Here is a 288,358-nt window from a genome sequence, read left to right as displayed (position 1 = left end):
TATCTGCAATAATTAATGCATAAAGAAGCTCGGCTAGGGCATGCTGGCATTGCTAATGCGTAGATGGAATTTGGAACCTGAACTTCAAGACTGAAGATTTAGATCTGACTTTTTTTTAATCTTTTTAAATTTTTTCCCCTACATTTTGGGGTACATGTGGTATTTGGTTACATCAATAAGTTCTTCAGTGGTGATTTGTGAGATTTTGGTGCATCTGTCCCCCGAGCAATATACACTGCACCTATTTGTAGTCTTCTATCCCTCGCCCCTCTTCCACTCTTTCCCTGAAACCCCCGAAGTCCATTGCATCATTCTTACACATTTGTGTCCACATAGCTTAGCTCCCACATATCAGTGAGAACATATGATGTTCGGATTTTCATTTCTGAGTTATTTCACTTAGAATTATAGTTTATAATCTCATCCAGGTCACTGCAATGCTGTTAATTCATTCCATTTTATGGCTGTGTAGTATTCCAGTGTATATATAATATACCACCATTTCTTTATTGAATTGATGGGCATTTGGGATGGTTTCATGATTTCTCTATTGTGAATTGTGCTTCTATAAACATGCACATACAAGTATGTGCAAGTATCTTTTTAGAATAATCACTTATTTTTCTCTGGGTAGATACCCAGGAGTAGGATTGCTGGATCAAATGATAGTTACACTTTTAGTTCTTTAGGGAATCTGCACACTGTTTTCCATAGTAGCTGTACTAGTTTACATTCCACTAGCAATGTAGAAGCGTTCCCTGATCACCGCATCCATGCCAGCATCTACTGTTGTTTTTTTTTCTGATTATGGCCATTCTTGCGGAGTGAGGTGGTATCACATTGTGGTTTTGATTTCTGCATTAGTGATGCTGAGCATTTTTTCATAGGTTTGCTGGCCATTTGTGTATCTTCTTTTGAGAATTGTCTATTCATGTCCTTAGCCCACTCTTTAATGGGATTGATTGCTTTTTTCTGATTTGTTTGAGTTCCTTGTCGATTCTGGATATTAGTCCTTTGTCAGATGTTTAGATTGTGAAGATTTTTTCCCACTCTATTGGTTGTCTATTTATTCTGCTGACTGTTCCTTTCGCTGTGCGAATGCTCTTTAGTTTAACTGGGTCCCAGCTGTTTATCTTTGTTTTTGTTGCATTTGCTTTTGGGTTCTTGATTGTGAAATCCTTGACTAAGCCAATGTCTAGAAGGGTTTTTCTGATGTTACCTTCCAGAATTTTTATAGTTTCAGGTCTCTCACCTTATACAAAAATCAAGTCAAGATGGATTAAGATCTGTCATTTGTGAATTATTCAATATTTAGATGTTTAAATTTCTTAATAAATTTCTGTGATTTATTCACATTGTTATGAAAAAGAGCAATACAACAAAGGAAATGCTTTTTGTTGACACTGTATTACATTAACCCCATGTAAAAATTTTCCATACATACATCATAGAGAAAAAAAGGAAGATAAATTACAACAAAATACAAACTCATCTTTTCTTAAAGGTATACCCAATTGCCTTCACCATAAGTTTTAATTTGTCTATTTTTTTTTGACTATCCACTATCTTGTTACTTTTAAATAACCGTATTTACAAAGATGAGAAAGTCAATCTAGGCATTTCTTTAAATATAAAGTTGCCATAATTATTATTAAATAACACATTTACTGAGAAATAGGATGTACAAATGAATGATGGCTAGATTGCATATACAAATGGAACTCTGAACAACAATCTACAAGGATCAGCCTAGGAAACCAAGCCATTATCAGTTGCAGCAAGCCCAGAAGCTAGCCTGTCATCAATAAGTCAGACTTGTAGAAAGTCATACTGCTAGCTCTAGCAGTAGATCCAAGAAGCCAAACAATATTCTTAGTAAAAATTGGCACAAAAGACCAAAACTTGATTAATAACTGACAGCTTCCCTAATTTTTGTCTGCTTCAAACTTAGGACCAACCAGAGAGAGTCAAATATACCCCAAGCCATTTACATGGAATGCCTCATTTCTAGTTAGCCCACCTACAGCTTCCCTGCATCACACCTCCAATCAGGGCATACTTAACATCTTCCCTATCATGCACTCTATAATTTTTACACCTCTCTGTTTGCCTTTGTATCTCTACCAAAATATAAGTGATGATGGCTGATTCCCTTGCTAGAGCAAGCTTTGAATGAATACTCTTTGCTTGTTCTCATTTGATTGATCTTTGCTTATTTTCACATAATATATCCAAAGGTATATAATATACCATCCTACTGAATAATAACAACAAAACCCTGTTATTGTAATGGACCATGTAAGATGCATATAATGTTGTGTAAGAATAGATACAGCCAGTTCCCAATTGATATGGTACATGAGAAAAAGGAAATAAACAAATGAACAAACTTTAAAGCTTAGTAAGCATGAATAATGTTGATATAAAAATTTATTTTTCTCTAAAAGAGGAAGAACTTTAAATAATGAATAACACAAATAATTGTAGTCTATATTGAGTCCTTTTGTGTTAAGTAAGGTTTCAAGTTCTTTGTGTATTATCTTTTATAATCATTACAGTAACACTATAAGATAAATATTTTATTATGTGAAAGGTGAAGTTCATTAAATTTTTCCAATTTTGCATGCTAGAATATGTAACAAGAAGTGAGAAATGAATAAGAATTCTGTTTGACCTTTAAATTCTTGCCATTAACTACTTTCTTACAGTGCTATAATTGAGTACCACTATGTGGAATCTACTCGGAGGTCAGTGACTTGTTCAAAGCCAAGAACAAGCAAGATATGAAGCCAAAACCTAATGTTAGTTACACTAGAACTAAAATATATGCTTTTTTCACCATATACTACTACTTCACAGCACGTGAAAATATTTACTCATCACTGGCTTGTTTTTTAAAATGTGCTATATAGAAAATTGTATCTTTGTAGTTGTTAAAGTTTCCTAAGAATAACCAGAGTAAGATGGTGGAGAAAATATTTCAATTCAGAGTTTCTCAAACATGTCCCCAGGTAAACATTATGAGCATTATCTGGGATTTTTTTGGTAACAAAATTCTTTGGCACCAAGACCTGCTGAATAAGAAGATGTGGTGGTGATGCAATGGTTTGTGTTTCGATGTGATTCGGATGTGTACTAAAGCATAATTACTGGTCTAATATTTGATCAACAAGATAAATAACTTGAATTAATTACAGTGTCTTAAGTTCTGATTGTCATTCACCATTTTTTTTTTTTTTTTTTTAGACAGTGTGTCATTCTATTCCACAGGCTGTAGTGCAGTGGAATGATCTCAGCTCACTGTAGCCTCTGTTTCCAAAGCTAAAGCAATCTTCCCATCTCATGAGTAGCTGGGACTACAGGCACTCACCACTACATTTGGCTATTGTTTTATTTTTAAAGTTTTTTATACAGATGAGGTCTCACTATACTGCCCAGGCCGGCACTATTTGTTCCTTAAGATTAATTTTATAGTTGTATTTTTATTTAAAATAATACCTTGTGTTACACACTCCTTCTTTCAACTATCCATTTATTAAGCAAATGTTTATTGAACACCTCTTACATAGTTATAGTCTTTGCGTCCCAAAAGCTTACAGAAAAAGGGTGGAATAAGTAAGTGAACAGCACATTGAAATAAGACATGCTTAGTTCTATGCAAAGGTTTTGAAGTGCATTATGGTTGCTTATATAGTTACTCTATTTCTTTGAAAACATTGATTGAGCTCCAACACCTATGAATTAATCCCTGAAATATTTCCTGAGATAATCAAGTCCTACTTCTTTCTTCTAACATTCTATGTAAGCTCCAACCCTAGTCACTATCCTCATATACACTCAGAAAATCCTTCTCTGTTATTTAATTTTTCTCCCAGGAATGTTCTTCTACATACTCCCTGCTGATTTAACTTCTGCTCATCAAAACCAATGCATGATAAAATCAGAACATCTCCTTTGACCTCCATTTTTCATCCTCTACATCATTTCCTAGTCTTTTATTTTGTCACTTCTCCTTTATACTTTCTATTCTATGACTTCAATCACTATTAAGTTTTTAAATTTCAGGATATTTATTCACATTATGCCCTTAGCCAAGAATAACATCTGTCCTTACACAACGTAACAGCGTAACCAATTTAAAAGGCACAATGCAAATCACCTTTTCCATGCAGTCTCCTTATCAGGAAAGGATCCTCCTCAAAAAGTCACCCCAGTACTGTGGCTGCTAATATGCATGTATGATAAATGTGTAATACATATATAAAATCCATCATATATTAGGTTTAAACTTTGTGGTTTTATGTACAGAACTCAGCTTTACTAAATGGTAAATTTCTGGAAGGCCAGCCAGAGTTTTCTACATCTTTAAATTTTTTATATCACCTAAATCATTTCTTACATATAGATAAGTTATAAAAAACCTTTAGTAATTATTTGTTACCTTTTTGAAAAAGTAACATCTTTCTTTTGATGCTTTTGAAGACAATAATATTGCTTCTAATTACAAAAAAGAATATGTGTAGTTGTAGAAATATTATGAACACAGAAAATAAAAATTAAACAATAGCATGTAATTCTACCAACTAAATAACAATAGTTGATATTTTGATGTATATCACTTCAGTGTTTATGCTTCTGTATGTGTAGCCACCCTGTGGACCACGCAATGTATTTCCACATCAACTTTGGTGTTGAATTTTTAAATACATCAGTAAGTATCCTTTGTTAACAAAATTATTATGTACTTTGTTACATTTTTTATCTTATAGAGATTTTTTCTCATTTGCATGCAGAGTACGCTGAAAAAAATAATTATGCCTTTTGTATTTTGTATATGCTTTATTGTGAAAAGAAAAGTTACTTTATCATATTAAGACTTAATTGGGGCAAAGCACAATGGTTCATGCCCGTAATTCCAGTGCTTTGAGTGGCTGACGCAGAAGAATCACTTGAGGCCAGGAGTTGGAGACTAGTGCGGACAACATAATGAGACCCCATATCTACAGAAAATTGAAAAGTTAGCCAGGCATGGTGGTGCGAGCCTGTATTCTTAGCTACTCAGAAGGCTGAATTAAGAGGTTGAGCCCAGGAGTTTGAGGTTACAGTGAGCACCACTGCTCTCCAATCTGAGTAACAGACCAAGACCTTGTCTCTTAAAAAAAAAAAAAAAACAAAAACTTGACTGAATTAATTTATTGCCAAAGACTTTGAAGAAATAGAAGAAAGTCAAGTTTATTATTAGAGAAGAGCATCACCAGTGCTTTAGGACTTTTGGAGATATAATTTATATAACATAAAATTTATAAATTTAATTTTTTTCTAGTACATTTACAGTGTGATGTAAGCATCATTACAATCTAAGCTTGGAACATTTTCATCATCAACAAGAGGGAAAAAAAGTCACTTTCTATCCCCTTCCAAAAACCCTTGGCCTCCACCTTGTCTCTATGGATTTTCTTACTCTGAACAGTTTTTACAAATGAAATATTGTCATAAGTATTCCTTTGTGACTAGCTTTTTATGAGCATAATATTTGTAATGTTCATCCATGTTATAGCATGTATCAGTACTTCATTCTTGTTAGGCCTGAATTACCAACACGGTATATTTCATGTATATACCACATTTTGCTTATCCATTAATCAGTTTATGGACATTCGGGTTATTTTACTTTTTTGCTGTTATGAATAATACTGCTATGAATACTTATGTACAAATTTTCATGCAGACATATGTTTTCATTTCTGTTGGGTGAAATTACTAGATTACATTCTAACTCTACACTAAACATTTCAGGGAATCGCCAAACCATTTTCTGAAGGAGCCATACCATTTTGTATTCATAGTGCCAATGTATGAGGGTTCGGATTTCTCCACAATTCACAATTTTTTTTTGTATTTTTGATTATATATATCCTCATATGTGTGAATGGGGGATTGGTTTGCATTTCCCTAGTGGCTAATGATGTTGACCATAGTTTCATATGCAGTTTAGACACCTGTATGTCTTCTTACAAAAAAAATCAATTTAGAATATTTGCCCAAATTTAAATTGGTATATTCATCTTTTCATTATTCAGTTACATAAGTTTTAAAAATATTTTCTAAATACAAGTTTATTTTTAGATCTATGCCTTGTAAACACTTGCTCCCATTTGATGGTTTGTCTTTTTATTTTCTTGACCTTTTTGGCAGCACAAAACATTTTCAATTTGGTGAAGTCTAATTGATCTCTTCTCTTTTCTTGTTTGTATGTGTGGTGTCATATATAAGTAGGATTTGCCTAATACACGTTCATATAGATTTACTCCTAGAATATTTTTCCTAAAAGCTGTATAGTTTTACACAGATCTTTGACGCATTTTAATTTAATTTGTGCAGATGGTATAAAGAAGTGGTCAAAGTTTATTATTTTGCATGTGGATATTCCAGTACCAGTTATTCCAGCATCCTGTGTTGCAAAAACTGTTCTTTCTGCACTGAATTTTCCCAATTTTCTTGCCACTCTTGTTGAAAAGGAGTTGACCATAAGTATAAAGATTTATTTTTATACTCTTAATTCCGTTCCACTGAATTGTATGTCTGTGCTTACACCAGCACCACACTGTATTCGTTACTGTATCTTTGTAGAGTTAAATTTGGAAGAGTGAGTCCTCCGAACTTGCTCTTTTTCAATATTGTTTTGGCTATGCTGTTACCTGATTTTTTTAGATTCAAATTTTTACTATTCTAGATAAGTGGTCTTACTCCCACTCCAGAGCTACCGGTTATTGTTATTTGCTTCAATAAACTTTTTTTTAATGCATTATGTATGTATTTGGCTACATTATTTCAGTAACGTGTAGTTCTATGGCAGTCTGTAGACTCTAGTGTCAGTTTTCAGAGGGCACCAAGATGGACATGCACAGTCACTCTAAATCCCTGCCCCTAGAAAAGACAATGGTTTTAACTACATTCTTTTCTAGTGTCTTTTTCTCTAATTTTCTCAATAACCTTCTAGCAAAACTTCCTCACTGATATCACATCCAGTATCCACTAATTACTACCTGATTACAGTGTTGTTTTGAAAAGTCCCTGGGACATAACATACTTCATATATGATCCAGGTAACTTGGGACTTCTTTGCAATGATAGTCATTGAGGCTGGACCTTAAGACTTACTCTATCACTAGTGGGGCTTTTCTTAGTTGTCTTTTCCCCTAGTTTGTGCTCTTAAACTTTTATCTGATTATGGTTTTGTGTGTTGCTATCATGTAGCTGACAATCTCTTCTTGTTTACCACTGTAATCTCCATTATTTTTTCTATTTTTGTTTGTTTGTTTTTTCATAAACACTCTTAAAGTTGAACTTCCCAGCACTCTGTTTCAAATAAAGTCAGGTCCCTTAGGGATGAAACTCTTCTCTCACAATCTGTGTCTCTCATGGGTAGACTCTCTGACTCACTGAACTGTATTGGTGGCCATGGACAGTGGCTTTCATCTCTCAAAGTAATGCCTTGCCTCAAAAGCAGGCCTCAAGGTAGGAGCAATAGCCTGTCATCTTCTCAGTTCTCCTCCTCATCCTCAAGTCTCTGCTATATGAGTAAGCTGGGTAAGCATTTTGGGGAACCCCCATATTCTCGGCCAGCCTTACTTGAGTAGAACTTCTTCCTTGAGAGTGGGAACTGGATGGATGATAAGAGCTACAGATCTCTCAATCTTTGTTGCTGGTGTGAAATTTCTGCAATGTGGAACTGGTGAATCCTGGTGGCCTGCATCTTCTGGAGAGATGTTGTAGCCCTAAACTGCGAGGTGGAAGAAAATAATTCAGTGTTTTGTGCTGCAACAGCCCATGGCAGACCTTTAGTCACACTGAGCTCAGGAGATGTGAGATGAGAAAAGAGGTGGCCACACATCCTCATTGTTCTTACCACGATTTAGTACATTTTCCTGAATAAACGTGTCCATATTATTTATACTCTTAGGGCAACTTATAGACATTTTAAATTTTATGATAATTTATGTATTTTTTATGATAGTCATTACTTAGGGTTATTTCTACGGGAGGAAGTTTAGCTGAGCTCCTCGTTTGATAAGCCACCATCCTTAAAATGGTTCTACAGGACCAACTTTTTTTTCTTTTAGTGTTTACTCTTTCTCAGCTATCTTGAGCCCTTTACATAAATTAGTTCATTTCCTTATGACTTAACTAATAATATACTTATTTCACAGAAAGGAAAATGGAGGCTTGCCCAAAGACACAACTGCTAAGTGTAAGTGTAATATAAATCTACTTTTGTCTCAACCCAAAGCTCATGTTCTTTTTCACTATGTTAATATACAGAGAAAAGAGTTATGTCCGGAAGATTAGGACCTGGTCAGCCTTCAAACACTGACCTCAGGAGAGAGGCTTCAGAAGATAAAATATTAGGTAATTGGAGAATTGTGTAACTAAGTAAAAAGAGAAGAAAGTAATGGTTGGTAAGTAACCAAGAAAATTCAACACATTTTTACAATTTCACTGGAGCTGGCTATTCATAAAAATTGCTTTGGGCTTCCTGAAGTGGAATAAAAAATACACAAAGGCACATAACAAATTATATAACAATTTTCCAGATTCAGCAAAGCACTTGAAATTGCTAACCAGCTTGAATATCACTATGGGTATGTAATAATATGCACAGGAGGAGCCCTTAAGGCAGCCAAAACTTTTCACTGGTAACACAGCACTTAAACTCATTAGCCAATTACTGCTATTTCATCATCTTCCATTAAAAGATGGAGAAGGATTTGGGGGAAAGAATCAAGTAAACCACAAACACTTAAGAAGGATTAATTTATAGATTAGGATATATATTCTTTAGTATTAGAAACAAAATAACATGTAAACATTCTCATCCTGGTTTACATCTACTTGCCACACTAACTCTAATGACAGTTGAACCCTGATGATCCTGAGATAAAGAGTATTTTTATTCACATATTAGATTCAATAGTGACTCATTATATTTGATGTCATGTGATTACTTCTTAATTCCTTTTAAACCAAATTTTACAATGGGATTATCTTTTATTCTCTCTATCAGAACACTTTATTCAACTACTGTAGGGTCCTACTACTCTTTCCAGGGCCTAGAGTCACCTATATAAAAAGCAAACATGAAAAAATTAGTTGGGTGTGGCGGCGGGCATCTGTAAGCCCAGCTACGTGGAAGGCTGAGGCTCAAGAATAGCTTGAACCTAGGAGGCAGAGTTTGCAGTGAGCTGAGATGGCACCACTGCACTTCAGCCTGGGTAACCGAGTAAGACTCCATCCCAAAAAAAAAAAAAAAAAAAAAAAAAAATGCAATCAGCAATGTCACCTAAAATAAAATCGATAAAGCATGCAGAAAGAAAACCAATGTGTAGGAATTTTTTAGCTTGTTTTTGCATGATTACTATATTTATTGCCTGAATAAGATTGACTAATGTAGAATGAAAAATTTTTAACCACATCACTTACACTCAAGAAAATTCTAGTCTAGAGTACAATTCTAAAATGATACTCTGATTCACAATTATACCACATAAAGAATAATAGCCATCATAATTGTCTTTGTATAAGCTACTGTACTTTGGACATTATTTCTAATCCTCAATTTAATCAGGTGGATACAGTGATATTCTGTTTTTGCAGACATAAAACTGAGATAACAAAAGCAGTGAGCAGTAGAGCCAAGCCTCATAGTTCCATCTCCAAAATCTACTCTGTGTATCTCCATCCGTGTCCCTAATGTATTGTAGTAGCAGACATATGGGCTATTGTAAAGTGGGTGACAGAGTCTTATTTCTATTCCTCTTAGCACACCCGTACTGTGATGTCAAATTAAGCATCCTTTAACACCAGGCAGTTAAAATAGGGAAAACGTGACTTACACATTTTACAAAAAAGAAAAAATATATATATTGTACCAACTACTCTACCCCAAGTCCTCCACATAGGAAAGGTATATCTTATCACAGGACTTTGGCAAGAGGCCTTTGATCAGTTGCCTAGGATCTCATACTAATATTCTGCTCAAAGCCAGAGAACCAGATGTAGTTCTAAGGATGTCCCCTTAGGATGGATGTATGCTGCAGAGCCAGTTTGGACCAAGGTTCAGATTGTTTAAGGTGCTCCCCTCAACTGCTTGTCGTCCTTAGAACAAACTGAAGTCTAATTTCCCTAATAGAATGTCAGAAATTACAGACTCTTATTGACTCTACTAAATTAGGTGACTTAAGATACATTTGATAAATTAAACTTTGTATTCTATTTTGGTCTTACGTAACAGTATAACGTTGATTTAAAACAAATTTTGCAGCAACACATTCACTAATTAAGGGTTGGCCTACCCGCAATGTGACTACATTTAGAGATAGAACCTTTAAGTATATATTAATAATTAAGGTTAAATGAGGTCGTAGAGTGGACCCTAATCCTATAGAAATGGTGTCCTTCTAAGGAGGAGAAGATACCAAATCTCTTTCCACGCATAGAGAGAAAAGGCCTTGTGAGGATGTAGCAAGAAGGCAGCTTACAAGCCAAATAGAAAGCCCTTACTAGAAACCAACCTGTTAGCACCTTAATCTTGGACTTCCAGGCTCTAAAACTGTATACATAGAGATTTGTGTTATTTAAGCCACCCAGTATATGGTATTTTGCTATGAGAGCCCCAGCTGACTAATAAAATAACTAAGGACAGATTTAAGCTTATGGAAATGTTGTTGTTTGCTAGAACATATTAAAATAATAGTACTACTACTAACAATGATATTCTGCATTTAAATATATTTAGAAACAGAGCTCAATAATAAACTTGATTTTTGAAAATGCTTCAATTTCTTCTTACCTCCCAGTGCAACCTCTTATTTGAATTTATAACCTATACATGCAAAATACTGCATCTACTTTCCAAAAGTGGGAAAAAGTGTTTACAGACCTTCTGATTATTTTGTCTTTATATCTGTTGGATGTCAATGAAATAACAATAAAAATGCTGATTATTGGAAACAAATTATTCTAAAATGAATGGAGAATAGAGACTAATGGGACCATTCAGAGATTGTTGATTATTCACAGCAAGCTTCATAGAAATGGTAGGTATTCAGCCAACCTTGTCAGAATATGAGGAAGGGGAAATTAGGACAATGATTCACAGTTTCTCATAAGGCAAAATTCTTACCTAAGAAAAATAAAAAGAGTTATCTTTACCGATTAGATGTTTTAATGTAAACACAAATAAAATAACTAATAGAATAAAAAGTATATTTCCACAAATGTAAAAGCATTGAAAATTACATTTTTGATTTTATTTTATATTGTAATAATGAAAAAATGAAATTTAGACCATCAGTATGAAAACCATTAAGTAGAGACAATCTATTAGATTAGTGCAAAAGCAGTTGCATTTTTTGGTCAGAAAAGTAATGGCAAAAACCATAATTATTTTTGCACCAACCATATAGAACCATCAAAGCCAAAGACACAGTGCAGTGTGATTTAAAAAGTCATCTAGGATTTAGAATATTTTAAATGCAAAAAAAAAAGAAAAAAAAGAAAGAAAGAAAGAAAGAAAAAAACCACCACAATCAAATAAAATGTAGTTGAGCTTGAATAAGCTACACTTTCTCAAGGCTCTCTTTGACAGCCATATTATAAGGAGAAATGAGTGTACATACTATGCAATACTTGAGATTTCCTTTAGAAAAAGTCTTTATACATTTAAGGAATTATATTTAGAACTAAGTTATGATTGTTACATGATGAATAGGGAATCATGCTCTTTTTCTGCATCCTTCATATTGAGTTGTGATCAGAACAAAGAAACATACATTGGAATATGAAGCTAGCAAACATAAAAAAAATTGGAAATATGTGTGCTAATAATACAATAAATGAACTCCTACAGAAGTTTACCCTCTGCTGGTGGCTGACATCCCGTGAGAGTACACCCCACTGATTTTCAAGAGATGTATGGTTCAAGTTCCCAGAAGAAAATAAAATATAAGAAAAACCTATGGGAACTGAGAGTATATCATTCAGGAAAACAATTTAATAAGAAAATCTTTCTGTAGAGATTACACTGATAACTGGTAGAGCAAACATTTTTCTCAGAGTTGAAAGGTTAGTTGTCTTCAAATTAGATGATGAAGCCACTGGTAGTATTATTAAGTTTGCCAATAATAGAATGTGTCATAGCATAAAAAAATAAATTAAAATCAGAAGTGATGTTAATTATTTGAACTAGTTAAAGCAATATTAGTAATGATAAAATTAGTAGGATTACTTTTGCAATTATGATTAGAATTTGAGCAATTAATTTATATAAAGTAGAACACAACTGACATTGTATAAGGGTAACTACACAGAAACATGCATCAGAACTTAGGTAGGAAAAGTACAATACTAATTATTATATAGAAAATAGTGTGATGAATCCTTGATTATTCTTTTTCTTTTAATGTGAATTAACCAATCTAATAAAATAATCATCATTTTTATTGTAATGTTAGCATAAAAATAGAGACAATGATTTTTAAAAAATAAATTTCCCTTTGTCTCAGTCCCCAAAGTAGGAATAAAAATGTTAGGATCTACAATTTTTAAAGAGAATTAGTAAATATATAAAAATGAGAAAATGTATAAATGATACCTTGTTACATAGAGATGAACACTATAGGTGTTTACTCTGTTTCAGTAAAGATTTATTAAAAAAATGGATGGTTGCTGAGCATGAGTGGCTCACTTCTCTAATCCTAGCACTGTGGAGGTCAAGTAGGAGGATTGCTTGAGGCTAGAAGTTCGAGACCAGCTTGGGCAATAAAGCAAGACCTTGTCTCTAAAAAATATAACAAGAACAACAAAACCAGAAAAACAAAAAATGAATTGTAACAAAGGCAACAGGATTTTCTGTCTATAATGTGCAAACAATGGAAGAACAATACAACCTTTAAGTTGCCTTTGTACACACTACATGATGGCAACTTTCAGGTATTAAATTATGAGAGTTAATAGCATTATTTTAATGTTTTACATGTCTCCTATATTTGCACTTATTCTCAATATAACTGTTCATGATTGCTTAGTTCTTTTTTTTCTTCTTTTTTTTAAAAATTTTTTATTGCATTTTAGGTTTGGGGGTACATGTGAAGAACATGCAAGATTGTTGCATAGGTACACACATGGCGGTGTGATTTGCTGCCTTCCTCCCCATCACATATATCTGGCATTTCTCCCCATGCTATCTCTCCCCAACTCCCCATCCCCCACTGTCCCTCCCCTATTTCCCCCCGATAGACCCCAGTGTGTGATGCTCCCCTCCCTGGGTCCATGTGTTCTCATTGTTCAACACCCGCCTATGAGTGAGAACATGTGGTGTTTTATTTTCTGTTCTTGTGTCAGTTTGCTGAGAATGATGGTTTCCAGGTTCATCCATGTCCCTACAAAGGACACGAACTCATCGTTTTTAATGGCTGCATAGTATTCCATGGTGTATATGTGCCACATTTTCCCTGTACAGTCTATCATCGATGGGCATTTGGGTTGGTTCCAGGTCTTTGCTATTGTAAACTGTGCTGCAATGAACATTCGTGTGCATGTATCCTTATAGTAGAACGATTTATAATCCTTTGGATATATACCCAGTAATGGGATTGCTGAGTCAAATGGAATTTCTATTTCTAGGTCCTTGAGGAATCACCACACTGTCTTCCACAATGGCTGAACTAATTTACACTCCCACCAACAGTGTAAAACTGTTCCTATTTCTCCACATCCTCTCCAGCATCTGTTGTCCCCAGATTTTTTAATGATTGCCATTCTAACTGGTGTGAGATGGTATCTCAATGTAGTTTTGATTTGCATTTCTCTAATGACCAGTGATGATGAGCATTTTTTCATATGTTTGTTGGCCTCATGCATGTCCTCTTTTGTAAAGTGTCTGTTCATATCTTCTCCCACTTTTGAATGGGCTTTTTTCTTGTAATCACAAGCATTCCTATACACCAATAACAGACTTAAAGAGAGCCAAATCAAGAATGAACTTCTATTCACAATTGCTACAAAGAGGATAAAATACCTAGGAATATAACTAACAAGGAATGTAAAGGACCTCTTCAAGGAGAACCACAAACCACTGCTCAACGAAATGAGAGAGGAAACAAACAGATGGAGAAACATGCCATGTTCATGGTTAGGAAGAATCAATATTGTGAAAATGGCCATACTGCCCAAAGTAATTTACAGATTCAATGCTATCCCCATCAAGCTACCAATGACCTTCTTCACAGAACTGGAAAAACCACCTTAAACTTCATATGAAACCAAAAGAGAGCCCGCATAGCCAAGTCAATTCTAAGCAAAAAGAACAAAGCTGGAGGCATCACACTACCTGACTTCAAACTATACTACAAAGCTACAGTAATCAAAAGAGCATGGTACTGGTACCAAAACAGAGATATAGACCAGTGGAACAGAACAGGGGCCTCGGAGGCAAAACAACACATCTACAACCATCCAATCTTTGACAATCCTGACAAAAACAAGCAATGGGGAAAGGAGTCCCTGTTTAATAAATGGTGTTGGGAAAACTGGCTAGCCATGTGCAGAAAGCAGAAACTGGACCCCTTCCTGACACCTTACACTAAAATTAACTCCAGAAGGATTAAAGACTTAAACATAAGACCTAACACCATAAAAACCCTAGAAGAAAATCTAGGCAAAACCATTCAGGACATAGGTGTAGGCAAGGACTTCATGACCGAAACACCAAAAGCATTGGCAACAAAAGCCAAAATAGACAAATGGGACCTGATCAAACTCCACAGCTTCTGCACAGCAAAAGAAACAGTCAATAGAGTGAATCAGCAACAAACAAACAGAATGGGAAAAAATTTTTGCAGTCTACCCATCTGACAAAAGGCTGATATCCAGAATCTACAAATAACTAAATGGATCGCTTAGTTCTTAATTGTGTTTTCATCTTTATTTTTATTTTCTTTTTTTCAGATGCTGAGTAACCCTATGTTTTATTCTAAAAAGACTTGATAGGTTCAAGAAACAGCATGGAGTTTGCATCACATGTTATTGGAAACTGAAAACACTTAATATCTTATATCTCTAAAATATTCAACAAAACTCCAGATAAGCTCACCCTAGGTTAAACATGTCAAAAAAGTATTTATAATTTGCTAAGCAGCAATACATTTAGATACAACCAAGTCGCTATTTGACCATATGTGCTGCAAGAGCTAGGGTATGGAAACTGCTTTTGTATCCAACTTAAAAGCTTGAATGTTCTCCTTTTTACCCTAGAGCTTAAAGACCATTTACAGAAGTAGGCCAGTATGAAGTATTGCCACAATAAACTGCTGTTTTACTTCCTTTTTGTTGCAAAAATTAGGGAAAAAGCTGCAACACTGTTGAATCATAAAATATGTTAGCAATAAAACAAATGTAAGCTATCAAGTTTATTTAATTTCTACTGTTACGGTCATTACTCAGGTATCTCTTTACGGCCTTTCATATAATTGGAAATAATCTATTTTGAAAAAATATTGACGTTAGAATGACATATTTTTCCAAAATGCTATAATGGACAAAATCGTCCTTCATAAACTAAAATATAAGAAATTTATTTTACTTGTTTTATGCAGAAAATATGATTTGAAAAATTATTTTAAAACCATTGATCTCAATGACTATGCTGTTACAACATACTTGGTCTCTTATTTAAAACAACTATTTTTATTTTACATAATCAGTTTATATGAGATACAATCAATTATATGGGTTAACTCTGTGTTAAGTTAATGAAATATATTGAAACAAAATCCTAATTACATTTTTCACCATTCAGGATGCACAGTAGTTGAAACACCAAAAAATTAAAACTTACTTAGTGTTATTTTTCCTAATAAGAATGTTTTTCCTATTTTAAATACTAATATTTGCAACAAATTATATTATAGATAAGTATAAAGTTTTCTAATTGATCTGAGTTACAATAATTGTAATTAGTGGAAATGATAATAAAAAGTAGATAAAGGCTATAATTTTATCTATTTTATAAATTTAGGCAATTGTTTAAATATTATTCAGATGGTTTCATGATAGTTCATATTATATGCATTTGATTTGAATTAGCAAATAAACCAATATTTATAAGTTGCCAACAAATACACAGAGTATATGGAAAATTTATATTACATATCACCTGAGGTTCTTTACAATATAAACTATTTCAAAATTAATGGCACTTTATATTGACTTTTTCTGAAAATGTACTCCAACAGAAATTACTTCTGATTTTTCTGGAGAATTTAACAATACAACAGAAGTTCTCTGCTCTATCAACTGGGATCATGGTGGAGAACACACACTCTACAGCTCACAACTCTCAGCAGATATGAAGAATGACCCAGTGCAATGGGATAACACTTCACTGCATATAAGGAGGATTATGTTTACAGTAACCTCTGGCTTTCCCTGAGTTCTCAAGTTTATTGTACAAGTGAAATCAGAGTACCCACACTCAAAATAGGATTTAGTTTTTCACAATGAGCCAAGAGAGGATGAGTGTTGCATAAACATGTCACATATCTCTCAGGCTTTATCATTTCATAATTCAAGGGTGCTTGGGACACCTACCATTCTTAACCTCTCTGCCACTAATTGTTTTCAATACTACAGGGCTAACTTTATCATGTCCTTTATTCCTGTTTATGTCATACCTTGCAAGAATTCACATTCTTGTTCTACATTGTCTGTTTCAGTAGTTCTCAATGTTCAATTTTTTTATCTCAGGATACCTTTACACTTTTAATTTTATAAATATGTCTTTATTACTGGAATGCTTCTACAAACAAAAATTTTTCCTCATCAATTATTTGGTTACCCCAATGCACAATTCGTGAAAGAAAAGTATAATGCATGTTTACTTCTCTATATTTACCAGTTGTCAAGATTATTAGTTGATTTCCTTTGTTTTCTCCAAAGGCAGTGGGGGAATATGTTATGTTTTTAAATATATTTTAAACTCATGTTTGTTTTTTTAAAATATATCTTATGTACTGCCATTCATTGCTCTTAGAATTCCTTCAGATGCTCAAGTTGTCCCACATCTGGCCAATGAGAAACTCCATAAATGAACTTTTAGCACTCTGATTGTGATGCCAGTAGTCAATTACTTTTATGTTTTCCGCAGTGTAATCAGTCACTTTTCTATGAAGATTTAATTCCATTCAATAAGAAATGTCATTCAAAGTATATATCCAAGAATACTCTTACTGATTATTCATAATTTCCAGACATTTTCATTGGCTGGAACTAAGAAATACATATGTACATATATGTATTTTGTATGTATGTGATTAGTGAATTTTAAAATTTTGTTTTCCTTGGATTTTTACTGAACTGTAGCATATATATATATATAGAATACTGTATATTTCATAATGTAGATAAATTTTCACAAACTAAGCACATTCATGAGTCAAAATTCAGATAAATAAACTGAACTTTATTATTCTCCTGTAAGCTTCTTGGTGCTCTCTATTAATATCTATTTATCCTAAATCATAACTACTTTTACTTCTAACAGCATAGATAAGTTTTGCCTATTTCCATCTATTATAAGCTGTAAAAATGCATACAGTATTTACTATTTATCCTCTAGCTTTATCCTCACATTATATTTAGAATATTAAATCAATTATGTTGTTTTTCTTGTTCAGATATAATATATATTTGGTAAATTTTTGTTCATTGTAAAAGTTGTTAATAGAGAACTATGTTTAGCTAGCTATATGTTGGCTATTGATATAAATATGTTTACAATAATATACTATTATATAATATAAATATAATTTAATACAATATAATTATGGTATTTTATAGTATATGTATATTTGTATATTACACATTTATTAAACATATTATTATACAGTCATGCTCTTATAATGACATTTTGGTCAACAACAGACCACATACATGATGATGGTCCCATAAGGTTGTAATAGAGCTAAAAAATTTTTGTTAGCTAGCAATGCTGTAACAGGGATAATGTCACAGCACAATGCATTATTCACATTTTTGTAGGATGCTAGTAAAAATAAACCTAATGTGAGTTGTGTAAAAGTGTATAGTAATGTCCTAGGCCTTCACATTCACTCATCACTCACTCACTGACTCACCCAGATCAACTTCCTGGCCTGCAAGCTCCTTTCATGGTAAGTACTTTACACAGATGTAGCACCTTTTCTCTCTTACGCCATATTTTAACAGTAGTATGTTTAGATACCCAAACACCATTGTGTCACAATTGCCTCACTATTTAGTACAGTAATATGGTTTCCAAGTTTGTATCCTAGAAGCAATAGGCTATACTATATAGCTTAGGTGTGTAGTAGATGAGGAAATTGTCTAAAGATGTGTTTCTCAGAAAATATTCTCGTCATTAAGCAACTAATGACTATTTTAATTCTTTTGTTACTTTATTTATTTATTTATTTACTTATTTAAGTGACGGGGTTTCACCATGCTGGCCAAGCTGGACTTGAACTCCTGGCCTCGAACTCCTGCCTCAAGTGATTCACCCACCTCTGCCTCTCAAAGTGCTGGGATTACAGGCATGAGCCACTGTGCCCAGTCATGACTATTTTAATTCTTAACATTTTGCACTTTTTATTGCAAAAGTCACTGGAAATGGGCAGATTGTCGAGGGAGTTGAAACACCATTCACAATTTTAGTATCCACAAGTATCTGGTATTGCTGAGTATTGAAACATCCTGCTTAATAATCAATTCAATGAGATTTCTGGCACAACTTCTGTCAACTACTTGTGTCCACACACTGAGTAAGGAAGTATAATGACTGAATGCACCCAGTCCCAGAAGGAGATTATCTCCTCTTTTATGTTCTCTAGGTAATGGTCAGGATGAAAGGGCTGAAAATTATATATGTGAAAATTTGGAATTCTTCCCCGACTGTTGCTGGGCATGTTTCTTTCTTCCCGCTAACAGCATCTCCAGGCTGACCTGATGGGTACAACCTCAAAGTCGCAGCCCAGCCAAAAGGAGCTTAGGGAGTTCTATTAGTTTCTGATTGCTGCTGTAACAAATTAACATAAGCATAATGGCTTACATGTTTTCAAAAAAATATTACCTCATAGATCTGAATTTCAGAAGTCTGAATGGGTCTTGTAGGTTAAAATCAAGGTTTTACTAAAGGTGCTCTTTGTAGAGGTTCTAAAGGAAAATCCTTTTATTCACCTTTTCCATTTTCTACAAGCACCTACATATTTTGCCTCATGACCTTTCCCCCATCTTCTAAGTCAGCAGTATAGCATCTTCAATTCTGTCTCTCACACTGAAATTTCTGTCTCCCCCCTCACTTGTCAGACTCTTGTGATTACATGACATGAGACCCACCCAAGATAAACACTTCATCTCAAAATCTTTATCTATCTATCTATAAAATTGTACTTTAGGTTCTGGGGTACATGTGCAGATCTAGTAGGATTGTTGCATAGGTACATACATGGGAATATGGTTTGCTACCTCCATACCCCTGTCACCTATATCTGGTATATCTCCCCATGTTATCTCTCCCCAATCTCCTTACCCCAGGTGTCCCTCCCCTAGTCCCCCCCAACTGACCCCAGGGTGTGATGCTCCTTCCCTGTGTCCATGTGTTCTCATTGTTCAACACCCACTTACGAGTGAGAACATGCAGTGTTTGATTTTCTGTTCTTGTGTCAGTTTGCTGAGGATGATGGTTTCCAGATCCATCCATGCCCCTACAAAGGACATGAACTCACTGTTCTTTATGGCTGCATAGTAGTCCAAGGTGTATATGTGCCACATTTTCCTTATCCAGGGACCTAGAAATATAAATTCCATTTGACCCAGCAATCCCATTACTGGGTATATATCCAAAGGATTATAAATCATTCTATTATAAAGATACATGCACAACTATGTTCATTGCAGCACTGTTTACAATAGCAAAGACCTGGAATGAATCCAAATGCCCATCGATGATAGAATGGACAAGGAAAATGTGGCAAAATTTTTAACTTAATCACATCTCTGCCAAGTCCCTTTTCCCCTTTCGCCCTAGAATGTAGATATCTCGAGGCAAGCAGGAATGTGGGGCATTATACTGCCTACCATAGGAGTTAAAACAATTCTGATTTAGCCAATTGAAATCTCTTGTTAGACTTACCTTGTCCTAGATCAGACTTCAGAAAATATTTTCTGTAGTGTCCAAAAGAATTAGAAATATTCAAAAATAAATGTGCATTCTAAACATAATAATATTTAACTTAAAATATAAATAAAAATAAGATTGCATGTTTGCATTAAAATGGGAAAATATAAATACATAAATATATGTATTTAATTGCTTGGTTTTTATATTTGTCACTCTCATTCTTGATGGGTATGTCAATTCTTGCAATATTTATGACTGACAATATAGCTATTGTTTTTATATTTTAAAAATAATAATAGTCTTGTAGCCAGTTTATTATCATATAATGTTTGTAGATAAAATAGAATAGAAAATATTAATTATGTAATATAATTTCTAAAAGGATGATATAATATAGATTTTCATCATGTACACAATTTTTTAAAAGTGTTCATCAAAATAAGACGTTTTAGAAAATGTTAATCATTTTCTATGTGGTAGAGGCATAAGTGATTTTAATTATTTTTCTACAGCTATGCATGTAATTTTTTCTATAAGAATTATTAAAATATGAATAATTCATGTTGTTTAAAAATTGCATTCTTTCTCATGGCTCACTTACTCATTTACTAAGATAAAATTTAGTGTATTTACATGGGAAATACATATTGCACAGAGACATTTATGTTGCATTCAGTTAAACTGACATATGTAAACAGGGGTTACTTTAACCCTTGCTTTTACTTCATCTGCTTACCCTTCTGAATAATCTTTCAGTTACTTCTTTAAATGGGACTTGCGTCTCAGAAGTCATCACTAGATATTTAATACAGCTTACTTGGCTTATACGGAGAAACTAGGCTAAAATTTCAGAGAAAGGGAAGAAACTGATGGGTGGACAAAGGAATTGTAACATTGTCCATACTGTGTCTGAGGTTGGGGAAACCAGATAATTTAGCTGCTATAATATTTAACAGCATAGTATTATAGAAAGGTATAAACTGAGGTAAAAGCGTTTTTTGAAATATATTCCATTTGTACCTTTTTATTTCCATTTCTGCTACATAGCTAGTCTAAAACAGTACAAATTATTTCCTCGCTACTGTTTGGTTGTATTATACATTCTATACAGCAGCCACAGTAATATTTTTAAAACCAAAATAGTAGTATATCCCTCTTCCAACCTTGTCTCAGTTTAACATTATCTTATGGCTTCCAGTTAAATGTAGAAAAGTTTTGTATTTTTTTTTAAATATTTTAAAGTATGTTTTCTTATTTTTTTTTAATTGTCATAGCATGCTTGTGACTTCTCTCAGCAAAATATTCTTACTACTTTTAACTTAAAGAATTGAGGTGTAGGAAGGTTTCACAAGTTGCTCAAGGTCACACAAAAATTTTAGAACAGAGCAAGACTAAGAAGAAGAACATAGCTATGGTTCTTCAGTCTGACGCATTAGAAGACTTGAATCTCAGCTCCTTTAATTGTAACCCAGGTAGCTACTCAGCTCCCTCCCAGTTCCGAAGAGGTTTTTGGCCTCCGCTCCAACCCTGAAAAATGGGGAAAGAGGCCCCAAAGTTTGCTGTTCGAATAAATATCATGGACCTAAAGAATTTTGTGGAAAAACAACTTATTAGACAGGGGGCGGGGCGGGGGGGGGGGTGGTGGAGAGGACAGCAGTGGGAGGGGACCCAGAGAAGGAATCCCTTCAACTAAGCAGCAGCTGAATTTTAACCCTTGAGTTATTCCTTCCCCATTCATGTTCTTGTCCAATGAGAGGAGTTCTTTCAAACTTCCTCTGGAGTGATTGATCTTTGACTCTGATACCAAATTGGCTACTTGGTCCACAACTCTGAGTTACAGAGCCCCCGCCTCCCAGAGCTTTCCCAGGTTTTTTGAGATAAAAGAGCTTCACCTGGATTTCTCTACCTAGCCGGCAAGAACTTTACATTTGAAACCCCTCTGGTTCCCTGATGGAGGCCTGGAGCCAGGAAACTCCTGCCTTTGAAACCACGCCCCTTTAGGACCCAGAAAGAATTTGGTTCCCAGATGGAGGTGTGGAGCCAGGAAACTCCCGCCTTTGAAACCAGCCCCTGGCAGACCGGGAAGAGAAGTCCATCATAATTAAAATCTGAACTGCCAGTGCATATTCTGTAAACCCAAACTGCAAATAATCTGAAAAGTATCATTTTTTTTATCATGGCCCAAAAGACTCTATCAATGTTTCTTGATATTGTTTGTACGACAAAATTCTCTAGAGTATTTTAAAAATGCAGTGATATTCAGGCCACATGTTCAAATATTTGTACTTAATTTATCTGAAATTAGACTCAGGCATTAATATTTAAAACAAACAGCACTCCAGGTAAGTCTTTTTTTTTTTTTTTTTTGAGACTGAGTCTTACTCTGTTGCCCAGGCTGGAGTGCAGTGGCACAATCTCAGCTCACTGCAACCTCTGTCTCCTGGATTCAAGAGATCCTCCTGCCTCAACCTACAGAGTAACTGGGATTACAGTTTCCCACCACTTCGCCCAGCTAATTTTTCTATTTTTAGTAGAGATGGAGTTTCACCATGTTGGCCAGGCTGGTCTTGAATTCCTGACCTCAGACCCCAGGTGATCCTCCCGCCTTGGCCTCCCAAAGTCCTGGGGTTACAGGCATCAGCCCTCTCCAGGTAATTGTAATGTTCACCATGATGAAGAACCTCTGCCCTCCATAATTTCTACTCACTACAACTTCAGTCTCATCTACTGTTGGTTGCTTTCTTGCTCACTTGACTTCCATAGTCATGGCTTTCTCTCTGTGGCTTATGCTTCCCTAGGGCATTGGTACTTGCTGTGCCTTCTGCCTGGAATACTTTTCACCAAGATTTTCATGGGGCTTCTTGCCAATTAGTTATTAGCTTAAGTATCACCTTTTTAAAAATGAGTGCCATTATCTCCAATCAATGTCAGCTCTGCGTTTTCCCAATCTGTGATGCTAGTCATTTTCTATTATACTGTGGGGGAGTTTTTACAAAATCATAACATAGGAACAGAGAATTCATCTGCTATGTTTACTTCTATAGTCATAGTTCCTTGCGTGGTGCCCCACACATAACAAGGTTTTCAGTCAATCCTTATCTAACAGGTAAATCATAGAGTGAACCAAAGATACTAGAATTAAGGCCAAAGAAGATCTCATTTAAGATAATTAATGTTGGAAATTCCCTAAAGTATTAATAGCAGTTCATATAATACATGTGGAAGATTTTATTCCCAAACATGGTGGTAACAAAAAGTCCCTTCCACCACATCACACTTGTGTGCTGTGTGACCTTGCTACTCCTACCTCGAAAGCTACAGTTTTTTTCTCAATTCACTAATTCTGGTTCAACTCTGTGACCACCATTCTAGGTAAAAGGTTATCCCTTAAATGGACCTGAAAGTTTCTACTTTCTTCCTCTTGGAAGCTAATGCCATATTAAAAGTGAGACTGCCCTGAGATTGCCAGCCTATGAGAAATATCTGCATAGAAGTGCCCAAAGCGGGAAACACTAAATGGATAAAAGGAGAATGAGGTGTAAGACCACCAAGGTTTCTAATATATGACTGAAAAAGGCAATTAGGGGATTGGCCCCAGCTACTCCAGTTGATGACATGTAGAATGTTGTCATCCCACCCAGCTGAGTCCCTCCCAAATTCCTACTGGAATTTCAGCAACACAAAATCAGCAACAATATAAATGCTTGTTTTAAGCTGCTAAATTTTATGAGAGAGAGTTTTATGACAGTTTTGTTATACAACAACTGATAAACAAAACACTAACTAAAATTTAATGACACTAGGCACCATACTAAATCTTTTATGGAGATTACATCTTTTATTCTTTTCATCCTAATAAGGGTTAAGTACTATGATTTCCCCTTTTTACACTAGAGGGATAAACTAGGGAAATCTGACTCTATAGCCTGCTTTTAACCTTGTCATTTATAAAACAACAGCAAATGAAACATGAGCAAGAAAATGTCTAGCAATGGTGCTAAATGTTTTGGGTGATTTATTTGACATATATTCTCAATCTCAATAAATACTGAAACCACACATATAGCTAATGTACTTCCACTGTTCCTAAACCAAGCAAAAGGAAACGGATGGGAAAGAGTAAGGGAAAGCATGTAAAGGGATGGAAAATGAGGGGTAAATGGTTTCTATTTTCCATCTTGCAAAGCAACAGAGATTTATTAGGGGCACTTACACTATTGTCTGAAGATTGAAGAAAAGTATATTTGCTGTGATTACGTTTTTATAGGAAGAGAGCTACATTAGTCTTTGAACTGGACATATTTTTATTTGTTTTTCTACTGTTTTCAAAAGATCTTACCGAATAGAAATCTGCTTCAGTATGTATTTGAACTAGTCTGAAAATGCCTTTTTGAACCTCAAACTCTGCAAATTCTTAAAATACAAAAGTTATATTTTGGCAGGCCTCTACTGAATAACATTTTAGTGTGGAAGAAAAACGATGTTAATAACAATAACAGTAAAACGTAAGTGAACTTGATAGCAAGCATTCCAATAACTCTGAAAAGATATTGTAAATGGCACTCATTCCTGCACTCTTATTTTTCTATGCAATTGTCTCTTTACTTGCTATAGTTTTCTTTGAATAAATAACATAGCGCTAGTATAATTTAGTTTGTTAGCATTAAAATATAAACATATGTTTAGATTGAACTAGCAAGAAGACACTTATTATAATAGTTTTTAGGCTAGCCATTCAACTGCTGAATTATAGAGTTGAAATTTTGATAAGTCTCCGTTATCTTTCAACTGCCTTCAACTGTTGTATAGGCAGTGGTGGAAATATTTGCAGAAAAAAGGCAGAAAGATAATACAAGCACCAACAGCAAAGCATGAGAGGCTTAGAAGTCCTCAAAGTCTTTTGGTTCTGTGACAATTTAAGGCAAAGCCACAAAATTTAATTTTGTATCAGTTATAAATATTTATATATTTCATACCTTAGCGCAAAATTCCTCTTAGACAGATGTAAAACTGTATATATTTAGGGTAATATATTTTGGGTAATGTCAAAGAAAAATTTCATTGGGAAAAGTTAAACAGGCAAAGATTTTATTCAAGACTATTTTAACAGGGGAAAAAGACAACTCTCAACTGCAAAGAGCTAAAGAGCTGTGTTGGGAAGAATCTCCGGCCTCCTGTGTGCTGACAGGCCTTTCCCCAAGGAAAAATAAACTTCCTTCACATTCTTATGACCGGATGTGTTTTTACAATTTAAAACAAGGAACCTCACGGAGTTAGACTCTCATTCTCACACAGAGACAGAGAGTGCTGTCTTCCTCGATGATGATTACATTTCAAAAGGAAGGCTCCAGGTCTTTCAGAAAGATGCTTCTGGGTCATAAAGCTGGCAGGAGACTTTTAAGGAGATTTGTGTACATCTCAAAAAAGAAGCTGATAAAGAATTAGCAATTAGAAGTTTTCCAAACTGCATGATTTTGTCTTGGAAAAGGGATGGTTAAAGAACTATAGTCAAGAAGGAAACTGAATTTCAATCATGCTGAGAGGAACATTGTGGCCATCTTGGTTAGTAATGTATTTATCTATAATCTTTGTAGCAGGGAAAACTAAAGTGTCCATTGTTCTCTTTTATGTGATCAAATATCTGCATGTGTTTTTGTGCTGTATGTGTTAAATGAGGAAAATATAAGAAGAAGATTTCATTGAACTGAAGAGTTTGCAGCTGTAACCAGACTGGTTTGATTTTAATTAAAGACCATCTGTATTTGGAATACAAGCCCATTGAAAACTTAACTGCTGTAAAAATGTTACAGACACTCTGAAAGTTTTGAATCCTTTAAGAGCAATTAAACACCATATTTGCTGGTCAGTGAATGGATGGATCAGAGTAAAGAAATTTTAAAGCTTTTATTTATGTAGCTTAAAATGCATTTTATGCCAGTGTAAATTGACTATGGTTTTCTTTTCAAATTGTTTTTTTCTGCAAAAAGAAATTCTTAATGCCATGGGCTTTTTAGAACCTCTCCTGCTCCACTCTGTACAATTCTAACTCTGAATAAGGCATTTTTTCTTAACAGCTAAATAGGTCTATTATCTACAAATCTCGTGAGTTTGATAAAAGGAAAAAACGTTAGTTTAAGCTCTACTAAGCCCTTTACAAGACCTGTAAACAATAGTTATTAAATTAATTGTGTCCTCTGTTCTATCTTCTTGTTGATAAATACACTAAAAACAGAGACATGGGGAAAACAAGAGCAGAAAAATATGTGTCAGAAAAAAATTAAAAATGTAGAGTATTAAAAAATCTGCATTTGGCCGGGAGCAGTGGCTCATGCCTGTAATCCCAGCACTTCGGGAGACCGAGGTGGGTGGATCACAAGGTGAAGAGTTTGAAACCTCATCTCTACAAAAAATACAAAAATTAGCTGGGTGGGGTGGCACACACCTGTAATTCCAGCTACTCAGGATGCTGAGGCAGAACAATCACTTAAACCCGGGAGGTGGAGGTTGCAGTGAGCTGTCATCGAACCATTGCACTCCAGCCTGGGCAACAGAGCCAGACTCCATCGCAAAAAAAAAAAATCTACATTAAAAAATCTGAACTTTGTTAAGAAATAGTCATTAATAAAAGGATTCCATGCTTCTTTCAATGCATAGGCATTCTATTGCTCATAATAACTGATAAAATATAGAAATACTTATACATTCTCATTTTCATCCACTACTTAGTTTCTATTCCACTATGACATCTTTCTTATTTGAAAACTGTTGATTCATCTTTGATGCCATCTAAAATTGGATGACATTTTTACAAGAGGTTTACAAATAATTATTTCACTGGTTTACCTCTTCTTTCTTGAGAGATTTGTATACTCGCGTATATAATATTCCAACCTTGCAATCTACATGATGCTCATTAGGATATGAACATACCACATACATTGAGAAATATATTTTTTATTATTGTTAAGAATAAGAGATTGAAGAGGAAAAATTCAGTGCAATCGCCACTTCAAGATTTGTCTGTGACATTTGTAAATTCATTAATTTAATAGAGAAACTCAGTTTCTTCATCTGTAAAATGGCAAAAACATTAGCCACTACCTAAGATGGCCTTTGTAAAGATTATTGTTTATAAAGTATGTAAAACATTTGCTACGGGGCCCGGAACTAGTTAATGCTCAAAAAAAGCTATTATTACAGCTGAAGAGCTTCATAGTATTTACAGTACAGCAAATAGATTTCAATTTATTTTTATGTCATTTTATTAAATTATACGTGCTATTTTGCCAAAATGCCACCTGTATCGGTTGGTTCTTCTAAAAATATTTTTCTTTTAGAAATTAGAAGGCTTTGTAAAAGTAAATGAGTACTATAAGACATTCCGGATAACCCATCCTTATGGATTATTTGTTCACATTTTCTATTTCTTCAAGATTCAGTCTTGGTAGGTTCTACGTTTCTAGGAATTTATTCATTTCTTCTAGGTTATACAATTGTACGGCCTAAAGTTGTTCACAGTAGTATTTTATAATTTTTTTTTACTTCTATTTAATCTGTTGTGATGCTTCCTATTTCATTTTCAGTTTTATTTGAGTCCCCTCTATTTGTCTTAGTAAACTTAGCTAAGGTGGTGCCAATTCTGTTTATTTTCTTCAAAAAAAAACCTTAGTTTCATCACTTTTTAAATATTTTTTCTGTTTTGTGTTTTATTTATATCCTGTTCTCATCTTTGTTATTTCATTCTTTCTGATTTTGGATTTATTTTGTTCTTTTTCTAGTTCCTTGAGATGTAAAGTTGTTTATCTGAGATCTTTCTTTTTTTAAAAAGTTTAATTCATTTTTATTTTATATATTTATTATTTTATAAATATATAAATAAACCCTCACTCTGTCATGTAGACTTGAGTGCAGTGGTACAATCATAGCTGACTTCAGCCTCCAAGTCCTGAGCTAAGACTATCTAGTTAGCTATGTGCCAAGTATCTAGGACTACAGGAGCATGTCACCATATCCAGCTAACATTTTTATTTTTTGTATGTATAGGATCTTGCTGTTTTGATCATGTGGGTCTCCAACTCCTGACTTCAAGATATTTCCCTGCCTTGCCCTCTTAAACCACTGTTAAAAACCTTGATATCTTAGAAATGGAAAGTAAAACAGTGGTTGCCAGAGGCTGTGGAGAGCATGGGAAGAGAGATTGGAGACAGGGACATCAGCAGGTACAAAGTTATAATTGGATGAGGTGAATAAGTTTTCATATTTTACTACACAGTAGCATGACTATAGCTAATTAAATTTACTTTTTATTTCAACATAGATAGAAAAGAGAATTTGGATGTTATGACCACCAAGAGAAGATAAATATTTGAGGTGATGTACATGTTAATTACTCAGATTTGATCATTGTACAATGTATACATGTACACATGTTTTGAAACATCACATTGTACCCCATACGAATGCACAGTTATGTTGTGTCAATTATAAAGAAAAGAGTTGGTACAATTTTAATCTTCTTAAACTTCTTGAGATTTGTTTGATGACCTACAATATGATCTCCCTGTGAAAGTGTTACATCTGTGCTTGAAAAATTGTGCATTCTGCTGTTGGTGGTTGAAATGTTCTGTACATGTCTCTGTTAGAGACATTGTACAGACAACAGCACCATTGGTCTATGGTGTTGTTCAAGTCCACTGTTTCCTTATTTATCTTCTGTCTAGATGTTCTATCAGTTTTTGAAAGTAGGGTATTAAGTCCCCTATGACTCTTGTATTGAAATATTCTACTAAAAGTCCTGGGCAAAACAATTAGAAAAAGAAGACAAAGATATTCAAATGAGAAAAAGAAGAATTTAAATTATCTATGCTTGCAGATGACATGATCTGACAGAAAACCTTAAAGAGCCTACATAAAAACTGCGAGAATTAACCAACAAATTCAGTAAGTTTGCAGGATATGAAATCCACATAAAAAATCAGTTGGGTTTGTATATACTAACAATATTTAGAAAAAAAAATAAAAATCCTATTTATAATAGTATCAAAAAGAATAAAATATTTAGGACTAAACTTAACTAAGAAGGCAAAATAAGGCCAAGAGTGGTGGCTCATGCTTGTAATCTCAGCATTTAGAGAGGCCACGATGGGCAGATAGCCTTAGGTCAGGAGTTTGACACCAGCCTGGACAACATGGTGAAACCCCATCTCTACTAAAAATGCAAAAATTAGTCAGGTACAGTGGTGCAAGCCTGTAATCCCAGCTACTTGGGAGGCTAAGGCAGGAGAATCCCTTGAACCCAGGAGGAAGAGGTTGCAGTGAGCCGAGATCATGTCATTGCACTCCAGCCTGGGCAAAAGAGTGAGATTCCATCTCAAAAAAACAAACAAACAAACAAACAAAACAAACAAAAAAAAAACAAAAAGAAGAAGGCAAAATACTTGTGCATTGAAAACCACAAATCATGGATGAAAGAAATTAAAGAAAAATGAATAGGAAGACATTCTGTATTTATGTTTTAAAAGACTATTTAAATGATTTCACTACCCAGCATGATCCACTGATTCAGTGTTACCTCCATCAAAGTTACAATGGGCAGATTTTTTTTTTATGGAAATAGGAAAAATCATTCTGAAATTCATATGGAGCCCCAGAAGACCCAGAAGGGTCTTTCTACTAATCCTTTTCTAATAATCCCTTCTGTATAAGTCACATTGAAAAGAGAATATATTTATTCCAATATTATTGCTATTTTCCGAAAATCATTGAAATTTCTTTGGAATTAGTTCGAGGTCAGTTTTATGAACTGAATGTGAAGTTTAGTCTTATTAATTTAGTTACATTGTTCTTATTTGATTTAAACAGTATATTTTAACTTAACCACTCCCTTATTCGGCAAATTTAATGCAAATTGGTTGTATACTTTCCCAAAATTGAGTCCACCTTCAAATGATAAATATTTTCCATGACAGAGAGTATACAATAGAAGGTGCTGTATCCTTAAAAACAATCCCAAAAGACCCAGAAATACTTTCAGCAATATCAGCATACTTAGGACACATGTATAGTCTTATTGTTCACTATTCTGTCTACTATGTGAGGGTTTGATTACTTTTTAGATAAAATATATACATCCTTCACGATCACTACCTATAAAAGAAATTTTCTCAGCCTTTATTTACATTGAAGATTAACTTTTAAAGAATATTTAACTTTATGAATCTCTTAAAATTGACAAGATGTACTCTATATTTTTCTAGGCAACTTGCACTTTTAAAAATCATAGCAATATGTTATTTGAATAAGAAGAGTAAATTTTATTCATTTTGAGTCTGAGGGGATAATTTTGCTACTCGTTTGTTTTCTTCTTTATATATTAATCTTTTAATCAATTATCAGGAAATTGTTGAAGATCAGATGTTTGTAGTTGTATGGTTTTATTTCTGAGCTCTCTATTCCATTCCAATCTATGTCTGTTTTTGTGCCAGTACCATGCTGTTTTGGTTACTGTAGCCCTGTAGGACAGTTTAAAGTTGGGTAACATGATGCCTCCAGCTTTGTTCTTCTTGCTTAGTATTGCTTTGATTATTTGGGCTCTTTTTTGATTCAATACAAAGTTTCTAATATTTATTCTAGTTTTATGAAGAATGCCACTAGTAATTTATAGAAACAACATTGAATCTATAAATTGTTTTGTAGTATGATCATTTTAATAACATGGATTCTTTCTACCCGTGAGCATAAAATGTTTTTGCATTTGTTTAATGTCCAATTTCTTTGAGCAGTGTTTTGTAGTTCTCCTTGTAGAGATCTTTTACTTCCCTGGTTAGCTGTATTCTGAGGTATTTTGTTATTTTTGTGGCAATTGTGAATGGCATTGGATTCCTAATTAGGCTCTTGGCTTGGCTACTGGTGTACAGCATTGCTAGTGGTTTTTGTACATTGACTTTGTATCTTGAGACTTTGGTGAAGTTGTTTACCAGCTTAAGAAGACTTTGGAATAAGACTAAGACTATGGGGTTTTCTAGATATGGAATAATGTCAATTGCAAACAGGGATAGTTTGACTTCCTGTCTTTCTACTTGGATGCCTTTTATTTCTTTCTCTTGCCTGATTTCTCTGGCCAGGAATTCCAAAATTATATTGAAAAGGAGTGGTGAGAGAGGGCATCCTTGTCTTCTGCTGGATTTCAAGTGGAATGATTCTAGCTTTTTTTCATTAATTATGATGTTGGCTGTGAGTTTGTCATAGATGGCTCTCATTATTTTGACATGTGTTCATTCAATACCTAGTTTACTGAGAGTTTTTAACTTGAAGAATGTTGAATTTTATTGAAAGCCTTTGCTGCATCTACTGAGATAATTATCAACAATAGCCAAGCTGAGAGCAAAATCATGAATGTAACCCCTTTCTTTGATTGCTCAAAGAAATTAGAGATGACATTTAAAAATGAAAAAAGCATTCTATGTTCATAGATAGGAAGATTAAGTATTGTTAAAATGGCTTTCTGCTTAAAGAAATTTAAAGATTCAATGCTACTTCTATAAACTACTATGATGTTCTTCATAGAACTAGGAAAAAATATTCAAAATTCATATGGAACGAAAAAAAAAAAAAAGAGCCTGGACAGCCAAAACAATCCTAAAGAAGAGCAAAGATGGAGGCATCATTTTACTTGACTTCGAACTATACTACAGGCTACAGTAATGATAACAGCATGGTACGGGCATAAAGCAGGCACATAGACCGATGGAACAGATTAGAAAGCCCAGAAATAAGGCTGCGTACCTGCAATAATCTGATCTTCAACAAAACTGACAAAAATGGGCAATGGAGAAAGGGCTCCCTAGTCAATAAATGGTGCTAAGATAATTGGATAGCCATATGCAGAAGATTGAAACAGGACTCCTTCCTTACACCATATGCAAAAATCAACTCAAGATGGATTAAAGACTGCAACGTAAAACCCTAAATTATGAAGATACTAAAAGCAATTGCAACAAGAACAAAAATTTACAAATGTTATCTAATTAAACTAAAGAGCTTCTGCACAACAACAACAACAAAACTATCAGTACACAGACAACCTAGAGAATGGGAGAAAATATTTTAAACTAGGTATCTGTCAAAGCTCCTCTAATAGCCAGCATCTATAAGGAACTTAACACATTTACAAGAAGAAACCCATTAAAAAGTGAGAAAAGGACAAGCTGTCTGTTCTTGCTGCTTCAGAGATCCATGCACCCGAGATAAGCATAGGGTAGAATGATTGATATATGTTTCTAAAGGTTTTTGACCTTGTGTTATCATTTAGAGACTTGATATGCATACTAATAAATAATGTGTGCATTTATGTGAGAACTACATTCATGTACTACTGGATTAAACTATTTCTGTTTCAAATAACACAAAAGTGAAAATTTTCCAAGGAAGAAAAAAGATTACATATTTAGGTGTTTATTAATAGCACAAAAACTATCCTTTCTCAGAGAAACTTGTTTTTTAATGAAACCAGCGTGAACTGTTGTATTCATTTTAACATTCTGTGATACAGAGATACAAAGTTCTAACCTTAAATTTGTTTAGTTTGATACTCATTGTGAGAACTGAAGAAAAAGTATCTAACAAACATACTCAGTTATAAATCAAATGTAACCATTTGATGTTCATAATAAAAAAAGCTTTTTCTCAGCTTTGTCTGTCAACGTTGTTGAGAGTTGTAACTTTTAAACCACTGCCCACCCATCTCAAAATAAATAAATGTGCCTCATTGACAAAAGCATGAAAACTAAGAAAGCTTAATATTGCTGGCTTAGCATTGAGAAATAAATTTAGAAATCCTTGGAAATGCCAGTGATTTTAATCTTCATTAGTGACTGGACTTTGCCTGAGGATTACTATGGTAAATTTACAATGTCTAGACTAGCAATGCTTATAAAGGATCTGCTTTATAACTGCTAAACAAGCATAGAAGATGTACATTTCACATGAGAGAAGTACTTTATGAGTACAAATAAACTGTTTTGGAGTTATATTTGGCACTGTTATATTAATTAGAAAGAATAACTATCATGTTAAACTATTAAGTATTTTGAACTGGATTCAGTGTGAGAATACAGGATTGCAGGTCTATCTGAAACACTCATATATAATTAAAAGGTAGGACCACAGAAATGAAACTCAGATATTCACTGTGATGGTTAATATTGAGTGTCAACTTGATTGGACTGTAGAATGCAAAGTATCATTCTTGGATGTGTCTGTGAGGATGTTGGCAAAGAAGGTTAACGATTTGAGACAGTGGAATGGGAAAGGCAGATCCACTCTCAATCTGGGTGGGTACCATCTAATTAGCAGCCAGTGTGGGCAGAATAAAAGCAGCAGAAGAGTGTGAAAAGACTAGACTGCTTTAGTCTGGCCTACCTCTTTCTCCCGTGCTGAATACTTCCTGCCCTCAAATTTTGGACTCCATGTTCTTCAGCTTTGGGACTTGGACTGACTTCCTTGCTCCTTAGCTTGCAGATGGCCTATTGTGGGACCTCACCTTGTGATCATGTGAGTCAATACTCCTTAAAAAACTCCCTTTATGTATACATCTATCCTTTTAGTTATGTTCCCCTAGAGAACCCTGACTAATACACTCACATTCCATAAATACAAATAACAATTGCAATTTCTTTTCTAGTAAAAATATTATTATTCCCTTCTTGGATTAATAACACTGTCCTATTGGACTGGCTTAGATATATCATCTGCCTACAGCGGATCTGCATTCCTAGGGGAAAGAGAGGCACTGACTTGTTGGGACTGTAATATGGACTCCATTACTTGATTAGGCCATCCATACAGATTGAGAGTGTGAAAAGATGACTTGCTAAATGGGGCAACTGCAGAAAGAATGGATAATGTATGCCAAGAAGAAAACAACAAATACAACAGAGTAACAAAGGGGATGCTGAAGGATGTCCCTGTAATGCCTTCACTGACTTTTATCATATGAACAGTCCTCTCATTCAGTTAATGTTCAGTCTCTCTATAAAAAAATACTGTCTCCCAAAAAGCTTTGCTGTTTTTCTGCTTTTCTTCCATGATGGTTTCTGCAGGAAGTTCTATGCTGGCCTGTGTTGGCAGAAGAGAGTTAGCAGTCCTCCGTAGTTTGTCTATTTAATGCACTATGTCTCTTAACAGTTTATGTGCCTGCTTTCATCTCCTCTGTTCTGTGTCAGAATCCCTTTACCATTCTGTACCATCAACTACGCTTCATCCAGAAGGAAGGAAACGTTATGGTCTCAAGAAATGGGGCAGAGGTATATTTGCTATTACACTACAGGAAGAAATCTATACTATGTCTCTAGGAATAATACTAATAATATACTAACTAACAGGTGAAAAACACTATGTATCAGACATAGTTCTAAACACTTTTTCAATTAAGCCATGTTATTTAATCAATCACCATATTAAATCATAATTTCATGCTCCTTTCATTCATTCCGTAAAAAATGCAATAATACTCTCCCACAGATGTGTTCTTCAGGCCTACTAGAATGAAGCTCCTGTAATCAGAAAGGATGAAATGAAAGTCACATTAATAATTTCATCAGAGTTTGTTCTTTTTTTCTCCGTCTCTGTAGACATATAACGAAATAGCTGTTTGAGTTACCAAGTACTCCCAGAGATATTAACAACAAATACTGAAGAAAGTAAGATCATGTAAACCAACTCTGCTTTGTTTAGCTTTCTTCTCAGAAGTAAAATTTGCATTTCAAATGGAAGAAAATAATTGACAGAGAAATCTAAATAAGCAGATAGAAAAAGACAGGAACAATACAACAATAATAATGTACCTAAATCTATTATGAATAAATAAAATTGGGGATCAATTTTGTTCTACTTTTCCTTCCTCAGCATGATCTCCCAAATACGCAGCTTAAATTCTACTTCTCTCTTGACAGTTTTGACTGTTCTCTTGACCCAGAGCAAAGGTATAGGAGGGGATTTTAAAGAGAAAGAGGCAAGAAGAGAAGAAATGGGTTGCCAGCCTGGGGTGAATAAGATGAAAACCCAGCTTAAAGGATTTTTCTGTTATCATGCAATGTACAAGATATATAAAGTCTGTGTATAAATTTGGTTGGTTTGAAGGCACTAATGTGAAACAGTGCAACATTATGAAAAGATAAAGGAAGAGAAACTGAGTCTTGGCTTCTGGTTCTATCTACCAGTAGATCTTTGATCTTGGGCATGCCACTATGTTCCCTGGCCTTTATTTTTCATTCAAGGTTTCTCAAATGCAAATATTAATCATAATCTCAGAATCTTTTAAAAGTATATTTTGGTGTATTACCTCACACCTATGAAATACAAATTTCTAGAAAATGTATATTATACAGAAACTTTCTCATGTAATTTCAATGATGAGCCAGTTTGGAAGCCTCCTCCAGTAATTTAAGTGATGAGCTAGTTTGGGAGATCACGCTGAGGAAGAGGGAGCAGAACAAAATAGATCCACAATTTTAGTTCTTCATTGACAGATTTAGATATATCGTTATGCTTCATGCCAGATGATGTTCTAATTCTATTTCAGTTCAAATGTTCAATTTCTTCTTTAAAAACTATAATTCATGTATCAGAGTTCTCCATTTAAATGTGTACAATTCAGTGGATTTCAATATGTTTACAAAATTGTACAGTCATTAGCACTATCTAATTCCAAAATGTTTTCATCACCCCAAAGAGAACCCTCTACTCATTAACATTTTTTCTTTCTCCTAAGCCCTTGACACCAACTAATCTATTTTGGGGCTGGTGTTTGCCTACGCTGGACATTTCCCACAAATAGAATGTTACAATATGTGTTATTTTGTTATTGGCTTTTCATACTTAGCATATTTTCGAAATTCATTGATGTTACAGCATGTATCAGCATTTCATTCATTCCTATGACTCAGCAATTTTCCCTTACATGGTACACCACATTTTATCTATTCTAACTCAAATGGACATTTGGATTGTTTCCCCTTTTTGATTATTACCCATGATGCAGCTATCAACACATTCATTTACATATATTTTTTGCACATATTAATTTTAATTCTCTTGGATAGAGTTTACATGGGGTTATTATATGATCCATCAATATCAATTATTAGGGTATATCTAAATGTCTATATTTAGGATATACCTAAATTACTAAGATATATCTAGTAGTTCAATTGATGAATCATACAATAACTCCATGGTTAACTCTAAAATATTGCCAATTATTTTTTACAGTAGCCGTAAAATTTTACATTCCCACCTGTAATGTGTGAGGATTCTAGTTTCTCTACAACTGTAGTAATGCCTATTATTTCCCTTAAAACAATAATTATTATAGCCATGCTAATGTGTGTGAAATAGTATTTCATTAAGGTATTTATTTGCATTTCTCTTAATGAGGAATAATGTTGAACACCTTTTTATGTGCTTATTGGCCACTTGCATGTCTAATTTGGAGAAATATCTATTTAGATCCTTTGCCTATTTGTAATGAAGTTGCTTGTATATATATTGCTGAGCACTAAGAATATGTATTATGAATACTAGTCTTAGAATATAGAAATATATAATGCACACATATTTTCTTCCTGTGAGTTGTCTTTTCACAGTCTTTATAATGTCCTTTAATGCAAATTTATTTTTAATTTTAATAAAGTCCAATTAATCTATGTTGTTAGTAAAAAAGTCGATTTTTTTATTTTTATTTCTTGTGTTTTTGGTGTCACATCAAAGAAATCACTGTTTACTGTAAGGTAAATAAGACAGCCCTTATTTAAATAACTTCATAGTTTTAGTTGTTACATTTATTTTATCTATTTTGAGATAATTTTGTATATAAAGTAGTAGTTCAATTTTTTTGTTTTTGAAAATCCTCTTGTCACATTACCATTTTTTTTTTTATCTTGTCTTCATTGAATTATCTTGACATTCTAATTTGCCATATATGTTCAGGCTTACTTCTAGATTCTTTATTCTAGTGCACTGACCTGCAACCATACCCTTTTGTCAGTATCACACTGTCTTGATTAATGTGACTTTCTTATAAGTTTTGAAATAAGAAAGCATAAACCTTCCAACTTTATTTTTCTTTTCAAAATTGTCTTGAATATTCTGGGTTGTTTCCATTTTCATATAAATTTTCAGCTTGTCCATTTCTGTAGATTGCTTTTAATCTGTAGAACATTTTGTGGAATATTGCCATCTTAACCATAATAACTGGATCAATCCATTTGCATGGGATAAATTCACACTTATTAAAGTTTGTTACAATTTCTTTCAGCAATATTTTGTAGTTTTTAGTGTTTTGTACTACTTTTGATGAATTTATTCGTAAATATTTTAATCTTTTGAAGCTATTATTAATGTATGCTATTGTCAGTGTCATTTTTGGATTGCTCATTTCTAGCATATATAGACATACAATTAATTTTTTAAAAATCAATTATGTATCCCATAAATATTCTGAACTTGTTTACGAGCTCTAATACTTTCTAGGTGGATTCTTTAATGTTTTCTGTACTTAAGAACATTACAGTTAGCTAATATTAATATTGAAGGTAATAGCAACAATCACAATTGCTTCTGCACCAACCTAATATCAACTCAATTTCAATAGAACACAAAATCACACAGTTCTACCCCCCATTATGCTATTATTTTCACAAATTACATTACTATACATTACGTGACAATTAACATAGAAGTATTGCCTTATGGGATTGTCTTAAATCAGATTGGATTAAAAAAAAAGTTGCAAACATAGAAAATATATTCATACTGTCTTTTAAGTTTACCTATGCAATGAGCTTAACAAGTATTCTTTCATTCTTTATGTGGAATCGAATTACTGTCTAGTGTCCTTTCATTTTAGCCTGAAGGACTCTTTACTGTTTCATATAGGGCAAGTCAGTTAGCAATAACATTTCTCAAGTTTTGTTCCCCTGAGAGCACAGTGTCTTATTTTCATTTTCACTTTCTAAAGGTTTTGTGTGCCAGATAGATAGAATTTTTTTTTTAGTTTAATTTTTTAAGGCTTTATTAGTCTATTACTTTGGAAGAAATAGCTATTAACTTTTTTTTTAGTATCACTTGTATAGAAATACTCACTTTTCTCTTGCTGTTTTCGTGATCCTTTGTTTTTTAACAGTTTGATTATAATGCATCTAGGTGTAGATCTCTTTGAAATTATCCCACTTGAAGTTCATTGTGATTGCTGTACTTAGAGTAATTTTTCAACAAATTTTGAAGGTTTGGGCCATTATTTCTCTAAATATGTTTTTTCCCCTCTTTCTCTTTGTCCTTTTATCCCGGGAATTCTATTATGTGTATGCTGATGGTCTCTGAGCTTCTGCTTATTTTTTCCTCATTCTTTTTTCTTTCTGTTTTTTGTACTAAATAATTCCAATTGACCCATCATCAAGTTTCTTCATTCTTTTGTTGCCTGTTCGAATCTTTTGTTTTGTACATCCAGTAAATTTCCCATTTCAGCTATTTTGCTTTGTAAATGTACAATCTGTTTTTGGTTCTCTCCTCTTTTTGTCATTCTATATTTGGTGAGAGATCATTCTTAGGTTTATCTTTACTCCCCTTTATTTGATTTCCTTTAGTTCTTATTTAATATGAAAAATAGCCAACTTAAAGGTTTTGTCCATCACGTCTGACATCCAAGCTTCTTTCGGAACAGATTCTATGAGTTACTTTTTCTGTTGGTTCTTTGGTAACAGTTTCTGTTTGTTACTTTTTTCTATTGGTTATTTGGAAACATTTTCTATTGGTTAGTTTTTCTCCCCAGTTTCTTACATGTATCATATGTTTTATGAAAAATCAACAGCAAAATAATATAATGTGGTGACTCTTGGAATCAGATTAACTTCCCAAATCAGGATTTGTTGTTAGTGCTGCTTTTTACAGTAATATTTTTATTTATTAGAACTAATTCTACAAAATCTGTATTGTCAAATGTGGCTACTAATTCTCTGCTTGATTAATTTAGTTATCAGCTAACAATTGGAGAGAGTTTCTTAAATATCTGTAACTAATAAATCTTTCAGTCTTTACAAAAAGGTTCTTTGTGTGTATTAGAGCATGCTTTTAACATTTAGCTATTAAATTTGCCACTCTGTGTTAACCTTTATTTTCTGTTTATGCAGAGTCTCAAGATTAGTCAGAAGTGAGAATTTGTAGCCTCACTATATCCTTCCTGAGAATGAGCACAGCCATCAACATGCATTGTGGTCTTCTAGACTCCCAGACATGTGTGAGCCTTTCAAATTCCCTATGGACATCTAATTTCTGAGGTTTTCCTCTCAAACTTTTGTTATTCTCTTCTTTGCCTCAACTACTGGCCATTTTTTCCAGGAAGCCATGATGTTTAATCATTTGTCAGTCAGTACTTTTGGCAAAGTCTCCTGAAAAGAGGCTCTGAGTACTGAATGAGGCTTGAGTAAGATCAAATAGTCTTTCAAGTCAGGTATTTTAAGGAACCACCAGACAAGTCAAATGACAACTCTCCAATACTGAAGGTTTAGAAGAACTCCCACTTTGTTCTCCTCCCTTCCATATAGATGTAAACTGTCATATTTCAAAGCCACCACTGAGCTACTGGGAGAAGAGTAGGAGTAGAGTAACATAATGTGTTAAAAAGTTAACTATTATTGCTAATATCCAGTCACTTTTCTTGAATAAATGCTCAATAGGCTACTGCTAGCCTTTGATTAATATCAATTCTGAAGAAGTTGACAGTAACAATTTTTACCAGTTCTATCATTGCTTTTTCCAAGGGGTAAGTTTTCAGAGGTCCATACTCTTTCATTTTTCTGATTATAATTCATTATTTGTGTGGCACTAGTGGTTTTGTAAAAAAATTTATTTTAAATATATATTTTTAAAATAAAATGTGTGTTAAAAACCTATATATATTTTTAAAATATACATAATGTATATTTAATATATAATATGTAAAATATATACATGATGTGTATTTTAAATATATATAAAATATATAATATATATGAAATAGAAAAATATGCATCATGAGCAATTGACAATAATAGCAATTATATATATGGAAACAAAATCCCAAACTCATACACAAAAATGGTTTTTAGTTAAATACTCCAAAAGATGTTTAAATATTTTCTTTAAGCAGCAAAAATTCATGTATTATGAGCATATTTTTTATAAATGAAAAAGTTTATTCTAAGTTTATCTTGCTACAAAGGTACAAATACTAATTCTTGCATTACATAATCTTGCTAGTAACAATCAGAAAATAGCTAGAAAAAATCTTCAAAGAACCTTGTAGAACTTCCTTCTCTCAATTTCTTTTATAATAAGAATGAATTCCTGTAGTGGTAAATAAAATGAGATAGGTCTCTTACCGAAACACTTATATTTATTTGATATTGACCTTGTAGAACAGTAGTACAAAAAAAAACCAGTATAATGTAAAAGTAAACTAAAAATGAGATATTGATCCATTTCAAAACATTCACAGGATTTTTAAAAAATAGGTCCTTTTCTTTCTGACTACACTAGTGCAAAATGGTACTTAATGCTTTTGAATTGATCAAATGTATAGGCCTTTAGCAATTTTCTACATAATTTGAATTTTACTAAGGTAGAGCTATATCCAAGTTTTCAAAATAAACAATGTTTGCTTTGGTAAACTACCCTGATCTTATTTTATAAATGCATGTAAGGTGTTTGGTAAACTGTGCTGATCTTAGTTTACAAATGCATGTAAGGTGTTTGGTAAACTACCCTGATCTTATTTTATAAATGCATGTAAGGTGTTTGGTAAACTACCCTGATCTTATTTTATAAATGCATGTAAGGTGTATTTTATTTTTGTTTTACCCTTCCTAGGCTGTGGCTGTTCATATTTTCTGAACTGTCCTCACCAAATATTAATTATTTAATCACTTCAATGGTTCTTAATTCAAATTAAGATTGGTTACTTAAGGAGATTTTTGATAAAATTTTTTTTTAGGTTTGATGGTTTTATCTTTTACATTTAAGCTTGTATTTCCTTTTGACTTAATTTTTGTATAAAGTGTGAAGTTTAGGCGAAGGTTAAAATTTTTCCCATGCCTAATTGTTCCATCTCTATTTGTTGAAAACACTGTCCTTTATTTATCGAATTTCTCTGTACTTTGCCAAAAATTAGTTGAGCACACTTGTGTGGGTTATTTTGCTCTTCTGAATCTTCTTTATTGATCTATGTATCTATTCCTTTGCCAATACAAACTTATCTTGATTATTATAGTTACATAATAAGCCTTTCTATAAGGTTAAGTAATTCTGTTCACTTTACATGACTTCAAAAGCTCTTAATTATTGCTGGGCCTATGTTTTATATATAAATTTTTGTATAATTTTGGCTATGTTTTCAATACATCTCGCAGAGATTTTGATGGCAATCAAATCAATTTGGGGAAATTGACGTCTTTATTATGTTGAGTTTTTCAATCAAAGAACACTGTGTTTTTTATTTATTTCATTCTTTGATATATTTCATCATTTACTCTTTGGTTTTATTATTGATATATTTGTGCTTATTATAGTTATATGGTCTGGCCATTTGCTCATAGAGCGTCACAAGTATAATGTCAAAGAAATTATCTGAAGAGTTCAAGAAGACCCTGCAATATAAACATATTTCAAATAAAAACATGTATATTTATTTAATAAAAGCTATCTGAATGATTTTCCTACAGCAATGTAGAGTTCATTTTAAAAGTCTTCAGAATAGATATTTAAATATAAAGAGAAGGCTGGGAAAAGGCAATATTATGTACTATTTATTATCTACAAAAATGGAAAAAATAAGTAAATATTCATTTCCTTCCATAAAATAAAAAAAGCTAGTTTAAAATTTTAAAAAAATTCTATTTATGAAGGAGGAAGCAGGCAGTGTGAAGGGAACAGGGTATAACAATAGAAAATAGAATTCTTGGAATATATCTTGGTTTGTTGATATGACTTTGAAGTTACTATATACCTTATATAATTAAAAAAAATTCAACACCTGGTTCATAACAAAGAACATAACAGATACCTTTTTTTAAGGAATGTATATAAGAAAGAATTGAATTAAATAGAAACCCAGAATATGTATTTATGTAATTAGGAATAAGATTTGCCTTTTAGGATTTTTAAAAATGGGGGGAGGGGATTCTGAAATATTGCTTTAGTCTGAGTGAATAAAAATAAACTTAAAATGAATGATTTTAGATATATTTTAGCTTAAAGGAAAAGGTTAGGTAAAGAAAATAGATTAATAGATTAAAAAGCTATGTACCAGAGAGAAGGAAAGGATTTAACAGAGAAAATAAAGAAGCAATGAAAGGGTATATGAGTACAATATTCAGTGGTATATTTATAAAATGACAGACTCCAAAGCTGCTTCTTTTTTCTTTCTGTTGTGTTCTATAACCTTAACTTGCTTTTCTTAACAGTGCAAATCATGACAAAATGTTGTCAGGTTTTGTCTCTTTTGATGCTTCAAAGAAGAGTCATTAGGCACATTTTGATCTAACAACTTAAACTGCCAATCACTTGACTATAAAGCAGTGAAGAAAGATAATCAAAATAACATTAGAAAGTTTACACTTATTTTATACTAACAGATGGGGACTCTGAAATCTTCAAACTGAATTACTCTGTTTCCCTTCTCCACACTTGCTTATTGTTTCAGTTTCTGTCCTCTGGGAAATAGATGCCAAGACAGTTAATAGTGCCAGAAATTTACTGGGGGATAACGTCTGTGAAAGATACAGGGGGAAGGGATCAGTAGTAGAAGGGAAAGCATCCAGACTATGATACATATTTGATATCTCTGAAAGGAAATGAAGAAAGAGGGAAGGTTGGATAGAAAAGATTCTGATTTTGTTCTAAGAAAGTGTTGGCTAATCCAAAGGCAAGCTCTGGTAGAAATCCTGATTAACTGAAGAGTTCCCTTCAAGACAAAGGTCAGGGAAACTAAATGGCAAAATGAGATAGAGCTACTGTTACACAATTGGAACAGGAAACGTATGTGGGAGTTTAAGTGATTCACATGGGTGCCTGTTGGTATTCCCATCCTAGTTGACGCTGTAAGTGAATAAATGCTGCAACTCTGGCTTGAGAAGGGTATGCAGGCAAGGGACTCAGATTCCTCAGAAATGAGTGTTAAATCGCATCATAAATGAAGGTTTGCTCACAACAAGTTCCTTAGGAATGAGGATTGAATCCCCAAGACATAAAGAGATCACAGATGAGAATAAAGAGGGCTTAAGAATGGATAGTGGAAGGTGGAAAGGATGAGTGCAAGTTACGCTCCTGAGAGCAACGGGGCCTTTTTGGGTATCACCAACCTTTCTCTTCTAAGTTTCCCTTCCAGAGAAAGAGTACTTTAGAACCACGAAAGAGCTACTTCCCTAATTATGGAGAAACAAAGCTTCTTGGAATAAGCAGACGATTGCGGCAACAACGGACATATGATATACAGACCTCCCTTCTCTAAGGAACCTGCCATGAGGTGTGAAGCTAGCTAGTGATCTGCAGTCCCCTAGGAATCCACTGCCACATTTGAGTTGAAGTTATGATATTCCCATAAATACCAGTCAATAACTTAATATGGCAAAAGTATTATGATCATTTATTTTCAACTTGGAACTCACTGAGGGGCATTCTTTGTCCCAGAGTTTTCCATTTATCTTACATCTTACCAAGATTTTCTTAAAGTTCCACCACAGTCTGACATTTTTCTTATCCAATTTGTGTTTCTTCCCCATCTCCTTTCATAGATGCCATATTTTTTTATCAGAGATGAAAATCCTTTCCTATCTGTTTCTTCTCCTTTTTACCTTTTGTAATTTTTTCCCAATAAACCTCTGGGAAATATAACAACATCTTGCCATTTGCTTCTCAAAGGACCTATAAAGGCACAATCTTCACAATCCTATTAGGTAGCCCAACAAATATGGTTATATTGCCTTGACAGGTACACATTATACCTTGATATTTGGAATGACCTGACTCTATTCCTAAAGTAGTATCAGTGTTTTTTGAATACAGGTAAGAACTCTAATACATTTTGAAATTGTATATTGTTAGAGGTGCCTCCCTCTATTTCCCCACCTCATGGCTTTTTAAGTAAGTACATACTTTAAAAGTCACCACATATATTTATTTTTTCTTATAGCAATTTGGTTATTAAGATCCCATCAATTCTGAATCAAAACTCAGCTGTAATCTTAAAATCCAACAATAAGAAAATGAAATATCTAATTACCAAATGGTCAAAAACATCTGAACAGACACTTCACTAAAGAAGATGCATAGATAGCAAATAAGAATATAAAAAGATGTTCAACATTTTACAGAGAGAATTTTAAGTTAAATAAACTATTTTTAGAAAACAACAACTAAGTTACAATTTTCACTATAGGCAGATCCCTGTTGGTGAAGGTAACAGGTCTCTTCATGGTACCTCGAGGCCTCTCAATCAGGTATTCAGTGTATAAAGATAATGATTTGCAAAGGGTTGTAGAATGCAAAGTCAAAATGTTGCTCTAAGTTAACTACTAAAGCCTTAAAAACTGTATCACAGTTAGCTCCTCAATGTCAAAACCATTTTAGAACCCTGTAGAACCTTGTTTCATTCTCTTAGGACTATCTCGACTTTCATGTTACACTGAAATTACTTTATGTCAGTACGACTTTACCTGAGTCCAGCAGAAACTTACCAAAATCAAATTTTAATTTTATTTCCTTCATGCAGTCCAGTATTCAAAGATTTTGTATTTTTCCAAGGCCAAATAAAAACTAATTTTGTCATCTAGCTAATTAGCATTAAAAAAAAAAAAACCTCAGAGAAAGAGAATATAAACATATGCATTCTTGTATTTTTCAATACAATGCCATCGTGCTTTCTTTTTGCTGGTTTGTTCATCTTTCACTCCTATACTCTACTTCTATTTTCTTTCTCAACTCCATAAGTTATCTTTCAAATATATTTAATATTTACATTGTGTTTTAAGTATTATTTAAAAAATAAGACTTGTTTTGTATGCATGTGTTTGTTGTAAAATATGTATTGTTTCCTATATATTATTCTGATATTAATATTTTCATTAAACTTTTTGTTAAGATACATTTTACTATCTATTCATAACTCTCATACCATTGAGTGGATCTTTCCTATTTTACTAATCTATTTTCCTAGATTCGGATTCCCAGGTTTTCACTAACTTCCTGATACCACAAAAAACACCGAAATGAATATTCTAGTTCGTATTTCCTAATAGGCTAAACGCCCAGGGGAAGATTTTCTGATTTTTAATATACAAATATATTAAATTTGAGTGAGTGACACCAGTTTGCTTTCTCAAATGGCTTTACCAGCCGACAGCTTCTTCAGCAGCTTCTATATATCCTCACGTTGCCAACATTTGACATGATCCAACCTCTTCATTTTTTTTCCAGTAAAATCATTCTAAGGAGATCTTTTATTTCAGCATTAATTTGTATTTTTATCAAATATTAATAATTTTAAACCTCCCTTTGTACCTTGCTTCATAGGCTCTGGTTTCTCTCCCTTTGAAAATTATTTGTTTATATTCCATTTTCAACTTAGGATCTTGCATTTTGTTAATTTGTAGGGGTTCCTTATATGTGATAAATATCCCCTTTTGGTTTTGAGCATCATAAATAACTTGTCTCTTTCTGTCAGCTGCATATTTTCTCTATTTATCTTCCACTGAAGAGAAATAATGTAAACAGATCACAATATTATGCTTCCCATTTGTGCATTTGAAAAAATTTAGGAAGTTTTATCCTGCCTATGAATTGCTAAAGAAATTATATTTTTCTCTATTAAGTATATTTCTTTATGTTTCAAATTTAGGTTTATAATCCAGTTAGACTTCACCTTTGTACAGGACATTAGCATCTATTTGAGTTTTTAATATCCTTATATTAAGACAAAAAACTGTACATAAATGATTTTAATGGCATATTACATAATCAGCAAAAACCTGGTAAACAATAAAATGTATCTCACTTGAAGAATGGATGGACAAACTATGACATATCTATACACTAGAATATTCAACAACAAAGAGAAATACTATATATGTATATGAAGCAACATGTCTATGTTATAATTTAATTATGCAAGTTGGGCGCAGTGGCTCATGCCTGTAATCCCAGTGCTTTGGGAGGCTGACATGGGCGGATCACCTGAGGTCAGGAGTTCGAGACCAGCGTGGCCAACGTGGTGAAACCCCATCTCTACTATAAATACAAAAATTATCTGGGTGTGGTGGCTGATACCTGTAGTCCCAGCTACTTGGGAGGCTGAGGCAGGATAATTTCTTGAACCAGGGAGGCAGAGATTACAGTGAGCAGAGATTGTGCCACTGCCCTCCAGCCTGGACAACCCAGAAAAACTCCATCTCAAAACAAAAGGAAGAAGAAGAAGGAGAAGGAGAAGGAGAGGAAGAGGAGGAGGGGGAGGAGGAGGAGGAGGAGGAGGAGGAGGAGGAAAAGAAAAAAATAAATTATGCTAAGTGAAAAAAAAAGCCATAACCAAAAGCTTACAATGTAATATATTTAGAGATAATCTGGAAAAGATTTAAAAAAAGAAAACGGGAAAGCACACCAGTAATTGCCAGAGACTGGAAGTGGGAAAGGTGTCAACTACAAAGAAACACATTAGAGTTTGCGGATGACGGAACTACGCTATATCATGATTGTGGTGGTAATTGCGCAACTACGTGCATTTATCAAAATTTGAAGAAGTGTACAATAACAAAAACAACGTACTATATGTACATTATACCTTAATGACTTTTTTAAATTAGCAATGCCTTCAAGTCAAAATTTACTTTAAAGAGCACGGAATAAATCCGAAGCGAAAATAAATGAAACAAGAAAAGTAATTGGAGAAATCAATGAAACAGTGAACAAGACATATGCTGTAGAAAATTAAACAAACACAAAGCTGAACCTTTGAAAAGATTAATTCTATTAGATAAACATTCTGGCAAAATCAACAAAGAAAAATAGAGAAAAGGAACAAGTGAAATATTGGTGTAAAAGCCTGGAGAGGGAGGGCCATGAGGGAGATTGCTGATTAATATATATGTATATATATATATATATATATATTACAAGGACTATTACAAACAGTTATACAATAATAAATTTGCAAACAAACATGCGCTAACCTTCCAACTAAATCATGTCCCCAGTGAATGTTTTCTGTCAGGGTGAGTATCAGTACCTCTGAAATACCTGGGGGCTCAGCTCCCTAACCAGCGTGCCTGTGCAGACCTCCAGGCAGCGAGGGATTTGTATGTGCTGCCACACCTATTTCCTTCCCTGTTAAATCGTGGGCCTATGGCTTCCAGAGTCACCTGGCCTGAAAAGCTTTTGCCTTGAGCAGTCTTCTCAATTAACTTTTGTGCCTCATGCCAATGGTATCATTTTCTATGTATACCCTTACGTGAAGAAGAATGGGAAGCAGTCTTCAAGCATCCTGTCAAAAATAATAAAATGCTTGAAGACAGCAAAGCCATGTTTTCTTATTCTCATTAGCCATAAGAATTTAATTACCTCTTTTCTTGAAATCTTGTGATGAAAATCAGAACCTTTTTTTGAACCCTCTAGGACATTCTGAATTCAGGATATATTGTTACAATTTATTAATAAATCTATTCGGAGTACCATGTTCTACCTACAGCCTTATAATTCTTGATTTTTTTAAATTTACCTAAAAGATGAGGATGCACAGGGCCTATGCAATATATCAGCATGCCTTCTGTGTCCTCACAACTAGTTTAAAACTAGCACGATATTTTCCTCAAGGGTCAAACACCTTGCAGCTTTATTTTGTATTACTTGTTCTCAGCGCAGTCCCAGATATGGCAAGGCCTTTTGTAGCCTCTTTCTCTCAGGTGTTCTGGAAATCATGTTGTTTTTGAGTGGGGGCTCTAGGGACTTTCACATGATACAAATCTAGGAGAAAGCAGAGATTGTATTATTTTTCTTCATTTTACTTTCTGATAGGCTTCTATCCTGAGAGTGTGAATGGAAATGACCTCTAGTGATAAAGTATCAATTTGCTACCTGAAGTATTGGGACAGTACTTCTTAGTTGGAGCGAATGTTAACCATTTCTACCATTCTCTGCATTATTAGCCCTTTGTCTCGATGTAACAGGAGGAGCTGCTGCTTCTCAGAGCCACCATGTACTTAAGAATAAGCTTCAATATTAGGACTTCAGTAGAAATGATTAAATCAATAGCTACTATGATAAATGCATTTCATGAAATAATTTGAATGTGTGGCTATCTGCGAGCTACTCTTCACTATCACTAGATTCTCTACTGCTTCTAAGTAAAGTCCCTTCTAACATTTTGGCCTCCCATATGCCTGGGTACTAGGAGTTCTGAAACACACTTAGTAGGTGCCCACTCTGGTGAAACCTAGGAACGATGCCCATCTGGGACCTTTCTGACATGTCTGACTTCTGGAGCATCCTCTTGTGCCCAGGTACTTATGATACTGTTTTTCCCATATCATAGACACATGCTTTTATGTCAGATGACGATCTCAAGCATTGCCATTAAAGGATACAAGCATTGTTTATACAGGAAACGTGCCAAAAAAAAGCTTTTTCGAGTGGTTATAGACCAGTGCCATTGCCTCCCTCCAATCTACTCACACTAAGCTTTCAATTGTAAATAAATATGTATTAAATATTATTACACAATTACATATTACATATATAATATACATATATTTTTTTCTACAGTGACTGTGAGTATCTTGGGAAGAGCCATTATTGTAGCTCCCTCAGTATCTAAAGTGACTGACTACTACTTCCTCTACTTCCTTTGTTACAAACTTCATGATGTGATATACATTGAAAAAAAATCACATTTCATAAATGTTTCAAATGAACTCTTGGCCCAAAGGAAAGCCACTCTTTATTATGTCACAAGAAAAAAAAAAGGAAAGACCATAAATGTGATCTCTAGAAAGGCGTTCCTCTTCATACAATTCTTAATACATTTCCTTAGATGACATCTGGAAACTGAAATTCTTTCTTGTATTCTTCTTTCATTCCAGAGGCTACTTGTTAAAGCCTCACCTTTCTATCTCTATGCTTCACTGATCTACTGAGAGAGGCTACTTTTCCAGCACCTAGTGCTAAAAGTTTATTATCGTTTGTTCAGGTGAAGCCTGAAATTTTCAGTTAGAAATGTCCATCCTTCAGCATAGTCATAGTCTGAAAGCATAAGTGAATATAAATAATAAATGATCAATCACTGTTACATTATATGATGTGACCAATGACACTGCATAATATATTTCATATGTTGTTCCTCATTAACCATGCATAATACAATGCAGTGTGCAAAACTGCAATAAACTCAGTGCATTATCGTTACGTTTCTTTCATTTCCTGTCTTCTCAGCTGCTTATGTCTCCCATTTTCTCTAAATAAGCATGCCCCTTCAGTGTACCACTGAAGAGATTTGCTCTGCAATTAAAAACAAAACAAACAAACCACATAATATTTATGTGTTCAGACTTTGTGACCATATATATAATTAATTCTATAAATCATTTATTGATGAAACCCTATCCTGATCGCTGGGAATTGGGAATAATAAGACAAAATAGCTGTCCTCATGAAATGGATTATCTAAATATTTTGCATGTGATATATAGAATAAGACAATACAAAAAAAAAGTCAGAAGATTTTAACCTAGTCTATGAGGTTAGAGAAGGCTTTATGATAAAATGGCATTAAGCTCAGATTATAAGGAAAAGTGGACTTTATTGAAGCGAATCTGTAGTACTGAATGAGTCCGCTCAATCTAACCAGAGGATAAAGCGCATGCAAAGCACTGGACCAGAGTGAGGATGTGACATACCGAAGCACCGTAAGAAGTCCAGAATAGATCGGTGTAGAGTAAGAAGTAAGTTATGGCTTCATTTGGAGACTCTTACAAGCTGTATTAAATGTTTAGGATTGTGTTATGAGAGCAATGGGAATTTGTAAGTAGGACTGGCACACTAATTAGCTTTTTATTTGTAAATAATGTGTTGGAATAGAGCAAGTGGATGCAGAGAAACCCACCGGAGATTACTGCAGTGGTCAGAACAGAGACGTGGTGACCCACCCTAGATCAGTATGTTTGGAGAATAGCATGTGGCTTAAGAAACATTAAAGATTAAATCAACCAACCGAATTTGGACATTGTTAAATGTAGAGGGAGAAGAAATACGAAATCAAAGGTATTTTTCAGATTAAATACTTGGAGGTTATTTAATAAGAAAAAAATGAAAAGGTGCAAATTTGGGAGAAAATTTGACAAATCCGATTTTGGACATGCTGAGTTTGAGGTGCATGAGTTGTTGTTAAGCGTACAGAGGCTGGCACTGGGGAATTATCTGTTTACAGACAGTAACTAGGCCTTTGAATTGGACATTTGCATGTGGGTGTAGGTTTAGTTATTGGTTGCCTGTCTTTTCCCTCAACATATTATCTTGGTGCAAAAGTGACTGCGGTTTTTGCCATTGAAAGTAATGGCGTCGCCATAGTCTGAAAACGTAAGTGAATATAAATAAGAAATGATTATTCACTATTACATTATAATATATGATGTGACCGATGACACTACATAATGTATTTCGTATGTTGTCCCTCATTAACAATTCATAATACAATGCACTGTGCATTTTGCCATTACTTTCAATGGCAAAAACTGCAATTACTTTTGCGCCAAACTAATAGAAACAGTTTGAGCATGTTTAAATATGGTTAGGAAAGAACTGATAAAGGAAAGATTGAAGGCATGGGACTGAAAAGGAATAATTGTGCAGCTGAATGGTTTCTTGGGATATTTGTAATTATCTATTCCTTCTAAAGAAGGTGGTTTCTGGTAAGTGAAGTGTCTTTAATCTGTTGGATACAAGTTGCTTTTGGCAATCTACTGGTTTTCCACATAGCTGAGAAGAGTTTCAAGAAATGGGGGCAAGTATGCATTTAAGATAAATGTGACTTAGCTTATTTTACCTGTAAAAAAGGGAAATTAAGACTTAACAGGGAACACCTACATATGGAAAAAGGAGGACCAGGACAGCTGGGCTCCTTATGTAAGAAGAAAAAAAAGTCATTCTGTCAGCAATCTAAAGAGACTGAGGAGTAGTCACTGGACACCTTAGATTGCGTTTTGAGTGAAATTCTATTCTGTGTTTTACAATATTCTTCCGTTCCTATAAAAACCTCTAGTAAAATCATTCCTCCTCATTAAGCCCTGATGTACATTGACTCATTGTAGTAAATGTAAGGAACCACATGTTTCTCTATCACAGATTCTTTTAGACCAACTAATATATGCATAGACATTCTTTTAGGTGATGATAGAGAAGGTGAGCATCAGAACACACATGTAAGGATGGATCTTAGGGTGAACCACACCTTTCCACTATAATAGAAAGAACACATGATAAAATAATGATGGTAGGTATGTATATAAAAACTCATTTCATGGCAAGGTCAACTGCTAAAAAGGGTGGATAAGGTGAAGTTACTGCTAGTTTAGGAAGAATGAGGAAAAACCAAAATAATTATGAAGTGGTGGGGGCATGTGAGTTTACAATGCAATATCAATGTACAATTGCCAAAGGGAATTTGGAAATGCAGTGAATGTCAGTGTGCCCTGAATTAAATAGGCTCAGTGACCATGATCCATTTTTGAACCAGAAATTTAATTGAATTCAATCTAAAGGTGTATATTTTTCCATGATGCTGTGATGGAAGGGGAAAGAGGCAAGGGACCCACCTGCTAATTTGACAGTGCTCCCCCACCACCAAAGAGTCCCTCCCCCCAAAGAAGATGACATCCTTGAAATGTTTCATCCCAAGAATGCTTTTAAATGCTGTTTCCATTTTGCAAAAGAGCAAATTCTCTTTTAAAAATACTGGTTTTCTAATTCCTGTTTTACATGACAAAGGTAAAAAATGAACACATACAGATGAATCACGCTATGGTTTAGATATTAGTCCCCTTCAAAACTCATGTTGAAATTTTATCCTCAGTGTTGGAAGTGGGGCCTAATGAAAGGTGTTTTTGTCATGGGGGTGGCTTTCTTGTGAATGGTTTGGTACCATCATCTCAGTAATGAGTGAGTTCTTGCTCTGTTATTCTGAAGGTGACTCCTACAAGAATTACTGCATATATTTGGAATGTGGGAAAAAGAAGAGACAAAAGTAATCCTAACTTTTTTTGTCCCCAGATAAGAAGGATGGAATTCCCTTTAACTTGGATGGGAGAGACTTCAAAGGAGCAGGTTTGTGAAGTTAGGTCATGTCCATGGGTTCTGAGCCCTGAAGACTGGAGTTGCTAATGTTTGTTATCATGTGCAAAAAACTGCCTGAAACGAAACTGACACAGTAGGTAGCAGAAGCATGAGATAGACAGCAAAGAATTCCCATCGGCTTTTACAAATTTATCACAAAATTACCTTTTATTGGTATCACCTTTACTTGCTAGATTCTAGCCACGCTGACCTGCTTCCCAGTTTTTCAACAGGTAAATCTCACTTCAGGGCTTACACACTTGCTGTTTTATTCACCTGAATTGTGCCCCTCCCCACAACTTCTTTACACTACACTTTGGACACCCTTCAGATATAAACATAAATTCCGAGGGCTGTGATTCACATCGCTTGACTACCCAATCTAAAGTGGAGTACTCGGTCACCTCTTATCTTCACACACTATGCCTTCTAGTATACATATACGCCTATGCATGAATTTATTTAAATATACATATATTATATACATTCATTATAGTTATGCTTTTATATATGGTTGTTTTCTTAATACATGTTTATTATGTTTTTAATCATTTAAATTTTCTGATTTAAATTTTATATATATTATATATTATATATATTATATATATAAATTTTCTGATTTAAATTTTATATAATATATATAATTATATATAGAATTATATATGGAGAAAGGTAAGTATGTATTACTATATATATAATTTGTTTGTTTGCTTGTTTGTTTTTGAGTCAGAATTTCACCCTTGTTTCCCAGGCTGGAGTGCAATGGTGGGATCTCAGCTCACCACAAACTCTGCTTCCTGGGTTCAAACAATTCTCCTGCCTCAGCCTCCTGAGTGGCTGGGATTACAGGCATGCACCACCACACCTGGCAAATTTTGTATTTTTAGTAGAGATGGGGTTTCTCCATGTTGGTCAGGCTGGTCTTGAACTCCTGACCTCAAGTGATCCACCCGCCTCGGCCTCCCAAAGTGCTGGGATTACAGGTGTGAGCCACCGTGCTGGGCCTTTACTGTTATATTTTAAGAAAATAATCACAGCCCTTTGAACACAGAAAATATAAATAAATTAATTAATTTGCTTTGGTGATTTTTCTGTTTTTCCTTCAGTAATCATCTTGTATTTTATTATTTATTCATGGATCTCAATATTGTTAACCAAATTTGGCATTTCCTTTTCTTTTAAGATGACACAGCATAACTCTAGGTCTACCATTTTACTATAGAATATAATTCTGGTTTCACTATCCAGATTTATGAAAACACCCATGCTAATAATTAGAAAAGCAGCCTCTAATGCAGGCTGATTCCATCGTCATCTGAATTTTAAACCTGCATTGTTCAATGTGACTAAAAACTTAGTGCACACTCTTCACCCTACCATATGGAGTGTATAGTGGTGAAACATTAGGGTGAATGAGTATTTTCATAATGCACATTATTTAGAATAGTCCAAATCATGCCTAAACCTTCACTGGTAGAATTGCCTAATTCACCAGTAGAAACACGCTGACTTTTTCTCCAATGTAACCCTGTTCATTAATCAAAGATTAAAATAATTAAGAGACTGCGTAGTTAATTCTAAGGTTGTGCCTCTAGATAAGGAGAAGATGTTCGATTTAATTTTATTTTTACCATATTACTTTTTATTATTGAAAACTTGAGGATCATTTTAGATAATGATAACACGCAATTCTTGAGAACATTATTCTTTTTTACCTCTCGCCCTTGTCCCCACATTTGTCAACTATTTAGAATTCTTCCACTGGTGTTAACAATTATGAGGTCTCTTATGAACCCACAATAAGTTATGTGGGAAAGACAAGGGGGAGTAAGACGGACTCTCAATTCTGACTTATAGTTACTAACAATATTGCAGGGAAAGGGGGACCAGAAGGAAATTTGTATCAGCAAAACGCACAAGTATTAAAGTGTCAAACGAGTTCAATGAGGTACAGGAACAACAACCACAGCAAAATGTAACGAGGAAACTTTGCAAAGAAAAATTATAGGAAACTTTAATAGTGATTATTGTATTTGGAAATTCCGTGTCTCTCTTTTCTTGCTTCTTGACAGAATGTATATGGTAACTAATACAGAAAACTGTCAGTCCAAATGAGGTGAGCTGTTGCCCTAGGACCTGCACAAGAAAACTCATCTCAGTTTCTTTTTTTATTTTTATTTTAAGTTCTGGGATACACGTGCAGAATATGCAGGTTTGTTATATAGGTATCCATGTGCCATGGTGGTTTGCTGTACCTATCAACCCATTCTCTAGGTTTTAAACCCACATTAATTAGGCATTTGTCCTAATGCTCTTCCTCTCCTTGACCCCCACTCCCCGACAGTCCCCAGTGTGTGATGTTCCCCTCCCTGTGTCCATGTGTTCTCATTGTTCAACTCCCACTTATGAGTAAGAACATGCGGTATTTGGTTTTCTGTTCTTGTGTTAGTTTGCTGAGAATGATGATTTCCAGCTTCATCCATGTCCCTGTAAAGGACATGAACTCATTCTTTTTTATGGCTGCATAGTATAAAAAATTAAGAATAACTATTTTTCTTTCCCCTGAAAACCCTTATGTTTGAATGGAGTTTTTTGTTGTTTCAATATGCATTGAACATACTTCTAAATTGTATGAAATGACATTTTCATCTTTATAGGTAAAATATTGTTGATAAAATATATTTGTATACTCTAATTTAGGTTATGTCAGTATCTTATATTCACATACGTGAATGCTTGTCATGCAATGTATTCTGTATTATTCTTAATAAATGGGTTGAATGTAAAATTATTCAGTAGTTTGGTATTTAAAATGAGGTAGTTATATTATATGTTCCTTGACAGCTCTCTTTTTGTCAAAGAAAGAAAATTTTATTAATTAAAATGTGTAGCTATTCAGGTTTAATAATTCAAATATTAATGTCAGTAGAAATATAAGATCCTATTATTTGATTAACCATTTTTAACCAATATAAGAAGATGTTGATTGTGTGTTAACATTTATTTCTGTAGAAAAGAAGTATAATTTGAGAACACTAATTTAAAAAATTGAGAGAAGTTTGGGTTTGATAAAAATAAATTAAAATTAATGATATTTGAGGATATTCACAAAATTTAGGCAATTTACTGAGTCCATCTGTGTACTTCCATATCCCTTGTCTCTGAACTGTATTTAAAGATATGAAACTTCTTGAGATTTCTTAACTCTGGCCCAGTCACTGATTCCAGACACATAGAAACATGGTCAAGTGAGATATCAGTAGATTCACTGCTTCAGTTTCCTCCTTCTCCCCATTCCACACAACCCACTGCGTCATGTAGTAGATGATGAGAAAGTATTTTTAATTCTCACAAAATATTGGAGAAAAGAGACTTAAAAACTCATAATGCAGTCATATCCACATGAGAAAATGCTTTTTAAATATTTCTCTTGTTGCAACAAATGTTTATGACAACTATAAATGGCCTATGTTTGTGATAACAGCTTGCAGAAACCACAGGTCCTGGCTCTCCCATGAATTATATCATGAAAATGCAATGCCTGTTTTCATAACCTCTCTGTTCAGGTCATTTATGGGAAGAGCAAAATTGGTAAAGTACATTTTCTTTTAACACAAAACCTAACACTGTTAAATCTCTAATCTATAAGCATGGAAACAAAGATGAACACCAGGCTTATACCTTCAAAGAGCTTAGAGTTCAGTAGGAATGATAAAAGTTGCACACAGAGATCTGCAATTCAGACAAGATTTCAAGAGACTATGTGCTGTATAAAAGTTACAAAGAAAACGATGGTTTCAAACACTCTATTGTGACAATCTTTGCAGGAGTGTGAAGATATAGAACTGAGTTAATGTAGGGATGTGTATAGGATATCAATTTGCAGTAAGTTTTGGGGTTTTTTAATTCCAAAAGTTCTTGAAATTTTGCTGACAAAATGTAATTTTAAATACTGCCACATTATATAGATGTACAAAAAGAGAAATAGTTAATATGTCAGTGATGTCTTCTTAAACGTATAAAACTCACATTCCTAAATAATGACTCGGTCTTCACAATTATTACTTTTTAACATATGGATCATTACTGACTTCATCTTAATTGATATGACAATTTTCTTTACATTCTATGGCAGCATTTGGCATTGTAGTTTTATTCAGAATGAATAACTCAAATATCTGACATCTTAATTTGGGGACATCTGTCAGTCTAAGCTAGAATGATTATTGAATTTTTAGCCACAAAATATTTGTAGCTTATTGTGATAGAATATAAAATAATCTCTGAAATAATTTAATCATTTTTATATAAATTATGTATTCGTGTCCAAAAGAATATGCTATGTCAGCATGGACAGTATACAATAAATTTCTTTTTCTTATAAATATTTACTACACAATAAAATATATTACCCACAATTTTGTCTTGCAAGAATATACTTTTTCTCTTGTTGACTTGCAAGCATTTTTTTACCTTTCTTTAGATAAACAAGATAAAATGGACTTTCCGCTTGGCTAATTTCCAAACATTCTGTTCTTCCATTACTACATGTATGATGTTTGAACCACAAATAAATATTTTGTCAATGTTGCCAATAATATTTCTATGATTTTTTTCACCAACATTCAAAACAGCACATTGTTGAAATTAACAACAGTAATGGTTGACAAAAATTCCTTTAGGGATTCTCAACTAAATCAGAGGCTGAGAGCCTTTTAATTTACTACACATCTCCTTTCCTTCCCATTTTTAGATCACTGCTTTAGTCAGTCACTTTTACTTACAGGAATGTATTTTATTCCTTGTTTCAAGTGGAGGGATAGGCAAATGGCTGAGAATCAATATTATTATTAAACAGAGTTTCATAGTTAGTAAAATTAAGTCATTTTCTTTTGACACGATAATATTTAGGCAATTTTCATAGACAAGAAAAGTCTACACAAATTATTTTTTCCCATTCCAAAAGCTGGTCATATAGATGAAGTAATCTTTTTTATTCATTCTTGGCCTTCCAAAGTTAAACTAAGCCCTTAGGAAAACATAGATGTTGGAATTGTGTATTAAGAATTGAGTACGGTTGAAATGTAATTATTGAACTAACATTGGACATAGACATAGAAGGTATGGTGTGAGAACAAAATCTGCATTCTCCACTGACAATGAAGTAAATGTTTCATGGCCCATATTTAAGAAATATTGCCACAGAAGCTGCCTACATGTCTTCGGATTCATACTGTTTGGTTTTGGACCCTGAGTCTGCCACTTTTTCAGCCAACTCAGGCATTACTTATTTAGTGTTGCTAACTCTCAGTTTATTTAACTGAAAGCCAGGTATAATACACTTCCTATTTCACAGAGTTGCAGTGAGGATGCTTTGAGGTTATGCATGCACAGCATTTGGCCCAGAGACTGGTACTAGGAGAGATTAAATTCTCCTGTCATTATCATCACCATCATCATAGGATAAATACGGTATAAAATGCCATATTGAAGATATTTAAGGTAAGAGATAGAGCAGATCATGGCGGACAGGAGGCCGGACTAGATTGCAGCTCCGGACAGAGCAGCATACAGAGGCTTGCATTGTGAATTTTAGCTCCAGATCAACCACAAGAACAAACCAGCAACCCTGAGAGGACCCACAAACCCTCTGAAGGAAATGGACTGCTCCTGCAGGACCAGGGAGACACCCCAAATACTGTGAGTGCCCCAACTGCTGACGTGGGAAAGGGAGACACTCCTTTCTCAAACACATATCCCCACCGGAGAAGCTGAAGGTCTATTTGCGGGAAACGTTCCCAATCTTACCTGGAGCTGAGTCAAGTTAGAGAACGGAGCCAAGCAAAATACAGGGATGGAGTAGGCAGCAGGGAGGCCCTGGGAGCTTGCTGAATCCCTAAGCAGCCCATTCCTGCCTGGCACCACAGGGGTCCATCAGGAGGGTGGCCATAGGAGCAGTGGGTAAAACTCCACCAAGAGAAGACTTCCCCAGCTGAACTTTGTAACAATTTGAGCAGGGCAGGAAACCTCCTGGCCAGAATGCTGGGGAGGGTGAGAATCCGGCTTGCAGAATTCACAGGTGAGGGAAGAACTGAAGCCCTTCCCTTTCGCACCTGGAAGGTGGAAAGCCTCAAACAAGTTTTCAAGCCTGGCCTCTGCCTGGAAATAGGCTGTGGTGACCAGCCCTTCAATTTGCATGGGAGCTGGGTGAGGCCTGTGACTGTGGGCTTTTTCCCACTTCCCTGACAACCTGCATGACTCAGCAGAAGCAGCCATAATCCTTCTAGGAACACAGCTTTGGTGGCCTGGGAATCTCACCCCATCCTCACAGCAGCCACAGCAAGACCCGCCCAAGGAAAGTCTGAAGTCAGACTCACCTAGCCCACCTCCACCTGAGGTCCTTCCCTACTCACCCTGATAGTGGAAGACAAAGGACATATAATCTTGGGAGTTCTAGGGCCCTGCCCACTGTTGGTCCCGCTCCACACTATTACAGCTCATGCTTTCTGGAAAGCACCACCTCCTAGCAGGAGGTCAACCAGCACAAAATAGAGCATTAAACCACTAAAGCTAAGGATGGAATCCATTGCACCCTCCACCACTCCAACCAGAACAGGTGCTGGTATCCACAGGTGAGAGACCCATAGACAGTTCACATCACAGGACTCTGTGCAGAAAACCCCAGCATCAGCCAGGAGCTGTGTAGACTCGCTGGGTGGCTAGACCCAGAAGAGAGACAACAATCGCTGCAATTTGGCTAACGGGAAGCCACATCCATAGGAAAAGGGACAGAGAACAACCTGCAGGACACAAAAATCTGAACAACAGTCTTCAACCTGTGGGTAACCCCCATATGGGCACCGAGGACGGAGAGCTAAGCAGAACCCCGGCACAATTAAGGCCTGAAGAATATCTCAGGTTATAGTGTTACTACTCAGCTATTTCCCTTTATATAATCTTCTATATAGTTCATAGTACGAGTGCCTGAAGAATATTTCCCTACACACACACACACACACACACACACACACACATATATATATTAGTTCATAATAGGAGGAATGCCTAGAGCCGACACAGTACAGAGCATGATTTAAGGGAAAAACAGTTATACCAGGACAAGAATCCATGGCCCAGGCGGCAGCGTTCAGTATCGTAAAGATACCCACTGTATGGCAGGCTTGGGGCAAGAACCACTCCTCCTGATAAAGGAGTTGTAGGACCTTGCTCCAGTTCTTGTGGAAGGCTGTCCTCAGACCAGCAATCGCACCTTGGTGACTGGGAACTTTACCAGCTCTCACGACTGTGCAGCTCGGAAAACATCTTCCCGTAGAACTCACTGGAAGCTGCCAGCAGGTGGCAGTAACCCTGACAGCTCTGTCACTACTGTGTGGCTTAAAGCATCCCCCCATAAATCTTAGAAATAGTTTGCCCATAGATAGGGGTATTGCACACTGCACCCTCTTCACTGTGCACAACCCACCTTCAAGCCTTGGTGACCTAATGGGGATGAACCCCTTACTGCACACGGCCCTTGCCTCGATGACCTAATGGGAATGGACCCCTTGCTGCACACTGTCCACCTCCTAGCCTAGGTGACCTAATGGGGGTGGACCCCTTGTTTTATTGCTAACGACCCTATCACTATCCTTAAAGATGATTTTACTCACTGCCCTGCCCCCTAACCTATACACAATAAATACTCATGCTTCTGGACGTTCGGGGCCTTGCCTGACTCCACTCATAAGTGGCCTGGCCCCTCGAGCCCAGCTGCATTTTCCTTGTACTTCTGTGTCCTGTCTCTTTATTTCTCGGCTCTTATGCCTCAGCACAGCGTAAGGGACACCCCACGACCCTGTGGGGCCTTCAGCCCTACACAGCCCTAGATCTTCTCCCTCAGAGACGACCCAAATGGGAAGAAATCAAAAACCAACCCTGGTAATATGACAAAATGAGGCTCATCAAACCCCCCAGAAATTGCACTAGTTCACCAGTAATGGATCCAAACCAAGAATAAATCCCCGACATACCTGAAAAAGAATTCAGGAGGTTAGTTATTAAGCTAATCAGGGAGGGATCAGAGAAAGGCAAAGCTCAATGCAAGGAAATCCAAAAAATAATACAAGAAGTAAAGGGAGAAATAGTCAATGAAATAGAGAGCTTAAAGAAAAAACAATTCAAGAAACTTTGGACATAATTTTAGTAATATAAAGTGCTTTGGAAACTCAGCAATAGAATTAAACAAGTAGAAGAAAGACATTTGGAGCTCAAAGACAGGGTCTTTGAACTAAGCCAGTCCAGCAAAGACAAAGATAAAAACATAAGAAAGCGTGAGCAAAGCCTCCAAGAAGTTTGGGATTATGTTAAATGACGGAACCTAAGAATAATCGATGTTCCTGAGGAAGAAGACAATTCTAAAAGCTCAGACAGCATATTTAGGGGAACAATCAAGAAAACTTCCCGGCCTTGTGAGAGATCTAGATAGGGCGGAGGTGGGCCATTTCTCATTTTAAAAATAATTAAAAGTCATATACTAAAAATATGTGAAATTAGATAATGATTTTAGGCATCCGTAGCTTGATATTATACAGATCACTATCATCAGATTTTAGTGACCTGCAAATACATAAAAATTGTCCTTTGCCAACTTAGATTTTGTTTTATGTTGATATACTACAAAAACATCAATGTAAAAAATAAAAATTATAAAGAACATCCCTCAGGTACTGCTTGGTTAAAAGGCAAAGGCATTTGTCAATCCCTGAATATTATTTCCCAGACCATATTAAAAGAGCACAAGTAGTATTACCTGCTGGAATTAGAAGCAAATACAAGGTTAGGAGACTTCTGTAAGTTTAATAGGATTATTGTAGCTTGGAAGTCAGAAGAAGGAACAGAAATAAATCACAGGGGAGGACACTAAGCCTCCTTGTATGTGCAGCATCTTACCAGCAAAATTTCCTGGCCTCCTGTTACCTGTCTAAACACTCCAATAGCTTCTTATTTCACTCCGAATAAAAGCCAAAGTTGTGTTAGCATCTTCGAAGGTCCTACATGATAGGATCTTTTCCTACTTGTCTGTTCTCGTCTGTAACTACCGACCCCTTATTCAGTCTCTTCTAGAAAACCTGCCTCCTTTTAATTCCTCAGACACAGCAGATGTGACTGCATCTCAGAACACATCTGTACAGCTTATCCCCTCACCTCCTTCAATAATTTGTTTAAATGTCACTCTCTCAATGAAGTCTATCTTGTAATCAACTCAATGTTTGTGAAATCCCTTGCCCTATTAGTTTTTTTCCCATGGAACTTATCAACTGTCATTATTCAATGTAAATATTTATCATATGAGAGTCTGATTCCCTTGACTAAAATTCCAGACTCCACAAGAGAAAGTGTTTTTGTCTTTTTTATTGACTGCTATATTTGATGAATGAACGAGTAGCCTCATGTTGGATGACTAAAGCAGAGGGCACTGGAGATTTCTTGATGCTGCAAGATACATCTTCTGTCCGCCATGGGCTGTTACACTCCTGACACATGCAGCCAGCTCACCAAGTGGCAAGCATTATCTTCAAGAACAACCTCCTTTTTAGGGATTTTCCCAGAATAATACGCCAACGACCTTACTGCTTAGCTGTCTCTCTGATCCTTGGCTATATGCCTCGGGACTGTGCCTCCGTTTCTGATTCCTTCCTGTTGGTGATTGCTCTGGACCACCACTGAACTACTTGCCCTTCCATCTAAGTCTCTATATTGCATCCTTGCTCACCATTCGGCCAGAATCACCTCTGCCGTCCTTTCTAATGGAGGAGGAGCAGCCTGCAGCCTGCTTCAAATACATTTACATCCTTAAAATATGCAGCCCTCAGGGTATCAATTTGCCAGCTACAATTCTGTACTTCTAGCCAGGTCTGCATTTTAAAAAATATTGCAGATATAATATGTAGAACGTAAAGAGAAGTCTCCCTCCACCCCTGCCATTTCCTTCGTTTTATCATCTTATTTTCTCTGTTCCTCAGTTAATTTTCCTGATATTCCTCTGCTTTCTACTGAGTTACTTTCTACTTGCTTTGAGATCTCTCTTCCCAGCCAGCGTCCTGGAGGCCAATTTCCCATGCCATACCTCTCTGTGTGTTAAATTTCAGAAGCAGGCATGGAGTGCCGGCATCTAAAACACATCATCTGCCAAGTAGGTGCAGTGGTGAACACTGAGTACAGGCCAGGAATGAAGCTGAGAAGGGGCTTGAAGCCAGGGCTTCACTGGCTCATGTTGCTAAGCTATGTAACAGAAGTCAAAGAGCCAAGAAGAAGAGCCAGATATAAACTTTTTATCATGTAGAAGTTTTAATTCTGGGAACAAGAGTGGTTTATTTTTAAATACTAGAGTCATCATTTGCTAGTGATGTTAAAACTTCAGAGAAAGTTCTATGTCTGCTGTTTTCATCTAGGACTGATAAAACCCACTTATATTTAATACGTACACCCAACAAACTCGGGTCTTCCTGAGGTTCACACGTTTGTGTAATAATCTCCCTTTGATTGTGGATAAAAGTTGTAACTTGCTTCTAATACATAGAATTTGGCAAAGAAAGGTGAAGGGATGTCACTCCCATGTTTATATCATATTATACACGACTCCATCCTGCTTACAGACTGGCTCTAGGGACACTCCTTAGTGGCTTGATGAAGCAAACAGACATGTTGGGAAACCCAACATGACCAGGAAGGTCGCAACCAACCTACGGCAGCTGTGGGTGATTGCGATACACTATCCAGCCTGAGCTGGAGCACTTAGTCACATAGTTGCGAAGAAAAACGAATCTTGCCAAGAATCTGAGGGAGCGTTTTATCTTTTCTCAGTCAAGCATCCAGAGAAGAATGCAGCTCTGGCTGACCTATGCTGCAACCTTATGAGATGCAAAGCACATAAGAAAGCTCGGCTGAGCTCAGGCTCCTGACCCATAGAAACTGAAATGATGAATGCTAGTTGTTTTAAGCCTTCTGTTTTGTTTGTTTGTTTGTGGTAATTTGTTACCCAGCAACAGAGAACTAAGACCTGGTGGTGGCCTCCCAATGACCAAAAAAAAAAGAAAAAAGAAAAACATTAAAAAATACTGTCGTATCATCAGACCCAACAGAAGCCCTGAATTTTATCAGGTGAGATCATTTTTTCCTAACATTCCAGCCACATTTTATTTTACTAGCATTGAGCAACTTCCAGTTCCTAAGCTAAGAGATGTTTTGACCTTAGTGGTTACACTTAAAAATTGAACTGGACCAATTAGATTTTCTTTATGCAATTGAGACTCAGAAATGCCCTACACGTCTCACTGGTTTTTATAAAGAGGGTAAAATTTGAGAGTGCATGTGGATGTGTTTACTATAAAGTGCAGCTCTACCCACACATAAGGTATTAATATTTCATTATAATTATGACTTTCAAAATGAAATGTACTTAAATGTCAAATGGAGTCAATATGGGTTTCTAATTGTCTCTACCAGGTTGTATTGATATTTCCATGTTAGGTGGATTTAAAAAAAATTGGTGATATATTCATTTTTATTGTTAAACACTCTCAAGTAAGAGCTTTTGAAATCATAACTTCTTTTCTGATGGTAGCAACGACAGCATAGGGCTCCTGAATTTAGTAAAGTGAAAAAGTGTGCTGGTAGCAAAAATGGTGTAGAAGGTACAGAAAAAATAAATGTGTTAAATCATGTGAAATGTTTGGTGCAGTGCCTGAAACAAAGGAAGTACTTGTTATATGTTAGCCATGATTACTTTCATTGTGTTTATCACTTATTACCAGTGTCTTTATTAGATATTTGGTGGTTGGGGAAAGAGTTGAGTAAGAAGCAGTTCTCTGTATTAAAGAGTTTGATAGGAAAGCCATGTAAAGTTTACCTCAAAAAAAAAAACCCATAAATAAATATTAAACTCAAGTCAATGATATGAATGCCACAGTATTTAGGGAATGAAGTGTACTGATGTCTGCAACTGACTTTGAAATGTATCAAAAAACTAAGATGGATTGATAAGTAGATGAATGGATAGATACGGGATTAAAACAAACATAGTAAAATGGTAATTGTAGAATCTAGGTGGTAGATATTAGGGTGTTCAGAATAGAATTATTTCAACTTTTATATATGTTTGAACCTTTTCATAATAAAATATTAAGAATAGCATAAACATAAATTTGTAATTTTATTACGGTTTTTCTTGATGAAAATTCAAAATCAGTTTACCTTAATAACTGCCATATAGTGTATCTGATGTACTTATTGTTTAAAAATAACAATTACTGAGTAGTACTCATGAAAGATGACAGGTGCCACTGCTAAAGAGGTGATATTTTAAAATAACTTTAAGAATGTAGTTGAATTATTTGTAACTCAATGGATAAATGCTTGAGAGGATGGGTACCCCATTTTCCATGATGTGCTTATTTGACATTGCATGCCTGTATCAAAACATCTCATATGGCCAGACGTGGTGGCTCATGCCTGTAATCCCAGCACTTTGGAAGGCTGAGGTGGTTGGATCATGAGGTCAAGAGATCAAGACCATGCTGGCCAACATGGTGAAACCCCATTTCTATTAAAAGTACAAAAATTAGCTGGGCATGGTGGTGCATGCCTGTAGTCCCAGTTAAATGGGAGACTAAGGCAGGAGAATCACCTGAACCTGGGAGGTGGAGGTTGCAGTAAGCCAAGATCGTACCACTGCACTCCAGCCTGGTGACAGAGTGAGACTCTGTCTCAAAAAAAAAAAAAAAAAAAAAAAAACTCATGTACCCCATAAATATATACACCCACTATACACCCACAACATTAAAAAACTTTTAAAAGGTTAAAAAAGGGGTGAATAGGCACAGTAATTTTTGTCAAATATTCACAACCATGAAAATATTTACATCGTAAATACATATGATTCAACCATTATTAAAATTAATGATGCAATTAAAAGCTAAATATTTCAGCAATTAGAAAGAAGAAAATCTAGAAAGAAACTTTGATATTAGCTCTAAAACTATAACATGACAGAAGACATTACACTCGTCCCTCCATATTAGTATATGCAGAACTCATGGATATACACAGACAACTGTAAGACACTTGAGTATCAGTGGAGTTTGGTATCTGCTAGGAGTCCTTGAACAAATCCCCTGAAACTACTGAAGATTGGCTATATTCTTTTTAATAAAGAAAATAAATATTCAAAAATATCTGCATACTAGTTTTCATCATGAAAATCATCAGGAAGTTGAATTCTGTTCCAGATAATAAAATTGCTGAAGACCAATCCTAATTGATTAAAAGGTTTCCTTTCATTGTTCCAGAAATGTTTGACTTAGAACTTTGAACATATAAATGCTTGTTATAGGGAACTAAATGTGTTGGAATTTTGTTGTAGAAAATAATATTGATTCACTTAAATGAGTAAACTATGTTACAGGAAGTTGTCTGGATTGAAATATGAAAATATAAACAAGTCTCTCTGGGAGCACAGAGGAAGGAGCCATCAGAAAATAATTGGAAGAGTAGGTGATGGTTCAGTTTTGTTTTGGAGAATGAGAATGAGTTGAAAATCAGAAGAGAAATAGCAGAAATAAGGACACAGAAGTGCAAAAGAATGTTATATTAAATGCTGATGTGTACCTTTATTAAAATGCTTCACGTTAAGTCTATTCAAGAACGTTCCTTTCAATATTTGTGATGCAAACCTCTTAGCTAATAACTTTTACTTGGTTTTAAGGTCCCTTTTCCTTTCTAAATAGTTGTAGGATTAAAACAATATTTAAATTTTATAACCAGTATGAAAAATTCTAGAAATTATAGATACTTATTATCTAGGATCTATATAACATCTTAAACTTGTTATTGAACTCAAACAGACATCTCAGTCCATTTAATAGAGGCGTCATATACTCACTATATTTTTAGAGTTTGTAATGGCAGTTTCATATATACTAAATTATGTAAAGGGAGAGCATTGTGTAAGAAATAACATGAAAGAAAATGTATACATACCCGCTGGAAATAGAACATTGAAGGTGCAATGTAAACACTAGTGTGAATGGCTAATTTTTTGTATCAACTTGGCTGAGCCATGGTGCCCAGATATCTGGTCAAACACTGTTCTGGATGTTTCTGTGAAAATTGGATGAGATTAATATTTAAATCAATGGACTTTAAGTAAGGCAGATGACCTTCATAATATGGGTGGGCCTCATTTAATCAGTTGAAGGCCTTAATAGAACAAAGACTGATCTCCCCAGAGCAAGAAGAAATTCTGCCAGTAGACTACCAATGAATTTAGACTGCACCTCTTCCCTGAGTCTCCAGCTTGCTGGCCAGCCATACAAATTTTGGACACTGCCTTCCAAAGATACATGAGTTATTTCCTTAGAATAATTTTTTCTCTATTTCTCCGTGTGTGTGTGTGTGTCTGTGTGTGTGTGTGTGTGTGTGTGTATTCTATCCCCATGACTAATACAACTAGTTTTGTAACAGTGAACATTTAATCGCTGTGAGTAATAATTTCCCATCTCTAAAATAAAGGATTTGGGCTAGCTGACCTCAAATTTTCTTGCAGCCAGATTGTCTGTGAACTACAACTTTAGGTCATTTTCTCAAAGAACTGTGAGACAGCAAAGCTTGAATACACTACATTTTATTTCCAATGTTAATCACTTATAATATGATCTTTAGTTCTAAAGGACAAGAATTGTAATTACAAACAAATTACAATAGGAAATTTTACATACAAATTAAATAAGCATATGTATTTACTATGTTTCTATGAAAATAGTTTGTAACTATGTGAGACCAGCACAAATGTTTAGAAATGGAATATTTTTCTCCCCCCCAAAAATAACTGCTTGTTTCTATGCATTTTTTTCATGAACTGGCCAGAACAACTGATACTTGGTTATCATTTTGGTTAAAACTTATTGCTTTGATTGGAATTAAATTTATTTTCAAAGGTTTTCCATGTTTACAATGTTATTTTGCTTTGAAAAGCTAATGATCTATGCCAAATTTTCATGCATATATCATCAAAAGCATTTACATAAAGACACAAAATAATTTATTTTTCTGATCATCCATCCATTTTGGCAACTATGTTTTTTAAGCAGACGGCACTATGATAAATTATCTATTATGTAGGAATCATGGCACGAATCTGGAAACTTTGCACAGATGCTTATAATGAGATGTTCATGATCACATACTACTTGTACATTCAGAGAATAACAGATCCTTCTGTTACGAAAGAAGCTTATGTGGTGAGTTTTTTAGAAATGTTTAGTGGCACTGCTTTGGTTTAAGGATGACATATTCCCCAGCGAATGTATTTGTTATATTTGGTGGTTTCAATCTAAGGTAAGATATTTCCAAGAGAAGATTCTGATGGAATGTATCCATTTAAAGTGTATTCATTTTTAAAAAAGAAGCTGAAAATACCCCGGGCTTAAAGGTGTTTACAAATCAGGCTTTCTAGATCTCAATACGTTACTCTTTAACCACAGAGCTCTCCAGTCTGTCATTTGAGAATAACTTCATTTTCTTATATGGAGAAAATATTATTTCAAGTGGAAAATAAATGTTGATATCAAAATATATGAATTGAGGTGCTTTATCAATTCTCCTCTAAATACAGCAGGTTATAGAATAGCTAAAATTCAGTGAAAAAAAAAGAGGATGTTATTCAAAGGAAAAGGGATAATCACACTTGAGTTGTAAAGGACTTTAGATAACATAAATAGGGAAGTAGTGACTTGGAATCTTGAGTGATAATTTTCAAGGAAGTCAAATGAATCACATATAATATAAATACAAATAACTTACAGAAACATAGATCACAATGGTGTATTTCTTGTTTTTTTAATACTGAAATATTGCATCTCTAATATTTGACTGTCTGAGTCTCGATTCTGATACCAATGCTATTTCTCTGACATATGTATGGAGAAAGACATGAAGGTTATAGCATATTTTAGGTCCTAGCTAATTTATATGACTCTCTGTTTTGTGTGTATATCGCTAATTTACCACTCTGCTTATACAAACACACTTTCCAAAAATTCAGTGGAAGAAGATATGAGACCATTTGGAATGTGCACAAATGTTCCTGAATGTTTTAATTTTATTGTATGCTTTATATTTCCATATAATAAATAGCAATTCTCATCTCTCTACATATTTATTATATTGGCAGTCATTATTGAACTTTAAGACTACAAACTACAGCTGATGAATTATATGCCAATTTATGTGCCATCTGTGAAAAACTATATATTAAGGATTGTAATAATCAAATCATTGTGCTAAATATTGGGGCTAAAAGGGTCCCTAAAACCCCGTGTCTCTATTAGAAAAAAGCAGTGTCCTGAAGCTATTATATGCTAATCAATAAAGGGACACCCACTTGTGATACTGCAGCATATTTCTGACACAGAGCGTTGTTTACTGAATAGTGCTTTCAGTACTTTTACCTTAGTTATTTTGCCTTAGCTATTCTTTAGCAGAAATGATGCAAAAAATCAAAGTTACTGCCTTCCTATACCTAAGATCCTAGTGCTTGAATTGCACATGTTCCAGAGTGCATCTGGGCTATCCATGCTGCCTCAAGGAAATTTAAGTTTATTATAGGAGGAATATAAAAAGAAAGAAAAAGCATCCTTACAATATAGGCTTTTTGAGGGTCTATTTTAAACTTAAAGCTTTAGATTTAGAAAATTGAGCTTCTGTAAGAGAATAAAATTGTATTCGTTCGTTTTCACACTGCTGATAAAGACATATCCAAGACTGGGTAGTTTACAAGAAAAAGGGGTTTAATGGAGAACTCACAGTTCCACGTGGCTGGGAGGGCCTCACAATCATGGTAGAAAGGCACGTCTCACATGGAGGCAGACAACAGAAGAAGGCGGCTTGTGCAGGAAAACTCCCTGTTGTAACAACCATCAATCATCAGATCTTGTGAGACTTACTGTTACAGGAACAGCATGGGAAAGACCTGCCCCCATGATTCAATTACCTTCCACCAGGTCCCTTCCATAACGTGGAAATTCAAGATGGGATGTGGGTGGGGACACAGCCAAACCGTATCACAAGTATTCTTGAAAAGCAAAAGAGAAGACATTTTAAAATGACAGGAGGTATGCTTATGTCACACCAATAATTGGAGAAATCATAAAGACATGAAACTTAGCCTTAAGAAGATATACCTCATGGGGTCTGAAATAGGGTTTAGAAGAAGACAATGAAACCTGCAATGGTGAGTGCTAAAACTGACAGTAACCATGTGTCAAGAAGCAAAAACAACATCATAAGCCTGGCCAGCACGAGCCCTACCACTCTCCCTGAGCACCATGGAATGCAAGCCAAGGCTTGAAGCATACCAGCTTTCACATGAGCACACGCCTTACATAAGCTGGACTGAGAAGTCATGTAGGTTATGCTTTTTATTGTTGTTTGGCAAGGGTCTTCATCAACAGTTTTCTGCAGGTTGCCTGTGAATCACCCCATGGAGGTGATTCTTACACATGCTGCAAGATTCTTCTGAGTTTTATTCAAAATTTTTAATGTGGACACACCAATATTTACTTCTCGCACAATTGTAGGCCCTTTGAACACCATAAGAGAATTCATGAACTTACAGTGATATACACAGGAAAGATCTTTGTGATTGAACTATGGAGTCCAGTCCCAGATCTGTTATTCATAAGGATTTATATCCATACCACAGAGTCATTATTAATCCCTGGAATAAAAACCAGAAGCCTAGTTATTTGAGCTCAAGGTCATGATCTTTTAGGAAAACAAACATATATACATGCAGACTAAGGAAGAAACAGGTTATTCAAGGAAATCAAGAGAAGAAGAAAAAGAGCCACATAACCTGTAAATCTTCTTTCTGGGACTCTGAACTGTCAAAATACTGAGCCTCTTTTCAGGTACAGAATGAACATATCCAGAGCAACATCCTAAGCTCTAAGTGTTGTGGCCTAGAGATTATTTGAAAGGGGGGTGGGATTTGTAAATACCAGGGCCAATATGAAGGCCAGAAAGAAAATTCACAGCTGGAAATATGGACACAAAGTCACTACGGTGAGGTCTTGGGAAATCAGAGAAGAATATTGCACTGAGTTTTGTCATTGTTTAAGATATGAGGACATCTCCATCACTCTTGAGCTGGATGCCATTGTGAGTCACAACAGGATAATGATGCACAATTGCTCAAAGAAAGCTCTGCCTGTACTGGTGGCGTAGCTACTAATGAAGAAAATGTAAATTCATGGGCTCACCTCAGACTTCTAGAATCAGAGACTCTGAGGATGAAGCTCAGCAATGTGCGTTAATATGCCCATTAGTTAATTCTGAGACACCATTACTTTGACAACTATTTTAGGGAAAGGCATAGTGCCCTCTAGTGTTCACATGGTATAATAGAGGTTAGTTTCCAGATTTTACCTAGCCAAATTTGGAGAGATGGCAAGTGGAAGAACAATCAAGTTTGATAATATTCAGCTTTCAACTTCTAGAATTAAATGGCACAATTATGTAAGAGTAAGTGTCTTTTCCAGGTAGGAAAAGTCTTACTGAGGTAGGATGAAATAGAGATTATATTTTATAAATTAAAGCAACAGAATTATATTCCCGATAATCTCGGTTTCACCTTGGCTTCTGTACGTTGGCTTCTATGCCTATTGAAATAATGGCATGCTTTGTGTTAGAGCAAGGTCAAGTACAGCCCAAATAAAGTATTTATTGTTCAGTTTTTACTTTTAAATTAGATGTCTTTTTTAGTTTACAGAAAGAAAATAGACATTGTTAATTTTCCCTCAACATTTTAGAGATTTCATTTCAAATATCTAGATTGAACTTAAAAATCTGAGCATGGCTCTTTGCCAGAGCTTTACTGTGCCTTATAAAGGAAATAAATGTTTGAATAGTGCTAGGAATATAAACACTCAGATGTTTAAGGTCTTGAGATCTCTGATGAGGACTCAGGTCCCCAGATCTGAATGGGGAAAAGATCAAATAAACCCAAGGTAGGGAAAGGGATGAATTGAAAGAGAAGACCTTATCGCTGAGGTATATCATAACCAAGAAGACTAGAAATAGCAGTCTGACATGCACATGCAGAAGAAATGGCAGAGCTTGCTTGAGGCCTGCAAGAGCTGCAGAAATGCTTCATTGTCTCTTTGGATACGTGGCAATACCAGAAGGACATGTGACCTGCAAGACACCCCAAGTTAGGAACAGAATCAGGTAAACTTGTGATCTGAGGCTGCGGAGAGCAACATAGTCATCCTCAGTGAATGCCAGCCTGATAGTCCAGAACCAGTCAGAACCAGCGGCACACCTGCAGACGTCAGTTCAGGACTGACTGCCAGTGCACGGTCAGTGACGACAAGATGATGTGTGTGGTAATACCTTCCATAAAGATTAGAATGCTTCACACTAAAGCAAGGCACCGAACTCAGGAAAGTTATGGCAGAAACAAACCCTTTGAAGCAGAAAATAGTTCTGATAGTGTGTTTCAACTTTATATTGACAGAATATTTAAGTGAAAACAACTATTTTGCTATTTTAAACTAGAAGGACTCAAATTATGTTTAAGAAGCAAGTGTAAGATCCTCTCCTCTGCCACCACCATCAGCAAGAAAGTGTGCTCTGAGAGCAATGAGGTCAGTTATAGAGAATAAATTTACGTTTTCAGAGTTAAAATTGTAATAACACAGAAGGAGTCATGATCCATGAACCTGTCTTTTCCAATAGTCTTCTTAGATCTTCCGTGCAAAGCTCTTCTTGCAGCAAGTGAGGCACTTTGATAACATTTCAGATGAGTAGATCAATTTTCTGTCCAAAGCAATATTATATTTGAACTTAAGTAAATGCACATTCTTTATCAGGAACAATAGTTATGGGCAATTTATGCACTGCATAAAAGCAGCAATAAACTGTATCTGTTGAAATGAAATTTCTGCTGTCATACTGGCATCTCTTCAAATAAATTTGAGAAGAAGCTACAAGAATCAAGAAGTTTCTCAGGAATACTATTTTTGAAAATCAATAGGACTTATTTACCACAGCTATGTTGAGTAATCTGGCATGTGGGTTTTTCAGTATTGACATCCATTCCAGGCCATCAGATATATTGCACAGCCAAGATTTGAGTGCAAACAATCCAAGATATGCTACATAAAGTGATGCCAAATGTGATAATAAATGCCTTCTACAAAAACAAGGCTGACTCATAAAAGACATTCTTTGTGAACAGATAACTCATGCTGACAGCTTGTGAATTCCAGAATTCTTCAGGCAGTTTTTCTACTGCCTTTCTCTCTAACCCAAGTTTGTAACGTGAACTGATCAGCACAAAAAGATAGTTAAGAATGCATTTTTAAAACAGAATTTAGATAATTTGGTGTTTGCAATAGCATACAACAAAGAGTTTTGATATGTTATATTATCTTGAACATGTGTAGACCAGTATAGAAATCTAAGCATTAAAAAAAAAATTTTAGCAAAACGTGAATGTGCATATAATTGTTTGTTGCCTTATCCTTAGACAAAAGTTTCTAAACAGTATATATTTTAAAATGCAGCCATAAATCTACTTAAAGTGCTTCTTCATTCAAGCCTGCAAACATAGCATTGTCTTTGTCAATTTATTTGTCCTCCGTTCTGGTAAGTGACATTGTTCTTGAGTAGTAATCAATTGATGTCTCCCTGCCATCTGGCATTCTGTTGCTAAGCACAGCTGCAACACTGTGAGGTGAAGTGTGAGTGGCAAGAAGAAGGGTTTATGTTCATCACTATGCAACATTCCAGACTCCACAGTCAATAAATTCTTTCTGTGCCAGGCTGATGCCATGAACTGCTTTATCTTAACAGGTGATGAAATGCCTCAGTAATTTATTTAAGAAAATATGATGAAAAGCAATCAGGCCAATGAGATTTTGAAGATCTTTATTTATGGACTGATCTTACACAAAAAGGATACTGTTTTTTTTTCCCTTTTGAATATATACGAATCATAAATAGCCATATCATTACACAAAAAGAGAGTACTAAAAACGCTGAGTTCCTATTTGTTTTCTGTCACTTACAAATATGTTGTAGTATTTCTCATTGACTCATTTTTACCTTCAGTAGAGGCTTATGTAATTCATCATTAAATATCTTAGAGTAAAATCTTGCGTTATTAATAATTATACATAGAAAATAGACATACACCAGAAGTCTCACAGACAACAATACTTCAAGTCTTTAATTACAGAAATTGAGTCCCATTAATATTGTAAAATTTAGGTAAAAACTTAAATTCTGATTAAAATAGTTCTCAAGATACTGCTAATGATCTGCCTTCAAAATATCATAATCAGCTGTTACTAAGATTGGGTGTGGTATGTTAAAATTTTATACAAACCTTCCTCGAAACAAGAACAGTACGATTTTGATTGGAGCCACGATTACTAAAGCCTAAGTGCACATATACATTCCGTGATGTCTCCCTTTGCCATTGTATTTCATGACTACAACCATCAGCATAACCACCGTGAGTACCTAACTAATCCAGGAATATCTTTCCGAATTTGATGTTCCAGATTTTCTTTTGCTTTTCTTAGACAGAAAGATATGCTCACCCTTCAGTTAAATTGCTTCGATGAGGGCATCCAGTTGGAATGAAACTGACTGAGAAAATACCTCGGGGAAGGGACTGACAGGTCCCTGTAGTAGATAACCACCTAAAATAGATGAATGACTTCAAAAAGTATCCCCAGTGATGAGAAGCGTTTTTTAAGTGTGCTTTCTCTTTTAACGATGAAATTCTTAGAGAAAGAGGCACATTGTACATTTAAAGGAGTTTTAAGAAAAAGAATAGCCTTTTTTTATACTTTGTTAATATTTTCAAACAAGTACCAAATTTTTAGATAGTATGTATTATTTGCCCTCAAGGAATTGGATGACGCCTGCCCATACTGGTGAGAGCTACTCAGTCTACTGATTCAAATGCTTATCTCTTCTGGAAACACCCTCAGAGACAGACCCAGAAAAAACGTTTTACCAGCTGTTAGGGCATTCATTTCTCAGTTCAATGACACAATCATCACAGAGAGTTTTTCATGTCTTTTCTGTGACTACCGACTTAAATTTACAAAGTTAATGTAGACATAGTTTTAACAATTTGTCCATAAAAATAAGTTAGATGTGGTTATCTATTTGCAGAAGAATACTTTGTAAGGCCCGTAAGTAAATTGTCCCTTCCAGTCGTGTTTCTTGGGATTTGTAACACTAATCTATATATTTTATGTCATGTTGATCATTTACATAGAGCCAGAAATCTGACTTAAGTACCATGATGATACAGAAAAGGGCTAAGGTACCATTAATTGGGTTTAAAGAGAAAGTCAGTAGTAAAATAATTACTCGGAGACAGCAAATTACAGTGATGATTTTCATTGCCAGCAAAATGAGCTTCTATGTATTTAGAAATACACCCTGAGTAAATCTCTGTTTTATAATAAAATCATGCTGGGAATGTAATCACCAAATATGAATAGACTGAAAAACAATGTTAAGATACAGATTGCACTGAGACATATCAAGATTAATTTTTATTTGCCTAATTATATTTAGTAATTGCAGTCATCTACTAGCAATACAGTGCTTAGCTAAATGTCAGACTATTTGGCATTGCATTGGCAATCCAGTTCCAAAGCAAAGGTGAACCTCAACACTTCACAATTTCTGCATTGTATCTTTTGACTCCCCCCAAGAAATAAGATTTAAATTTTGGCATTTGCAAAGTTATTCTGAAGTAATAAAATACAGTTTCAAAAAAATAACACAAAGACATCTGGGAATATGACACAGATGATAAAGGGAAGGAAAACCAAAGCAAAAGATTGAGAGAGATGACTCTGGTTTTGAAGGTGAGACCATGCTGTGGAGGGTGGCTACTCTTTCGGGTGGCTTCCCAAATTGCTCCTTTTTCTTTAATTTGTCATCTTTAGTCTGTCTCTCAACTTTTTAAATCCATTTCCCCTTAAAATCACTTTGCCACAGTTTCTTCAAACTCCAATTTCTTTTTTTTTTCTTTTTGTTATTCTTAACTTGCTTTGAGATAAAGTTTATATCATGCCACTGGTTGCTCTTCTTTAACTCTCATCTCAGAAATTACTGCATGACTCCAAAATGCGATCTTATGATAATCGAATTTATTTTATGAGAAGCTCATTTTTACTTGGACATATTAAATGCAAATTAGGTAACTTTTCAAATTATAGAAATGAAGAAATTATGCAAAATGTTACAATTTTCCACCTAAGAAACATAACAGTATAATAATTTTATTTTTTTAATTAATTTTTTAAATATTTAGTCATTTTATTTTATTAAATAAACTACCATTTTTTCCCTTGAAGCCCAGCTTTGCATATTTTTGTAACCACTGTCTCTCTAGCACATGTACATATACACATACACACACACACACACACACACACACACACAGGCACACAGAGACAGACAAAAACACATATATGCATCTACTCTGGAACTTTTAAAAAAAATGGTTTCCACTAACAAGTTTGAAGATACTCAAGAGAGATTTAGACTTCACCACAAATATCTTTCCAAAAGTCTTTATTGCCATCTCCCTCCACAGTACTTCTGCTCTTTAGCGTGGCTTACCAAATTGCTTCTTTTTCTTTAATTTGTTATCTTTAGACTGTCTCTCATTTGTTTACTTCATTTCTCCCTGAAATCTCTTTGCCTCAGTTTCTTCAAACTCTAACTTCTCTCTTTTTTTCTTTTTGTTATTCCTAACTTGCTTTGACATGAGGTTTATATCGTTTCAATAATGAAAATTTGGCAGCTCTTCCTGATTTTCTAAAACATAATGCAAAATAAAAATAAATTAGTTCTATAATTTTGGATGAAAATCGCTGCCAAATCATTTGAGCATAAAGTCTTAATTCTATTCTTCCAAATCTTTCTCTCTCTCTCTGTGTGTGTGTGTGTGTGTATGCATACCACAATGGGATTACATTTTTCATGTTTCATAGTACTTTTCATAATGTTCTGCAATCCACTTCTTTGAATCAAGAATTTCTAACTCATTCATTCTTTTCTAAGGTAGTATGCCCAAATTATTCAAATTTCCAAAATTTATCCCCCAAGAAACCCATTTCTGGTCACGAACCATGTAATGCATGTGATTATGTCCCTTGCATTTTGTCCATGTGTTCATAGAACCTTTCTTTCATTGTTTTGTAGAAAAGACCAGGCCAGAATATTCCATTTTCAGGAATTGTCTGGCTGCTTCATTGAGATAAAATTTATTTCTTTCATGTATTTTCTTTATTTCATATAAATATGAAGTGAAATTCATATCTTAAATGTGATGATAAAAGACTCAAATTAAAATTTTTAGACAGACTAGGTGTTATTGTTTACCTAACATTTTATTGATTCTACTATATGTGACATTAAATTTACCCTTTCCTTTAGTTATGAAATTTGGATTGTAATATGTGTAGTTTCTCAAGAATATAAAATATCCAGTTTTCCATCAGTCATTCATCTAATGACTTTAACACCAATTGCTTGTTCTGAATTGAATGAATATGTTCATCAAGTTTTGAGAATTGTTTTCTAGTGTATTATTTCTTCTACATGTATTAGCTGTCTTTCTTCTTTGAATTAGAGTTGCTCCTTAATAACAGGGCTTTTCCTCACAATAGACTTATATTCTATTTACCAGATTGTTGATTGAATTCACTTATTGTATCTACAGCCAGAGAAAAAGAAATATTCATTGATCTTGCCAGAGTGTTTACGAGTAAAGGACATTGGTACTACAAATAAGTCAAATAATTCAGAAAATAATAAGTTGCAAATGCACATGTATTATGAATAAAGAAAGATATAATTGAAAATGGCTTAAAATATTAACACATGATAAATCTGAGTAAATTGTATATAGGAGTTGTCTGCACTGATTTGAAAATTTCCATAAATTTACAATTTTACAGAAATAAAAAGTTACTTTTTAGGAAATGAATAAACACCTGAAATATGGGTGGTCACAGTTATAAGCAAATAAATTAAAAATTGTTGTATTTTTATCAAATGAAATGACAAAATAGAAAATACGTAATAATAAATTGTCTTTATGAGCATGAGAACAGCATACAGTTTCCGAGAGAGCTGGTGAGAGTATAAACTGCTATGTGTTGTGAAGCTAGTTGGTTGAATATGTCTTAGCCACAAAAGTATAGATACCCTTTGAAGAATTCTGATTTAAGTAATTATTCCATGGAAAGTAAGAAATATTCAAAATATTTATAATTATTATGCCCATTTTTATGTTATCATTTCCAGGAAAAAATTTAAATAGCCTTCATATCCAATAAAAGCAAGGTAGATAAATTGTAGTACCTATACAAATAATTAATATATAGGCATAGAAATGAAGTTAAAAAATATTTGATAGCGTTATTTTGGAAAAACTTAAGATAGGTTATATGAGAGTAGGCTGCCAAAGACTATGTATGACATATTTCCAAATTAGCTTGAAGCAAAAGGTACGGTTGTGCATGAGAATAAAAAATAAAAAATAAAAGGCATATATATGATAGCACAAAAATATCCTTAGGATCCAGCCTCCAGGACTTTGTCTCTTAGTATGTGGTTTGTGAACTTCCTCTGTCAGTTTCACAGAGGACAGTAGTATAACACTGTCCTCAAACGTACTGAAACCAAAGCCTAGGGATGTGGCCTAGAAATTTGGATTTTTTTTTCTTTTTCTTTTTATTGTACTTTAGGTTCTGGGGTACATGTGCAGATCACGCAGGATTGTTGCATAGGTACACACATGGCAATGTGGTTTGCTGCCTCCATCCCCCCATCACCTACATCTGGCATTTCTCCCCATGATATCCCTCCCCGATGTTGCCACCCGCTCCACTTTGATTAATTTGATAACATGCTACTTTACAGTTTTTCTGTGAAATTCCAAAGCATAGTCAAGGGTTTGGGAAGAGTAAATTTAAGCCAGTTCAGTCAGTTAGATGATAAACAAAGGAAGCTTGCTGTTTTCTCTCTTTTTTTAATTCTAAAACAATAAATCTCTCCTTTTTTGTGCAAGCCCTGAACAATTTTTCACAATTGATTTTCTTACTTTGATTCTCCTGGCTTTGCCAATCCATGAAAATCCACTTGGTACCACATTTCCTTAGAAGTTGTTGCTTTTTCTTGATCTTATTTCTCTTTTTAGAGTCTAATATTCTAGTGTCTAACCAAATTGTTGTTGCCTGTAAATCTCTTTCCAGAACTTCTTTACCCAAAGTATCTGAATCTTCATGTAAAAAGCACCACAGACCTCCCATCAGTCACTCTCCCTTAACCCCAACATGTCTATGTGTTATCCCTTATTGATGTCACTGCCTACAGGGCCTTCCATATTAGTTGCCACAACATCACTAAATAATTTTATTACCTGTGGGACTAGACCTACTTCTGATATCTCTGGATAAATCTGCCTTCAAACACCTGCCACATAAGGGTGTGAGGGTCTAGTCCCCTGGCTCCAGAGATGTGTTCATATTTATTCTGATTAAGAACATTTACCTTTTTGCCAGAATTGTTAGAAACTTATTTCTAGTCAACAGTCTGTGTATAATTTTAAAATATTGAAAAAAATATATATATATATGACTGGAACAAAGTGTGTTCCAATGCATACGTATATATATATATGCATTGTTACACATATATACACACTTCATTCCAGTCATATTTATATATATATATTTTTCAATATTTTGAAATATGTATGTGTGTGTGTATATATATATATATATGTGTGTATATATATATATGCTTTGTCCCAGTCATATTCAGTTATTCCAATTCTGGGAAAATAAATTAAGAAAATAATCAAAAGATGCACTCAAATATTGATATACAAAATGCCTATTGTAATAAAACTTACTTAAAACAATCAGAAACTAACCTTAGGGTATGTATAATTTGGAGCAAGTTATATCCTCTGTGGCTATATTTTCTCAACTGTAAAATAGGGATAATAAGTGTACTTATTTTAAAGGTAGCCATGAATTTTAAATGAATTAATGTATGCAAAGTGCATAGAATAATGTTTTCAAATAATATTTATTACCTAACGTTATTATTAGCATCGTATAAGTAACAAGAGATACAATGAAATATCTTATGCCCATATGATAATAAATCACACAGTAATCAAAATATTTCAACAAGAAATTATTATCATAAAATAAAAAGCAAGAAGACTAATGATAAGCCATTTGACTACCACTATATTTATGTAACTATAACCACATACATAGATTTAAAAATATTGAGTGGAATACACAGAATGATCTTCTCTTTCTCTATGATATGTAAAATGCAGAAATATACTTTTCTTTGTTATCCACATTTTTTCAGAGAATGCAGTGCTATTGTAAAACGATAGAAAATTAATAAAAGTCTAGAGCACTTTTCTGGCATCAGTATGCCTAAGGAAGACTAATATATTATATATTACTAATGTTTTTCACACTGTCTCAAATCTTACTGAATGCTACCAACTAGAAAACAGTGGTAACTGAGTTAAAATGGGACCTGAAGCTGGAAATCATCATTCTCAGCCAACTGATACAAGAACAAAAAACCAAACACCACATGTTCTCACTCATAAGTAGATGTTGAACAATGAGAACACATGGACACAGGGAGGGGAACATCACACACCGAGGCCTGCTGGGGGTTTGGGGGGATTGGGAGGGATAACATTAGGAGAAATACCTAATATAGATGACTGGGGGATGGATGCAGTAAGCCACCATGGCATGTATATACCTATGTAACAATCCTGCACAATCTGCACATGTACAGAACTTAAAGTATAATAATAATTTTTAAAAAGCCACTGGTATTGGCTAACTGAAAGTGATCACAGAGCCAAGACCATAATGATTGTCCTGCCCAAACTTGAGCATATATGGTTGCAAAATCTGAGCAATGTGAATGCCTTGTCAAGTGTCTTGTGGTATTTCATCAGTATCGCTTACAAGGCATACTCAACATTTAACAGCAGGATCCTCAACCACCCAGGTTGTAAGGTAATGGAATAGTGCTTGCCTACTAACCCTGAAAGAAACTCACTGTGTGTGACCTACATCCTCTGGCTGGATGTGTGTGAGAAAATGATGACACCACAGAAGCAAAGCAGCTGCTGTAAGTTGAGCCACAAAGGAAGAAGCGCTCAATACAGGAAGAAGAAATGCTTTAGAGGTGCACTGAAATAATGACTCAAATAATGTGGCATAGCTGTGAAATCATGAGAGAAAAAGAACCACAGGGGCAGTAACAGAAGGTGGTTCTTTGAAGTAAGGACAATGAGCAGAAGAAAAATTGCCAACTTCAGTAACCAGTTGATGTTGCTAGTTAGCCAGTTTAAACATGCAGTAAAGATAGAGATCTGCTTGGAACCAATTATTTTATTGTTTAGCTTTTTGTTTAAAGATAAAAATTAAGTATGTGTATATATGTGATACACTTTATATAACAGTGAGTAGATACAGGAAGCATGTAAAATGCTCTGCTGAATTCTGTAACATTACAAAACATGTCTTAATACTTGCCAGGTTTGATAGGAAGACTGACTGTATGCTAGCACAGGAAACAATGCAGTGGACTTGTGTCAGAAAGAAGAATTTTGACATTGGGATTTTTTTTAATCACATGTAATGCACTCATGAACTCTCATGTGGAACATCAGAATTGCAGTATTTTAAACAGAAATGCCATCACTATACAAACCATTGCATATTTGTCAGTATACTTCCACTTAAAAAGTCTTTTCCTGCTTTTATTTATTTATTTATTTTACTTTTTATTTTATTTTATTTTATTTTTGAGACAGGATCTCACTCTGTCACCCAGGATGGAGTGCAGTGGTATAATCATGGCTTGCAGCCTCAACCTCCTAGGCTCAGGTGATCCTCTTACCTCAGCTACCTCCCAAGTAACTGGGAATACAGGCATGCACCACCACGCCTGACCCATTTTCTTGTAGAAATGGAGTTTTGCTATGTTGCCCAGACTTGTCTTGAACTTCTGACTGAAGCAATCTGCCCATTTTGGCCTCCCAAAATTTTGGGATTACAGTCATGAACCACTGTGCTCCTCCTCCTTTTTCTCCTTTTTAGATAGATTATATATTTTGTAATTTGTATGGAACTAACTTGTTATTACACAAACTATATTCTAAATACATTATAAATTATTGTGGTTGTGATATTTATTATTGAATCAATACTGCCTAAGTAGCAATTTTCACAGACAAGACAATTTTAAAAGATCAGCTACTCTGTTTAAAGCAGTTGACATGAAATATCAGACTAATATAGATTAAAATTATGTTTCCCAGCAGTTACTAGTGGTAAGAAATATTTTGATTTGTGTAAGCCTTAGCTTTCTCATCTGATAAGGTGGTTAATAATATTTAACTCTCATATTTGTTGGAATAATACAAAATATTTAAATTGTCAATTATAATGACTGTTGTAGAATGACAACAGACGCCAATTATATTTGTTTGTTTGAAAATTTAACACACTATTAAAAGCCAAATGAAGTGCTTACCTGCAAATATTAATACATGCCTTCTGTTTAGTCCATAGTGAGCCCAAAAGTAAGAGCTTTAAAAGTGAAACCTACCACTTACCAAAGATTAAGACTATATGGCATTGAGAAGATAGAGATTAAAGAGCTCATTAAAGGCTTTAAAAAAAATTATTTTCCTGAACATCATTTCAAGAAAGGTGAGCTCCGAAGACAGAATATATTCTCTAGAGCATGTGCACTGCCAGTTGATAAATGTGTCTCTTCTATAGAGTTTGGTGAAAATCATTCATTTTATGTTCCTGTCTTGACCAGAAAATTGTGGCTTCTCATTTTATGTGACTGCCTGCAGGGTCTTCTGAATAGGAAATTACCAAGGCTGAAATTTGTATGACTTAAATAAGTGTTAGAGTGTGGGGATTGAAAGGATATACATTTCAGAGACATCCATTCAATTAATAGAACTAAGATTTTTATTTGCACAGCTTATATCTAGAGCATTCTGTTTCTTATTTTCTCTTTTACTATCTTCTCTAACTGCACAGTTAGCACAGATTGAAACTATAACGGATTTTGATAATAACACTCTTTTAGAATGATGTGTACATCTTTAAATTTTAAGACAAGCGTAGGAAATATGTATATTCTAAAAAAGGAAAGAAATCTTAAAAGTTCAGATAGTGTTAAAAAAAACATGCATTTTCTGTTACATTTCAGGTAATTTTAGTTAAAGAAGCTTCTATGCTTTTTTCTTCATTCTTAGAAGAGTCCCTGCAGTTATCAAGCATGAATCCCGTAATCCTTCTTCAAATGAATCACTATTGCATTCACACTATTAGCCTCTGAACAGATGTCAGAAAGTAAAGATTGGCTGACTCTAGATCAAGTTGCTGCTGCCAAATCTCGCGAGCTTTGTCAGTAACAGTTGATTGTAATGTCAGTGCAGTCCAATTTACAGGCTGGAGCAGCAGCTGCATCCTGCATTTCCCCGAAGTACTACATGATTTTCACTCCTTGCAAACTTTACCATCTTTGTTGCAGAGAATCGGGTAAGTTGCTCTGAATTTACACCTTCGTGTAGAGATCTGTGAAGCTCATTCTGTGGGATGAGAGTGATCTCTTCACGTGTTTGTTGTGTCCCTTTGGCGCTCTGTGGGGAGCAGTCACTGAAGCTTGCAAATGGGACAGAGGAAGCGAGCCAGCAGGCACGTGCATCAAATCTTCCTATTATTCAGGGAACGCAGACTTTGTTTATTTAACTGCTGAGAAAAATAATGAATTTATTCAAAGGAGCATAGCACGTGTGGAATCACTGTGATACATATTCTTAATGAGTTCCCTAAGAAAAAACATTCATACTGGTTTACCTTTAAATGCATTGTTTAGTGAATCTCTCCATAAAAGTAATCTTTGACTAGTCTTACTCTAGTTTTTGCTTTTTAAATTGTATAAAATTAATAGTTATTTACTTTTTGCTGAATAAGGTACTTTTCTCAGTCAACATTTTGTCACCTAAAACTTTAACAATAGTATTTGGCAAATGAAAGATCTAAGTTTATTGCATGTAAAAATAAAAAACAAAACACCAAACCTATTTTCTAATTTGATTTACAATGATTTACGAACATGTCCCCTTTGCCCTTTTTATTCACTTTTATATGTTTGTTTAAATTGTAGCAAAATATTTTATATTTGCTATTATTTTATTATTATAAAAATGGTAAGAAAATATACTTTCTGCTCATCCTATAATCTTATAAACCTTTTATTTTAATAACGTCAGTTGCACTTTAACCAGGGAATTAAATATTAAGAATTATAAAATGTATGAATGATTAAAAGTATACTGAAATATGATTTCATTATTTATGATTTCTATTTGCTATATACTTTGATTTTTATGATTATGTTGTCTACATTTTTATGAATGTATTTCGTGATAATAAACTCAATTAGGAATTCCTGTCACTAGTCTGTGTAATGCCTTCCTTAATATAATCCATCTCATGGTCGCAATAAATACAATTATGCTTTTCTTATATAAATAATTACTTTGTTTAAGAATAACCGTGAGCTATTCAAGTGTGACTTTAACATTTGAACAAAAATCTTCAGAATTTTCTCTGGATATGAAATAAAGTAGTCTTTTGGATGCCAAATAGAATTTCTAATTGGATTATCATAGTTCTGTTTTGTTCTCCAATTTTTGTTGTTGTTGTTTGTTTGCAACATCCTATTTTGTTAATTGTAAAAATATATTTGGGATGTACTCTAAATTTCATTTTTATAAAATATAAGCTAATCATAGCTAAATAAGTCGCATCTTACTCCAAAAATTTAGTTCCTTCTTTGATTCATTTCTCGGTAAGTATAATACATTTTTACTTTGTATATTGTCTTCATTTTGATGGTTGCTTGCCAGCATCTACTCATTCTTACCAAATTTAGATGGTCCCAGATGTTAAGAGAATTGTAATTGAATAGATATCAAGCTAAGAGAAGATTTAATATTCAAAGAAGACTCAAGAAATCTCTCTAATAAATGATCAAATTATTCACACGATGAAATGTTTCTGAATGTTCTTCCTTATTGAGAACAGATACACATCGTAAGTTTCTAATATCTAATGTAGTGTCTTCTACATGTGTACATGCCTAAAGCATAGCTGAAGAATCCTTGAAAGACAGTGATGTAGTCTATTTATAAACAGACTTCCTCAATTCCCCACTTCACTTAGGCTGCACAAAACAAGCTTTTTAAGTTTGGTATAAAGACATAGTTGTTCTGATTTCATCAAATACATTTAATAGCCCTTGTTCTAGATGATATTAATATTATCTAGATGACCCTTTTCTGCCATTTTAAGAGGGTTTATTTTCAAGTAGAAATAAATATTTAATTGTAACTTTTTAAAAGATAGGAAAATTACTGTATATACAAGGAAATTATTATGACTATTTGCTTGTCCATCTTTAAAAACCTTGGTTGGTCCTTTGTTTTGAACATCTGGTTGATATTCATGTATGGCAAATAAATAGCAAATAAATTATTTTATCACATTCATATCTTATAGTATAACGTTTTATATTATTTCTTAATTTCACCTAGGGAATTTTGATAGTACTTTCAAAATTGAATTAAAAATGCAAAAGAAAAATTTCTCCACTTTTTATTTAAAAGTTATTGTTTTAGTAGTTTAGCATTTTCAAAAATTGCCAGTGAATTTACTCAATTCCAATCAAAAACTCAGTTCCTCAGAAACTCAGTTCTTCAAAAACTGGGATTTTTAAAAATTTCAAACAAAAACTCCTGTCTTTATTTCCAAGATTAAATACTCTTTTGATAAATAAATTGATCTAAATTCAGATACACAGATGTACTTGTGAAAATGTGCCTCATTCTTTACGATAAACATATTATGTTCTTTCAGAATTGTTTAATGCGACAGTATCCAATTACACCAGAATTTATAGAAATAAATATAATAAGGTTTTGTCGAATATCCTATTTATTAATAAAAATTTTGAGATATAGACTCAATATTTTTATTCTCTTTTTATTTATTTCTCTTTTGATTGCTCAATTACATGATAAACATATTAAATTTTTAAAGTCTTTTAATGGGAAAACTACAGAGCAACATGTTAGAATAGAGAATACCATATTATAAAAAAGACACAGTGATGCAAAAATAAAGTACTGCAGTTAAATGTAAATATATTAGCCTACAATATACTAACAATAATCTGCATATTTTTATATTAAAATGCACATTAAATATATCATATAACACTCTGCAACAATATATGTGAGTTGGCATTATATTGTCATTCTGGCAATGAATGCATGCTCGCAAAGATTTCTTTGAATGCTACCAATTACATTATTTATAAGTTGATGACTCAGATATCATTATTAAAAAATTAAAGATTTTAATCATTATTATATAACATGATTTACTCAGCACAAAATATAAATATAAACATGTAATGTATTTTTATTAAATCAAATTAAGTTTCAAGGGAAGATATTACAACCATTTAGTTGTTATAGCAACTATTTAGCATAAACAATGAAACATCACATTTCATAATTACATAAAACACAAATACAGTTTTGTAGTAAATATTGTACTTGCTTGCAATAAGATTATTAAATTGTTTGTAGAACAAGTTTGAAAACTATCAAAGACCAAAACTATCAAAGACAATTTGGTCTTTGGTTTCTAAAGACAAACTAATATTCAACTATAATCAAGGGAAAATATAGATGATTTTTGCATTAGACTTAGAAGAACATTAACTGAGCTAGGCAAGAGGGAGAATGGGTACAACCAGGGATGCTTTGCAGCTTAGAACAAACCTACCCAATCAGCTTTGCCCCTAATTCCCTTTTTCTTCCCAGAGGATGTTTTCAAAACAGAAAAAAAAAAAGTCACCTTGGCATTTCATTTTTCTCCAGATGCTCTCCTGCATTTATTTAAGTGAAAGGGATTAGTGTTTAACAAAAGAAAAAATAACTGAAATAGTAGTGCCTCTAAAACTTATTATGTCTGAAAGGTTACTAGTGTCAGGTAATAGGAAATTTTAAGTCATTGCTTAATTTTATTGACTGATTTATTTACAATGATTTGTAATACAGTCATACAATACATAATGAAGTTTCAATCAATAATGCTGGTCTTATACAATTACAATATTTTCACTGTACCTTTTTTATGTTTACATATGCATACACTTACCATTTTCTTACAATTGCCTGCAGTATTCAGTACAGAAGCATGTTGTACAGATTTGTAGCCTAGGAGCAACAGACTATCCCATATAGCCTAAAGGTGTGATAGGCTATAGCATCTAAGTTTGTGTGAGTACATTCTCTTATGTGTGCACAATGATAAAAGTGCCTAGCAATGCATTTCTTAGAATGTATCCCTCATTAAATGGCATATGACTGTACAACAAATTGTATTTATTACCTAGTAGTACTTAAATATCATGAGGGTAGAAAATACTGTTAAAATGTTTTATTGATCTTAGCACACATCTAATTGTACCAAATACAACTGGAAAAGTAGAAATCTTGTGGCTTGATTTTTGAAAACCTTATTATAGAAATCATTTTATATGTAAATATATATGCATATACATATGTATATGGGTAGAATTGCATATAGATATATTCATTAAGCATCAAGCCCCGAACTGAATGCTCCAGACCATGGATTAATAAATTCAGATATTTATTGGGATAAAAAATACTTTTAAGTCACTGGCTGTCCTTTGAGCATTGGTGAATTAGGCTGATACGAAATATGATAGCTTAGGTCTGGGACATAGGCATCAGCATAGTTCCTTATTCTCTTTCTTTTGAGAAAATCTAAATTAAATAAACAAAGAGAAAGCTAATACAAATGCTTAGTGTTTGTAGGTTGGATTTACAATTAAAGCATGAGAAAAAATAATAAAGGAAAAACTATACATTTATGGACCTTTGGACTTTCATTATTATTATGTGAATGAGAATCAGTATTTGTAATTGACTGTATTTAATCGGATTTCTTGAAGTTATATAAAGACATTAGTTCTTTTATGTCTGGGCATGGTGGTTCACGCCTGTAATCCCAGCCCGTTGGGAGGCTGAGGCGGGCGGATCACGAGGTCAGGAGTTCAAGACCAGTCTGGCCAACATGGTAAAACCCATCTCTACTAATATACAAAAATAAGCTGGGTGTGGTAGCACATGTCTGTAGTCCCAGCTATTTGGGAGGCTGAGGCAGAAGAATCCCTTGAACTCAGGAGGCGGAGGTTTCAGTGAGCTGAGATCGCACCACTGCACTCCAGCCTGATGATAGAGCGAGACTCCATCTCGAAATAAAAGAAAGACATTAGCTATTTTAAATGATATTTGCATTACATTTTGCTGTCCATCTTTGTCACAGAGTTTCCAAATCTGATTTCAATTTCTTTTTCATTGAAAAGAAACTCAAGTTTGCATTACGAATTTCTGATAAAACTTTGATCTCCCCAAATAGTCTCATGTCATCCAATAAATATTATTTCATAAATATCAAATACTTATGATTTTGTAGGTAACAAAGATTATTTTTGCTTCTGCCATGTGGCCCAACTATTTTCCAGCTTTGATCCTCTGATTTCAGTCATTTTTTTTCACTATCAAAATACAAGTAATTCTGAGTGTGCTAACACATTTAGCTTCACTAGTTGCATATACTTTAATCTGTTAACCAATTGCTGTAACAAATATTAATACATGTTGAGTAATAGTGAGTATGAAATTTCTCTTAAGCCATTATCTTCTCCCAGACATTATAATACTAGCCACTGGTTCTCTCCATTGGCATTATAAATCTGATAGAGAAGTCCCTTGTGTTTATTAAATTTTAGAGAAACTGCCTGGAATGTATCCTCAGTCCCTGCTCTTTATTTTTTCCATAGCTCTTACTAATGGTAGCATGTTTGTCAGTTTTCACAATGTGTAGAATAAATGGCTACTACCATATATTTGTTACTTAATAGTCTATGAATAAATTGTCTAAATTTTCTTCGGTTCATATACTAGGATTGTATAGAGAAGCTATCACTTGGCAAAAGGGACTACAGAAAACACAAGGAAAACAGAAAAGAACAATAATGAAAATCTATTGATCCTTAAAAGTTCTTAACCTACTTATCAGTTCTGCCAAATGCCAACCAGGCATAATATTTCAGAGAATATTCGAGCTTGTATTTTCTCTTCTTACCAAGGCAGAAATTAAGTCTGATGTAGGTGAACTACTGTTTACTGCTTTTTTGGTGGAGCTGTACATATAGTCAGAAGTAACATTAAATATGACTAGGACAAATTTTCTCTTCAAAATACAACCTCTCCCTAACAAAGATTTGACAGTAAGTATCTCCAAAATAAATATTTTTTAATTTTCCATTTCACTATTTTTTTTTCTAAATTGAAAACTGAAATATCTCTGTTTTCTATTTTTTTCTACGTAGGCCTTTATTGAAGCAGTTTTGTTTTCATAATTTGTAGAATTAACAACTACTATATTTTAAGTAATTCTCATCAATAAAGTATAATATACTATATGCAGAAGGCTTATAAAACATTGTATTTACCTCTTTTTCAGAAATCAGTATGTATAGCAAAGCCGCAATAATCATAAGCATCAGATTTCTCTTTTGGTTCCTTTTGCTCTGCATGCTTATTGGGAAGTCACATACTGAAGATGACCTCATAATCACAACAAAGAATGGAAAAGTCAGAGGGATGAACTTGCCAGTTCTTGGGGGCACAGTAACAGCCTTTCTTGGAATTCCCTATGCGCAGCCACCTATTGGTAGACTTCGATTCAAAAAGCCGCAATCTCTGACCAAGTGGTCTGATATTTGGAATGCCACAAAATATGCAAATTCTTGCTATCAGAACATAGATCAAAGTTTTCCAGGCTTCTATGGATCAGAGATGTGGAACCCAAACACTGACCTCAGCGAAGACTGTTTATATCTAAATGTGTGGATTCCAGCACCTAAACCAAAAAATGCCACTGTAATGATATGGATTTATGGCGGTGGTTTTCAAACTGGAACATCATCCTTACATGTTTATGATGGCAAGTTTCTTGCTCGGGTCGAAAGAGTTATTGTAGTGTCAATGAACTACAGGGTGGGTGCTCTAGGATTCTTAGCTCTGCCAGGAAATCCTGAGGCTCCAGGAAACATGGGTTTATTTGATCAACGGTTGGCTCTTCAGTGGGTTCAAAAAAATATAGCAGCCTTTGGTGGAAATCCTAAAAGTGTAACTCTTTTTGGAGAAAGTGCAGGAGCAGCTTCAGTTAGTCTGCATTTGCTTTCTCCTGGAAGCCATTCCTTGTTCACCAGAGTCATTCTGCAAAGTGGATCCTCTAATGCTCCATGGGCAGTAACATCTCTTTATGAAGCTAGGAACAGAACGTTGGCCTTAGCTAAATTTACTGGTTGCTCTAGAGAAAATGAGACTGAAATAGTCAAATGCCTTCAAAACAAAGATCCCCAAGAAATTCTTCTGAATGAAGCATTTGTTGTCCCCTACGGAACTCTCTTGTCAGTAAACTTTGGTCCAACAGTGGATGGTGATTTTCTCACTGACATGCCAGACATACTACTTGAACTTGGACAATTTAAAAAAACCCAGATTTTGGTGGGTGTTAATAAAGATGAAGGGACAGCTTTTTTAGTCTATGGTGCTCCTGGCTTCAGCAAAGATAACAATAGTATCATAACTAGAAAAGAATTTCAGGAAGGTTTAAAAATATTTTTTCCAGGAGTGAGTGAGTTTGGAAAGGAATCTATCCTTTTTCATTACACAGACTGGGTAGATGATAAGAGACCTGAAAACTACCGTGAGGCCTTGGATGATGTTGTTGGGGATTACAATATTATATGCCCGGCCCTGGAGTTTACGAAGAAGTGCTCAGAATGGGGAAACAATGCCTTTTTCTACTATTTTGAACACCGATCCTCCAAACTTCCGTGGCCAGAATGGATGGGAGTGATGCATGGCTATGAAATTGAATTTGTCTTTGGTTTACCTCTGGAAAGAAGAGTTAATTATACAAAAGCTGAGGAAATTTTGAGTAGATCCATAGTGAAACGTTGGGCAAATTTTGCAAAACATGGGTAAGTGCCGATTTTTGTCATTGTTCTCTGGTTTGGTTTGATCTGTTTTGCTTAGCTTTGCTTGGTCTCTGGCATAGACTTTATTATAAAGACACAGAAATATTTTAATTATTTATTCTATTTGTACCTAAGCGGGTTTTATTTTCTCTTATGATATGCATTTCAACTCCCTGTGTCAGAGTACTTAAAAGAAATCATCATCATAAAAGTTTATTAAAAAGTTCTGATTTCATCTCCAAAATGTTTCAAAGTATTTTAACAATGTTAGCCAGTTTGTACAAAAATAGATGCTTACTTGGAGAACTAAAATTAATGTGAGAATACCTTTTAACCTGCAAGTTTACAATGTTCACAGATTTGGGTAAGAGTGGGGCTGTTTCTTCCCAAGCTTTTCAGCTTGGTACCATGACACCTGATACATGAAGTAATATATGTCTGCTCAAGAAATTGAAGGGACATGATAGTGATGCAGTTGACCCTCAGAGTATCCAAAATACACAACATTTCTCATTGGATTTTTTTTTTTTCGTAATAGACCTGTTCAGAATCGAGGCAGCCTGTGTTTGACTGGGGCCAAGAAGGTTTAGCTAAGCTGTTCTCCACCCGAGCAGTCTGATGGATAACATTAGATAATCAGAGACATTACAAAAAATGTATTTCCCTCATATATTATAAATATTTTAATATTATATCCTCAAGAGTCAGAAGGAAATAAACACTTAGAATATATTTTCTAAGTGTATGTGTGTATCTATAGAAAATATAGTAGTTTTTTTCTCTCACTATATTTGTAAAACAAAACCACATTTTATACATAGGAGTAAATTGTACCAATTTGAATAATTAAAAAAAAATAGAAATTTAGGAATTTATTTCTATAAGAAGTGTTTACATAAATCATAAATGGATTGATGCAGTAATTCAGTCTGTCACACTCTCTTTTATAGCTAAACAAAATGCTGACAGTTATATTACTGCTTTCTGGTGTTCTTTTCCACCCTCCATTTGGAATTCTTTGTACTTCATGATTCTGTATGTGTATTTCTGCAAAACCAATTGTACAATCCTTTTCTAAATTGTTTAACACTTACCCATTGTGCATAAAGTTATAATTATTACACCTAGCATTAAAAGGCCTCTTTAATTTTGCTGCAATTCATATTACCTAGTAATACCTAGCTTCTGGGTAAGCCAGTTATGGCACAAATACCAAAGATTCTGAGCTTAACTGCACCTTAGAAGTTCCTTCTTGAAATGTGCCTGTTTAGAACACCTACCTCTTTCCTCTTTAATGACGAAGTCCAACTAATCTACTACACATCTTATGCAGCATTTCTTTAATTCCTAGATTTGCAGTTGCTTCAGACCTCTTGTTCACTCTCACAGAAGTTGACTGTCACTTGTCTATATCCTGCCTTTTATTGTAAGCTGATCCTCCTCAACTAAACTAAACTAACTTCTTGAAATAGAATCTGCGGTTTCGATTTGATATTCATTGAAGTAATATGATGGGTATGATCATACTTAACAATATTTGGCTAATGATTAAATGAGAGCTGATAAAAGATAATATAAGTAAAAAATATTATATTGTCTTTTCAAGATATGTGGGTCATTATATTATCTGTAACTGCAAAATATTTTATTTCTTCTCAACATCAGCATAAATTTCTGCTCAAGAAAATAAGAAACAGCTTATTTTTAGAGCTGCATTAGAATTACTTATTTCACCCTCTGCTCTCTCCCTCAAGGATATATCCATATTAAATCATTTATATTTTTTTAATTCTTTTTTTAAATTCTAGGAATTTTAAACAATTTAAAGATTTAAGGATAATTTTTAAAATTATCGAAACCTAAAATTTTGAAAGGATTTCTTTTTTTGCATGTTGAAATTATTAAGGAATTTATATTTGAACGTATTATATAGTATTTGCACAAATCCCTTCACCAAGAAATTAATTTTCAAATTATAATTGAATTTACTTTTTGTTATATTTTTCAACCAATAAATATTACAGAACATCACTACAATACACTTCTTAGAGGTCTCTTCAGTATATCAAAATAATATCAATTAAAGATGCTCTTAACTTGAATAGTGTACTATCACAATGACAAGGTATGAGGTACATACATTCTATTATTAGAATTTAAAAGTGCTGAAATGATGACACTATCTAACATTTTTTAGGTAGAAAATTGTGTTCCATAGAAGAAAAGTGAATTGCAACTAATAGGTGACAGAACAAAGATTAACTGTCACTCGAGACTATTAACTTTCATTTCCTCATATTATATATTCACCAGGCTGATTTCACCATGAATTCTTAAAAGCAGTCATTACGTATGCTTACAAAATACAAGTTTGGTTGCAAACTTGTAATTTTAATGTGTTAGCATGCTTATACCTGGTTGGTTAATGTTGCAGAAGTAAGAGCAGGGAACAGGCTAAAATTAGACATCATGAGATTTAGAGGCAAGTTTAAGTTTGTGAGACTGTCATCGGGCCATCTAGTCCAATTATTATCAGACTTATAATTAGATTTTCTGACAGAGAATAGCTCATGTGGCTTCCAGAGTGAAGAAAAGAATTCTTACTCTCTGATTCTGTAATTATTTGTGATATATTATTATAATTAACCCAATGGAACATTTTGATGATTTTGAAAAAGGGTCAGGGCTTAAATCTCCTTGGATTTATCTTATTGCTATCATAACAGCATCAATGTTCTATCATTTTAAATCCTTTTTTCCACCTTATAAATTAATTTAGGAGTTACTCAGAAAGGAATAAGGCAAAAGTGCTAAGTACAGTATTCCTGTAACTTTCCTTAACTTTAACATAAAGAATATAAATGCAGGGGGGGAAAATGTATACTCATTAGTGTAATGTATTTGAAAAGAAAGAATTCTGTTATAAGACAATTTAAAGTGTGCATAAGATCACTTTCAGAACTATTTCAGAGTGCAGCAGTATTTTACCATGAATGACAGGGGAATGAGATAAAGAAATCAGATGTCCCCAAAAAGGCCAAATCTATAAAGAGAGTTATAAAACCGAGATATGTTTCATAATGCTCTCTCACAGTGGAGTAGAGAAAAACTAATGTATTCTTAGCATAAAAGGGCTCATTAAAACATGGAAAATCACATTTATAGGATCCACTTACTTGGAAATAATTTAATTTATTTTCAATGTTTCCCCAAATATTTTCTTTATTTGGAAAAAATATATAATATTCAGTCCACTTGCACATATTAAGTTCAGTATAATATTAATAAATTATTTTTTTAGAAATTAAAGTAATAATTTCAAGAATGTACATATAGATGCAATGCTTCAAAAGACCTGTCAGAAACAAAGTAATAGCTTAACTATTGCAAAGGAACAAAACATAGTAAATAAAATGTAAATTTAAATATTTTTCTGTATAGAGTTTTTTTGTTCCACAATCAGATATGACTCATGTTAATGACCCTCTGTTTATTGAATTTAGCAATAGCATAAGAACAGAAACAGACCTAAAATATTTCTAAAACTACAAATGAAGAAGAAAAGGTTAACAGCATAAAAGAAAATAATGGTAGCAGCAAAACAGATATATCCTAAAAATAAATAAGTACTTTAATTAAAAACTATTTTGTGGCTAAAACTCTTATTATTGTATAAACAACATAAAACATAGTGTGGATTACTGGCAAATGCATGTCTGAAGGAATACACTTCCTAGAAAAGAATTGGAATGATGATTTTTTAAATTACAACAATTTTTAAGAAATACAATACCATTTATTTTAATTGCTTTTAATTCTAAAAATATTAAAATAATTACAGTTAGAAGTTAAAAACCTAGACCGGGCATGGTGGCTCATGCCTGTAATCCCAGCACTTTGGGAGGCTGAAACAGGCAGTAGAAACTCCGTATCTACTAAAAATACAAAAATTAGCTAGGTGTGGTGGCACGCGCCTATAATACCAGCTACTTGGGAGGCTGAGGCAGAAGAATCACTTGAAACTGGAAGGCAGAGGTTGCAGTGAGCCGAGATTTTGCCATTGCACTCCAGCCTGGGCAACAAGAGCAAAACTCCGTCTTAAAAAAAAAAAGAGAGATTAACAACCCAAACACATACTACTTAAGTATGAATTTCTATTTATTTTGTTTTTTCACCTCCAAAGAAAAGTTTTTGCCTTTTAAGTGAATTTCCAACGTAACATAATGCATTAAAAAGAGCTTGAAGAGCTTGGCATTGGAGGAAAATAGCTTGATTTTGAAGCCATGTTCGCCACATATTTGCCAAGCTAATTGTTCTTTCTATGCTTCTATTTCTCCAATAAAACCTACCTCACATGGTTATTGTGAAAACTTGTCCAGTGAGTAACATGTATCCTACTGTAGCTATAAATAGATCTGGGTATACCTATGAATAAGTCTGTAAGCAACAACTAGATTGGTAATAGGATGGTATTGTTGTCTTAGCACTAATATCACTTTCTCTGCTTCATGATCTTCTTCATTTCGATAGTTTCCATTTATTAAATGTGCAAATGCATTAATATCCCTATTTCTCGAATAAAGCAACTGATGATAGGAAACTTTAGGTCACACAACTAACTTTTAAATCATTCTCAGCAAACTGACACAAGAACAGAAAACCAAACACTGCATGTTCTCACTCATAAGTGGGTGTTGAACAATGAGAACACATGGACACAGGAAGGGGAACATCACACACTAGGTCCTGTCGGGGGGTGGGAGAGCTAGGGGAGGGATAGCAGGGGGTGGGGGGATTGGGGAGGGATAACAGGAGAAATGCCTAATGTAGATGACAGGGGATGGATTCAGCAAACCACCTAGACATGTGTATAACTATGTAACAATCCTGCATGATCTGCACATGTACCCCAGAACTTAAAGTGTAATTCAAAATTTTTTAATTTTTAATTTTTGTGGGTTAATTTTTCCACCTGCGTGTCTTGATTTTAAAACATTATTTTAAATTATGGTGTCTAAAATCATACTTTAGTCATCCTAAAATCAGAAAAACAATAGTTAAATATAAGAATATATCATTGGCAGGAATAAGTCTCATCTTCCTTATGAGGTTATCATTCCCAGTGTAGTAAGTAAACTATCCAAAAAGGCATTTTATAATTTCTAATTTTAAAATGTATTCATTTATTATTATAGTTGATATCATATGCTTTGTTTCATAATTATGTATTTATATAAAATGTGAAAAACAAATTTGATCATAGTATTTCTGTAACTGTAATTATAGAGCAATATAAAATTTAGTGAAACAAGATGCTTCTGATTCTTCAGCATTCCCTCAGACATTTTTGAATAAAAGTCATGAGATTGTTTCCAAGGTACACTACTTTTAAAATCACAAGTTATTAAATAATACTTCTCAGTATAAAATAATTATGTTCAGATTGATAAGAAATTATACCTACTTCAATTTTTCTTCCCTGTCTGTAACACTCAAGATCAGAGTGCTGAAAAGCAGAACCCAACTGCTTTTATTTTCTATACGTTAAAATTTTCTCAGTATTGTTTTATCTTACCATAACAGATACTATTAAACTTGATGAGATGATCTACACACTTATTGCACATGAAATGTTAATAGTAACCTATCCACAGATCTCTGTTATATAAAAACAAGTGAATGTTTATCTTATAAAAATTAAATTGGACAGTTTTGGTATATTAACGTCTAGGAATTGATATTAAAATAATATTTATTTTATGACAAGTCAAAATATTAATTGGAAATACATATATTTAATATATAATTAAAAAGAAACATCATAACCCAATGATGTAATAAGCATTAAATTTTAGGTTATGCTTAGAAGTCATAACACTCATTATGCTTTGGGTGATTAAAATTATACCTTTTCTGGACAGGCATGGTGGCTCACCCAAAGCATAATGAGTATTATGCTTGGGAAGCATAAGCCATAAATCCCAGCCTTTTGGGAAGCCAAGGTGGGTGGGTTACCTGAGGTCAGGAGTTGGATGGAGATCAGCTTGGCCAATATGGTGAAACACCATCTTCACTAAAACTACAAAAAAATTAGCCAGGTGTGGTGGTTGATGCCTGTAATCCCAGCTACTTGGGATGCTGAAGCAGGAGAATCACTTGAACCCAGGAGGTGGAGTTTGCAGTGAGCCGAGATCATGCGTCTGTACTCCAGCCTGGGCAACATGAACAAAACTCTGTCATATAAACATATAAAAATGTAAAATTTTTAAAGAAGTCTTTCTAATCTAAGTTAAATTTTTGTATGATTAGGTTATATATTTTGGAGATGTGTTTATTCATTCTTTCATTTATTTATTCAACAAATATATTTGAAAGCCCACATTTATCAAGCATTATTGAAGTAATAGGGATGCAGCAGTAAACACAAATAGGCAAAGATGACAAAGCAAATAAAAAACAGTGAGGCATGGAGAACAGAGAAAATCTTTACCGTCAAAGGCCTTTCAATCTAAAGAAGGAAAAAGACAAGAAGCAAATACATACACACTGTGTCATCATGGTGAGAGCTCTGGAAAAAATATGGAACATAGAGGCATAGAGCAAGATGCGGATAAAATGTGATCCATTTGTAAGGTGGTCACGAAAAGCTTCTGACAAAGTTATATTAGAATAAAGGGACAGAGTAAATCATGTGAATATCTGGGGAAAAATTTTCCCAGAAGATAGAGCAGCAAGAACCACCTCTAATCCTAAAGTATTTAGGATGTTGCGAGAAGAGCAAGAAAGCCGGTCTGACTAGTACAGGTGTGTGAAGAGGAAGTGGTAAGAGGTAAGATCAGAGAAGTACAAACAGCCAAGATACATGATTTGAAACCTGCATGAGTTTCTGAAATCTTTCCTGAGTGAGACATTTAGCCATGAAATATTCAGACATTAGAGTGGCATATTTGGGCTCAAACATTATAAAGAGATCTCTGACTGGTAGGTGCACAAGAATGAAGTAAACAGAAGAACTAGAAGTTTATTACAGAAATCTAAGTGAGGAATGTTCGTACCTTAGATTAGGTAAAAGAGGGACATAAAGATCAGAATCAGGTTCTACTTTGAAGGAAGATCTAACAATATTTGCTGAGATATTGGATGTGGAATATGAGAGAATAAATTGAGACAAGGATACTCCAAAAATATTGACTTGAGCCACCAGAAGAGCAGAGGTACCATTTCCTGAGACATTTACAACTATGGGAGGATGTGGTTGGGATAGTAAGATAAAAAGTACTATTTTAGACATTTCAAGTTTAAGGGACCTGTTTTTCCAGAAACATTTAAATTAAATTATTTAATTTAGATTTAAATTTTTATTGTGACACGGCTATCTGTAATTCAAGGGAGAGAAAGGGGCCAAAGATATAAATTTGGTATTTAAAAGTATGAAGATGGTCTTTAAAGCCATGAGACAGTTTTATTTCACTTACAGAGGCTGGAGATAAAACAGATGTCTGAGCACCCCAAGGTTAGAGGGTGGGAGGATAAAGACGAACTGTAGAGAGAATGGAGCAGCGAAATGAGTTGGAAGGGGCAATTAGGAGAACATGGTATCCACTGAAGACTAAAAAAAATAAAATATTTTGGGAAAGGAGTATCTGTATAAAATACAGAATGAGTACAAAGAAAATATGTGAAATTGTGTATAATTGTGAGTCTGGAAGTATGGACATATTGGTAGCAAAAATATAGTGTTTTGATGGGGTGGTGGGAACTAAAACCTGAATAGAGATGAAAATGAGAATGAGAGGAGAGGAATCAGAAACTGCAGTTTGAGGGATCTCTTTCAGAGAGCATTACTCTAAAGTGGATCAGGGAAGTCAAGTCAGGGAATGTCTGGACAACAGAGGGTAGAGGTGTTTTTGGTTGATTTTGCATTTTCATGGGGAATATTGCAACATGATTGTGAACGGATGAGAATGGTATAGTGATTAATGTGATTAATTTGGTTTTATGTAAACATCATCTCTACTTAATTTTATTTGCTTTCTTTATAGACAACAACGCTTGTAAATACAATGCAAGCCACTTGGTTAGGACTTAGGTAATCAGTCATTCGGACTATGTGGAGATCCAATAAAAGGGATCAAGAGACAGGTTGCAAAGAGAAAAATAGACAAGACAACGCCCTAGCTATTCTGAACTGAACATAAAAAAAGTACGACAAATATTTCTTTGATATGTATTCCATAGAAAAGGTCATACTGAAACCTATTGACTTGTAGTGTGTCCTAAATTTTAAGAGAATTGCTCATTGATTTTTTTTATGAAAGACAAATCAGAAACAACTATTTTCTAAGAAAGCATAGGCAGTAGGCAAGTAACTTTACAATAGAATTGAGAGGTCACAGTCTCATTGCAAGACAAGAAACGGGGAAGATAACTTCTTGTAAGCAAGCTGGTGAAAGTAGTGACAAAATATTGACCCTCAGACCACAGAACATGTATGTGCTGCTCCTTGTGTGTCCTTGATCATTCATAGAAGTATTATGTAATGCCTAAGGGAAAATTAATTTGTTAAAATATAATGAATGCTATAATAAAAAGCACCAAGTCCTTAAAGAATATACTTCCCATGTAATATGGAAACAATAATAATAATTTAGCCTATTGTCAGAATATTCTTAAGAAAGTACTGACCAGGTAGCCTTTGGAGTCATAATTTTAAACCTGTTATTATGTATAAACAATTAGGCCGGGCGCGGTGGCTCACGCCTATAATCCCAGCACTTTGGGAGGCCGAGGCGGGTGGATCACGAGGTCAAGAGATCGAGACCATCCTGGTCAATAAGGTGAAACCCCGTCTCTACTAAAAAATACAAAAATTAGCTGGGCCTGGTGGCACACGCCTGTAGTCCCAGCTACTCGGGAGGCTGAGGCAGGAGAATTGCTTGAACCCAGGAGGCGGAGGTTGCGGTGAGCCGAGATCGCGCCATTGCACTCCAGCCTGGGTAACAAGAGCGAAACTCTGTCTCAAAAAAAAACAAAAAAAACAATTACATCAACTAAATTTATTAGTTGCTGACATGTGCTAGCTCCCTGCTCAGAACTTCACTTTCATGATTATAGCAATTCTCTAAAGAAATATTATCATCCTCAACAGCTGGTGATAAAGATATTGAGGCTTACAGAGCTGAAGCCACTCGGAATTCCACAGCTATTAGCGAAAACCAGAACTTCAAATTGAACTTTGTAGTGTGATGGAGGAACCCAGATTCATCTTCCCTAAAATTTTCTTCCTCTCTATTAGAATTTTGCACAACACTAGGGAAGGAAAAGAATAAAAATTCCATCTCCTTTGCCCTTAGTTTTTTTAATTTCTAAAATCAAAGTTTTAATACCTATCTCCTTGGCTGCTATGGAAATTTGAGAAACTATATGTAATATACCTGATATTATTCCAGATACAAACTCTAAGTAAGTAAGATTGCCAGGTAAAATACAGAACACCTAGTTAAATTTAAAAATCAGCTAAAAAAGGAATATATATGTAATATATATTTTATATATATAAGTATAAATATAATACTAACATATATTAATATAAACATAATACTAATATGTATTAGTATAAAAGTCCTACTAATTCTACTATATATATATATAAGTATAAATGTGACCCATAAATCTGATAGGGCATTATACTAAATGTTATTGCATTTTAGTTGGAATTCACATTTATCTGGGTGTTTTGCTTTGTTTTCACTAAATCTGGTAAACCTAACTGCAAGTTTATGGACTACAGAGAATAGGAAGTAGCCCCAAGGAACAAAATTTTGGCAAAAGCAGAGAAATATCTGAGAGAAAAGTTTAGAGAAGTTCAGCAAAGGGCCCAGGGGTTGGTAGGTAGAACAGAAATCAGGCCAGCAGGGTTTGGAGAGTGGGGACTCATGGGACAAGCTGCATTTCTAAGATTTGGCTGAATTCCTGAAGATTGGCTCATAGCTAGGAAGGGCTCAGTATGCACGTTTCAGGTTTCCAGTAAGGATTAGTAAACTGAGGAAAGTAAGGATTAACATCATAAAGGCAAAACGTAAACTATTAACATTACAATTAAAATAAGCTTGACTTCTCCTTTAACCTGAATTTCTAAAGCTATATATTTGTATTGGAATTTATTTTATTGTTTGTTTTTGGAATTTTCTGTCATTTTATCTTCTTAAAAATGGTAACTTCTGGGAAATAAACATTTCAAAGTATATATTCATAAAAATTTTGAATTCTATTAATGAAACCTGAAATAGAGAATGAGAGAATAACATAAACCAGAAACATGTTATTTGTAAAACCTGAAACTAATTCTATTTACAGCACTAGACTTTGCAATCTCAGATTTTACGTGCAAATTATGTATTACTAAAATTTACTATTTACAATAATCTTGTATACTTAGCAATTAATTCAGTTATTACAATAGCAGTAGGGATACTACCTATATTTATTATAATGAAATCATTGTGGAAGTCAAAGAAACCTAAAACATAAAAAATTACTAAATTTCTAGGATGTGCAAATCTAACTCTTATTTTCTCTATCAACTTTGGGGTCAGATATTCTATTAATTACTCAGATTTACATTAGCATATGTGTAAATTAAGACTTTTTTAAAATCTCTATCTTAAATTATAGGCGATAGCTGAATTGGTTGTTTTCCATGTTTCTTAATTACATTATTTATCTTCCTTTACTACAATGCAGACCATTTATATATAAAAATAAATCATATTAGAGTGAGAAAAATGATTATATCCTAAATGTAAAATTAAACATTATCTGTATAATTGTCTTTTGTTTTCCTTGAAATTTCTACAGAAAATTTGCTTTAAACTCATACATTTGTTTTTTTTGTGTTTCAACTTTTTTCCTTCATTTTTTGGACTAGAAAACATTTTGAAGTAAGGGACTCTAATAAGTTAAATCATAGTTGTAACACAATATGCTTGCAATCACCTTTACAATGAGATTTTAAAATGAATAAATATTATTTTGTAAAGTAGCATTGACTTTACAAAATATTGGTAAAGCAGAGGTGTGAACCTGCTTTAGCTATAAACACATAATCAAATATCTACAAATGGAAAAGAATAAGATGATGAAAATGCAAAACTGATCTTCAATCTTTAGCAATTTTAGAACTAGAAATTATTCAGTTAGTAAGGAAGAAAAATATAAAAGAGAATAAAATATATGACTGTTGTAAAATGTTAAACATAATGATTTGATTATCTAATACTAAATATAATGTAAACGTGAGTTTAACAATAGAAAGATTTCAACTACATATGACATTATCTTATAGATTTTACTGGTAAATAGTCTTATTTAACAGTATGATGCAGAGCACTGTTTATTAAAATTTTGCAAATTCTGTTGCTAAATCCACAGTATTCTCTCATTTTATGATTTTTTTTCTGATAAAACAATTTTAAACAATTATGCTGGCAAAAAAAAGGGACCTATATGGAGTACTTCAGACCAAAATTAATGAGTGAGTAATTAAAGTATTATAAAAATCCTATTACATTAGGGAGGATATTGAACATTTCTAGTAGCTTTTAATGGCAAGCACAGAGAAAGGGATGTAGAAAAAAGTTGTGGAAGAACTAATGCTGGTGTAAAATGCACAGTCCTTTAATGACTATAGTTTCACATCTGAGTGAGCATATTTAAAGAAGCACCTCTCCCATACTCACACACTATAGAGTATGTGAATTTTCCCTGTATTATGCTTCCTTCTAGAGAATATGATTAAACCTTTTTCATTATGAGAAACTATCACATTAAAATACATTCCAAATAAATAACAATTATGCCACTAGTAACTGAAAAACAAAATGGAAATTTTTATGTAAAATATTTAATTCTCTTTTTGTTTTTCTGTTGTTCTATAGTATTTGAGTTCTAAATACAAACAAGAGGTAAATTTTCAAATGAAATAAAGACATTATCATTCAGAAAATTGGTAATGCCATGCTAAATCCAGTTTAAGCATGGAAGAGTCCACTTTTTTGAAAGTGCACTAAAATCATTTTATAGTTTATGTGTAACATGCAAAATAAATGGTTAGATTATCATGCCAATAATAACAGATAATGCCTAAAATTACACATAGACTATAACTATTGATAAATACTTCATAAAGTATGTGATAAAGATTTGACAAAATACATGATAAACTCTTGTACTGGGACCAAAAAAAAAAAAAAAAATCAAAAGGCTCATGAGATCCATTTTTTTGCTTTGATAAATTCATGTCTAAGTAATAGTTGGATAAGGATATTATAGCATTTTTAATACTTCCAAACTGTTCAGCTGTTGATAAAACTGTGTATCTTAGAGTTGCTACTAAAGTGTGGAGAATGAATAAAGATCAAAAATATTTATTTATCTAAAGTCAATATTCATAGTCTTTAGTATCCAGCTTTCAGAAATTTTGAGCTTAAACTAATATACATTAAAAGGACTTTCTAGAGATTGAAAGATAAGGAGAGAAAGGCACAAAAGGAGGAAAAATAGTCAAAAGGCTAGATACGGTTTGAATTGGGGTTCTTTACTGAAGTCTTTCTGACACGAAAGTCCATTTCTTTTCACTAGATTATCTAGCCACCTTGTCACTTGAAATTTAGTCTATAGTTTATACTCTAAATTTATTATTTCTCAATCCTCACTGGGCTCAGTATTTATTATTCATAATATTTCTGTGGTTAGGCTCTACCTTTATGCATTAGGGAGGTAAAACTGTGGTTATCTGTGTACACTATCATCTTGCTAAGGAAATATTACATCCAAGTTCTTATATTAAGTTTTATTTGAAATTTATAAATTAAAAACATAATACTGAGAACAGAATTCAAAAAATATAATTTTCTTAGAGTAAATCAAACTAATTTTTTTGTCAGTTTAGTGTTTTTTCGTAGACACAGATAATTTAGTTATTCCTGGAGCATTACCATTGTCTGTTCATGCAAAACTTCCTTCATGTTTGAAATAATTTTATTATTTTTTCATTTATTACACATTCTTGCGTTCCACACATGCGCGCGTGCGTGCACACACACACACACACACACACTTAGATTACTCTATTAGGCACATCTACATACAACTTGTTATCCATTTATGAATAGGTAAGTAGGTATGTTCTCACTCTTTTTCAGACTGGTTTCCATAGGTATTAAATGGAAATTTAGACAGAAGAAGCTTTAAACCTACACCTGCATGTGTACAGATCATTTATAAATTTAACCCTTATGTCAGATTCTAACTGCCTGTGGAATGCAGAAGTGTAATCCTCAATTTTACATTCACCCACAATTTTACTTTTTCACTTCTGAGCAAGATAGTTTCAATTCTTGTGTTTCTATATTCTGCTAATTAAAATATAGCTTTTCTGCTTTTTTCATGACCCATTTTTAAAAATAAAGTCTTCTTGCATCTTAAATATCAGTTGGTAATACAGCTCTACTTTTGTCATCATGGTGCAAGAAATTTCAGTCAATTTAATTATAATTCCAATAAAATGTAGAAGAAAAAGGATACTTCACTCAACTACATATTTTAGTTAGAGCTGTAATATATTAATCTTGAGCCAGATCCTCTGTTCTTCCAAAAGCTCCCTATCAGTTTTATCAGCTGGTCCTGTCATGGTGTGTCCTTTGAGATGAATGCACCACACCGATTCTTCATTTAGCACTATATTAAAGACCAAAATATTTTGAAAGAGATGGAAAGAGTAACAGCAAGCTTACCTCAAATACTGCTAAGGAAACTAAAAGACTTACCATTCATTTCAAATGGAGGAATTTAATTCTCCAGATAGCCCCAAAACAGAACTAATGATCACAATGTATCCTGACTCCCAGCAGCACTTTGATGTGATATTTCATATCATGTTTGTCATGCCTGTAGCAGATGATTTGGCTGGCACAATATCCTATCCTAGCTTCAGTATAGAAATCTGACAATAAAATAGCACATCCAAAGATGCAATAAGAACCAATATTAAGCAATGAAGCCATGCAAAGTACTCAGTGAATCTCTTAAAATACGTCTATCTATCCACACACATAGGGAGGAAATGTATGTGCTGGGAATCTGCATTCTTCTGGAACGCCATATATAAGGTCTACTGAGATATTTTGAGTGTGCATAATCTTCCTAGTAGGGATAATATGGATAATTTTCATAGACACTTTCTATGTATTAGAATCTGATGCTAGAATATCACAACCCGAACAGAAGACTATCCTTACCTCACACTGAGTATAACTAAAGATAATTCAGCTAATTCTTGTTATCAGATATCTATATTTAAAAACTCAGTAAGCAAAAGCCTATTTGAAACATTACTTTGTCTACAAAATAAATCTCAACCAGGTATCTGATGTTAAAGTATTATTTGAATCACATAATACAATGTCTATTACATAGTAAGCATGACTAAGAATAGTGATTTTAATCACTTATACTATCAATAATCATAAACATATAAGTTTCCTAGTAATGTGGAACATTCTACTGACCACTGTAAAATACTAATGGAAGAGTGGAAATGGAAGCATTTTCGCATTAACTGTAATAAAATAATTCTTAGCATAATAATACTTTTCAAACTGTTTGGCGGTTAAAGAAGTTTAAGATAATACTGTACTAGACATCCTTAAAATAAGCTGCTGTTATTACTGTATAAGTTTAATCATTATAAAAGCCATGACACTCTTCTTGGAGGATTTGTGTACGTTATCATGGTATTTATTTTCCTTTTGAGGGTACTACTATGCTAAAGTATGCTATCCTTGTGTTACAAAAATGTATGGAGATTTAGGTGAATTATTAGAGTGAAATATACCTAACAAACATTTTCCTTAATGTACCTTTCATAAATTTGTGCAGTGGATATAAAATGTTATACATGTACAATTATATAGACTCACATAGTGAAAAATAACATTTGAAAGCATATTGAATATGAAAATAATTTAAAATCTACTCATTCATCCTAAATGTTCATTGCATAATTAAAAAAACGCTAAAAGTATAAAATTAGTAAGTTTTGTTTAGAATGCAATACAAAAAATACATAAGCATTAAAATTTGGCAATCGTGTGATGTTTCGACAAAAGCTGAAAAACTCTGATACATGTTTAAAGTTAGAATCACATGGAAGTTGGGTTTAGCTATGATTTTGTACCTATATTTCAATATTTTTGCTTATATCGGCTTAATGTTGTCCATACAATCACTCAAAAGGACCACACAAAATACAAATGAACACTTTTGGAATATCGAAACGTGAAAGTCCATAACAGTCTTTTCTTCCATAAGGAAACTACCAAATAACATTATGACATGCATTTAAAAATTAATAATATTTTGAAAAATACACATGGAGCATTTACTTTTTAAATAAACATAATCATTGACTTTCTTACTTTTTAGACTTAATATTATATATAAAGTCAAAAGGGATAAAAACTGTTAAGTATATTACTCCATAATTGGTAGTTTTCTTTTTTCTTATGTTTTACTTTCTTAACTCTTCCAGAGATAAGATTATATTTAGCATTTTCCCGCAGAATATGCCCATGTTTTGTAGATAGGAATGCCATTTTAGAGGTATATTTATAGCAATCTAGATGTGATTCAAAATTAGTCTTTTTGAGTTGTTAGAGAAATAAAGTAACCACAATATAGTTGTAGCCTTTTTTTTTAAAGACAGGATCTTGCTCTGTCTCCCAGGCTGCGGTGCAGTGGTGCAATCAAGGCTCTCACTTCAGCCTCAATCACCCAGGGCTCAAACATTCCCCTCGAAATGCTGGGATTACAGGCATGAGCCACCTCACAAGGTCTGTACTCGTAGCCTTTAAAATTAAATATTTATTCATTATGTTTATGAAAGAAGATCAAATTGATATTCAAGAAAAAGACATTGTTAAAGATAATCTTACAACATCATAGATTATAAAGCATTTGTTCATAAAAGTCACTAAAATATTACAAATTAAACATATCAATAACTACTAAAAGGAATATACGACTTTCTCATTATTTTCATATGGTATAGGTATCTAGTATGCCAAAATTACATATGTATTTGACATGTTAAAATAAATCTTGAAATCTATTTTCCATCAGCAGGAATAATGACTGGAATCTATCACTGTTTTTCAATAGCTGGAGTTGGAACACCTAACATTATTTAAAACAAGCAACAATATACCAGGTTGTCAGTTTCTATTAAAGAAATTCAACTCAACAAATGTTAGGCATAAAAACTTCACTGTCAGTAAATAATTTTGCATTAAAAAACCTCAGCCAGGTGTAGTGGCTCATGCCTGTAATCTCAGCACTTTGAGAGGACCAGTTTGGCAGATCATTTGAGGTCAGGAGTTCAAGACCAGCTTCTACTACAGAGGAGCTGGCTAATTTTTTGCATAACATTTTTAGTATTATACAAAAAAGACACCAGCTGTACTAAAAATATTATACAAAAAATTAGCCAGGTGTGGTGACATGTGCCTGTGGTCCCAGCTACTCAGGAAGCTGAGACAAGATAAGGATAATAACTTGAACCTGGGAGGCAGAGGCTGCAGTGAGCCAAGATCATGCCACTGCACTCCACCCTGGGTGACAGAATGAGAGTCTGTTTCAAAAAATAAATAACATGGGGAGAAATGCCAGATATAGGTGATGGGGAGGAAGGCAGCAAACCACACTGCCATGTATGTACCTATGCAACAATCCTGCATGTTCTTCACATGTACCCCAAAACCTAAAACGCAATAAAATATAAATAAATAAATAAACTTCATAACAACATTTTTTATCTTTATTTTAATCATTATTAAGTAAATATCTGAGTGTACTAGGCCACTGATGGTACTGGCTGTTATAAAGAACTATGTTTTAAATATAGTAAAGTATGATTGTATGCCAAATAAGGAGAACTTTATATTTCCTAAGGAAATTTATCAGCCAAATAAGGTTCTAGGAAATATGACTTGATTTTAAAAATGACCTTTACCATGAGAGATTGCAAAAAAAAGTAAATATCATACTATGTCAGAAAGGTAGACAAACATAATTCAATTATAAGTTACCTCAATCTGCAAGGTTTTTGTACTGAACTTATAAAAATACCAGACTTTTAAATTTAAATGAATTAATGTGAAGAACTCAGTGGAACATTTTCTTAAGTTTCATAATAAATCTTTTAGCTGTAAAATTGAAAAGGAAATGAAAATTAGACACCATTTACATTTTCTTCTCCACTCTACTAACCCCCCCCAAAAGTAATAATTTTTTAAGGAAAATATGATAGATCATATTAGTTTTAAAGGTAGAGATTTTGATTTTATTTATTTAACGTATCTTCCTAAAGACACGGAGTCATGATTTATAATTGTTTCCATAAGATTATAGTGTTCTGGTCATGCTGTTTTCTTTCTCTAATTTAACCACTGAGTTTTGCATAATCAATCAACACTGTCGTAAAAAGAACCAAATGTGGCCATTAAAAATTAGAATAATATTTCATCCATGATTTGGCTATTATTTAGGCAGATTTTTAAAATTGTATAATTATTATTATAAAGATGTGTTTCCACAATTATTTGAGCATCTGGTTCTAATCCCTTTTGGTTTTATCCAACATTATGAATGTGAATGATAATCATAAAAAGCTGATATTTTATGTTAAATTTTACCTCACATCTGTATGATTTACTATAATCATTTGATAAATATTTATTGAGTACCAATTGTAAGCCAGGCACTGGACTAGGTGTTATGGAGTCAGTATGAATATATTGTAGAATAAAATGCAGGCCTACCATCACAGAGGTCATTACCCCTTACTGCTGGCAGAGCAGCAAATAAGCAACTTACCAAACCACTTAACGAGAACTATACTATGGTTACCTACAGACTTGGGAAATAAAACATAGGAGAATCTCAATCCAGTCCCAGAAGCTTATAGAAATCTTTCTCAAAGAAATAAAATGTTTTTGGGGAAGGTGAAACAGTATAGACAAATAAAAAAGGTGATAGAGCAAGAAAAAGTAGAAAGGCAGGTGTGAGGAGACATGAATCTGGGGAGTTATGAAGAAACTAGATGCAAATTTGTCAGCTAAGCTTGTTAACAGATTACCTGCCAGGAGCATCATGTGAAAATGCTGTTTTTAATGTGAGGAGAGAATGCTATCAAATTTGAGTTTTAGAAAAATCATTCTGTATGCAGAAGAGAGAATGGCATAGAAAAGAGTAAGAAAGCTGATGGGAGAATGAGTGGAGACGCACTGCAGTGTTCCAGGACAGCAATGCAAATGGTCTACACTGGGGAGTAACTGTGGGAATGAAAAGACAAACCAGAGGATAAATTTGAGATGTTCATGGAATATTATCTATGAGCTTTGGTAATCAGATAGATGTGGAGAGTGTGTGAGAAGAAAGGAAAATCAGTGAATGTTATTCAGTTTTCTTATTTAGCAATGCCAAGGTCAATTTCATGAGTTAAAAACATATGTAGGACTGAAAATTAAAGTGAGAAATAAGTGGTTTAAAAATTAGAAAAAAAAATGGCATTTCTAAGGGCAAAGAAAGTAAGATTAACAAAAATAAAGGTAGAAAAATCGGTAAAGATTAAAAATATGGCCTTTATGTTTAATGATTTAGGTTACTGCTATCATCCATCTGTGCTGCATCTCAGATCTTCCAGACTCATATGAAGAGACATGTCTTTCCACCTGTCTATATGCATATGAGTGTGCAAATATCATGTTAAATAACTAAAGTATGTAACAAAACACTGTATGCCACTAAGAAACATGTTTTAAAGTCCTTTGGAAATAGGTTTTGTAACCTATTGGTTAACTATACTGAAATCTACACTAGTCAAATTTCCACATTTTCTAAGCTTCTAAGACCTCTCAACTGTTCTTTTGCGATTCCCAATCTGGCAGCAAAATTAACTGCAGTTTCCTTTTGGTTTTACCTTTTGGCTTTAACTGATGCTGACTGATCGTGAAGATTCTATTTCATCTTCACCCCTCTCAAGTGATGGCTTTTTTATTCTACTACTCAAGTATCACAGAGTCATATATATGTCTACTAAGAGCTCATCATTATTTTTGAAACATTATTTCTCCTTCCTCCACAGAATAGAGGACTCTCTTCAAGTAGATTCTATTAGATTATATCAGAGTATACCAGTCACTCCTTATTCTTGCTGCATGTATCTGCTTAAAGCCTTTCCATTGGAGATGTTTTAGCATCTAGCTTAGTTTCCTTCTATCTACTAAAAATCTTGTAAACATTTTTAATTATTTCAGTGTTCATATAAATAAACTATGCAATGCTTTGGCCTTTTTCTCTTAATCTTTCTCAACTGCAAGAATCACAACCTTGTTTGTGTTTAAATATGTGATTGCTATCAGACAGCTTAATGTGTCTGGATATAAACATATATACACACTATGTGAATAAATTCAAAACCTTAAACTCAAGAGATTCTTTAATGTTGCCTGGCAATAATGTCTCTAGCCAATTCACTCCCCAACTCTTCTAAAGGATATTTATACCTGTTATTTCTTCTCAAAACGCAAAAATTTCTTCTCCCCTCACAGCTACAAACTTGCTTTTTACACACTTACACACAAGAAAACAAAATCCAAAATTAATCAGATCACAGAATCAATTAACCTATCGAAAACCATGCCCAAGTACTCTCTACCTCCCTCCGGCTGCAATGCCCATTATGTCCTTGTCTCCCAACTATACTTGCAGGTGGGATTCTATAAGGCCCATTCATGCATAACTATGCAAGAATTTAGTTCTAAAATTGTTTTTCCTGTTTTTTTAAAATCATTTTTGCTCTCCATTTAATCATTCATGTAGTTTCACTACTGTAGAAAAACATATGTAATCTGAAAAAAGATCTCACATTGTGTAATGACTACTTTCCCATTTTCATATTCTTCTTGACAGCAAAACACACCAAATAATTTATCTCTACCAATTGCTCACTTTTATCCTCTCATTCTATAAACAATTTCACTACCCCAATCACCTCATTCCAACTATTCTCATAGTCATCTGTATTTCCATGTTGCCAAGTCACTTGATTATTTCTGAATCTTAACCTATCATCAGTGTTTAGTATGTGTGTAGCCTCTCTTCTCCTTGAAGCATCTTTTTCATGGAGTCATGGAAACCCAGATCGCCAGGGATTTTTCGGTCTAACCTTTCCAGACTTACCATTTTAGTCTCCTTTGTGATTTCTCCTCATGTCAAAATATTGTAGTGTACTAGAGCTCAGTCCTTGGACATCTCTTTCTTATACATGTTTATTCCATGGGTGATATCAGTCAGTTTTACTGCTTTAACTAAAATCTACCTACTAATGACTTCCAGTTATATCTGCAGCCCAGAACTCTTCCTAAACCCTTGTACCTTATGTATATATCCATTTAAGTATTTAATATGCATTTCAAACTTTATATATTCTTAATTTACTTTTAATATTCTCCTCACAGACTTCCTTACTTCAGTTAAAAAAAAACAACTTCATTCTTTCTCTTGCTTATGCCAAAAAACTCAAGATCAACATTGATCATTATTCTCTACAGCCAGTTAATTAGTACATTCTGTCAACTTGACCTTTAGAAAAATAACCAAGTCAGAATTCTCTTTAAGAGTATACATTATTTATAAGTATTATGTCCATTACATATTTAGTAATTTAGAATAGTCATAAATATAGTCTTGAAATTAGATGATATTAAGAGATTATTGTAAAATAAATATATTAAGTGTGACAGCGTTGTTTTGTCTCAGTAAGAATATGACCTTTTTTTAAGAAATGCATACTAAATTTCTTAACTGTACAATATCATAGTGTCTATACTACAGCATTAAACAAACAAGTGAATAGAATGAGTTAGAAACTCATTGTGATTCCCTACACACTTGCAATTTTCTTTCTCTGATTTTTTTCCCTCAGCATGTATTTATTTAACTGATTGATCTTTCTCATCTTTCTCTCTTTCACCGAAATGTAAGTTTTAAAAGGATGGGACTTTTGGGTTACTTTGTTTGCAACTGTATTCCCAGCACCTACGACATTATTGTGCACACAATAGGTAGCCAATGAATAATTTTTGAATAAATGAGTAATTATTTATTATATGGATTCTTCATACCTTCCCAACCTCTAAATCTTCCAAGAGCTCAGCTCTTAGATATATTTTCTTCTCTTTTCCTGAACTCTTCCTTTAAAAAGATCATCTGTTTCTATGACATTAAACACCATGTATGTGTTCATGAATTTATATCTCTGTAAATGTCTGCTTCATTTACAAGTTATTAAAAACCCGAATTTTGCATTTTAAAAATCTTTCCCCATTCCATATTAGCAATTTCTATCAGCTGGACTGCCTATATGCATCTGAAAGTAATTTAGGTCTCATTATCAGAACTACAAGCCTAATGTGAGCCGCCAAGATATCGTTTCTGGTTTACTCTAATAGCCAGTAACCCTGGTCCCACCCTTTCCTCTCAATAGTTCATTCTCCTTCATATGGTTGGAGTGATCTTTTCAAAGTGGAAGCCAGATCTTAGCACTGCCTGGATAATAACTCTCCAGTGAGTTTTTTTTTTAGCTACAATAAAATTCAAATTTCTTATCATCATCTAAATGGGCCCACATGAAAAATTATTTGACAATCCTGGTAAGATAATCTCCCTGCTCACTATACCCCAACCAACTTGGTCTCCTTGATACCACTTACTGCAAATTAGTGGGTAAATATGCTCTGAGAATTTGAATTACTTCATGCAAATTTAACCAGTTTTTAGTAGCAGTATCTGGTTGCAAAGCTGGCGATTCCAAACCACACAGCATGCAGTTCTCATCCCAGAGTGCAATGTGCTACTGGAAACAAGTTGGGGACATTAATTAAATTACAGAATATAAAATGTATGGGCTGGGGACAGTGACGGATAGCAACATTAGGCTGGTGGTGGGATGGTTTTGCTGTGGTCTTCACCAATGTCCTTCCTCTGCTTCATGGCCTTCTTCATTTTGATAGTTTCCGTTTATTAAATGTTTCATTAAGATCCAAGCAGGGTTCTAAGTATTCCATATACATTTTACATGTATTCTTTACAACCATTCTGTGTAAAATGCATTAATATTCCTATATTACAATTAAAACAACTGATGATTGGAAAGCTTAGGTCACACAACTAACACTTTTTAACTTTTAATTTTTAATTTTTGTGGGTTACTTTTTCCACCTGCATATCTTGATTTTAAAATATTATTTTAAATTGTGCTATCAAAAATAGTACTTTAGTAGTCCTAAAATCAGAAAAACAAAAGTTCAACGTAAGATAAATACACTATTGGCAGGAATACTTCCCATCTTTCTTATAAAGTTACCATTCTTGGTGTAGTAAGTAAACTTTATCCAAAAAGACATTTTATAATTTCTAACTTCAAAATCTTTCTATTTATTTATTTTTATAGTTTATATTATATGCTTTGTTCCATATTTTATAATTAGGTATTTATATAAAATTTGAAAAACATATTTGATCATAACAATATTTCTGTGGCTGTAATTATAAAGCAGTGTGAAATTTAATAAAACAAGATGCTTCAGATTCATTTCAGCATTCCCTCAGATAGATATTTTTGAATGAAAGTTATGAGATTGTTTCCAAGGTACACTTCCCTTAAAATTACAAGTTACTAAATAATAGTTTTCAGTGTAAAATAATTATCCTTGCAGTTTTCATTACGGAACATCCGCCTTGGACATACGAAGTAAAATCCTGTGACTGACATAGCCGCAATTAGCAAGTCATTCAGGAATCACATTCATCACTGTCATTTCAGAAGTGTCTAGAAGGAATTGCTTGTGCTATATTTCGCATGCATGAGAAATGCAAAGTCCAGTCTGTTCATCTTTCTCACATTTCTGTTTGTTTGCAAAAGCTAGAAAGCTGTAGCCAAGAAGGGCAGGAAGGAAATTTGGCTTTCAATACCTTTCTTCAGTTCAGCTCAGAACTCCTTTCTGTGACTCAATAGCCAGTTCCAAATTACCACATTAAAAAAAAAAGTTTGATTATCCTGCTTACATTTTCTTCATAGATGGTATTACTACCTTAATTTATGATATCTATTATTTTATTTATTGTTTATCTCCACTCATTGATCTCAGTGATCAGTGACTTTATAGGTTCTGTTTACTGTTATATCCATTGCCCACATTCCTGGCACACATCAGGCAATAAAATTCAATTATTGAATAACAAACAGCTTCCTGAAAAAAGTCAGTTCAGTTTTTTTTATTGTCGATTTAAAAAAAAAAAATCAACAGAATACTGGCTCTTGTATGATATTTCTCCAGATAAGAGTAATCTCATTTTTTTCACAATAAAGAGGTTTATCTTTAGTCTTGAGGTCTAAGTATATATATATATATGAAGGGGGAGTAGCAGTAGTGAATATATCTGGTGTTAAGTCCAACCAAAATTATGTCATAGAGAGAATTTAAATTTATTCTATGGGTAAAGCATAGAAACCCTGGGTAAAATTTATAGAGTTTTTTTAGCTTACTATTAATAAAGACATATTTCTCTTTGAGAAAAAAAGTAAAAATAGCCCCAGATCCTGGAATTCAGTAGGGCCTGAATACAGGTCTGATTTTCCAACCATATTTGGTAATGAATAAAGTTGTCAGCAATTGGAATGACCTTGTCCAGAACGTGACACATATTCTATTATGAAAAGTGAAAAAAACGGAAGTTAGAATAGCTTTGTGCAGATATTCTAGGGAGAATAAGACACTGAATGGAAGATTAGACAATATTATTTCAAGGTAACTTTAAATTGTTTTAAAGGGCCTAATATTATTTTTGAGTAAAAGAAGTATTCAAGTAACAGAATTTTTTTTTTCAGGAATAAATACACAGAAAAGTGTTACTTGAAACAATTTAAGGATAGAAATTTTTGATTATAAAATATTTTTGATTGCATGCTAATAAAATAAAATACACCCATGAGAAATAATTGAAGGCTAAATGGGACATAATAACGCTTTCCGATAGCAGAAAATATGGATGAGATAGATATTTTTAACATACTATTGATTAGTAAAATAATTGGAAAAAAATAATTGTGGAAAAACAACATGACATTTTATATAGTAAGTAGCAAACATATCTTTATTGCTACTTCTCTAATATTAATATAGATTTGAAATTATTTTGGTCAAAGGTTTTCACCAATTAATTATGTATCTGAAATCGATTATTAAAATGAAGATTATTTTGTATGTATCATTATTTTAATGGTTACAAATTCAATGTCAATGCTCATTTTGAAAAATTCATCAAGTATGATTTGAGCTATATGCTGTATGTAGGTTTATGGCAATGAAACTGACTTACAATGTTTGTTGTGCTGACAGCTTCCTCCAAAAATAGTGTCATTGCTGTCTGTGCAGCTTAATGTGGCACATGTGGTTGTTTCATCTTACTTTCCCTGTATACAACATCTTTCATGTAGATCTACAAATAAAATTAAATACACATAGATATATTTAAAATTTTAGCATCCACTAAATTCATCATATTACCTAAAATCCTTTTTCTGCACATTAGTCATTGTGCATATTCATACATAAAGTGACACTAAGTTCAACACCTTAAAATTTTTTTTTTTTTTTTTTTTTTTGAGACGGAGTTTCGCTCTTGATACCCAGGCTGGAGTGCAATGGCGCGATCTCGGCTCACCGCAATCTCCGCCTCCTGGGTTCAGGCAATTCTCCTGCCTCAGCCTCCTGAGTAGCTGGGATTACAGGCACGCGCCACCGTGCCCAGCTAATTTTTTGTATTAGTAGAGACGGGGTTTCACCATGTTGACCAGGATGGTCTCGATCTCTTGACCTCGTGATCCACCCGCCTCGGCCTCCCAAAGTGCTGGGATTACAGGCTTGAGCCACCGCGCCCGGCTAACACCTTAAAATTTTTAACCTAAATTCACCACTGGGCAGGAGTGTGGGTTCATAAAAAGAAATTCAACTAAAATAACATACAGCTGTTCTAAAGCAGGAAGAATATGTTAGGCAATTATAGTCTCATGATTCCAAGATGAGATCTATGTCATTTGGAAGGTAACAGAACACTAAATAGAGAAAATATTTTGAAAACTGAATAGAATTTTTATAAAGATTTCAAATAAAATAAAAAAAATTTCAGCTTAAAAGTTGAAAAATGTTTTGTTTATCAAAGTTTATCAAGTAGTCTGTAAGATGATATTGGTATGTGTTTTGAATAAGTAGTAAAGAAATAAGGAGATGAGATTGTCACCCACAGCAACAGATATTACCTTATAAATTGTATTATTTGTAATTCTATCATTGAAAATGAAATTTTGTTATATTCTTTTTGTATCACTGTACACAACTATATACGCAAGTTTTGTTTTTGTTTTCAAAAACCTTCTGAGAAGACTGCTTTCTTCTTTTTTGTTGAAATGGGAGTTTCACTATGTTTCCCAGGCAGATTTAGAACTCTCGGGCTCAAGCAATCCTTCTAACTCAGCCCAGCCTCACAAATAGCTAGGATTACAAGCATATATGACAACATTCAGCAAGATTGCTTTTATTAGAAAAGAGTAATATCAATTTTTTAATGTTAATGTTGAGGTACTAAGTTGAAATCATGAAAACACCAGATTCATGTTTTTAACATCGTAGGCTTTGAGATCCAAAAATTCACCTACCTCAGCCATGCAAGTTGTGTGATATTGGACAAGTTACTCTCTGTATCTCAGCTTTATCATCTATATGATCTGAATAATAAATCTGCCACCTTCAAAGAATTATAGTGAATGTAAACTGAGTTTTTGCATAAAAAGTTCTTTAGTTCAGAGTCTAACAGATACAAAATTTCTAACAAATGTTTAAAGTATATTCTTCTTAAATTTACTCATATACCTCTGAAACAGATCTCAGACAACCTCAAAATATCTTAGCCAGCATCCACACCAGTTGTTTAGAAGAGAAAATACACACACACACACACACACACACACACACATTTTGTTTTTTCATTTGAAAAGATAGGCTGTAATTTATGAATATATGCAGTATAATTCTAATCACTTTAAAGGTTAATTCTAATATAATTACTCTAATTGTTTACTTATTTAGGTAAAACTTTTAACAGCCTTTTGTAGAACATTGACTCTGCTAGGCTACAAGAGTCAACAAAACAGACATGTTGTGTGCCCTTATGGAGCCTTACAGTCTAATGGAGGTGATCAGTCAAATAGAGGGACCTCCGGTGAATAGTGATATAAAGACAATAACTTTGAATTTAAGAATAATTATTTGATATGCTGAAACTACCCATTAAGGAAAACATCACAATTAAGTTTTCCTATAATATTCTTGGAGTATTATTTCCCAAGTCTTCTCTAATATTTAAGTATTCATTTAAAATCAAGCTATTTTAAGATTTGTATATGCTACTACAAAACTAAGTTTGCAGGACATTTTCTTGGCAATTTCTAGGCTCATTCCTGAAACTGTGGGCTTGCTGCCATCAGTTTTATGGCACAGACTAGAGCAAACAGACATGAATAAGAGAAAAACTGATAGAATTTGGAAGACTCAAAAAAGAAGCCAATTTGTTTCAAGTTTGAGATTATTTTATCTATAATTAATGCAATGTCTGCCCCTTCGTTAAAATAAGTGTTCTAGTGCCATTATTTGAAAGTACATTTGAGCTTTCTACAGATCATTAGGCTGTCATTCCTCTGGGATTCATATGATCACATCCAAATGTAACAGTTGCTTTGCTGTCACTAGAAAATGGAAATGGGTACAAACATAACGCATCTTCACATTTAGAAATTAGGGAAGACATCTGGATGTACTTGCTCATCTAATGAATAAAGGGAAAAAATGAAGAATAAAGGAAGGAATGAAGAAAGAGAAACAGGAGGAAGGAAGGAAGGAAAAAAGGAAGGAAGAAAGGAGGGAGGGAAGGAGGGAGGGAGGAGGGAAGGATGGGGGAGAGAAGGAAGGAAAAGAAAAAGTTTCCGATTTTTTAAAACATAATTTAATATTCAGCCCAATTCATTTTCTGGAGTTGGAGGAGGCTAAACATTGCCTAGTATTCCTCTTTAACTCTCCAGCTAATTATGCAAACCTTTATACCCAAACAATGCAGAGGAAAGAAGACAGAATAATCTTCCAGACCATGAAAGCTTTGTTCATCCATCATACCAACAATGTACTAAAGATCTCAGAGATCTTTTGTCTGGCAACTCTTTGCCCTTTCTGCTGATGAATAACTGAAGATGTGCAATACAAAGAAATCACTAAAAGAGAACTGTGCACTAGGAATCAATTTGTTTTCATGACTCTCCAACTACTTTAGTGAAGTATTTAGGAGAGCGGATTAAGTACAGAAGCCTCTTTTAAATACTTACTAAGATTAAAATGTTCTTATAATACAAAAAATTGTGCTTTAAAGTGGGCACTTGATTCCCAGTTATATATTTAGATTTTTTTTTTTTAAAAAAACACTACTCAGCAAAGGTGAAAATACATGACGATTTTGATTTGGATTAAAAAGAAAAATCTGTTTTTGTGTACTTAAGGTACTTTTTTCCTCCATTTTATTTCTTGAACAGAACAGAGCTTAACAATACTGATTGACAACATGAACAAGGCTCTTCCTTAGGATCTAGCAATAAAACAAATGATTAGCGTAAGATAAGACTCCTGATACCAGAAATCACTCAAGAAGTCTCACCGTACATGCCAGGTTTAGTTTTATATTTTTGTTTGTATGTTTTTATTTCTTCAAACCAAATGTTTTTCTTACTTATGAGGCATCCACTTTGATAACACATGCCAAACTATATTATATCATAATTGGTCTTTGCTTATTGCTAGTAATGAAACCTCATCACATATTTTTTCATGCCTCCATTTACAACTGTTAATTTTTCTTAAAGTTTGAAAATTATATGCAGCTAATATGTCATCTTCCTAGTATTTATTTAACTGAAATGTAATTTGTTCCTCTTTATTAGTGCTTAGTGAAAATAAGTCTTCTTTTTTATTTCCTAGGAAGTTTAGCACATTGATATGTTTTGCCTTTTGATCAAACTTATTTGCAGGATCATACAGGTTATATATTTCCTGTGGGATTCTTCTCTTCTCCTTTTCTCTTCCCTCCTTTTTTCTGATAAACATCGATATCCAAATTCTCTGTGAAGTTGAGAATTTATTCCAATCCACAAGCTAGGAATCACGAATCAGTAGAAGCTAATAAGTCACTTGACCATGGACTCATAGCACAGTATATTTAGATCCAAGAAATCATCCTTAGTTAATTGGTGAATTTTTACGGATTTCTAAGGTGTGCTGTTATAATCCTGTCCCTCTAGGTATCTAGGTTCCTGCCTAAAAACAAAAAACTTATTATTCAACTGGGAAAAACCTGAGCAAACTAATGAATCTAGGGAATTGTTCTTCCATAATTATTTTTTCTCATTTCTTCCACTAGCAATAGAAATATCTGGAGATGGAGGGGAGCAACTAATAAAAGTGAACTAGATTTAGATATTTGCATTAAATATAATCTAAATTGCAAATAATCCTCAAATTCTCTATGCACAGCTGCATTATTATACAGTTCATATTGCTTTAGTAGCTAATTTTTGCTTTTATTACATCTTCTAGAAAACAAAAAGAATACAGTTATAAAGACCTTCCTAACAAACTATAGTAAGTCAAGATGGAGAATATAAGTGGGCCTTAGAAAATCTGAGTTAGGTTTTAGTCTGTGAACAGGCTTAAGAGAAAGTCATGTGGCCAGGTGCAGTGGCTCACGCCTGTAATCGCAGCACTTTTGGGAGGCCGAGGCAGGCGTATCACGAGGTCAGGAGATCGAGACGACCATCCTGGCTAACACGGTGAAACCCCATCTCCACTAAAAATACAAAAACTTAGCCAGGCATTGTGGCACGCGCCTGTAGTCCCAGCTATTTGGGAGGCTGAGGCTGGAGAATCTCTTGATCCTGGGAGGCAGAGATTGCAGTGAGCCAAGATTGTGCCACTGCACTCCAGCCTCGGCGACAGAGTGAGACTATGTCTCAAAAAAAAAAAAAAAAAAAAAAGAGAGAGAGAAAGAGAAAGTCATGTATATGATGACTCCTTATCAGCTGATGAAGGACGTTGAAATCAAACGCTTTGCTACCTCACAACACTTGAAGATTCAATGTGAGTTTTTAATTTTAGAAGATAAATATTTACAGGACATTTTTCTTTAACTTAACACATAAGAATAAGGATAATTTCTCTCTTTTAATAGAATGAAAAATTTTATTTTAGAACTGACACTGAATTGATCCAATGTACATCCAAAAATCCAAAAGCTATTCACTTAATTTTCATTTCAACAAGCATCTTTTTAGTGTATACTTTTCTAGGTTTATGATAGTTACTGGGCATGAAAAACTAGATAAGATCGATTTTCTCTGAAGATCAAAATATAATTTTTATTTATATTATTTGGCACTGTTAGTGTTTTATTTGAATGATATAATATAAAATACAATTTTATATAAATAATATTCATTCAGTTATTTTTGGTATTTCTAATATTCAAGTTGCAGAATACAGAGACACAAACACACAGTCACACACACACACACACACACACACACACACAATCTGTTCTATAGGCTGAAGGCTTGTGTGCCTCTAAAACTCTTATGTTGAAATCTTAACTCCCAATGTGATTGTATAAGGAAGTGAGGCCTTAGAAAGATGATTAGGTGATGAGGGCAGAGCCCTCTTGAGGGAGATGAGTCTCTCATATCAGAGATCTCAAACAGCTCCCTTCTGCCTTATACCATGTGAGGGCACAGCAAAAAGACTGCTGTCTAGCAACCAAGAAGTAAGCTCTCTCATCAGACATCAAATTTGCCAGTGCCTTGATTTTGAATTTTCCAGCTTCCAGAATTGTGAGTAATCAATTTCTGTTGTCTATAAGCTATTCAATTTACGGTATTCTGTTATATCATCCCAAAACAGACTATGACAGTTTGTGTATATGTGTAAGTATGCAAAGAAAAAATACTTTTATCTTTAAAGATTCATCTTAGATTATAGAAAACCATGAGCTAAAAGGTTTTATAAAACTAATCAATTACCTAGGACATTGCCTTGTGGATTAAAATAGAGCCAGTGTGATTAAATTACTGGTAATGCATTCATGGATTAATATTAAGTCGCTTTAAAAAATTCAGTGAATATTAATCTCATTTTATTTGGGTATAAAGTTAAGAATAAATACAACAATTATTTTATTTAATTTTAGAAATCTGTGTAGTCTTTCAAACATATTTGTTTGGTTTTAAAATTTACACATATTTTTAGAGTATTTAATTAAATAAAACCAATAATGGAACTTGGTCAAATTTAGAAATATATTATCACCACAGAAAATTCCTCTAGAAGAAATAAAAAAACTACTTGGATTACTAACTACTACTAATGCCCACATTTAGCCTAAGGAGTTTTCTTTGTCCAAAATGAAGCAGAAAACACAATCTTGGGAGTAACAGAATTTCATTTATCCTTTTCTGTTTACTGAGTGTCCCTGTTTCACCAGTGTCACCATATTTGCCTAAAACTGATTATGCCATGATTTCATGTTCACCATATGCTTAAAGAGTAAATTTGTTTACTATGTGAAAATTTCCATTTTTAATATTACTATTTCAAAATAGAAGCAAATTATAAATATGTCATTTCCTGCCACAAATACTAATCATAATAACTGTGCCTTCTCATAGTTTCATTTGGCTCAATTGGTTCCTAATATTTGCTAAGCATACTAAATCCACACAGTTTGCTTTTTAAATGTGGGTGCTTTACGCATGAATTATGTGCTATATTATCAATAATCTTTATTTAAATATTTGACTGTCATGGTAAAAAATAGTTTGCGTGTGAGACCCTGGTAAAGTTGTCCCAGGGTGTCTGATTACCACAATAAATGGTTATTGGAAGCAGAATTTCACATTATTTGGCTCAAAATACTGATTCTCCTGAAAATACAGAAATTATCATTTCTGAACTATTTCACATGTGGTAGTAGTTTTTAAATGTGAACATTTGCTGTGAAGGAAAAAGTGGTAACAACGTATCAGTTGTGATGTTTCTTACTTACTGTAGTCATATTTCTTGCCTGCACACTATGAGTCAGGCACAATTTCAGGTTGTCAACAAAGCAATCAAATGATAGTTTAAATGAGACTTATCCTCTCATGAATAAAAAGGAGAAAGGACAGCTAAAGTACATAGAACAATATGAGATGATAAACACCAACTACTTCAATTTGGTTCCCGAAGAAGGGCTGTCTGAAGAGAGGATATGATGAGAATAGGACAAGGAGCTATGCTTTGGGGAAATATAGGCATTGTGTATCCTATGAATTGATATATTGCATTATGTGCAGTTTAAAATATTATAGCTGTATTGAAATTTGTAAATTGAGTAACAATGTTAGTGTAGCTGGGAGAACATTACATTAAAGAGTAAGACCTAAAGCTATAAAATTACTAGAAGAAAACATATGGAAACACTGTAGGACATTGATATAGGCAAAGATGTTATGGCTAAGATGTAAAAGAACGGGCAACAAAACCAAATTTAGACAAATGGGACTGTATTAAACTAAAAAAATCTTAGTCACGGTAAAGGAAATGATTCATAGCAGAGAAAAGAGACAAACTCCAGAATGAGAAAAAGTATTTGCAAATCAATAAAAGACATTGTTTATAGGAAAAATAAGATGAAACAAACGTGCCACATTAAGGTGCGTAGATAGCAATGATACTATTTTTGGAGGAAGCTGGAAGCACAACAAACATTTGAAATCAGTTTTTATTGCAATACACATACATACAGAATCGAGCCCAAATCATGTTTAATGAATTTTTCAAAGTGAGCATCTAAGAACATTGAATTTGTAACCATTAAAATGGTGATACATACAAAATAATCTACTTTATTTTAGTAATCTATTTCACATTCTTAACTAATTGGTGAAAACCTTTTACCAAAATAATTTCAAATCTATATTAATATTAGAGCGATAACAATAAAAATGTTTCTACCTTCCACATATAATACCATGTTGTTTTTAAATAATTCTTTTATCCCAATTATTTTACTAATCATTAGTAAGTAAAAATATCCCATCCATGTTTTCTATTATTTGAAAGTTTTATGATGTCACATTTCAGCCCTCAATATTTCTCATTGAAGCATTTTATTAGCATATAATCAGAAGTATTTTATAATCAAAGTTTTTTGTTCTTAAATTGTTTCAGTTAAATCTTTTCTGGGTAATTTTTCCTGGAAAAAAAAATTTCTGTTACTTAATTTTTGTAATCAAAAATAATGTCAAGCCCTTTAAATGAATTTGAGTTTACCTTGAAGTAATATTGTCTAATCTCCTATTCAGTGTTCTATTCTCTCTAGAATATCTGTACAAAGCTATTCTAACTTTTGTTGTTTTTTTTTCACTTTTAATAATGAAATTTATGTCACATTGTAGACAAGTTCATTCCAATAAAAAATACAAACTAAATAAGAACTTGTGGATATAAGAACTTTAATCTAACAAATTAAATAAGAACTCGTGGATATTTGGGCACGATTCTGTATGAAATGCAAAGATTCTATCAGTAAAATCAAGAGTAACTACAAATTTCCAACTGTCTACTTAGCACCTCCATTCGGATGTAAAATTTAATGTGTAACATGTAAATTTTTTTTTTTTTTTTTTTAAATTTTGAGACAGAGTCTTACTCTGTAGCCCAGGCTGGATTGCAGTGGCACAATCTCGGCTCCCTGCAACCTCCTCCTCCCAGGTTCAAGCCATTCTACTGCCTCAGCCTCTAAAGTAGCTGGGATCACAGGCATGCGCCACTACACTGGCTAATTTTTGTATTTTTAGTAGAGATGGGTTTTCACCATGTTGCCTAGGCTGGTCTGGAACTCCTGACCTCAAGTGATCCACCTGCCTTTGCCTGCCAAAGTGCTGGGATTACAGGCGTAAGCAACCACGCCTGGCCATGAACTCTTGATACTGCATTCCAAACATGCCCTTCTTGCATTCTTTCCTTTCTCAGAAATGTCACCTACATTCATTCTTCCAGTTTCTCAGGCCAGAATCTTTGGAATCAACCTTACTTGCTCCTTTCCTCTTTATATCTAATCAATAAGCCTAGTAAGGGCTCTACCTGCAAAATATATGTAAGATCTGCCCAATTCTTTCAATTTCTGCCACTAATTCTCTAGTTCAGGCAACCATCACCTCTCAAATTATTTTAGTGGCCTCCTAATTGGTCTCCATGCACCCTCTATTGTTTATTCCCATCACTACAGACAGATGATCTTTTAAACAATGTAAATTAGATCTTGTGTTTCCCCCCCACTCCCGAGATGGAGTCACCCAGGCTGGAGTGCTGTAGTGATCTCATCTCACTGCAACCTCCACCTCCCAGGTTCAAGCCATTCTCCAGCTTCAGCCTCCCAAGTAGCTGGGGTTACAGGTATCCACCACCTTGCCCAGCTAATTTTGGAATTTTCATTAGAGACGGGGTTACACCATGTTGGCCAGGTTGGTCTTGAACTTCTTACCCCATGACTTGTCTGCCTTGGCCTCCCAAAGTGCTGGGATTACAGGTGTGATCCACCGTGCCTAGCAGATCTTATTCTTTCTTTGTGCAAACCCTCCTATTCCTCCCTCTCTTATTCTGAGTAGACCCAAATGCTTTCAAAGACCTATATGGCACTAAATAATGTGAGCTCACTTTCCCCTCTCCAACCTCATCCCCTATTATTCCCTCTCTTGCTGCCTCCACTCTAGTCACACTGTCCCATCTGCTTTCCTTTGAAAACTCTAAGCACGTGTTTTTCTCATGATCTTTGTTTTCCATCCCTTTTGCTGAACTACTATTTCCTCAAACCAACTGTTTGGCTCATCCCTCTGCTCCTTCAAGTCTTCACTTAGAAGTTTATTTTCCACTAAATATTGCAAATCTCCCTTACCCAGAGTTTCAGAAAGTCGAGTTTAATCTTCCAGTCTGCAAAGTTGGTCCAAGATTTCTCGCAGCAGTCAGAAGTTTAGGGTCTGTATGGCTACCCTCACTTCAGACTAGCTGTTTACAAATATAGAGTCCCTGTGGACTCCCTCAGATTGCATACCTCACAAGAGCTATTCATAGAACTCAGCAAAGCCCCATAATTACAATTACAGTTTTCTTACAGCAAAAAGGTATAAATCAGAACCAGCCAAGGAGAGAGACACGTAGAGCAGTATCTTGACTTAAGAGTGTTCCAAGTGCAAAACTTCTCTGTCCTCAGAGATCTATTACCTTCACATCATCTATTCTGTCAATGTACTTATGGAACATTGCCAACCTAAGAAGCTCACCTGAGCTTTGTGTCTTTAGTTTTTATTGGGATTTTGTTATTATATATAGGCATCATTGCTTGCATGGTTGAACTCAATCTTCAGCCTTGTCCCCTCCCTGGAGGCCAAGCTGATACCACATGGCAGCAAGTCTCAACTCTCTAATCACATGGATGATCTTTCTGGCAGGGCCAGTTCCTATCCTAAGATGATCAGTGTGGCCATCCTAATCCTGAGTCATTTCATGAGCCTAATCAACTAGATACTCACCATAAGGCACCATGTTAGCATAAGCTATCACGTATTGCATAAGATTCCAAGTATTTAGAGATTACATCGCAAGAACCAGAGACAAAAAAAAATCCTATTTTTTCATTATGGACCCCCCTCACCACTCTCCCACACACATGCTGATACTAACTCACCTGCTCTTTCTATTTATCCCCATTCCTCATTTTATTATCACTAGAACCTAGTACTATCCAACATATTACATCGTTTCTTTATTGATCTTATTTATTGCCTTTCTTATCAAATAAAAATGGTGAGATGAAGGAATTTCTATTTTGTGTTTGTTGAATCTCTTATTATTCAAATAATACCTGACCCACTTTATAAATACCGGTTGAACGAATAAATAAATCTGTTTTCTAAATATAGGTCTTCTTAGAGCTCTTCTATTCCTTCTATTATAATAGAATTTCATTTATGTGACTTGTAATGGAATCTATAAATATTTTAATATTTTAAAACCTTTCCAATATATTTTCCTCAACCCTCTTATGACAGTAAAAGATTTCATCTAGCCTTTTAACGTACAACTGTTAACTATAGCTTCATTTTACTAGATTTTAAACCTAATTAAAATATATTCTCTTAAAAATTACTATAGCTTACTTAGAAATAACTGACTCTGAATTCTTAAGGATAATTTTAATTATCATTTTAGGCTTGGGTAGGCAACACTAGGATTCTATAAATCCAAGAAAACTTTATTTTTGAAGCTAAATGCCTAATTTTCTTTGTATCAGGGCATCGTGAGTCAATTAGTGTTTTTTTCTTTAATCTGTTCATAAAATGAGTTATCAACTATATGCTCAAATATCAATGACAACAAGTAATTTTCTATAACACAGATGTTAAAGAAAGATACTTTCTGATTTTTTTTTTTTTTTATTAAATTAGCTGTGTCTTAAAACCTTTCACACCTACATATGAAGACACTTCTAATTGGTGATCTGTAAAGCATTTTGGTATACTACGAAGTAGAAAAAGAACCAGATAGTAAAAATACAGCACAGACAACCTCATGAAAAATTTTACTCATTACTATTTTGAAATCTTTATTTTGTGACAAGAACAAAAGATGTCTTTGAGAAATAGCAAAGTCAAGATGTTTAAATTTATCTTATAATTTCAAGATAAAATATGTAGTGTTTTGGAATTGTGCATATTGGAAATATGTTGTATTTCACAAAGTTTTTAATTAATACAGACAGAAAGAGAATTGCCTCTCTTGCTATTTTTTAAGTCTTTGGATATTTCTTCAAATTATAGAATAAAATACTTCATCACTTCAATAGCTATTTCAATCTTTTGAAAACTGTATCTACATCTATAGGCAAAGGAATTTTATTGACTCTAAATTACAATTTGGTATGTCATGAATTATTTTATAGGACAAAGTCTGTTAAAAGAACACTGGCAGTATCATTACTGCTTTGCTCTTGAACTCAAGTACAAGTCAGCTCTGTTTAAGTTGCCATTCACAGAAGACAGAAATGAATGTGCAGTTAAAATGGTGCCGTAAGTAAATCAGAGAAGAATTAGAAGAAAAGTGGGCAATTTAGGAACATAAGAATTGCTGTACCGAATCAGATCATCGGTTCTCCTGCTTTAATATCCAGCCTCCAGCAGCTGTACTTGTTAGTCTCTACAGCTTTAAAAGACAGAAAAAAGACTACATAATTTACCTAGACAAGTGTGCCATCTGTGATCTGGAGACATCTTCTTCTTGACCTCTCTCAAATAATACCCTAAAGCAGTAGGTTTCAATTCTGCTATGATATTGGTTTAGCTTGAATGGCTGTGGTTATTAATAATCCTTGGTAAATTATCCAGTTCCTCCATAAAATAAACTAGTACATCAAGAAACTATTTGTCTATAAAGCTCCTGAATTCATGTTTGAGCATGTCTGCATCTATGATAAAATATGAATTTATAGTGCATATTCAATTTAAGTTTTTGATGGCAAAAATCTGCCTCTTGAAAGTCATACTGGACAAATGTCTACTTCTCCTTTCAAACTCTACTGGACTTAGAGACTTTGGCCAAATAAACTTACATCTGCTCATACTACTACAAAATTTCTGTCTATTAATAATCTACAGAAGTATCTGAATGATGAAAGATTTTGTGTGTTGAACTTTTAGAAAAGTTTTCCTTATATGATTTTGCTTAAGGTAGAATAAGACCAATGAATGAATTACTTATCTTTGTCACTTTAATCTTTTATTTATGCTAGAAAAGGCTGAAAAACTTTGTAGTTTCTTGATTATTCTAAATACCACCTTCAGATCAATATTTCTAAAACATTTTGCTCACACCAGCCATTTAGTCAAAAGTTTCTCAAGAGTAGTAAATGCCTGCAAGTTTCAGTCTAAACAGTTTTCCTAGGCTGTTAGCCCTTAATGTGACAACACTAATATCTTAAATCCATAAATTCAGTGGTTTCTCCTTCTATCCTAGAATTCAACAGAACTCGTTTTTTTCATCACTATTTGAACAAAGAAGTAGATTAATCTTTAATGTCTATGTTAATGCTACCTTCTTTTTCTAGCGTTCCCAGCTATCCTTTCTAGTTCATTTCCTTATTTAAACTTGGCTTATGCTATCTTATGTTGTAGGTTCTTTGTTTTCCTGGGTTTTTTTTTTTTTTTTTGCTTTTAAATTCCCCGAGGACAACTTTGTGTCCCATATTTATATTTTTGGAGCCTAGATTAGTGTGTAAGTCATACTAATAACATAAAGATATAAGGAAATCTATAATGTATTAGTGACTCTGTAGAGTCACTTAAAAAAAACCCTGAGTTTCTGGTTGTGTGACCTTGGCATTAATATATTATTGAGTGCTATGAAAGTATAAATGAGCTCAACACTGTAGATATCTAAAACATAGACTCAACAGTTATTCATTTAAAGATCACAATTATAAACATGGGAAATATCAAAAAAGATAGTATGAAAGTTTTGAATGAGTTTAGACACATAAAAAATGAAAAACAAAAGAATTCTAAGCAGAAGTAACAGCTAGAGCGTAGAGAGAAAATGAAAAAAAGCAGGGAATTACTGGGGAACTCTACCTAATTCCTATTGGCTGGGTTTATAAAGGGGATTTCTGAAAATAAACTTGGAAATATGGGTGGTACCATATTCATTAACTTTAGTATAAAACCACTAAAGAATTATTGAAAGCTTTTTAATTATTAAACAGATTTATGAGATGTTAAATGAACTTAAAAGTGAAATTGAAAGCAGTTTCCTGTAAACTCAGACAGTATTGATAAGAAGATATAGGATAAAATAGATGCAAAAGATGAGTAGGTGATATGATTCCTTATTATGAAATGATTGGGCCTAGGAGAAGGGAAGAGAATGAAAAAAAGTAACACTGTGCTTTGAGCATGTTGAAGTGTGAATGAAGATATAGTTTATTGAAATAAAAATATTTCTTATTCCAATATGTTAAGCAGAAATCCATTTTAAAAATTCAACTTTAAATTTTAGTGCCTACAATTTCAAATAACATAGTACTAAAACCACTAAGCCCAGTTCACTTACATCTCACATCATCAATATATATTCAAAAATGTTTTTCTGTCTTAAACTCTTTAAAGCTCTTGTGAACAGTTTTAGAGAACATATTCTTTTTAATCTAACAAAGATTTCAATTTTACTATGATGTCTCTATTTTATTATTTAGAAATCCAAATGGGACTCAGAACAATAGCACAAAATGGCCTGTCTTCAAAAGCACTGAACAAAAATATCTAACCTTGAATACAGAGTCACCAAGAATATTCACTAAACTACGTGCTCAACAATGCCGATTCTGGACATTATTTTTTCCAAAAGTCTTGGAAATGACAGGTATGTGTGCTTTTAGCATTTGGTTATTTGATAAATGGTGGGTTATGTAAAAGAGGGATGAAGAAGACTATCGCTCTTCATGGTGATGGAGTTACTCTATGTATCTTTGACTTTAAAATAAGTTGATTTAATGAATACATTATTTTTAAAACTTTCCCATCAAGTTTAGATATGTTGTGTACTCTTACTATATGAACAGTACTTCAGTAGTTAAATAAGGAAAACCAAAATATAAATTTCACCCTGTGAGAATATAAAATAGAAACAGGAAGCTACAATAGAGCCCTACTTGTTATTCAGACAATCTTTGTGGAATTAATTAATGGACAAATAAATGTATCAAATAATCATAATGTATAGAACTAAAAAATAAGTATGTAAAAATTGGTAAAAACGAGTTTATTGTTCAAGGGAGGAAAAACCTCCAAAATTTACATATTTATAAACACAATCCAGTGTATATATATATATATATATATATATGTATATATTTTTGAGATGAAGTCTCACTCTGTCACCCACCTTGGTGTGCAGTGGCATGATCTCAGCTCACTGCAATGTCCACCTCCCGGGCTTAAGTGATTCTCTTGCCTCAGCCTCCCTAGCATCTGGGATTACAGGCTTCCACCACCACGCCCAGCTAATTTTTGTATTTTTAGTAAAGACAGGGATTCACCATGTTGCCCATGCTGGTCTCAAACTCCTGACCCCAGGTGATCCAACCGCCTTGGCCTCCCAAAGTTCTAGGATTATAGGGGTGAGCCACCACGCCTGGTCATGAACTCTTGATACTGCATTCCAAACATGCTCTTCTTGCAGTCTTTCCTGTCTCAGCAATGTCACCTACTTCATTCCTCCAGTTTCTCAGGCCAGAATCTTTGAAGTCAACCTTGCCTGTTCCTTTCCTCTTTATAAATAATGTATTGGACTAGTAAGGGCTCTACCTACAAAATATATGTAAGATCTGCCTAATTCATTCAATTTCTGCCACTACTTCTCTAGTTCAGGCAACCATCACCCTTCACCTAAATTATTTTAGTAGCCTCCTAATTGGTCTCCTTGAACCCTCTGTAGTTTATTCCCATCACTACAGACAGATGATCTTTTAAACAATGTAAATTAGATCTTGCTATTTCTTTCCCCACCACCCACCCCCAAGACAGAGTCTTGCTGTGTCACCCAGGCTAGAGTGCTGTGGCATGATCTCAGCTCACTACAACCTCCGCCTCCCAGGTTCAAGCCATTCTCCTGCCTTAGCCTCCCGAGTAGCTCAGATTACAGGCACATGACACCATGCCTGGCTAATTTTTGTATTTTTATTAGAGACAGGGTTTCACCGTGTTTGTCAGGTTGGTCTCGAACTCCTGACCTCGTGATCCACCCACCTCGGCCTCCCAAAGTGCTGGAGTTACAGGTGTGAGTCACTACACCTGGCCTAAATATTTCTACATATTCTGAACTTGTAAATTTTTATCTAAGCACACACACACATATCACATAATATCATGTAATATTACATAATATTATAAACAAATAGTTATTTAGCTAACCAGTCTTCAGGAAGCGATTCGTGAGAAATATGTAAGGAAATATTATGAAAATTTGTTCAGATTATTATAGTATCTTGATATTCATTATTAAGAAAATATTGTAATCCACTTGAGTGATCAAACATGTGTCACCTTAGTTTGATCTTCTTCGACTAAAACGACATATGTCCAACTCCCTGTCTGGCTTTTAAATGCCCAGCTGTTTATAATCCATTTGGTTCCATAAATATTCTTTCTAAAAGTAATTGATTTTCAGCCATCAGACATACTGCAGGCCCTACAGAGTTTGCTATTCTGTTCATCATGACACTGTAATTTTCAGGCTGTGTGTTAGATATCATAATACAGTAAATGTTTTCAATTTTTTATTTAGATAAGTTGGGGGCGAGTTTCAGCAAATACGGGCATCCCAGAGCTGTATTTGATTGTTTAATATGCCTTTTGATTATCAGACATTACTCACCAAAATTATAATTATGTACTCCATCTGCTTGGGAAATGTTTCTGATATACCAGTGCTCTGTGTATTACCAAATGTTCTGTGACATAATATATAACCAGAGATGGGCTTCTGCTTCTCTTGGCAGAATAACAGTGCTGTCCTTGTGTCCTCCGGGTGTGAATAACGATGAGGTAACTCATTAATCTGCCAAGAGACCCAAAGAGATACTATCATTTACCATATCACACACTACATCTTCTTAATCTTTATTTAAAATATTTTTATATGGGAGGGTTATAATTTGAGATAAAATGATTGGGTTATTTTAAGTGACTTATTTATTATAACCCAAGCTGAGCCCTTCTGGTTTAAGCACAGGTGATCTATTTCAATTTATGTGATAATAAAATAAAATTTGAATATCAGCATTTTAAAAAAATACCCTTCACAAGTTTCTATTTCCAAATACTTACCTGCCATAAAGCAGATTAAATAAACAAACTCCAAAGGTTTAGGCTAGCTGCTGCTATTTCCCATATAATGCTGAACAAATTCCTAGCTCATTTATCACTGACTTCTATGGAAATACCTACCTCGCTATAGTCTAGGACCATGCTTATGGTTAGGTTCAATATATCCTGAAAATATGCTTTTGTATTATACCATTTTTTCCAATTAATTCCCCCATAATCTGGTTTTCATATTAGATATAGTTTATAATTTTAAAGTAAATTCATGATATGATTATTGTAACATGTATTCATTGGTAATAAAAATGCTACCTTTGAACAAAGTCAGTTTGAGGTAACAAGGATTTAGGTTTTATAAGTAAATAGTGTGAACAGATTTCAAAGATTAAGGACCTATGTTCTTGCCATACCTTATATTTTTCAAGTTGTGACACTTCAAATATTTTAATCTTTAATGACTTGAGAATGGGGTTATTCAGATAACCTGGGCTAAATTTTTGAAAATTTTTTAAAGGTAACTTTATAAGTAAAGAAAAATTTCAAAGAATAAGTACTAGCTGGCTTTCTTAAAAGGAGAAATGTTTACCTTACTCAAGATGGGAAACCCAATAAGCTTTATAAGGACCACTTCAGCAGTAGTTTACATTTGAACAATAAATGTTCTCAAATAAAAAGTTTCTTAAGACTTGTTTAAGCACATAAACTCTAGCAGTTAACTTTAGACCATACTTCAGCACATGGCTATACTGTTATTGCATGCACCTGGAAGAAATAAAATTTATAATATTTATTTCAAATGTTATAAAATTCAGATTTCTACAAGGATATAACTGTACAATATCACAATATCATGCCTATTTGAATAAAAGAAAAGGAAGTAGCGAAATGACCCATTGTCAAGGATATTAATATTTTTTCAATAAAAGTGGAATAGTACATTTATTTAAAAGATAAAAATCCTTCACCGTATCCCAATGAAGAAAAAGATGTTAGATTCAATAGTTCCTCCATTGGCCTTTGGATAAACCGTGCTTCCCAAAACTAAAGACCACTTGTAAAGTTATGAGCCCAGATACTCTTTGGACTGGTTACTTTGAGAATCGTTTACTACTATTTGCTGTTCACTTAGCAAGACTGGCAGTCAAGGATGGGAGAGTGGAAAGGTGATTTGGAGAAAATAATGAAACTAGTTTTAATGTCAATATGCCTGAATTATCAATTTCTCATTAAAAGCAAAACAAAACAAATAATCAAGTGACTTTTACTAACTTAATAATGAAGTTAAATTAACTGTTTCTCTTTAAATTACATGAAGTCTTCAGAAAGCCTAGCCAGAGTTTATACTAGTTCACTCTGTGATCTTACCCCACACTCCAATTACAACAGATCAACTAATGAGTGACATTTATTGCATAAAGCAATATTCATTCCATGATAATTTTAATGACTGATCAACAAACAGAAAAATAATCATGTGATGGAGACAGAAGAGATTTTCAGTGAACACTCAAATATATGAACGTTGTTGTTTCTTCATTATGATGCCAAACATAATTAAATATCAGTATAATCTCTTCTAACTTCACCTCCACTAGCAATTATGGGTTAATTCACCTTTGCATTCTTTCCTGCTATCATCTGAATAAATGTTTGTGCCCCCTTAAAATTCTTATGTTGAAATCTTAACCCCTAAAGAACTGGTATTAGAAGCCAAATCCTTGGGGAGATGATGAGTTCATTAGGACAGAGCCCCTACAAATGGCATTAGTGCTATTAAAAGAAGAAGAAGAAGTAGAAGACCTCCTGAGAGAACTCCCCCAGTCCTCCATGTGAGAACATAGCAGTAAGACTGCCATCTGTGAACCAGAAAGCAGGTCCTCATCAGACACAACCTGCTGTTGCTTGATCTTAGAAGTCTAATCTGCTGGAAAGTCTCCTCAACTGTCAAAAATAAATTTCTGTTGTATATCAGCTATCCAGTGTACAATATTTTGTTATGGCAGTCTAAATGAACAAATATTTTCTAATTCCTTAGACGTTATTAAATAGACAGCTCTGGTGAAAATTTGCTCACTGTTCTTTATGGCTAGGAAAAAAAACAATGACAACACAACAAAATGTATTATTATTTTCATAGGGAAGAAAATAACTTTTTTTTAAATTGACTTTTAAATAACTTCTTTTTTTTGCAACAGTACGTGCAAAACAAAGATCACAAAGAAGTGAACTGAAAAAGTTATGCCAATATGTTTATAAATTTACTATTTCACAGTTTGCCTTCCATGACTATTCTCTTCTCTTTACCCTGTGAGGCATTAAACAAAAGATTGATTTCCACCTTTTCTAATTCCCCAAAACCCACACACAAAGCAAGTTGTCTCTGTTTTACAATCAGAACAAGAATTGGTAACATTTGTAATAATTTTAAAGTAATGAAATCACTCATATGACAGAGTTGGTTAAAAATGATATTATTGATTTAATACTGGGCATAGAAAGTTGAATAATAAAAATAATAAATTAATAGGTCATATGTATCAAGGTGAATATGTATATCTAATGTATTCATATTTATATATAGAGCCTCTACCCTCTGATGAGACTTATGTCCAATTATGCTTTGAAAATTTATACTAAAATTGCTAGCCTAAGTATAAAGCACTATCCGTTTTCCAAGGAATACTCAGGTCAATAATACGAGTTGTCACATTTATTTATGCATATTATATCATACAAATTCACATTTTCTGTGTGTGTTTCCTACTCAATCATTAGGCAGTTATTTTTAGAAAATAAAAACTTCATTATTATTTTTATACCACATAAAAATTTATAATCTGCCAGAATTTAACTGTTTTATGCATACTGAGCCATTTGGTCCTTTGCAGAATTTTCTTTTTTTTTTTTAATCAAGTTCTGGAATACAAGTGCAGAATGTATAGGTTTGTTATGTAAGTATAGGTGTGCTGTGGTGGTTTGCTGAACCTGTCAACGCGTCATCTAGGTTTTAAGCCCCAGATGCATTAACTTTTTGTCCTAATGGTCTCCCTCCACGCACCCTCCACTCCTGACTGGCCCCAGTGTGTGATGTTGCTCTCCCTGTGTCTATGTGTTCTCACTGTTCAACTCTCAGTTATGAGTGAGAACATGCAATGTTTGGTTTTCTGTTCTTGTGCTAGTTTGCTGAGGATGATGGCTTCCAGCTTCATCTATGCCCCTGCAAAGGACATGATCTCAAATCTTTCCATGGCTGCCTAGTATTTCATGGCACATATGTACCACATTTTCTTTTTCTAGTCTATCACTAAAAGGCTTTTGGGTTGCATGTCTTTGCTATTGTAAATAGTGCAATAAACATACATGATCATGGGTCTTCATAGTTGGATAATTTATATTCCTTCGGGTATATACCCTGCAATGGAATTGGTGGTTCAAATGGTATTACTGATTCTAGATCCTTGAGGAATCACCACAATGGTTGAACTAATTTACATTCCCACCAGTAGTGTAAAAGCATTCCTATTTCTCCACAGCCTCACCAGCATCTATTGTTTCTTGATGGTACAATAATTGCCATTGTGACTGGTGTGAGATGGTATCTCCTTGTGGTTTTGATTTGCATCTCTAATAAGCAGCCATGTTGAGCTTTTTTTCATATGTTTGTTGGCCACATAAATGTGTTCTATTGAGATGTGTCTGTTCATATTACTTGCTGACTTTTTGATGGTGGTGTTAGCTTTTTTCATGTAAATTTGTTTAAATTTCTTATGGATTCTGGATATTAGACCCTTGTCAGACGGATAGATTGCAAAAAATTATTTTCCATTCTGTAGGTTGCTTGTTCACTCTGATGATAGTTTCTTTTGCTGTGTGAAAATTCTTTAGTTTAATTAGATTCTGTTTGCCAATTTTGGCTTTAGCTCCAATTTCTTTCTTTTTTTTTTTTTTTATTGCATTTTAGGTTTTGGGGTACATGTGAAAAACATGCAAGGTTGTTGCATAGGTGCATACGTGGCAGTGTGATTTGCTGCCTTCCTCCCCTTCACCCATATCTGGCATTTCTCCCCATGCTATCCCTCCCCAATTCCCCACCCCCCCGCTGTCCCCCCCACTCCCCCACAACAGACCCCCATGTATAGTGCTCCCCTCCCTGTGTCCATGTGTTCTCCTTGTTCAACACCCGCCTATGAGTGAGAACATGTGGTGTTTGATTTTGTGTTCTTGTGTCAGTTTGCTGAGAATGATGGTTTCCAGGTTCATCCATGTCCCTACAAAGGACGCGAACTCCTCGTTTTTAATGGCTGCATAATATTCCATGGTGTATATGTGCCACATTTTTCCTGTCCAGTCTATCATCGATGGGCATTTGGGTTGGTTCCAGGTCTTTGCTATTGTAAACTGTGCTGCTATGAACATTCGTGTGCATGTGTCCTTATAGTAGAACGATTTATAATCCTTTGGATATATGCCCAGTAATGGGATTGCTGGGTCAAATGGAATTTCTATTTCTAGGTCCTTGAGGAATCGCCACACTGTTTTCCACAATGGTTGAACTAATTTACACTCCCAACAACAGTGTAAAAGTGTTCCTATTTCTCCACATCCTCTCCAGCATCTGTTGTCTCCAGATTTTTTAATGATTGCCATTCTAACTGGTGTGAGATGGTATCTCAATGTAGTTTTGATTTGCATTTCTCTAATGGCCAGTGATGATGAGCATTTTTTCATATGCTTGTTGGCCTCATGTATGTCTTCTTTTGTAAAGTATCTGTTCATATCCTTCGCCCACTTTTGAATGGGCTTGTTTGTTTTTTTCTTGTAAATCTTTTTTAGCTCGTTGTAAATTCTGGATATCAGCCCTTTGTCAGATGGGTAGGCTGCAAAAATTTTTTCCCATTCTGTTGGTTGCCGATTCACTCTATTGACTGTTTCTTTTGCTGTGCAGAAGCTGTGGAGTTTGATTAGGTCCCATTTGTCTATTTTGGCTTTTGTTGCCAATGCTTTTGGTGTTTTGGTCATGAAGTCCTTGCCTACGCCTATGTCCTGAATGGTTTTGCCTAGGTTTCCTTCTAGTGATTTTATGGTGTTAGGTCTTATGTTTAAGTCTTTAATCCATCTGGAGTCAATTTTAGTGTAAGGTGTCAGGAAGGGGTCCAGTTTCTGCTTTCTGCATATGGCTAGCCAGTTTTCCCAACACCACTTATTGAACAGGGAATCCTTTCCCCATTGCTTGTTTTTATCAGGTTTGTCAAAGATCGGGTGGTTGTAGATATGTTGTGTTGCCTCCGACGCCTCTGTTCTGTTCCATTGGTCTATATCTCTGTTTTGGTACCAGTACCATGCTGTTTTGATTACTGTAGCCTTGTAGTAGAGTTTGATGTCTGGTAGTGTGATGCCTCCCGCTTTGTTCTTTTTGCTTAGAATTGACTTGGCTATGCGGGCTCTCTTTTGGTTCCATATGAAGTTTAAGGTGGTTTTTTCCAGTTCTGTGAAGAAGGTCATTGGTAGCTTGATGGGGATAGCATTGAATCTGTATATTACTTTGGGCAGTATGGCCATTTTCACGATATTAATTCTTCCTAACCATGAACATGGAATGTTTCTCCATCTGTTTGTGTCCTCTCTTATTTCATTGAGCAGTGATTTGTAGTTCTCCTTGAAGAGGTCCTTTACATTCCTACAAAGAGAATAAAATACCTAGGAATACAACTAACAAGGAATGTAAAGGACCTCTTCTTTTGGAATTTTTGTCATGAAGTCTTTGCTTATGCCTGTGTCCTAAATGGTATTACCTAGGTTTTTGTCTAGGATTTTTATGTCAAGGTTTAATCATCAACTCTTTAATCCATCTTTAGTTAATTTTTGCATAAAGTGTAAGGAAGGGTTCCAGTTTCAGTTTTCTGTGTATGGCTAACCAGTTTTCCTAGCCATTTATTAGAGAGGAATCCTTTTCCTATTGCTTGTTTTTTTAGGTTTGTTGAAGATCAGACAGTTGTAGATATGTGGTGGTATTTCTGAGGTCTCTGTTCTGTGTCATTGTTCTATATGTTTCTTGTAACACTAATATCATGCTGTTTTGGTTACAGTAGGCTTGTAGTATGTTTTGAAGTCAGGTCGTGTGATACTTCCAGCTTTGTTCTTTTTGCTTAAGATTGTCTTGGCTATACAGACTCTTTTTTGGTACCATATTAAATTTTAAGTAGTTTTTTCTAATTCTCTGAAGAAAGTCAATGGTAGTTTGATGGGAATAGCATTGAATCTATAAATTAATTTGGGCAGTATGGCGATTTTCATGACATTGATTCTTCCTATCCATGAGGATAGAATGTTTTCCATTTGTTTGTGTCCTCTTAGTTCTTTCAGCAATAGTTTGTAGTTCTCCTTGAAGAGGTCTTTCACATCTCCTGTTAGCTGTATTTATAGGTATTTCATTCTCTTTGTAGCAATTGTGAATGGGAGATTATTCATGATTTGGCTCTCTGCTTGTCTATTGTTGGTGTATAGGGATGCTTGTGATTTCTGCACATTGATTTTGTATCCTAAGATTTTGCTGAAGTTGCTTTTCAGCTTAAGGAGTTTTGAGCTGAGATATGGAGTTTTCTAAATATAGAATCATGTCCTCTACAAACAGAGACAATCTCACTTCCTTTCTTTTCATTTGAATACTCTTTCCTTCTCTTGTCTGATTGCCCTGGCCAGAACTTCCAATACTATGTTAAATAGGAGTGGTGAGAGAGGGCATCTTTGTTTTGTTCTGGTTTTCAAAAGGAATGCTTCCAGCTTTTGCTCATTCAATATCATATGGCTATGGGTTTGTCACAAGTAGCTCTTACTGTTTTTAGATATGTTCCATCAATACCTAGTTTATTGGGAGTTCTTAACATATAGGGATGTTGAATTTTATTGAAGGTCATTTCCCTTGCAGAAATTTCAAACAGTTCCTTTTTTTACTGAGTGAAAAATGTACTTGCATCCACAGTATGAGATTAACATATTGTTAAAATTACAATGAGTATGAGTAATGCTGGTATAATGCTCTTTCCAAACATCACTTAACATTTTTGTTAAAGACAGCATAAGTATTTTGCTGATGTGGAGGGTAACTGGATTGCAAAATGTTTATTAATGAAAATAAATGTGAAATATTCCTAATATCAACTACCCATGAAAATATAAAAAATGGAAAGAGAAAAATAATTTCTAAATAGACATCTGTGGTGGTTTTGAATGGGTTACTTTTCCTATGTAGTTGACAGTTAACTAGTTTCTGAATGTTTTTCGGGACATCTCGTTAGATATATAACTATATACTTAATAGAAATATAATTTATCTTTTAGAAATATTTTTGTCAACTAATTTGATAAGATTTACAGAGCCTATACTCTGCTACTGTGAGACAGGAAATACCCTAGTAGCTAGAGTTGTACAGATGAAAATGACAGGGTCTGCTTACTCACAGTGAAGTCGAGTCAGGGCCCAGGATCATGGAAAACTTTTAAGAAGAGACGATAGCTGCACTGAATCTTAACGTGAAGGCAAAGTGGAGAGAAGTCAGATAAGCAAGAACCAGAGATGAACTGTCTTGTGCATCACGCTAAGGAATTTAAATTATATCCTAAGTAGAACCATTTAGTAATGTTGAATGGGAAACTGACATGTTCTGGTTATTGATTTATAAATGTATAAGCTTTTACTATATTCAAGAGGTTTTTGGTTTGTTTGTTTGTTTTTTAATGTATTGGCTGGGGATGGTGGCTTAGGCCTATAATCCCAGCACTTTGGGAGGCTGAAGTGGGCGGATCATGTGAGGACAAGAGTTCAAGATCAGCCTGGCTAACCAACATGGTGAAGCACCATCTCTACCAAAAATACAAAAATTAGCTGAGCATGGTGGTGCATGCCTGTAATCCCAGCTATCTGGGAGTCTGAGGCGGGAGAATTGCTTGAACGCAGGAGGCAGAGGTTGCAGTGAGATGAGATAGCGCCATTCCACTCCATCCTGGGCGACAAGAGTGAAATTCTGTCTCAAAAATAAATAAATGAATAAAATAAAATAATGCATTATAATAAAGGCAAAATCTATGTGGAATGACAATTACAAAGTTATCCTTATTCATGAATAAATACATTGTGCCCTTTGTATTTAGGGGTTACACATCCATAGATTCAATCAACCATCAATCAAAAATATGTGATAAATAAATGCCTCCACACTAAACATATACAGACCATTTTTTCTTGCCATTATTCCCCAAACAATATAATATGATAAACATATACATAGCACTTTCATTATATTAGGTATAAATTATATAGAGATGTGCATAGCTTATATGAAAATGTTATACCATTTTATATAAGGGATTTGAGTGTCTGAGGATTTTCGTATCCTTGAGAGGTCCTAGAACCAAATCTCCACAAATACGAAGAATGACTGTATTGATATATAATTTTCATCTGAAATAATTATCTGTTATATGACTATATATGTAAATGAGACCATTAAATGAAATTTGTGTTATTTTAAATTGGGTCAAGAACATAATATCTACATATCTTCTTGAAAACTAAAGAAAATAGATGTAATTACACATAATACAATATATAAACTCATTTTCCATTTTATATATGTTACACTTTATATAAATTTTATATCCATTATTTGCATTTTCACATAATCTGTAGAGATTGTATTAAAATCTCTTTTCAGGCAGAGAGAGAGCTAAACATAAATCATAAAGAATAAATGAAGAAAGAAAATATTGCTGTGCAGTGTAGTTGGAGGAAGTAGCTTTTGTATTTGAAATTATTTTTTAATTAATGAAACAGATTAAAATTTAGATTAATACAACTTATTCCATGTTTTACAGGAAATATTGATGAAGCAGAACGGGAGTGGAAAGCAGGATTCCATCGCTGGAGCAATTACATGATGGACTGGAAAAATCAATTTAACGACTACGCTAGCAAGAAAGAAAGTTGTGTGGGTCTCTAATTAATAGATTTACCCTTTATGGAATGTTTATTTTCCCTTTGATCGAGGCAAAAATATCAGGAGCTTTCTTACACACCTACTAAGAAAGCCATTATGTAGCTGACACAAGAATGCCAGAATGATAATGTCGATTCCTCACGTTTTTAACTATTTTACCTACATTTCGAAACCCAAATGGCTAGAATGTGCTTAATTAAATTTTACAATATAAAGTTCTACAATTAATTAGATGCATATTAAAACAATGTCCTGCTTCAATTTCTTTCTTTCCTTAAAAAATTTAAGATTTTTTTCACCCTAAAAGTTATCAGTGCTCTGCTTTTAGTCAGGTGTATTTTCATTACCACTCATGAAAAGGTATCTTTTTTAAGGGAATTAAATTTTCAAACATAACATTTTCAATATTATGTTTCCTAATTAAAATATAAATTTAATGTCAATATGAGATATTAAAATAAGCACAGAAAATTATTGGTCTCTTTGTTTTTTATAAAAGGGATTTCATCAACAGCAGACCTGTCCTATAAGAAAGGCTAGAGGAAGTACTTCAAACAGAAAGGGAGAGACATTAATGAACAATATGTAATCACATGGAGGTACAAAACTCACTGGTAATAGTAAGTACATAGAAAAACACCGACTACTGTAGCACTGTGGCTTGTGTGTAAACTATTCTTATTCTATGTAGAAAGACTAAACAATTATCCAATAAAAATAACTACAAAACTTCTCAAACATAGAGCAATAAGATAGAAACAGGAACAACGAAAGTTACAAAGCGTGGGGACAAAATTAAGGCATAGAGCTTTCATTAGGTTTTTTTGTACTTGTTTGTTTATGCATACAGTGTTAAATTGTTACCAGCTTAAAATAGTGGATTATAAAATAGTATTCACAACTCTTATGGTAAACTCAAATCAGAAAATGGACACACAGATGATACTATCTAATATTTGAAAAAACCTAAAGAATCCATAGAAAAAGTAGTAAAACTGAAAAAACAATACATAAAGTTGCAAAACAAAATCTATATACAAAAATCAGGAGAATTTCTGTATGCCAACAGTGAAAAATCTGAAAAACAAAAACAAAAACCTTAAAAAGTAATCCCATTTTCAATAGCCACAAATAAAATTAAATACCTATGAATTAACAAAACCAAAGAAGTTATGAATGTTCTCAATTATGAACATTATAAAACACTGATGAAATAAATTAACGTGGATACTAAAAATGGAAAGATATTCCATCTTCATGGATTAGAAGTATAAGTATTGTTAAAATGTCCATAATACCCAAAGCAATCTACATATTCAATGCAATTCTTATCAAAATACTAATGATATTCTTGACAGAAATAGAAAAAAAAAGAACCTCCAAATTTTGTGGAGCCACAAAAGACCCAGAATATCCAAAACTATCCTAACAAAAAAGATCAGAACTGGAGGAATCATATTACCTGTCTTCTCAAAGCAAACTACAGAGCTTTAGTAATGAAAATAGCATGGTACTGGCATAAAAACTGACACATGGACCAATGGAACAAAACAGAGAACCCAGAAACAAATTCACACACCTAAGACAAACTCATTTTCAACAAAGATGCCAATAACATCCAATGGAGAAATGATAGTCTCTTCAAGAAATGGTGTTGGGAAAACTGGATATCCCCATGCAGAAGAATAAAACTAGACTCCTATATCTAACCATATACAAAAATCAAACTAAAATCGATTAAAGACTTAAATCTAAGCAAGACCTCAACCTATGAAACTACTACAGGAAAATATTGGAGAAATGCTCCAGGACATTGGTCCTGGCAAAAATTTTTTTGAGTAATAGTCCACAAGCACAGGCAATCAAAACAAAATTAGAAAAATGAGATAACATCAGATTAAAAAACTTCTTCACAGCAAGGAAAAGAATTTGCCAAGTGAAGAGACAACCCACAGAAGGAGAGAAAACATTTGCAAATTACCCATCTGACAAGGGATTAATAGCAAGAATAAATAAGGAGCTCAAACAATTATATAAGAAAAATCTAATAATCCTGTAAAAAATGTGGGCAAAAGATTTGAATAGACATTTCTCAAAAGAAGACATACAAATGGCAAACAAGCATATGGAAAGGCGCTCAACATCATTAATCATCAGAGAACTGCAAATCAAAATTACAATAAGATATCATTTCACCCCAGTCAAAATAGCTCATATTCCAAGGAGAGGCAATAAAGAATGCTGGCAAGGATGTGGGGAAAAGGGGACCCTCATACACTGTTGGTGGAAATGTAAATTAGTACAACCACCATGGAGAACAGTTTGGAGGTTCCTGGGGAAAAAAACTAAAGAATTACCACATGATCCAGTAATCTCACAGCTGAGCATATGCCCAAAAGAAAAGAAATTAGTATATCCAAAACATATCTGCATTTCTATATTTGCTGTAGCTGTTTACAATAGTCAGGATTTGGAAGCAAACTAACTGTAAGCAATAGATAAAGAAAATGTAGTTCATATACTTTTTAAAAGTCAGAATGAATAATACTATTTGATAGCACAACGAGGGGACTAGAGTCAATAATAATTTAATTACACATTTTAAAATACCTGCAAGGCTGTAACTAGATTATTTGTAACACAAAGGATAAGTGCTTGAGGGTATGAATACCTTATTCTTCAGAATGTGATTATTAAGTATTGCATACCTATATCAAAACATCTCATGTACCCTATAAAGGCATATCTACTATGTATCCAAAAAATTCAAAATGACAAATTTAAATTAAGAAATAAAATAGAGTTACTAATAAGTGAGATAATAAGTCAACAACAGTGGCATAATGTTTTAGAGGTGAATCTTAATAAACATAGATACACATGTGAAGCAAGGTATTTCCCTGACCACTTTGTTGGCAGAAACTGGACTACATGGGCATCAGCAGGGGTGAACTCCACTCACTCCCTGCTCCACCCATTACAGGACAGTGAGCATAGGTGCAGGAACCAAGGCCAGGGTTTTTGGGAGTCAGTAATAGCAAAATCCATACTGGCCTCACAGAAGCATCTAGCCTGTGACCCCTGAAGCCCCAAAGGAAGTGCTACAGTGTGGTTTTAGCTTTGCCATCTATAGATGGCTTAAGTGTTTGCAGCTCAGTGGAGGGTGTGTGATAGCATTTTGCACCCACACTTATGGCACCTGAGTTCTTGTTCAGAGTCCAGGAGAAATGAGGTTGCATGAATGAATTGAGGATGGTAAACATAAGGGATTTTATTGCCAATGAAAGCATCTCTCAGTGGGAAGCTTGGCTAAAAAAAAAGACAGGGCTGGAAGGTAACCTTCCCCTGAAGTCCACTGCTCTCTGAAGGTACACCATCAAGCTATCCCTGTGAAGTCAAGCCACTTCTTTCCAACATCCAACCATAGTCGCCAATGTCCAGCTGTTTCTCCTATCTCTCCTGGCAGAACCTGGGGTTTTTGTGGGCACGGGCTGGAGGTCAGGACGGGCCATGAATAGTTTTGGAAAAGGCAACATTCAAGCAGGAAAACAGGAATGTAAGTTTTCACTTTGGGCTGTGGTATCAGGCTTTTCAGCTTGAGGATGGGGACCTTGTTTGGGACCCACACTCTTCTGGCCAGAATTTCTCTGCCTTGTGTCCCTGTCACATACACCACAAAATAAATTCATATATATCACCAAAACCATGCTTATTTATTTTTAAAATATTACTCATTTTCTTAGTTTAATACTTTATTGGTACTCTAAAGGCAGAAAAACCCAACTTTTAAAGGCAGTTAGCTTTCACTGCTTTGATAGTATGAGATTAATCTCCGTGTATCTAGTTGCTACTAAGGGCTTGCACAATGTTTTTATAAGTGTGTCTGGTGCTTATTGATTAAGTGGATGAACAGAATAATATATGAAAAAGTTTTGTTCTGCTATGTGGGAAGAAAATTTTATTGTGACTCTATGGGAAGTCAGGAGGACACATGAAGAACAAAGGAAGAGGAGGAAAGAAAGGAGAAGGTGGAGGAGGAAGAGGAGAAGATGCAGGAGTATGAGGAGTAAGGGGTAGTGGAAGAGAAGAAGAAACATCGTTGCAGCCACTTGGAACTGTGTTTCTACTAATGAGCTATCTAGGCATTTGAGAGTCTCAGCATGGAAGAGACAGGGAACTGAAGATTCATACAATGGATTATTTTATGTAGATTCACGTGGCATTTAACTCAGTGATTTCTAACTTTCGACCTTAACTATACTTTAGAATCCCTGGAGATAATTGTGGCCTGCTGCACACTAAGTCAAGTGAATTAGAATGTCTGGGAACAGAGCCTAGATATCAGTATGTTTTCAGAGTTTCCCAGGTGACTTATTTTTCTACAACAGCACTGTTTATTACGACAGGTTTAAGGGCAATGCTTTCTTCAGAAGAGCAAGTGTAGGATCTACATTAGTAGTTTCCAAAATTTGTTACATATTAGAATCAACTGGGAAGTTACTAAAAATTCCAGTATTCATGCCACAACTCATCCTAATTAATTAAATCACAACGTGAGAGTGGGAGGCAGGAATCAGTATTTTTTAATGATCAGTAGTTGGTTCAAATGTGCAATGAAGTTTGGGAACCAATGACCCATTCTAGATAGTTAATTTAAAGAATTGGGGGAATATTCATATTGCTAGAGTACTCACAAGCACATAGCTATAAAACCTGCAATTTCATGCTAGAAAGAAATGAATGTGTTAGTCAACTAATTGTTTTTCTCTGAATAATGAAATGTGCAGAGTTTACTGACTATATAGAATAAATTTGGAATATAGACTTTTTGTCATGACTAAAGTCATCAACTAAAAACTTATATTTTTAGATGGGCTCAGGGACTCACACAGGTAATCCTAGCACTTTTGGAGGCTGAGGCAGGCAGATCACTTGAAGCCAGAAGTTTGAGACTGCCTGGTCAACATGACAAAACCCTGTCTCTACCAAAATATACAAAAATTAGCCAAGTGTGGTGGTACATGCCTGTAATTTCTGCTACTAGGGTGATAAGGCAGGAGAATTACTTGAACCTGGGAGGCAGAGGTTGCAGTGAGCAAAGATCACGCCACTGCGCCCAGCCTGAGCGAAGAGTGAGACTCGATCTCAAAAACAAACAAATTAATTAATTAATTAATTTATATTACATTTTAGAATATCATTTTTTTTTGCCAGTAAATATAGGCTTTGAGGAGTAGTTTGAAAAATAAGAAAAGGTGAAATATTTACATAAAATTTGTGATGGTTTACATAAAAGCAGGTTTACTGAAGATGATTAATTTTAGCTAATCTGAAATTTTCTCACTTGACTGTAGTTACTAGCAATAATTTGGGTTCAATATAAAGAATTATAACTTTAATTTCTATTTGCTAGTGTACCTATGTTTAGTATTGACTGCCTTGTGAACTCTCACAAATACAAATAATCCTTCTAACCAGGCTCATAAAAAGATGCTATTAAGATTAATTACTTAACGATTATTGAATCAAATAGGTAAGTAGTAAAACTTGTTCTTGACCTAAGAAGTATTAGCAGAAGGATTTCACTTGAGGCAGTTACTGTATTACCTTGTTTTCCTGAAGTAAGACTTTCAATTTTCCTTTAATAGCTTTTTTCTTTCTTTCTTCTTTTTCTTTTTCTTTTTTTTTTTTAAGATAGGGTCTTGCTTTGTTGCCAAGGGTGGAGTGCAGTGGTGTGATCATAGCTTAGTGTAACCTTGCACTTTTGGGCTCAAGTGATCCTGCTGTCTCTGACTCCCAAAATGTTGGTATTACAGGCATGATCCATTGTGCCCTGCCCATTGTTTTTTTCATTTGTTTGTTTTGTTTTTTCCTTCAACACTTCTGGAAAAGAAATAGTTAAAACAAAAAACTTTTCAAGGAAGTCTGGAGAATCCACATAAACAGAGATATTAGGCATTCTAAAATCATTAAAAATGAATATGCAAAGAAAATCTGTCATTCTATCTATAGCTACTCTCAATTTCAGCAAAATATTATAAAACACAAAAGAATGTTACTAATATATCTAAACTAATTTATTTATGAAATATAAAATCAAAATTATTAGCCTTGACCAAGATAGCCTTGACTTGCCTCAGCATGACTAAAGTTTAGATGCGTATTTTTCCTTCACTTGCCTCAGCATGACTAAAGTTTAGATGGTTTTTTCCTTGTCCATAGCTCTTGACTTCCCTTTTCTTCAAGCAGTTAATTGCTGTAGAAAACTTGGAATTGTAACTTTTGTATCTGCCCCCTTTGAAACAGAAAGAAATCTTCCATCCTCTTACCAGTTTTATAATCCAGGATATTATGGTTTTCTCAAGAACTTGGGAAATACTACTTTAAAATGTTAACATAAAAAGAGATAGTGTTTCCATTCTCCCACTGTAAGTATGAAGGTAAAAACCTAACTTCAGTGGGCACCAATTTCCAACTACAGACGACCCAATCACAGTGAAAAACATTTGCAAACCCAAGTAACTCAATGTGCTCCCCATTGATCAACCGTCTTCTAATGTCCTCTGGTACGTTTCCACTAGCTCACCTCAGCACTTAACAGCCAAAGTTGAGTTCAGTCTTTCTCCCCTACTGAAATAGTCTTAAATAAAGTCTTCTTTTCCTGTTTAACTTTATCTGGTGCATTTTTTACTTTGACAGTAACCAAAATCCAACACTTCTTAAAGTGCCTAGGGCATACTCTAAATTTTACCGATTTTCTATTACCATATCAGGAGAATAAAAATATGTGCCTACAGCAGAATTCCTTTAGAAATAGTGATTCCCTTGACAATCTAATGAAGTGGGTAGCAAAGCCTGAATTTATAAGAAGTGTTGAATACCTACTTTTTGTGTAATCTCTTCCTAATATCTTTTAGACTCCAGGCAGATAGTAATTTGAATACCTGGGTTAATCTCAAGGTTTTGGCATTTGCATTTTTAGTATTAATATTTCCAGAGGTTTTTTTCTTCTTCTTTTCTTCTATATCAAATTTAAGTTTTAGTTGTTACACTGTTTTCCTGACAGAATGGCTCTGAACAAATTAATTACTTTATTTTGTATGAAGGGTTTCTTTTCTTTCTTTTTCCATTAATGCAAAGGAATAGCAAGAGAGCTTGAGTCATGGCCTAAAAGTCACTGGTGATTTAAAGGATTACACTTACATCTGTAATGCAAATTTTCATTATATCTTAGACCTTTGGGAACAGGCCCTGGAAAATAACATTCTGCCAGAAAAAGAGTTATCATCAAGCTAAAATAACTTATGTTTTAGATTTCCTAACTTGCAAAGACCCCCTTCAAAGTCACTGTATATAATTTTATACGTGTAAAATTATATTATTTTTCTTAAAGAGGGTTCCCTAAAGGGTCTGAGTTTCAAGATAGATAAAACTTGGTTTAGCTCTTGTTTTTCAACACATCAGTAGGAATTTGTCTTTAGCTTATAGTCTCAGGTACAAAACAACATTTCTAGTCCTAAAGGGCGCTTCCTCTCCCACTGCTTTTAAAGACATCTCCCTGGTTTTCTTTTGCTGAAATGTGCCATCTTTATTTTACAACATTGTAATACGATAATTTTGAAGTTACTATCTTTGTGCAAGGTAATAAGTGAATGAAAATCTCAAATGCTAACATCTGCTGTGGCATTTCAATATTAAACTAAATGTGTGCATAATATTCTCTTTGGTAAGTGAATTAACATTTTCACATAACCATGAAAGATAAAATTTTAATAATTTCCCTTGGAGTTGTCTCTTTGAAGTCATGTGCAAAATATTAAATGTGAATTCTAACAGAACACTATTCCTTCTGTCTTTTCAGATTTTGTAAGCTCTCTAAGACAGGAAGTTAGTACCATGCCCTTCCTCCCAGTTCATAGCATAACAGCCAGTTAGAGAGGTAGCCATTTACTTATAGTGGATTGAAGGTGAACAAGGAAAGCCTCAAATTTTAAATAATCTAAGGTTCTTGATTATAAGTTTGCACTGTTATATAAAATTCTACCATTTTGCATGCATTCTTCTGTGCCCGAAAACATTCTAACTTTTTAAACTCTGTCTAGTACCTCTTTTAACTATGTATTCAACTTCTTTTTAACTGCTACTATCCCTTGAAAGGAGAAAAACTCAAACTAGTATATGCTAAGCTTCTATTGAAAAGTATTTGATCTATCATATCACTATTATCACCGTGATGCATAGGGTGTCAATTTCAATAAAATGAGTCTAGCTTGGATTTCATCTAAAGATATTCAATGGTGGAATCTTTGGGACATTTTTCCATTTAAGGTGCTTCTATTGAACTGATTTTAAAAGCAGCCTTAGAGAAGGACTCCTTGGTACTATATAAGAGGACAGCTATCCTAGGTCCTTTATCTTTAAAACAATTTGATGGTTGTATATTCATGTTTCAATTAATTATCCTCTATTCTTCTGTTTCATTTATCTTCAGAAAATGTTACTAAGATAGGTCCTTATTTTAAAAATGTATGTTCATTAAAAAAATCTTAGAAATATGAAAAAATGGAGTTATACTGATCAGAGAATATCTCTATTTTTATGATATATACCCATATACATGTATTAATAAATGTTTATATTTTTTAAAACTGCATGCATATATATTATACATATCAAAATATTTCTCAGGATATACTGGGATATACACGTTTTTATTTACAATTTAGCAGCTATTATTATTATTGTCTATGTATAGTTTTAGACATTTTTGATATGGCAGTGTTCAAAATAGAAAAATCTTCTCTCACGGAACTCACATTCTAGTGGTACAGGATAAAAGATAAATGGTATAATTGCATAATGTGAGGGCATGAATAAAATATAGCAGAGTAAGAAAATAAAGATATACAATCGGGCAAAGCCTGTCTGATAACAGATGGTATGTCAGACAAACCTGAAAGAAATGAAGCAGCAAGCCATGCAAATATCTTGGGGAATATCAGTTCCAACAAAAGGAACAAATGAGAAGGCTCTAGGGAGGCTTCTTCTCATATACTGTGTTTACAAAATTGCAAGGAGGCATATGCTGCTGGAGAAAACAAGGGAGGCTGGATGAGGATGAGGATAGGAAGTGGGGAGAGGGACAGACAGGAAGCCATTACACAGCATTGAGCAGATGAGTAACAGGATCAGAATTATGTGTGACTTCAGAAGGGTCACTGTGGCTCCTTGAAGACTAGGGGGCAAGTGTGAGACTGGAGGAAGCTATGTAACTACTCTAGACAAGAGACGATGGTGGCCTAAGCTAGGTCATAGCCTTGAGAAATGGCAGGTATTATATTTACATTTCTAAGCAAGAGCTAATAGAATTCTCCAAAAGACAAAGGAAGAGACAGCCAATACAAGATTTTCTGCCTAAATAACTTGTTGAATAGAGTTATTACTTTCTAAGACAGAGAAAACCATTGGTTCAGCAGGTCTAAATAGAGAAACAACAAAACTCTGTTTCAGGGCATGTTTGCTTACAGTTTCCTGTTAGATATCTGTAATATCACTTTGTTAAATGAGGGTGGAGTTGAGGGGAGATGTCTGTATTAGTGATAGAAGTCAGGGAGTCTCCAACACAAAGATGGTATATAAAGCCATAAGACTGAAAGAGATTGCCTAGAGATTGTGTGCAAATCTGGACTGACCAGAGCTGGTACTCCAGGACTGAGACTCAATTTTATGGCGTAAATTCAAAGCAATGCTATCAAGCTGTTCTTCTGAAGTCAAGCAACTTCTTTCCAAGGTCAATCCGCAGTCTCAAATGTCCAGTTGCTTCTCCACTTCTCTGTTCTCTGACAGTTGGATCAGGGGTTTTTAGGGTTACGGGATCAGAGCAGAGCATGGCGGGGCATGGGTGTTTTGGAAAAGGCCGCATTTCAGTGTGAAAACAATAATGTGTGTTCTCACGTTGGGGCACAGGGTTCCCAGGCTTGCGGGTGGGGATTTGCCAGGGACCCAGCGCTTTTCTGCCTAGAATTCCTCTGCCTCCCATCCATATCTTTATTACTACCATCATTATTTTAGTTTAGTTTAACAATTTTTATTTTGCATTGTATATAGGCTTTCTTATTTCAACTTAATCTTTCTTTATGATTCAGTGTTACAGTTTTATAAATCAAGAAATATTCCATTAATTATTTGAAAATAAAATCTTACATTAATAAATATTTTTTAAAAATCCAAATACTTCTATACTAAAGAATTTCAGAAGTAGGTTGTCTTTGGTTATATTCATTCCTTTAAATAAAGGATTTTTCTTTAGGCCTATGCTAACACACTGTCATAATATAAAAGTTGAGATGAGTTTTGGCAGAAATTGTTGGAGCGTCTTGGTCAAAATCTCTAGGCACAGGCAAAGGAAGAAGAGCAAGATTATATTTAATATGACTAATTTATCAACGTGGAAATCCAACATCTTGTAGTATTTAATGGAAATTCCAGTGGAGGTCCCTCCGACAGAGTAGGTGTTATATGGATTCTAGAGAGTTCTTTCCCAAAATAGGTAAGAGAGACTTAGTGTTTATTTATTTCATTTTATTACAGCCTCAAAAGAACATGGTCATTGGGATAACCATAAGAGGTCTGTTTGCTTTTTGCCTAACTTCCTTGTCAGTAACAGGAAAATTATTAGCTTAAATGGTAGAATCCAAAAGTTTCTGACTCCAGTGAAATAGATTTTTTAAATCTTAAAAATGTGAAGGGATGTAGGTTGGGATTACGTGTAACTCTGGTGCAAAAATTCCTATCTTGGAAAAAGTAATACAACCTGTATATCCTCAAAAAGTGTAGATAAATCAATGTGTCAGAGGTCTTATATCAGAATCTCAAAGGGCAATGTTTCTCACAAAAACTAAGTAATGTGGCTACATTGATATAAACAGGTAATCATAATATTGGTATTTCTTGTTCTAATAAAAGAGGCAACCAAAAATGCAAGTTAGCACAATCACATAATAATTACAAGAATTTTAAAAATACTTTTTACTGAATCACATTACCTCAGTTTTCAGTTCAACTGGTACCTCTACCAAGGATTTTATTTCTTTGTAATAGACATAATAACTCTGACATATTTTATTATAACATGCTTATATGTTCAGTAGCATTTAAAGACTACCTTTATTATTCATAGAAGTATTTTTAATTAAGAGTTAAGAGGTATAGCTCTAACCCTGAGTTGGAATAAATCAATTCTTTTTTCTCTGATGTATTCAATTCACCCAATGCTTGTTCTTTTTATTATCTTAACATAGCATTGGTTGAAGAAGGTCAACGTGAATAAGCGGGAACACTAAGCTAAGAGATTTTAAGAGATATACTTAAATATAAAAGTGTATTTTGAATGTAATAATTTATTTCAACAGTAAAGTTAGGAAATGATGTCTTAATTTAGTAATACCATAAAAAAGTTTCTGTTTCACACAATAATTATGTAAAATTTTGGTTCTGTAACAACACAAATTTGGAAACTGGCACAAGATGTATAGGAAAATACTGGGGTGAAAAAGAAAAAAGGAAACAATGAACACACACAAAATAACACAGTAAGAAAAATGATTTAAAGGAGTAGATATAAATTGTGACCAAATATGTTGTTATTTAATAAGAAAATATTAATGCAACAAGAAATGGCACAAATCAGAAATAAGATTTCAGGAAAGAGGTAGTAGATTCCAGAGACAGTGCATGAGTTAGCAGAACACAGGAAGGAAGTAGAAGAAAAGAAATCAACTCTCAGTTATGAAGCCCACATTAGGGGCAACACAACTTAGAGCAATCGTGGATAAAAATAGAATGAAAATAAGACAGGACTGAAAAGTAAACTAAATAAAATTCAAAGGAAAATTTTTTTTTTTAAATAATGAAATATGTAAGAAAGATTTTTAAAGAAAATTTAATAAAGTAAGCTAAAATCCGAAAACTCAAATTGCAGGACAAAAAAATTAAAGATGTAATTCAAGAAACAAATGTATTAAACGAAACTTTTGTCTGTAAGTTTAAAAAGAGTATTATTTCTCAAGGGAAAAATGTTAGATTAGTACATATATATTACAAACTACTAAGCTTTAAAAATTTCTACTTTATTAGAAAGATTAGAAAATAACCTGTCTATTAGTGAAAAAAGAATTCAGGTTAATTTGATTTACTCATATAATGGAGTATCATGCAGTTAAGGTAACTCTTTATGTGGTGATATGAAAAAAATCTCCAAGATTTTTCTTAAATTAGAACAAATCAATGTACATAATATTATATATGTATTATGATTTCTATTTAAAAAACAATATGCGGGCCAGGCGCGGTGGCTCACGCCTGTAATCCCAGCACTTTGGGAGGCCGAGGCGGGTGGATCACGAGGTCAAGAAATCGAGACCATCCTGGTCAACATGGTGAAACCCCATCTCTACTAAAAATACAAAAAATTAGCTGGGCGTGGTGGCGCGTGCCTGTAATCCCAGCTACTCAGGAGGCTGAGGCAAGAGAATTGCCTGAACCCAGGAGGCGGAGGTTGCGGTGAGCCAAGATCGCGCCATTGCACTCCAGCCTGGGTAACAAGAGCGAAACTCTGTCTCGAAAAAAAAAAACAATATGCATGATGTATATGCTTGAATATGCATAGATTATCTCTGGTGGCACACACTTAAAATTATAACAGCAAATGGCCGTGGGTAGTAAAAGGGATGGCTGTGATACAGATATGAGACTGAGAATGATTTCTCATGTTCTCTATTTGAGTGCCTTTTATACTTTGTAGCATGTTTGTTATCTATCGTGCATTACTTATTCAAAACAAATAATGAAATTTAGCTTTAAAATGGCTGCCAAACCTGTCTAATTTTTCTCAGGTGGAAAAATACAACAACGCGATATTCATACTGCTGCTTTTGGCAGGTATTTTTCAGCATTTTAATAGATAATGCTAAATAATCCCTTCCAACATGTTAATGCCTTCAAATACTTGGAACAGCACTTTACACTGCTAACTAATCCTGAAGGACCCATGAAGACAGTGGTACTTAAAATTATACATTTGGCAAGGGTTTCACTAAAGTTCCCCAACAATTGGTAACATTTCCTGGGAAATATGGCTCTTCCGCGCTCTGTGGTACTGTACTGTGGGATCTCAACCAAGGCATTGATTCTTTCACAAGAAAGAAAAATAATCAATGGGACCCTTAAATGCAAATACAATTTATATTATTTAATTTACATAATGGAATGTTAACCCTATAATTTATGGTTTACCCTTAAATGCAAATACAATTTATATTATTTAATTTACATAATGGAATGTTAACCCTATAATTTATGGTTTTCTTTAATCGATATCTGAATCTATGTATACTTCAGGTTGTTGAAGAATAGAGAAAATGAACATGAGGACCTGCCTAAAGCCCATGTCATTTACCCACTTCATAAGATAAAGGAAAAGAGGGACCAAAATGTTGGTGCTATAACCACACACAGATAGAATTCCTTTAACCTTCATGCTACTTATATGGACTCCCTTCTTTTTTCCATTAAGGTATAAGGAGAAGTAATAACACAGAGCCAAACATCAGAATAACATGCCCAGTCAGGTTCATTATCAGATTCTCAGATCTGTTTTCAGATCAATAGATCTATCTCTCTGTAGAATTTTCACCATCTTCTGTGATTTATGAATAAAGGAAGCATGACTGTTACACAAAATATATTATATTTGACTTTTTGGTCATATAGCAGTACTTTCTCAGTAAAGAAAGTGGCGCCTTGTTTTACATTCTGACTCTCATTTCTTATTTCCATTTCCAACTGCAGCACTCAGAAAGATCTTACATAGAAAGGCACTGTGGGCTGGGCATCGTGGCTCACACTTGTAATCCCTGCATTTTGGAAGGCCGATGTTGGTGAATCATCTAAGGTCAGGAGTTCGAGATCAGGCTGGCCAATATGGTGAAACCCCATCTCTACTAAAACTACAAAAAATTAATGGGCATGGTGGCACACACCTATAATCTCAGCTACTAGGGAGGCTGAGGCAAGAAAATTGCTTGAACCTGGGAGATGGAGGTTGCAGTGAGCCGAGATCATGCCATTGCACTCCAGCCTGGGCAACAGAGAGACTCTGCCCCCCACCCACACACACACAAAAAGCACTTTGATAGCATATGACTAGAGGACATCTTTAGGTTGGATGATCAAGAGTCAATAACACTTAAATCTGAGATGAAGATGACAATAATGAGACTGTCATGCAGAGATCTGAGGAAAAGCCTTCTAGGCTAGTACAAAAACACTAAGACAAAAATAAGCTTATTATGTTTCAAGAAAAAATTGAAATTTAGATTAAATAAGAAAAGCCACAGCAGATGAAGTTGAATCATGTAGGGTCTTATAAGAGCATTAGGCCTTATTTTAAGTTCGGTGGAGAGATATTGGAAAGATAATGAGGATGGTAATAACATAATCTGACATAGATTCAAAAAGATCACTCTGACTGCTATGTGGCAAACAGATTCCTGGGAAAGGTAGCCCTAGCAGAAGCAGGGAGACCAATAAAGAGGCTATTGAAAGAGGCAAGTGAAACAGTCCATGTAGGAAATGACTTAGGCTGAAATAATTGTGGCTTGAAGGAGAATAGGAGTAGCTAAGGTTCAGATAATGGAATATGCTTTGGAGGTGAAATCATCAAAGATTTTTAATGTATTAAATATGGAGTGTGAAGGAAATTAGTACTTGAGAATGACTAAGATTTTTGGTTTGATTAACTTCATATTGTGGTGAGATGAGATAGGGAAGCTGAGATGGGGACGCTCAGGAAGTGGAACGAATCTGTTAGTTTAGTGTGTAATTCAAGTGTTCTGTTTTGGACGTGCTAATAATTTGCATTGCTTGTATAAAAATAAACCTCATATTTCTTAGGATAAATTATTAGATCTTCAGTTTTGATCTAGAATCTCTCTCCAACCACGTCCCTCGTTAATCCCAATGTACATAAATCCTATTGTCTAAAAGAAACTGCTATTTTGTTTTCCTTCTGATTACTTACATCGGCATACTTTCCTAATGAAGTATTATACATCCTATACACTAAGCATATGTCAGTTTCTTCCTGTAGTTTTCTATGACACTTACCAAGCACAATTGCTTCTCTCTAGCAGCAATCTTTTACTTTATTTATACATTCTAATAGAAGGTATGAAGGGTGAGTCATAAAAATTTCTGGAAACTAGCTCAGCATATAAAATCTTACTAAAAGCAAACTTTTGTATGCACTAAAGCTGAAAAATAGCTCAGAAGTGGTATTTTCAGTTCCACTGCATATAAAAATTGTAATCACTCTTTCTAGATACATCTTCAAGCAGGAAGGTCAAAGGTACAGTTGGAAAACCAAAGGTATGACTTGAAAACTACTATCAAAAATATGACTTTTCTCAAAGCAAATCTTTTTATTTTTGTGTTAAATATTTCTTTTTAATTGAAGAAGTTATAGTACTATCATCAAGTTTTCTCAGTTCCCATTCCATTGCTAGTAGTAGATATTGTATGAAAGAACACAATATTTCCATTCTAAATTTACATATTTGTAATTAAACCACAATGTTTTTTCCCCAACTTGCAGATATGGGTCAAGAATCTAATAGTAATTTAAAAACTAAGAGGCAATAATAGCTGTGGGTCTGGCTCAACTTCAGGACCTATTGCAAAGAAGGACGAGCGCCAAGTAAATGAGTATGTGCTCTCCCTCTGATTCTTTTTACAACTTTAGAAGACTGCCAAAAATCTGTATATTGCTGGCAGGCAAGCAAAGCCAATCCAAGCACCTGTGTGGCAAAACTCAGCAACTGTTTGATTGCCACTGCTGATCCATCTGTGAGACTGGTACTTGCCACATGTCAGATGACTCACATAAAGTGAATTGGAAGGGAAATTCCATTAGGTAAAAAGGACAGCAAAATTAATATATCATTTGTTCTTTGTGATTGAAAAAAATAGCAAACCTATAGAAAGTGAGGATTTTACAAATGATCAGAATGGATTAGTAATAGCTGTTACATGACAAAAGGAAAACTTTTAATTAAAAAATAAAAAAATCTATAATTTGAGGAACACAGTCTTTGCTTTCATTAATGACTTGTTGCACACAATTGGTTTACCAGAGTCACTAATCCAGTAAAGAAGTAAAAGAGTGATGTCTTTCCAAACAATCCAAAATATTAGGGAGTTTTATTATTTTAGATTCTTAAGTAGCAAAATTTCATTAACTGAGATTCACAAAAATTCTTTGAGTCAGAACTTGTCTGAGCTGACATTGCATTCTCAATGAAAAGAAACTTAATAAAATATAAATGTAAAGATATTTATGGGAAAATGTTAAAACTTATTTTAAAGGCTTTTCTTGGACATTTTAGTCTGCCAATATCCTAACAATGTATAAATTAAAAATAATATACAAATAGCAAGTACCACTTCAATTTACTGAGCACAAGCCAGATGAGGTGCTACAAGTATTTTATTTTAAGCCTCTTAAAGCTGTTAAAATTAGAAAACTGGGGCTCAGAGAAGTTACCTATCTCAACTGTTCAACAAAATGACCTATTTAATATGTTTTTCTAAAAACGTTTTATTTCTCATCATCTTTTCTTTTCTGGCACTATTCATAGTGGTACTTATCAAATAGTACTTAACAAACATTTCAGTGTCTAAGCTATTGAGACAGTACAATCCAATAATACTATATTATAAACTGCAGGTACAATACTCTACTAGCTGAGAAAATCAATAGAACACAAAATACCCACGGAATGGGTCAATGAGAAATATAAAGGATAAAAACAAATATTTGTCATGATAAAGTTCAAGTGAAAAATGATAAATCTGTATTTTAAGAAGCAAAGTTTCTGGCCAAATCAATTAAATGACAAAGAAAATAAGCTTCCCATATATTTGCTTTAGACTCTTTGACTTTTGAAAGGGCATTTATTCAAACAGATTTGTAAAAATTTATTCTAAATATCTCAGTGTAGTGAGTACACAGATAATGTATATTTTAGAGTTTTTCTCTTCTGCATTTCTAAAATGCCTACTTACAGTGAAATCAAAAAACTGAAAGGCACATTTAAGATTACCCACTATAAACAACGATCAAAGTATATGTTGAACTAGATATCTGAAGTGATATTAATTTAAAGCAGTGTAAAATACTCCCATGAAAGTAGTAAGAATAGATTCTTCTAAATTTTCCATTACATAGAAATATTCACTGAGAATGTATTCTTCATGTTACATTGTGCTGATTCAAAAGATGTTCATGTTTTCTAACATTTCATTGGAATAATTTTCAAACATAGAGATATATTGAAATAATTTTAGAACAAACATTCATATATACACTATCAGCTCTGCAACTAACATTTAGTATATTTACTTTGTCAGGTATATTTTCATCTTTATATATCTAAACATCCCTCTAAGAAGCAATTTATCTATTTTATTTTGGATGCATTTTAAAGAAATGTACAGACAGCAGTCTATTTATTTTAGAAACGAGATAGTTCCCTTGACCCCTTCATGGGAATTGTGAACAGGGTAGCTAATACTCAGCCCACAGCTCTCAACCCCTCACAGGAGGAGAAGCATGCAGGTGAACTGGTACAGGAGCTGGGATGAGTGTCTTTGGGCCTGGCAGGAAGGAACCATGAACTGGCCACGTGGCGACATCTAGTGGGAGTTCCCATGATGCCTTAGAGGGACTGTTATAGTGCATTCTTAGCTTTGCTGTCCGCGGATGGCTAAGTGCCTAACGGCTCAGTGTGACAGCACTCTGTACCCTGAGCTCTTATTTAGCGTCCAGGAAGAATCAAGTTGAACAAACAAATTGAAGATGGTAAATGCAGGGGATTTTATTGCTGATTAAAGTGACTCTCAGTGAGATGGAGAACTGGAAAGGGGATGGAGTGGGAAGGTGGTCTTCCCCTGCCGTTGGCTGTCCCTGGCCACTCTTCCCTGAAGTCCTGCCGTCAAGCTGTCCATCTGCTTCTCTCTGACACCTGGCTGCTTTTTCTCTTCTCTCCTTCTCTGCCACTCCACCACTCTGCCAGTGGGGCCTGAGGTTTTTATGGATATAATATAGGGGAAAGGGCGGGCCAAAAAGCAGCATTCAAATGGGAAAACAAAAATGGATGTTCTCACTTTGGGCTGTGGTCCCAGGCATGAGGGTGTGGCCTTTGCTGGGGCCCACCCTTTTCTACCCACTATTTCCCTGCCTCCTGTCCTTATTATCATTTACACATACTTCAACATGCCTATTGTTAACTAGAGTTCAATATTTGTTTTCAGTGACTTTTGTCATTGTCGTTTTTGAGGTAAATTGCACATCAATTTAAATGCATAAATCTTTAGTGCCGCTTTCAATGAATCCTGACAAATGCATCTAGATGTTAGTTTAATACGGACTCACATTAAGCTTATCTTCTTGTTATTTTCTCAATGTCTTTCTAGTTTGGTGGATTGAGGGCTATAAATAAAAGGCAAACAATCAACATTAACTAGTGGCATTTTTTGAGCATTTTATATAAATCTAGAATTCTAATATGCAAGCAAAAGAAATCAGTGAAAATGGATCTATTTTTTTTCTGCCTAAGCAGCAAAGAAAATTATTTAAAATGTTTTGAGTTTACATGTTTCGATGGAAGAGCATAGGAAAAATAGCACTAAGAGGCTAGAAGAGACAGGCTTTGAAACAAATGGAAGCAAAAACTATGATAATAACTAGGATCATTAAATCTGGTCAGGGGAGACACATTATAACAGATATGAATACTGCCATAGACAATATCATTAGCTTGGATAAGGTCATTCTGAAACAACTATCTGAGCTGCCATGGCCCACCACCAAAATGAGTTTACTCTGTTTCTATTTATAACTCTACATTGTAATGCACAGTCCCTGGTGAATTCTCCTATTGGTCTACCTAGATTATATGTGTTATGGAAACTAACTGTAAGAATTTAGCAATTTTAACTTATTTTTAAATTTATTTATTTTTATTTTTTTATTTTTTATTATACTTTAAGTTCTGGGGTACATGTGCAGAATGTGCAGGTTTGTTACTTAGGTATACATGAGCCATGGGGGTTTGCTTCATCCATCTCCCCATCATCTACATTAGGTATTTCTCCTAATGTTAGCCCTGCCAATCCTGCCAGCCCCTGCTATCCCTCCCCTATCCCCTATACTGCCCAACAGGCCCTAGTATGTGATGTTCCCCTCTCTGTTTCCATGTGTGAATTGAATATAAAAAATGATAAAGGGGATATCACCACTGATTCTACAGAAATACAAACTACCATCAGAGATTACTACAAACACCTCTATGCACATAAACCAGTGAATCTAGAAGACATTGATAAATTTGTGGACACTTACACCCTCCCAAGACTAAACCAGGAAGAAGTTGAATCTCTAAATAGACAAACAACAAGGACTGAAGTTGAGGCAGCAATTAATAGCCTACCAACCAAAAAAAGTCCAGGACCAGACGAGTTCACAGTCGAATTCTACCAGAGGCACAAAGAGGAACTGGTACCATTCCTTCTGAAATTATTCCAAACAATACAAAAAGAGGGACTCCTCCCTAACTCATTTTATGAGACCAACATCATCCTGATACCAAAACCTGGCAGAGACACAACCAAAAAAAGAAAATTTCAGGCCAATATCCATGATGAACATAAATGCAAAAATCATCAATAAAATACTGGCAAACCGAATCCAACAGCACATCAAAAAGCTTATCCATCACGATCAAGTCGGCTTCATCCCTGGGATGCAAGGCTGGTCCAACATACTCAAATCTATAAACATAATCCATCACATAAACAGAAGCAAAGACAAAAACCACATGATTATCTCAATAGATGCAGAGAAGGCCTTCAACAAAATTTAACAGCATTTTATGCTAAAAACTCACAATAAACTGGGTATTAATGGAACATATCTCAAAATAATCAAAGCTATTTATGACAAATCCACAGTCAATATCATACTGAATGGGCAAAGACTGGAAGCATTCCCTTTGAAAACTGGCACAAGACAATGATGCCCTCTTTCACCACTCCTATTCAACATCGTATTGCAATTTTTAACTTCTATATTGCATGAGGGAGCTTAGCTTCCCAACGAGAATCATAAAGAAAGAAATTTTCTAACTACTGAAGGCAAGAATTACAAGTATTCAATAAACATGCATAATTTTAGTTTTCTGCTAAACAATCCTATAGAGTCATAACTAGGAGTTATAGAGATTGGGAAAAGAGCGAAGTATTTTTCTTATTCTCACATACCACTCAACACAATGCTTCTGACAGCAGAGCCTCTAGCAGACTCTAGCTATGTATCCTATGATTCAGATCTGACAGAGAAACTCTCTGAACACCATACTTCAAAGATTTTTTGAGGCTTTCCTGTTGGCATGATTGACTATTAACTACTTTTCTAGCCACTCTCCCCTCTCCAGAGAATAGGCAGCTCTAAGCGTCTCATCATGGCTTGGTCTTTCTGGTAACAAATCTCCATCCAAGAGCCCACCAAGATTTGCTTCATCTGAAGAAAAGATGCTCTTATTACCCAGGAAACTCCAAGGGATTCAGGAACTCTGTGTTAGGAATTGGGGTTAAACACCAAACTTCAGAGAAAAAGATCCTGCTTAGCACCTCTATCATTCAGAAAATTACAAGAGTTTTATGAGCTCTGTGCCAGGGACTGGGGGAAGAGACCAATGTGTACTTGTATATATTATTATTTCACACAGGGCCATCAAATATTCTTACTTTGTGGATTACAGAACTTTATTTAGACAGCTAATGCTCTGTGAATTTGTTCTGGTTTAACTAGTGAGTTCCTGTCAAATTAGAACAGTAAGACCTCTCCATGTGGACACAGTCGAAGGGATGCAAAACCTATTAAAGAGAGACAAGGGATGGTACCCAACTGACACAAACTAGGCCAGATAGTTTCTTAGCAAGGATTCTAGACATTAAATCTCTATTATGACACCTCTCTACAATAAAGGAGTCTAAACTTGAAAGCTAAAGGCAGCTTTTTTCAGCTACCAGAGGAAGTTGGTCATCACTAAGACCGAACAGGCCCAAGTAGTAATTAGAGAGAAAACCCTGATGACAATCATATCAGCAGTTCCACTTATTTTCCTGAGGTCTGTCCATATGAGGCCCTTGTGAACTATGAATTACCCTTATATTCTATTCTAGTCTTAAATTTTCATTTTAGGCCAGAAGAGGTGGCTCACACCTGTAATCCCATCACTTTCGGAGGCTGAGGCAGGCAGATCACTTGAGGTCAGGAGTTCAAGACTAGCTTGGCCAACATGGTGAAACCCTATCTCTACTAAAAAAAAATACAAAAAATTAGCCAGATGTGATGGCACATGCCTTTAATCCCAACTATTCAGGAGGCTGAGGCAGGAGAATTGCTTCAGCCTGGAAGGTGGAGTTTGCAGTGAGCCAACATGGGGCCACTAAACTCCAGCCTGGGCAACAGAGTGATACTCTGTCTGAAAAAAAAAAAAGATATCCTTTTAATTAGGCAATTCCAAGTGAGTTCGTTATTTGCCAATATGAGTTATAATCATATATTAATTATTGCTAGATAATCTTGACCTTAAACCTCCCTTTCCTCTACACTGTGGAAATATATCAGAATCTATTAAATGTGGACCTCAACATATTTCAATAATAATTTTTCATGTAATTAATACTAAATGTATTCCCTTCTTAATAAATAATGCCATCAAGTAATTACTTTCTCTTAAAGCAAAGAATACCTGCTTGTACTTTCAGAAGTAGATGTGAGCTCAAAAAAGAAGCAAGAAGTACAGAAGAAACATCTCTTCTTCATTTAAATTGTTATCCATTTTATCTTCTCCACCCTGTTTCCATAAAACATTAATAAGGCTGTACATCTAAGCTCTTATGTCATTGTAACTGTACACAGCTTTTGGATTCTACAAGAGATTGACTCCAAATATGGCATTTTCTTGCTACAAGTAATGTGCGTAGAAGAGGCAATAACTTATCTCTGCGAACTCTAATCCCATAATAATTTATTCCAAGGCCTCGGCAGCTCATACTTCAAGCACTATTAATAGAAAACTGTGCAAGTAGTGTAGGTGGCACTTTCAGTTTAGTAATGCTGTAGTTAATTTCTTTAATTTATAAAGTATTTATAAATCTCATCTCTGCAGAGCTGCTGAAGCCGTGTAGGCAGAAACCAGTTGTCTCCTTAATCTCAGAGCCTCGTGAATTCTATCAGCTTCTGTAGCCTGAATGATCACTTATATTTCTCTTACTAATTCTGTGTGTTACTCCCCCCCGTCTATCACTGTATTTTATGAAATAGCTCATTATATTTGTGGCTCATGATTAGGAATTATTTTGTTATTCTAATTACTCTACAACATTTTTTAAATTTTTTTTTATTTTATTTTTTTTACAGAGGACTTGAGGGCTTTCTACCATCCAGATTCCTGGGTTCTATCCCACCACTGTCAGAAGAGCTTTCAAATTTCACTTTATAACCTCCCCATACCAGCCTTATCATGCTCAGTGTTGCCATAGTAAATCTACTCTCATCCATTTATTTTCGACACCTGATAGACTTAACTAGGAATTTCATGTAATTTTTCACATCATACAATATTTTTCTCTTTGGATTTTTTCCCAACAATTATAAATGTAAAAACCCATATTCAGCCTGTGGATCATCCAAAAACAGTCAGTGGGTTGAGTTTAGCCCCTAGACCATTGTTTGCCAACCTCACTCTAAAACACAAAATAAAATTGATAATATTGCAAATGTTTAATTTATTATTTATAGTTTATTCTTATTTGCTTAATTGATACTTATTCTCTGAATCAGACAAGGCACTGCAGAATTGTAAAAGTAAGTAAGTAACTTAGGCAGGATTCTAACATTTCAACAGAAGAAATAATACATATAAATATATACATAATTCAATATTGGATATGACAAAATGGTATTATGTAGAACACTGGGAAGTGCTTTGAGGTTTTGTTGAGATAGAATTTTCATGCCATAAAACGCACACATATATGTATAGCCTAAGGAGTTTGACAGATTTGTAGACCCGCAAAACCACCATCCCAATCAAATCCAAACAACATTTGCATTACCTTGAGAAAATATTATTTGTCCTTTTAGAGTCGAATACCTTTCAAGAGCAACTGCTATTGAAATTTCCCTCAAATTAAATATTTAATGTTCTAGAAAGTTATGTAAATAACATTGTGCAGTGTGCTCCTCAAACAATAATTGTGGATTTATTTAGTTTTTCCTTTTAGTTCTGCCAGCTGTTGCTTCATGTTTTGTTGAAGCTCTGTTATTCAGTAATACAAAATTTAATATTTTAGACCCTCTTGTTAAATGGACTCATGTCATTAAGATGATCCTAATATCTGATATTGACCTATGTCTTGAAACCTACTTTGACTGGTATTAGCTTAGCAATATCGACCTTATTATGCTCTGTATTTACATAGCTTGTCTTTCCTCATGTTTTTACTTTCAACTTTCCTGTGTTTTCATAGATAAAATGCATCTCTTATAAACTGGCTTCAAATGAGCTTGCCTTATTTATCCAATTTGACAATCTCTGACTCTTAATTGAATCATAAGTCTACTTATAATCATATAATTGTCAATATGTTTGGGTTTAATTAGACCCTCTTGTTATTTGTCTTCTATTTTTCACCTCTGTACTTTGTCTTATTTTATTTTATAATAATAGAGTATTTTTATCATTCCATTTTGCCTTCTAAATGGAATTTTATTAACTTTTTCAGGTAGTTTTATCATGGTTATTTTAGAGATTACAATATGCTTCCTTAACTTTTAGTCTGTCTTGAATTAATACCTAGCACTTCACTTAAAATGCAAGAACTTTATAGATCAGAATCGTTTGCATCCAGTCTTACTTTCTTCAACCTGATTAACTTCCTGCAGTGGCTCTTATATTGCTGGTCAGTTAGTAACAAATTCTTGTGTATGTATTTTTCAAATCTAAAGTTTTTCTATGTCACCTTCATTTTGAAGAATACTTTTATAATATTCAAGGTAGATGGGTTCTTTTCTCATTTTTAAATGTACTTTTAATATATCATTTCATTGCTTTCCGCATTTCATTACTTCTGGTGAGAAATGCTTATTGTTTTTTCACTGCATGCGTTATCTTACTTTTTTTTTTTTACTGGCTTCTTTAAGATGCTTTCTTTTTCTGACAGTTTTTAAATTTATTTTTTGACAGTTTTTAATTGTGCCTTTATTCAACATAGTTCATTAAAAATATACTTGTTTTTGGCTGGGCGAGATGGCTCACACCTGTAATCCTAGCACTTTGGGAGGCTGAGGCAGGTGGATCACCTGAGATCAGGAGTTCGAGACCAACCTGGCCAACACAGTGAAATCTTGTCTCTACTAAAAATACAAAAAATTAGCTGAGCGTTGTGATGGGCACCTGTTGTCCCAGCTATTCAGGAGGCTGAGGCAGGAGAATCACTTGAACCCGGGAGGTAGTGGTTGCAGTGAGCCAAGATGGTGCCACTGCATTCCAGCCTGGGCAACAAGAATGAAATCTGTCTAAAAAAAATAATAATAACATAAATAGAAAAAATAACACACACGCGCTCACACACACACACACATACTTGTTTTAAAGATCCTATAAATAAAGTGACAGCCCCACCCCCAATGTGGGATGTTGATCACCCATCAGCATGTTATTTACTTATTTTTAAAGCAGTATTTCTTATAGGAATCTCACTGATCATACAGTAGTTACAATAATGTCACATATAATGATGCATACAATCTAAATGAGACAAGTTGGTTAAGAATTTACATTATCTAAAAATATACACATTAAAAGTTAGTCAAGTAGACAGATGTACGCAGCAGAGAAAGCAGGTGACAGGAACTTCTTTAGTGATCAGCAGAGGGCCCAGGTGCAAGAAATCTTGTTTTCCCTTTCATTACAGTAAACAGCTTTCACTAATATACACAGGTATTCCACACACATATAAACACACAAGGGTAAATTGTGACCTGCTACACATCCTTTCTAAAGTGGGATAACTGTGCTCTTCCTGTGATACTCCCAAGAAAATGGTAAATAGTGAACCCATGCAAGTTTCTTTATGTGTTATTAGTAGTAGTTTGACTATGTTGTGACCCTCACATGGTTTTTATTATATTTATCTAATTGAGTTTTCTTTCTTCTTAAATGTGTGAGTAAATTTTTAAAAATTTTTTGAAAATTTTAGCCAGTGTTAATATTTTCCCCATTTTCTCCTCTCCTTTTTGGACATCATGCACTTTGGGCTTCTTGTTATCATCCTCTAATTCATTCGGGCTTTGTACATTTCTTTCAATTTTTCTTTCTATTTGTGTTTATTGGTCAAGGCTCCCCAGAAAGACAAACACTGTAGGATATATAGAGAGAGCTCTTCCCAAATTTCTTTGTCAACAATTTTCTAATTATGTTTGTTCCAAGTTCCTGATTATCTAGCCAAACCATCGGTTACAGCCCATGAATTTGTATATAATCACATATCTGGCCATTCTTCCTTCCAAGCAAGGTACACAGCCAAGGGCACTCCCCAAAGTCCTCCTGCCCACTGAAAAGGTTTTCTTTCACCTTGTCCTTCAGAGAGATTCCAGAAAGAGGCTGTGGTGCTGCGGCTGTCCATTTTGGGATGGTGCCTGAACACTGTAAAGAACCATACATAAACTAGGCTTTAGTCCTTTCTTCCTCTGTCGACTGATCATAGGATACTCACTATGAGCCCTAGGTGCAGGCTGGGAGAGAAGGTAGTGTAGTTTGGATAGGAACCATTGGCATTTGGGCCATTTCTTCATGTAACGTACTTGTATCTTGAGGACCCGCTCAGACCCAATCACATATATGATGTGATACTGTGATTTCACATGATGAAATGATACTGTGCATACCCAAGTTTATGGTTTGGTCAGTTACATAACACTCAGTCTATAATAGGCAACTCAGGTTGTATGGTAACCTGGTGGTCCATGTTTAAGTGCTTAGTTTCTATTAAGGCCCAGTAATAGACCAAGAACTGCCCCTAAAAAGGAGAGTAGTTATTGGTAATTAATAAGGGCCTTGCTCCAAAGTCCTAAAGGGCTGTCCTGCAATTTATCTATAGAGACTTGCTAAAGCATCCGAACAGCAACCTTATCTGGCAGTGATACCTCAAATATCACGGAATTTGCTGGATCTTGATGGCAGTGCTAATCTCTGCAATCTCTCCAGGAATGCCACATTGCTTTTGATTTACTATTTTACTAGGTAGAGGAAGCTCTAATGGCTTCTATTTGGCTTTTCACGATGTAATAACTTTCACACCATAGGTTAAGGAACAAATATAGAGATACTGCCAGCTGCTTAGTATGTCTATTACAATTGTGCAGTTTGAAATTGGGTAAATAAACATTGTACACACAGTAAATCATACCTGGGCTAAAACTCCATTGATCACCTGCCCTTTATAACCCCTTATTCTGACTAGTGTATTAAAAATTTCTTCCTGCAGGGGACCCACCCTCTTCTTGATTTAAGAGATTGTGGCTTGGAAAACTTGTTCAAGTCAGGGAATTGTTTGAGGGCCAATGACTCTTTATTTTTATGATTTCAATTAGACTTTTGTTCATTTGACTTAAAGGTTGCTGCTTACACAGATCAAATAAAAATTTAATAGTTTTTCTATCTATTTTACTGTTTAGAAGCACTGTTCGTAACTTGCCAATGCCAGTCTACATGAGTCAATCTTTTCTAATTGTGGCTTTCCCTCTGCTGCTCATTATGTTAACTATGCCCACCTTGCATTTGGCAAGCTGCCACTTGCTTGCTGACACCCTGGTGTACAATTATTCACATTGCACTTAAGTTTTCCAGGTGAGTGACTTCAGTTCTCACTGTAAACTCTGGCCTAATAAGAAGATTGGTCATAGAGTTCTGGGCTTCCCCTCAGAAATCTATTTTTTTGCATACTGGTGAAAAGTATGTCTTTTGGAGCTTCCCAGTGTTGGTAAGTAGGTTTTAAGTGAGAAGTTTATTCTTGCATTCCAATCTCCCTAAGTCTTTTAATCACTCTCTCTATGTTAAATCAAAGGAGACTGTGTGTCATCGCCTTGCTCATAGTAGGCCATTTCTTCATCCATATTTTAGCCAATTAACCAACTAAGCAAACAAACTGTTAGCATCTTTTCTAATGACTTGGGCTGCAACATTAAAGCAGAATCCTTGCTTAGTGGGCCCATTTCAATTAATTCAGCCTGGTCCAACTTTCTGTTCCTTCCACTATTATTTCAGACTCTTAATATCCATTTCCACACATGTGCCCCAGATTTCTGCTTGCATAACTTAGAAAACTCAGGTGTTTATTTTGAAGTGTTACACACTTCTTCATAAGTCACAGTTTGTACTTCACTTTTAGAAGCCTGCTGGAACATGAATCTAGTTACAGGTATAGAAGCAAACAGGGGTGATGTGAGTGGGTCCTGAGGAAAATCAGCATTATCTTTCTTGACAACTGACTTAGGGAAAGCCATTATAATTTCCTCAGGCAATACAGGTGTAATCCCAAAAGACAGTGGTGGAAAGGCTGATGTCATTGTGGATGCGGAAGTTATTTCTGCTGTGGGTAGGGAAGCCATTTTCACTGGTGAAAAAAAAAAAGCCATCAGAATTTAGGAGTTTAATGTCCTGAGCTTCATCAGGGTCTTTTCACGTCTCCTCATGCCAACTTACAAGATATCAATTTTTTTTTTTTCCAACCAATGTCCTCTCTTGAATAGTAAACACCTGCTAGGCTAAGAGCTTAATTTTCATTGTAATTCTGCCAATTACATGATGAAGGGTTATGTTTGACTTTCAGCAGTTTCAACACTGTGGCTACAGGAAAATTCTAACTTAGGGCACACATAGAAGCTTTTAGGCTACAGATTCTCACTTAGGGAACGCATAGAAGCCTTTAGACTATTGATATGATGGGAAATTCGAATATCTGAGCTGCCCTTTTCTTTCATCACTTTGTGCAATGGCATTAGAAGCAACTAAATATCATTAAATTCCTTAGTTTTTCGTAAACGTTTGAAAGTTTTATTTACAGAGTTGCCAAATTCCATGCCACTTATAAGTGATTTTTAGGTATCCAATGCAGATATTTTGTGTATCTCTATTAACAGGCATGCCACAGATTATCAGTGATCTCTGTACTATTGGAAATATATATATATATATATATATGCATTTTAGAGTCTAATAAGATTAGAGAGGAAACTCAAGAAACCCCAAAATGAATTGAAAAAACTCACTCTCAAAATTAGATTATTCTGGAACCACTTCTGGTATCAAAATTTATATTAGTCAGGGTTCTCCAGACAGACAGAATCAATATACATAGACTGATAGATGATAGATAGATAGATAAATTGATGAAAAGGGGGCTTATTAGGAAAATTATATCACATAATTATGAAGGCTGAGAAGTCCCATGATAAGCTGTCTGCATGCTGGAAATCCAATGAGTCCAATGGGACTTGGACAGGCTTCCTTACTCCTCAGCTTGAAGACAGTCTATTGTGAGATTTCCCCTATTGACCTTGTGAGCCAATACTTCTTAATTCATAGCCTCTCTGTCTTGATTAGTTCTTCTGGATGATGCCTTTTAACCAGTCGGATGGTGCTGTAAATTCATTTATTAAATGAATTTATAATTATACCCTTTAGTTCAAATCCTGCATCACAAAACTTTCATTCTCCTATTTCATGCTTGCATTTCTCTCACATTAAAAACTGTGCTTAAAAGCAATATATATATATAAACATATAGCCATATATGTGTTCAACACATGTAAAGTCTCAATACTGTGATCTAAAACAAATTCAATCAGAATAATCTCAAAATTTCTTTGCAGAAATTATTCTTACTAGAATATATTACATTTAATATGTAGAATCAGAGTACTCAAATTTTATTACTTTGTCACATTTTACTTTGTGAAAGTTATTGGTGACATATTGCCAATTTTTGTGAATATTTTATGCACATATATATACACACACATCTATATGTATACGCACATATATATATATATGATTGACATTGTTAGTTCAGTTATTTAGGTCTACTATATTTTTAGGTATATATTTTGTTCACGTATTTTGACATATCTTGGACTAAGGCTTGTATGTTAGTCTTGTATTATTACTGTAGTTCTTATCTTTTCTGTTCATATCTTTGTAATTTGTAACTTTGGTAGCTACTGCCAAATCTTCTTCCATAAGGATTATACCAGTAAATATTTCTTTCAGCATTACATGAAAATGTCTGTTTTAATAGTCATAGCCATTTGAAATTTTGTAAGTATATTGGTAAAAAAAAAAAAAAACTGTATCGAGTTAGTGTAAGTTTAAATATAAATTTGTCTTATTATATGTGATTTGAGCATTGAGAGGGTCAGGAGACAAATAGGCAGAGAGAGACAGTCCCCAGTGAAACTCAACCTTCAAGCCAAAACAGCCTGAAGCCTGAAAGCTGAAAGCTAGTTCCAGATGGAGTCCATGACTGTAATGGTTAACACTGAGTGTCAACTTGATTGTGTTGAAGGATTTAAAGTATTGTTTCTGGGTGTGTCTGTAAGAGTGTTGCCAAGGGACATTAGCACTTCAGTCAGTGGAGTGGGATAGGCAGACCCACCTTCAATCTGGATGAGCACCATCTAATCAGCTGCCAGCATGGCTAGAATAAAGCAGGCAGAAGAAGATGGAAAGGGCCAACTTGCTGAGTCTTCCAGGCTTCATCTTTCTCCCATGCTGGATGCTTTCTTCTCTCAAACATCAAACTCCAAGTTCATCAGCTTTTGGACTCTTGGATGTAGATCAGTGCTTTGCCAGGGGCTCTCGGGCCTTTGGCGGAGGTTTTAGGACTTGGACTGGCTTCCTTACTCCTCAGCTTAAAGACAGTCTATTATGGGACTTCACCTTTTGATCCTGTGAGTCAATACTCCTTAATAAACTCCCCTTTATAAATACATCTATCCTATTAGTTCTGTCTCTCTAGAGAATCCTGTCTAATACAATGGCAGAAGTGAGAGATTCTAACCCTGTCTTAGGCTCTCTTTCTTGATTAGTTCTTCTGGATGATGCCTTTTAACAATCAGATGGTGCCATTTCCAAAGACCGCCGATGGATTAAGCAGCACATCCCTTCTAAGGCCATAAAAACTCTGGATTCAGCCACACAGATGGCTGCCCACTGTCAGGTCCTCTCTCACTCTGAGAGCTTTCCTTCTGTCACTCAATAAAATTATTCTCTGCCTTATGCAGTCTTCAGTGTCCACGCACCTTGTTCCTCTTGGTCACAGGATGCAAACCCAGAATGTGCCAAGCTGCAGGTGATGAGAATAAAAGAGAGCTATAACACACTCCTGCTTGCCAGACTACAAGAGAAAGACAGCTATAGCATGCTCCCACTTGCCAAGCTATAGGAGTGAAGTGCTGTGACATCTCTTGGGGGCTCAGATCTCGGGACACTCCAAGCAAGAGCTCTAACATCACCTGGGGTTCTGTGATTGCTGGCATCTCCAAGTTTTCAGTTACCACTGAGTTCCCCTCATCTAGATGCCGGTACCCAAGCTGGAGGCTGCTCACGGCACACCCAGTCCAGCCTTGGGCTGATCGCAGAGCTGTGGTAGGTGCAGGATCGAGGCCAGGGCATCAGTCAAGCGCAGCCTGCTGAGCCAAGCTAGCAGAGGAAGACCAGTGGGCTCTGAGCAAAGCCCATGCTTAGGTGGCATTGACTGCAGAGATTTCTGGCTGGCAAAGTAGCCAGGAGGAATACTGTAACATCATCACTAACAGAGTTGTCATTTTTTCTTTTACTTTGAATTATAAATATATTCTTTAAATTTTTTTACTGAATAGCTGATATTAATTAAATTATTTTAAACAAATATTTGGACCTTTTAGGGGTTATGTTTTTGTTAGCCTGCTTTGTTTATATGTTTTTATTAGTGATAAAATAATTTGCTTAGGTATATATGCCAAACAATTTTCATAGCAACTCCTCATTTTCAAAAACACTAAAATATTAGATTTCTTATTCAAACTAATTTCCTAAGTGAAATTTAGATTTTCTAAATTTATCTTTTTTGTAGAAGTACAAATATTTCAACAAAAACTTTATTTGAAAATAAGTAAATTTAGTCAGGTAGTCAGAAACGAGAATAATAGGAAAATTCACATCACTCAAATTTCTTCAAAATGTTCCTGTCTTTAAGCCCATGTTTTGTTCCATTGTTCTTAGTAAATTTAACTCCCTTTTCTCTGCTTAGTTATTTCTGTGTCTCAGTTTCAGAGTAGTAATTTTAAGATATAAACAAATATAATAATTTTAAAATATGTTTCCTGGTCCTTGGGCACACTTTCTGTAATTATTGCCACATTTTATTTCCAGAGTTATCTCTACTATTTTGAGCAATTAAGAGTATAATTCAGGTCTCCTTCTGTCCTTAATACCAGCAGAGTATGTGGCATCTAGTAGCTACTCAGTATTTCCTGAATGAAAAATTGTAGGTTAAATTGAGGGCCCTGGGTTAAGTTAAATTTACCTTCCAAATTTTCCATGTCTTCAATCCTACAGCACGTCATCTAACTCTTTTTACTCAACTTTCCTCCTGGTTAAAATGAGGATGATAATTACATATAACTTTTGCAATTATTACATAATAATTAAATGTATCAAAACATTTGTTTACAATAGTACTTCAAAGACTAAGCACTTAATAGTGTTAGCCATCATTTTTGCCACTAGTATTATTAAAACAAAGCATTTTGATATTATTACAAAAGTGTTTAGTAAAATTTCTTAAGCGTAGATTGATTGGGTTGAATCTTACTAAGTCAGTTTGCATGCCAGAAATTAATGAAAGAACCCAGGATATAAAAGGGGAATTACTAGATGAGAGGATAAGAAGCAAAAGTTAAAAAAAAAAAAAAAAAAAGCAGTGATAACTTAGACAGCTAATAAGAAGTTACTGACCAATAATTGCACTGCCTAAAGCAACATCTGTTTTGTTCAGTCTATTGTTTATATTAATGAGCTTTTTAATACCTTCATCTTTTCCTTGTGAGTTTAGACTTGTGAGTAGCTAGACCTCAGCAAACTCTGTGTATAACTATGACTTAATGACATACTATTTTTAGCATCTCTTGGAGACTCTGCAAAATTAATAATGCCACATACATGATATAAAGAGCCTTGTCACTTTGAATTTGCTGGTTGAGCAACTTTGCTTTTAAAACGTATACAAATTACATCGTGGTTATTATGAGTTTAGGTGTTTACATTGATATTAACTCTGTAATATCATTTATGCAGAAATAGAAGTTTTCTAAATATATTTAAAATCTTTTCTAGAACAGAATTATTTCTATAGTAAATAAATATATCTTTATTCCTCTGTCCATTCACTAATACACTTATCTTTTTGATAAAGCCATATTAGATTATTAAAGCTAATTACTGTAAAATTATGAAAATGATTCTGAATTAACAAAACATAAAAAATATTTTTTAGCAACAGTCTAGTAAGAATCATAACTTTTACATACTGTTTTATATTTTACAAAGTGCATTTGTACACATTATTGCAATAGAATTTCACAATATTGTATGAGAGAAAGAGAGTAGTACAAATCCCACTTTAAACATGAGAAATATAGTATGCAGAGAAAATAGGAGATCTCCATGTCCCATAGCTAGCACAAGACTTGAAGTCAGCTATTGGCTGATATTTTAGTGCTTTTTCTATTATGACACAAAAGCTTTTTAAACACAGAGGAAAATTATCACACTGCTCATGCATTGATTATGCTTTCACTTAAAAGTAAATATAATGTCATTATTACAACTCCTTAATTAAACATATTGAATTTATTTAATTAAATATCAATTATATTTTATGCGATTAAAAATTCTGAACATTTGTTTTCTCAGAACAAAACCACAATAATTACAAGCATTAATTTAGATGGTGTATTAGTTTTCCATTGCAATAAACAAGTTACTACAAGTTTAGCAGCTTTAAGCAGCAGCCATTTATTACCTCACACTTTTGGTAAGTGAGAAGGCTGCCATGGCATGGACGGATTCCCTGCCCAGTGTCTCACAAGGACAAAATAAAATTTTGGAGAAAGGCAAAAATATTCTTGTATTAAATATTAATCATTTAACAACAGCTTTCCTTCTGTTTTCTATGTTCTTCCCTTCTGGAAATCTTGGCAGATTATATTGGATTTCCTGAGTCAATGTTTTAAATGTTCTAACTTCCTATTTTCCATCTCTTTTATGTTGCTGTTTTTCTATTTTTCAAAAGCTTTGTTCAAATCATTTTTCAAGTCTTATATTGAATTTTATATTTCTGCCATTATAATTTAAGCTCCTAAAATCTCATTCTTGTTCTCTAAACACCCATTTTTATGATATTCTACTTGCTTTGGCACACCATGTATTTACTTTCTTTGACAGTATAAAGTAAAACTTTTGAATTTTTTATATCTCTTTCATTGTCTATATCTTTCATATTTAAATATTTTTCATGTATGTTTTGAAATTTGAGTGAAGGCCAATGAAAATTTTATTTTCCAGGTTTAACTAGAATCTGAAAATGTACTACTGGGAGCTATAGTCAAATGCCATGTTGACGGTATCTACTAAAACTAAAACCCAGGTTTAAGGTGTTCTACCTCTCCAGTGCATCTACCACCCCTTAATTTTACAGTAATGTTTTTATCAGTGCAATTTGAAGAGTGAATTTTGCATTTTAAAGAGGAATGGCATTTATAGTGTGATTTTCTGAATTTTGCTTCTGATTCTTCCATATTATATAAAGAAAGCATATTCCACAGGTTTATCATCCTGATTAACAAATAAGCTAATTAAAAAAAAAGTTAAATTAAAGCTCATGAGAATCTTCATAGAAAAATTTTGACTTTATTGTGGTAATAAATAAATTATGTCAACCCTTCACCCTTGCCTTGGCTATATAATACTTATATCTTTCCTTGACCTTTGACTTTAGGCTTGGACATGTGATTGTTCTGGTGAATTCAATCAGATGGAAGTATCAGTGTGCTTATGGCTTAATAAAACTCATATGTTTCTTTTTTTATTCTTTATCTTCCTGTCATCATCTTGAGTAGTGATTCTGGGTTCCCCAGAGAAAGAGAAACTAAAGGGTCTCTCTCTCTCAATCTTTCTCTCTCTCTCTCTTTCTCTCTGTGTGTGTGTGTGTGTGTGTGTGTGTGTGTGTGTGTGTGTGTAGAGAGAGAGAGAAACTAATGGAGAAACAGAGAGAGAGAAAGACAAAGTGAGAAATAGAGATTTATTATAAGGAATTGGCTCACATGATTATGGAGGATGCGAAGTCCCAAAATCTGCAATTGGCAAGCTGGAGATCCAGGAGAGTTGATGGTGTCTTTCCAGTCTGAAAGCTACCATCCACTTTCCTGGATCCAGCTTGAGACCAGAGAAAAGTCAAAGTTTCCATTTTAGTCCAAAGGTAGAAAAAGACAGCTGTCAGCTCAAGGCAGGCAGGCAGGAGGAGTTCCTTCTTACTTGTGAAAGAATCAGCCTTTATGTTCTAATCAGGCCTCCAACTGATTACATGAGGTCCACAAATGTTAAGGAGGGCACTCCACTGTAATTGATACATGCATTTAAATGTTAATGTTCTCCAAAAACACACTCACAGACAAACTCGGAATGTTTGACAAAATAGCTGGGCCTCCCATGGCCCAGAATTAGTTGACACATAAAATTAACCATCACGACTAGATAGCTACTACCTCCACAGAATGACCTAAAGTAGACCTGTTCCAGTTAAACCCAACCAGACCTACAACTTGAAACAGAACCACCTATCCAAGCATATCCTGTATCAGAAGACTCTCTGGGAATCCGCATATTTCATGAGAATAAATAGTTTGTTTGCTAAGATATTGAGTTTTGGGTGGTTGATGATGTAGAAATGTTAGACTATATAACTAATCCTTATCTATGTGAACAACCATTGTTATGAGACAACCACACATTGGAAACTATAAATACATTGTTTTAGGTGAGAAATTAATCTAAATATAAATGTCAGTGTATATCCCACAGATGCCTGCAGGTAGTGTCTTAAAATGATAACCAAAATAAACTACTAAAGGAATTATTTTTTTCATTTTGCATGGGACATGTCTGTATAAGCATTTATCCTTGGTAAGTGAGTTTTTAATATAGTTCCTCTTCATTTTATGTTAAGTTGACCAATTTTCTGTTCCCACACTTGTCATCACTTAATGTCTTTCCGAATAAGTGTGTTATGACATCCACTTTCTAGTCTTGAGGAATCCCGATCTGTTACAAGTGCACTTCTAAAAATATCATTTTCAGCTTCTCTAATTTCTGCTGCACTAACTCTGAAGTCAACAAATATGTATACTGTGTGTTTCCAACATGGTATGTTTATTTCCTTGAAGAACATAATGATATTTGAATGCCACTTGAAGATCTTTCATAAACTGAAACAAATTTTCTTTTGAGTAAAATACACCTAATCTCCACCAAAGACAGTTCAAATTATTCTTAAAAATAAAGTCAAATTTAGTGACCATTAAATCAAATGTTGAAATCGGACTGGATCTAGATATGAATGCTGTACCCACAAATACTTAGCCACGTGATACTTGACAAATGCCTTATATCTATTTGTTTATTTGGCTTAATGCCAACTATACAGCTTTCTTATGATGATTAAATGAGACAACACATGTGGCAAATAATTTAGACTTGGTAAGTTATGTACTGTGATACGTCTTCTTTCTATTTTATTTGTAGAACACGTTGTCATATGTCAAGAGGCTACTCAATGTGAGCTTACTTGTGCTCTCACAAGAGAACTTTTTGGTATTAAAAATGTCAAGTGGCCTCTAACTTTTAATAAGAATTTCAATAAAAATGAGAATAAATTGCAGTGTGAGGAGACTATAGTGTGTACATGCATAAATATCCTGAATAAATGATTCTCAAAAGTAGATGATCATTTTTATATTTATAATTATTAGAACTCTAGTCCAGTTGAGAAATTGTTATTAGCCATACAGTATTACTATTTTCTAATCTCCCAAGGAAAGATTTACAAAATAAATATCTATTATAAGTGATTCTAGTATTTTATTCTGCTATGTCCAAGAGTAAAAAGTTTTGTATATAATAAGTACATTATACATAATAAAAATAACATTGTGGAGAAATCACTGTTACTAGTAGTTTGCTACCCACTTTACATAACAATTCATTTAAAACTCATGTCTGTTAAGACAGCTATTGTTGTTATCCTCATTTTACAGGCAGAAAATATAGTGTCAACAATTTATGTGACTTGCCTAAAGTCATAAAACTAGAAAAAGACACAGTCAGTGTGAAATAATAGGTGCAACCCATTTATATTCACAGCCAAATCTCAGAACTGGACATTACCTTGCTGTCTTCCACGGTTGAAATTTAGACCTAGTATTCCACATTCAGACCAAAAAGTTTTGACTATTTTAGCAATCTCAACCTTTATATTTCTTTTACACTTCCAAATCCCTGCTATTGCACCAGAAAATAGAAAACTCTATACCGCTGTGCTTCTTGCTACATAAATCCAAGATTCCCAAATACCACTTTGTGAAATGCTTGCCATCATCCTTCAACTTACCTCTAGCAAAACCCCACCTTATTCTTAAGAAATGGGCACTTATCATCTATTCCAAGCTATTATCAATTTCCTGTGGTCTCTTACTTGCGTACCACTACCACTTTCACCCCAGGAATAAGAAATATTACATAATTCAAGGAAAATCACTTTTGCCTTACATATCCAAAATGAAACTCATATACTCCTCAAGCAAACCTGATTCTTTGTAATTGGTACTTAGCCCTAAATAACATTAGCTTATATCCACTTTCTCAGGATAGAATACTATAAATCATTGTTAACGCATCATATTCTCTTATCTTCCATATCCATCAGCAACTCTTGTGATATTACCTTTCACGGATCTAGGATCCATCCTCTTTATCTCCACATTCTGCTCCCTAGAACGAGCAATCTCAATCATATGTTGAGGCAATGGCAGGGAAAACCTACTAATTTATCCCTCTTTATCAACTCTTGTCCATTTCTACCATGGCAATTGGTTCAAGAAACAATTCTAATTAGGTCAAGACCTTTACTTAAAGATTTTTAATAAAAGAATTTAATACAATGTGGTGTTATTCTATATTACTGTTAGTTTATATGTTCTACCTCATTGGTCTTCTTTCAATCACACATGTTAGCTTCAACCTTTACCACTGGATCTTTTAACTGTTCCTTCTTCTGTCTTAGATTCATTTTCTCTTCATTTATCTTTTTATTTTCTATTTCTTTGAATCAAAGTTTAATTTCTTCAGGAAATCTTCCCTGATCCTAGCATGTTCTTTCCTTGTCTCATGACACTGTAAGACTTCTTTTCACTGACCTTACTCTGCTGTAGTTGCAATGTTATATTTGTGATTATGTTACTAATGTCTGCCTCAACAGTTAAAAAGCTATAAGTTCCACAAAAACAGAGGTAGTTTCATATATTGAGTTCTGAAAATAGAAAGCTCTAAGAATAATATTTGTTGATTATTGGATTGACTGGGTAAATAAATTAATGAAGTTGAAGTTAATGGTAAGGAAAATCACAGATGTCTCATATGGTCAATATAATTTGCTGTCATATGTGTGGTGTTCATATAAAAAAAGAGCTGTCATTGATTGGCTTAAAGAAAAATAAGCACTTACATCAAATATTTTTAAAGAAAAATCAAGCTGTAATGTGTTTTTGTTCAAACGACTTTAATCTTTGAGAAAAAAACAGCTTTAAAGATTATTGGTAAAATAAAAATGTCTTCAAAATGTAGACATATAGTCTACATTATTCAGGTCAGATACTAGGGTTGCTAAAGACCTTAAGGTCATGAAATGCTTCTTTGGCTTTTGAAAATTGTTTGACTTACCTTCTTTTCAGGTTGGTAAGGCTGGGGATATATGAAATTAACCAAGCCCCCAGCTATGCAGGAAAGGACCAGACCTTATCTGCACCTAGTACATAATTAAAATAACTTATCACATTTTACACTAAAATTTTAAAAATGGCTAAGAGTTAACATTTAACATCTATTGAGACTACTGAAAATAGATTTACCTTCAAGGTGTGTAAGGAAAGTAAAATGTATTTTTAATAACAGACTATAAGAAGACATGGGAATGTAAATTTTTGCTTAGTGTAGAAGGTTAAATAATTATTTTAAATTAAATAAGATAAAGCTAAAGATTTAAACAAGTTCTAGAAGGTTTGTAAAAATTAATATTGTAAAAGAAATTCTGTGTGTGAACATATTGATAAATTCAATAGGGTGTTATTTGATTTTTCCATAAATTGAGCATTGGAATAAAAGCACAATAAGAGTTTCTTAAGGCACTGATCTAATCTTTAACAAAAACCGGCTAAGGGTTATAAACGGTTTATAAGAATCTCACCTTATGGTCAAATGGATTGAGATTGGATAGATTTTTCTATAAGGTTTCATTAAAAAATTGCGGTTCATGTTAATAACAGACTAATGCAAGGGTGAAATTCATCTATCTCTTTCTTGAACAAGATTTTCATGTAATGTTAAAGATAATGAAACACTTTTGTTTGCCTTGTGAATAAACTACTGAAAAAAGAAGGAAAAGGCAAGAGACAGATCATTTGGAAAGCCGAGTCTTCCCTAGTAATGAGTAAAGGATTTCACTTTTTAAAAAAGATGTCGAATCATCCTTTTGGCTAAATAAATTACTTATGGTAATCTGGAATTCTATTTCATAATATCAAGTATTTTAAATTTTTAATGTATTTGATAGGCTTCCCAAAATTAATTTTCAGCTTCAAAATTATCTTTTCTGACCCCTAATTTTGGGATGCTACAGAGGGCCCCTGGAGCATTCAAACAAGAAGTAAACAGGATGATTTGACATGTTTAGTTACATGGCATTTTCCAAATAAAAATAAGGTTTAATTTTCTTTAGGTTATATTTAGTAAACAATAAGATGTGTTCCAAAATTGTATGGAATTTCTAAAATTCAAATGTCTGAGTATATGCTATCAATCATAATTAGTCTGATTAAGTTACTGTAAGCCACAGAAATAACCGAATTTCTTTGTAGATTGCATTTTTGACTGTGAACTAACCTGAGACATTTTATAATTCACAGACAATTGTCTTGTTTTGATTTTCTTCAAAAGATAGTTTATAATCAGTTATAGAACTGGATAGGTTCTATAGGACTTGGATAAGTTCGAAGTAGTTGTTTTGAAGTTTTTTCTGCATTTTAGACTTACCCTGTTTATTCTTGTGAACCAGCCTGCTATCTCTGACTGCAGCTCAGACCAAAAAGAAAAAAAAAAAGGGACTAGGTAAAGTAAAATCTGAATCAATATTTTAATTCTGGGCAATTACCCTGTAAATCTGCCAGGCAATGGGGGTAAATAGGGTTCCCATAAGCCAAAAGTTTCTTTTTGGGGAAAATAAAATCAAGGGATTATCTACTCCCCTAAACAGTTATTTCTCTTTTAAAGTTTAACTGCCCCCGTACAAGATTTAATTTCTTTCACCAGGATGAAACAGCTCTAGCCATAATACTGTTTTCTGAATGATCAGTCTATTTTACTTCTTATTTCTCTATCTTTGGCCCTAGATTTTTTTCTTTGCATACTTATCATCCTTGTAAAATTTGTTTCTTCTTGCCTGGAGGCCATCTGACTCCAAGTGGTCATGCAACAGGAAGCCTCAGGTGATGGCTTCTTTTTACCAAGAACCCTTAGATAGGCCTCTGAGAAAGATCTGGCTGCATATTCCCCAAAACAATGCCTCCTGTCAGCATGAAACAGTTAAGTGTGGTCATCGTCCCTACCCTAATGGCAGTTACGTGTACCTCTTCAGAGGAAGGATTGATGGCAGCAGCTGCCCATCTGCAGTGGCTGCTGCAAAAGCACCAGCTGCATTGGGGAGGCACTGCTGGGGCTGCATGCTCCATGGAGCCGGCAAGAGCTGGGAACAGGTAGGAGCCTTGTCCTCTTCTAAGATGACACACCCTCCTAGGTGTGGCTGCAGCCACCCAGCCGTGGCTGTGAACCCACGCATTCCTGCACTCCCAGGGGCCTGGGAATCTTGCTGCCCTTGTAGGTTCAGAAGTTCCTGCTCCTGCCACCTGGCCTCTCCTTGAGTCCAGTGCCTGATCCAATTTCAGAGCGAAGTTGAGGCCCCTCCTGGATGATGTCACAACCTGACCATGTGTGCATGTGCTTGGGGCAGCACTGACACACCAGCCCCCTGTTGTCTCAGCATCGTCTGGAATTTGGGTGTCGAGCACAGGAGAGAGGCTGAGTAGGGACTGAGGTTGGCTTAGTACAGGCCTGCAGGCTCCTGTCAACAGCACAGACAACATGATTGATGGCAGCTAGAGGCAGACAGGCTTCTTTGTGGAAACTGGTGCATCTCTGCTGAAGCCTCACCTTTAAGCCAGGTGAAGCATGGGGTTTGGGCTGTCAGTTCCCAGTGGTGTCAACAGCCTGGAGTGATAACTTATGGTGTTTTTTCTGGGCCCATCCATAGCTGTCCATGGACCAATCAGCAAGCACTTCCTCCTTTCTGAAGCCCGTAAAAACCTGGACTCAGCCAGACTCACAGAGATGTCAAGACTACCAGCTTCAGGAAGGAATTGTCCACTGTGGTATTCCTCTCCGCTGAGAACTGGACACTCATCTGGACAGCCTGTTTGTGGAAAGAAACTACCCACTTCACATCTCCTGAGAGCTCTTCTGTCTCTCAATGAAGCTCCTCTGTGCTTTGCTCACCCTCTCCTTGTCTGTGTATCTTATTCTTCCTGGATGCAGGACAAGAACTCGAGACCTGCTAAAGAGGGGGCTGAAAGAGAAAGCTGTAACACAAACAGGGCTGAAATACACACACCACTCTCCAAATTGCAGGTAACAAGAAGGAGAGAAGCTAGTTGCAGCCCTCTGGGGAGCCCAGACCTAGGGCTTCTTGAGCCAGGGCTGCAACACCGTCCTTGAGTCTCTGCAGCTCCTGATATCGCTAAGCTTTCAGGTGCCACCACATTCCCTGGTGCCCGCAATGGAAGCTGCTTATGGTATGCCTGGTCCAGCTGCACAGAGCCAGCACCAATTCAGCTGTGGGAGTGACCCACTCTGCTGCAGCCGGCACATCTGGCTGTGGACAGTGGGTGGATCCCCGTGCTTGCTCTATGCCTGGCTTGCCCTTGGCAGGCATGAAATCCAGGCCTGTAGCGTGAACTGAGTGCACCCTGCGGGGGCTGAGTGGGCGGATTGAGCCCAGCAGGCCTAAGCAATACTCAGACAGAAGGTATGACCACTGCAGAAGTTTTGGCTGGCAAGGCAACATCACAAGAATCCTGTGTCATAACTACATGAAAAGGTGGACAGGGACTTTTAATAGTATCTTTGACCTCAAAGTTATAACCTCTGTATATATTTCAAATTACAAATGTGAACCATCCAACAGTGTCTTATTAAGGGAAATAATCAGTAAGTTTGATAAGAAAAAAGTTGAATACAAGGAAGACTGAGTGCTATGCCTTCATTTATAACACACGGTTGAGTAAAAGTAGAATCAGGACTAGAAAAGTCATCTTACCACTGTCCAGAGACATAGGAGGTAGGAGTAAATAAACATGAGGTAGGACCGGGCGCGGTGGCTCACGCCTGTAATCCCAGCACTTTGGGAGGCCGAGGCGGGTGGATCACGAGGTCAAGAGATCGAGACCATCCTGGTCAACATGGTGAAACCCCGTCTCTACTAAAAATACAAAAAATTAGCTGGGCACGGTGGCGCGTGCCTGTGATCCCAGCTACTCAGGAGGCTGAGGCAGGAGAATTGCCTGAACCCAGGAGGCGGAGGTTGCAGTGAGCCGAGATCGCACCATTGCACTCCAGCCTGGGTAACAAGAGCGAAACTCAGTCTCCAAAAACAAAAACAAAAACATGAGGTAGTGGGGCAGGTAGGTTGTGTTTTTCCGGCGTGTAGTATTTACCGAGAGTTGAGTCTTAACAGGTCTCAGATGATGCCATGTGTTATTTGGAAGTAAGAAGGGCCTTGGTTAAGAAACTGAAGAACTAAAATTTAAGAAAAAGAAATAGTGGTATTGTTTGAGTCCTTGACAATAAAGGCTGACCAGATATGCAAGAAAAAGTTCAGATGCATAAGAGAAAAGCAAAAAGTGCTCAAATTGACTTTTCCCCAATTAAACATAAACTAGTAGATAATATCAGCTATCATATTGAAAACATTTTAAAAAGCAAAACGACATAGACATTGAACAAAAAGAATAGATACAGGCCAGTCTATCCATCAGGAACATATCCACTCTTTATCCGATCTGGATACAAGGTTCATCTCAACAGATGCCTATATATTTTAAATTATTCAGAAATGCTTGGAATAACTTCAGAGACTATTCTTTGAAAAATAAAATTATTAACATTCAGTGTCTTCTTTAGTCTACGATTCTATTTTTTTTCTTAAACTAGTTGTTTAGTCACCTATTTAGATTTTGAATTTTCAGCAGTTTTTAACAATGCTGACTTTTCGGAGTTTTTACTGCAATTTAAATTACAATTTCCACCAATATTTCTCTTCAGCATTGTAATGTGCTTAGTGATATGAAGAAGTCTAATTGCTCTTTGGCTGAAAATGCATGGTCCAATAAATATGAAAATGGTTTTCCTCTGCCCTCTCAAAAATAGCCTCTGAAGTGGAGCTAACAAATATACCATAGATATTTTCAAATTATTTTTATATATAACAAAATTATGTGTGTACAGGTGTATACGTACTGACATCTTTCCAACATGACATACGATATTTTTTATCTGCACACCTGGATTGAGGAATTATATAGATATCTCCATCTTTTTTTTCTTCCCCTCCCTAAATGACTTATGCCACAGATATAAATTTTTTTAAAAAAATTTAAGTTTTTGGATGAAATAAATGGGTAAAATGATCAAAATGTGAATTCAACTAAATAAAAAATTTTAAATTTCTGCTACCTACCAACTACCCAAATGTGTACTATAAAGATAATCTATCCTTCGTGCTTCCAGCCACTCAATAGATATTTCTTGAGCATTTACTGTAAGCCATGTGTGTTTCGAACATTAGTGACCAACAAAACAAGGTTTCTACCTAGATGTTTACCCATATTCTAGTAAAAGGAAGGCAGTAGATGAATCAATGTAGATTTGGCTTATGAGAAAATGATAATTATTATGGGTAAAAGAAAGCTGGATAAGAGCAATATGTTAGCCAGTCTTTAGAATGGCACCCGATGATCTTTGTTTTCTGTTATTCACAATTGTCTATTGCCATCCATGACTATACCAGTTTAATACATTCTGTAATAATATTCTAATACAATTTATAGCTAATTGTTGCCAATAGCATGCAGTAAAAAACGATGGTATATCACTTCTAAGAGTAAGTTATAAAAATACTCCAGCTTCTGTCTATATATATCCTCTCTCTAAGATGACTTTCTCTGGGGAAAGCCAGCTGCCATTACAAATGTACACCACGGAAACCTGCAGAGAGGCTCATGTGGCAAGAGACTTAAATCTTCTGCCAACAGCCACTGAGAAACTTAAGTCTGCCAGCCATCACATGAGTGAGCTTGGGAGCACATCTGCTCCCATTTGAATTTTCAGATGAGACTGCATTCCCAGTTCATGGTTTGTCTATAAATGCATGAGGGATGTTGTCCCCAACCACCCAGCTAAGCCACTTCCATATTCCTGACCCACCAAAACTATGGGATGACAATTGTTATTCAAGATGCCAGATTTGGGGGTAATTTCTTATACAGTAATAGATAACTAATATGTAGAATATAAAGTGCAATCCTGGGACAGATCATTTTTGTTTTGCTTTGTTTTGTTTTTGTTCTTTGAGACAGGGTATTCCTGTGTTGCTCAGGCTGGAGTGCAGTGACACAATCATAGCTCACTGCAACCCTGGATTCCTGGGTCCTGATACTTCCACTTTAGCCTCACAAGTATTTGGAACCACTACCCAAAGTTTTTATTTGGTCAGTTTCCATGGAGTTATTTGACTTTGAATCATAAGACTACTCAAAGTTTGCCCCTCAAACCTAAGTTTAATATCATTTTATGTAATTTCTTATGAGTCAAATTTATCAATTTTCTCTTTAAATATTGCTTAATAATTCTTCTGATTAAGAAAATAATGTATTTTTCTAATGTACAAAGAGTAAATATTAAAAAATATATTAAATTGCATCCACTGATACAGAGTTTGGTGACTATTTTAGCAGTTTTTTTTCTGTGCTTCTTTTAACATGGTATACATTAATTCATATTATCCCCTAAGTAAAATTAAATCATGTTATATATGGACTTGTCAAACTTCCTGTTTTACATATACCTTGAAAAGTTCATATAACTGCTTTTTTCCAAATGCCCTACCATTCTTAGTTCTATGGATAGAATTAACCGAAGTGGGCTAAACTGTGTCTTAAAACCCCTGAAAGAATGAATTCAATTGACCAATTTTCTTGAAGTTTAATGGTTATTTATTAAATATTTAATTAGTCAAGTTAAAGTGATTTGGTTATTAAGACAATGCAATTTTTAAGTATTATATCCTCAACTCTGTATTTTTCTTTAAAAAATAGTAATCGACTGGTTGAAAGTATAATTAAAAAAGCAAAGACTAAAGATATAGAGTGGCTTCTAAGTCAGCTGACATTAGTGTAAACTGTTTTTAAATGTAAACATATTAAGCTGACTATGTCAAACTAAAAATGGGGTTGTCAGATATTGTGTCATAGAAAAAGTGAAACTTCAAATAAAATGTAAACAAAGTCCACTTTAGACCTCTTTGAAAGAGAGAGAAGTAGACCCCCTCTTTAAGCTGTTCAGATCATGGGCAAATTCCTTACAACCTGAGAAATCATTGCAGAAGCCTGTTTTAACCTATGCCATTACATAATCAACTGATCTAACCAGAGCAGAGTCAACTACAACTCACCAAATATTTGAAAGCATTTTCACATTTCTTAGACTTCTTCTGATTGGGCAATTCTATGTGACCTGTTTGGGCCATTGTATTGAGCGAAAGAGTTCTATGTAACTTTCAGACTGAATTTTTGAGAGCTTTCATATGACTCTCCACCTTTCCAAGGTCATTGAAACGTTAGGGTTTAATGTGTTACCACAGTACAAACTGGCCTATCTGCTTAATGCATGAATTCATTTTCTTAAAATTTTATACTCACCAAACAAGCAATATAGTTTTGCTCTGCACTTATTACTAATGATTTAGAAAGAATGTTTAATTAAGTTAAATTTCTGCATATGTGCCAGTACATGCCCTGTTGTCAATTAATGTATTAACAGTGGGATTTTATGCATCAGTCTTCTCACTTTGGCTAATTTTAGCCTGTCAAAAGATAACCACTACTCCTACACATAGGCTTATATAAAACTGTATATAAAAAGGTTTTAGAGCCTAAAATACTGAGGTACTGGCACTGAACTATAGTAATTCCTCCATGTATGGTACCCTATCCTTATGCACACAAACACCCACGTTCATCCTTGAAAAATCTTTTGATATATTTTCACTCTGCCATTGCTGTACATGGTTTTTATTTAACCACTTTTTACAACAAACATTAAAGAAACATTTATTAAAATCATAGAAGTGTGTATATAAATAAAAATAAATAGTACATTTTAGTTTTATCCAAGTAGCATTAAATATAATTCAACATCTAAGAGGAGTTGAAACACTTGCCCTCAAGATGCTATAAAAGTGCTAACTTCAGAAAACACAGTTCATCTTTATGTTTAACCTTATCTCTTGGTACAAGTCAAGTATATTTTTACATGTTCTGGTTTTTGTTCAAACAGAATTTTCAGTAACTCATTCCTCAGAATTCTCTTTCAGAAGCCAACCATCATTTTTAGCCTTCTTCATATATCCTATTTTTCAGACAGTTTAGCAGCAGCATCACTTACTGTTGTACTCTTTGAATTATTTCCAGATATTTTTTCTTTAAAAAAATTTACAACACAACATCTTCAAAATATTCTAAACTTCTTACAATTTTTTAAAATCTCCATGTCTACTGATATATTTGCCAGCCAATGGTCCACCACTGTTTCCCAAGTAGAAATAAAGCCTAAGAGACAGCATTATTTGACAAATAAGATGCTCTGCTTCAAAAAGTAGTGATTATAATATGATGCTGCAGCTACAATATAAAAGTGTATTATAAGTAATCTATAGGTGATTTAAAGTATACGGAAGGATGTGCATAGATTGTATGCAAATACCATTTCACTTTATGTCAGAGACTTGAACATCAGGGATTTTGTTATCCAGGGGCTTTCTGTAACTAATACCCCACAAATAACCAGGGATGATGATATTTCTGTCTATTCACGGATGTCAGAATAAATCTAAAATGAAATAAAATCTGGTCCTTGATTTTAGCCAGTGATTAAATTTGCTGTATGTTTATAGAGATGCCAAGTAAATGCAGGACACATGATTTAGTATTTTTTTCTATATAGATTGAATACTATTTTAAATGTAATCTGAAATCTTTTTATTTTAAGTATAGTGGTTAATTTAATTTATATTGTTTGATGTAAGTACTATATTTTGTCTAAATGTGTTGATTTGATTTCTATTTTTTACGTTATGTGTTTCTCAGTTTGATTTTCTACAAGTATTATAGCAAAGATATTGTATTTTTAAATTTTCATGCATTCTTAAATTTACATGATTTTATTTATTAGATAATAAGTAGGCCCCTAGTTAAAGCACTCTGCAACTAATTTCTTGGATTAATTAATAGGTCAGACCTGAAATTAGTTACAGGTCTCTATGTTTATCTCTTAGTACATTGTTTAGCAAACAATAATCCTATTATTGTGTCCCTGATATTCTAAATTCCATTCCTAGACTCCAAAATAGTGTTTACCAGAGATTTTTTTTTTTTTTGAGAACATTAGTTCCTCAATGTATTTCATCAGAAATAGTCTCCAAGGTCAACTAAGTATGGGAAACAGGAGAGGCAGAATGCCATTTTTAAGATATTTTAAATGTCCATTAATATATTTAAGACTGTGAGAAATACTGGAGTCATTAAAGCTGTTTAATTTTTTTTCACAATCAGTTTGACCACATAGTTGTTTATGAACATGTGTTTGTAAGTATATGCACAAAATCTATTAATATTCCATGGAACTTGTGCAAATAATCTTCCAAAAAATTATTTGCAAAACGTTTTTCTAGATCAGTGATTCTCAGCCTCAATACTGCAGAAATTTGGGGATGGGTAGTCTTGCTGTGGAGTGGAGACTGTGGTCTTCTACGCTGTAGGACGTCTAGCAGCATCCTGGTCTCTACCAGGAGATTCGATTGCAGTCAGAAATGCCTCCCAACATTGCCAAATATACCTTGGAAAGCAAAATTGCCCCCAGTTTTCAACTGGGGGCAATTTCTTCATAAGGCAGAACATTCAAAACTCTTTGCAGGCAATGCAGTGTTTTTCACCCCGGTTTGGAATCTTACAATTAGAATTTTAGTAGAAGAGCTGAGAATAAAAGGGCAAGAAGATAGAGACTATTAAGTGCTGATATTATTGTCTGGCTGGGTTTTGTGCTTCCTGGTTCAGAGGAATGATGTGTGGGACTCTGTCTACTCTTAGTATCAATGCAGTTATCTGATACGAAACAATTTCAGTTTATACTTTAAAACGGTAAATAATTTTCAATTCCTTATGCTTTATGTCTTTGCTCACCATCCTCCCATCACAAATGTTTAAGGATTTTTTGGACCTCTTCTAAACCCTCTTCCACAATCTACTTAGATAACCTTAACTATTGTCATGGCTTCAAATAATATCACTATCTTATATATCTAAGTGTGTGACTATTCCTGACTTCTATCCAGAAATTTTCATTTGAATTGAAAACTTCAAACTCAATGTCTACACCTTAAAACCTGTTCTTTGTATTTAATCTATCAAAGCATCACCATTTCCCCCGGTAACCTGTGAGAAATCTGTCATATTGATTCTTCTTTCTTTCTCATAAACTCGTTCATAGAGCAGCCAAATTCTTCTATCTTTTGGTGCATTTAAAAAATACTTTTCCCCTTCATTTTTACACTATTTCAGGCCTGTATCAATTTAACTAGTTCCCTATCTGGTTAGCCAGCCACAAGTCTCTTCTTAAATTATTTGTTCACCAGGTTCTCAAAGCTACCTTTCCAAAATGTATGGCTATTTATTTTTCAATCATATCATGTATACAAAAATGTTTCTGGAACATTCACTATGCCTTCATGGAAGACATTGGAGATGAAATTATAAAGAGGACAGGAATGACTCCTTCCCCTACGGAATCTATATTGTAGTAAAGAGGACAGACAAACAACAAATAAGCAAACACTAATAAAATAAATATATATAAGTTCTTGGAAAAAAATAAACAAGAGGCTAAGATAGAATGTAACGAGGCAAGTAAAGAGAGGAGTACATTCTAGATAGTGTTTTCTGGGAAGTCCCCTGAGGAGTGATGTTTGATTTAAACCCTAAAGGAGAAAGAGAAGCTAGATCTCTCAGTCAGAATTTGTTTGAAGAAATAGAATCACTAGGAGTGATAAATAGAGATTTTTCATAGAGATTTGAGCTCACATAATGGTGGGGGATGATTAAACAGTCTATATAAGGCTTCCATCTTTACATCTGGTGCTGGAGGTTGAAGTCAGCTGAACAAGAATTTAGGAAGGGTGTGAAGTGGGGAGAATGAGGAGAGCCTGGAACAGGTGAGAATGGACTGAAATTTGCACCAGTATCTCAAACCCTCCAGGTTATCAACCTCAATGATTCATATGAACTTCAGGATTAACTTGGACCCTTGCCATGGAGATCCACATGTACGTAGTCCAGGAGTTGAAGTAATCAAAGGAGGATGTGGTAGTTGCTGAAGAAGCTGTAGGCTCGACTGTTTTTCCTTGCTAGCAAAGTGAGCTAGGCAATGTGTGAACTGCAATGGTACCTGCATCACAGTTCCTCTGCATCAACTTTCCGCATGTGAAATAATATATCTGTCACTCCTCTCTGCCTTTCAGATCTCATTTCAAAGATCTCTTGTATCCATTACTAATTTGGAACTAAGGCAAGGAAAATAATTCTGAGAAATGTGATTGCCACTTATCTAAATTGGCACAATAATAAATTACCACACTTCTCAGGCAAGGAGTAGGGAATAGCAGATTCCAGGAATTGAAACTAATATGTGTGAAATCCCTGAGGCATGATAGTATTTGGTATGTTTGATGAATTGGCAATTAAAGTGACTGGACAATAATAAAGGGGTAGGAGAAGAGCATGAAATGATATTAAGGAGATAAGCCAGGTAGAGATTGCACAGTGTCACAGAGGTTATGCAGATGGCAGATTGTCAATGTTTCCTTCAAAGTCTTCTGTTTTTCCTCGCAGTAAGTTCAAGTTTCTTGACTTTGGATCCTAGATGCAAGTGGAGTTATAACATCTAAAGCAGTGACTCTAAACTCAGAGTGCTCATTCTTGTTACCTGGAGAGGTGCTTAAAATCCCATTCTTGGGCCAGAGATTGTATTTTCAGTTGGTCTGAGCTATGTTTCTTGTATCTATTGAACTAGAGATGAGCTCACATCAGGGTACTTGTGTTTATTTGAGTGTTTTCATAAGCCATACTTTCCCATGGATCCTAGAAGATGGAAATATAAGACAGTAAACATAGATCTAATTAACTAAAGATAAACTATTGAATGTTTTGTGTGGTAAGACACTAAAATTTTGCTAGCACCTGCTTGTATTCTTAGTAGATAAAATATCTTTAGATGATCACTTCAATTTGACATGACTTACTATGTAGATGGGTTTACAAGTACATTTTGTTTTATCACCTCTTTCTTATTCCAATTTTTTGTATAATATAATCATTCTTTACTCTTCCACTCACACTCCACCTTCTTCTAAGAAAAATTTTAAAAGATCAAATGTGAACTGTGTGGAGAATTAAGAATTGTATTTTACTCTCTACTGGACTCCTTAGATATGCCTGATATTTAAATAGAAAGACTTCCGTAAGTAACAGATTATTCCTTCCTACTGTTCACCATGATAAGTACAGCCAAGATGTGCTAAAAATGAGATATTAGAAGAAAGTAGAATTCTTAGAAGCCAAGGGTTAATTTTTAGTTTTTAACTTTTAAATTTTTCATAGAAACTAATTGTCTCCAGCATTTTCTACCCCCTTTTTACTCCCCAATGTAACATTACATTTTGTTAACTTTAATAATTTTATAGTAGATTCATATGTAAGAAGTAGATATTCAGTATGTTGATTTATGGGATACATTTATATGGCAATATAAAAATAATCAATAATATAAGAGTAATGCCACTGTAGGCAAATTGCTTCCTCAATCCCTTTACTGTGTGACTGCATCATTTCATGGGTCTCAGATTTCTCAGCTATAAAATGGAGATAATGATGTCTTATTATAATTTGCAGTTATGCTTATTATGAATTGTGAAGATTAAATGAGTTACCATATGAAGTATGAAGTGTTTAGAACCATAGCGGACACTATAAACTGTCATTTACATGTATATACATTCATGCATATGTTTATTTACTGCATATATATGCCTTTAATGTTGTACATGTATGCATTTATATGTATAGATATATATATACCCTTTCATGTAAAAGTTCTTGGAAAATAGGCAAAATTGAAAATTTTTTAATTTACCAAATAATATCATAGCACATTACTCTTGAGGATCTGAACAATTGAGATATATTAGCTGGCTCAGAGAAGGGAAGATAAAACTGCAGGTATGAAGATTATTTATTTGTCATATCACTGAGAGATTTTGAGGTCTTATGTGGAATAGAAGGGAAAGTGAGATTCTCTCAATTGCCATGCAGCAAGATAGCATTTCAATTATTATGTTGTTTGGGAAAGGTGATGGTCTCAAAAGGTAATTTTTATGCAGCATTATTACAGGGTATGCAATTGATTACATTCATTTCAGCACAGGGAACCAGAATCATAGATGATGAATCTCTTTTCAAAGAAAAACACTTTCAGCTTTAGAAAGTAATTTATGAGGCTACATTCATGTCATGAACAGAATAAAGAATGGTAAGAGATAGTAGGACTGCCTCATTATTTACCAATGATCCCCTTTTCTTTTCTTTGGTATCCATTACTCTAAGAAGTGGTGTTTATTGGTCCTTATTTTTCTCTCTCATGTGAACAGCACAATTGCTGTGCTCCTCGTCACAAGGTCATGTTGGCTTTCCTCCTCCCCCTACTGCTTTTTTCTGCTGCAATAAATTACACATACACCACTGAATCTCAGCCCAAAGCAAAGATCAGGATAACTGCTTCAACAAGGAATAATCTTTATTGTTGCTTAATTTCAAAAGATACTGTATAGTCAGCAAAAATAATAGTTACCTCTGATGGCCTCAGTTGTTGCAATGAGAACATAGAGCATAGATCTGTGGAGTCAGAATTTTAAAGCCAAAGAATTTAGCTAATCATGTCTCATTTTACAGTTGAAGTAATACAGGTCCAGAGAAGTAACATATACAGAGCTGAGTTTAAGCCTCTTTCTAGGAAACCAGCTTACTATGATCAAAAATAAAATCACTATAATCATGAGTAACAAAGACCAAATATTTTACCTAAATAGATCAAATAATTATAATAGGAAATGGAGGATTCTAAGAACCAATATTAATAAATAGTGAAAATAAAAAGAACTGGGGGCAAAGAGACACATCGAAAACCTTATTCTAAAGAGAGCCATCAGCAAATGTGACTAGATATTTCAAGATCTTACTAAGAGTTTTAAATCCATTTCTGCTACAAGATAAAAATATTACTAGTACTTTTATTTCGCTTCCTCAAATGGCCAGATATCTAGAAACTATGCCATATGAGATACAGTTGAAGAACTTGATGATACTTTTATTTAATATATACTTTTAGTACATGTGTATTTATGCATTTATACTAAGTCTATAAAACAAAGGACTTTGTAAATACAAGAGTAGTACCTGAAAGTTTTGAAGGGCTACTGAAAGAAAAGGGTACCAAATAGTTTATGCAAACTGTAGATAAAACTAGGAGAAATAAATGATAATTACTTTTTGCTAAATACAAAAAAAAAAGGCAGGTAGTAAGCAACCCAATCACTGCCAGTGTTCAAACGGAAAAGGAAGACCAAGTTTTAGAAACCAAATGTGAGCAATGCTTCCTGGGCAGTAAATAATGGAAAGCTTATTCAAATAAGATTTGAGAGTTTTCTCACTAAGATTCTTTTAATCATGACACAAAATAAAGAACATGCATAGTTCATTTGGCAGATGGATAGTCAAAATGGAGAATTCAATGTAAAAAAAAAAAATTAAAATATCCAATGACATCATATTTTCCATATACTTAAATAAGTATAATACCATTCTTTAAAAGCTATTCTAAATTCATTGATGATATCCATTACCACTTGATTTGCAATGATCTTTTTTTTGTTTTTTGAGTTGGAGTTTTGCTTTTGTTGTCCAGGCTGGAGTGCAATGGTGCCATCTCAACTCACTGCAAACTCCGACTCCTGGGTTCAAGTGATTCTTTTGCCTCAGTCTCCCAAGCAGCTGGGATTACAGGTGCACACCACCACGCCTGGCTAATTTTTATATTTTTAGTAGAGATGGGGTTTCACCATGTTGGCCAGGCTGGTCTCAAACTCCTGATCTTAGGTGATCCAGCTGCCATGGCCTCCCAAAGTGGTGGCATTACAGGTGTGAGCCACTGCACCCAGCCAACTTGCAATTATCTTAATATCATTTATTGTAATCTATAGTTTAGGCTTTAGAAACATCTTTCAGGATACTTAATTTTCCCATCTGTGAACCCCTACCAAACACATTACCAGTCACGTTCAATTTTTCCTATGATCGATCACATTCTGTTCCACCTCATTCTTATAAGACTTAAAAAATTTCATTTAATTAGCTGTTTAGATGCCTATCTCCTCTGAGACCTTGATCACATCAGGGTCACCACCAGAGACGTTGATCACCAGCTGTGGAGGTCTGTCCTGCAGACCCTGAGTAAATGGCGAATGCACTGTCACACCCAGTACTCAGTATTTTGAGTGGACTAGGGATGGTCATCAACTGCTTTCAGAGGGAGACTGCAGCTAATCAACCATGACTCCCTGTACCTCCTCACATTCATTCAGTATAGATATAATAACAGATGTTCTAAGTCAACATATTTGTGGATAATTAACGTGATTAAAAGAGTGGTTTTACGAATGATAAAAGGTCTTGGTTCTGGGGCCCAGAATAAACGCCATTAATGGGCAATTCCCCTTTGATCTCCCCCTAAGAGGACCACCCAGCACAAAGTTTACAAGCGTAAACAGAGCAGAGACAAAGAGATGTGGGGTAAACAGACTTAACTGGGGAAGCTTCTATTGCCCCATCTTTTACCCTGTAACTTAAAATTCTAATGTAATAAACTGGCTGCCTTCAGCCCCATTCCATTAGGACCTGTTGGCCTTCCAGAAGGTTTGAGACTATAATCTTCTAATTTCCCTAATATTTCCTTAATATTTTGAAAGCCACCCCGAGTGAATTCCAACACTTCTCCACAAGAGTAGAAGTTCCTTGAAAGCAAAAAACATTGTTTTGTTATTACTGTATACTCAGTGCCTAGCAGTGTGCTGGCACATTGCAAGTCTCTAGTAAATTCATAAATTAATGCATATACAAATGACTAAATAACAAAAAAATATTATATGGTAGCTTCGAGGGGCACTCTGAAGGGCTAAGCTCATGTCTTATATTTTAAGCTACCCCACAGCTCTTGCTGAATTTCATAGCACATAGCAAATGCTTAATGTTACTACATGTTATAATTTAACCGAGTTAATCTTTAGCTTACATCCATTGTATTGTTCTTCAGTACCGTGCTATGCTACGTTATGTTTGGATTTATATGCTTTACAGATACACCTGTGTAAAGTGAAATAACTTTAGAATTCATCATTTATAAAATTATTATAATGTATAGTCTTCGACAGTCTTGAAATCTATTGTTTTCCATGCTGCTATGTAAGAAACTCTAGGCATGCAAACCTGCAGGAAGAAATTACAAATCAAATAACCCTGCCTCTAGTGGATGCTTACTATGATTGGAATATCTCACTAAAAACAGAAAAGGCAATATGCCAACTGGTATTTGTTCTGAGTTGTTACTCATTTAACAAACATTTATCAAATACTCACTCTGCAAAAAATTCTATAGCAGCTGCTAAGGTTAGGAAGATAAGACTTTCACTTCTCCTTTTCCTTATGTAAAAATAGCAATAGTAAGAACTAACATTTATTTAGTACTTTTTTTCAGTCATTATGCCAAGCCCTAAATATAAATCATATTCAATTTCCCTAGCTTTGTATAAAGAGAATCATTACAGTTCTACAGATGACGGAACTGCAGCTCAGAGAGGTTAAGTGCCCTCCCAGTGTTCCACACAGAGGAAAGGCTCTACTTTGAGTTCATACTTTATAGAACTGCCTAGTGATCTTAGGTCACATCTTCATTCACAGAGAACCTCTGTAACCAGAGCACTCATTTTCCCTAAACAACTTGTGTAACTAAGCCATGCTTAAATATATTTCACATGGTATTTTTTTATTGGATATCTGAAGTTTTATTTTTAGAATTATAAGGAACAAAATGTGACAAGCTTGAGTTGTAACAAAGACACTATCCCTTCTCTCCTCCATATCTGAACAGCACTCCGCTCTTTCCCAAAGTTTCACTTGGGTGTGGAGTTCTTATTCTAGGTTCCCTTAGGGGGTCTTTTATTCATCAGCAGAGATAGTTTTAAAAGCAGTGGGAGAAAGATGAATTCCTGTCCTGCCACCTGCTAGTTCTGTAAATTGTTATGTAACTTGACATACACTTTATGTTCCAATCTGTGAACAGAATAGAAAATGACTATCAAAAATAAGAGATATCAGCCTCACTGAGGGCATCTGGTGACAGGATCGGGTGGCAACATAACCACTAAAAAATTTTCTAATGGGTCAATTTTGACAGCGTTGCAGAAGATATTCATTTTATCAGGGCCAATATTCAATCAGCATGTCATGATAACCCAATACTGGCAATTCAAATATTGAAATACTTCCCTAAAATCACTGCTATTCTCTGTCCTGTGTGTCTTTTTACTTCCCAGGTTGTTACCTTCATCCCCTTCTCTTCATCTCCCAAACTTCTCTCTTGTCCTGAAAATTAAAGGCCATGTATGGCCTAGCAGGACTTCTCCAGATCCTTGCTCCCAATCCACAGCTTACATCCTTTTAAACTAAACGGAACTCTTGCTAAAACTGTTGTAAAATAAAAAAAAAAAATACTCTTACTTTTAACGACTATTTCTTGAGCATACTAAGTGCCTCTCAGAATGAGACGTGAATGGCCCTGTCAGAGAATTCATGGTTTTTACACAACCTGTTGTAAAAAAGAACCTGTTTCAAAGAAATGAGAAGCACTACTGGCAGCTGTTTGGGAATATGATTATAGACTGATTTTAGGAACTGCTGAGAGTAATCAGTATGTTACACAGTTTTCCTAACTGTTTAAACTGCTCTCTCTACCACCTAAGTAGCTAAGGTTTAATGAGAATTGAAGATTTAAGCACTCAGTTTTATTCTCTACTATAAGGTATAAATTGTTTGTGTTCTTCTAATAAGTTTATAAACTCACAGGAAGGCTTGGTGCCTGGATTCCCACTGACATTTGTTTCTTGCCGAATGTTGCATGTGCTGCAAGGCCATTTATTACTTTACAGCAGTTTTTTCTTCACCTTAGTCACTAATGACTCATTACTAATCCATTATGGCCCAGCTATTCAGCTTCTTTATGGCATAAGCTTGCATTTCATTTTCAAAAAATCTGTACTTTCAATTTAAACCAGAGGAGCCATTGATGTACAGATGCAGAATATGCTTGAGTAAGCTTTCACATGGGAAACATTTTTCTGCAACATAAAACTCGTTTCATTAAAAGAAAGTGAAAATGTTGACACTCAGAAAGCAACTGATCAGATCTTAGTCATTAACAGATTACCATATCAAGTGTAAATATACAAGAGAGAACAGTTTGAGTTGAAGAAAATATGAATGCAAGACTTCTCATATTAATAGTGAAATATATTTTACAGTTTGTACTATATTCACCTAATGAATGATAAATTACACATTAAGAAATAAATTCTATTGATAACACCATGTAGGGGAAGAAAGACTTTCCCTCTACTCTCCTGGTTCAATACCTGGAAGTATGAAATAAACTGACACCTGGCAGATTAACAGAAGAAAAGGCATACAGACTTGCCAATTTTTAATATTACATCCATGGGGGGAAAAAAGTGAATACCCTTAAAATTGGTAAGATTTGACAGTACACGGATCATCTCAATAGGGGAAGGAGAGGAGGCTGTAGGTTACACGGGGAGAGCAAATGACTTTTAGAAAAGATCAGTGGGTCCTTAGCATAACAGATGGAAATTCTGATAATTTGTGACAAAGTTTTTCTGGATGTGATGTTGGCTTCTAATCTTTTCTCTGATAAGAGTCATTTTTTCCTGCCTATTGAACAATGGCCAGGCAAAGGATTTATGACAATTTAGATTTATTTTATCTTCTTTTTTTTTACATAGCTGACTTTAGACAGATAAGAATGTTCACAGAAAGTCTCTCCCTATATTTATTATTTTGCAAGCATCTTCAGCTCAAAATAATCAAGATACTAAGGTGGCATGTTTTGGGGAAGCATGTTCCAAAAGATTTTGTAGTAATGTTTTGGGCTGATACATTTTGGTCTCCAACTATGGAAACTACCTATTAGAACCTAGATATTGTGTTTCCCATTCATAGATGGGTTCATAGAAAATGAGAATGCTGATGTAATTATTAAAATTGATTAGTGCACTATAATCCTGCAAAGAATTTATGAAGGCAAGTCACCCCCAAGCCATGTCCTCTGCAGCTCAAAGAAGTTTCTAGCTTCAATTACTTTCACAAGATTTAATAAATCAAATTAGTTATCTCCATCAAATTGTGTAGTTACTTTACATAATAATGAATCTTAAGTGGGAATTTAACTGTAGGACTTATATGCAAGTAGATGAATTTCTGCGTGTCACCTCAGAGGGCCTCATGTGGCTATGCAGTTGTGTAGACACTGAAGTTGGACTAAACTAAGGGTTTCTTTTCTGATTCTAAATTAAATGTAGAAGAAATTTCAACACGATGCCAGTCATCAGTGTTACCTAAATATGCGTTGGCTGTTTCCTGTGACTTTTCAATGAGAAAAGTACAAAATCAGAAATATCTCAGTGATATTATGAAGGTGAAAATAACAGATTGGTGAGAGCCCAGAGGATATTTGATAGTCAAAAAAGAAAGAAATGTATAAGGGAACACAGATTCAATTGAATGTATTCGAAAACCTACTGGAATTTATCTCCACCTAACACTAAAGGAAACAAAGTTTATGCTTCCGATTCACACTTTTCGAGAAAGCTTCCTTCCTGAAAAGGGTCTTGTATACAATTGTTAAATATTAGAGATTTAAAGATTGCTATTATATTAAGATTTCACAAACCATCTCTCTCTTGAGTAATGAGTTGACTTTTTTCACTTCTCCAAAGTTACTGAAAAATATTTAGAATGTGATTTAAAGTATCCAAATATGGTTATTGAAAAAGATTATATAGACTAACAAAATTCAGAGAAAAGTAAAAATATACATAACAAATGATAGAAAAACAACTTGAAATCAATTAATTAATAAATCAATTCTAATTACTTTTCCAAGATTTATACATTGAAATATTTTTCGAAAGTAAGCATTAAGTTCCAGCTCTACTACTTAATATGTAATGTTTACTCTCTTAGCATCTATTTTTAATGCCAGGAAAAATGAAACAATAGACATTCATTGACTACTTATTGTAGGTTAGACACCAATAATTTCTAATGCAATTTGCTATAGTCAAATTTCATGGCTGACTTTTGAAATGCTTAAAACATAATTGACCATAAAACACAATGTGCAATAATTTGAAACATTGTAATTGATTTTGTAACAGGAAATTTATGATATTGGAGCTTTTATGAAAGGGACAGCTTGAATTAGGAAGAAATACTCAAGGAAAACCAAGGAAAAAAAGTCATACAAATGGAAGGTAAAGAGATGGAATGAAGTCTGGAAAATTAGTATAATGTCCCTACATGGTAAAAATGCAGGAATGGATAAATTCCTGGACACTCACGCCCTCCCAAGACTAAACCAAAAGGAAGGTGAATTCCTGAATAGACAAAAAACGAGGTTTGAAGTTGTGGCAGCAATGAATAGCCTACCAACCAAAAGAAGGCCACGACCAGACTGGTTCACAGCTGAATTCTTCCAGAGGTGCAAAGAGGAGCTGGTACCTTTCCTTCCGAAACTAGTTCAAATGATACAAAAAGAGGGAATGCTTCCTAACTCATTTTATGAAACCAACATCATCTTGATGCCAAAACCTGGCAAAGACACAACTAAAAAAGAAAATTTCAGGCCAATATCCATGATGAACCTTGATGCAAAATTCTTCAATAAAATACTGGCAAACCAAATCCAACAGCACATCAAAAAGCTTATCCATCACGATCAAGTCAGCTTCATCCCAGGGATGCAAGGCTGGTTCAACATACGCAAATCTATAAACATAATCCATCACATAAACAGAACCAAAGACAAAAACCACATAATTATCTCAATAGATGCAGAGAAGGCCTTCGACAAAATTCAACAGCCCTTTATACGAAAACCTCTCAATAAACTAGGTATCCATGGAATATATCTCAAAATAATAAAAGTTATTTATAACAAACCCAAGCCAATATCATACTGAATGGGCAAGAACCGGAAGTATTCCCTTTGAAAACTGACAAAAGACAAAGATGCCCTCTCTCACCACTCCTATTTAACATAGTATTGGAAGTTGTGACTAGGGCCATCAGGCAAAAGAAAGAAATAAAGTGTATTCCAGTAGGAAGAGAGGAAGTCAAATTGTCTATATTTGCAGATGACATGATTGTATATTTAGAAAACCCCATCATCTCAGCCCCAAATCTCCTTAAACTGACAAGCAACTTCAGCAAAGTCTCAGGATACAAAACCAATGTACAAAATTTGCAAGCATTCATATATACCAATAATAGACAAACAGAGAGCCACATCATGAGTGAACTCCCATTCACAATTGCTACAGAGAGAATAAAATACCTAGGAATACAACTAACAAGGGATGTGAAGGACCTCTTTGAGGAGAACTACAAACCACTGCTCAAGGAAATAATAGAGAACACAAATAGGTAGAAAAAAACATTCCATGCTGATGGTTAGGAAGAATCAATATCATGAAAATGGCCACACTGCCCAAAGTAATGTATAAATTCAATGTTATCCCCATCAAGCTACCGATGACTTTCTTCACAGAATTAGCAAAAACTGCCTCAAACCTCATATGGAACCAAAAATAGAGCCTGCATAGCCAAGACAATGCTAAGCAAAAAATAAAGAAACAAAGCTGGAGGCATCAGGCTACCTGACTTCAAATTACAAGGCTACTGTAATCAAAACAGCATAATACTGGGACCAAAACAGAGATATAGACCAATGCAACAGAACAGAGGCCCCAGAAAGAATAACAGACAACTACAACCATCTGATCTTTGACAAACCTGACAAAAAACAAGCAATGGGGAAATGATTCCCTGTTTAATAAATGGTGTTGGGAAAACTGGCTAGCCATATGCAGAAAGCTGAAATTGGATCCCTTCCTTACACCTTATAAAAAAATTAACCCCAGATGGATTAAAGATTTAAACTGGAGACCTAATGCCATAAAAACTCTAGAAGAAAACCTAGGCAGTACCATTCAGGACATAGGCATGGTCAAGGACTTCATGACTAAAACACCAAAAGCAATGGCAACAAAAGCCAAAATAGACAAATGGTATCTAATTAAACATAAGAGCTTCTGCACAGCAAAAGAAACTATCAATAGAGTGAACCAGCAACCAAGAGAATGGGAAAACATTTTTCCAATCTACCCATCTGATAAAGAGCTAATATTCAGAATCTACAGATAATTTAAATAATTTTACAAGAAAATAACAAACAACCCATCAAAAAGTGGGCAAAGGATGTGAACAGACACTTTTAAAAAGAAGACATTTATGCAGCTAACAAACATATGAAAAAAAGCTCATCATCACTGGTCATTAGAGAAATGCAAATCAAAACTACATTGAGATACCACCTCACTTCAGTTAGAATGGTGATCATTAAAAACTCTGGAGACAACAGACACTGGAGAGGACGTGGAGAAATAGGAAGCCTTTTACACTGTTGGTGGGAGTGTAAATTAATTCAACCATTGTGGAAGACAGTGTGGCGATTCCTCAAGGATCTAGAAATAGAAATACCATTTGACCCAGCAATCCCATTACTGGGCATATACCCAAAGGATTATAAATCATTTTATTATAAAGACACATGCACATGTATGTTTATTGCAGCACTGTTCACAATAGCAAAGACTTGAAACCAACCCAAATGCCCTTCAAAGATAGACTGGACAAAGAAAATGTAGCACATATACACCATGGTATACTATGCAACCATAAAAAAGGATGAATTCATGTCCTTTGCAGGGACTTGGATGAAACTGGAAACCATAATTCTCAGCAAACTGACACAAGAACAGAAAACCAAACACCATGTGTTCTCACTCATAAGTGGATGTTGAACAATGAGAACACAGGTGCACAGGAAGGGGAACATCACACATCGGGGCCTGGGGGGCGGGGAGCTAGGGGAGGAATAGCAGGGGTGGGATATCTATCGGGGAGGGATAGCATTAGGAGAAATACCTAAAGTAGATAATGGGACGATGAATGCAGCAAACCACCACCATGGCAAGTGTATACATATGTAACAAACCTGTATGATCTGCACATGTATCCCAGAACTTAAAGTATAATAAATTTTTTAAAAAAGAAAATGTATGGGTTTGGTTAACTCAACAGAAAGCAACAAAATATTTGTAAACATTCAGAATATCAGCTGAAAATTTCACTTTTTATCTAAATGTTTAGTATTGTAAAATACAGTTCCTCGACTTCTTTTGAATTTTGGGGGGATTCAGGTGGTTTAGGAGAAACTGGTATGATATCTATATCACATTTTCATCAGGAAATTACAATTGCACTGTTAACACTTTCAGGATCACATTCTGAGTTTCTATTCTACTTCTACTCATTAATCATTCTCTGATGGAAAATAGTATCTATATTCACATTTATTAAGAGTTTTCTAGAGTATTCCAGGTAAGTAATAAGAAAAAATCACATGGATAATTTTTATGTAAATTACTTTTTACTATGAGGTCAGTTTGTGCTATATAAATCTAGAGCATATCATTTTACCATTTATGTAATTGGTTGTGAAATATTCAGTTAAGAATGCTCATAGTAAAATCTTATCAGCTCTAAAACTGTTGAATATCAGATTCAGCTTGTGGGAATTAGTGTTTTCAGTAAAATCCTCCAACATAAGCAGCTGTGTTTTGTCAAGGAATTTCAAATCCGTAATATTCAGTTCCTTCTTCCTTTCAACATGCACACACATCCAGAGGCCAAAATATGTCTAAGAATGAAAAGGTGCAGAAAGAGAAAACTCAAGAAAGCAACAGAGAATAAGAGAGACAGAGAGAGGAAAACAGAATAGATTGATGTCAATTCAACATTTTTCCTTGAGATTTTTATAAACTATGTCTGCATAAGAGAACTAATTACAGTAGTAATTTTCATCCATGAGCTATTCTCTCTTTTTTTTTTTTTTTTTTTTTTTCTGAGATGGAGTCTCACTCTGCCTCCCAGCCTGGAGTGCAATGGCGTGATCTAGGCTCTCTGCAACCTACTCCTCCCGGGTTCACGTGATTCTTCTGTCTCATCCTCAAGAGCAACTGGGATCACAGGCTCCTTCCACCACGCCCAGCTCACTTTTGTATTTTTAGTAGATACGGGGGTTTCAGGATGTTGGTCGGGCTGGTCTTGAACTCCTGACGTCAGGTGATCCACCCTCCTCGACCTCCCAAAGTGCTGGGATTACAGGCATGAGCCACTGCACCTGCCCTCATAAGCTATTCTATTCTTCAAAAAATATTGCATCATTTGGAAATTTTAAAGGTGATGAGGGATTTTTCCTAATTCAGGTTAGAGCATTTCAGACCTCTTCTGAGATTAATTCAACCAAATGATTAAATATTTATATTAAAATACAAACAGGATTCTAAAATAATTAATTTATCTTACTATGGCCACTATTGTCCCAAGTCACGTAATTCTTGTCAAAACAAGAATACTTGCATGTCTTCATGCTGAGGAAATTTTTTCTCTCCTCTTATCCTTAGCGGTCTGCTTATATATAACATATTTCTCTTTTTAAATTTGTTTACATTTTACAGACAACATTCATTAAAATATATTGAAATTTTGAAAATTATCTAATGATTATTTTTACAAAAACTGTAGTAAGAGGCCTTTAAATTTAGAAAGACAGAATGAAGGTATACATTTATATTTGTTTCATTTCTAAAACCCTACTAAAATGACAGTAAATGGGGTTTAAATTTATGTTGATGTCACCAAGCACAGAGAACAGGAGAGAAACACAGAAAACATCAAAATCATTTTAAAAGCTGAGGAACAGATGTATGATTTGTAACTGAATTAACATACCCAAGGAAGTCCAGTTCTAAGACTCTATTCCAAAGCTATGGTGTTAGCAGTAAAGCAGCCCACATCATACAACAGAGACCCAAAGGTTCAAATATTTTAAACATCTGGTATCTCTCAGAGAGGGGGCATGAAAATGAGCCCAAACTAAATCAGAATGGTTTGAGAGGCTTTTTAAGAAGTAATGAAAGCCCTAAAACCTTCCCCAACTCTGTACTGCTAGGCAATTTCTCTTCCTTTACGTTATCAAAAGGCTGGAGTTTTATTATCTACAGAGCATAAAATGGAAGCATTAGGCACAAGTGAAGGCCTGGGTATATTTCTGAAAAAGGGATGATTAAATACATTTTGTTGCTAAACTTAATGTTGAGATCCACAGTCTTCTCTCCTCCTTTTTCCATTTGATTCCCAGAATAATGGCAAATAATTCATAATTTCCAAGTATGAGATTGAAAGAGTCTTCTGTAAGGAATATAGCTACCTTAAGAATACGAAACTTAAGATAACAGGAATATGGCTACCTTAAGAATACAGAACCTAAAATAAGGATTCCCCAATGAAATTGTACAGCTGTAATATCATAAAATGAAGCTTACAGGTAACAAGCTCTTCCCACAGTTACCAAGCCTCTAATTCGTTTTAGCGCCCGTTGTTAAATATAAGCATGCAGGTAAAGACTGCTCGACATTTTAGTTAAACCTCCTCTGCAAAAGACAAAGATGAAACACGTATTCAAATTAACAATAAGAAACAACTTGAACCAGACAGAGTCTATGAGTTGAGAAGAAAACTTTGAAAGATCTGTTTTCTGTCAATAAAAGGAAGACACTTTTCTTCCTCTAAGAAAATAACACTACCATATATAATAACACAGATAACAAAAGATAACTCTGAGAAATTAATAATATAAATAAAAGCAAGAAAGGTAGTGAAAGACTTTTCTAGAAAATAGAGCAGTCAAAAATAAAAATTAGGAAAGTAAGAATAAAATTATCAAAGAACTATTTTGAATGATCCAAATAGGAATAACAAGAGTTCCAGAAAGATAAACTAAAACAAAAGAGAGGGGAAAAAAAAAAGTAGTCTAAAAATGTCCTAAGAACTGAGAGACATGAGTTTCCAGATTATAAAGGACAACTGATTGCCCAGTAAAGCAAATGAAAAAAGACAAGCATCAATCCTGAAATTTTAGAGCACATAGAATAGAGAAATTATTCTAAAAGCTTTCAAAGGTAAAAAAAAAAAATTAGTTATTAATATAGAGACTTTATAGACAGAATTACATGGGACTTCTCAAAAACTACACTGAAAGCTAAAGAAAATGAAGTAAATCCTTTAAAATTCTGAGGGAAAATAACTTTCACTCAAAATTATATATCCTACCAAATTATTAGATATTAATGTGGGCTAAAGACATTTCAGTATGCAAGATCCCCCCAAAATTATCTATATCACTTTGCTATGACCCTGAGAAAATATCGTGAGAGTAAATTGTTTAGGCTTAAGTTTTGTTTACCCAAAATCCTTTGTAACTGTAGAGAAAAATGAAGTCAGATTGCTTCTATAAACACTGTTCCCTTATTCATAAGCTTAAACCAACACAATCAAGTATCGTTATATAATTCAGAATTACCATTAAGTGATGGAAAGAGCTGATCCATGTTAAAGAAAATGAAGTCCATGAAGTAGAGAAAGTAAAAACACTGTGGGGACAAGTGACATCAAAATTGTGAGGTGTTTTTTTTTAAGTTAGGAAAAGTTGAATTTTATGAGATTTAAAGAGTCCACCATAATTTAGGGAAAAACTAGTTTCAAAATCCTCTATGCTGTGATAAATAATTGAATTTCAAGGAATAAGAACTTTTAAAACATTTAGCAGGAGAAATAATGGAATTCATACCTCTATATTCTCTACAGATGATCCATAGTGAATCCTGGACAGCACTGGAGCAATGATTTTAAAATTCTAAATGCCCAAGAAAGATGTAAATAGCTTTTAACTTTTATTCTATGCTTTTTGCACAATTGAAATTTTTTAAACATATGTATTTCTAGAAGTTTAACAAGTATTGGTATGTTTATTAGCACAAAATTTTGGACCTGTATTTGCAAGCATTATGTTCAGCTATATGTAGCAAACAAAATCAAAATGAAATCAATCAAACAAAATAAATACTTGCCTATCCAGCAAGTTCGTTGTCTATCTCTTGAGATACTTCAATCTAGGTTTTCTCTTCCAGAAACCAGGTTTATACTAGCTTGCTATTCCAAGCTGATTTTCTCAAACTAGGCCCTCATGTCTAAATTCTAGATGAGAAAAATAATAAAGAAAAAAATGAATGATTCATTTTTAAGGACACGTACCAGAAATACCATAATAAAGATCTTTTGACTGGTCACAGTGGCTCATTCTTATAATCCCAGCACTTTGTGAGGCTGAAGCAGGTGGATCACTTGTGCTCAGGAGTTTGAGACTAGCCTGGGCAACACGGTGAGACCCTGTCTCTCCAAAGATATTCATACATAAAGTACCTGCGTGTGGTCACACACACTTACAGGCCCAGCAACTCAGGAGGCTGAGGTGGGAGGATCACTTGAGCCCAGAAGGTTAAGGCTGCAGTGAGCTGAGATTCCCCCCACTGCAATCCAGCCTGGGCAGCAGGCCATGACCCTGTCTCAAGAAAAAAGAAATCCTTATCTCTTACTATTAAAATTTAGTAACACTATTTTTAAGGAGACTGGGAAATAAAGGCCTTACAATTTTTTCATGGATTATAGATTCACAGTATTCTATTTAAATACAATAAAATACATAGAAAAATGATTATATTTCTCAATGAAAAGGAAAGCGTATTAACTTTGTCTATGCTGTGATTAATAATATGTCAAAATCAAATCTGCAATTGGAAAATGACTCAAAAACACAATAAAAGTAAAACTGCTAAAGTTGTTGGGGGTCATAAAATTGTAAATTTATTTTTCCTTTTGGTCAATTAAAGTTAGTGCTCTATAGTAAACTTATTCAAGTATAGTTGGAGAGAAAGAATGGATCTGGAAATTTTATATTTTGACTTTTGTAAGTTATTGAATAAGTCCTTGGGGGTATGGACGTTAGAGCACTTGGACCATTGAGGGTCTTCAAGTGAAACAAACAGTATTACACAATGAAGACTCCTCTTTATTTTTTTAAAGTGTTGTCCTGTAGCTGTGAGCAGCTGATATTTTAGTAGAAGCTTGGATGTTACTATTCAAATCATTTTAGCTATTAAATTATTCTTGATTATTTATTTACTAAAATCCATAAATTGAAGCTTTTTAAGCTATATGCACCAAATACATTTCTTCTTTTTTACTGTCATAGAAAGTTTTATGATTTCAAGGCCCCCAGAATCTGCCTTTTCTATCACATAACTATGAAAGACACTAACATTGTTCATCGATATCTGAACCCTGCTCCACCTTCCACATCGTGTGACGATATCACGGCCACTCTTGAGATAAGAAATGGACATAGAAATAGCTCGGATAAGCGGTTTGTTGGTAGAACCCAGGTACCTCACTTTCTGATTGGCGAACTTAATTGGCACAGATCCTATAGGCTCACTTTCTCTGTTTGGCTGATTGTGACTCATTACTAAATAACTCTGATGAGCAAAGCCCCTGTTAGCCATTTTGGACATGTGTTCCCAGTAAGAAATAAATCTTTGTTGTGTTTAACCAGAAAGAAGAAACTGAGGGGACAATATTTACTTTTCTGAATGTTATGGAAATTTCAAATTTTCCATAAGCAGGTGTAAAATCAGAGTTGTGCTTTACTTTTTTTTTATAGGAGAAATTACGAATGCTAGAATTTTAAGCACATTTGTAAATTCCCCTTCTTATAAAATTTTGAATTCCACTTTAAATTCATAAATTATTTTCTATTGTACAAAATATTATTACAAAACAAGCTTAAAACCAAAAATGTCAACCATAATTTGCAGTTCTGATCTTAATATTTTTCTTGGGTGTTTGACTCTTCTCAACATGGAGTAAGAGGATCAACTATATATTAAACAACTATTAATGTATATATACAAAAGTGTGTATATGCATTTCTATATAATTTGGGTCTAATTACCACTGTAAAAATATACTTGTTTTAAGTATTTGGTTTATTGAGTTCTATAAAATTACATTTGTTTTAGGTATTTGGTTTATTGAGTTCTGACAATTGTATAGCTGTGTGACTACCGTCCAAAAAAAGATAAAAACATATTTTCATTATCCCGGAATATTATTTTTCTCCTTTCTGGTCAGTCTACCTCCCTCACTCTCCAGGAAATGACTTACTAATTTCTGACAGATTGATTTTTTTCTGTTGTAACCTTGTGTAATCTATGGAACCATATAATGAAATGGAACAGTAGAATGGAACACTTTTTTTGTTCCAAATTTCTTTTGTTTAACAAAATGTTTTTGCATTAATTCACATTATTTCATTTAGTTCATTTATTTTATCTGGTGAGTAACATTCCGTTGTATGAATACACTATAGTTGGTGTTAGCTTTTTTCAGTTGACGGATATTCGGGATTATTTTCAGGTTTTCCCTGTTATGAATAAGGCTGCTATAAACATTTTTGTGCATATCCTTTTGGCAAAAGATGATTTCACATATCTTGAGTAAGTATCTGATTGTGAAATTCATACTGTAGAAGAGCTATTTTGTGGTGATATGTGTATGTTAAACAGAATCAGAACAACCTTTTCACCTCAAGTTTATTCTCAAATCTGCACGTCTTAGGAGGAAATACTATTAAATCAGAAGCCAATGAAACCTTCTCCCTGTTTTGCTTCCTGTGGCTGGCTAGAGGGTGGATACTCAGCTCTGACAATTAAATGCTCATATCTCCAAGTTTTGAATCTTGAGAAAGTGATCAAATGATGTGAAGATATGCAGACAGTTTTCATTTTGGTATTGACATTTGGCACTGTGAGAGTTCAGAAATGGAAACAGTGATAAGTACTCAGTGGTATTAGTGCCAGCAGTAATATACCGGTCAGACCGTCACTGAGGCATAACGTTGCCCTTTTTTCCTGCTACCTAGGTATTCTTGATAGATGCACATTCTGAGTTTATTTTTCCAGCTTTCTGTTAGTAGTATGAACTACCACACATCCTTCCAGCAAATTAATTTTCTACTTGAGTTCTAAAATATATTCAGAGAACTGTTGTAGTATTCTGTTGAAACAAGATGGACACCCACTTAAAGTCTGGTTCTATGTCAAGACTGATGACACGACACAAAAATAAAAAATATATAAAAATATTTATTACTCACATTATGAGGCATTCTGGGAAAAGCAGAACTGGCTTCCAAGCTGTTTGGAAAATGGCTTTAGAGAGTGGGATAAGGACACTGGCTTGGCTTTCATGGTGATGAGGAGTATAACTGAGTGAAGGTTCCCAAGTGTGATGACCTAGGTTACATGGTTTGACATTGTCACAAGAACTGGAGGAGGTCAGCTTCTGAGCTTTATATTAGTCTGGCCAGATGTGGGGCAAAAGGGGAACAGGAGTGGGGAGGCTTAAAAATGGTCAGTAGTCAAACATTAAAAAATAAAGTTAGACTCTTTATTAGAGGAGTTACTAAAAATATTAGTTGATCAAGATCAAATCATAGAGACCAATATTATAATAAATATCTTAAAAAGGAGTAAAATTGTTGCCTTGTTAATAAATACTAAGCACATTTATCCAACACATGGTAAATGGCAAGTTTAGTGGCTTTGGAATTAGATAAATACGACTTAAATTCTGGTTCTTCCCTATATTAACTATTAACTTGTGCAAGTTATCTTTTCTCAAGATTCAATTTTATCATCTGTAAGAATGGTCCTCATGATAGCAGCATCACCCAGTAATTAAGAATGCCATCTCAGGAGTCACAGGGCCTTTATTAACTACCATTCATTAATTCAATAACTTTGAGCGAATAATGAAACCTCTCAAAGAATCAGTTTCCTCATCCGAAGTGGGGAGAACAGTAGTAGTGTTAAAAACATTGGGAAATAAATGTAATCACAGATTTGCTTCAGAGTAAGAATTCACTAAATCTCAGGTGTTAATATTCTATTCACCAAGTGGATCCAACTCTACCATGTATTAACAAAAATTGTGTTGCTTACCAAAGATCCTCTGAGAATGTAGGTTGATGTTTCACGTTACATACCACAGAGCAAAACTTTGTCAAATTGCTTATTTCGTGACTTCCTTCTTCTCCATCAAGGTATTTTCTCTGCAAGCTACGTGTTTCCTCTGTATCCCTCCGCAGACCCCAAAATCATCCCATGAATTGATTATTGTAATTAGTTCTTACCTTTATTTCAATACCCTAATCAGCCACCTACAATCCCAGGGGTGATCACTGCATTAAGAAGGTATTATCTTCTAACAAGTTTATGGAAGAGGGTTTTATTTGCTACCACACAATGAGTGACTTACCATATTATTAACTCAACAAAGCATGTCTCTGTATAAAACAGGATATGTCTCCTAAGAAAATGAGTATGCCTAAATGGTGCTATAAAGGAATTATACTTGCCTCATGAGCTTGTAGAGAGGATTAAAGTAGGTAATTTCTGTAAAGAAGTTACTTCAATAACTTACTCATGAGAGCTGGAAAATTCACATTAGTAATTTATATCAGTTACTCCCATTTGTGCTGTATGTAAGAATCTATTTCATATTTTCTCAGGATAATATTTAACCTTATAATGGATCTGACATTTTACAATTCTATTTATTAAAAATAATATCTTACTTATGATGCTAGTTTACTTACCAAACTGTAAATGCCAATTCAAATTTTATGCAGTTCAAGGCAAAGCAAAAGAGTAATTCATTTAAAGTCATAGCAGCAAACCCTGGACTGATAAAATATACTATTACTCTGGGCTTTTAAAATCTTCATTAGTGTTTCAACTTTTCTTTTTCTCTTTAGATCTATGAAATATAAACTATTTTGGGAAAGAGTGAGAAAACGATCTGCTTTTGAACCATGGAAAATATCCTGAGATTATAAAATATTTATTTATTTGTCCAACATACACTGTTTTTATGCTTTCCAAAGCCTCTAAGTCAAAACTGAAAACAAAATATTTAACATGTTAGCCTTTAAGTGCTTGGAGGGCTACTTTACTTATTTATTATTTTAAAATAAACTGAAGAATGTTTAGAAATATTTAAACGTAAAAAAAATAGCCTCCTATGGCAAACAAAACAAAACAATGTACGATTTCATTTCTGAAGGTTTAAAATCTCTACTGCTAGTGATGCTGAAACTGAACAATCGTAAATGAAATCTTATAGTCCCTTTCTCTTCCTAAAGTAAGAATGCAGGCCTAGGCTAAGTAGCAAAGAAAAAGGGAGCAAAAATGTTTGCATTAACAACACAGAAAAATGCACTACCATATCCACATTGGGAACAAAAAAGAAAAGGACCAGGTTATATTTCAAAAGAGAAAATGTTCATAAGGACATAAAATGCTCTTAGGCCAATCCTGAGTTGAACATGCGGGAAGCCTAAAGCTTTGACAAGAGGTGGGTAAGGCAAGATGTTTGGCGGGTGACTCTCACCCTGCAATCCATTTCTTGAGCATACAGACAATTACTAATGCTACATATTTATGCACTAAGATTTTTGCATTTTTATCAAAAGAAAAGCACTCTGTTAAGAATATTGTTGAAGAGAAAATGTGTTTTCCAAGCCTGCTTAAATCTAGATTGAAAATAAATATCTACAAACACAGGTAAAATCAAACAAAAAAATTATTTATTGAGCAAGCAATATGCAAATGCATCGTATAAATACATTAATGCAGTGCGAGTGAAGTATGTTAGTCATTGCCATTTGCTGAAACAATATGTTTTTGACTCAGTGGTTACTTAGTAAATGTATGTTAAATTTAGTTGCATAAATACCTTCCTAGGTTGTTTTGTTCCTGATTTGGAAAGTGAAATCTATTTCTCTACAAATAGGACAGGGAAGCAAACTTTGGTATTATCAGTATAGGTGTAGAATAGCTCATGGTTCTTCAATGATCTCATTAAAATATACTTAAAGAATTTTAGGTCAAATATAACATTAGGCTATAGCAGACAGTATTCTCTGGATTCTCAGAAGGTTTCAAGTCTTTGAAGACTTTTGAGATAGCTAAAGTCTTTTCTTTACTAAGAAAACACCAGGTTTACAGCAGAACCAGGGACTATGCACCTCAGCCAAGGCATGCCTGTTTCACACTGTGGGGACCCATTGTGCTTGTGGAAACAGACATTCCAACCTCCATTTCACACATCCTACATTGCAGCCATGATATTTTGGGAACTGAATCTTGTACAACACAATAGTGTGACTTGATTTTTCTGTGAATTTCTCTTGCCCGCATGTTTTAGATTTAAGCCACATTAAGCCAATAAATGCTTAGAGACTCTTGCCAGTGGAGCTGTGGTAACATGTGAGCATCACAGTTTCTCTCTCCTCTTAGATGTGAACATGGGAGCATGCTGCCTGTATTGTTGCAAGTAGCCATCCTGCAACCATATGGGAAGTTACCCGATAATAACACCAAACAAGCAAGAGAGTGAAACAGAGAGAATCTCGGTGTAATAAGAAATGAATGCCAGAAAGAAATGTCCCAATAATTAGTCAAACCAGAAAATATGTTTACCTAAGGAAACCTGGGATACCAGAAGAATTTTCTAAATTGTCATAGATGATAGCGTGCAAAATGGAACTAAGGTTCGTGAATAGGGAGGTAAGTGAAAATGATTAAACAGTGAGCAGTGTGTTTGGTGTTAGCTGATGAAGACAGAATCGGAGAGATCAGACAGAATTCTAAGTTAAAGTGAAAAACAAGCTGCTTTCAATGTTGTAATTCCCAACAACCCTGGGGCCAGAATGGTGGGTTAAAAGACTAGTTCAGCTCTGAACTCTATATCAGATATCAATGAGTGTGTTTTGTATTTACTTATGTATTTGTTCAACACAAAAATGTTTGGGCATTTTTGCTGTGTGCAAAACCACATAAGATATAAAATGGAGAACCTACCCCTTAGGATGCATTTACTCAAATTGAAAATCTTTAATACCCCACAATGGGAGTCAAGTTTTTGTTTTCGATTTTTTTTTTTTTTTAATGATTCAGAGCCAGAAGGGATAAACCATGAATACCTAGTGAGTCAACCTAAAGATAGTTTCTAAATCGGTCTCAAGGATTTCAAGGTCCAGGACCATGGAGGGAATACAACCACCAAGTTGTTGTAGACGAGGAGGGAAATGAGGCTTTTTGATGAAGGAGAAATAGCAACCTGACTCTCCTTTATTATGATAGGGACACAGTTTCAGATGGTGCATCACAGGGTCATCGAATGGAGCGCTTCTAAGGCAATGGCGGTACCTTTAAAGAGAGAAACTGGATGTTCCTTTGGTGAAGAATCAGCAAGGTTTATGACTTTTTAAGATACATAAAGGTCACTTGTAGCTGAACAGGGCAAGCGGCAGCACATAAACTAGCATAGCCCACTGGCTGAGGTGAAAAGTCAGGAAATAAAACCCCCTTCAGTGACTTATTCTGCTTCCTCCAGGTTTATCTATGTTGTAGCAAATTGCAAGATTTTCTTCTTTTTTAAGTCGAATAATATTTCACTGCATATAGCTACCACATTATCTTCATCTATTCATTCATCAAATGGACATTTAGGCTGTTCCCATGTCGTGGCCTTGTGAATAATGCTGCAATCAACACAGAAGTACAAACATCTCTTTGAGATTCTGATTTCAATTATTTTGGATATCTACATAGAGATAGGGTTGCTAGATTATGTAATGGTCCTATGTTTAATGTTTTGAGGAACCTCCATACTGGTTTTTATAGTGGCTACATTTTACAATCTCGTTAACAGTGTACACGTGTTTCGATTTCTCCACATCCTTGCCAGAACATCTTTTTTTTTCTTTCTTAAATAACAACTATTCTAACAGGTATAAAGTGACATCTCATTGTGGTTTTGATTTTCAGTTATCTGATTATTAGCCATGTTGAACATCTTTTCATATACCTGTTGGCCATTTATAAATATTTTTTGAAGAAATGGCTATTCAAGTTTTTTTTTTTTTTTTTTTTTTTTAAGACAGAGTTTCGCTCTTGTTACTCAGGCTGGAGTGCAATGGCGCGATCTCGGCTCACCACAACCTCCGCCTCCTGGGTTCAGGCAATTCTCCTGCATCAGCCTCCTGAGTAGCTGGGATTACAGGCACGCGCCACCATGCCCAGTTAATTTTTTGTATTTTTAGTAGAGACGGGGTTTCACCATGTTGACCAGGATGGTCTCGATCTCTTGACCTAGTGATCCACCCGCCTCGGCCTCCCAAAGTGCTGGGATTACAGGTGTGAGCCACCGCGCCCGGCCCTTATTCAAGTTTTTTACCTGTTTTTTAATTGGGTTATTTGTCACAAAAGGACAAATATTGCATGATTCAACTTCTTTGAGATATCTAAAAATAGTCAAATTCATAGAAACAGAGTCAAATGATGGTCACTAGCAACTGAAGGGAGAAGGACATGGAAAATAGCTATTCAAATGGCATAAAGTTTCAGATACACAAGAAGGTTAAGTGCTAGAGATTTGTATAACTTTCTTCCGTAGTTCACAATACAATATTTCACACTTAAAAATTTGAGTACATCTCATGTTATTAAATTAATAAAAACCAAACCAAAAGAAGAAAAACACTTCAGCTGGGGCATCAGTGTCAGATTTTTTGACGGCAGTACTGAATGACTGCAAGGAAAAATTCAGCTGCAGTGACCACATCTGGTAAACCTTACTGCCTCCAAACAATTCCCTTGTACAGACCTAAAGACAGCTAAAAGTAACTGACATTAGATTCCTCTTTGATTTTTGAAGATGGATGCTTACGTTGGACTTAATCTGGTTTCAAACCAGACCTTCTCAACTGAGTTTTCATGACAGAATTTCCTTTCTGTACTAGGCAACCATTTAATAAATTGATTGATCTCTTAAGCATCTAGAATGATCCTAGATATGCATCTTCCATGGGATAAATGAAAATAGTAGTGGCCCTTAATTTTCTATGATCTGTGGCTAAAAAGGGCTGTTCTAGAGTTACAAATCAATATGATGTGCTACACAACAAAGTTCATATATGTAGCATATAATTAAATATGCAGAGGTAGCGAATATTAGACACTACATCAGGAACATGAATTCTCCCTTTTGACTACATCATCGTACAGAAAAACTGTTAAAAGACATTAAAGCTTTTAAAGTGAGTAAAATAAAATGACCATTATTTAGGTAAGTAGGAACAGTTAAGTTTTTGAGTAGAGTGTCAGGAGGCTCGGCTAGAGCAATAAGGTCCTAATTCTGTATGCCTGCTTCTGTTTTCTCATTTTTGGCAGACTTTTCCATGTCCCCTTGCAAACTCTGCTATACAGCCACAGCAGATTCAATGACAAGAATCATATAACTTTGGAAACGCCTCATGCCTGCTTTAATAATATATTATAGAGGTTAACACAACTAGACGCAATCAAAGTTATCTTGCTGTGAAGTTCTTCTAATCCAAAATCGCTTATACAGGCTCCTTGAGGTAACTACAAAACTATTTTCCTGTGTTTGACTAATTTTCTGCTCTGTCACTTTAAGAAGGTGACAAGCTTGTCAGGGTATCCAACTGTGGACTTAGGCTGATGTCACCTGTATTGATCCATTGCTCATAGTGTATTGGTAGTAAAATGGCATAAACTTTAGCTAGTACTCAAAATTAGGTGATGGTTCTTCCCTATTTCACCCAGAAGAGGGAAGTAATGGGATCACAACTCCACTTTAAGGAAGACTACCATGATGAAGGAAGGATAATTACATGTAGGAACAGTTAGGAGACATTTATACTCCAATCAGGGAGATGGGAGCTGGAATTATTAAAATATAAGAGAAGTGAATGCTTTTCAATGAGGAATTTATAATCAAGTTAAAGACCCAAAATGCATGTACAAACCAAGTAGTGAATACAATGACTTAAAATGTAACAGCTCACATATTTGATACTCTTTCAACAGCAAAAGTTTAATTCCACTAAGTAAAATAAATAACCTAGAATTCACTTTCATGGTCTAAAATACAGTTTAAAGTGTTCTTGCTATATTTTTTCTGTAAACCAGGAAAGAAAACAACTTCACTGTTGTAGTTAGCAAGGCTAAATTAATGAATGGATAGGATGTGAATTATTTTTCTGTATGAGAAAATATATCACTTGTTTTTATTTCTCTTTTTATGTTTTTTTTTTTAATTTTCTTCCTCAAAAATGTTTTCTGGTGATAATCAAGAGTCATTGTCATTGCTAATTCTGGTTAAATTTGACACAAATAGAAAAATAAAGAAGAAAATGGACTAGCTTCTCTATTTCTTTTCTTCTTTGAATCCATCTTTATTAGGTTAGACGTGGTGCTGGGAATTTACAAGTTTCCCATATGCTGCAAGAACCCTGAAGGTCAGAGCACCAATACATTTTGGTTGGCATTAAATGTCACACCATCCCAGAACAGTGGGACTTTGCATTTGTATATTAACTCATTATCTGCAGGCAGTACTGATGTTGAATTTGCTCACAAACCATTTCATATTGTAATTAAAAATATTTAAAGAATTTGAAACCGTGACCTTAGAAATTAAGCAGTGACTATAGAAAAAATTTCTAATTTGATCTATTTTAAATGAATAAATTAAAATTCCTCCATCTTAAATAAAATGGAATCTGAAGTTAGATAAGAAATTTGGTATAGAACTAACACTTTGTGGCAAACAACTTTGTTCACAGCTAACTAAATATATGCATGTGTCCCCAAAGGAAAACAAGTGAACAAGGGATTTAATTCAAAGCAAAGATAACTTTACACAAAAATTATTTACTTTAAATAGCTGTCCAGTATTTCATTTCGGCTGGTGATATTCTGAGAATTCCATTGTTCTGTAATTTTAATCTTGGATTCTAAAGTGCTGTGTAAATATAAGTAACAAGTTAATACTTGTTCGGTTGAAAGCCAAGAACCAGATTTAAAAGGGTTAGAGAGATTCAGCTTGAATCTTGCTGTTGTCAGAATAAGTACTGTGTTCTTTCCTCTGAAGCTCTAAACACAAAGAGATACAGATTGCTGGCAGGACCCTTGGAAAACTGTACAAGCGTGATTATCCTCCTCAGAGGCCTTGGCGGGGGAGAGTGGGCTGACTGTCATTATGGGTCTCTTGAGCCCCAGAGATGGCTGGCCTTTGGGAAGTCAAAGCATTGTCTCTCTAATTACATTCACCTTAGCACCTGCAAATTCTGTCCAAACTCTAAAAAACAGAAAAAACTGAGCTTCCAAGTTAATTTCCTTAAGAATACTTTATAAATAGATTCGGATGATTTTTCTTTTCAAATCTTATAACACTAATATATTTTCAGTAAAATTCAACTCCGAGCAAAAGTTGCATCAATGTTATAATTTAAATACATACTCACTATTTTAAAACAAAGATAACTTCAGACAAAAATTGTTTACTTTAAATAGCCATCCACTATTTCCATTACAGTGGTTAAGTTTTGAGAATTCCATTGTTCTGTAAACTTACTCTGTAATCCTAGAGTGTCATGTAAATATAGGTAACAAGTAAATACTTGCTTGGTTGAAAGTGAGAACCACATTAAAAGAGTACAAATTGGCTGGGCGCAGTGGCTCACGCCTGTAATCCCAGCACTTTGGGAGGCCGAGGCAGGTGGATCACGAGGTCAAGAGATCGAGACCATTCTGGCCAACATGGTGAACCCCCATCTCTACTAAAAGTACAAAAAATTAGCCAGGCTTGATGGTGTGTGCCTGTTGTCCCTGCTACTTGAGAGGCTGAGGCAGGAGAATTGCTTGAACCCGGGAGGCGGAGGTTGCATTGAGCCGAGATCGCACAACTGCACTCCAGCCTGAGTGAAATTCTGTCTCAAAACAAACAAACAAACAAACAACCAAAAAAAGAGTACAAATTGATTAGCTTACTAGAAAAGTAAAGTATTTGGATCAGTCAGTATTTTGTGGGAAAATCTGGCAGTCTTCAGGTAATATCCTCAACACTTCACCATGGTTATAGTCTCAATCATTTGTTAAATACATTAAGAAAACACTTACAGTTTATGATTTTAATTATTTTTCTCACTATTTGTTCCTGTGGGTATCTATAGTCAAAATTGAATTAATTCCTTATAAATGGTTTGCTATTGATCCAGAGACAAAATTTGTACGTAAATATCACTGAATCAAAATGGCGCACTAGTATTTTCTTTTTAAATTCTCTCAAAAACATACATTTTTTGGACTTTGGGTTTATTAGAATGAATTGGTAGTGCAGCTACAGAAAGCCCTTTTCTAAATATGAATAATGTATTCAAAGAAAAACAACAAATTAGTATAATTTACAATTCTCTAATTGAAGTAAGCAATAGTAATTTAATTTGTTGTCATTCAACATAAAATAAAAGCAAATCAAATTTTAATTTTGGGCCACAAAATGAGTTATTTAATTGACATATAACTAGCAAAACTCTAGTAAATCAAAGTGTTTCATTATCTATAATTATAGTTTGCAAAAACTCTATCTTGGCAACTTGGTAAAGTTACATGACTTCAACTTTTCATTTGAAAAGTGCTTTATTAAGATTATTTATATGGGTACCTATAACCTCAATTTATATGATGTCTAATTTTTATTTCAAGATTTATATTGGGTAATAACATAATAGAACTATTCCCTGAAAGACAGTAAAGTCGTATATTCTTGGAAGATTTTCACCCCACCCACATCTCAGTGAGGATGTCAGCCATGTGTACTTTACATCTAGTTCATTGTAGAATAATTGCAAAAATGTATGCCTTTACCCTGCACTAAAAGATGTTGTAATAAAGTATACATATTTTATAGTATGTGTAGTTACAGTAATTAAGCTGTTACTGATGGTATAATATATGACATCTTTTTTGACAAAGTATCGGAATCAATTCTCTAGATACTTGCTAGCAGGGAAAGTGTGATTCATCTTAAATGGTTTGTGTTAATCATATAGGCACTAAGAATCACTTCTCAACGGATTGTGTTTATCTCTGTATTGTAGCTTTAGTCATCTCAAGAAAGAATATAGGGGTTTATGATACAGATTTTCTGCATTAACTTTACCTTTGGCCTCATCATATGGTGATGTCATGTTAGTTTTTCCTGATCCCATCAAGTTATCACATTAGCTTTTCTTAATTGAATGGAATTGTATAGTCACTCTAAACTGTTCCAAATCTCATGAATTTAATTACTATATATATATATATTTAATTTCTACCTGCTTTATTGAGATACAACGGACATATAGTTAACAGCTCATAGCTAAAATACGCAGTTTGATAGGTTTTATTTATTACAGAGTCTTGCTCTGTTGCCCTGGCTGGAGTGCAGTGGCGTGATCTGTGCTCACTGAAAACTCCTCCTCCTGGGTTCAAGTGATTTTCCTGCCTCAGCCTCCAAAGTAGCTGTGACGACAGTCACGTGCCACAGTTTTCTCCCTTTCTCCCTTTCTCTTTTCCTCCCTTCCTCCCTTCCTTTCTCCTTCTCTTTCTTTTCTTTCTTTCTTGAGACAGAGTTTTGCCCCTGTTGTCCAGGCTGGAGTGTAATGGTGCATCTCGGCTCACTGCAACCTCCGCCTCCCGGGATTCTCTTGCCACCGTCTCCTAAGTAGTTGGGATTACCGGCATGTGCCACCACGCTTGGCCGCTAATTTTTGTATGATTAGCAGAGACGGATTTCGCTATGTTGGCCATACGGGTCTCGAACTCTTGACCTCAGGTTATCTACCCACCCTCACCCCCTCGGCCTCCCAAAGTGCGAGGATTATAGTCATGAGCCACGGCGCCTGGCTCACAGTTTGATAGGTTTTCACTTAAGCACAGACCTGTGAAAGTATGACCACAATAAAAAGAGTGAACATTTTCTTTCTTTTTTTTTTTTTTGACAGAATTTCGCTCTGTCTCCCAGGCTGGAGTACAGTGGTGCAACCTCTGCCTCCTGGGTTCAAGGGATTCTCCTGCCTTAGCCTCCTGAGTAGCTGGGATTACAGGCACCTGCCACCACGTCCGGCTCTTTTTTTTGTTTTTTCGTTTTGTATTTTTTTTTTTTTGGGGGGGTAGAGACAGGGTTTTACCATATTGGTCAGGCTGGTCTCAAATTCCCGACCTGGTGATCCACCTGCCTCGGCCTCCCAAAGTGCTAGGATTACAGGCGTCAGCCACCGCGCCCGGCCACATATGCATCATTTTGAAAAGTTTTATGTGCATTTGTAATCCTGCCTTCCACCCTCACCTAATCCCTCCATGTCCCCAATCACTTCTCTGCATTCTGCCATTATGCATTTTCCTAGAGTTTTATATAACTGTAATCCCACACTATATATTTTATATCGCATATTACATCTTTCACTAAACATTATTATATTGAGATTCATTCTTGTTGCTACACGAACAAATAATTGCTGATTTTATTGCTGAATAGTAATCCATTGTATGGGCATTGCACATTTTAAAATTTATTTATCTGTTGGTGGGTATTTGGATTTTTTTCTTCAATTTGGGACTGTCACAAATAAATTTTGTGTAAATATCAATACACAAATTTCCATATAAATAAGACTTTTCATTTCTTTTGGCTGATTACTTTGAAATGAAATGGCTGGAATATATGGTGGATCTAGGTTGGATTTTTAAAAAAGTGTCAAACTATTTCCACAGTGATGCTATCATTTTACATTCTCACCACCATGTATGAGAGTTTCAGTTCTTTCCATCCTTGTCAACAGTTGTTGTGACCATATTTCTTAGTTTTAGTCATATATAAAATGGGTAAGAATACATAGATATGATTTAATTTACATTTTCTTCATGACTAATGATGTTCAGCCTCCTTTCATGTATTTGTCATCTATATATTTTCTTTTGTGAAATATCATTTCAAATATTGTGTACTTAAAAAAGTTTATAGTTTATATGAATATATATATACAAATGCACACACATATATACACATATATGCACATGCACATGTACACTTATACATCTGCATGCACACATATTTATACGAAGTGTGTATATGTATGCACATGTGTTTGGGTGTGTGTATATTATACACTACTGAACTCATCTAATATTTATTATGACGGTGATTTCAAAATATCCCAATACCATTTGTAAAATAATTTTTCTAAATTTTTTTATGCTTTCTTTGTCATATCTTTATATAAAGGCTTATTTATCTTGTACATAATTTCAACTTTAATTTTACATTCAGGGGTACATATGCAGGTTTGTTACATCCTAGAAGATAACCTAGGACATACCCTTGTCCACATTGGTCATGGCAAAGAATTTTGCCAAAAGCAATTGCAACAAGAACAAAAATTGACGCCTGTGACATAATTAAACTAAAGAGCTTCTGTACAGAAAAAAAGAATTTCTACAGAGCAAACAACTTATAGAATGGGAGAAAATATTTACAAGCTATGCATATGACAAATGTCTAATATTCAGAACCTATAAGGAAATTAAATCAACAAGCAATGAAACACAAATAACCTTATTAAAAAATAGTCAAAAGACATGAACAGACTCTTCTCGAAAGAAGACATACACGTGGCAAACAAACAGAAAAAATGCTTGTCATCACTAATCATCAGAGAAATGTAAATCAAAACACAATGAAATACCTACCATCCCACACCAGTCAGAATGGCAATTTTTTACAAGTTAAAGAATCAAGGTTGAGAAGAAGAAAACACTTTTACATGACTGATGAGAATATAAATTAGTTTAGCCACTGTGGAAAGCAGTCTAGAAATTTCCCAAAGAACTTAGAGCTACCGTTTGACCCAGCAATCCCATTACTAGGTACCCACCCAAAGAAAACAAATCCTTCAACCAAAAAGACACATGCACACATATGTTCAGTGCAATGCTATTCACCATAGCAAAGATACGGAATCAACCTAGTTATCCATCAGTGGTGGGTTGGATAAAGAAAATGTGGTTCATATATACCATGGAATAATTCACAGCCATGACAAAAATCATGTCCTTTGCATCAACATGGATGTAGCTGGAGGTCATAATCCTAAGCAAATCAACACAGGGCAGAAAACCAAATACTCCATGTTGTACTTATAAGTGGGAGCTAAACACTGAGTACAGATGGACATAAAGATGGAACAATAGACACTGCAGACTGCTAGAGTGAGGAGGCACAGCAAAGGTCACGGGTTAAAAAACTACCTATTGGGTATTATGCTTACAACCGGGGTGATGAGATCCATACCCAAAACCTCAGCATCAGACAATATAACCACATAACAACTCTCTTGCCTATTTTTAATGGGATTGTTTATTATCTTTTTATAGAGTTTTGAAACCTTTTTAAAAATACATGTCGTGACGGCTCGTCCTTTATGAGATTTATGCAATGTAAATAGTTTCTTCCAACATATATGTTGTCTTTATATTCTCTTAACAATGTCTTTTGAAGAGCAGAAGTTTTTCACTGTTGCGAAAATCTGAATTATTAATTTTTTCCCTGTATGGATATTTTTGGTATAATATGTAAGAAATATTTGCCTATAACACAGATTTTATCTTACTTTTATTTCTGAAAATATTATAGTTTTCATTTTTACATTTTCACCTATGATTTATTTTGATAAAATATTTGTAAAAAGTGCAAGATATGAATAAAGTTTACATTTTGCATATTCACATATGCAACTATCCAACTACCTCACCACCATATTTTAAAAAGACTGTCATTTTTCTGCGTAATTTTCTACTCTTCGTTGAAATCAGTTGTCCATATATACCATAAGCTGAATGTTTATGTCCTCCCAAAATTCATGTTGAAATTTACAATGCCATTGTATTAAAAGGTGGTGGTGTCTTTGGGAGAATGACTAGGTCACGAGGACAAAGCCCTCAAAAAGGGGGTTAATGCCCTTATAAAAGAAACCCTACAGTGGGTGGTCCCTTGTCTGCTTCTGCCATGTGAGAGGACTGCTGTCTATGACCCAGGAAGCTGGCCCTCCAGACAACAGTCTTAGTTATGGTTTTACCAGTCTCCAAAACTGTACAAAATAAATTTCTGTTGCTTATAAACTGTTCAGTTCATAATAGCTTGTCATGGCAACTCAAATCAATGAAGACAATGTATATTTGAGTCTATTTCTAGATTCTATTCTGTTCCATTGGTGTATTTATCTATCTCGATGCCAATACCACACAGGTTTGATTGCTGTAGCTTTATAATTCTCAAAATAAACTAGTGTCGGTTCTCCAATTTTGTTATCTTTTCAAAGCAAATATCAGAAGCCTCTGGCTTCGTCCATAACTGTTTGTTTTTAATATATAAAACCACTTTATTTTGGGATTGATATGACTCTTACCCATTTCTAGGTTTATGCTTGTTTTTTTGAACAACTGACAAGTCTCATTTCCTTAATCGCTAACATTATTAAATATGCATATTCCCCTTTAATTCATTCTATGCCAATTTTTGATAGTCATGCACGGCAAACTTCTTGTCTCTTTGTTGTTGTTGCTGTTTGTTTTTTGTTTTCTTGCTTTGTTTTGCTTAGTTTCATTTTCACAGGGCCTACTTCTGCTCTTAAAAGGAAATCTGAAAAATCTAACCCAACATAAAGACAAAAGAAGTATTCTTTAAATTCTTACAATGTTAGTTGAACCTATTTATAAATTAATTACCTCTGGAATAATCTTCCTTTATTCACATGAGCTGTTACCATCCAGAAAGTGAAGGCAAATTTACAGCAATGCTTCCTGCCTTGTGGCTTGCCGGCATTTCTCAGACTGATTCAGCAAACTACGCAGGTGTTCTCTTCCTAAGTACTGTTGAGCTTTTGTTCTGAAAATAGGTGATTGGCCAACATTTCTAAATAGAAAATATTGATTTTTTTTTCTGTCACCCTGGGGAGCTAGTGGTAGGACTCAACAAAAATAAGTCCTAAAGAATAAGAAGTGTGAGAGAATGCTAGATGAAAGACCCAGAGAAATACGAAAGTCAATAAGAAGCCATCTATTTGGAGAAAATAAATCTAACTGTATATAAAATATCATGATTTATGCTGAACAGAGATATTATAACTCAAATCATACAGGAATTTAAGACCAGGAATGAATGTAAAAGTGGGAAGAATGAGTGGAAATCATGGTGGTTGAAGGTTAATCTGGGAAGTTATAGGCCTATAGTCAAAGTTTTATTATGAACATCAATATAATTGCTTTGAAGATAAGTGCTTCCTTGATCTAAACTCATGGATATATGTAAGTGTGCAAGGCAGATGGACATTTATACTTAAATAATTTAAGATTACTAGTTTTAGTTCTCCTAACAGTACTAATAGTCTATACACATACATACACACACACATACACATTGGTATATATTACATATACATCCATATAATATTTACATATATATATACATATATATGCATACACACACAATGGTTTTCAGGACACTAGACACTGGATATCAAAGGACTGTAGAGATACTGGAAACAATATTCAGCTGAATATTTATTAGTGCGTGAATTTAGGAAAATCATTAAAAGCAGTGAAATGGTGGGGCAGGGAGGCAATCTAAAAGGCTTAGCGAGAACAACCTTGAAGCCTACGCATGTTTTGGCATATTTCCTGTTCCTACTATCCTGAATGAAAAATCTAATTATGTTTGGGCACTAGGTGGCACATTCAAAAATGTCTTCCCATAGAAGTGGGCAAAATTAACCCTAGACTAAATATTGCTCTAGTCCTGCCTAAAAAGTTTAAAAGCATGACCTGAGAATATAGATATATAAAAAAGTTTAACTTCCAATCAAATAAAATACAAAATATCTGCCATCTAATCAAAAATTACCAGAATAAAAAGAAGCAGGAAAATAATATCCATATTTAGGAATAAAATAGATTAATCTACACCAACTCTGAAATTACATAAATAAAAGTCCATACATAGAGACTTTCATCATATTATAATTCACATGATTACTGTTTTCTGGTGAAAATACTTAAGATCTACTCTTTCATCACATTTGAAATACACATTATTGTTTACAGTAGTCATCATGCTGTACATTAGATCTCCAGAACTTATTCTTGTTATAACTGAAAAATTGTACCTTTTGACCAATATCTTCCCCATTTTCTCCACTGCCCAAACTCTGGTAATCATCATTCTACTCTAGGATCCTATAAGTTTGACATTTTTTTTTATTATACTTTAAGTTCTGGAGTACACGTGCAGAATGTGCAAGTTTGTTACATAGGTATACATCTGCCATGGTGGTTTGCTGCATTAATCTTCCTGTCATAAACAGTAGGTATTTTTCCTAATGTTATCCTTCCCCAATCCTCCCACCCCCTACTACCCCTCTCCTAGCCACCCCCAACAGGCCCTGGTGTGCGATGTTCCCCTCCCTGTGTCCATGTGTTCTCATTGTTCAACTCTCACTTATGAGTGAGAACATGCAGTATTTGGTTTTCTGTTCTTGTGTTAGTTTGCTGCGAATGATAGTATCCAGATTCATCCATGTCCCTGCAAAGACATGAACTCATCCTTTTTTTTTTATAGTTGCATAGTATTCCATAGTATATATGGGCCACATTTTCTTTATCCAGTCTATCATTGATGGGCATTTGGGTTAGGTCCAAGTCTTTGCTATTGAATCACATGCATTCTAAGCCAATGACACAAGATCGCTGTAGTGAAGTGGGCTTTATTAAAGGCAATATTAATTTATTATTTGAAATCAATCGATATAATTCATATTAGCACAATACAAAAAAACTCAAAATGAACAAAAGTATGCTAATTTCAATAGGTATACAAAAAATTTTGAATCAAATCAGCACCAATTTCTGATAAAAGCTGTTAGCAAAATGGGAGTAAAAGAAGTTCCACTAAGTATGGACACATACAAACACACACACACACACACACACACACACACACAGAGGGTCCTGCAGTTAACATCATACTTCATGATAAAATACTAAATGCTTTTGTTCTAAGATTAGGAACAAAGAAAGACTGTCTGCTTTTAGACATTCCACATTCTATTTGAGGTTCTACCCAGTGCAATAAGTCGAGACAAACAAATATAAGGAATTCTAAAATGAAGGAAGAACTACATCACCTGTGAAGAAAATCTAGTGCAATCTCAATAAAAGCTACTAGAATCAGTAAGCTACCAAGACTGCAGGGTACAAAAATCATTTGGATGTCCATATACTAACAACAAATATTCAGAATTTCTTAAATAACTCATAAATAAGAGAGACAGAGAGATAAATGTTATTTGTACTACTTATACCACATAAACTACAAAATGTCGTACAAATAAATGGAGAAAATCTAAGTAAATTATGACATTTACTAAGTTTATGAATCAGCAAACCAAGGGGTACTGAGGTATCAATTCTTCCCAAATCGATATTTAGTTTCAATAAAGTTACAATCAAATTCTCAACATGTTATTTTTTAGAGAAATGCAAAAGCTAATTCTATAATTTATACAGAAATACAAAGAATATAGAAGGGCCAAAACAAGTTTAAAAAATAATAAATTTATACCACTTGGAATACCTAACTTAAACACGTTGGAGAACTTACACTACTTGACTTCAATGCCATTATGAAGCTGCAGTTATAGAATGGTATGGCATTGGCATGCAGAAAGACAAATAGGCTTGTATAACTTAATTGCTCATTCAGACATAGATGTACACATTGATTTTTGACATTGTGCAAAGTCAGCTTGGTTGTATATTAATTTTTTGAATGAAACCATGTTAGAATGATTGGATATGAGCATGTCAAAAACTAAGTTTGGTTTTTGCCTAAGATGATATACAAAAAAAAAAAAAAAAAAAAAAAAAAACAAACAAACCCTCTCTAAATATAACACTAAATGTAAAACTAAACTTATAGAATTTATAATGAGAAATATAGAAGGAAGTCATTTTGCCCTTGTCTCTGAAGAATTATTAGTGTAGTAGACAGAATAATGGCTTCTAAATGTGTTCATGAACTAATCCCTGGAACCTGTGAATATGTTACATGACAAAGGGGAATTAATGTTGCAGATAGAATCAATCAGTTGACCTTAAAATAGAGAGATTAGGTTGGATTTTCCTAGTGTGCACAATGTAATCACAAAGGACATTAAATGTGGAAGAGAGAGGTAATTGAGTCTAAGTCACAGTGTATATAAGAATATATAAGAAAAATTCAGCCAGTCACTGATGACTTTGAAGGAGAAAGAAAACTGATTCTTCCCAAGAGTCTTCAGGAAAGAATGCAGCCCTGCCAATTTCTTGATTTCAATCAGCTGAGATCTGTATTGGACTTCCAGAGCCATAGATGATAAATTTATTTTGTTTTAAACCACTAATTTTGTGGTTATTTATTACAATGGTAATAAGAAACTATAATACAATTAGATATGACACTAAAAGCACAATCTTCAAAAAACATGGTAAATTAGACCTCATCAAAATTCAGAATTTCTGCTCTTTACAAATTATTAAGAGAATAAATAGTCAAGAGCCATAGATTGGGAAAATATATAGATGCAGTTTAGATGTCTAATAAAATGCTTGTATTCAGAATATATAAAGTACTCTCAAAACTCAAATATTAGAAAACATACAACCCAATTAAAAATAGGCAAGACATTTGAGCACTTAAACAGAAAAGGTCTATGAGTGTAAATTTGCACTTGAATAGGTGTACAATTTAATTTCTATGGAAATGCAAATTAAGATGACAGTATAATTATACTAAACACCTATTAGAATGTCTAAAACTAAAAAGAATAACCATTTCCAGTGTTAGTGAGATGTGGGAGATCTGGCCAAAAGATTTGAACAGACATTTGACCAAAGAAAATTTCTGATTGGCAAATAAGCACAGAGAAAAATGCTGAACATTATTAGAGGAATGCAAAATAAAGCCACACAAATTTGCCTTTATTTCCTTAATAGAATGGCTAAAATTACAGAGACCAGCAATATCATAAATTGCAAGGTTCTGAAGGAATTGAAACGCTCACATGCTGCTAGTGGAATATAAAATGGTATAGCCATTTTGAAAAATAATTTGGCATTTTCTTATGTAGTTAAACATATACCTACCATCTGATCCAGCTAGTCTATTCCTATGTATTTATTTAAGAAAAATCAAAGCCTATGTCTATACATAGATTTGGATATTCATAGCAACATTATATGTAATAGCCCCAATCTGAAAACAACCCAAATGTCCTTTGCTAGAAAATGAATAAACTATGGTGCATTCATATAATGACCATTTTACAACTGAAATTGAGGGAGCAGGTGTTAAGTAATTTTCTTAACTTACTTAGGCTTCTACTTCAAAGGATCATTATAAAAATTTAACACCATTAAGCATTAAAAACACATCTAGCACATAGTAGGCACTGTTGGTTTGTTAAACAGATGTGTCAGAAATTGCCACATTTTATTCTCAGAATTTTTATTAAAATATTATTTCCACACATTGTTCAAATAATTTTATTGTTGCTTTGTTTAAACATATCTAATGAATATATTTCTTGAAATACTCTAAAAGGAAAATATAATTATTTGACTCTTAAAATGAACAGTAATCGAGTATTGTCATTTTAGGACAATCAATGAAGATAGAAGACGAACTGAAGAATAGAAAAATAATAATTTGGTTACCTATAAAATTTTTGTCTCTGATAGTATATAGACCCTTAAAGGGAATGCTCAAAATACTTTTCAAGTGAGAAGCAATAAAGAAACTGGATTGTGCAGAACAAAGATGGAAATATGAAGACCAGTGAGACTCATACATCTTCAGCAAGGTTTCTAGAATAGTTCTCATTTTAGGAATGTATTAATATATTGTAAACTTTTTAATTCATGACAAATAAATATGAATAACCATCTAATGACCATTAATGGGCAGAATGCAAATATCCATTATAGTAAATAATTCCTAGATACCTTAAATGTAATTACCCCACAGTTGGGGAAACCTCAATTTGTGCAACTATAAAAATGAGGTTCAGATACTCCCTAAATTGATCCACGAATTCAATGCAACCCCTAGCACAATACCACCTGGCTTTTTACACACAAAAATGACAAGCTGCATATAGATATGCGAGGGACCCAGGGTAGTCAAAGCAATCTCAAAAGATAAATTGAAAAATTCACATTTCCTGATTTTAAAATTTAGTACAAAGCTACAGTAATCAAAATAAGTATAATGATTGGTACTGATAGAGCAGTGGAAAAAAATTGAAAGTCCAGAAATGAATCTTTACCTGAGGTCAATTCATTTTCAGTTTGGGTGCTAAGACATTATTTCAACAGGGAAAGAATATTCTTTTCAGCAAATGGTGCTGGGACACCTGGATAAGGAAATGCAAAAGATCAAATTTAGATTCCTACCTTACACTGTACACAAAGTTCATCACAAAATATGTTGTCACCTGACAGGTCTTCAGGTCTTCCTGACCACACAGATAAAACCAATTCACCGAAATCATGGTATTGCAGTAAAAAAGAGTTTAATTAACGCAAAGCTAGCCACATGGAAGACAGAGTTTATTACTCAAATCAGACTCCCAAATGCAAAGTGATTAGAGTTTTTCAAGGATACTTAAGGATACTTTGATTGGTAGAGAACTAGGAAATGGCTGTTCCTGATTGGTTGGGAATGCAATCATAGAGATGTGGGAAATGGTCCTTATACACTGAGTTTCCCTCTGGGTGAGGGCCACAGAAACCTTTGTGTCAGGAGTCATGGAACCAGGTGGGGTCAGTTGGTTACCAAAATGCAAAAGTCTGAAAAACTCCTCAAAATACAAATATTAGATTCTCGAGTAGTGATGCTACCTATAAGAGCAATTGAGGAAGTCATAAATCCTGTGACCTCTGGCCGCATGACTCCTGAGTAGTAAGGGATTATAGAAACTATGTGTATATTTTAGCAGAATTTATGCCCCTCCCATAATCCTAATCTCATGGCCTGTCATTAATTTTACAAAGGAAGATTTTGGTGCCTGAACAAGGAAAGGGTTAGTTTTAGGAGAGACTATAATCATCCTTGCTTGTAAATTAAAATATAAACTAAATTTCTCCCATGTTCAGCTTGGCCTACACTCAGGAATGAGAGAGGACAGCCCCTGTGTGAGGTTAGGAGCAAGATGGAGTCAGCCATTTTAGATTTCTCTTACAGTAATAATCTTTGCAAAGGCAGTTTCAGATGGATGGCAGATCTAAGTGTAGGAGCTAAAACTATAAAACTTTTGGATAAATGCATAGTTATAATTCTTTGTGGCCTTAAATTAGGCAATGTTTTCTTATATTTGACATCAAAATCACAAGTAACAAAAGAAAATTATATTTGACATCAGAAGTACAAGAAAGAAAATAAAAAATAATAATGGACTTTATCAAAGTTAATGTTTGTGCTTAAAGGAAGCCATCATGTAATAAAAAGACAACCATCAGAATAGTAGAAAATATTTGCAAATCAAATTTATGGTAAGGATCTCAAATTCAGAATATGCAAAGAACACTTACAACTCAATAGTAAAAAGAATAACTCAATTTTAAATCAGGCAAAGAATTTGTGTAGATATTTATTCAAGAAAGATACACAAATGACCAATAAGCACAGGAAAAAGTGTTCAGTATCGCCAGTCACTTGGGAAATGCAAATTGAAATTATAGTGAGAAACCATGGGTGGCTGAAATAAAAAGAGTCAAAAATTTGGAACCCTCATGCATTGAGGGTGGAAATGTAAAATAGTGCAGCTGCTTTCAAAAACAATGTAGAATTTCTTCAAAGATGAAACATACAGTTACTCTATTACCTATCCATTTCCACCCATAGACAGATAAAATAATAATAATAATAAAAGCATATGTCCATCCAGAAATTTGGATAAGAATTTTACAGCAACATTATTCATGATATCTAAAAGTGGGAAACTGCCCAAATAGCTTTCATCTTAATTGAATCATTGAATAATAATTAATGGTACTTCTATACAAGGCAATAATATTCAGCTATTTAAAGAATGATGTACTGAGTCATGCTACAACATGAATAAACCTTGAAACCCTAGTACTCAGTTAAAGAGGCCAGATACAAGAGATCACATATATGACCTCAAATTTAGATCTCAAATTATGTACTGTTTTATAACTATGTTTATATTTTATTTTATAGACCTTTATCACTAAAACCTTTCTAATTGGGTTACTCAAAATCTATTTATAAGTGTGAGCTTATGAAAGAGATTTGGGCAGTTACTACCTTTTGCATATTATGAATAATGTTTCTGTGAACATTCTCATCCAAGTTTTTGTGTGGACATGTACTTTTATAATTCCATTTTTATGAAAGATTCAGAATAGGCACATCTAAAGATACAGAAAGTAGATTAGTGCTTGTTAGTGGCTGAGGAGACAGGTGGTTGGGAGAAAATGGGAAGTGACAGCTAATGGGTATGCTGTTTCTTTTGGAGCTAATGAGAATATAGTAAACCTGGATGGTGGTTAAGGTTGCATAACTCTGATTATACTAAAAGCCATTGAATTGTATACTTTGAATGAGCTAATTGTATGCTATATGAATTATTTCTCAATAAAAGCTACTTTTAAAAAGAAGAAATATGAAAACCAGTGTTTGTTTTCTTTTTTTTACTAGAGTTTGTTTTGTGTCATATATTTTTCCCACGAAACTGCAAACCTGCTTTTAAAAATTTTGCTCATTCTTATAACTAGATTTTGATTAACCCAATTACAAAATCTTTAGTGATAAAGGTATATAAAAAAGTGTAAAAATGAAAATTACTACTTATGAAAATTACTATATAATCTGAGAGCTAAAACAGATATTCAATTTAAGTTGAAATTTAATTAGTAAAAATGGAAAATAATAGAATAAATCCAACTCTTTTAATATGAAATGATTTCTTACTTTTTAATTATTTGGAAATTATAAAAGATATTTTTCAAAATCTAATAATATATTAAAGCTACTAAAAATTTCCTGAATTCTTCTTGGAGAAGCATGTAAAAATAACACTCCTCATTTTAGGCAATACAGATTTTCCCTTTTACTGTTTCGCCTAGTAATTTCTTTTCTTAATTATTCTACTCTTTTACTCAATTAGAGGGTTTTCAGTAGGACTTTATTTTTGACAATATATTTGGAAAGACTGACAAATATTTCTATCTATTACAGTTAGAGATATTAAATCTACCAATACCTCAAACATTAAGAGAAGTGAAAAAGGTCTTCTAAACTGCAGTTGAGCTATGTGTATTTAAAATATTCTATAATTTACACATTTTCACAAATAAACCTAGTTTTGTGTAAAACATTTCAATTTTAAAATATTAATGTATTAAAATTTTAAATAAGTTATTAGATATTTATATTAGAATTATGAATACTAATATGAATTATGAATATATATTCAATACTATGCATGTATATAGGTCTTAAGTACAAATTTGTTATTTTATCTCTTGCTTTTGTAGCATTTTCATTTTTTAAAGAAATGGAATAATTGTATATAATTTTTAGAGTAACAAAAATAATACATTAACACTCATCACACATTGCAAAATAAAAGTACCTAAATTAGACTACATATTACTGTTCTATAAAAATGCGAAACTTTGAGTGATTCTAGTCTGGTTATTTGACTTTTAAAAAATTACCATGATTAAGATGAATCACTTTTTCTCTTGTTATACTGTTCAATAACTTACTAATATAGCAGATCCCCAAATGTTTAATGAAACACTCTGAATTTAATCAGCAATTGTACATAAGCCTCTTGCTCCAGAACTGCTTATTTCTGAGTTGACTCTTCCTGAAAATAGCAATCACGCAGGCAGAAAATTGTGTTGACTTTATTCTTCTCTTTACTTTTAACCTAACAATTCTCTACAGTTCTCTAACAATTACTTGACAAATCCTGCTGATTGTATTTCTTCTATTTTATTGTCACTACTTTCATAAGATTCTACTCTAACAATTTACACTATGAAATATGACCAGGTACATAGTCATGAAGCCCTGTTTTAATAGTGCAGATCTTTCAATTATGCTTCTATATTAATGTAAGTCTTGCATTAAGGATTTTCCAGTGTGATGTTCACCTATCTTTGCAATTTTAATCCCAAAGTTCCCCTGAGAAGAATCATATGTACAACCAAATATATATACATATATATGTTTAGCTAGTGATGTAAACATATATATATATATATATATATCTCCATAAAACCTGCTCTACAAACTTCTTTCTCTCTTCTGTTACCAATATTTCTCAAAGAAAATCTATGTAACAATAGTTTAAAATATTGGTCAGTTACCAGTTAGCCATTTCTGCCTCACAGTTCCGGTATGGCTGTGTATATTTACAGTATAACTGGTTGCTCCAAGCCAAGCATGGCACAGGTGAAATATAATTCAAAAGAATTAGGGCTCTTTAGCAGAGACAGCCAGGAGAAACAAGTCTACCTTTTCCCAGGCTCACCTTCAGTCCTTCCTGGTCTCATTCCTCAAAAGAAAGATCTAGCAAAGAATTGTTGGGTTAGAGATCTAGGTTAGACCCAATGAAGAAAAATAAACTTTCTTACTAAATATTTAAAGATCATTTTCACTTACGTTTGAAATTTTTCAAAAGCATTAGTTTAAAATTTGTATAAGAATCCATTTTATCTAAATTGTCTTTATTGATGAAAATGTGGAATATTTCCAAAACTTCAATATGAGGACTATTCTAAATATCTTTGGGGCATAATGTTTTTACTGTATTTTTGTTTATTTCACTAAGTTAAGATCCTAGAAGTGAAATGAATGAATAAAGAAATATAAATAATTTTAAGACGGAGAAATCCTACAGAATATTCTTCTAAATAATCTAGTGACTTGAAAAAATAACCGCTCCCATTCTGGAAAGTTTCCATCAGTCATGCTGTGGAATTATTCTAACATAAATATGTTTACATTTTCTCTCTGTTGCTCTGAGATAACAGACAAGTATATTTCTTTAAAAAAATCCTTCCACCCTACTAGAGACTACTACAGAGAGGCTATAGAAGAGGCCAATGGATGAGACAAAGCTGTGGTTCTTGGATATTAGCAATTTCACCAATGAATCAAAAAAAGAAAAAAAAAAGACAAGTCTATTTTCTAACACATTAAAAACAAAAACCCACTTTTCTTGAAACTCTTATAGGTTACAGCCATGGTCATATTATATTTATCATTTAAACATATTAAAATAGCACTAAAATAGCAATAGTGTAGCCAGGAGTAAACTATATAGCTTTGAATTTAAAACATAAAAGAAATAATTCTTTCAGTAGCTAGAAATTACAGCAATGCTGCTGGATATACATCTTGCTGCTACAACAGACAGTAACTACTATAGCACAAAAGCAATAAAAATTGCTATATTAATGTTGAGTATCAAAAGTTAATGTGAAAAAACAAGTAAGTCTGGCGGTCAAGTTACAATGAATCAGGTTATTTTCAAGTGGTGATCTGAAATGCAGAAGGCAACGTATTATGGATTATTCTTTTTGGAGCCATGCGTGATCATGAGATGGTAGTAAAAACTCAAGATGGGAAAGAGTGAAATAAAGAAAAATGCACAGTGAGAAGCTGGCAATGGGAACCTAGGAAATAACACCATTTAAGGAGGGGTCAGCAATGTAATAGCAGTAATAGAGACTGACCATATACCTAAAAGTTAGAAAGCAAACCCAGACAGTATAGCAGAGACAGTTTGTATACAATTATCTACATATAATTTATTTCTCTTCTCAGCTCTGTCTTCTATCTAGTAATAATCTTTCCTTCCCGTGAAGCCCTTTGTCTTCAGGAGAATCTATCTCAAGCGCAATCCTCAGGCATGGGCATTGATTCTAACCAGTTTTTCTCTTCCTTGACTACCATCAGGATCACCTGGAACTTAGGGGAAAAAGTTTTTTTTAAAAAAAAAAGCAATTCCCAGGACCCATTCCAAAAGTTATGTTTTAATTGTAAGTAGAAATACAGAACATACTGTATTTTTAATCCCTCTCCTGCAAGAAGCTGTTAAAAAAACAGTTTGATACGTAACACCAAGTCCATTAGAATGCCTGAAATTGAAAACAAAACACAGGATTTTAAAAAATGTCTCTGGGTGAATCTAAAATACAGAGAGGGTTAGAACAACTTTTCTAAAGTAGAATTTTATTCCCCTTTAAAAGGATCAATTAAAAATGCATATATATGGCCCAAATTAGCCAAAAACTACAAAGGGAAATTGCTGACAACTGGAAAAAAATAAAAGTTATGTTTCAGGAGAAATATTTTTGCTGGAATCAGACTGTCCAATATTGTAGCCACTGGTCACATGTGGCTATTATGTGTTTGAAATGTAGCTGGCAAAGCTAATAAATTAAATTGTATTTAATTGAATAAAATAATTTAATTTGATAGAATAAAATTTTGTATAATTTTATTAACCATAATTAAATTTAAAAACTGATACTCAACTTCATTATTGGAAAACTTTTAAATATTTTTGGAAAAAAACTAAAATATGCATCCACTTTTTCATCTACACATATTTCAAAATATGCATTTAAATATGTATATTTAGCATGACAAAGGGAATGCAAAAATCTCAATAATTTGATTATGAAGATTACGGGTCAGAATAAGAGTGTTTTGACCGTTTGGTTAAATAAAATATATTATTAAAATTAATTTTTTCAGGTTTTATTTAATTTTTTAAGCATGTTGTCTAAAAACTTTTAAATTGTACATGTGGCTTCTGTTATATTTTCAGTGGACAGCGTTGGCTAGATATGAATGACTGTAAGAGATGCAGCTGTCATAGTCATCTTACTACCAACAAGAGGATAAAGTCGCAGAGTATGATAAAGCCAAGCTAAGTAGAGAAAAATTGAACAAGAGCCCTGGTAAAAATTCGCCGATTTCTCCAGGCTACCAAACATTTTCAGTTACGTCTCCAGCCTTCCTGCGTTAGTTATCTGTTGCTGCTTCAAAATTTACCCCGACACTTAGTGGTCTAAAATAATAGACATTCATTATTTTATGGTTTCTGTGGGGTGAGAATTTAAATATTCCTTGGCTAGGTACTGCTACCTCAAGTTGTCTAACAAGGCTGCAATCGAGGTGTCAGCCAGGCCTGTGGTCTCATCTGATTGCTGGACTAGCAGAGGATCTGCTTCCAAGCTAACTCATGTGGTTGCTGCTAGGATTCATTTCCTTGTAGGCTATTGGATAAGAGCCTTAGTTCCTTGCTAGTTGAGGAATTAGCCTCTGGCCTTCTTCATTTCCTTGCCGCCATATGGGCCTCTCCATAGATCAGCTCACAACAGGCCAGTGGGTTTCTTCAGAGCAAGCTAGTCAGAGAGCAGGGGAGGAAACTCAAGATAGAAGTCACCATCTCTTTATAACCTAGTCCCTGAAATGATAGCCCATAACTTTTGTCGTATTAAATTCATTAAAATGAGTCATTAGGTCCAGTCCAAACCTGAAAAGAGTTGTTACATAGGGGAATAAATATTAGAAGGCAAGAATTATCAGAACCATTGTAGAGGCTGCAATTCAGTTTTTCATGCACTTCGTCTCCAACCTTAGAGGTGATTACTATCCTGAAAGCGGAAAATACTATTTATAGGCAAGTTTTCATACTTTTACATCAGATTAGTGAATTCATAAGTAACATTCATTGTTTTGATTTTTAAGTTTTATATATATATAACTTTATATATATTTATTTACAACTTATTTCTTATTTTCCTCCCTCAAAGTTATGTACATAAGTTATATCTACGTTGTAGTTGATGCTGATACTGGATAATGTAGTTTATGTATGTTTATATAATTTACCTGATATATTATGTTTTACTGAATGAATATGCCAGTTTATGCAGTAAATATTAAGAAATATTTACTCTCACATTTATTCTATTACAAAAAGTGCTGCAATAGACAGTGTTCTAAACAGTCTCTGTGCATGTGTGATCCTTGACCCAAGATTACTGGGATATAACGTATACACAACTTCAAATTTATTAGATATTGCAAAATTGCTTTCCAAAACATTACACTACTTTGTAAACTCACCAATAAAGTTACAAGTTTGTTTTTCTATCACATAATTTTTTAAAAAGAAATTATTATATTTTAATTCATTTTTCATTCTGTTGGCTATAAAATCATATGGTTTTAATTTGTGTTTCCCTGATTACTCAAGAGGTTGTGGATATTCAACTCACTTTTATATGCAAATTTTGGCAGAGTTTTTTTTGTCTGAGGCTTGTTTAAATACTTCGTCTCTATTCTCATCTGTGCCTTATGGTTTCTTCGTTTTTTTTTTTTTTTTTCTTATTTAATCATTGGAGCTTTCTATTATTCTTGTTGCAAATCCTTTCATCCAATATATGGGTGAAAAATATTTCTTTCCAGTATACAGTTAGCTTTTATTTTTTATGTTTTGTGTCTAAAATAATGCAAATTCTTAAATATTAATGGGCTAAACTTACAGTAATATCTCTTTTATGGTTTACGTTTATTACATCTTGTTTAAGGAAATATTCCTACCCAAAAAGTATTAAAATATTCTGTCTTTTACTTTCCTCTTCTTACTAAATTATCTACTTGGATAATATCCACTTCCGTTTGCATTAGCATTTCTAGGAATGTGTTGGCAGGAGAATTTTTGGATTTATCTTTATCTTTTTGCCTGAACCACAGACAACTCATGTTAACTTTTAAACCAGCCTGTGATTTTTCAATTACATGAAATCTAAAGCATATTTAATTAAATAAAAAGAAAAAAGCAAAGAATTTAATAAAGAATATAGTATTCAACAATTTAAAGTGCAAAGGAAAGCTCAAGAAACATAAAGTTAAAATTTATTTGGTGACTTTGTTGATAACAGATTTAGGTGGTAGTTTGGTTGGAAACCAGACATCAGTGAGTTGAAAACTATACCAGTCTCACTAGGGCAATTCTCTGAATATTTTCACCTCTCAGTCTTGAGAGACTGAGATTATTCTGTACTACTCATCTGACCACAGTGAGGTCAGGAAATATAATGTAGGATATCATGTAGAATTATACTTCCTGGTTCCACTGTGGTTGCATGAGGTATATGACTGCTTTTAGCTAATGAGTTCTGAGAGTTAGTCACATGGGCTGAATATTTTCCTGTAACTTCTAGAGCTTCCTCCCTCTGCCAGAGCCACAAGCAAATTTTATGGTTTGCTCCTTCACCAGAACGAGTCCAGGAGTGAGGAGACCAGCATAAGGGAAAAATGAACCTTTCTCAATGCAACATTGAGATTTTGGAATTTATCATCACAGCATAACCTAGCCTGGTCTGATAACATATAAATGGATACAAATGAAGGGCAAATTCATGTCCATTAGTATAAGAATGGGCTACATTATGCTGTAGTAACAAACGATCTGATAATTTAGCCTCTTTTAAAAGGAAAACTTCATTTTTATTCTCATACAACATGTTCATTATAACTTAACCATGGGCTTTGCTTCATACTTTTCTCACTCTAGTCCTCTGGCCAACAGAGCAGTTACTGTTTGGAATATTGCCAATTGCCAGGGTAGAAGAAAATAGTAAGTAATGAATCATACGTGAGCTGAGCTCCTTAAGCCTGGTATGACACACATATCAATTCCACACATTTGTGTGTGTGTGTGTGTGTGTGTGCGTGTTTAGTTTGGGTTCCCAGCTGACAGTTTATGTGAAAGTGATATCAATAGTAAATGTTTGCAGCTAAAACATGTAGGAAATTGAAGACATGGAACTAAAGAAAAGAAAGCCAACTAGGGTTGCACTATCAAGCAGAGTTCCCTAAAGAGTACTTCTGGCTCCATCATCAGGGCAACTCAGGAGACGGGGTAGGTCTAACCTGAACGCTGTCCTGATCATGCAGCACAGAACCTGCATTATTCTACTCCATCATGTGTCAGTTAATTTTTAAGATTTTTAACGTGATGATGCAAAATGCTCAGTTTTTAACAACGTCAGTGGCCCAATAAGAGACACAGTATGTATTTTGGCAGATAGAAACATGTGAGCTTCTGCATGCTAAAACAGCAAAGAGGTCCTAGGGGTAAGGTGGTGGGTACACTGACAGCTCTGACGTGTGTTTCTGTGGCTGCGCACGATATACTTACGTTTTAGGAAGCAAGCTAGTACCGTATTAGGGAAAGGAAGGAAATCCCACAATAATTGGTGAATGGCACTAATGGCAACCACAACGAAATGGATGGTCAAATAGAAAAAAACAAAGCACTCTTAGAAAAAATTACTGGACCACTAGCTGCTTCCAAGAGGGAGCAGAGGCAAGAAGGGAAGAAGAAGGGGGAATAAAAGAAGAAGATAGACAAAATAGGAGAAACCACATGTTGAAGGAGGTTTTTTTTTTCCACTAAAAGTCCATCAGAATATGTAAAGGCTGTTAGACAGTTTTAAATTGTTAATATGGAAGATGAGTTTGAAGATGTAGGCAAGAGGTGATACATGAGAAAAAGACTCAGGAAATACAAGAAAATGAAACCAATTGTGTAGATGAAAACTTTATTTTCAAGATTGACAGAAACCATTTACTCAAGTAAGAAAAACAAACAGTAGTAAAACTAATTGGTCATGAAAATAAAACTACAGGCATCAGGCCAGGGGAGTAAGGATTAGATGAACCGTTGTCATCCCTTTTTGCCTCTGAAATAAAATCACCGTCTCATCTCCTGAATGGGTGGAAAGGAACCTGGGGGTTTAGAGTGAACACTGAGGGGACTGTATAGGTGTGTAATAGCAATGATGGCCAAATGAGGACCCAAATTGTAGGTCTGGAGTGAAATCAACACATGGGACTCCATACGTTGAACAGATCCGGTGCTGTTGTGAGAAGGCTGTTGCAGGGTGGTGATAAAACATAGCAAGACAGAAACTAAATTCACACTTTTGGCCAGACAGTGATTAAAATGAGTTCTTTTATGGCATCATCTTGAAAGAAAATGAGGGAAACCAGAGGGAGTTGAAAGATAAAAGTATAGAGAGTTAGGGGCTTGATTTGAACAAAGGTCAGCCAGGATAGAGCTAATGGAATTAAAAAGCCTGCATGGAAAGAAATTGCATACATGTACAGGGTTAAGCTTCTGAATTTCAGAGATTCTGCCATTTAGAATGATAAGAAGATTTAGTGTATGGTATGAAATTATGTTAGAGAAATTATGAGGTCAAGGTATGGTGTTGGGCACTTCATTCACATGTACAATCTGGTTTAGATGATGAAGTGGCCAAGAGATAAAATACAATGCTGTTGTAATTTTGGAGCACAATATTCTATAGCACAAAATGCAGAGTTTGTTGTTGAAACACAGCTGTTAGAACTCTGATCTCTAAAAGAATGTCTAAAACTATAAAGTGTGATTAATACCATCTCTCTTACCTACTTAGCTAGTTATTATGACTAATCATATTCATTATCCTGATAATTAAACATCATAATCAATGTGATACCTAATGTGCAAAGTGCTGGGCAAATAGTATGTTGCCCAACTAGATTGTATGTTTAAATACATAATGGCAAGCATAATGCGGTACATCAGAGTTGCCTAATGTGTGGTAAATTGAATTGAGGCAATACTTGAAAATGCCAGATATCTTTGTCCTTCCTTAAATGCAGTGTGATTAGGGAAAAAGAGGTAGCTGGCCTCAGATCATACGGTATTGATCAATGTTCTCCTTTGATAAACAAGTATAATTTGATATAAGTTACTATCTGTCTTTGTCTAGGAAATACAATTGAATAGTCAGCAGGAAGACCAAATTGCAACTCCACTTAAGTAATAAGACACAGCAGGAAATGGTATTGTAACATTAAACACTCTGAAGTGAGTTAATGTGGTTATAATGTGGTTTCTTCAAACCAATTATAATATGCACAGGTAATAAATTATTATCACTATTAGTATGTGAAGCTAATTCTTTCATTTTCTATATTTCTTATATATGCACATTTAAAAATGCTTCTTCTGAAAATATGAATATTGTATTTTACTGTTCTTAGTTCATCCAGCCAGACAGGTTTTACTCTTCATTCAATTATTATTTTTTTCATTCACTTATATAAAACTATTTACAAATAAGGCTAGATGTGAAATTTAAATATAATACATGCTATACATATATTGCATGTGTGGTTTTAGTTATTTTGTTAAAAAAAGTCACATTATAACCACATTAACTCATGGGGAAGGAAGGATTGTAATATGACAATAGGAGAATCTGCTATGTCCTAATATTTAAAAGATGGCAGCCTCAAGGAGTTTATAATATTCAGAACAATAAGTAAATGTTAGGAAAAACATGTTTAAGCTCTACAGGGAAATAAAGCTGGAGCATACACGTGGAGATTTAGAGTAATAAATAATATTTCCTTAGAAGAATGAGGGAAAATTTCCTAGAGAAGATAATATCTTAAAAGAATTACAATGCATCAGCAAAATTTCTACAATCAGAAATGGGAAGAGTTGTCAAGAGAAGATTGTACAGTTAAGCCCATCCTGAATAATTTTGGAAAGTAGCGAGCATCCTCTTTAAAATTATTATTAATTAAAAATAAAATGGAAGTATCCTCACAGAGTCTTTTCATAAATCAATGCATACATAATTTTCAGTCAATTGTTCAAAAACTATTCGCTGAGCATTGATCTTCTTTCATGCAAATGGAGAGAATTTAAGGTAACTTAGTATATTAGTGCTGAAAAAAGCAAAATAGATTTGTAATCTATTTAGAGTTCATACTGACATTTTTTGTTGATGGGCTAAAAGAATGTAAGTGAAATTAAGAATAATTACAAGGTTTTGATTTCACCAACTGAATGGATGGTGCAGCCAATTACTAAGAAGGAGGACCGAGATCAAGAATTTGTAGACCCGTTAGTCCAAGATACCTGTGACCCATTTCTTACATAAAATTTTATAATGAATATATTTCTGCCTAGAAATAGTTCTGCATTTAGGGAGCTGTTGAGTTGAATGGATCTATCTTTGTACCTCTGAGGAACTGGGAACTGAAGTGAGCTTTTTCTAGTACCTTGGCTGACTATTCCAACAGTGCATCTCTCTCCAGTATCTGTCATTACTATATTAACAATGAAACAGGTCAGCATGCATCCTTTCTAGTATATATTAAATCACATAAAAAGTTACAGGCTAACTTCTCTAGATTCTCTTTCCTCAGATTTGAGTAGCAAAGCCAACTATATTTCCCTTCCTTAAACATCTATAGAGAGTGATATCCTGCTTCACTAAATTTTTCCTGAGAGAGGTGACTTCCTTTCCCTTGTCAAATATCAAACAATTTGGCCACTGTTATACCTGGGGTAAAACTGGTGCTCTTATTATGAGAAATCAGCCTCGAGAAAGTTAATGATTGTGTTTTGCACACGATGCTTTCTGTGTTGTAAACACTGCTCTATTCAACCAATCTAAAAGCCTGAAAATATCGCTTATAGTTTGTACCTGGGGTTTTCCCTCTGTTTTCAGAAAGTGTAAATACCTTTAAATAAATATTTATCCAAAATTTTGCATCATTAACTAATTTTTACTGGATAAATAAATATCTCTAGTCTATATAATAAGATAATTATTGCTTGCTGCTCACTCCTTCAATACTAGAATTCACCGTTGCAACAATAGATGTGGTTTGAGCTTCCAAGTCCACTTTTCTTTTCCACATTGAGAGTTGATTATCACCTTGGGTTATGATTATCTGATCTACTCAACACCTTATCCTCCCATGACATACACACACACACCAAAAAATAGAACAACAACAACAAAAACCTGTCACTAGTTTGATTGAAGCCTCCCAACTTAGTGTGATTTTATTTTTCCAGTAATTGCTATCATATGTTCTCTTTAGAATCACGCTTTCTCATGGGTTGTAATTTTTCCTTTATATTATATCAAGTTGGTTTCATAAATTTTTAGTCCGTCTAAAAAGTTTGAACTTACTCCTAATAGTGATAGACAGTTGTCGATGCATGTTAAGCTAAGGAGTGACATGACATATTTTGTGTATCAGAAAAATTACTTTAAGTCAACCTAGTGAAAGAACAGGTCTAGAGTTATAAAAAAAATTAGTTAAGATTTTTTCAACCTCTTCTTGCAACCCAAACATTCCTTTCTATTGATCCCAAGTCTTTAGATAAACTCAACCAATTGTCAACCAGAAAATGTTTACATTTACACTGCCCACTCCCACTTTCAGTTGTCCCACCTTTCTGGACCAAGCCAATGTTTTTATTAAATATATATGATTGATGTCTAATGCCTCCCTAAAATGTATAAAACCAACCTGCACCCCAACCATCTTGGGCACACGTCTTCAGGACATCCTGAGGCTGTATCATGGGTGCACATCCTCAACTTTTGCAAAATAAACTTTCTAAATTAACTGAGACCTCTCTCAGGTTTTCTGGGTTTACAGGAAGAAAAGGAAACAATGAGACAAATACAAAGAAATGTTCAGGCTGCACTGCTAAAGGCATCAATGTTAAATAGCACAGATTTATACAGGAAACAGTCTGCAAAGTTGATCAGTATTTTCCTTTTCCCTTTTCTTTCTTTCCTCTGAAGTGAAATGCAAGATAGGCTATTTAATGGTTTGTCAGCCAGCTGAATTGATTTGGTGTTGGAGATTATCTAGGTTGTACTTCAAAAACAATTAATAAATAATAAGAAATGATGATATTGGCCAGTGTCATGGAAGAGGAAATAAGAAATTAGAGATAGCGTCTTGTTCGATAACATAATGTCAATGAAAAGAGTCAAACTCTGTAAAATATTTTAAGAGATTTATTATGAGCCAAATATGAGTGACCATGACCCATAACACAGCCCTCAGGAGGTCCTGAGAACATGTGCTCAAGGTGGTCAGGTGCAGTTTGGTTTTATGCATTTTAGGGAGGGGTGAGACATCAGCCAAATACACTTAAGAAATACACTGCTTTGGTCAGAAAGGTGGAACGACTCAAAGGGGCCAGAGGAACAGGGGTGGAACTTCCAGGCTATAGGTAAATTGAAACATTTTCCAACTGACAACTGGTTGAGTTTGTCTAAAGACTTGGGATCAATAGAAAAAAAGTGTTCGGGTTAAGATAAAACATTGCGGAGACCAAGGTTCTTTTGAAGTTTTATAGTGGCTGCCCTTAGAGACAACAGATAGCAAGTGTTTTCTGTTAAAACCTTTAAAAGGAAACACTGGTCTAAGTGCAAGGCACACGCAAAGCAAGTTTTACTTTTGGTTGTATTTTCTTTGTATATTATAAACATTTATTTAACTTGTTGCTGTTTGAAGTAAAAAAATTTCCAAAATATATGCTCAAAAATAATCATTAAAATGTTTGCAGAGAAAAAAAAAAAAAAAAACCTTTAAAAGGCGCTAGACTCTTACCTAAATCTCATCAGGATTGGGAGGGCCTGGAAGAAAAAGATTTAGCTATGTTAATATTCTTTACATATGCACATGAACCCCCACAAAGGAAGGCTTTGCAGGACCATTTTGAAATATGGCAAAGAAGCACACTTTTGGGGTAAAATATTTTTGACTTTCTTCTTTGTCACATAATGTTATCCCGGAGTCAGATTGGAAAGTGAGTCACGATATATAGGTTAAATGAGACCTATCTGATGAGAATTTATGGTTTATAGGGTATGACTCCCTAGATCCCTTAGGTAGGAATTTGGACAAGATAAAAAAATCAGTGCTTAGTCCTCAGTAATAAAGGTGCCATGTTATCATCCAAAATAGAGCTAATTTTACAAATATAAAATATTTTTATACAAATATAAGATAGCTAAAAATATTGTAAAGAGTGATCTAATCTTGTTCTCTTGATCAAAAGTTATATATATATGTGTGTGTATATATATATATATATGTATACACACACACACAGAAAGAGAGAGAGAAAGAGTGTGTGTTTCACTATATTGCACAGACTGGTTTCACTATATTGCACTGGCCGGTCTTGAACTCTCAGGCTCAAGTGATACTTCTGCCTTGGCCTCTTAAAGTGCTATGATTACAAGTGTGAGCCACCATGCCTGGCTAGAAAAAAACAATTATTTAAAATATCACAATGTAATTGCAGTTTGCCTTAAAAACAAGTAAAGGAGTTACTTTATGGCATAACTGAATGATTACTCATAGATAAGTTTTGATAAATGCGTAATTATTTTTCTTTTGCAAGATGCTAAGTGATACATTGTCTTTTTAATGCTGGAGTTGAAACAGAATACATTTTTTCTTTAATTTGTGTAAATTTAGGTACATTGATGTCTTGTCCAATGGTGAAGTCTAGGCTTTAAGTAGAACCATCACCCAATAGTGTACATTATGCACATACAGCACTTTCTCATCCTTCATCCCCCTCCCACCCTTCCACTCTCTTCTGAGTCTCTATGTCAAAGTATGCACATTATTTAGCTCCCACTTAGAAGTGAGAACATAGGGTATTTGGTGTTATGTTTCTGCACTATTTCACTTAGAATAGTGGCCTCTAGTTCCACCCATGTTGCTGCAAAAGAAAATGGTTTCATTCTTTATTATGACTGAGTAGTATTCTATGTTATGTCTAAAACACATTTTATTTATTCAATTACTCACTGATGGACTCTTAGATTGATTACCTACTTTCGCTATTGTATGTAGCACTGTAATAAACATACAAGTGCAGGTATCCTTTTGATATAATAATTTATTGTCCTTTAGTTATATATCCAGTACTAGGATTCCTGTATCAAACAGTAGTTCTTATTTTAGTTCTTTGAGAAATCTTCATACTGTTTTCCACAGAAGTTGTACTGATTTACATTTCCATGAACAGTGGAAAAAGCATTCCCTTTTCTCTGCATCTTCACCAGCATCTGCTTTTTTTTTTTTTCCCCTCTTTTTGACTTTCGAAAGATACCCATTCTGACTGGTCAAAGATGTATGTCATTACAGTTTTAATATGTACTTCTCTGATGGTTAGTGATGTTAAGCATGTTTTCATATTCTTGCTGGCCATTGCTGGGGTTTTTTCTTGTTGTTGAGTTGTTTGAGGTCCTTGTAGGTCCTGGATATTAGCCCATTGTCAGATGCATAGTTGCCACATACTTTCTCCCATTCTGTAGATTATTCTTTTTGCTGTGCAGGCTTTGTTTGTTTGTTTGTTTGTTTGTTTGTTTAGTGAGTTCCACTTGTCTACTTTTGTTTTTGTTGCATTTACTGTAGAGGTCATAGCCATGAATTATTTGCCTAGGTCAATGTCCAGAAGAGTTTTTTTCTGTTTTCTTCTGGGATTTTTGAGGTCTTACATTTAAGTCCTTAATGCGTCTTGAGTTATTTTATTTTATTTTATTTTTTTACATAGAGAGAGATAGGGGTCTAGTTTGAGTCTTCTGCATATAGCAAACCAAATCCAAAGCTAGCAAAAGAAAGAAAATGACAAAGATCAGAGGAGAATAAAATTGGAAAAAAAATGAATTAAAAGCTGGTTCTTTGAAAAGATAAACAGAATTGACAGTCCACTAGCTAGATTAACCAAGAAAATAAGGAGAAGAGGATCCAAATAATCATAAGTAGTAATAAAAAAGACATTACAGCTAATACCACAGAAATAGAAAAGATCATCAGAGACTACCATGAACATCTATATATCCACAAACTAAAAAGCCTACATAAAATGTATGAATACCTGGAAACATACAACCTTCCAAGACTGAACAAGGAAGAAATAGAAATCCTGAACAAATCAGTAACAAGTAGCGAGACTGAATAAGTAATAAAAAATTCTCCTCACAGAAGAAAGTCCAGGACCAGAAGGATTCACAGGCAAATTCTACCAAACATACAAGGAAGAACTGGTCCCAATCCTCCTGAAACTCTTCCAGAAATCAATGAGAACACAACAAAAAAAGAAAACAACATTGTAATATAAACATAGATGCAAAAATACTAAAGAAAATACATTTTGGAATATACAAACATGAGCTTACATTTTTTTGCTTCCAAATTACGCCATATCAAAGGTGGCAAAACTGAATATCTATACTCATGGATTAAAATAATTATTTAGAGGCCCTCTACTTCCCTGAAATTATTGCATTTTGCATAATCTAGTTTGCATTTCTTTTTTTAACATAAATAAGTTTATTTTTTATTTATATTTATTTATTTGTTTTTGAGACAGATTTGATTTTGCAGCAGTGTGATTACGATTTTAAGAGGATGTTGCAGCAAGGATGGGGAGGTTGTGTCCTATACCCTAGGGATAAGGTAGGGGGACTTAAGGGGAGGTATTGAAGGAGGTACAGCTTCAGGGAGGAGGGCGGCAATGAAGTGTGGCTCTTCATGTGCTTCATAGCTATTCTTGAAGTTCTTCCTGTAAAAAGTAATTGGTCAAAATTGCACTCCTGTAAAGAGAATAAAAGTAATAAGTGCATCTCATTCTAGCCTTTTGAGACATTACTATATTCAGATTTCAGGTTTTAATCAGGGGAAAAAATATTACAACTCTCATATCCACCTTTCTCAGTGATGGTATTTAACCACGTGTGCCAGATTTTGTTAGAAAATGAAAAACAAACAAACAAACAAACAAGAAGTAGCGTGACAAGCTCTTTCTAGTTCTCTGAATTACAAGGCTTTTTTCCCCCCCAAAACTTTAAAAACCCAGAAAAATAAAAGAAATACAAATGAAATTATTAGATTTTCAGATAAGAAATTAGATAAACCCAAGAACAAGAACACCTTTATCCTAGCCTAGACAGACATCTGATGAAATTTTAAGGCAAAAGGGTAATGGAAGAAAACTTTTCCTATTTTAGCTGGAAAAATAGATTCCAGTCACAACTGCAAGGAAGTAGCTACTCATCTACCTACAATTTCTATTAACAAAAAAAAAAGAGAGAGAGAAATTTCATGTAATTGCAAAACTGGAATATTCCATTTCTTGTTACTTCCCAGGGTTACACTCCCTACTATAAACCATGTGACCCTTCCATCATTTCTGTTTTTAGAGTAACAAAGACATTTTATTGTAGAAATCTGAGATAACACACAAACTCTAATTTTTTCTTACTCAGTTTCTGTCTCTCTGGAACTGATCAATATACTTTCCTGTTTAGAGATTTTACTCAAATGAATTTGTAGGAGAATTGGAAATGAGGTGCCATTATAAAAGGTAAAACAGATGACCTCATTCTGGAAATTCCAGAAGGAGATGAATTCTGATCCATAGTTTTATAAAAGATTGGATTGATCACTCACTCTGATGCCTTCCCTACCAACATCTCAGACCTTGAATCTGTTCCCAGTAGTCTTTCGGCTACAGATAGTTCATAGCTAAAGCAAATGAAAGAGGCTGAAGCCATATAGTTCTTCATCAATCCATCTATGTCTTACTGAAACCAACTCAATATTAATAAAAAAGGATTTTGAAGACCCATCGTATTACATACCTCCAAAAAGTACTCAAAAATTTCTTATATTATTATCCCTTCTTATGCCTCTTCTTCCCATCAAAAAGGCAAATGAATGTGGTTACCACCTTGTACAAGATTCATGGACCATGGCAGCAAATCACACTGCCACGTATGCACCTATGCAACAATCTTGCATGTTCTTCACATGTACCCCAAAACCTAAAATGCAATAAAAAAATAAAAATAAAAATAAATAAAAATAAAAAAAACAAGTTTGTACTCTCTCACTTCTTGCAATTTCCAACCATAATGCAATTCAAAAATTCCTTACTGAGGCAGATAACATCAGTGGTAGATCCATTTTTAGCATTTTGCTTTTAAGTATACTTTTCCATCCAATCTCATTATATCTTTTTTTTATATTTCATTAGAAAAATAAACAATATAGGTGATAGTCACATTCCACAGATTTACAGAAGTGTTCTATTAGCTTTTGCAAAACTGAGCCAGAACTCCACTCTTATATATGAATGGCCTTCTGTGCTTTAGTTTGAAAGTCTTACAGAATTGATATCCTCCATTTTCTGACAAAGCGTTTTTAAAAAACTTCAATTTTATTAGATACAAGTGCATTTTCTAGGCCATGACAATATGCAAAATGGTTAATCTTGTTGCCTCAAAAATTAGAAGTTATTTATCATTTTCTCTGATCTACCACTAAAAGAGAACTTAGAGGAGATCTTGTCTCATAAGACACTGTGCAAAGAAATGCTAACATTTTTAAATTTAATCACCATATACACACAAACACACACACACACACACACACATACAATCAAATGAAAGCTGAAAAATCTTAGCCTTTGGTTTGGATAGACTCACAAGAGACTGTCTTCAGTAACATTAAGCATTTCCTTCAAAATTCTTTTCTTTGGACTACATAAAAATCATAAAACTTTTCTTCTATTTGTATAGAAAACTTAGGCCAAGTTAAGAAACTTTGATCTAAAGCAGACTGCTACACATGGCCTTCATCCAGAGCGTTCAGATCGAGACACCTGAATGCAGAATGCCAAAAACTGCTGCAACTATCTTTGTCTCTTTCTCCTCTAGATTTTAAATCCCTCTTTTAATTCCCTCCGTTTAATTTAGTGTTCCTGATTGCCAAGATGAGATTCTACAGGTTATTTCTTTAATCTTCTTTGTCTAAACACAAAAGATCAAATCTGTCATTTAAATTACACTTAGCACCAATGAGTCCACACTCGAGTTAAAGTTTAGTTAATCAGATTGCTGAGTTTGTTCCATTTTCCCTAGGAAACTATATCCCTGTGCAAAATAATAATATCACTTTTCTTTCATTATATACTGCTAAAGAGACTTGAGAATAATAATTGTTTTTAAAAATCAAAATTAAAAAGTCAAAATCATTGTAGACTATTATTCCCCACAAAGAAGTTGTGTGTTTAAATCTAATGATTAAAGGTACCTGAAAACGTGTTTTACAAAAACACCAAAAACTTCCTTCTCTTATCCTTCTGGACTAAATAAAATTTTTTCTCTAAAACTTAAGGACTGAATTTGACCATTCATTACCTTCTACAACCTTATAAACTACATTCCCAGTTGCCCTGTTGTTAGACTCATAGCCATCTCTACTAAATGTTCTGACACTTTTAAGTTTAGGAGGTATCTTGTTTACCTTTTCTATTTTATTCTTACTAAGTTTAGGAACAATTGTCTACAACCTGAAATCCCCCCAAAGTTCCTGCTTTTCATAAGAAACTGAACTTTTGTGACAAAGTGAGAAACAAAGCTATTTGATTAATTCTTCCTAGTACTTAAATATCTACTTCGGGTCACATTGTTTGAATATTTTCAATCTCTGAGGCCCAAGATTACTAGACAATTCCCAATAATTTGATAGCTATTAAAGACTTATAAGTATTTTGGGTTTTGTAATAATCTGACCTAATTCCTTTAAATAATAAAAAAATTATTATTATTATTTTTTTTTTTGGAGACGGAGTTTCGCTCTTGTTACCCAGGCTGGAGTGCAATGGCGCGATCTCCGCTCACCGCAACCTCCGCCTCCTGGGTTCAGGCAATTCTCCTGCCTCAGCCTCCTGAGTAGCTGGGATCTTACTCTTTTTTTTTTGCAAGTACTCAGATCTTACATAACTATGGCTCCCATATAGAAAGCCATGGTAATACGTTTCCGAGAGAATATTTACTGGAATTTGAAGAAGTTGAAGCCTGAATAAAGATATAAGAAAATATGTCTACCAGTGAATACTGGATAGCTGTTTTGTCTCCTAGTATGCAGCTTTGACAGCCATGCAAAACTCAGAAACAGAATTTATTATGCCATAATGAAAACAGCCATTAATAACTTAGGCAACCTAAGTGAGACTGTAAGACTTGGTAAAAATTCAACAAACTGTGATGCAATAGAGAAAGTCTTTAAATATACTCAGCTCACAGAGAAGTACATGTGTTGACTTAGGGAAAGAAGAATACACACATCTAACAAGAGATGTATTGAATACTTTTCAGTATAAACAAAAAGGTTAGGAAAACAATAAGAAACTAGAGGGAAAAATAAGTGTTATGCAAACATATCAAATTTCTCTTCTCTACAGATTAGAAATAAGAATAAATTTTATTCTCCTGGCTTAATCAAGACTATTGACTAAAATACATTGTCCTAAGTATTCTCATAATCCTGATATTAATATTTGATTTCTGCATAATTGTTTGCTCTGTTCACAAAGAGTCTTAAATGCTTCTGCACAGAAACTAATTGATCAGACAAGTTAAATTCAACTACAAAGACAAAAGTCACAAAAAACCCTGATGTCTACAATCACCTTTCAATCTGGAACCATAATTAATATAAGTGATATCAATCCAGAATTCTGAACAAATCTAAATGTGATCAAATTATAATACCCAGCAACCTGCTGAACAATAGGAGGGACTGTGAGGGACCCGGCAGACACAAAAATTATTCAATTGAAAGCCTTGTATATTAGCACCTACCTTTATTTGCTCCCATCCTTCTTGGTAGTCTCATGACTTCAACACCCAAGTGGTTGGACACACATTGCTCAAAAAGCTACTATTAAGTTACAATTACAAATGTTCCCTTTTCCAAAAACTGTTTTTGGTCAATTATTCTGCTATCTATCTGAATTAATTTTGCTTTTTTCTCTTTCTTAAGTGCTATTAAATTTTATGTCTTCTCTAATTTATACTACATCATTTTAGAAGAAGACTTGATTGATTTTCTTCCAAAGAATAATTAGTATTTTTGTAATATTGATCGTGCCAATCCATGATCATAGTATATACTTCTATTCAATTTAGGTCTTTAATTTATGGGATTGTGGTTTTTAGTGTTGAAGTTTTCCACATTTTTCGTTAGAATTTTTTTCTTACATCTATCACTTACATCTATGTAAGAGGAAAATTTAACATTAGTAAATATGATGTTTGTTATAGTTTTTTTCTAGTAGATGTTGTTCTAAAATTAAAGATCCTCTCTTCTAATCCTACTTTGGTAAGAATTCTTGTCATAAATTAACTTTCAATTTTCTGTCAAATGCTTTAAGTAAAGTCTAACAAGATGTTCCAATAATTTATATCCTTTTCTTTCTGTTAACATGGTAAATTTACAGGGTTTTGAATATAGGCTACCATTATATACTTGGAATAATCCTGTTTACTTGTGAAGTATTAGCCATTCTATATGACATCAGACTTGATAAAATGTGGTTTACAATTTTTGCATGTGTGTTTATGAGATAGATTGCCCATCTTTTTCTTTTTCTAATGTTTTTGTGGGCTTTGATTTCAGATTTAAGTTGGATTCATAAGATAAGTTAGAATATATTTTCTCTTTTCTGTATTCTGGAAAGGTCTGCATAAGTCTAGTGTTATTTCTTTCTGTGACTATGAGGAAAAATTTAACTTTAAGATATTCAGGTTAATAAATTTTAATAAATTCCTTATTAACATTTACATAGATAATTTTGTTCTATTTTATTTTACTTTTTGATAAATAAATTTTGTTTAAATTTTTATTTTAATTATATTTATTTGTTAAAAATAGTATTTTATCTAATATCTCTAGCATTATGGAATGTCTTTTTTTATTAGTTTCCTCCCCCTGACCAGTTTTTATTAATTTTAACAGTCTTATTAGAGAAAAATAACTTTCACTTTTGTTGCTTCTCTCTAATTTTGCTTTGTTTCTACTTTGTTAATTTTTTTCTTATTATTTTTCCTTCCACTTCATTTGGTGTTAATTGGCCTCTTCCCCCAACTTCTTAGAATGTACTTATATATAATTTATTTCAAGCTTTGTACTCTTAAAGGTTCGTTTAAACTTACAAATCTCCTAATATGTACAGTTAAATTCTATTTCTTAAGTTTAGATGTATTGCAATTTTATTGTCATTTAATCAAAGCAATGTGGTAATTTGTACTGTAAATACATCTTTCAGTCATGGGTTTTTAAAAGTTTATTGTTTAATTTCAAACATTTTATGGGTGTTTAGTTACACTTGATTATTGTTGTTAATGTTGATTTTACCCTAATTCCTCTTAATTCTACATATGGTCAATTTTGGTAAATATAGAATAATAATTGAAAATAATATATGTTCAATAGGTATAAAATGCAATGTTCTGTTTTCAAATTTGGACTAATTTGTTCACTGTGTTAATCAGATTAGTTCTGTAACAGTGAAATGTGAATGCTATGAAAATAGCTTCCATTAAGGTTTTGGACTGTCTTTTTCTTCTTTTGTTCTGTCCAGCTTTGCTTTCTGTATTTTTAAGCTGTGCAACTCAGTGTTCATAATTACAACCCTTCTTGAAGGGTTTATAGTTTTACCGTTATCAAACATCCCTTTTCATCTTTAGTAATTCTATTTCCCTTAAGGTTTACTTTCCTGAAATTAATAGCTACAGCAGCTTTATTTTAGTCAATGTTTTCATGGTATACTTTGTTCATTTTCATTTTTCTATGTCCGTCTACATATTTAATTTGCAGATTTTTTTTTGTTTTTTTAATGTAATATAACTAAATTTAAATTTAATTGTTACTACCTTTAATTCAGTTACTGATAGCTGTGTTAAAATCTAACATTTTATCTTATGTTTTACATTCCTTAAAAATGTTTTAAATTACTTTTCTGTACTCTATTTTTTCTCACAAATTAAAAAAAAGTACATTTTTGTAACCTTCTCTATTAGCTTTTTAAATACATCCTTTTATCGTGCACTTAGAGAATACATGGAGATTACATTATTATTGAATAATTCACTGTCAAATATAAATTGATATTTTTAAATTTTAGGCAATATTCTTTGCTTTAAAATTTTAATTTTATTTACCACTTCCTGACTTAAGTTTCTTCATATATTTAATATTGAACATATATGAAAGTTCACAATTACTAAAATTGTCTTAAAAAGTAAATATTTATATTTCTTATACTTAATACATTTTTAGTTTTCTCTATAGAATTATTTATTTTTGCCCAGCGGCATTACTTTAGTACTTCTTTTTGCGTAGGACTGCTATTGACCAGTTTAGTTTTGAAGTTAGCTCACCTTTACTAGTAAATGGTGTTTTTTTTCTGTATATTAAATTCTACTTTGATTTTTTTTTTTTTTTTTTTTTTTTTTTGAGGAGTGTTGCTCTGTGCCCAGACTGATTTGCAGTAGGGTGATCTTACTGCAATCTCTGCCTTCTGGGTTCAAGTGATTCTCCTGCCTCAGCCTCCTGAGTAGCTGGGATTATAGGTATCCACCATCATGTTTGGCTAATTTTTTTTTTTTCAGTAGAGACAGGGTTTAATCATGTTGTTCAAGCTGGTCTTGAACTCTTAACTTCAAATGATCCCGCTTTTCGGCCTCCCAGAGTGCTGGTGGGATTACAGGCCTAAGCCACCACATCTGGCAAACAAGTATTTCTTTCAACACCACCCTAACAGGTAGAGACGAGTACTGAAGTTAAAGAGAAGTTGTAAATATTGAAGTTATTCAATGGGAAAAAAAAGTGAAAATAAAGAAAATTAATACTGTACCAAGAATATTTAATCAAATCCATATGTCTAATAAACTATCTTAATTGTTTGCATTTAAAATTAATGATTAACATTCCAACTTTAACTTGTTTATATGATATCTTACCCTATTTGGAGAGATCTTTAGACTACCTTTAATTAGCCTTTGGCATAGTCAGGAGTCTCATAGGATTGCACTATGTGTAGGAATTATAAATTTTAACATAAGTCAGAAACTAGAAAACACTATTTTAATTTTTATTTTTTTAAACAGGGTCTCGCTCTGTCGCCCAGGCTGGAGTGCGGTGGCATGATTTCGGCTCACTGCAACCTCCGCCTCCTGGGTTCCAGTGATTATCCTGCCTCACCCTCCTGAATAGCTGGGATTACAGGTGCCCCCACTACACCCAGCTAATTTTTGTATTTCTCGTACAGGCGGGGTTTGATGATGTTAGTCGGGCTGGTCTTGAACTCCTGACCTCAGTTGATCTACCTGCCTCTGCCTCCCAAAGTGCTGGAATTACAGGCGTGAGCCACTGCACCCAGCCTATTTTAAAAATTTTAATTAGAACACTCCCTCTTTTCCAACAGCTTTAGCCCAGAAATTTCCTGTGAATATCTAGAGGTGTGCTGAAAGTAGACCTTCGCTTGTCTTTTATGGCTGCAAACGATGCTAATTCTGAACTAAGAATGTCCTGTTATCTTTGTTTGAGTTTTTAATTCATAGAGACGTAGAAGGATAATTTTGAGTTTCATTCAGAGGACCTCAAGTTATCTTTGTGCTATTTCAGAATTGAACACATAGGGAGTTAAAAAGAATGTAAAACTCTGACCATTTTTTCTTCAACTCCTGAATTCTCTACCTCAATGTGATTTTTAACAAAGATTTAAAAATTGCCACGTTTAGAAAGAGACCATCCTTAATTTTGGTAGATGATAAAACACCTTGGAAATTTGAAAACCATTAAATTAAAATATTTAGGCAACCTCAAGTTGGAGAAGATTGCCTAAATCTTGCCATGATTATTGTCAGATATAAACTGATTGAATCTTAGTTTCAAAAAATATAAATTATAGAAACTCAGAGTGATTATTTGGAAATAATTTAAAAAGGAACTACATCTCTGTTATTTTGTAACTGGTGAAAACGTAAAATCAAAAAAAAACTGAAGCTGCATTCTTCAATGATTTGGCTACATTTATGCCGCCAAAGTTAGATCAACCTTATGCCTATATCCTGAGTCCACTCATGGCAAGTTATGATCTTTAAATGTATCTATTTTATTATACATAAGTGTGGAATATTTCAGAGTTCCTTTAATATATGATTATTGTTAAGTTAAAGGAGCATAAGATCCCAATGCCTGCAACAAACCTGTAGAGTGAGTGAGTGTGTCGAAGTAAGCCTTTTCACAGACAATGTCTTAGGTTGCTCCCTAGAAACATACTGAAAGAATATTTTTCTAAAATGTTAGAAATATAGCATCAATCTTTGGAATAGCAAAAAACATATATATATAATTTGTGTTGGTTTTAAAGATAACAACAAATAAAACACAAGCAAATAGCATCAATTGTCCTAAAAGGTAACAAACAAATCAAGCTCCATAATTACTAGCTATTTCTTTAAATTTATTTAAAAAACAGAAAAGTACGGAAAATAACAATATTAATCAACTATTCATAATTGAAAACTAATTGTTCATAATTTTAGCTTTTTTAAATAATGTATAACTTAACTCTCTTTTTTATGTTACTAGACCATCTACATTCATGGATGTACAAACCCCTACTTCAGGAAGGTTTAATGAAATATTTTAAAACATTTTAAACAAAGACTATCAAATGCCTCTATATTTCTCTATACAAACGGAAGGATGCATAAAAAGAGATGGAGAGAACTAAAATCTAGATATTCAGACTTTGCTTTTACCCAGTTCAAAACAACTCCGTGTGATTATATTTTTCACCAGAACACCTAATGCTTCCCTCAGATTAGTGCTCAATTATGTCAAAAGTGCACTGAGTACTCATTTTTAAATAGGTGTCTATTATAAGAGCTACAGGGACAACATGAGTAAATTGATACAAAATAAAACAAATCTTGAGCTTTATTTGTATTGATATACAGAAGGAAGAAGACTCAGAATTCAGCTGCATAGGATGTTTTTTTCTTCATGACAGCCAAACTCTTTGTTAAATGTTTTGAATATAAAAGTCAAGCTGGTAAGTGCTAAAGATAGCTACAGTAACTAGTCAATTGTAAAAATTACGAATGATTTTTACATTTCCTCTTGAAATGTAGTTCATAAGGAGGAGTTATTGAAGTGGGATATACTAAATTCAAGTTTACGTTCAATGCCCTGTGAAGATGTAGGTTTTTAGCCTGTTTAAAAGTGGGGGTTACTGTGGTTGAGTTTGGTTACAATTGCTCTAGAAATTTTTTATTACAACACTTTAAAGGGGAGCATTATACTGCAGGATTCTTTAGCATCACATATTGGAAGATTTATTTCACAGTGTTGTGCGTAACTGCCAAATAACTACACTGTTAAACCCTATTATCTTTCCTTAACAAAGTAATCCTAGAGTAACTAAAGGATTTGTGGGTCTCAAGGAGACTAAAGATAAAAACCAATTGGCCCAGAAAAATGCCTCTTTGGACTTGTTATAACAGAGTTCTCCAACAATTCTCCCGTAAAATATATGGATTGTAATTATGCTGGTAACATCTCCACAGAGGCAGGAAATGCAGTTTGATATTTTAGGTTAACACATCATAGAGATAACAAGTGAGACATAATATTGGACTGTATATGAACATGGGTCAATATTAATTCACCATTAGTTTGATAAAACAGGAGTTTCTTTAATAATCATTCTTGTTAAAATTATAACTCCAGGAACAATAATCTAGCAAAATTCCAGAAAATTTATAAAAATCTTTTGGAAAAGGAACAATGTATTTTGTTTGTGACTCTTATTTTTATTTTTTAAACAATCCCTATAAAATAATAAGTAACCATTTAACCTGATTGTAATAAAATTCTGAAGGGATGTTATTTCATAATCAACAATTCCAAAGATGCTCTTGTTCTATCATTTATACTCTTGTATGGTTACTTCCTTTGTAGATACGTATTTAGTAGATGCCATACAGTTTGAGTTTGTGATTTACAAACAGAAAAGCATATGTATAATGGTACATCCTCCAGATAGTTTCATTTATCAGACTAGAGAATGAACATTCATTAAGCAGCTACTGTGTGCGTGATCTGTGCTTGCTTTTAAAAATATTACCTCATTCGATTTTCCTTATAATTCCTATAAGTATTATACAATAATATTCCCACTGTTTTAGATTGAACAACTGAGCTTTGGGAGGTTAATTACCTTGTTCAAACAAGTAGAAAGGGATAGAGCCTAATTTTCATCTAGAATTTCTATAACTACAATCACCACATTTTTTCCTAAGAGAACAAAGACCTCTTGGAAGGGGTGGCCTTCAAAGTGAGTCTGTAGCACCGCTCTCCTAGCAAAAGCAATTACTTGATAGAGTTTGATCCATATATAGAGCAAACCTAGAATAAGTTGTTTATTTAAACTGATACGTTTCTGTCCTAATTTGCTTCCACAAATATGATATTATGAGTACTCGGCTTGAAAAGAGTGCTTTCCATCTAACTCCAATTTTAGTTTATTCTTCTCTAAAAATGTTCAATGTTTGTCACAGGTTTCTCCCTAAATAATTGAATTGAGGAAGGTGAATAATAAAGTGAGCTACAAGGAAAAGTAGAGCAGATTAATCTCTTCAGAACTTCATATTCTGTTAACAGGGATTGATGAGATACCAGAATTTTCTGAAGCAAATAATAAAGTTACAAAACACCTGAATGTTTAGGTGGGGTTGGGGCAGGGTCGGAAAGACACAAAGCTCAGTTTTTTAGCTTCCTCAGTTTTTATTTAATGTGGTAGCATATAGTGCCTGTATCCACTCAATAGACATAGAAAAAGAATTTAGTAAAATTCAGCACCCCTTCCTGATTAAAAAAAAAACTCTGTAATCCCAGCACTTTGGGAGGCCGAGGCGGGTGGATCACGAGGTCAAGAGATCGAGACCATCCTGGTCAACATGGTGAAACCTCGTCTCTACTAAAAATACAAAAAATTAGCTGGGCACGGTGGCACGTGCCTGTAATCCCAGCTACTCAGGAGGCTGAGGCAGGAGAATTGCCTGAACCCAGGAGGCGAAGGTTGCGGTGAGCCGAGATCGCGCCATGGCACTCCACCCTGGGTAACGAGCGAAACTCCGTCTCAAAAAAAAAAAAAAAAAAAAAAAAAAAAAAAAAAAAAAAAAAAACCTCAAGAAACTAGGCATAGAAAGAACATAACTAGGTTGGGTGCGGTGGCTCATGCCTATAATCCTGGCACTTTGAGAGGCAAGGTGGGCAGTTTGCTTGAGCCCAGGAGCTTGAGACCAGCCCAGGCAACATGGCAAGACTTTGTCTCTTAAAAAAAAAAAGAAAAGAAAGATTATACTTCAAAATAATAAAAGCTATGTATGAGAAACAATCATAGCCAAAACATACTGAATGGTGAGAAGTTGAAAGCATTCCCTGGAGAAGGAAAAGAAGCCAAGGATGACCACTTCCACCACTTCATTCGACATAGTACTGGAAGGTCCAGTCAGAGCAGTCAGGCAAGAAAAGGAAATAAAGGAAATTCAAATTGGAAAACAGAAAGTAAAACTATCAGTGTTTGTTAATGATATGATTGTATACCTAGAAAATCCTAACCACTCTTCCAAAAGACTTCTAGATTTCATCAATGAATTCAGTGAAGTCTCAGATTACAAAATCAATGTATGCAAGTAATTAGCACTGTTATCAGTAATGACCAAGCTGCGAATCAAATCAAGAACTCAATCCCTTTTACAACAGCTGGATAAAAACAGTAAAATACCTAGGAGTATACATAACCAAGTGTTGGGAAAAGCAGCAAAGGAGAAAGGACTTACAGAGCGCCTGCATAAATTGGTTATGGGTAACATACCAACATGGAACAACAGACTGCGGAAGGCCTCGGGAAGCCTCTGAGGAGGAAGGGCTCTCCATGCCTCATGTTCCAGCGCAGGGACCTCTGTTACCATAAACATTGTGCTCAAGGACGTAAAATCCCCCCATAGCACTATGACATTGCCAGACTCGTAGGCTCCTTGTAAGGCCCGCGTTCCACCAGTTGCACATAGATAATAAACTAAAGATAACCACATGTTCTTGTTTTATGAAATGCCCAAACTGCCACTGTTATCTATCTAGAATGACACACCAGTTCCAGCTCACTGATTCACTTCACCATCACATCACCCACTCCCCACCATTACTCCACCCCTACCCTGTAGATCAAAGTGATTGTAATCAATAAATAGTGTGGATGATCAGAGCTTGGGGCATTCACTGTTTCCTCCAAAGTAATAAGTGATGGCTCCCTGGCCCCACTGTCTCTCTTAATCTGTCTTTTTCTCATTCCTTTGTCACCACCGATTTCAGGGTACCCACGGGTGATGTAGGGCTGACTCTCTACATTCTGGTGCCCAACATGGAGCTCATGGATCCCTGTGTCCTGGCACCCAATATGTGAGGCTCATGGATTCCCTACAACCAAGGAAGTAAAAGATTGCTGCAAGGAAAATTACAAAACACTGCTGAAAGAAATCGGGTGACACGAATAAGTGGAAACATATTCTATACTCACAGATTGGAAGAACCAATGTTGTGCAAAATATCATACTGACCAAAGCAATGTACAGATTGAATGCAATTGCCATCAAAATGCCAACATTATTATTCACAGAATTATAAAAAAATCCTGAAATTATTATGGAACCAAAAAAGAGCCTGAATTATCAAGTCAATCCTAAGCAAAAAGAACAAACCTGGACACATCACATTACTGGATTTCAAATTATACTACAAGACTATCTAGACACCAAGACAGCATGGTCCTGACATGAAAATAGACACGTAAGACACATAGACCTTAATACTTTCAGAAAAGTTTCTGCTCAGTTTAACCATTTTATCCTAGTTGTCCTTACACTATTGTTTTAATTTGCTATTCTTTTATCCTTTGGTACCTATGTCCTTATTTTATGAGTTGCGTTTTTCTTCCAGATTAAGTTTCAAAAATTCCAGCACACTGAGTAGTCTGTTGTGCCTTCCGGTTTAAAGCCATTTTTTTTTTTTATTTACTAAGTTTTCCATGCTCCAACAGAGCATTTAATAAAATGCTCTGAAAGACCAGGAGGAGTGAGGAGTCTCCCATTTTTACCAGAAAATTCCCCTCCCCACCTCTAATTTGTATTCATCCTTACAATATCCTTGAGCTATATATGATTCTTGCCAACAGAAATTTACAATGAGTTTAGGGATACGTGAAAAATACTTGAAATAATCTCCTGTCTGATGCAGGATGAAGAATATTCTCTGGTTCTCCTTTACTTTTTCCCCCATCTTTTAGGCATTTCCTCATGGTTCACAGTGTAAATGGTGGTTTTGTTTCTACCACGTGTTTCTTTTTCTCTAAGCACTCTACCCTGGACAGAAGTTCTGCAGTTTATTGCTGTTCTGTTTTTCATCTTTGAAGTTCAGTTAAATTTGGCATTAAACTAAAAGATAAAATGTGAATACAGAAAATCATGCAGATATAATTATTGGGTAGGATAAAATGTTTTCCTTTAAATATTGGTCACTTGCTTTGTTTATATTAATAATGTATCTTCATCCAATTGAAAAGTATGTTTATATTATGCACTATTGAGGAAATATAATTGAAATTAAGATTCCTCTCAGCCTAGAAAACTGCTCCACAAAGACAGAAGAAAAAGAAAACAGTTTTTCTTTTCTTTTCTTTTTTTCTTTTTAATTGAAGAAGCATTAAAGCAGAATATGGTGTATATCACAGACAATCTCCTAGGAGATTATAAAGAAACAAAATATCTCACTCTTTTATGTAGCTAAGCAGATTCAACTCATTGCATTCATGGTCTCAAGATAAATAATAACTAATCTTCAAATAAAAGGACTTGACAACACTATTTATCACACATAGCTCATCATAAAATCGTGTCATAATTAGGATAACTATTTCTGTTAGCTAACTGGCTTTGTTCAAAGAAAGAACAAATTATCGTGATTTTATGGCAGGAAGTTGTTTTGAAGCAAGGAACTCTTTTGAGTTAGGTTCCAATTCTCCCACAAAATCTGGGAGATAGTACCACTTTTCTTGATGATTACATTTCAGAAACGGTGCCCAGGTCCCTTAGAAAGGACCTGGTCTCTATAGCTAGCAACAAGCTTATCTAGGTTTTAAAAATATTTATATACATCTCAAAGGGACAGAGAAAGGATTTGTAATTGCAAGTATCTTTTAATAAAATGCTCTGAAAGAAAAGAGGAGAGAGGCGTCTCCCATTTTTACCAGAAAATTTCCCTCCCCACCCCTAATTTGTGTTCATCCTTACAATACCCTTGTGCTATATATGATTCCTGCCAACAATCATTTACAATAAGTTTAGAGATATGTGAAAACTATTTGAAATAATCTCCTGTCTATAACAGGACGAAGAATTTTCTTTAGTTCTCCTTTACATTTGCCTCCATTTGGATTTGTGAAATAAGAGATTCCTCCTGCATCTATTCCACATTTGCAAGGGAATGTCTCTTGAATGAATTGATGAAGACAACTTTAACAAGATTTTCACGCACACACTCAACTAGGATGAGTTCATTCAAAGGAAAGACATATTTATATACTTAACAACTATTTATAGAAATTATTTTAACAAATGAATTGTTCTTAATTCTTTTAAGATTTCTATTCTACAAGTAATAACTGGAGCACTTTTTTGTGCAAAGCATCGTTCTAGATTGTACGGAAATAGTACTTCTTGCCTTTGTCAACTAAGGTATCACACATACTTCAGAAGTTTGAAACAGATGTCTTTTTGAAAAGTCAAATATAAAAAAAAGAAACAAAGAAATTTGTGTATACATAGAAAGTCTATTTTCAAGTTAGGAGTCAAGACAGATGATCTTTTACAAAGTTCTTAAGTAACTGAAACATCATTTTATTAATACGCTCATTGGGCAAGAGTTAATTTCTTGTCCCTGAGAACACTTTACGATTTGTCCTATTCAATTTTTTTTCATTCTCTTTGGTGAAGTTATACTTTTTAGTGACCAGTCAATGCCATCACCACTTCCAGATAAATTTGAGACATTTGGTGAAAAATATTTTACCACAATAGACGTTTTAATTTTGACAATACATGTATTGTGAGCCTTTAATTTGCTCAGTCAAATCCTACCTGACAGAGACAATCCACATAGCATTGACATATTTATTGAGACACTCTACTACTGCAGCTTGGAGATATTTTAATTTTTGAAATGGATTAATTTATATAATTTAGATTATTCACTGGAAAATCTTGTATTCAAACACTCTAAGTGTAAAATTTAAGTCTTCTACACAGTCACTCTTTGTTTTCCATCTCACCCCTTTTCCTCTCTGCTTTCCATATCTCACTCTTCCATTCTACCACTGAAACATTTAAAGATAAAACAAAACCTTAATGTATCGAGGAAAAACACAGGTTTTCCATGGGTTATTTTTGAGTAGTGTTTGAAAGTTCTGAGTTCTATGTGGTTTTCTATTGACGCAGTCATTACTTAATTCACAGATTTAAGTGGATTTTATTTTCTTTGCTCACCATTTTTAAAACTTATTACTTAATATTAATTGTATTTGCTTACTGAATCATGGAAATATTTTTACTGTATTTATCTTACTAAAATGAGTCCATTTGGGTGATACTGCCATTATTGTGATGACAGTGAAATTGATTGCAATAATCATTTCTCTAATTAGATATTAAATTCTAGTGTTGAAAACCTTTAAAAACACAGTACAAACTTCCATATTTAAAAATAGTAAGGCCTAGAATTCTCAAGTAATTTATAAAATAATCCAGTTAGTTTATGAAAACAGTATACTAAAATATAATTTAAACATACATAGCAAGTCTCAAATCAGATTAGAATGATATTTTTTTAAATCTTTAGCTATAGTCAATTGTTTTATACTTCTTAAAGAAAGTACTAGCATGTTCTAAAACAAAACAAAACAAAAATATCATATTTAAATTCAACCTCTCTGTAGCAATATTTGCAAGATTATGGACTTTTCAAGTTAAGTGCATCAATCAATCACCAGAGAGCATTAGCTACCATTAACATGGGCTTTCATGAGATATATTCTCTCCTAAATTCAGAGGAAACAAGCTAGGCAGAAGGAGATAGGCAATTTAATAAAAATATCAAATGTTTATGATTTAAAATTCCCATATTATCCAAGGCTTTTAAGCTGATGCCTTTTAGTAAAAACTCATGAATTTTATTAGCCATCAAAATGTCTCTTTCTCTGGGATTTACCATCACAGGAGGTTTTATTTTTCCTTTCCTTTCTTTTGTCACCTGATGTTGGTTAAAGTTCCTACTTTAGTGTACTCCAAAATTAAATGTTAAGCACAAAATTCTACTGTGGTTAACAACTGTATTTGATCACACAAAATAAAAAGAAGTATGAATTCTATATGACAAAACCAGATAATATCCCATGTGACATTATCAATCAAGGAAGGTTTGAGAATTTCTATGCTTGTGACATTAAAGCAGTTGTTTTCAAAGTATACTTCGCATCAGAATCACTTGGAAAATTATTAAAACATAGAATCCTGGACCTCATTCCCAGAGGTTCTAATTCAGTAGGTCTGGGCAGTAATTTGCTTTTCTGACAAGTTTCTAGGTGATGCTAATGCTACTGGCCTAGAAACCACTCTTTGAAGATCACCTATGATTAGAAACTAGGTGACTTATGTTGAAGTATCATTTGCATAACAATCTCATTATTAGTAATTAATGATAAATATTTCATAAAATTTATTTTATTCATATTTCACATTAATTTTAAAAAGGCACTTGATGTTAAGAATTTTATTGTTTTCATTTGATATGGCTTTGTGCAAAAATTATAAAAAAATTTGGATAATAAAGCCTATTTTGGAGATAACTATGTATTTACATTATATGTTTTAGGCTGCTAAGTTGTATTAAGGTTTGTAGGAAAGAGAATTCATGTTTAATGCAGTGGATGGGTATGATATAAAAGGAAGGGAAGACCGTAAAGAGTTTAGTGAAGAAGGCAGTTCCCAGTATTAAAAAGCTTGATGTCTTGGAAGACGAGTGTCAACACATTCCTCACCTTTGTTTCTATGATTTTTTTCTTTTCCTTTTTTTCTGGAATGAAAATCATGGACTGCATTTGAAGGGACCTATGTGACATAAAAATAGAACTGAATGAGAATTTCAAAAGCCTTTTTGTTGTTGTTCCAAGGAAACTGTTTTCAACAAGAAATCACAATGTCATATTTAATGAACAATGAACAGAAAAGTTGCACAACCAGAACAAATAAAGAAATAATCTTGTTTAATGAAACCATTTTTTCCCCTTATTATGAACATAATATTTCTACAGATATTCCAAAGATATCCTGGGCTTAGAAAGTAGAGTCAAAAGCTAACAGTAATTTTTAAAGAACCAAACAACCCTTAAAAAAGACCTTGAAGTGGTTTCATTTCCCACTCTTCACCAAAGTGTCTCTATTTTTTTTTAACGAGCATTCTAATTTTGACATTTTTTGGCATAACAGTTTGATAATAATTATTTAGAAAGTTATCCATTTATAAAATTTCTAATCTTGCTTTATAATCAAAAATCTAAAAAATCTATGCAAAAACTCTACGTAATCTATTACATATAATGCATGCTATGAAAAAGCACACGAAGAGATCCCTTATGAATTAATAACTTGTTTTCTTAACTTTAAAATTGCTTTCCCAGTTTGGCACAGCAGCTCACACCTGTAATTCCAGTGCTTTGGGATGTCAAGGCAGACTGATCACTTCAGCTCAGGAGTTTGAGACCAGCCTGGTCAACAAACCTTGCCACTACTAAAAATACAAAAATTAGCTGGGCTTGGTGGCACATGCCTCTATTCCCAGCTACTCGGGAGGCTGAGACTAGAGAACAGCTTGAACCCAGAGGGCAGAGGTTGCAGTGAGTGGAGATTGCACCACTGCAATCTAGCCTGGGTGGCAGAGTGAGAATTTGTCTAAAATAAAAAAATGTTGTCTTAATTTTAAAAAAGATAAATACATGTTACTAGTGTCTTTGAATCTATTGTTCAAAAGAATAAAATTAGTAAGCAAATTTGTGTTTGTTTGCAAAGAAAACATGGTACTAAGTATGTGATAATTTAAATGATCTCCTGATTAGCAAACTTGATGCTTACAAAATCCTCTGAAATTAACTTATTATTTAGAAATATTTGCCTTAGATTCTTTCTAACCAGAAATTTTTAAAATCAAACTACATTAAAGCAATTTTTTTTACTAGATTTCTACTTAAAACCTTGAAAATGAAATTTTACTAGAATTTTAAAAATAGATTTAGAAGAAAATTTAAATAAACTGTCTGGTTAGACATCTTGAAATATGAATTATTTCTTTAACATCAATGCATTCTTCATTTAAAAATATTTATGGTATATCAACTGTTTGGTAGAGGTAATTGTTCTATAGATTGGGTCCATAAAAATAATATACAGCTTTTGTTCAGTACAATTTATAAGCAGATAAATCACAACGATATTAAGTATAAAAGTTGTAGGGCTCAGGGAGAAAAATGTGTTCTAGACATTATTCACTTGCTACTTTTTCTATGAAACTCTACTTGGTTCCATTCATATTAGAGACCCCTTAATTGCAAGGATTTCCCCAAAGAATGATTGAAATTTCTTTAACCCTGTTGTGCAAGTATGGTTCCCTTCGACCAACGATGGTCTATACCTGGGTATGTAACCCAGCTGGCACCAGTGAGATCTAAGTGGGAGTAATCTAAGTGGGATTTCTAGGAAACTTTTGGTTTCCCAATTAAAGAAAAAATCAGCTGGTATTTCTCCCTCTGTCTTTTGCCCATTAGAGCAACTTTGAAAAACAATTGGCAATGTTTAACAGTGTTGAAAACAGACATGTTCAATAAACCTGAAATTCCAATTCTGGGATATAATCTAGAGAAACTCTACTTGTGTACAGGAAGCATGCGTAACAGTGCATTTTACTGCTTTCTCTTCTTTCTCAGAATTCCACTGGGGCCCAGATGCTTAGGTTCTCAAATACTGCAAAGGTTTTGATAGAACTAAAATCATTACTATTGGTATCTCAATTTTAAGCCCACAGGCACCAATCCATTTCTAGTTTATGGTAATTTTAATCTCATTTTTGAGTGTGTCTGTGCCTTTAAAAATCTTTAAGCCATTGTCATTGTCTTTCAAAAGCATGAATTTATAATATGCTATTTTGAATGGAAGTTCAAGGAATCAGATTTTATTTAATTCTAAGGAAACAAACACTTTTAAAAAATTTGAGCTTTAGAATAGAATATATCACCTTGTAAATTAGTGAGACTGTTTTACTGATAACCTTCATGTAGAAATTATAGGATCATGTAACGGAATTTCATTCTTGTGTATGAAGTAAGTGTGAGTCTGACCGCAAGTAATGTAAAATTTGATTAATTTTAGTTTAATTAAGTAGACATTTTGTTATGTGATGCCAAGAATTCTAGAGAGCCAGGTGGTAACATTGATATAGGGAGTAGTCAAAAATATTCATATTTTCTTCACAATTTCTCTTAAGAGATCATTTTTATCTTACATTTTCTAAAATACATATGTTATTTCAAGACTAGCAAGTAACTGTTTACTTCAGATGTTGTCTGAACTGGAGTTTGTTTTATGCCTGATAAGAGGTAACAGGCTGGGAGCAGTGGCTCACGCCAGTAATCCCAGCACATTGAGAGGTTAAGGTGGGCGAATCATTTGGGCTCAGATGTTGAAGACCAGCCTGGCCAGCATGGTGAAACCCTGTCTCTACTAAAAATACAAAAATTAGCCAGGTGTAGTGCTGAATGCCTGTAACTCCAACTACTCAGAGGCTGAAGCACAAGAATCACTTGAGCCCAGGAGGCAGAGGCTTCAGTGAGCCAAGATCGGGCCACTGCACTCTGGCCTGGGTGACAGAGCAAGACTCCATCTCAAAAAAAAAAAAAAAAAAAAAAAAAGAGGCAGCATTTTTCTCTCTTTCTAGAAGGCAGTTGCTTCAATGCAATTTGCTGAATAGTCCATCCTTTCTTCACTTTTTTTTTTCAATTTACCAAGAACACACGAATTTGGAAAACATGAGCAATGTTTAACAAACTAGAAAACCATTACTCGATATATGGTAAAAACACAGAAGTCCTAATTGTTTTCTTTCACAGGACTGTGTCAGACAATCCTAAATTTTTACATATTTGAAATAATTTTATAATCAATTTATCAAGATTTCTCCCATCAAAAAAACTTTTGGATTTTTAGATATAAGTGTATTATCTGTATATTTTAATTTAGAGAATTTAACATTTCCAAATTGAGACTTAACGCTCAAAAAATGACCATCTTTTCGTTTATTCAAACATTATTTATGTCTTTCAATAATATTTTACAATTTTTTATCTAGAACTCTTTCATTTCATTGAACTGTTCTAAACCATTTTTTATTATAGTACTTCTTACATTTTCTATACATGAAATAAATAAACAAGATAGAAATTTCAAGGAACTATTTAGTGCTTTTTTTGATCAATGAAGTATATAATATTCATTTAGAGTTAAAGTATTGGACATATATAGTTTGGGTTTACATCACATATAATAATAGTGGCTCTCACTGGGGATAAAGGAAAAAGCATGAGGTGAAGAGGAACATAGACTACAGCTTTATCTATAAATGATTACTCTTAGAAGGACAGGATGGTCTGAAATAAATATATTGTTTCTACTTTTGAACAGTGAGCATACATTTAATAATCGTATACCCGTAATTAACTTTAATTTTCCATGTAATTAAAAAAGGAACATAACAAAGCAGAGCTTTAAAAGACTAACATAATTATATGAAATAAGCAAATAAATAAAAAGTTAGAATATGCCAACTGTGTATTTGCCGTTGTTGATTTATCTAAGAGATATATTTCCCAGTTACAAAAGGAAGAAACTATCAGGGTCAACAACACAGCTTTTCCATATTCTGCTTAAAATCCTAGAGAGATGCAGTACACTGCTAGGTGTCAACAATCTCTACTCGATCTGTCATTGTGAGGCCAGTTAACAGCCCCATGCGGCACATCCTTGTACATCCTACATAACTGATATTCTTACACCTGTGTTGTGCTGGGCTTCTCCTCAACCATTTCTTCAACAATTTCTGTTACCCCTGTTCATTAAAAAGAGATATGCCAGATATAGGTGATGGGGAGGAAGGCAGCAAACCACATTGCTGTGTATGTACCTAAGCAACAATCCTGCATGTTCTTCACATGTACCCCAAAACCTAAAATGCAATAAAATATATTTTTTAAAAAAGAGAGATCCTCCTTTAACCTGCAATTTTTCACAGAATTCTTCCTCCTTGTCCTTGCCTGAGGCTAACACTTGTCCTTTTCATTCTCTGAAGTTTTCTTAAAAGGAGGAGGGTATTCATTCTTCCATACTTCATGTACCTCTGGACAAAGAAGTAATTCCATTAGTATTCTTTCAGTGTTTCATTGTCACTTCTAGACAATTTTTTAAAATCCAAAAATAGCATAGACTCTGGGGCCTGAAATCTGAACAATTTTTTAACAATGAGTTATTAGAGAATTAATAATTCTTTGTCTCCATGCCTTTATATTAAAAACAGAGAGATATAAAATAGTTAACTGGTTGTCAGAATTAAATGAGCTCATACACATAAAGGACATATAAAGTGGTTTCTAAAATGTAAGGTGAATTACAAGGTTTTCACATGTAATCATTACTCTAATGTCTACTAGAGGAGCCCAATCTGAATGTTTTCCTTTTAATTTCTACCACTGATTTAATACATGATCTCTGTAACAGCACAGAATCTCAAGTATTTCTTTTTCTCAAAAATAAAACTCTTTTTCATTTTAGTTTCCTCCAAGGAAAATTCTAGTCATTTATTTCATGTATTCTCTTGTTATATCATTTCAGACAAACTACAAACTTATCTATTCCATATTTGAATGAGGATTTGCTACTGATTTACAACTAAATTTTATAAACTATATGTAAACATCAAACAACTGATTGATTATAAGTAGAAGAACTAAGAAAATCCGCTCATGAAATCATGGTTTAAACTAGATAGTTACTCATATTTAGATGTAGAGAATGAAGAGGATTTTAAGGAAATACATGAAACATGGTAAGAAGAAAAATACATTTTTCTTACATATAAAAAAATAGCTTACATTAAGATGCAGATTTAGATGTATTGTGCTATAGGTGAAGGCTCCATGGCTCAAATGAACTAATTTATATTCCAGTCAACAGGACAAAATCTCATCCTGTAGGAGTTGTGGCATATAAAATAATTTTTGTGGTTTTCCTAGAGTCCACTATATCAGAATAAAGACCAAAATCAGTAAAAATAATAATGTCTAGAGATTTTTATCCATAAATTCATTCTCTACTATAAATTGAAGAAAACTTACCAGAAGTTGGAAAAAGTACTCATATACATTAAGATAAATAGGTTTGGTCTGAAGCTTTCTAGATTATTCCCCTTGAATGTATAATAAAGGTAAGGTACACATGCAACCATTATAGAGTTAAGACACTTGCACCAATATCCTCAAATATTCAAAGAAGAATTCCATGTTTACGGCAGTCTTAAATTGGCACTGATTCTTTGATAATTCCTAAACCATAAAAAAAAATCAGTTGGACTAATTTGATGTTTTACACTTGTTTTGTAAAAATTTAAGTTTGTTAAGTCTCTTTCCAATATAAAAGTAAATGAGGAACCAGGTCTCAAAGGTCACTCTGGGTATTTTTGTGATTGACTCTGCTAATAAAAATACTGTTTTCAACATTTCAATAACAAGATTAGTCATCAAGTCTTGATAATTTTTAAATCAGAGTAAGCATTTCTCAAAGTGTAGTCAGTAGACACCTACGTATCCTCAAAACTGTTCTAGGGTATCCATGAAGTTAGGACAATTTTCCTATAATATTAAGACATGATTAACCTTTTACGCTGTGATGACATTAGCACTGCTGGTTGTAAAGCAACAAAATATAAAGCTCTGGGTACTTAAGCATGAATTTAAAAAACCTAACTGTGCTAGTAATCATTGAATTCTTTACAGCAACAAATTTGATATTTTAAAAAAAAAATCCAGTTTCACTTGATAATATATTTGATGAAGCAATAAAAATTACTTATTTGATTAGATATAAATCATCTGGTGCAATTGTTTTCAATATTTTATGTGATAAAATAGAATGTACACACAAAGCCCTTCTACTCAGACCTGAATTAACATGGTTGTCTGAAGGAAAAATACTGTGCAGTTTGAACTGTGAGTGGGGCCAGCTACATTTTTTGTGAAATACCATTATACTTGAAAGAACTATAAAAAGACAAACTACACTTGTTAAGTTTAGGATATCGGACAAACATTTTCTTCAATATGAATCTACTTTTTCCAAAAAAATTAAATCTTTGTGTGATTCGTTAAGGGGTTTTTGTTTTGATTTGGTTTTTGACATAGGGTCTCGCTCTGTGCTCAAGTTGAAGTGCAGCTGAATGACCTTAGCTCACTGCAGCCTTGGACTTCTGGGTTCAAACAATCCTCCTGCCTCAGCCTCCCAAGTAGCTGGGCCTATGAGCACCTGGTACCACACTGGGCTAATTCATTTTATTTTTTGTAGAAAGGGGTCTCACTGTTTCCCTGGCTGTTCTCAAACCCCTGATCTCAAGCAATCTTCCCACCTCAGCCTACCAAATTGTTAAGATTATGGGGATGAGCCTCTGCACCTGGCCTATTTGTGGTTAATAATGAAATCTGATCTCTAATCTTGCCTTCTTTTATTTCATTGAGTTGATCTTCAATCTCTGATACCCTTTCTTCTGCTTGGTCAATTCGGCTATTGAAACTTGTGTACGCTTCTCAAAGTTCTTGTCTTGTGTTTTTCAGCTCCATCAATTCATTTATATTCCTTTTTAAGCTCTTTACTCTTCTTAGCATTTCGTCAAACCTTTTGTCAAGGTTCTTAGTTTCTTCGCATTGGGTTAGAACGTGTTCTTTTAGCTCAGAGAAGTTTCTTATTACCCACCTTCTGAAGCCTGTTTCTATCAATTCATCAGACTCATTCTCCATCCAGCCTTGTTCCCTTGCTGGCCAGGAGTTGTGATCCCTTGGAGGAGGAGAGGCATTCAGGTTTTGGGTGTTTTCATCCTTTTTGTGCTAGTTTCTTCCCATCTTTGTGGATTTATTTTGCTGTGGTCTTTGTAGTTGGTGACTTTCAGATGAGGTCTCTGAGTGGACGTCCTGTTGGATGATGCTGAAGTTATTTCTGTTTCTTAGTTTTCCTTTTAACAGTCAGGCCCCTCTGCTGTAGTACTGCTCAAGGTCCACTCTAGACCCTGCTTGCCTGGGGATCACCTGCAGCGGCTGCAGAAGAGTAAGGGTTGCTGCCAGTTTCGCTTTCAAGTAAAACATTGGAAATTTGGAAAATACTTGTCATCATCATGAGCTTCATAGCTTGCCAATACTTAAGAGACTTTACAAATGAGGTCAATAGTGCTAAACATGAATGTGATTTAAATTTTAGCTTCAACAGTGAAGTATGACAGCAGTTGGGAGATATGCATAGTTCTGTGAAACTATGGTTTTCAAATGACCAATTATGCATAAAAGGTACATTCAGAATGTAAGATGAACCAATGGATTTTAATGTAATAAAGTATACAAGGCTCAATGTTGTAGTTTCAGATTTCATATCGCAACTAACTTTAAGAAACTGATACTTCTTTAGTTTTGCTACGGTAACAAAAAAAAGTCCTTAATTATGTGAAAAGTTATTAAAATGCTCTTCACTTTCTAAAACGTATTTGAGGCTGGACTTTCTTCACATTTAAACCAAAGTAAAATAGTATGATAGAATAAATGCAAAACAGATAGCAGAGACCAACTATTAATCCCAGTATTAAACAGGTTTGAAAAATTATAAAATAATTAGAATCTTCTTCATTTTTTTTTGTTTTGGAAATGTATAGTCTCACACTTTCTTTTGTATTGTTCACCCTGGAAAAAAATCAGCTATAATGTCATATGGTATCCTTGTAGATAGATCTAGGTGGTGAAAAGTCAAGTCCTAACAACAACCACATAAGTAAACTTGGAGGCAGGGCTTCCTTTCTGCAGTGGACCTTTCAGAGAGGATTACAGCCACAGCTGAAAGCTTGAGAACAACATGGTGATATATCTGGAACCAGTGGTTCTTGGTTAAGCCATATCCACATAAATACTTGACTAGCAAAAATTGTGAGACGATAAATATCTGTGAGTTTAAACTGCAAAGTTTTAGGGGCAATTTGTTACAAATTGTCAATACAGGCACTAAAGTGGGTTTTCTTAATGTAGAATCTGAATTTTATATTGCCTTAATTATAGGTTTTCACAAGTAATACCAACAATGAAAGAGTCAACTAAAAAAGGTCATAGAAAATCAAGTAGAAAATTCCAAATTATCTAGCCAGTATCTACAGCATTTTTTGAAATTGAGTCCTAAGGCTTAGGTATAAGAGTATCAGTTAACAATGTTAAGAGTAGTAAATCTTGAAGCACATACAAATGCTATCGGAGATTATTTTGCTACAGTTTTATACAATTATTGAATTTTCAGTGGCAACTGCTCCTAGTAGGTATATCAAGGAAATACTAGATTGAATTGAATTAAATTTAATATTATTAAAAAAATTCTTTTTGATAGAGAAATATGTTTTCCTTAGAGGTTTTTATTCTTTTATTTGACAAAACTGAGTCCTGAGGAAGTACATATTTATATTATATTGCTTGGTTTGGCTCATCATCTATAACAAAAATAACTAGGATATATAATAGGTTTCTTTTATTCTTTCACTCAGTAACATTTTGAAGCAGCTGTTATGATGAATACTTTTAAAAAAGAGACATTGTGATTCAGGGAATTTTAGTAGATTTTGTGGCTGAAGTGCAAAAAAATACAGGAGTTTTCAAATCTCATTAAAACAATAAAAATTGCCATTCCTGAGATATGGTGATCCTATTATGTTATTTATTTCCAAAGTGTTTCATAAAACACAAGTTTTGTCAGATGTTAAGATGTGTTATGTTGAAGTAATAAATACTGAGTTTTGGTATCAAATAACTTGGAAAAATACTGGGTTACATACATATTTAGTCTTTGTTGCTTCTGAAAATTCAAAGCTGTTACAAATCTACATTGTGAATCATTTTTCTATGTAAAGTTTTACATTATAACATACATCAAGAGGATTCTATTACAAATCATGTGTACAGCACTATGAAAAATTTACAAAATAGAATATCCACGTTACAGCATCCAGATCAAAAGATAGAATATTACTAGTAACCCAGAAGTCCTCATTTTGCTGTTCCCATTCATAAGACCTCAAGCCCATGGCTAATAACTGTACTGATTTCTGATATATTTTTTAAAAATATCATTTTAAAAATGCAATCATATGTCTGTCTTTTTTGTTCAGCATTATACTTGTAAATTAATGCATTTTTGTGTGTAGTTTCAGTTCAGCCATTCATTCTCATTGCTGCAAAATATTCTAGTTATGAGTATATCACAATTTACGAGTTAATTATTGCAATGGAAATGTGAATGTTTCTAAATAAAAACTATTGTGAAATTACAGCTAATGAAAATTCTTTTATGCCTCTCTTTTTTGTCAATGTTTGGTTATTATTTATTTTTGTATGTATCTTTTGGTGGAAACATTTTCGATTATCAGAGAGGTAGAATTGCAGGTAAACAGGGTATGCTTACTGAGATGGTTTGAATTTTTATGTTCCCCCAAAATTCATACATTGAAACTTAGTTCCCAACAAGACATCAAATCTGCCAGCAACTTGATCTTTGATTTCCCAGCCTCTTGAACAATGTGAAATACATTTCTGTTGTTCATAAGCTACTTAGTTTATGGTATTTTCTTGTAGCAGCGCAGATAGATGAAGATAGCTATGTTAATAGATAGCTGTGTTAACAGAAAGTCCGAAAAAGTTTTCCTAAGTTGCCCTACCAATTTACATCCCAATACAGTGTATGAAGAGTTTCCCTTTGACTCATTCTCTTGCAAACTTTATCTGTCTTTTCTATTTTTAACCTTCTTCTGGTGTAGCCTGATATTGTGGTTTAATTTCTCAGGTGACAAATTAAGGTGCAACACTGTATTTGTTATTGGCCATTGGGTATCATATTGCAGTATCTTTTGATGAACCTATACTTTATTTTTAATTCACCTAATTTGGTAATTTTTCTTTGGTAGCAGTTTGCGTCCTATTTTATTAAACTTTATTTAGTGTAATGTCATAAATATAGTTTCATCAGTTGTCTTCTAAAATCGATTACCTTTTACTTTTCAATCTACAGTCTATCTGGAATTGAGCTATGTATGATGTGAGGTAATTCTCAAGATGATTTTATTTCCATGTGGATATACAATTTACCCAGTACCTATTATATATTTTCAAAAGTCCTGTCTCATTTCACTGCAGTCCATGTTGTCTTTAATCAGGTGAATGTACACATGAGAGTCTGTTTCTTGAGTCTGTATTCTGTGCTATTAGCTTGTTTATATATCTTTGTTTTAATACTTCATGTACTGTTTTTTCCTTATGTCCTTTTTATAAATCTTAATTTCAGGTATTCTATCAGCTCTGATTACCTTCTTTAGCATTTATTGTTTTGTCTAGTCTACTCAAGATTATTGCTTTGTCTTGTCTAGTCAAGGTTATTTGTATGTTCATATTAATTTTACAAACAGCTTGCCATTTAAAAAATATTTGCTGAGAATCTGATTGAGATTAAATTATATATATATGAAATAATTTTTATATTAACAATGTGGAGTCCGCTAACTAGTAGACATGATTTATCACATTGTTTACTTAGGTCTTTGAAGTCTTTTAATAATGTTTTGTTGTCTCCAATAGAGAGGACGTATGTAAATTTTTCTAAATTTATTACTAGGTATTTGACATTTTAATGCTACCATAAGTAATATCTTTTAAAACTTGTATTACTTATCATTGGCATATAAAAATAAAAATTATTTTTGTACATTAGCCTTGTAGTGAGCTAATGTTTTTCTATTCCCTTGTCAATTCTGACAGTATTTCTGTGGATATATTTGGCTTTTCTACATAAATAAGCATAAGTATTTCTTCTGCAAATAATTACAGTTTTATTTTTATTCTCATTTTTATGTATTCTTTCCTTATTAGATTTGCTAATTTTTTCTCAAGGATAAAATTAAATAAAAATGGTAATGGGGCATTATTGTCTCCTTAGCTATCTCAACTTTTAATAACACTGCAAGGTAGCATGTTTGCTATAATATTTGAAAGATATTATTTATTAAATTAAAATATTTCTGTTCTATTTCTAGATGACTAAAGGTCTTAATTATGAATTGAATAATACATATATTAAATATTTTTATGTATCTACAGATTTCATTACATTTTTATATTTCTCCATTTAATTTAATGAAAACATAATATTTATTGTGTTTTAAATCTAAACCTCACTCATATTTCTGAAATGAAAACCATTTTGAAATATTTTATATGTGTTTTAAAGTGCTATTTTTTGTTTTATCTTAATAATATCCAACTTCTTACGTTGTTCTGTCATGGATCATGCTTTTGGTGGATGATTCTACTAATATGCAGCATGGTCATTTGCATTTTCTCTAGGTTATATTTTAGAAATTTTACAGTTTTGCATGTTATATTTAGGTCTGCCATTCACTTTGAATTAAGCTTTTGAAACATATAAAGTGAGTGTCTAGATTCATATTTTTTTACATCTATCTTCATCTTCATATTTAAAGTAGGTTTCTTATATACACCGATGATTAGTTCTTTCTTTGCTCTGTCATGCTTTGCTTAATTTTCATATGCAGATCACTCACATTTAAAGTGAGTACTGATACAGTTGTACTAATGTTTACCATATTCGTTATTATTCCATTCTTTGCATTTGTCCCTTTATTTTTAAAATATTTTCCTCCTTTTTGTCTTCTTTGGTTTTGGTATAGCATATTATATGATTCTACCTTCTCTTCTCTCTTAGCATACACATTATGCTTCCTTTTATATTTTTAGTGATTTCCTTATGGTTTCTAGTATCAATTTATGACTAATCCACTTTCAAGTAACGATGTACCTCTTTATGGATAATGCAGGCTCCTTTTAGCATAATATTTCTGATTTATCCCTCCTGTACTTGCTGTCATTTATTTTACTTATAAATAAGCTATTTTCAGCCAATACATGATTACTGTTATTAATTTGAACAAATAGTTATATATTTAATTAATTAACATGGCAATTGTAAGCTTTTATTTACTTTTATTTATTTGTTTTTTAATGCTCTTTTTTTTTTGTTTATGGAGATCTGAATTTCTGACCCACATTATTTTCTTAATGTCTGAAAAAGTTTTATCATTTCTTCCAAGGCAGGTCTACAGGTGACAACTTTCCTGAGTTTTGGTTTGTCTGAGGAAGTATTTCTTCTATTTTGAAGGACAATTTTACTGGATAAATAATTTTAGGTTGGAAGTTTTTTCCTCTTTTAATACTAAATATTACTCCATTCAATTTCATAGTTTATAAAGAAAAGACCAAAGACATTCTTTTTCTTCTTCCCCTACAGGTAAGGTGTTATCTTTTTTTCTTATACCTTCTTTTAAGATGTTCTCTGTCATTGATTTCCTGCAGTTTAAATATTACATGCTTAAGGGTAGGCTTTTTGATATTTGTCCTGTTTGGTGTTATCTGAGCCTTCTGGGCGTGTGGTTTAGGTTTGACATTTATTTTGAAAATTTTTCTGCCATTATTACTTCAAATATTTCTTCTGCGAATCTCTATCTTCCTTCTTCCCCTGATAATTTTATTATGGATATAGTATTTTTTTGTATTTATCTCACAATTTTTAAATATTCTGTTCTTTTTCATTATTTTTACCTTTAATTTTCAGTTCAGAAAATTTCTATTGACATATCTTCAAGATGACTACTTTGCTTAGTTATCTGCAGTGTGTGATTATATTAATCTGAAGCATTATTTCTCTATAGCATTTTTTCTTAGCATTTTCTTTTGAATTTTTTTCTTAGAGTTTCAATTTCTCTGCCTTTGCTATACATCGATTCTTGCATATTTTTCACATTATGACAAATTTTAGCATACATAGTTATGTAAGTATAATTTTAATTACATAGTTATTTTAAATTGTCTGATAATTTCCATATCTTTCCAAGTCGTATTCTAATGCTTTTCTGTCACATCAAACTCTGTTTTCTGTCTCTTGGTATGTGTTATAGTTTTTTGCTTGTTTGTTTGTTTAAGCTGGGTTTGATGTTCTAAAATAGATCTGAAGTAAATTAAACTTTAGTGTAAGTTATTATGTTTGTCTGCCTAGGAGTTAGGCTGTATACTACCTGCAATAGCTGTGGGTATCAGAAACTAAAATTTCCTCTGGTGTATTTGTTTTTGCTTTTTTTGTTGTTGTTGTTGTCTTTGGGTGTCGCTAGAGAACTCTTCAAAAAAAAAAAAAAATACCGAGACTTGCAGTTCTTTCGGTTGTAATAATCTGTTATTGTACAGAAACCTCATAATGTGGTTGTAGGTGTTGGATAAGGAAAGAATGCTATAGTCCTATGATTAAATTTTAAACTGCTGGTGAGACTGTATCACTGAGCTGTATCTCATTCATATATATATATACACACACACATATATATATGAATGAGATATGGAAAATTGTGTGTGTGTGTGTATATGTGTGTGTATATATATATATATATATATATATATATATATAGAGAGAGAGAGAGAGAGAGAGAGAGAGAGAGAGAGACAAATAATTTTCCTAGAATATGGCTTGTATCTTCACCTTCTTAATAATGTCATTCAAAGACTAGAATTTTTTTTTATTATCTTAATAATATCCAACTTTTCAAATTCCCCTCAGTGTTTTTATTACCCTGAAGTGATACAAGAAGGCTAGATGGGGCTACTAGTCTTCATTTCAGATAATATTCCAGTAAAGTAGTTTTCCTTGAAGGCTATTTTCTTTTTTAAGTTATAAGTAAATATCTTTACTTTTTAAAATATATTAGGAACACTTAACATGAGATCTACCCTCAATAAATTTTTAACTATACTTTAACAGTACAGTATTGTTAAGTATAACTCCAATGTTGTGCAGCAGTTATCTAGAACTTATTCATCTCGCATAACTGACATATTTATTGAATAACTCCCAGTTTCCCCACCAGCCAACCCCTAGCAGTCACCCTTCCACTTTCTGTTTCTGAGTTTGACTATTTAAGTACCTAAGCATAATCAAGCAGTAATTATGTTACTACCAATTTCATTCAGCATAATGTCCATCCATGTTTTTGCATATGCATATACAAAACTTCCTTCTTTTTAAAGGTTAAATTACATTCCTCACAAGTTACAATTTCCTGTAATCTCTACTTTGTTCAGATTACATGACAGAAGCTGGGGGTCGGGTGAAGAGAGGGATCATTTTCATTATCGATAACAGAACCAAAAAAAGAAAAAGAATTCTCTGGATATATTTCAAAGTGGTGGCTTTTTGCTATGCCTGCTGTATATATGAGGATATTTTAATTCAGTCTTTAAGGTGAGAATCCAGTGAGATTCTGTAGATAAAACACATAGAAGTGTAGGGGCCCAGCTAAGACTGGACCCTCCGAAATTTTTAACTCTTAAGCTAATTCAAACTATTCCTCCTATAATTCATTAATTACAGTTTAAATGTTTCTTTACCACTGGCTCCAGTGTTGAACTTCAGTTTCCAGTAAGATGTCATTTTCTGTATACCTCTCTTACCAGATTTGGGGCAGTAGTTTGCCCCTTGATCTCAATTATCTGATGAACCTGAAAACAGTTGTTTTTTTTTCTGTCTTGAAAAAGATGAAACAAAAAATTCCTTCTCATGCTGCAGAAAATTTAAATATGAAGTTTTCTCTTTTATCAAGAAAAGAGCTGGCTTTAAGGTTGTCAGTGTTCCCAAATTTGGGATTTAATAGGCCATAAATGTCTTTTGCCAGAAAAGAAGATATATTTTTAGAAGAGATAAGAGATGTGGTTCTTCTAGAGAAATCAATAAAAATGGAATAATTTCCCCTAGGAAATAAGCAGGTCAGAACTTTTGGGAAAGAGTTACTGGCACCCATTCTCAAGCCCAGAAGTTGATCCTGACGTTTGATAATACTCAGAGTCTAGAGAGCTGAATGAGTGGACCAAGTGAACACTATAAAGACATAAGAAATCCCTACCAGGATGGACACATTGACCAAGCACTTCTCGGCCTTTAGAGAAAATAATCTCATTGTCTTACACCATAAAATTATTATCATTTCCAAGTAGTCATTAGCAAGACCCATTAAATAAAATATCCACTTAATGCCTATTTTCCAAATAACTTAAATAATATATCTCTCCAGATTAAGTAAATTGTAAATGAACAAATTAATCAGGACATCTGGAACTTTCAAGAATATTGCCTAGAGATTATATGTAATAACCATTTATTCAGCACATTATTGCTCTTTCAAAGAACAATTAAGCTCACGATCTTACTTACTCTCCATAATAAAAACTGACAGTGAAGTATAATTGAAAAATTTGGCCTAAGACTCAGAAATCTCAGGACCAAATTTGGCTTTGTTTCTAAAGTCACTTAACTTCTCTGTGAAAAGTCTCTCAATTTCAGTATGCCTTGAGAGCTGGAATGTGGTTTTATTGCTTTTGCCTGTCCAACATCCAATCCCACTTATTTTGGTAATAAAACAGGCTTTTTTTTTTTTTTTTTTTTTTGAGATGAACTCTTACTCTGTCACCCAGGCTAAAATGCAGTGGGGTGATCTTTGCTCACTGCAAACTCCCCCTCCCAGGTTCAAGCAATTCTCCTGCCTCAGCCTCCTGAGTAGCTGGGATTACAGGTACCCGCCACCACACCCAGCTAATTTTTGTATTTTTAGTACAGACAGGGTTTCATCATGTTGGTCAGGTTGGTCTTAAACTCATGACCTCATTATTGTTCCACTTCAGCCTCCCAAAGTGCTGGGATTACAGGTATGAGCCACCACGCCAGGCAAAAACATGATTTTTCTTTGGGGAAAATAGCATTAATTTATTAGGAGTTAATGTTTAGATGAAGATAAGTCCCTGTTACTGGCTCAAGAGACAGAGTTATAGCCTGTATGGCAGTAATTTGTTCATGAATGAACAAATAAGCCAATTATCACCAGTAACAGTCATATCTGACACATTGTTTTAGAGTTATAGAAAAGAGGTATTGTTTCCCCTGGGATAACTAAGCTAATAAAACATAACACTGGAGAAGTTTGAAATTTTGAATGTGGACAGAAGGTTAGCAAATAAGTGCAATGCAAAGGAAAATATAACAGATATTGGGAAAGACAGATACTTCTTGATTTAATTTGAATTTCTATATTCAGGCATGTTTGCCTAATACATTATTTTTTTAAAGCCCATATTAGTTCAGATTCTGTCATTTGCAAAAGGATAAGTCATGACTCATATACTATCTTTCACTATAAAATCATAAAAGTAACTCTATAATAATTTCCAAAGTTAAATCACTATAATGCAAACCCTAAAGGGAGGTAGTTACATACAGAACCTAAACTCTCTAAATGGAGAGATGTTTTTCCTCCAACTGTTGATTCATCAGCACCAAGAATAGTATTAAGTGCTCAACACACGTGTGTTAAATAAATAGATTGATTTTCATCTTAAGATGGGGAGATCCTTTTATAATTTTTTCCTCTTTTAATTCTCCTAGCAGGAAAAAAATTCAATATCATTTATTTATAATTGAGTGTGGCACTAAATTATGTCACACCTTTAATCGCCTGTCCAGCTCCCATAAGCAACTGGGGATCATGGAAGTCTTTCTTATCTTTATGAAACTGCAAAATACAGGCAACTCTGTATTGTTCTTACTGGTGAGGCTGACCAGGAATAAAGTTGTCATACTCATGAAGCATCTATTTTAACACAATTAAATCTGTATTTGAACACATATTTTTGCAGGTCTGTATTATGCATGAATGATTCCATGATTATGAAATATTTGTTGAGCACTTACTATGTGCCAAGAATTGTGCAATTACAATGTGTTTTAAGAGAAACAGCAAAATGACTCTTCAATTTCCTTATTCAATAGATAGGAACAATATAATATTTACCTAATATGATTTGTAAGGGATAAATATAAAAATATAATTATATATTTGAAAATACTTTGTAAGCTACAAATTAATATGCACATCTAAGCACCTCTTAAGGCTAACCCACATGAGGACTTAAATTGCATCATTATTCACAGACATGAGCATTTTCACTGTTTCGGGCAGGACAATTTCTGCAAAATAGGGCGTGAATGACTCCCACTGGAACACAACTCCGGAATGCATCATTCACTGGAATAATTCAAAGCTGTTGCCTTGGGCCCAATCAATAATAACAACTCATTTATCTCAATTGTCCCCTCACTTCGCTGTCACTGAGACCTCAGTCCTTGCTAAAGTTTCCTAAATCATGTATATATCCCCAAAGGCTGCGTTATATATACTTATGAACACATGGATCCTGCCCTCCTTTTCATCTCTAGATTCAGCTTTCCATGAAAATGCCTGCAGCTAAGATCACTCTGTTTTAAAACTGCAGGAAGGTGTTTTAATTTACATCCCGTTCCCCATGGCTGTTACCACCATACATTGGGATCACATTTCCTAATTTCTACTGCAGCCACTGGCACTGTCACACCTTCAGTGGGTTTTCACTGTGTCCTCCTTCGCCAGGAACTTCTGTCTTTGATCCAGTGGATATCTCAGAGAGCCAATGTGGTTTTGTAGGAAAAAAACAACAACGAAAGGCATTAGCTCAAAACTTTTTCACAACATGGAAATATGGGAATGGGTCATGACTATTTGTGGAGAGCAAGAAATTTAAAGGTTTTGTAAGTAAAATTGAAGATGGCCAGGAAAAGTCAATTTTTTCAGTGAGTTTTAACTATTCAAATTCCCAGAAGGTGTGACGAGATTGAGAATGTGTTAATCATGGGAGAAGATGCAAGAACGGCGTGACTGAGTTCATGGTTAGCACCTATTCATAAACCAAATTTAGGAATATGTACAGGAAGGAACACTTGGGAGCAAGTTCTTGCTAGTGTCAACAGAAATTTTTTACTCCTCAGCATTTTGTTGTTGTTGTTGAGACGGAGTCTCACTCTGCCCCCAGGCAGGAGTGCAGTGGTGAGAACTCGGCTCACTACAATCTCCGCCTCCTGGGTTCAAGCAATCTCCCGCCTCAGCCACATGAGTAGCTGGGAATACAGGTGCCTGCCACCATGCCCAGATAATTTTTGTATTCTTAGTAGACACGGGGTTTCTCCATGTTGCCCAGGATGGTCTTGATCTCTTGACCTGTTGATCTGTCCTCCTTGTCCTCCCAAAGTGCTTACAGCTGTGAGCCACCATGTCTGGCCCTTTCAGCATTTTTAACTCTCAACCTAGTAGATTCTTCATGGGTAACTATGCTCAATGCAGATGTGAAGAATTCCTCCCACTTTTGCTACTAGGATTTATCACAGTTATTATATCACTTCATAGTCTACCTCCCTCAAGCCTTCCAGAGGAAATAGACATAAATGTATGGGCATTTGGCATAGTGGCTAATGTTTCTGTACATACAATACTGTACTTAGCATCATCCTTTCTGCTATGGGCTAAATTGTGTCCTGCCAAATTTCTATGTTTATGTTCTAGGCCCTGGTAGCTCAGATGTGACTATATTTGAAGATAGGGCATCTAAAGGGATGATTAAGTTAAAATAAGGTCACTAGGGTGGGTTCTAATGCCATATGATTTGTGTCCTCACCAGAAGAAGAAGTTTTGTCATAGTCATGTAAAGAAGAAATATCTTTTGAACAGACTGATCTCAGACTTCCAGCCTTCAGGATTGTGAGAAACTACATTTCTGTTGTATTAAACACCCAGTTTTTGGTACCTTATGCTGCTGGCCCTAGCAGGCTAACATACCTTTCTTCTTAAATCTAAATTATTGTTAATACAGGAGGCCTGTTCCCATGTCCTTTTCATTCTTTAAAATAAATTATCCCTCAAAAGGCATATGGAGTCTTCTGATACACGAATCCCCTTGAAATATCCAGTAGGTCTGAATCCCAGTGTTAGATGCAGCTTAAGTTTGAGATGAACCACATACTCTATTCTCAAACCAAACACTCTTTTATATATTTAATGCACTGTCATGCCACTATTGCTGGCCCCATCATTATAACAGATGCTCCCATTAAAAAAGTAAGTGTTACTTTGCTATAAGTCAGCCCATAATTAAGGTTCACAGGTAAAGGGGAAACTCTCCTAAAAAGAGAAAGTAATGAATTTGTTCAGCTGCTTCCACTTTGTAATAGCATCTTTAGGAGAACCTCTCTATTGCTCTTCTGTTTGCAAGTTTCGGTCAATATCTGAAGTAATGGTGTTGTCATTAGGCTCCCTTAAACATAAAAGCTTTGAGGTGTCAGAAAGAACGTTCATTGAAAAAGAAATTGACTACATGGCACACTTGAATGTGCCTGTACTTCTAAAGGAATTTGTAAACTCATCTTGATTGATGACACAATGGTCAACACTTAGCAGGCATGGAGAAGAAAATTAAATACACATAGATTGCACACTGATAAAGGGCAAATGTTCTTTCTATTGCTCAGTGTGATTTAAAATTTTGTTATATGTTAGAATAATTCATTGTGCTCTCACTGTAAATTAATAGATAGACGATGAACACTGGAGTTCAATAGAAATTAATACATAGACTAGCTCTCCTACTTAATACTGTCGGACTCCTGCCCCTTTGTCACAAGGATATCTTAATCTGAAAGCTAGAAATAATAATGCCTATTCTTCAGTAATTGTAAGGATTATTAATGTATAGTGCTTAGAAATTTGTAAATGTTTAATAAGGGCTAGTTGCTTCCAATAATGTTGGTCAGCAAAGGCAAAATATTGGTGTTACAATAAAACTAGACTGAATATAAAATGTCCTTATGTTGCATATTTTCTATAAGGGGATGTGTTAGTTTACCAGGACTGTCATAACAAAATACCACAAACTGGGTGGATAACAACAACAGAAATTTATTTGTCACAGTTCTAGAGGCTAGAAGTCTGAAATCCAAGTGTCAGTAGGTTGGTTCTTTCTGGAGCCTCTGAGGGAGTAACTCACATGCATTTCCTCCTAGCTGCTGATGATTCCTGGCACTCCTTGGTGTTCCTGGCTTCTGGATACTTGTCGATCACTCTGATCTCTGCCTCCATCTTCACAGGGACTTCTTCTTTGCATATCTACCCATGACCTTCTTATAAGAGAAATATTCATTGGATTTAGGGATCTACTCAATCTTAACTAATTACATCTGAAAAGGTCCTATTTCCAAATAAGATCAGAGTCTTAGGTTACATGTGGACTTGAATTTTGGTGAGACACTATTCAATCAAACATAGTTCATCCTCTTTTATTCCAAAATTCACATCTTTCCACTTGCAAGAGTCACTCCATCCTGACATCCCTAAAACTCATTCCAGCATTAATTCTAATCCAAAATTACCAACTCAAAAAGTTCTTAATCTCATCATGTAATCTCAGCAATTAGGGAGGCAATTAGAAGCAAGACTATCGTTAAGTTTTTTGTTGCTTCCTTTGTTTGTAGAGGTCACTTTAAATTAATTATATTAAAATCTATTACTATCTGAGGACTTGGTCCCAAGCATTAGCACCTAGGTAACTCTGATGTATATTTTTTTTGTTAAAAATTGCTAAAAATTATTTGTTCCTACTCATGCTGTAATTCTATCTCCTGATAAAGTAGCTTGAGTTGCACAAGCATTAAACACTACATTTCAACTAGCTTCTGTCAAGTCTTCCCTGGATTCAGGGGCTTTCCAGGGTAAGATTGCAAAAGAATATCACGTATGCTCAGAAACAGGTCCTGGCTAGCATTGAGGTGAGTCCAGCTGCTTTGCATTTTCCTGCTGGGACTTACCTTTTTTGTATCCGCAGTTCTTTGCTTCCTGAATGAAGGTGCTCTGCCAGTATGTTCGGCATTCATCCATCAGCCTCCATATAGACACCATTGCTTTCTCTGTAGGGCACTGACACCCTGCTACACATGCAATGAAGGAGCCTCGCTTCTCTACAGACCTTAGTGTGCCTGCGCCCACTACGCACCATACAGAAGTGGAGATCTCTATTCCCTTTTGTTTTTATTTGTTATATTGTTTTTCTAAAGCAGCACTGCCCAGTGTTCCAATGCCTCCAATGCCTTACAGAGTTGTTATTGAAACAAGCTCGCTTTTTCAATTTCACTGGGGTGAAATGAGGGCTAATACTTAATAAATGCACATTTCTGGGCAGAGTTCACAAGGGTTTTTACTTGGCTGATTGTGTCCTTTGCTGTGCAGAATAATAACTTACAGAGCCCAATTAGAGTGCTTGCAACTCAGTGGATAAATGCTTGAGATGATAGACACCCCATTCTTCACGATGTGTTTCACATTGCATGTTTCAAAAAATTAATAGAACAAAAACAAGGGAAAACAAAAGGGTTTTTAGTGAAAAGTACACCTCTCTAAACCATTTAGTTAACTTTAGTGGCAAAAATTTTTGTACAGATCTTTTAAATGAAAACATATCCGTGTTTTCACACTGAAATCACAACACAAAAATCACATTCCTGAACAATCATCTTTTTAAATTTAACATAATTTGCATAGTTGTACTTATTAAGCTATGGTATGGTTTACAATAGCTACCTTTAGTATGCTTTTCACTGTATCACAATAATGAATATTTCAAATGTTTTAATTCTTTGATATTTCCAGAAAGAGCTAAAATTAATCACCTCATACATATATATTTGTCCACAATGGAAATACATCTGAAAAAATAAATTCCTAGAATTATTTGGTTGAATCTCACAGTTTAAAAATAATGATAAATATTGTCATATTGTGCTCCATGGACGCTGTACCCAAATAAACCTTACAGTAATAGCTGTTTCACCACATCTACATACTTTCTGTCTTTGCCGGTGTGTTAGGTGAAAAATAGGATTTTCATAGAGGTTTAAGATGCATTTCTGGTTATCTGATTTGCATTGAGCTTATTTCCATGTGTTTTAAAGTTTTTTTGTATCATTTGATGTGAATCTTTTTCATCCATGTTACTTTTTCAAATTTTTTTTCTCATGAATTTCTTAAGGCTTTAGGGGATTTAGAATAATAGTTTTTTGCCCATGATAAGTATTCAACATATTTTTTCATACTTTATCATTTTTCTCTTGATTTTGTAGATGTTTTCCACATCAAAGTTTTAAATGGCTTTAGACCATCAACCGTCTACAACAGACTACCAGAAAAACTTATTGATCAAGCCAACTTGAATTTAATAAACTTAATGTAGCAAGGAAAAACGCAGTCTTGATAAAATCTTAGTAGTGTCTTAAAAGGAGGAAGTAGTATATCAGTTTTATAGGTTTAAGCTTAAATGGTTTTAGTTATCAAGGTGGTAAACTGATTGGAATTGGGAAGGTTTATGACATAATGATGTGGAATTAGTGGACACAGAGCACCAAGGAAGGGTATTGAATCAATTCTTCATGAGGAAAGTGTCCTGATAGGTGAGCTGTTCATCCAGGTGAGCAAATTGTTTGCCTAGATGAATTGATTTGCAAAAATTTCCTAAAGTAAACAGAGTAGTCGTTTATTGATTTTTATTTTTAACTTTCTGT

General features: G+C 34.1%; 1 protein-coding gene and 1 long non-coding RNA gene across 2 annotated transcripts; one reads left to right on the top strand and one right to left on the bottom strand.

Annotated features, from left to right (window-relative positions):
* Positions 1-82,107: 82,107 nt before the first annotated feature.
* LOC105713607 (uncharacterized) lies at positions 82,108-249,318 on the bottom strand. The gene is made up of 7 exons (XR_001106594.2): positions 249,140-249,318; positions 247,480-248,092; positions 246,330-247,104; positions 245,088-245,113; positions 229,864-229,950; positions 131,680-131,862; positions 82,108-83,544 (listed from the first exon to the last, which is right to left on the bottom strand). It is a non-coding gene; the product is annotated as an uncharacterized LOC105713607 (long non-coding RNA).
* BCHE (butyrylcholinesterase) lies at positions 83,185-141,595 on the top strand. Its single transcript, XM_012447361.3, has 4 exons — positions 83,185-83,334; positions 89,428-90,955; positions 129,500-129,666; positions 141,000-141,595. Exons 1-4 carry the CDS (start codon positions 83,220-83,222, stop codon positions 141,122-141,124), a joined length of 1,935 nt encoding a protein of 644 aa, XP_012302784.1. The 5' UTR covers positions 83,185-83,219; the 3' UTR covers positions 141,125-141,595.
* Positions 249,319-288,358: the final 39,040 nt, after the last annotated feature.

The sequence above is a fragment of the Aotus nancymaae genome, unplaced genomic scaffold, assembly GCF_030222135.1.
Source record: "Aotus nancymaae isolate 86718 unplaced genomic scaffold, 86718_ANA_hifiasm-v0.15.2.pri h1tg000019l, whole genome shotgun sequence".
Lineage (NCBI taxonomy): Eukaryota > Metazoa > Chordata > Mammalia > Primates > Aotidae > Aotus > Aotus nancymaae.
This window is presented reverse-complemented; position numbering and strand designations above follow the sequence as displayed.

Coding starts and splice junctions, on each gene's coding strand:
- BCHE (XM_012447361.3), top strand. CDS start 83,220: ATGTCAGTGCAGTCCAATTTACAGGCTGGAGCAGCAGCTGCATCCTGC. Junction 90,956..129,499: donor GCAAATTTTGCAAAACATGG/GTAAGTGCCGAT, acceptor TTTATTATTTAG/AAATCCAAATGGGACTCAGA. Junction 129,667..140,999: donor AAAAGTCTTGGAAATGACAG/GTATGTGTGCTT, acceptor CATGTTTTACAG/GAAATATTGATGAAGCAGAA.